This window comes from Motacilla alba, chromosome 5 (assembly GCF_015832195.1).
Source record: "Motacilla alba alba isolate MOTALB_02 chromosome 5, Motacilla_alba_V1.0_pri, whole genome shotgun sequence".
NCBI lineage: Eukaryota > Metazoa > Chordata > Aves > Passeriformes > Motacillidae > Motacilla > Motacilla alba.
In genome coordinates, this window is record NC_052020.1 from 13,048,441 (window position 1) to 13,325,886 (window position 277,446).

General features: G+C 39.5%; 4 protein-coding genes across 14 annotated transcripts; 1 reads left to right on the forward strand and 3 right to left on the reverse strand.

Moving 5' to 3' along the window:
* Positions 1-13,161: 13,161 nt before the first annotated feature.
* C5H11orf58 (chromosome 5 C11orf58 homolog) lies at positions 13,162-18,782 on the forward strand. Its single transcript, XM_038139028.1, has 5 exons — positions 13,162-13,326; positions 13,512-13,592; positions 14,813-14,873; positions 16,393-16,502; positions 17,261-18,782. Exons 1-5 carry the CDS (start codon positions 13,267-13,269, stop codon positions 17,468-17,470), a joined length of 522 nt encoding a protein of 173 aa, XP_037994956.1. The 5' UTR covers positions 13,162-13,266; the 3' UTR covers positions 17,471-18,782.
* A 5,382-nt stretch (positions 18,783-24,164) lies between these two features.
* Positions 24,165-170,521, reverse strand: PLEKHA7 (pleckstrin homology domain containing A7). 8 transcript variants are annotated; one of them, XM_038139893.1, is made up of 28 exons: positions 170,220-170,521; positions 170,048-170,124; positions 169,853-169,910; positions 86,310-86,393; positions 78,810-78,921; positions 72,986-73,090; positions 71,157-71,229; positions 69,845-69,945; positions 63,370-63,548; positions 61,011-61,496; positions 55,206-55,722; positions 53,098-53,184; positions 50,797-50,850; positions 46,543-46,611; positions 46,296-46,376; positions 45,298-45,447; positions 44,298-44,399; positions 40,772-40,880; positions 39,685-39,920; positions 39,094-39,282; positions 38,696-38,813; positions 37,776-37,855; positions 37,176-37,376; positions 33,916-34,068; positions 31,498-31,631; positions 30,529-30,671; positions 27,270-27,378; positions 24,167-26,030 (listed from the first exon to the last, which is right to left on the reverse strand). In XM_038139893.1, exons 1-27 carry the CDS (start codon positions 170,300-170,302, stop codon positions 27,281-27,283), a joined length of 3,879 nt encoding a protein of 1,292 aa, XP_037995821.1. In that variant the 5' UTR covers positions 170,303-170,521; the 3' UTR covers positions 24,167-26,030; positions 27,270-27,280. The 8 variants fall into 8 exon arrangements, with proteins under 8 accessions (XP_037995827.1, XP_037995821.1, XP_037995822.1 ...); XM_038139894.1 differs by having other exon boundaries at positions 24,459-26,030; positions 39,682-39,920; positions 63,370-63,488; XM_038139892.1 differs by having other exon boundaries at positions 24,459-26,030; positions 39,682-39,920; positions 170,220-170,302.
* A 43,878-nt stretch (positions 170,522-214,399) lies between these two features.
* On the reverse strand, positions 214,400-218,719 carry RPS13 (ribosomal protein S13). Its single transcript, XM_038139527.1, has 6 exons — positions 218,612-218,719; positions 218,312-218,360; positions 216,650-216,728; positions 215,604-215,773; positions 215,150-215,250; positions 214,400-214,477 (listed from the first exon to the last, which is right to left on the reverse strand). Exons 1-6 carry the CDS (start codon positions 218,632-218,634, stop codon positions 214,444-214,446), a joined length of 456 nt encoding a protein of 151 aa, XP_037995455.1. The 5' UTR covers positions 218,635-218,719; the 3' UTR covers positions 214,400-214,443.
* A 121-nt stretch (positions 218,720-218,840) lies between these two features.
* Positions 218,841-268,699, reverse strand: PIK3C2A (phosphatidylinositol-4-phosphate 3-kinase catalytic subunit type 2 alpha). Of its 4 annotated transcripts, none has more exons than XM_038137795.1 (33): positions 267,896-268,699; positions 255,287-256,461; positions 251,200-251,300; positions 249,409-249,566; positions 246,442-246,562; positions 245,679-245,790; positions 245,033-245,112; positions 244,855-244,918; positions 242,387-242,530; positions 240,332-240,374; positions 240,030-240,243; positions 239,814-239,936; positions 238,194-238,361; positions 235,922-236,030; positions 235,149-235,291; positions 234,343-234,531; positions 233,792-233,885; positions 233,415-233,509; positions 232,904-233,084; positions 232,258-232,362; positions 231,169-231,261; positions 230,791-230,920; positions 229,204-229,340; positions 228,363-228,532; positions 227,936-228,092; positions 227,372-227,481; positions 225,991-226,198; positions 224,148-224,272; positions 223,469-223,586; positions 223,295-223,376; positions 222,770-222,879; positions 222,416-222,541; positions 218,841-221,873 (listed from the first exon to the last, which is right to left on the reverse strand). In XM_038137795.1, the coding sequence occupies exons 2-33, from the start codon at positions 256,394-256,396 to the stop codon at positions 221,691-221,693; spliced, it is 5,103 nt and encodes a 1,700-aa protein (XP_037993723.1). In that variant the 5' UTR covers positions 256,397-256,461; positions 267,896-268,699; the 3' UTR covers positions 218,841-221,690. The 4 variants fall into 4 exon arrangements, with proteins under 4 accessions (XP_037993723.1, XP_037993720.1, XP_037993722.1 ...); XM_038137792.1 differs by having other exon boundaries at positions 251,200-251,306; XM_038137794.1 differs by lacking the exon at positions 267,896-268,699 and adding an exon at positions 260,906-267,089 and having other exon boundaries at positions 251,200-251,306.
* Positions 268,700-277,446: the final 8,747 nt, after the last annotated feature.

Consider the following 277,446-nt stretch of genomic DNA (forward strand, 5'->3'; position numbering starts at 1 on the left):
GAGTAGCCTGTATTGGTCCATTTCAAACACAACCAATTAAGCAGCATGTCTTCACTGTGGTCTCCAGACTCACTAAGCAGACATTCCTGGAAGACATCATTGTTTCAGAAGAGCAGCATTGCCTATTATGAAATGTTTTTCAAATCCCAGCACCCAGTGGAGCCATATTGTACCTTTAAAGCTAACTACATGCACCTTTCAAAAATATTAAAACACATCTAGTAAGAGCCCACTCAGTGCTGCCAATAAACCACTGCTGTGTCTACACGTGCTGTACCTACAGAGAAACAGAGATACAAAACAAGGACTTGATTTACCCCACACACAAAAACTATCTGTCTCATAACTGCAAGGAAAACTCTGACCTCTCAACTCCCTATGCCTTAACCACTTGACCAACACAGACACCCACACACACTCCTTACTAATTATTTCCTAAGAAATAAATGTAGCACAGTTGCAAAACTGTAGCATAGATAGACTGAACTAATTCTTCAGCTGCTTGTACTTGCAGATATAAACAGTACACAGCTCATAATCCACCTGCAGTTTTCAGAAGGTTTTGATGTCAATGCTGTTCAAACACATCCTCTAAAATGTTGAGTCTATAATCCCTCAATATGTGTCAGATAAAGGATTTCTTATTGATTTGAGGTCAGGATTTCAGCATAATGAAACTCCTGCAAACTTAAGGCTTTTTGTGTTGTTTCTTTTCCTTTGTCTGGCTACTCCCTTTCCACTTTTAAACACGCAATCTGTGATCCACGAGACTTAGGAAAAAATCCAAAACTGTTTTCCTTGTAATTCAGTACATCCAGATAAAACCATGCTAGAAGGTTATTATTGATGCCTTGTTTGCTCACGCTACACTCACAATCTATTATATGTAATCCCTGGATATTCTGAAGAATCATTGCTAGAATTAAAGAACCTTTGTTTGAACTTAAAGTTTTGGTGAGTGAAAGGCATCTGCTAATGAAAGACAAGCTTGGGAAAAAAAACTGCAGAAAACTGTATTTCCTTACTGCTACCAGTTTTGCAAACTAGCCACAAAAACAGCATCCCACCTCAATAAATTGGTTCAGGTGCCAAGGGTTAATATTCACAGTGTTTTCCTGGGACATGTCTTGCCCTCCTTAACACATCCAGTGTTGCATCATTAACTCATTAAGTTTATTTAAAAACCCATCTCCCTGTTTGCGTGATAGGCTGCAGCTAACAGTCTGTTTTGTAAACTGAGCAAGTTTATTCTTGGGCTGTGTTCATGCAATGCTGAAGATTTGTCTACATACAAAAGTTATGCCTAATTACACTGATTTAATTTAATCAGCTCAAGCCCTGTATGTACTGTGATGAGATCATAAGGTTGCTTTCTACATGTGAAGTTCCTCACTGGGGAAGATGGACACGACCCTTCTACACTACTAAAGTGGCATCCACGTGCTGGCTACACCCGCACAATTACCCAAATAAAACATAATGTGCACAAAGCATTTATACTGCTCTAGGACCTGTGTTTCAAACCTGAGACACACCGGAGAGTACGTGGCCCTTAGAAATCTTGGTAAGAGATCTTACCAGGAATTAAAATACTCTTTTTTTGATGCGTATTATTTGGGAGCTGATGCAAAGTTTCACATGTAATAGTCAGTTTCTGGTCTGAGTTCTGGCAGAACCAAGTTCCTGAGCTTCTGTGGCATCCCAATAGTTGAGAAGGTGCTGCAGTTTTTGCTGTAAACAATCCCTAACTTTAAATTCCCTGTAAACAATCCCTAATTTTAAATAGTATTCAGGATGCAATTCTATTTATTGCTTAGTAAACTGAAAAACTGAAGTTGCAAAGTCACCTGAGCTGACATAACCTAGTAAATATTTGAAATTTTTAAAAGTGCTGAAAATATTTCAGACTTTTTTTTCCACTTAGGATGAGTTTCTTTTCAGTAGATTGCAAAATGAAATGGCTCTTTGGTACATGGTAGCACTGAACTATAAAACAATGTGAAATATCAATAATCTTAAATTTTATTAATAGAAATACCTAATAAGAACCTTAATCATTGATAACATTGCTATTTTTCTAATTGATCAGGAATCTCTATTCTAGGGCACTAGTAACAGAGGAAAAAAAATTTAAATATTACAAAGCTCTAGAATATGTAGCTTAATAATGGAATGTCAACAAATAGGTTTTAATAAACAGATTGCTCCTCAAGCAGTGGAAATGTTCATAGTGCGGCTACATGTGACTTGTGCTGCAAAGCAATCCTCTACTTCAATAGTATAAAAGCATTATCAACTCCATGGATATGATGACAGAAACATTCTAAATGCTAGCAGACTGTAAAAGCAGTATGTTATAGACTCTTGGATTACTGGGGACAAGGTTATGGAACACCCTAATACGAGTTTTCAGTGCTCAATAAATAACATCATTTGCATGTGGAAACTTTTAGGTATAATATTCTCTCCTCACACCATTCCTGTAGATTTATAGAGTCAAAAACATAACAAAAAGTAAGAGTTTTATATACATATACGTATATATGCAAATCACAGACTGCATGAAAAAGACTATGTGCTGTTACTCATGTATTATATAAAGATTATATGCATATTCCCTTATGAATTGAATATCTTATGAAATTCAGTGTAAGATAATGAAAATACAGATGGAGTGTTTAGGCTTCTCACTCAAATTACTGTTATGTTATTACTGTAAAGCAAAAATAGCCTGAAATGGCCAAACCTGTCTTCAACAGACACAGCTTTTTTAGCTGGATAGATGAAAGGTACAAACAGCCCAAAAACTTTCATGTTATAAATCACTCCAGAAATAATGATGGATTTAAAGCTCCCTCTCAATAGTGCAGACAAGCACCACTCTGATCCAAACCCCTGGGATCAGGCAGGTGGCCTGACACACCCTCACTCCAGACCCTTTGGATCCACTCAAGCATCAGCACTAAAAGTTATTAGCAAGGCATAAAGCATTTGGAACTGCAGCATATTTACCATTGTTCTGAAATGTTGGTTTCAATCTTTGGTGACTTTCTAAAGTTTTATTGAGGAACATTTGTTGGTTATTAAATCACTCCCACCCAGTTGCTCTATAGAGCAACACTGGACTCTATTGAAGGCTTGGGTGGCCCAACAGTCTGTGGCTGCTCTCGGACTTCCCTTCCTAGATATATTTACCTTACTCCTACAATTTCGTATGGAATTATTTGTTGGTTTCAGTGTCATTCCTTCCTCTGAAGCTGCACTTTCATCCCACTGAATTTTTTATCTTTTAGATTCATTTGGCCTCTTCAAGGGGTAAAGAAATTGAGGAAATTATTCCAAATGTAATTTCCTACGCTTCCATCTCTTTGTGATTAGCATGCTGAAGAGCACAATGATGGATTCCTTTGTATCATGATTTCTCTGCAGATCTCACAAATAAGCAACAAAAAAATTCTCAGCTAATATGGGATTTCAGCTTAGATGGTCACAAATTAACCAGAGAAGGGTGTATGTTAGTTTAAACAAATTACTCACAATTTCCATTTTTGGTCTATGGCATAAGAAATTAGATAGTTAATTTTAAATGCAAAACTTTGTACAGCATGCAAATCATGTCTGTATGTCAAACTGAAATAACAAACCTAATGAGGAATGTTAAAAAAGCAAGACCTATTAGTTTAAAGATACATGGAAGCAGCCAAAGATGACAAACATGCATAAAATTCAAAACATGATGGAAAAAGGAACAGGCACTGAACCACATAAATCAGTGTTTTGAATTCTATTTCTCTGTGGGTATAATTGTACCTTAGTTTCTTATAATGATTTATTGAGGTAAATAGTCTGTATGGTTTAACAGCTACAGCTTCAAAGTGTCAGGCACAGACTCTCCTTTATTCATGAGGCAGCTGAGTATTGGGATGTGAATCAGCTTCTGTATTCTGGGACTTGGCAAAGTTTGTTTTTAAGGTCCTTATAAAGGATTCATGTTGATGCAGCTATTCAAATGTGAAAAACACTGTGCTGTAATGGATGAAATAGAAAAGCTTTACAGTAATTCTGGAGGAAAAAAAGTAAAACCACTGAAATAAACCATTCAGAATTACCTTCAGGAAAAGAAAGGAACATCCCAGAGTTAATTTTAATACATTATATCATTAGGGGGAACACAGAAAAAAGCTAATTTTTCGATGAAGCACAAAAGTGTGATGGGATTCCAGAATTTACTTCTAAGTTAAAATAAAATAAAGTACAAGAAAGAAATGGTAGAAGTTTAAGCTGCGACATTCGCATTTTGGGTTGATTGCCAAACCACACGTTCTATTGCTCTCAGACCAGGATAAACCAACCATTAACTAATCAAAAGAATCATTATCCATGAAAGCTATGATGGCATTTTAACAGTTCTTAATCTATTAATAAGAAAGAATAATTTGCAAAATAGATTCCCTCTTCTGTTTACATTCACAGGGCCATTCTTAGCAGAAATTATATGTAGGCTCCCATGGTGTAGAAACCCTATGAAAGCCATGAAAATTCACTAAGCTTCCTTACGTCCCGTGCCAAGATATTCAGCAGGAACTTTGGTGGTTGCCAAGAAACACGTGTGCCTCAGATACAGAAGCTCTGCGTGTACTGGTATTTCAACATTCCTGGAGAGAAATGTGACCCCTTGATGCATACACTGGTTTGCTGGCATGCTCGCATTCCTCCCCATCTGTCAGAGTGGCATGCTGCCTTCTCACAAGGTGGGATGCCAGCTCAGGAGCACAGGTGCCAACCAAATATAGGTTCGGACTAATACTCTGCAAAATGTGGCAAATGACATTTCACCTGCAAGAGGACTGTCCTACCTGTGGTCCATGCCAAATTAGGATTGCATGCTTCATTAGCAAAGGGGGTCATCAGCTGAAAATCACAGGCAGAACCAGAAATGCTGGCTTTCTGGATAACATCTCCTAGTTGAGAGCCTGCAGCACCGAGGTTTAATTTGCAATACGCCAAATTTTCCTAACATTGCAGCCATACAGCCCTTTGGAGCAAGATGCAGCAGACCATGGACAGAGATCTGTTGAATTCATTCTCCCAGACTCATTTCTGACAAATTTCAAGATTCTTAAAAAAGGCACATGAATTAACAGTGGGGGGGAAAGCATAAATAAAGATTTGTGTTTCCTCTGAAGGGGTTTCTAGCCCCACAAAGAAAACCATCTTCATTATGATGGTCCAAAACCACCAAACTAAAACTAAAACTATTTCAACCAAACTGCTCATACAATTCTAAAATTCTTAACATCTATAAAATATTTTTATAAAGATTGAAATACAATATAAAAAAGTCATTACTTTCTACTTTGAGAATTTATGTGCACGTGAAAGTCATGAACAGCCATTACACAAAAATCCTTCAACATGCAATGACAACACTGGATAACATTAAATGGTATTTCAATATCCTCAGAATGAAGCACAGTTTGAACCCTTTCATCAATAAAAATATTCCCCACTGTATTGGTCTAACAAGAAAAATTAAATATTCTGTTGATCAATAAACAAAGCCACAGAGTAGTGTTGGTTTTGCCTCCAAATTAGCACAGCCTACTTCATTTATAAATGTACAAAAGAAAAATGAAGCATTGCTAGTCTGAAAAAATCACCAGCTTTCAGGAAACAATTCACTATCCTTTCTTTGGTAATTTACTATGATTTCTGTAATTTATTTATCCCAGGATGCACCTGATACATCATCAGCTTTAGGTGGTTTTGTTAAACTGGCTATCCAAAAATGAGTCATATTATGCATAATTCTGCATTATTTAGGCTATTCAGAAGGCACACCACTGCTATTCCCAAATGACAAACTCAGAGCTATTAATTCTTACAAGCACAAAATTATAACTCAATACAGTGAATTCTAAAATTACAATTCAGTACACTAAGATGCAAAGTCCTGCCTCTGAGATGGAATAACCCCATGCAACAGTACAGGCTGGGGGCCAACTGGCTAGAAAGCCTATTTGCAGGGAAAAAAACTGGAGGTCCCTGTGGACAAACTGAGCATGAGCCAGCAGTGTGCCCTGGCAGCAAAGGCAGCCAACAGCATCCCAGGCTGTTTTAAGAGAAGCACTGCCGGCAGGTTGAGGGACCTGGTAATTTCCCTCTTCCTGGCATTTGAGAGACTGCATCAGGAGCAATGGTCCAGCTCTGGTCTTCCCAGGACAAGACAGATACTGAAACAGTGAAGCAAGACAGCTGGGAGGCTGCAGTGTGATATACAAGATAGACAAGAAGCTGAGAGAGCTGGGCTTGCATAGCCTGGGGAAGAGCAGCTGAAGGTGAGAGCTTCTTGCTGCCTGCAGCAGCCTAACAAGAGGGTGTAGGGAAGATGGAACAAGGCTCCTTGCAGAGGTGCACAAGGACATGACCAGAGGCAATGGACACAAGCTGAACTATTCCAATTCAGTATAAGGAAGAAAAAATTACCTTGAGGGTGGTCAAACACTGGGCTAGGTTGCCAAGAAACACTGTGGCATCAGCATCCTTGGACACAGTCCAGCTTGACTGGAGATGGCCCTGTGTAACCTGCTCTAATTGGACCTGCACCGAGCGAGAGGTAGGACTGGATGGCCCCCAGGTGGTGCTTTCCCATCTACATTTTTCTGTGAAATATGTGCTAGGATTTTGTATGATGCACATCCCAGTTTTAACAACATATAGGAACATTTCAGAGTATCACACTCCAGGCAATCACTGAATTACTCAGCCAGCCTTACGTTTGCTTTTCTTGTCTTTTCCTTCAAACAAAGTCTTCAGTCTTTTGTACAGAACTTATTTCTAGTAAATTAACAGCATTAGACATGGCATTTATACTATGCCTTCCCACTTTGGATCCCAAATGCTTTAGAAATGATGCATTACTTAGCATAGAAACAGGCTCCTGTTATGCCCCCAGCAAAACAGGGAAGGTGGTATAAAGTCAGTGGAACTGGATATTTTTCTTCCTGTCACACTGTGCCTGTACGTCACTACCACTATTCTAATGTAAAGGATTTTTTCCTGCCCACAATTCCATGACAGTCTCAGGCCTGTCATAAATACCACCATATTAAGTGGACATACTGTTTAATCCCTAGGTTAATTTATTTAAAATTTATTATTTCGGATTAATAAAAATATCCTTGAGCTGCTTGAGCTGCAAATTTCCATACTCAAAGTTAAAATGTACATAAATTGCTACAGCATTGCACCTGCAACTTACTGCCATTTATTATTAAGAGTATCAAAATGGTAAAGTCTACTTTCCTACAGGCAGAGGGTACAGTAGGTTCTTGGCAATGCTGCCATATAGTTTATAGTTTATTAATAGAGGGTAGACCTTGAAAAGATCACTACATTAATTTTAAAGGTTTGATGTAAGAAATAAGATGTTGGTATTAAACAGGTAAAAGAGAGTAATGAATTTCTCTTTTATTTTTGTGCTTCTTGCAGTCACTCAAAGCCAATAGGCTGTGACTGAAACACAATCAATAACCCATGAGTCCAGCAGAGAAATAAAGCAAATATATATTTGTAAGTCCTTTGTAGAGCAGAGATCTTCCAGTAGCTAAGAGGGGCAAAAATCAGCATTGCCAAGGAGACACTCTGCCTGCGTTTTAAGGAACACAAGTCACAGAACATATCCAAACTGGCTAAATAACAGGGGTAATGAGTAATAAACATTTTAAACAGATACTGTCAGGACACAAATTAATGAAACCGTTTTTGCAGCAGGAAAAATCTTCTGATGCAGTGGCAGGGGACAGTATTGTGATATAGGCTTACCAGGGATGTGCAGATATTGACAGGAAAAATCGTCTTCTGCAGTCTTCAAAGGTTATTTGGACACTGGGTACATATGAAAAGTCTGTGTGCTCTACTGATGATGAAAGTTGAGGAGAAACATTTCTTTTCAAAAAGGACCCTGGCTTGGGAGCTGTGCAGATACATCAGAGCTTTAGCACACCTGTTTTTTTCACACCTTTAAAATATTTTACTAAGGATCAAGTGAAACCAGCAGGATAAAGATACCTGGTGCTATTTCTTACTCCTTTCCACTGACCATTTCCACAAATGTTACTGAAGTCCCTAGGGAGAAGAAACTACTACAATCATACAGGGTTAGGAAGGAGAACACACAGAGTCACAGTTTTTCCATACCACTTACATTTCCTTCTAATTTCTCTTTGTTCCTCCAAAAAAAAGATTCAAAGCTGTTAGGAACAGAAACAGTTACACGAAGAGACAAATTCTGTTTACAGACTATATTCAGCAGACTTCAAAGACTTTGGCTTACACAGCACTGTGAGACTCAAAAAAGGACAATGTTAATTTTGTTCAACCTTTCCAGCAGAGTGTTACTCACCTAGAGTATGTTAAGCAGTGGTTTGTTCACACCATCTTCAAATTACTCCTAAGATAAATTCCTCAAGACAAAAAGATAAAAATGTTAAGATTCTCTTTTCCCTAAAGTATTCTGATTTACTACATATGGATGAAACAGTATACCAAAGGAAACAGAAGAAACACCCAAGGAAGGATGTACAGAGTTTCCACTCTAAACAAACACAATTAATTTTGATAATACTCAAGACTTTCTCCTCATTTAGACTCACAGTAGAATAATGGAACTTGGCAGATACTTTCTGTGAAATGTCCTGTCTTTACTGGGGCTTTTATGTGCTAGCAAGCACAAAAGAAAAAGAAGGAAAGAAGTGAGATGTATAAAGCTGTATCTTCATTGCAATAAAAATGATTTTTACTCAGCTACAGTATTCTAGCACTGTAACCTGTACAGTGGTAAGTGAAGAGGCCTGGTCAGTTTAATACAATGTAAAATCTTAAGAAAGCAAATCACTCTATTTCCATATTTTGGGGTAGCTGGTTCACATCAACTCCAAGTAGGAGATACATTGCTGGCCTTGCCTGGCTACACTGATATAAAAACTACCTGGGAACTGTCTGCACTAGGACTGTATCAAAACAAAACTCCTTAACATACCTTTTACAGTGTTAAAAAATGGGAATTAAAAAAAAAATCTTTGTAGAAGCCTAATACATGCAGGGTTGCTAGAAGCCTGCACAGACCTAGGTTCAGGGACATTATCTCTCCAATCTTTGTTTTCTTCCTTTGTTAAACAGGGGCAACAATGGTTTTTTTCTGTGGTATTGAATAATGGCCGTTTCTGCTAGTCCAGAAATAAAAGTAAGTGAAGATAGTCTTTGTATTGATGTGCTGTCTGTCTTGTTTATGATAGAAACTACTTTGGTTTTAGATGGGAAGTGTTCTAAAAAAGCTTTTACAACAGGTTCAGAAATATAAAAGCCATTTCGGGATGAGGACCTCTCTATCCTTTATTTTGTTAGTTCTTGAAAGGGCTTTTTAAATGTTAGCAGCTACGACTGCCCTCGCTCAACTGATGCTCCCTTGTCAGCAATCCTTCTGTTGACATCTCTTTGTCTGCTCTCAGCTCGTCTCTCCTTCTTCCCAACCCCTTAAAAGAAAACAAGAGGTTGGAATTGAACTTTAGAGCCACTAAATTGCATTGAATAAGTTTGCTGGGCAAGTCAGATTTCAGTCAAAGAGTCTCTTTCCTCACTTTCAGTGATATACACTTTCTTTCCTACACTTTCAGAATATTTTCCGCTCTCTCCTGTGGCACTCTCCATATATTGCAGTAAGCAAAGCTGCTCAGAAAACAGGAAGCATTTTCAGCTTAAATACGTTGAAAAAGATGAAAAGGTAGGGTAATGTCATGTTTCTATTTGATATAAAATAAAGCTTTTGTCTAAAAAGAATGTAATTTAAACTGTGCACCTAAAGTAGGTGTGTGTGTACATATTTGGGTTTTTTCCAAGCTAAAAAAAAAAAAAAAGGCATTCATTTCCTTGTTAAGCTTTCTCACAGACAGGTACTGGCAGCATTCCCTGCCTCATGGTGATAGCTACGTTGAGCATCAGAAGTTCATTAGTAACAATTAAACATTCTACAGCACTTGAGAAGAGGTTGATCCTGTTTTATAAGCCAATGTCAGTGAGCATATTATAAATTACAGTAGTCCAATTACTCTACAGATAATATTTAGCACTTATACTTTGCTTTGAACACACAATCTGCAACTGATAATTAATTCTTAATGCTGGCATGCAGATATATTACCCTAATTTCACAGATAAATCAGAAAAGTGAGACAATTTGCCAAAAGCCACTTACTCTTGAGTGGAGTCAGAACTAACCAGGGGAAGATTCGACCCTGTATCCATGGCTTTCAAGCCAGGGCTGACCACAACCTTGGTCACTATGTGATAGTTGCATTATTGCAGCTCAGTCTATCTCTGCATGGCAAAGACATCCTTACCACATTATACTATAAGAAATTATTTTGGCTGTCAGATCTGGTTCTGCTTTAATCTACCCTACGTCTACAGGAAAAAGCTAAAACCCAATTAAATAAAAAATAATTGTGAAGAATTTACATCAGGATCTTCACTCATGAAACTGCTTCCATGAGATCTTGTTAGACCTCAACTTTCCCACCCCCATCCCTTTCCATGAAAGGAAATGAGATCTCATGATTTCAGTGAGTATCATTTTGTCAAGTTTCAGTTCATTTCACTGCACTTCACCTTGTGCCATTCCATCTAATTGTTATCACTTAATTACAGAGCTTCCTTTTTTTTCCTTGACAAGGTTTTGTTTGCGTGAAAGTTTTTATAATGCTTTTTGAACTGCTGAGCTTCAAAACTTGGAAGCTCCTCATTCAAGTGATTTTTCTGGCATGTCCTGTAACAGAGCTGGTGTGTACCCACCCTGCACCCACATGGATGGCTCCCATCCACACACTGCAGCTCACCACACCAGCAGCAACATATTGAAAAGTCTAAGGGGACAATTGCACATGACAGCAAATAATTCTGTTACCTTACTTGTCCTTTCAGCTCCTCTCACTCCCACCTCATTACCTCTGTTAATGTCCAAGAAGAAACCTCATTGTTCCTCCCTCTTGTTCCTACCTCTACACAGACAGCCACCTGCTTGGGGTTCTGTTTCTGCATCACAGCCAGTTTGTCTTCACGACAAAACCTCGCCTCCTGTGGATTGAATGTGAACTTCAGGACAGTGTCTTCAGACAGACCATGGCAAAACAGTGGAAAACTCTCACAAATATTGCCCAGAATCCTTACCTATTGTTTTGTTTGTACTCCAGAACAGCCCCAGAGATTGGAGAAGACATGTTTCTCCTTAGAAACTCAGTGTCCCTTCTTCTGAGAGAATAATGACATTTCTCTGTTGCTCAAAAGAATGCAGCAAACACAACACTGAATCCCAGCATGATGACAGGATTTCCAGAACTCCTTTCTTATCATTTATTAGTGTTACTGGAATTATATAAAGCTCATGAGTCACACATCCTCAGACATATCTGTAATATCTGCAGGAAGATAAACAAAACCTTTACATAATCATTCTGCTGCTAGAATCCACATTTTTGTTAGCGTTCAGATGACTCCATTTTTAAGTGATCCCATAGGTAGATGGCTGCCATTTAATGTTTAGGATGTCTTTGTTTGGTAAGGTACCTCTTCCCTGCAAAAACAAAGCATTTAAACAAAGCAGCAATACACTAAGGGAGAAGAAAAATCGGAAACACCTCTCACTAAAATATCAGCACCACTTCATTATTCAAAATGTAAACAAAAACAAAGCATTGGTCAGACACGTAAACATGAGTTCATTTCAGTTGTCCCAAAAAAGACTTGAACTTAACAATAAGCCACAACTAAGACACAGTTATAATAGCTGCTTTAAGCAGTCTTATTTTTTACACCTTTTTTCCTAAAGACAAACCTTCTCTGTTTGTCCCAAAAGGCAAATATAGCTGTGAAGTTAAAATTTTACACTTGTTTTTTTTTATTGAGGTACAGGTCTTTAAGCATAATAGTATAGAAACACTAGTAACAACTTAACATAAAAAATAGAAAAATACAGTTTCACTGGTATTAGATTATCACAATTCTTATTAAGTTAAACAGACTAAAAAGGCTGGTAGAGACTACTAAAAACAGAATTTTAAATTTACAAAGTAATGTCATTTTCAGGGTGTTTTTTTTTTTTTTTTTTAATTTACTCCTCTTGTTAGAAACAATTTTAAATGCTTAAATTTAAATTAACCTGTTACTACAGTCTCTATATAACAGTCTGTACATTTAAACACACGAAGTGAGGTTAAAGATGCAAATGCATGGTTCTCTCAGATTAATTATTGTTTCAGCTCATTTATCATTGCTAAACAAGAACCACAGAAGCTGTAGAAAGCAAAAGTAACAACTGTGCCTTTCTGATTGGTTTTGCACACTGAAGCAGAGCAGTAATGCAAACATGAAATAAAACATCAATATCCTAGTGCTATTCCGTATAAACAGCCATTGAAAATAATTATATTCTACATATCACATCATATTTCATACCATATATAATATTATAGTTTGGGTTGGAATGGATCTAATCTGCTCAGAAAGAGATCTAATTAACACACTAACTTTAGCTGTCAAAAAAAAAAAATTAAAAAATTTCACTCGTTTGTTTTAAATGTCTCCAGAGATGGAGATTCCCTGGGCAGACTGTTCCAGCGCTCTGCCAGCCTCAGTGTAAGGAAATTTCTGCTCATGAAGGGGAACTCCTTGTTAATGGCCATTGCTCCTCGTCTTGCACCACTGTGAGGAGTCTGGCATCACCTACTTGGCACCCGCCTTTGAGATGTGATAGATTTGGGGACAGTGCATCAATTTGTGTTCCGTACACGTGCGGGGGGGGATGGAACAACAGCGGCGGCGAGCAGCCAGAGGCGCTGAGGGGTTAATGGGAACCCCTGGAGCTGCGCACACGGGGCTCCACGCAGGGCACACGAACAGGGGCCGGCGGGCACTGAAGCGAGCCGAGCAGCGGGCAGGGTCCCCACTCCGCCATCCCCGCTCCCGAGAGAAGCGGAAAACGCCGGGAAGCGCCGGCACCGCCTCCCGGCAGCGCCACCGCCCGCCCTGAGGCGGGGCCCGGCCCGGCCCGGCCGTCGCGGCCGCGGAGGCCTCTGGGACGCGCAGTCCGCGCCCGCCCGCGCCGCGCCGCCGCCGCCCGTCCGGAACTACCGGTCCCGGCGCGCCCCGCGCCCGCCCCCGAGGGAGCGGCTCCGGCAGGAAGGCGGCAGCGCGGCCCGGTCACCCAGCCCGGCCATGAGCTCCGCCAGGGAGTCCCAGAGCCACCACGGCCTCAAGCGAGCGGCCTCCCCCGATGTAACCGGGCGCGGGGCGGCGGCGCGGCGGGAGGGGGTTGGCGGCGCGGGGGGCGGCGGCGGGGCCGCGGCTCGGCGGCGGAGCCCCCGGCGGGACGCGGGCAGGCCGCGGGCGCCCGGGCGGGCTGCGGCGGGGCGGAGGGGCCGCTCGGGGCGGGCGGGCGCAGTGAGCGTGTGCTCCCGCAGGGCTCCAGCAGCTGGGAGGCGGCGGACCTCGGCAACGAGGAGCGGAAGCAGAAGTTCCTGCGGCTGATGGGCGCCGCGAAGGTGAGGCCGCCCCGCTGCCCATCGCCCCCACGGGGGCGGGCACGGGGACCGGGGTTCTGCGGGGCGATCTGAGCGAAGCGACGGCAACCCGGAGCTGCCGGGCTTCGGGGCTCTCCTTTAGGAGGATTCGCGTTTCAGCGCTGTTGTGGCAGCAGCCGTGTTACACAAAACGGCGCTCGGAAGTTGTCGAGTCCTGCGCCGCGGCTTCATCCCCACCCCACGCCTTAAACGCTTTCAGAACAGCTCGTAAAATTACTTGTTGACGCTTCCGAGTGACAGGCCTTGTTACAAATGAACAAACCTACGTACTAGGTCGGTAAATTTCTCTGTCACTGGAAAAACTTTTAAAAGAGTGCTAGATAGAAGACTAAACCACTAAAGTAGTAAACCTAGGGAATATTTTTAAAGAGAAAATACACTAAAACTAAATTTCTATTACGCTTGCTGCAAAAAAATGCTGCAAAACTGGTTAAATGCAATAATGATTTTTTCATGTGTTAAGTGTTGGTTTAGTATTGCGCTGCTACTTACCTCCAGAAAAAAAACCATTTTTACCTGTAGTAACTTACTGTGCTTGAATACAGTAATTTTGTAAGCTCAAGTAGCTAACTGTATTGAAGAGGTGAAAGTTAGGACGTGGTAGTGGATAGGGATACAGTGCCCCACTGAAGCATCCCACTGCCACTAATCCGAATGTCTGCTTGGGTACTTAATGCTGCTTGCTGTGTAATGCCAGTTCTTGCCTATTGGGACACATTTGCTAATGAACAACTACTGAGCCAATAAATTAATCATCTCCGTGAAGGGCTTACCTGACACCGTGACCAGTCTCAAAGTGGGATCATTGTAAGATGCGTGGTCTGAACTGTTGCAGAGTGTCAGAGAAAGGGTAAACGATCAGAACCTGAATACACATCTGTCTAGCATCGTGTAGTATAATTTTTGTATCAGTGGCAAGAAACAGAGTGGAATAGAACCACATCTGGGGTCTGGGAAGAGCAAAGAGTGTGTAGTTGCTGGGGTTTCTTTTTCAGAAAATTCAGCAAAAGAAAGATGAAACAAGATCACCTAGAGGCAGCAGCTGTTAGCTAGGAAAACTTCCAGTCCTGCAGTTGGGTGGCAGGGTTTGACAGCAAACCTTTTCCATTCAATATGTCCAGGATGTTGGCAGAGCTGTCAGTGCACCCTAAAGCTCCAAAACAAACTGCCTTTTCTTTTAGAAAGAACATACTGGCCGCCTTGTTATCGGAGACCACAGATCAACCTCTCACTTCAGGACAGGTCAGTTTATCCAATAGCTGATACAAAGTTGGAAATCTATATAACCCTTATTTAGGAGCATTCCAGTGCTCTGAGCTTGGTAGATATGGCAGGGAGGGATTTCAGGATTCGTGGCTGCAGCTGAAGATGGGTCAGGCTGTGGAGTTGTAGAAGTTCTTTACTTCTGTTAGATTATTGACAAATGATTTCTGTGACTGCACTCACTTACCTTTTAAAATCCAGTTTATGCCAGGATATCCAAACTATGTACATAGAAAAGAACAGGGGTTGATTTGTCCCTGACCTGGTTACCTATTGAATAGAAAGATCTCCGCCCTAAAGCAATGAGGTAAAAGCTGCCAGGTCATCTGCAAGATCAAGGCAATCAGCAATAATTGGATGTCTTTTAGGGCCATGGTAGCTCCTTATCGTGCTTTCTTGAGAAGTCAAAGTACATGGCACCAAGCTGAGTTGGACTGCACTGCCTGAGAGAAGCCTTGATAAAGCCTTGTGGAATAGCAGCTGTCAGCACTCCAGAAAACTTTCCCTGATGTGCTCCACTGATCATTTTTCACGTGATGAAAAATTATCTATGGCCCAAAGTAAGCCTGAGGATTGGTTCCAGGTGCTGCTGCTCTTAGCTTACAGAGACTGAGAATCACTCCTTCACACCTGAATTTCTAGAAAGGAAGTGATGCTTCTCCTCGAAGTCATACAGAAGCAGTACTCCTTTGTTAACAGCAAAAAGTTAAAATGCTGGGGGTTTTAACACTTCTTTGTCCAACATAGAGTTCTTGTCCTTTTACAATAACACACAGCTCTAATTTCCAAATGAGGAAGTGTGGATTTGCAATACAACCTTTCAGCTTCACAGAGATACAAATTAAAGGCTAGTGTTGTAGGCCTCCTGGGGAGAATTAGAGATTCCTACCTTTTCCAAGTACATAGGATCCTTAACTATTTTAGACCACTTACTCAAGTAAATAAAGGGGCTATAGAAGTGGCTCATGAAAATTAGTTTTTTGCTAATTCCTAAGGATGGAAAAATGCAGAGCTGTAGTAACTGCTCCTTGTAATTTGGGATGCATGAAACAGTTTCAGATAGAGCTCCATAAACAAGAGTGGTGCTATTGTCCCAAGGCATGATGCTATATCTGAGGGATGATTTCATCACAGTAATCCTGTGTTATGTAGTGAAGGTCACAGAGTTTCTCCTTGCTGGGGCATGTTGCAGTATTGGCTGGAAGCACAGAGGACTCACACTGATTACATTTACCTCGTTCTGTAGAACATAACACTGCATAGTGCAACTCTGGAATGCATCAGGCCTCAGGAACTTCCCAGCCCTCTTTGTACCAAAGCCATCCCGCTTGCACCCTTGGTACTGTTGCTTTAAATCTGATGGTTTGTATGCAGTAATACTGGATCCTAGTTTAGAATGGTTGCATTTAAACTTCTTGCCTTTGAAAATGTGACTTCCTGTAATTTGATGTCTTTGTTAATTTGAATAACCATAACCAAAGTACCCTGGACAATGCAGGGGAAGAAGACAAGAAAATGAACGAGGAGTTGGAGTCTCAGTACCAGCAGAGCATGGACAGCACCATGTCGGGGCGGAACCGGCGCCACTGCGGGCTCGGGTTCAGTGAGGTACTGACTTCCTTTCTGAATGATTGGCTTTCACTTCACTAAGACAAGGTGGTGCTGGGTTTAAAAATCCATGCAGACTTCTGTGGTTTAGGTTTAAATACAGACTTACTGCAGCCACTTGGCTGCTGTTTGCGTACACTATGGTGGGCATTTAGGTGCTCATAAGTGACTGATGCTTCTCATTGTTCTGAGAAGTGAAGAATTCTGCTCCAGAGCAGTCTGATTAGGGCACAGAGTAACAGTTTTAATATAGTAAATCAGGGTGTTGCTGAGGAATACATAAGAAGGCAGGATAACCATCTGCTTTGTTGTTAGCAGTAGCATTGGATTACTTCAGCATTCCTCTTGCTGCAGTTTGCTAAGTGTCCTTTCAGAGATCAGTCACAAATGGGAATTCTTGATGGCCTAGCTTTAGTTCCATTTTGTCACTCTGACAAATATTCCAGTGTCAATACTGGAATTACTGAACTGATGTGATCTGGAACTTCAGACTCATTGAATGGTGAATTTAGAATTTCTGCTGTAACTAAATAAACCAGTGGCTGATGAATTCATGTCACAGCTGGCATGATTAACCACTTCAGGGAGTTGCTTTCTGTCTAACCGTTTGTGTCTTATGGGCCTCTGTTTAGCAACATGACCCATTTTAGTACCAAAATGAAAGAAGCCATTAAGTGAAACAATCTCACTGGGAAGTTTTAAAGGCTGCAGTGGAGTTGCCAGGAAATAATATTTTATCTCATAATCTGAACTTACAGTTTCAGGAAGATGAACACGAAGAGGAGGCAGCTGGACACTCCTCTGATGAGAGTTCAGATGATTCTGAAAGTGGCTCTGATTCAGAGCAAGAGGAGTCTGCAGAGGAGCTACAAGCTACTGCAAAACACGATGAAGCTGAGGTTCCAGAAAACAAAAAAGAAGCAAAAAGCAACTATAAAATGATGTTTGTGAAAGCCAGTGGTTCATAACTGCAGATGTAACAGCTTTGTATTTAAAGTACAGTAAGCCTTATTGTTACAGTGCAAAGTGGAGGACTGCTACAGCACAGATCTTTGTATTTTGATTTTAAAAAGACCCTGTTAGATGACAAAAAGTAGTATTTGCTTTCTGTTGCCATGGATAACATTTTTATGGGCACAGTGATATTACTGGTTTTTGTAAAGTGTATAAAATCCTGGATGGAGAAATAAATTTGTTTTGTTCCTGCCCAATCTTTACAATGTTATCTAAACTATCCCTTCCCTTATTCCATGCCAGATAAGGAAGCTTCATGTTAGTGGTTTATTCAGTTAGTACCCCAGTCTTGAATTTTTGACTATTAAGATTACATGTGAATTACGTGATGTTGCATTAGTTGTAAAATACCAATATCAGCATTATTCTGTGATGTACTAGAGCTTTAAACAATGATTTTGTCTATAGATGCTAGTGTTGGCAGGGCTGAGGAGAAATTGCTCACTTTTGTGACAGCATTGATCACTGTATCCATCTGAAGTCCTACAGCAGTTGCATAGAGAATATGTTTTAGAAAAGCATAATACAACAGAAGGTTCTAATTGCTTCTTTGGCTTTCTAACAAGGGGGAGGAGCTGTAGTTGTTTCTACTTTTCAGTAGAAAAGAGTGATTTTTTGAATTACTGGTTCCTGGCTAGAGCACTGAGCTGTTATTAAAAATAACACCTCCCAGAGAAACCAGTTTACTTTGAAAGAGAAAGTATACTTTGATAATGAAAAGGATATACAAATCATTTTAGCTTTTTTAAAATATAGAATAAAGAGTTAAGTATGCGAGCCCTTCTTCCTTTTCTCCCTGCACATGCATCACTTGGAGGTCTGAGTCTATTAGCACAAGGCTGTCAAGTCAAGCTGATATGCCTAGAAAGCCAGGAGTTCAGCAACTCCTCCCAGCAAGAATTAAACACATCCATTCCTCTGCAAAGTCATTGCATTCATGTAATGAATAAAATATCAGAGCTTTTTAGACTTCTTTTCCTCTTAGTACATCAGACAGATCACCTGCCCCTCCTGGCTGGGGGGGCAGGACATCTGCCCTGTACCTCTGGTACCTCCAGAGCAGTGTTCCAGGGGACACTCAGGGTGCTCCTGGAGACTCCTGTGTACAATTCCTGATGTGCAGACAACATTTCCAGCCAGTCGGCTGAAGGAAAGCAGCAGTTTGTACTGTCATTGCCTAGTTGAATGTAAACATTGCAGCATCAGCTATTGGGGGAGGACTTGGAATAAGTATGGAAAAAATAAAAGTAATATTGTAAATAGAAACCGAGTGTAGATTTTGATTACTGTGTTTTACTACATCTGCATTTAATGCAAGCTCTTCCACTCATTCCATTTCAAGAGCAATATTCCAGCAGCAACTATCGGTCAGTCACTTGTACTTGATTTGCATATTTTTTTGTTGTTTTCTCAATACTGCAAGCTTCTAATAAATACATAGGGAAAAAAATTAAGTTGCTTGTGCATTGTGAAGAGAGAAAACCTCACCATGACTTAGGAAAGCTGCTCTATCTCTACGAAACAGTGAGATGCCTCCCTAAGAGATCAGCTGATCACTTTCCTAATAGACCCATTCCAAGTTTTCCTGGTTAGGCACTCAAGTTGAACTCGAACCAGCATTTCCCTGTTGAAATCCTTTAGCTCTGGCTGCCACTCACCTCTCTGCTTTCTCTGTCCCAGCAGTGCTGCTCACTGAGTTCTTCCACCAGCATGCAGCCATGCAGAGATTTACAGTGGGATCTGGAAAGACCCAGGAAAAGCAGATCCAGCTGGCCAGCCCTGCACAGCTCTACTGACAGACAAAATGAGGGGCCCTTCCACTCGGCCTCTTGCCTCCCTGATCAGGCCATCAGTTTCAGTTATAAATAAATAGAACACACAAAGATAAAAAAATAAACTGAAATTAAATTATTCTAGATACAGCTCTGACAGGAAAAAAAAAATAAGCAGAACTTTCATCCCCCAGAAGTAGAACACCAAATATGAACATCTGATGAGATTTGGGGTAACATCTGATGAGATTTGGAGTAACATCTGTGATGCTCACTTAAGACTCACATGCTCCAAATAGGAAGAGTTACTCTACACAGTCTTGTCTGTTTCTGCCTAGCATTTATAAACATTCTAAAACTTGCATACTGATCGATTGATGAAGCAGCATAAGCTTCTCCCCAGGTACCATGAAAGGCTGATCTAGCTCAGTTCGTGTGGTGAATGTTTCAATTCTGGAGTCAGTTTTAGCAACATTTGATACAACAGTATCAGCACTAGTGGCATGGATAGGAGCAGGATGGTTTCAGCTTATTGGAGACAGGGAACACAGGAATTAAAGTCCGTGTCTTGGTTGACTCCAGTCAGCCCTTTGCTTTTTCAAGTTGGTATGGAAGGAGCTGCCAGAGATGACAGCAGAACACATCATAAGCAGACACTAACAAGAAGGGCAACTGCATTTGTCTATTAAAACAAGACCTGTCCACTGAAATTCCTCAACTCAAAGACCAGTTAATTTCCATCTCAATAGTAAGGCAGAAGTCTGCCTGTTCTCCTACACCTCAGGGAAGCACTGAAGTTAGGCCACAGAGGTTGTCACAGAACAACCATCACATCTGCTAAGTTTTCATCTGTTTCTAAACCACACTGAAAATTCACTTACACAAAGAACAATACAGGTGCATTGTCAGCACTTGGCTTTGGAAGACTGAACACACCTGAACGAGGGCAAATGCACTGGTGTGCCTGTTCCCCTTCCATTCCTGGAACCAGGAACCCCTCCAGGTGAGCTCCATCACAGCCCCAGTGCCCACGGGTCTGGCAGTCACCACAGAGGGTGCTTCTAAGCCAGGTAAAAAGGGATTCTCAACATCCTACAGGAATTCTCTGAGGCCAAGGAAACCAGATCTGTAAGTTGCCCTGTAGTTTCTTGCAACTGCTTTGCAGTTTACTCTCCCTTTCTTCCTGAAGAGGAGGCTGACAACTTGATTCCTGAAAGCACAATTTATAGGCCAGCTTCAAAGCTATAGGTCCCTCTAAGGCTCTGGTTGGGGAATTCACATCAAAGACGATGTGCACATGTTGTTCTGATGCCAGAGAGGACGGTTGGTAGAAATCTCCGTGGATTTGCTGCAGTCCCCAGTACAGGGATTAAATTATGCACTGAAGCTGCCTCTGTAAACTGCAGGAGACAAAGAGAATAAGTGGCAGTGCAATATCTCATAATCAAAGCCTGGCACGGCTCTTTACATCAGTCTCTTGGAAGCTGTCAGGGGATTAAGAGAAGGGACATGTGCCAAGGTACCCTCAACTGAAGGGACAGAGAAAAAGTTGGTTTTGTTTGCTTTTAAGCCTGTCACCTCTGTACTTTTCTTGAGAAAAATATCTTAGTGCAAGAGGTGCACAGCATCGTGATGGGAGGCGAGTTTCCTTCGTTTTTGCACAGCATTAAAGAAACACAATACTTGGTGATTTAACCCAAGTTGAGTTAATTTTGATGTGCAGGTGCAGAAGGAGCTCACACTTACAGTTTGTGCTATTATCTATCCAAACCCAGTATCGTTTATGGTGGCCATATGAGGATCTAGTGGAGAAAAATTAAAAGGCAAGACTGAAAAGAACTTTGGATGCTGTCTAGGAACAAAGCACAGCAACTGGCAATAGGAAAGACAATTGTCCTGCTACCAAAACACTACCCTGAAGTCATCATTGATACTCCTTCATCCACTACTACCCACTCCCTTGTTTAACAGCATCAACATCATTAACATCCTACTCCCTTGTTTAACTCTTTCACGAGGTATTGTTTGCACTGGGACATGAAACATTCTCATTTCCCAGCTATTCCATCTTACCTTCTCCAGTAAAATTTAGGCCAAGTCCTTTCATAGAAGCATTTTGCTGCTGTCCAAGTCTATGCATTTGAGCTCTTTGCATCTTTTTACTGCCCCTCATTTCCCACCACCAGACTGCTCTCCACCCTCACCTTCAGCCTCTTACTTACACCTTGCTTGCAGATACATCTCTGCCATTATTTTCTACAACCTCACTACTCACCTTTAATTTCTTAATCTCTTCCTTCTTTTACTGCTTCCTTATGCTACAGCACCTGGTAAGAGGATTCAAGAAAACATAATTGTCCTTCAAGTTTACATCTAGCAACATAACTTCACCAACAGCTGCTCCAAAAATGCTAATTCTGTTTTCTTTGGAGGCTGTTTTCCACTCTCTGTAAGGCAACCAGGAGCACTGGCATGTAAATAACAAGTCAACATAGCTCAAATGTGCATATACTTTCTGTATGCACTTACTTTTTACACATATTCAATATTTTCTGGTTTTATTTACTTTATAATTAGCACTTGAAGTTATTCCACCATCTCCCAGCAATTTCACGGCAGCTTTTATAATCTTACCTCCCTCCTACATTTACCTGTAGTTTAACATTCCAAGTGTGGTTGTTGCACAGGATACCTCAACAGACTTGTATTAAAAATGCTCTTTAAAATTCCAGAGCTTTGAACTAAAGAAATATCTCAAGAAGTTTTCATGGAAAGTTCATTGCGGTTGGTTCAATTCAGCTGCAGTTAGATGCACCTTTTCAAATAATGGAAGAAAAAAATCTAAAGGGGTCAGACCCAATCAATACAGTTGTTCAAACAGAATTTCAGGCACTGTGATGTGAGGATTTTTTGTGCTCTTTCTTTGTACTGCTCCACTATGAAGAAAGGTTGCTTTTGCTAGTAGAGCAATAAAAATCTTAGCCTTTTGAATACAGCCAAATAACCAATGGGAATCTTAACCAGGTGTAGAAAATATAGCAATTTTTTCATGTTTTTCTTGTGCATGGCTTTGTTCTTTTTATAACCACGGGCACACAGACACACACAGCACAAGCAAACACTTTAAAATACCCACAGACAGACATAAATCAGAGGGGTAACATCACATCCTGCCTTCCACATCTTCTAAGTTTTGACACTAGGTAAATCTGGTCTTTCCTCCATAGAACATCCAGAAGTTAATTGCTAAGACACCTGGGAAATAGGTGGTTTCCTAGAGGGGAACAGATGCTGATATAAAAAATATACACATATATTTGAAGATCTGGAAGTCAGAGGAGTAAATGGTGTAGGGGGAAAAATAATGGTGTGAACTACCAGAATAGGCTGGGAGAGCTCTGCCTTCTCAGAACACCAACCCCTCCCCCTCCAAAGGCTGTGGGGTACCCAAAACCACCCTGATGGGCTTTAAGAGCTTTTTGAAATAGCAGCACACAAGTTTAGTAGCATCCTTCAGCAGCTTTTCCTTCCACACCTAAGATACTCTCCAGAAGAGAATCTCTCAGTAGCTTCCTGAAAAACCTTTGTATCTACTTCTGGTGGGTTTTGTTTGTGGGGGACTTGGTGGTGGTGGTGGTGGTGTGTTTTTTTCTTCCTAAGTGTTCCAAGACAGCCTGGATGTCTCTAAGTACTCCTTACCTGCCCAGTCCTTTAAAACAAGCAGCGTAATACAGATGCACAAAGACAAACAGTGCTGTAGCTCAGCAGGATTTCTTGCAGCCCAGCAATCACACAAACTTAAAAATAATAGTGAAAAACAGGGGTGGGGACTGTTGTGCAAGTCCAGAAAGGTGAAGGAGGTGCCACTTACAACTATCAGGCTGTACTGTTATAAATGCAGCTGGGCAGTAAAAGTTTAGTAACTTCGGCTGAAGAAATTTGAAACAGCTGCATATGGGAAGAGAATTCAGCCTGCAAAATTTTTGGTTGGTATAACATTACAAAACACTAATTAAAAACCAGCACAATCAAAAGAACTGACACTGCTTTCCAATGAGTGAGTTCAATTAGTCACAAACACTTCACTGTTTAATAGGCAGAGGGGAAAAAAGTCCACTTTCTGACCAAAATCATATTGATCTGCAAAGTCATATAATTTTTTTCCTAGCTTTAATATTAGAAAGTATCTTGTAACACCCTGGAAAGAGCATGTAGATTAAAAGAAACAGAACTGAAAAAGGAAATTGACCCAAAACAAACACTCTATGCATAGGAAAACTAGTCATTCCTATTTAAAAACTACACCCACCCTTACAAAAGATGGTCACTAAGAACAGCATTTCACATATTCAACAAAAGGTTTTGGAAGAAAAATTATCTTAACGTTATCTTATAATTTTTCCCAAATAGGGGATTAACTAGGGACATGATGAAAGTCTTTCCATCAAGACTGGTTTTGTTGAAAATGTCAATGATGTAACTGTTTAGGGCAAAATCCTTCTCTTCCACACAAGCTTGAATGAGCAGATTTTGTGTGATCAAAGAAAAGAGAATGAGCATCTGCCCCATCCTGCAGAGCAGCACTGCCTGTGCTCCTTCCCCTTCACCGCTTTGTTGTGCCCCACAAAAACAGGATGAGCACACCCTAAAGCAGCTCAGCTCCCAACTTCTGCCACTCACATCCAAAAGCCAAGGGACTCACAGCCTCAAACACTCACCCTCGAGTTTGTGCAGTCACAGAAACACTTTTAATTGTTTTTTTTCAGAAGAATTCAACATCTCCAGTGCTCTCCATCAAGGTAGGTGTCTTTTGAGGGAACTGCTGGCAAGTCAAACGCTGCCCGTGAGCTGCAGCTTTGCCAGTGCACACCACCTTGCCCTCAGCCAACAGCCCATTGCTGCTATTCAAGAATAAAGACAGATTTCATCCATTGCTTAAAAAACATTTCTAAACAACAAAACAAAACAAACAAAAAAAAAACCCCAATCAACTAACAATAATAATCATCATCAAAATGTAGAATTGATGTAGAGAGAGCCTGGTTCAAATGACAGTAAAATAAGTGCAAAACTGGGGAACCTCAATGGGATTTGAACCAAAGAAGAGCAAAACGTGATAAAAGCACAAATGACTCCGGATTTCCAACTAGCTGGACACTGATAAGAGAGCAGACAAGACAGAGGCAATAGGAGGCAGTTATGTTAATATTTTAATCTGTACATATACCATTTTCCAAACGGTTACATTTTATTTAAATTAATGTTTTCTTGCAAAATATTCATTTATGCTTTCAAAACTTTTTATAAAGGCAAAAATAAATCATTATTTTGGCAAAAGGTTTTGAAGTTGATACTGGCAGTATTGAGGTAAAATAGATTGCATTAGCTAAATATATACTTTTAAGAATATTTCTGAGTATATTGTTAAGATAATGTGATTTGTCTTACAGTCTGAAACACAAAGGTCAATTCCAAGGGGTTTTTAGCTACTACTTGAATACAGGGAATAAACAAGTTAGTGGTTTCACAAAATACTGCAGAAGTATTTCTCAGTTATTTCTCATCCAGAGCTGAACTCAGCTACTAATTACATAACATTGAGAAGTTTTTGCATGTCTTGCATTCGATGCATACACAGGGTTCATTAAAGTATAGTTGCAGCAATACATTTAGTCTTATTTTCTCCTTTTTTTAAGCAGCTCACCCTTTGCCCTATGTGTAAGTACAGCACAGAATTTCAAGTTTGGCAAAGATAAGCACCAGGTGAACATACACAGCAAATTAGCAGGTGCCACATTCCATTAGTTTTGCTGTTTCTAGGATAAATAGTAGTCAGTACATCATATTGTAACGTCTATTGAAAAAATATCAGAAGAAAAATAGGTATTTACTAGCCAAATGACACATTATAATTGTTTATTGCTTACTTCACATATTTTTATTAAAAATCATCTTCTTTCACATCTCAACTTCCAAAAAAAAAAATTTGTTAGCTGTTTGTTATAGAGGGGGCAGCACTACTTTCAAGGGCAACCTAACAAACTTTTGGATTGATACCAGCAAGTTAATCATCTGGGATGATAAAAAAAGGGAGTTAAAACTGGCTTTTGTTATGGCTTTCTTGGGACATTTCAGCTATACAGTGGTTACTAATATTTAGAAATTCAAGCTAACAGTTCTTGCAATGGATTATTTAATGGGCAAAAGGGTGGGTGATTAACTCTACAAAAATATTCAATCTGAAACACCCTTTCACCAAACCTGTCACCCATGTTAGCTCTATCCATACCCTACGAATGTGCTTCTAGGTTTGTTCAAATTTGCAGGGTTTCTCTCACAAAACTTTACGATGTGCATCTGAGCCTGAGGGGGAAGTACCAGCATCTTTTAGTATCTATGCAAGTAGTGTCTTTTAAAATGAATTCAGCCCTTGATTAAAAAAAACCCTAAAATACATTGTTCTAAAAATACATTGTCAGTATTTCACAGAGTTTATTAAAAGTGCCGTTTATTCATATAAAAAGTGTGAACTAAACTGAAGTAAATAAAAAATGATCTGCAGTTCTCTTCATTTTCATAGAAAATCCCCCTATCATTCTCTGAATGTCTTTCCAGAAGAAGGTGTCACCAGCCAACGAGTATCTCCACAGAAACCTGGAAAAGAATCTCCTCTGTCCTCCACGCGGCGTCACAAAGTGGGATTTGCCTCCAGTCTCACGTCAGTGTTCACTTACTGCTTTGGCTGGTGTGAAGGAAAATAAAACATGGTTAAATATTGAAGGGTGTCAACCAATGCCAAGCAGTAAGAAATTGCTGGGAACTTTTTTTTTTGAAGCCTTTTGCAATTTGACAGAAGGAACAATTCATACAGACACGTTAAGCCAACAATTGTCTCATGATGCCACTGATGCTCAAACTCCTGTGTCCCCAGCACATCACAATTACTTTCTTTCTCTGAAGAAAATGTAGCTTTATATAAATTTATATCTGTAACTGTATATCTGTGTGTATATATTTGTACAGACATGTGCTAGACGTGTTTTTAAGTCAGTCTGGAATCACAGAATTGTTGGGGTAGGAAGGGACCTCTGAAGGTCAGCCCCAGCCCCCTGCTCGAGTCTCGGGCACTGGACAATTATTTGAGTTACTCAAGCAACACTCTTTACTACTTCATCTCTGCTTTATCTTCTTGTTCAATTTCAGGCAATAAAATTGAGCCAAAAAAAAAATCAGAAAGGTAAGAATAATATAAAAGGAAAATATGGATGCATAGCAAGTGTCTTAACTAGGGGTGCACTCAGCAGTTGCATACAGTATTTACACCTTTTCCTGCTTCCAATTTCAAACAGGGAAATCTCTGCAAATTCTACTGAGAAGAGATACAAATACAGATGTTTCTTTGTAAGGACAAAAAAATTATCACAATTTTAATACTTGAAGTGGCAAAATAACCTAACCAGAGACAAACTCAATCTTCTGTTAACATGATCCAATGAAAGACATGATCAAAGTCAAACACAACATTGCGGAATTAGTCACAAAGGGCCAAATTTTCAGCTCACCTCATCTAAAACTCTGATGTCAGCTCATGTGTAGGATACAGACCCACAAAGGAAGCCCCTGCTTGTACAAGGGTGCACTTTGGATTCTCTCTTTACACGCCCTGAGCAACCACCAGAGTACAGAAGGCTGCTGAAAACCTGGCCCCCTGTTACCCAGAGCACAGATGTCTCCTCCCTTCACCACACAGTGGGACTGAGGAAGCACCTCACCTGCAGAGCAACAGCATTTAGATGAAGACTTCACCAGCCCACGTGTTAGCTCATTAGAAGCAATATTTACAGGGACAAAAGGTTCCTGAAAGAGTAGCTGCATGCTTTCATTCGGATGGAATCTTGGTTTAGTAAAGGAGTTAAAATTTAGCAAGCCACAGCACAGGCACGATGGCAGATCAGACATGCTGAGAGCAGTTAGTTCTTACTTGGAAGGTGTTTAAACAAATGTGTAGTGAAATCCATTGCTTAAGGGGGAGTGAGGTGGCTGTGGTACAGAAGGTGAGGGTGCTTTGGGTGGATAGGTCAACTGCTGAGCTAGAAGGGATCACACACAGGAATTAGGCTGCACAATCAAACATTCACATCATAAATGGAGTCACCTTAATTTTCTACTGCCTGATGAGCAATGAATGAGGTGCTACACTATTGTAGCCACATGGAACACAAGGTAAACAACATTTCTACCTGCTTTCTACAACATTTCTACCTTACTACATTTCTACCAACATTTCTGCTGCTTTTTTTCTACTCCTCGCATAAATCAAACAAATAAAGATTCCTATTTGCATGAGAATATGGACAACCAATCTTAAGATGAAATTTCACTGGAACGTTAGGAAGGCACACAACACTGACATACTCTCATCAGCCCTGCTTTTAAAGCTTTTGAAGCTCTGGATCAGCACCTCTATTTGCTAATTCAATTTCCAGACTTCACTGAGGCTGTGCAGGTTTTCAACATTTCATTTGTTATGTACCAGTGAGCAGAAACCAAAATAATATATAGAAAAATAATGTTTACAAAATTACATATGTACAACATTTTGCTTAGTGCAGTGCATGATACAGTAAATACATTTTCATATATCAGCTTGAAAATAAAGAATACGATGATTAAAACTATTCTTGTTTATAAACCTGAGTAATGGTATAGTATTGGAAGACAATAATAATAAAACTGAAGAAATTGAAACTTAATCTAAAATTCTGCTTTTATGTTTTGGAGGGCCAAAGCACACAACATAGGAAACGACTTCTTAGTACTCTTGTATTTGACTTTAATCTTCCAGATTCTTGGCATGATTTCCACTCAAAAGGTTAATTTCTTATTAGGAACAGAGGAAACTCTAAAATGCTAAGATTAGATAAATTTACAGCTTATCTTAAAAGATGTATATTAGCATAATATCCTAACATAACCACTCACCCCTGAAAAATGGGCAAAGTTAAGCTTCACAGTCTTTTTCATAAACAGATCTTTGTAGAACAATCTACATAATTAGTTTGGGATTTTCAGATGTGGTCTGATTCCTCACCAAGCAGCAAACGATAACCCGTACTTCAAAAATCAAACCCCAAAAATAAGAACATGAAGGAATCTGTAATATGAGACTAAATGAGAATATAAAATCAGCTGTGCAAAGTGTCCAGTGCTTTATGGCTTTTGTTTTTTTTAAGAATACCAGGGAAGGTGTTTGCTTTCAAAGGAGTAAGAAATAACTGAAATCAAAGCAAGACATGTTTCAAGAAGTGAGTTTTTGAGGTACAAGTGCAGCAACAAAAGATGTACACAAATATAAAAGCTTGGAATTCCTTAAAAACCTCAGTCTTTGGCTACTGTGTTAGGGTTTCTTTAAGTGTCTGAAAGACAAAAGAGGCAGCTGCTATGCTTCACAAAGAAAATGAAAATACAACTTATCTCACAACTGACTGCAAATTTTCTGAAGTAGCATTTAAACATTTCAGTGCCAATACACACTTTAATTCCCTCTTTGAGGAAACAAAAGAATTAAGAGGATTTCTGGGGTTACATATATCTAAAAAAATTTTGACCAATCACACTTTTGAGATAATTACAAAAAAATTACAACATATAAATAAAAGCCTATAGTAATGAAATGTATACTAATTCACTACACAACATTAAAAAAAAAAAAAATCAAACCTACTTCAGTACTGTAGAGTTGCTACAAGTTCAGGCACACCCAGCAGCAACTTAATTGGCCCCAAGAAGACCTCTGAGTAGGGCAGGCACTCTGCCATTGTTGTACTGACACAGAATAATAATTTCAAGTACTGGCTGTGCTCACCTGGCTTGATCCTAGCCCAGATGTGTGACCTTTTTCCCAGCAGAAGCTGGAACCCATGTGGCAAAATGCTCCATTGGCTCATAAATTGTGAAAAAAATTCCCATTCCGTAAGCAAAGGATTGGAGTACTTGTTACAAGGTTCTGGTCACTAGAACTGGGACCAAAGCACCTGTGGAAAAGCCCTGTTGATACACCAGTGGCCTGAAGGGCCACAAGGTTATTCCTGAACTGCTCCCATGATTTTACAATTCTGTTTTTCTGTTTGTTTGGTTTAGCTTTATAACATCTGGCCTCCTCAGCAAATCATTTTCTCCCTGCCAGTCAGTTAAATTACCCACAGAAACTCTCTGAAGTCTCAAGATTCCTATCTTGGAAATGTATTCCATCCCCTCAAAATGCCATTCCCCTCAGGTTCACCTGGCACAGCACCCCTGAGTGTACAGCCACATTCAATCAACACTGCTACTGCAGATGCTCGTCACGCATCTCGAATGGGATGGAATAATCTGTCTTTAATGGGAAGGTCTTAAGGGCTGCTGTGGCAAGAGCCATAAGTTTAAACTGACAACTTTGGATGAGAAATGTGCATATTTTTTCTCCATCATAGTTGAAGTTTCCATTATTTCCATTCTCCACTGGAACAGTGAATGGTGCCAGTTATAAATGGCCAGTCAGACACTTGGGGAAATCGCTGCATGGATTACTGTGTGATACAAATCTCTTGACATTTCTTACTTATTTCAACTATAAAGCAATCAAGAGTGAAATTATCACTTTTAGCAACACATTGCAAAGGGCCTATTAATTTCCAGGCATCAACCAGAATTCCTGCACAGCTGTCTCGCTCTGACCTCTCATCCTGGTAACCAGACATGCCCATGCCCATTTTACAAGGTCTTTTTCAGCCTGCTGTCACACAGCTCAAGCTGCAAATGATTCTAGCCTCATCTCCACACTGGACCAGGGAAGTTTTCTCTTTAAAAAAATATTTTAAATCCCCTTTCCTTGATTGATTTTGAAGTCACAGATCCATTTACTTTCAAAAAATGAACATAGAAATATTTGATTTAATGTAATTATAGAGAATTATAGAGAATTAAAATGCTAATTTTTTTTTAGCACTATTAGTTAAAGCAAGTTTCCAAGTTCTGAACTTACTGATCATAGTATTTTGCCTCCTTTATCCTGTCCACTGGAGGCCAAATACTCAATGTAAATCATTAGCCCCTCTCCATTTGTTACCTACATGCACTTTTCACTATTTTGAATATGAATGACTAAAACTTTCTCTTATGCCAGGAGTTCAGCAACAACCCCACACAACTTGAGAAGCTGGTAAGGAATAGCTGTTATTTTGTAAATAACTGAGCATTACCTGCTACCTCCTTGCTCCTCTGAGAGGCTTCAGAAGCCAGAGCATATGAAATGGTAATGATGCGCTCCTGCTCCTGCAGCTGTGAATCTAAATCAATCGAGTTGTGTTTGTCCTGGGCAACAGTAGGCTGCAGATTGTGCATACTGGGGGGAAAGTGGAAAAACAACATTAACATTTGCAAACATAAAGAATCCACCATGCAGATAAGAACGAGCTTGGATTCAGAGAGCAGTTTTCAGATCTCATCTATCAAGCTCCGAATTTTATTGGGGTTTTTAAAAATAGCGTTGATGTTGTATGCAAATGCCTACAGCACACAAGGAAAAATGACACAGCCACCCCGTATTCAATTACAATTTCTGCATAGCCTTAAGAACATCTGAAAGCCATTTTTTAGAAATATCCTTAATGTGTTTAAATGAAAGCACTACAAAAGTGCTATTTATTTGAAGTTGTTAGTAAAATTCTATGCTCATGCTCAGAGGAAGAGGGAAAACCTGGTGGTCCTCAGGCTGTACCCCTTCCTAAGAGAGCAGGTACCTGACATATCAAATTCTGGAAATTGACTGTTTCAAGCTGACTATGTTAGCTGTAAGTAGTCAAAAGTGTTGTTACACAACTCCAGCTCTCTGGACACAACAAACTTGCTCCCATGCTGACTTTTCTTCTGCTGTCGGCCAGCTTTGTGCCTTTCCTTCCTCCTCACTCTCATCTACAGGTTGTTTGGTAAGCAATTAGTACTGTTTTTAGACTCTCTAAACAAGAAAATGGACATATACAAAATTCATCAGTATGTCTTCTACCTTGTTTTAAAAAGCAGCTCTAAGTATGCCACATAAATTCTGAGTGCATTTTCTCAAAGCTAAAGTTGCACTCAGATAACAGAAATAAAGATTGTTGTATGATGTTGGTTCTCAATGTTTAACATGAGCCCCTGTGTAAGATTTGGAAAAAACCCTAAAACCTAACCTTGATTTAGTAAGAATATTCTTTATCTTTTCTGCTTTACGCTGCCTTGCCGCCAGTTCTTCTGTAGAAAGAGGCTCCTCTGGCTCCAGCTCAACATAACGTTCTGGAATTACAACCTTCTCAGGTTTTGACAACTGTAGAAAGAAAGCAAGCATCGAGTTTTCAATAACAAAGACTTAAAAGAAATTGAGATAAATCCTCCTCAACGGGAGAACAGAGTGAAAAGAATAAAGCATGGATTTTCACAGTCAGTACATGTACCTGACGCTTAACACTTCCTCTGGATATCTAGCTGATGCCCTTTCAACAGTGTTCCCTCTGATTCTTTTTACTTCAGAAGATAGATTGAACAAATATTTAAAGGGATTACAGAAGAAGTCAGAATCAACAGAAAACCCTTCTTCAGCTCAGGCTTACAGCCCAAAATAGGACACTGCCTAAAGCTCTTACAGTAGAAAGAAGCAACCACTCAGAGATGACTGGACAACTTGAGATATCAGTGTCATGGTATTTGTGTCATGACAGCCAGAACTTCCTAAATCTGAAATTAAATATCACTGAAAGTTTTAACCTAGGGTGTCATTCTTTTGAGACTGGATAATCTGTGAGCAGCAGAGGGGAAAAAAAGGCAAACAGAAAAACACTACACTGTGCAACTGTAAAAAGATATTGCATAAATTCATTCTGTAGACTGAAAATTTTAATATGACTGTATGAAAGCTAGAAACAATTTTTTACTAGGATAAATTACTTTGTGGGAACTTTTCACTCCTCCCAATGAAAATACAGTTTACAAACTTTGAAAATCAATTCTTATGATACAGAACAGACTGCTTTTGAAAACAAAAATAGAGGACGTGTGAAAAAACAGAAATCAAGTAAAGGAGAACTATGTTTTTCTTCTTCTTAATGGAATTTTGTTAAAACACTCAGGAGGCAATGAGTTTTCAAAATTTAAAGTTTTCAATTAAAATAATCCTAAATTTTTTCACCACTGACCTTAGCTCACACTAATTCAATGGATTATATAAAGTGGCCTGACCTAACCCCCAGTGCTTAGGCTGAGTAATTCACAGGACATCTCATGCCAAGAGCACACACTGGCACACTCAACCATATTAAAATCACAGCCTCAAGTTTTTAGACTTCCCTTTCAGGAAACCCAAAGCCAAAGCTTCCAGAAAAATCCTCATTTTTCCATTACACTTCCCTACTTTTGAATCCAACTCCTCTCTGGAGGTCTAGATATAGACATATACACACTTTTTTAAAATGTGTATCTCTACCCCCATACTGTATCTAACCTATATAAGCTCATCCCATCACTTTCAGAATAACAAACCCATTAATCACGGCAAGAGTAGACGGATTTCCTTAAAGACAGAACTAAGCATGTCTCCTTCTGAGGCACAGAGGTACCTCAAACAGAGAAGTGCCTGCCAGTGAAGTGAATGGCCACATGAAATGGAAAAGGACAGCAAGGCCAGGTTGGATGGAGCTCTCGTTCAGTGGAAGGTATCCTTGCCCATGGCATGCCCATGGAATTAGATGATCTTTAAGATCTCTTCCACAAATGTATGATTTTAACCTGGCTAAACTGCGAAAGAAGCATTACACTCAGAGCTTCAGACCTACTTCAGTTAGTCTGAAGCAGGACAGAAATGCCTGTGAGCAAAAATGTCTCCTATTTCAAGGCTTAAAGGAAGTACAAAGTGATTCCCATAGCCCCGGAGGCCTTCTGGAAAAGAAAAAGTAATAGCAGAGTGCAACAAGGAAAGGCAGAGGAACAGAAGTTATTTTCTCTGTCTGTTTCTACCCCCTGCAGCTTTTCCACTTGCTGTGTTCTCTCCTTCCCACCAGATGGCTCAATCGCATTTCAAACTGACATTTCCTCCCTCACCGGAGCTGAGCAAAGACCTCTTGCGTGCCCGGCACACCGACCAAGTCATTCCAAAAGCTGACAGAAATACGTTTTCTGTTCAAGCCCAAATAAAGCAGTGCTTCCTCTTCTTTATCATCATTTGCCAGTCAACATGAAAAGTAGTGAGGTAGCTCTGGGGAACTAACTTGTCCTTCTTTCCTCCTTCTCATTTTTAAATACTCATTATGTTGTCTTCTTGTCTTTTTTTCCCAATTTACAGAACTTTCCCTAACTTAATCACTCTTCCCTTCATAAAGCCTGAGATATATATTTCAAAGAGTAGCACCAACTTTTCAATTTCTTCTTTCTACTAAAACACAATACGAACACAAACCTTACAAAGGTGCCAGGTCATAAATTTTCAATACCCAAAAGACTCCTTTTAGTTCAAACTTCCAGCAAACTTTTGAAAGAAAATATGAGAATTCAGTGCCTAAAACTTAGAAAGGTTAATGTTTTGGGACAGACAATAAGAGGCAAAAGATTGTGCATGTTACCTCTCTGCTGATATCTAAATCATAGTCTTGAGGCTCCAGGTCTGTCTCTGTCACTGCTACTGGCTGAACTTTTAACCATTCATTTTCATCCTTGTCTTCTCCACGAATTGCCCTCTCAAGTAACTGCAAATCAAATTCTTGCTCTCGTTTCCACTGGTAATAGATACAAAACAATTAACAGCATTGAACCATACTGCCAAACTCACCATACAGCAATGTACATTACTACTGCAGCAAAAGCTCCACTGCTGAAAGAATCAGCAGGGCAAACCGCTGAAGTGACAACAGAAAGAAAATAAAACTGCATTTCTTGGTACGTAAGGGTGGGAGTTTTGATCTCTAGCTGTGCTGTGAGGAATTCAGAGTATTGTTTAATTTTACATGTTCAGCAGTATTAGATTCTAAGAAATTTATGAATCCCCAATTTTACATTAGCTGGTTAACATGGAATCAGCCACACATGTTGGAATCACAGGTGTCACTAGCAGCGAGCCTACAGGCTGGCAGAGCAGTCCTTGGCATTGTAAAGAGGCAGTGCTGTGCTGTTCTGGATGACTACAAAGAAAGGCTATTTACAGTGCCGGTTGAGATTTACAACTTGAAAATTTTATGTATCTTTTTAGAATAAAACCTACTGTTTAAAGTTGATAATACATTGTGTATCAGCATTAACTTGTCTTGAATGAAAAAAAAAAATTGACTTTTAAGCTCTTCAGACTCTACTAAAAGCAGAGTCTAGCTACCTGCAAAAGTCTTCCACACAGTCTTTAAAACATAAATGTTTAGCAATATAAATCAGAACTATTCAATATTTATTGATATTTAAATTTAGCATATTTAAACAAAGCTGCATAATGTAGAGTACCCAAAAGCCCTGCATAGTAGTCCCTACAAAACAACATACAATACAGTTAGATATAAACTCACACTTATGGCCACTACCAATACGTTTTTGTTCAAAAAATAAAGTTCAGTTGTAGCATCATTCCATCCAGTAGATCGGAGCACCTTTCCCATACATCAGTAGGAAAAAGAAGGGACCAAAACAGCAACAAAATTATCTCCTCAAGGTTTTGAGGGAATCAACGGGAGAATGTGCCACTTTTATGTTTCTAAAAAATATCTCCAGTATTTCTGGTACAAATCTCTGGCTTGTTTTGGATGAAGTTTGAACTCCACATGAAGTCCTTAGACTTCATTATGTCACTTGCATTAATAAATCTAATTGAAACCTATTCATGCACAAGCTCTCAGTATTCACTCAGAAGATAAGTATCTTCCATGTATATTAAAAAGTTCAGTAGGTAAGAGGCAATTATATCTCAAAAATTATTACACTACAGAATTCAACAGAGAAAAGAAGATTTTCTCATATGAGTACTCCAAACTCATCCTTCTACTCATATTCGAACCAGGCCTGATTGAGATAGTATATTTTAAATACACAGTATCATTTTCAAGTTGTTGTTATATAAGAGGTAAGAAAAACATCAAACCATTCTTATGAAGCAGTTCTTTTATTGGCTTTGATGTTGCAACTTTTACATTAAAAAGGCATTGTATATAACAAATGAATTCATGTACTGTGATCAATACTTAAAATGTCATCCTACACTTGAGAGCTGACCAATTAAAATTTAGAATTACACATACAATGTATGTTTAAAGCAAATGTTACACACTGAGCAGCACTTCAATTATACATTTAACTGTTTGCCGTTGTGGCTGCTAAATAATTGTAATGCTGTAAGTAATTGTGCTATCAAACATGCTTTTGCATATCAAAGCCCCATAGGTACAAGAGATGACCTCTACAAAACACTACTAGGGCTGAAAAACTCTATTTTAATTCTTTACAGCAAGAAAAAGACCAAGATGGCACCCAAATTTATAAATAAAGTGTTTGCCACACATGTTAATAACGAGTGTTATGAAAGCGTTTCAATTCAGCTTGTGTATGTTATGTGAGTCAGAAAACATGAGAAGCTCAGATTTATTTCTTCCAATTAAAATATGAAAGTAACAGCGGAACTATAGTACTACAATTCCCAAACATTATGCACTGACTTTAAAAAATTTGTGATTGCAAAACAGAAGACAAAACAGATGAATGTCTCCAAGCAGTGCAGTTGTATTTACTGGGAAAGTAAATACAAATAACTGGCTGCAAATTAGTGCTACAGAACAGTGGGAATGAAAAGCTGATTATAAGGTTTTTCCAATGCCAGCAATTGACACACATGTACTAAACGCAATTAAGCCTGGTAAAAATTGAGTAGTCCAGTTAGAAATTTTTAAGTAGCTACAAAATTCTGCAAATTAAAAACAAGCAAATAAAAAAAAAAAAAAAAGAGGCATTAGGTATGATGAGTGACAAATTTAAAAGCAAGAGATCTTGTGCAATGAATTAGGTAAAATAATGCGATCATTCTAAAGCTCTAGTGGACCAAATAAAAAAAATAAATTAAAAGACCACAGCATAAGTGCAATTACAGTACAATCCTGGTTTAGCACCAAGTGAGCAACTGGGTAACTTCACCAATCAGAATTGCTTTGGTTAGTATCCAAAATGTATCATTATAAACTTCTTATCTGCACAGCATTTACTCTCAGAAAGCAACAAATATACTTTTCTTTAGCAGCCTAAATTTGAGCCTTATTAGAATATTCTACATTTTGAGATTTAAAGAATTTGTATCAATTACAATACATTAGCTCTCATATAAATTCCTAATCAGCATGATTAGATTTTAAAACTGAATTTCCATTTATCGTCTTTTTTAAAAAGAACAAACAAACACCACCTTGGTCTGATATTACCACCAACTATCTTGCAGGCTAATTAATGAATTAAAAGGAAAAACACCCATGGTGAGAAACAGCATTCTAAAAGGCCCATTCCATTAGGAAGCAGTTTTAAAACTGTACAAGCTTCTGTCACTTTCTAAATACAATTCCAAGGGGAAAAAAAAATCATGGCTCTCAAATCATCCCAATATACTGGCATCTCCACTCATCACTAACCTCTGACCAACTTACCTGCTGAACCTGCTACATTTACCTTAACTAAGAGTAAAAACTATCATCTGTTCCTCACACTCTAAACTCATTTGACACCACAGAACACTAATTTAATTGGACTAGAAGCATCACACACACTCAAGTGAAAGTGCTTGCTGGGAAAAAAAAAAAAAGAAGAAAAAGAAGAATAAATTCAAAGATATTTTTAGTTTAGTCCTTTTAAGGCATATCTAACATACTGAGCCTACGTCTGCAGACACGGGCCTGATGAAAGAGCGAGATGAAACAGGCTGCCTTTCTCCTTGGCTAAGAGTTCTCTTGCGTTCCCGCACTAATGCTTTCTGATGTCTCTTCATTCTTTCTAGCTGCTCCTCTGCACTCATCTTGCCTCTTTGGTGGTCTCCAGAGTATAAACGTTCCAAGGCACTCTTTGGTCTCTCCTGGAGAAGTCACAAGGCACACAAAACACATTTTGTAATTAATACTTTATAAGAAGTATACAAAAAAAAAGTTGAACTCCTTCTCCTATCTCATTACTAAATTTTATTCTATTAACTTTGCATTTCTTCGTATATACTCTCTCAACTCTGTATTTCCTATTAGTAGTGCTGATTTTTGGTTCTAAACCTTTTTTTATAAATCTATTTGCAATGCAGTAAGTTGTTTGTCTGTTTTCCAGTTCATTTAAGAAAGTGAAGAATTAGAGACTTTGTTAGATCACAGCTCTTGCTCCTCTCCCAGGCTACTGCAATCCCACTTCCTGCTACACAAAATGTACTTTGGGCCTAACTATTTCATCAGCTCAGACATTTGCCTTCAGAAGTTTATTTAAAACTTACCTTGGACCTATCCCTTCGAAGTGTTGCAAACGATGAAATGGTAGATGACTGGTGCAATCTGGAAGTTGATCCAGACCAACCTTTATGAGGAAAAAGAGAATGCCTTAAAATCAAATGACAGACAAAATAAGACAAGTATCAGTTTGGTTTTTTAAAATTTTATTATACGGTTTCCGTGGCATTCTGGTCACTATCTGAGCACGCATTTTGCAATTCAGATGATCATAAGAGGCATGAAATTTCATTTCAGCCAAACACAATGCACTTCAGGTCACTACTGATCGAAAGTCAGAAAAATCTATAATAATTTAGAAGCTTATATAAAATGAGGGATGGGTTGGACTCAGCTGTACAAGAGTAGATAGACTGTACAAATAATCACATCTATTAAGAAAATAAAACCTTAACATTCACAGTTAGAAATGAAGAGACAAGAAGCAAATGGCTAAGAAATCATTTGCTTTTGCTCCAAACATCTTATCCTCATCTCCAAAAAAGGTACAGGACAATAGCACAGTGGAGATGGAGTGTCAAGTCAGATACAATGTATGGAGCACTGTAGTCATATACTTTACCAGTTATATTTTAATGGCAATATAGGTGTTTTAAAACTACTTGGATTTGCAAAAGATAGCCCAGAACTTATGAATAAAAATAACTCTGAATATAAGAGGCATTCTAACAGCCAATTCCATGTTTTACTATGGGTTTTTTTAAGCCTTCTATATTAAGTTGCTTTGCCAAAGGCTGATTGTCTGCAACAGCACCATTAAAATGCACAAAATTTCTAAACTTCCACTGAATAGTTAATCTAAAAACAGTGATCTGGTGATAAAGATCATCTCCAGGAAACCCTACAAGAGAAAAGCTCCTACACAGACAGTACTGTTAGGGATCAATTCCATAAATTCCTGGCTTACCACGGGTAGGTAATGTCTGGTATCCACTGTCAGGGCTTATTAAAGCACTGGAAGGGTGGCTGAGGTCACCCCCTATCATTGCCAGCTCTGGTTCACTCATGTATGAACGCAGCTCCACCTGTACAGAAAAATACTCATCAGCTCAAGTGAAATCACAGACTGCAAGTTCTAATAACCCTACAACAAATCCTAAAGCTTTGTTTCTGGATTGCTACATCTCTCTCTGCCATTATTATTATATGGCATGGATCATTATTATTTTTAAGATGCCATTATTATCTCTCTGCCATTCTATATCATGATTACTTTATTAAAGGTCCATATATTTTACAGACAACAATAACATCTTTTATTCCCGTATCTTTGAAGTGCAGGGGTACAGGAGTGTGAGTGCTCACCCTGTAATCTCCATTTACATACTGGCCGAGCTCTCGGTCTCTCTTTCTCTCGTCTGACTGACGCTTCAGGCCCCGCACCGAGGTGTGTCTGATGACAGTGGCTTCTCTGGGGAGGGGTGGGACAGCTGGTGGCTGATCCTCAGGGCTGTACAGCTGAGGGAGAGGAGGTCTGGGCGGTGCTTCATCTTCCTGGGAACAGGAAAATGCAGGGATTTGGCAAAGAGCACGAAAACAGTCTGGCATAAACTGCAAAATAAAGGTCTGCATTATATGAAGTATTTGTGACTGCTTCAGCGTGCTCTCCTCTGTCCACACCAGAAGCTTGAGGCTTCAAAGTCCAAGCAAGACCCAAGATATCAACCACAACGCATTTCCAAGGAAGGCTCTGAATATTAACACGTTCTAAACCAGTCTATGGCCACTGTACAATCGGCTCCACATGTACTGTGCTGCAAGTGCTCAGCTCCAACACAAACATCCACTGCTGTGCCTCCACAGTGTGCACTTCCCACCCATGACACTCCTACCGCTCCTGACAGGAGGGAAATGGAAACACTGCTGTGGGAATCTCACAAGAACACTACTTACAACCTTTGGCTTGAGCTTGACTGGTGACTGAAGAGGTGGCTCGATTTTTTTCAGCTGCTGTGCTTGGTGTTGTGTCCTGGTCTGGAAATAGGGCTGTGGATACAGCCTGACCTCCAGAGGGGATTTCACCGGGCTGCGTGGAGGGCTCTGCGGGACGGAAAGCTTGCTCTCCACAGTAGCAAGGGAGGCTGGTAAGGAAGGCACTGAAGACTGAGAAAATGAAGGCACTGTTTTTCTCTCTAGGGGAGAAATAGACAAAAACATTTCTTGACGAGGATCCAGCGAGTCGTTCAGGCCAAAAATGAAACCACACAGTTCAGTATCATCCCATAAAACTCCTGGTGGAGGGCAGTGGGAGCAAAGGAGGGAAAAGCCTGAGAGTTATAGGAAATCAGTCCATAAGCTGCATCTGGCCCCATGCCACAGATTCCTTAAGTTGCCTACAGATCTAGATCATCTCAGAACTATTTTATCTCTGTATGTAAAAGGTGAGTTTTGCAGTAGGCGTTAACAGTCTCCTGCTACCCCAACACATCAGGTCCTGTCTTTGAAATGGGATAAAGCCACTGCAGTGCAGACCACACACACTTTCCCTTCCTCTCTTCCAGAGCTGATGTTGCTCTGCCCACCAAACACCTGCCTGAACAGGGAGGGGAAAGGCAACTGCAGCAAGGGCAGCTGAGTTGCAGTCAAGGGGAAAAAAACCAATAAACCCAGAGAAAAAAACACAGAAAAGCTCCTGGACAGGATGCAGAACACATACTGCACTGGTGAGGGCCTGGCATGTGACAGGAATCCCTTCAGCAACTTCAAAAATGTAGCCCATTATTGTTATTGTTGTTCCCTTTTTTTATGGCTTGTTGCATTTTAGAACCATTGGTATGTGAAAACAAACAAGAAAAAAACCTTTCTGTCACCTCAGGCAAAGAAACACCAAGTTAATGCACTCAATCAACAGAGATTTCTGACACATCCAGTAGCAGAGTTAACTGGATTTTCTGCAGCAGAATAAACTTCCAGATTATGTGCACAGACCCAAAGACTCAGCTGCATTGGTATATTTTTTATTTTTTCATCATGTTCCCCTTACCTGGATTCTTTATAGAGTCTACTATAGTTTTGTAGTTTGCTTTATTTGCACTCAAGCCAGCTGTAACATCTTCAATTCTCCACAAGTCTTTTTGTATTTGTGTTTTCTCCTGTTGTTTGTAGTAAAAGAAAAAAAAAATCAATTATACCTCAGTTTGAATTTGTTATGGGCCTTTCCTTCTTTTGACATCACCAAACTACAATTACAGAACTAACATGAAAACTTAGGAGTTTAGAAATTAGTTAAATCATTATTTTAAAATAGAAATTAATAAAGAAAAAACACCAAACATATCTTGTCCATAAAATTTATTAAAGCATTTTCTGACTCTTGGAAGATTTCCTATAGAAGACAGAGGAAAAGACAAGCCTGTATTTTTCTACAATATTGTTCAGACTACAAAAACACAGTTTATTGTTCTACATAAAATGAACTTCTAGACCCTTTTAATTTGAACTTTCTTCTTAAATCCTATACCTATCAAACTTAAGACTGCTAAAGCAACCTTCAAAAACATCTCAGTACTTTTAGGGGAAATATCCAGTATTAAAAAAGGAAAAAACCAAACTTAGAAGTGCTGACAATTTTAATTTCTGCTTGTATTTCAGTTGTTAGGCCTACTGGCCATGATGTACTACAGGTTAAAACAATATATTGCTGCTGCTCCAGGATTTGGTCTGATCTTGCATCCTATTTGCTTTACCAAGGCTTTTCTTCCAGGAGGAAAGAAAGAAAGGGAAGCTTTGTCTACAGGCTGAACTGCATCACAGCCTGGCTCCTGAAGCCACCATTTCAGTCATTCCAATCATCTTAAATAGCTGCTGTCATCTCATTCATTAAAGCCTGGTAACATAGATTTCAAAAATTTGCATCAGGAATAAACTTAGTAAAACCAATACCATTAAAGAAAGCGAAGGCACTGAAACACTTAAGAATTGCTCACAAACTGCTCAAGAACTCCAGAAATTCATCACTTGCCATGAGCTGCAAAATAGCTACTAATTAATCCTATAAGGCTGAGGGTGGAAAAAAACTTCAGTAAAAGCTGTTACACCTCATAGAGCTAAGGAAGGCATATAAATTGCTTTCCACTTTCTGTCTTAAACCAGGAAATATGTTCAGCCAGGTTACAGATCAGCAAACAGGGTGCCAAGAACACAAACATTTAAATGATGGAGAATGTTATTTGCCTGTAGTAAACTCACTCGATAGATAGGACATATTTTGAAAGATTGTCAGGACACAAACTATAAATTTGCACATTTCATTTCATTTTTCTGAGATTAATCATACTACAAGGGAACCAAATGATGGATTTACAATAATCAAGCCTCAGAACTGGTGAAAAAAACACTATGTTGCAGTGAAAATCCTGCTTCTGAAACCACTCAGAAAATGTTTGATTAGCAATGTAGAAAAGCCAGATCTTTTAATATTATTTCTTCCCATTACTTAAATATTGATGTGAAGAGAATATTTTACATCTAAAATGAACCTGGGCCGAACGATAAGCAGATGAATTAATTTTAAAATTATGAAAGCCAAGATTGCTGCTTACAGAGGGGTATAAATATATTTTATTGGCAAGCAGGAAAAGGTAACTTGGAGAGAAAATTTTATTTCTCTAACTTCTTTCAAACAGAAACATAATTTAAACTGACATAAAGCCAGAAGGGAAACATTTACCAACTAAGAAGTTATCACTGATAAAATAACCCATCTCAGTTAAATTCAGCATGCCCAGATCTTCCCCAGCCCTTCAGCAAAAGACAATTGAAGCTACATTCTAAACAGCAAGATTTACTCTGACCAAGCTGCTTAAACATCTAGGTCTTAACCTCTCAATTAATGCTGCATAGAAACAACATCAGTGGTCTCCTATAGCAACTTGAGCCTGCAAAATTACTGAATTTTTAATAATATTCCACGAAGACTGCATTTTTTTAAACTACAGTGTGTGTTAATTTAGTGCTATTGGAAAATGCTAGATAAACAATCTTGAGTCTACATGCCCTTGGGCAGAGATCGAAAAAATTCTAACTATTATGGGTACTTCAAGTGAGACTTCTTTGAAGGAATATAGTTTTTTAGAATATTCAGTACTTTCTGAAAAAAAATCAGTTCCCCTTAGAATCTCCAAAATAGGTATTCAGAAACAGTTTTTTAAAACTTAGCCAAAAATATCTGTGCATACTTATATGTATATATATATAAAGGTATACACACATACAACTGATAATGTGCTTATGGCTGTGTGTGTATTTATAATTAATCACTTATGTGATATGAGATGATAATCAAACTGAATTAACTTTTTTTTTTCTGTGCAAACCACACTCCCTTCCATATGTATTGGTGAATCCTGTGCCACACATCCAGTATTTTAAGCATGCCTAACACCTAACTGGAAATTTTATCTCAAAGTAGTCTAAAAAGGTGCATTTGTAAAGGTCTAATTTGCCTTTGTTAAACTAAGTAGCTTCATACAAGGACCATTTTATTCTAATATTCCCTTGGGATTTTTTCTTTAAAATATATTCTACAGCTCAGCTCAATTACATATTCTGACTCCAGAAACTGAATCACTTCCCCACACCCAAAATGAAAAGTAAATTAAATTGTACTTTGAAGATTGATGCAATCAAAAAAGGTTTTACATCTCTTGCTTTGATACAAACATTCATTCATTAATAGTGAAAATAAACAGGCTTCAAATGATATCTGATTAGATACTTAATGCAAACAAGATAAAAAATTTAATTAGTGAGCTCTTTTGGTCCAGGACATTTGGAAAAGTAGACTAAGATTTGAGAAAAATGTATACATTAAGTATGTTTCTTGTGTTCAGCTCACACAAAGGAAAAATTATCCAGTATTCCCTGAGAATAAAGTCACCAGCTGTAAGCAGGTATGCAGAAATAATCTGGTATTCCACATCCATTTCAGCAAAGAAAATAACTGAGCTTCAAACAAAGCTTCTTTTTAAAATTTGAAACTGAATAATTGATTTAAAACCGAGATGCCTTTCAATTACTGATGGCTGTTAAACACTTATTCCACTTCACAAAACAATCTGCAGAGATAAATCTTCCATAAACAGAAGAACATGACAAAGAACAAGCAATGACAATAACAACCAGTGACTGATGCTCTTAAAAATGGATAAAGAAGCCAACGATGTCAGATCAAATAAATGGAAGGCTAAGAAGTCCTGCACAGTCTAATAAATTGAATAGGTTATCAATGTCAAGATGTCAGCATGTAAGAAAAACATAATAAAATAATGCCAAATTTGCATAGACAACTTATGAGAAACTATGGCACTACTGCACGAGCTGCAAGACAATGCAGTGGTTTTTTTCACTGCACAGCCATGCTGCCACAGAGCCTGAACTCTGCAAACCAAATTACATGACAGCTGAACACACTGCAAAAATGGCAGAGAAAATTCCTCTTATGAAATGGTAACCTGAAGTTCAGACTAAATCATCCCCTAAGTGTTTACAGTGTCTGGAAAAGGACTCACCTGAGATAGCAATGAACTGCTCATCTGCTCCTGTAAGGCTTTTTTCAGTTGGCTCACATCCTTCTCTAATTTCAGATACTCATTCCAGGCATTTTCCATTTCCTGTTGACAGAAGGAATACTCTAACACAGTGCTACCTTCAAAACCACATTCTCCATCCTCTAATTAAGCACCAAAGAGTTTTGAAGTTACTGTTGTTCTATTATAAAAAGAAGTAAAGAATCCATTTTAGTCTACATTGTTGCTTAGACTTGATTATACACCTGAAAACCCTTTACAGCTTGCACGATCAAGTCAAGAACCTATAGTCAAAAAACTCTGGCCAGCTTCCTGACACAAAGCCAAATGGGCATGTAACAGAATCCCTGCACCAGTACAGCCCTTTTTCCAGTGACTTGCTATTTATTCCCACAAATACATTTTACATGCTGACTCTGGAAATCACACATTTTCTACAGACATAAACTGACTAGATACATTTAAATAACACTGTCATTGTAGTGATCAGACCTTACTATGGGGAGGTGCTCATGCAATTTTAGAAACAGCCTTACAAAGAGCTAGTCTCATATTCATGAAGAGGCAGCAATAATAGAGTGAAAACCACATTAAATTACATTTGAATTTTATTAAGTTATAATATGAACTGTAAATTTTTACTGAAATATCAACAGATTTTCCCAACTCCTTTTGCCCTGCAAAAACATCCTGGAATCACATTTATATTTTCAAAGGACTTGCTGAAAGATGTACAATTTAAGCCCACACTTAACATACAAAGACATTGAAAAGGTTAGGGGTTTTTGCTTGGTTTGGGGACGTGGAAGGCAGGCATTGAAAGCTGGAGAGATTGCTTAATTTTTTTGGTCTGGCTTAGTATCCTGCACCTTAACCAAAACTGCTCAGAACAGGTCTTAACTCCCCTATCCAATGACCAACACAGTTTCAGTCTAACTGTGATTTCAGTTCTGGTTTTCTTGAAGCAACCAAACACACGTACCGTTGAAACTTTGGATATTTCAGCCCGAATATGTATAAGGTCCTCTTGCAAAAGTCTCTGCTGGTAAGATATTTTTTCTGCATGTTGTGGTTGGTCTTTGTACTGATCCATCTGCCTGTGCAAAACCTCCAGAACAGACTCCAGCTGATCCTAACAAAGAAGACAGCAGTAAGTTTTTGTAACATTTACATGGAAATTTATGCATCTACTTGCAGGAATATGAAAGGTGTTTTCCATGCCCCAAGTCTTCCCTACAAACCAACTGAGGTTAGGATTGGCCTCCTGTTTTGGAGACTCACATGTAAACAAAAACTGCAAGAGCCTTAATTACCTATTGTATCCAAAATTATCTGATATTTTCTATTAAATCTTTCCATTAAGCAGCCAAAACCGTTGAAAACACAAAGCAGTGAAAGGGGAATTTTTCTGTTTACCCTCTGTACAAAAGTGTAATTTACAGTTTCAGAAGAATTCCCTTAAGCACTATAGAACTATGACTGCCCTACCTCTGCCCAGCATGAGCTGTTGGCTGAAGGACAGGTTCTCCTCCACTGCTGTGGGTGAAACAGTCTTGTGAGGGTTTAAAATATTGTCTAAAACATGAAACAGGCCCAGTTCATTTAGCAGGAGTAAATAACATGGAATTAATTTTGCACAGTAGCTCTTCCACAGGATCCACCTGAACAGCACTTTCATTTTAGGATATATACATTTTTTAAAAATTATTATTTTTAGAATCACCTCAGTTTATTGACAGCTATAGCTCACAGGAAGTGAAGCAGATGGGTTTAAAACATTCACTTTCAAAAACATGTTTTCTCAGAATGGATACTCAATCCTAAAATAAAACCCAATTCTTGTTATCATAGAAGGATATACACACTACAGTGCAATCAGCATCCATTAATTCAACTTTTTGTTTAGAATCTCTATTTTATATTTTATGACTAGATAAAACTTTCCATTTTATTTTACTAAGCCCTTCTTAACCTGCTTACTTTATTTTCCTTAAGGGCTCTTATTTTGTCCTCCAAGTCCTGCAGAATTCTGTCCTGCTCACAGAAAACGCTCAGTTTCACCTGGAAATGAAATCATACACATACATCAGGTTAGATTTTAAAAACCAAGCAGAAAAGTATCCTCTTGTAATAGTTCACCCCAAGGAGCATAATAATGACCATGTAACTGTACAAAAGAAATAGACAAATCAGTGCAAGAGGTGCTGAAGTGGCGTTTGATACTTACATCAATATCGCTTTCTGCAACCTTGACAGGTTTTGCACTTCTTTCTTTCAATGTGTCACGTCCTGTCACCTAAGAGGGACAGATTTTCAAAATGTAAGAAATTCGTAGCAAACTAAAACCTAATGATGCTTCAGCAGTGAAGCAAACTAAAACCTAATGATGCTTCAGCAGTGAAAAGAAAGCTTTTATTAAATATTCACTTTTATTAAGAAAGTAATAATAAAATTTTGGATGCAAGTACTTTCAAATCTGGCTTCAGTTTTTGAGAAGTGCTAACAAAAGGGATTACTAGTTATATTAGGCTATTTAGTAACTCTTCCAGCAGCTTGGAATTCTCTACAAAACAGCATAATCTCACCTGTCTCTGGTTACAAAAGTCCTTTTTCTGCAAGATCTAGTAGTTTTAACAGTTCTGCTCTAACAGCTTTCTTGAAGCCAAAGGAATGCAATTGTTCATTTAAATGCATGGTTGCAACAATAGCAGCATTCATGAATGACTAAAAATACAACTTTTGGCAAGTGTTTCATTCTACAAAGGACAGCATCTTCCCCAGCACAGGCTGGATTTTACTAAAGACAGACTGCTATAAAAATGCTATAGTGGAATTAAATGTAATTTATCTATTTTGACGTGGCTGTCATGTACCAAGTCTCTCATTCCATAAATCACTGGTTTCATATTCCATTTCTGGTGAGATTATCTTCTCACATAACGGTTTTAGAATCAGTACCAAAACAATACTCAATTGTACTTCCAACCTTCAAAATCAAGGCATGTCTGTGTCTGTAGAAATGTTTATTATTTCCACTGCCTACACAGGACCCTCTTTGTGAATAAATGTGGTTAAGAAAAGAGCAATATAATAAAGCTCGTAAATAACACATTTTATAAAAGCCTTACAATCTAATGATTTAATATCACCTCTTTGGAACATTTTGAAGGTTCATTAGAGCAAATACTATCTTACCACAGGACCACCTGGTGATTAGTAGTATTCATGTACAGCATATTCTTATTCATATACAGGCAAAAGTTTATGAAGAAAAATTCACCTCAATATTGTCTTCAGTAATAAAAGAGGAGAGATTTTGATACAAAAGCTGAAGTTGCTTGTTTTTTTTAATGACATAAGAGTGGTATAAACAGGCAGTTTGCTTTTGTACCAACTGGCAATCTCCAGACTTGAAGCTACATATTTTACTTATTAACCTAAGAGTCATCTACAGGATCATGTTAGCTTTTTAAAAGTAATTAAATTTTACCCTAAGTGAGGTAAATATCCTCTTCTCCAGTGGCAGAGTCCATTTAAAGACTTCTCATGTAGTATTGAGTGGTGAAATATTACCTCTGAACCACCAAAATCAATACTATTTATTGCTGCTAGAAGCTTTCAATTTTTTGATTTTTTTTTCAACAATTACCTGCTATATAGAGGAAAAAAACTGTCTTTCAAAAGTATTAATTAATATTTATTTAAATGGCAATTCCTATAGGTAATTGTCACAATTAATTAAATATAAACATAAAATACCAGCATACCAAAAGCAATAATTCTGCATATTTAATTACCTGCAAGCTAAGACAATACGAAAGCTTTTTTCAAAGCAACGTAATTAACATAAAAACATGTCTACAGAATTTGGGGATACTTTAAATTACATAATCAGGGCTGTAAGGAATTTGTTAACTATCAAGCAGTGAACATGACAACATAATGAGGATTAAGCATGCTTTCACATTTTCCAAACTCCACACAGGAGTCACTACTTGACACATTCATTTTCAAAACATGATAAAATGAAACCAAACACTGAGGTCAGCCATAAGTTCGCATACAGACTCCAAAAGAGGGGGAAAAAAAAGGGAAGTAAAAATAAAATCTTACAGAAAGCACTACTGTGCACCAAAAGACACCTGTAAAAGCCAGAACACTGACTGCTACTTGAAAAAGCAATGGGATGAGCACATTTCAATGCAAGCAGTCTTACATGTATACTGGATAGTAACCCTTGTGCTGAGTTCTTTAGCACTTTGTATATCATGTTGATCAGAGGTCCATTATTTTCTATCTGTTTCAAACAAAAGTTTAGTCATAGCTTGTTACAGACGTCAAGATTTAAACCCCCAAACCTCACAACTCAAAACTCCACGAGCAGCAGTGATCACACACTCCCAGGTCACACCTAAGCACTCTGCAGTTAATTGCTCAACCACAATTCCACACTGAAAAGTTCTATTTCCAAACCTCTAAGAAAGATCTCCAGAAATAATGGATTTAGTGAAAAAAGTATAAATCCATTTCCAAAATGTCCTAATTGAAGTTGTTTAATGAGAGTGGGTCTAATTCAAAGCCCAGCGTAGTCAAAAGAAATACTTGAACTAATTGGCTTTCTAAGTTTCCAGTGTCTTAAATGGAAGATATTACACACATGACCTGGGAATTTGCTGCTACTAAAATCTGTATAATTTGCTTCCTTTTTTTTTATGCAGTGCACTCCCCTTTTTTCCTTGTATCACAAATCAAAGCATTGCTACATTTAGTGGCAAAGCACAAATGTAACCAGTACAGGGACACCTTCTCCAGTTTCACATGGGCTCTTTAATCTCTCACAACCTGACCAGAAATTTTACATTTCTGGACCATGACTGAAAGAAGGTTATTAAGAAATCCCACTTTGAAAATTTACATCACTCCTTTGGAAACACATTTGACATTTTGACTGTCAAGATTTTCAGAAGGGAAGCAGCTGGCATGAAGTTTCTTTGCACAGAAGTATCAGGTGCTACCATACATTTTTCTTTCTGGCTGCTTTTGTTAGGTGCTACAGGCAGTAGGAAAGCACAAGGGGAGCTCTAAGAGACCAAATATCTTCTTGTGTTCCAGACTGCAACAAATTAATCTGGACAGAATCCACCAACAAGTCAAGAACCCCTTCCCCTAAGAATTTTGCTAAGCCTATCACATTTTCAGAAGCTTGACCTGTGGTCACTTCAACTGTGAAAATTATTGTGTTTTATAATGGACAAAACACTGAGATTATTAGTAATTTCTCACCTTGTAGGACTTTTTAAATTGTAGTTTGTCATAAAATTCACCTTATGGCTTGGGCTGCAGTTACATTTGACAAAGCCACGAACAAACCAAGGACAAGGCTTAAAACAAAATGTGTCCAACCAATTTTAAATTTGTATATTAATGATTCCAACAGTTTACATATTTGATCATTTAGACTACATATACATCACCTATATCATATGCTAAATACACATATGGTTCTATAGTAATACTTTCCATTTCTGTATTTGGTTACATATTCAGGAATTCAAAGATCAGATAAGATTGAAATACACATCCTCATAGGTGCAATCAGCTCACAGGCAACACCCCATGGCATCAGTGAGCTCTGTACATGCAAACCAGACAGACAGCAAGGTGTCAAATTTCCCTTCACCTTGATTTTCAGGAACACCGTGTGATTTATATATGGCAAGACATCCTACATCCCACAGAAAGTGGCAAACTACTTTGCTAAGCAAAACAATTATATCTTTTTGCTAGTTTTTTTTTTTTTTCCCCTTCAAAACCTGACATTAAGAACTCTAGATCTGCTTTCAAATTGCCAACCTTCAAGTGTACCAGACACAGAAGTCATTTAGACAGATGATAGGACCCTCAGTACAATATTTAATTCTTTTTTAGAAAGAAATACCTCCTAACATTACTTGATCAGATTCTCTCTATGGATGGATGGATGAATGGGTGCATTTGAAATCTTTTAGTGGTAATAACATGAAAACAATGACAGTGCTAATTAATCACATTTTCACAAGAACATATGGCACATTATACAAATAATGGAAAAGTCACTCTAATAAGATTTAAAGGGGAAAAGCTAGATTAAAAGAACACAAGTTTTAACTTAGAGGTGTTGACTTCATATTGGTACTAATGCTACAGCAGAGAAACATTTTCAATCTGTTTTTTATATGAATTCCCTAAATCCACATATCATCCATCTCAGTACCAGTAACATGAGTCATTCTCATAACTAAAGCAACCACATTTTCTGAGTTTTCACTTTAATTGTAGAGTCACTACTAAAAAGACACTCAATATTCTAAGCACAAGCAAAAGACAGTTTCCATCTCAGACTAGAAAGTTACTTTAAAATTTGCAGGTACAAACACGATGCAAAAAAGACAACTGGGTTGAAAAAAGATAAAAAATGAAGTAGACTTATCTAAAATCTTACCTTTAGATCCAAATACTCCAGATCCTTTTTCAACTGGATGTAAGTGTCATCCGCCTTCAGGTAAATACATAGGGAAAAAACAGTGCAACATATTTGAATGTTTGGAACCATTTCAGAATGGTTGGATTTGCTATATACAAGAAAACAGATGGAAGAGAGAACAAAATAACAGAGTAGGAGCACATAAAAAAAGCACATTTGCTCCACCAGCATATTGCTATTTACAGCTAAAAAATGGGCAAGATATTTCCCAAGAGTATTACTGCCTCATTACCCCACCTCCACACACCTAGATTTTTGTTTCCACCTCTAATAGGACACAGAACTACCTGAAACAATGTATCGTCAAAAGCTGTTTTTTCAAGATCAATTTCCACTGACTAGCCCTTCAATGAAAAAGTTACAGTGGTCTGCCTGAATGTCAGATGTAACCAGAAGACATCATATAATATACCACTAGAATACTTTTCATCTCAATTTATATGCATTTTAAGATATTCCTTTATTTAGGGAAAGTATGAAATAAGTGTTGAAAATAACTTTCTGAAAAAGATCTCACTTGTATGAGTAGACAATCCATTTTGTCTTTTTAAGTAACAGCATTCAAGTTGATCCTTATTTTTCATTGCCTCACCTGTGATTGCCATCAGCTTAATCTTATAGTTACACTCATCTAGCAACGTCTTTCTTACAGTCCCTTCAAGTAAATCATGCACAGAAGTCATAACAAAGTTATTTCTCCTCTCTTGAAAGGGGATATTTGCAAAACAAAATAAAGTTTTAACTTTTGCAAATGTGCTACTTGTAGTTAGCCAAAATGCCCAAAACTTTTTAACTGCTCTATTGTCAGCATTTCATATCCTGGGTGCAATTAACTTCAGAATAAAAGAAAAACACAACTATACCTTTTCTCAAGTTTTGAGCCAATGAGAATGTGTAGTTAGAAAAAGAAAAGAAAAACCCTTTATGCCATAAAATCAATAGATCACACTTGCATTTCTTTAGAGGTGTTCACTTACAATTCTTGTCAGATCAGCTTGTAAGACTGGCTGAGGACTTGACTAAAAAGTCTGCCCATTTTTGGAGAAATCCAAAAATTATTACCACCCATCTTAGTGCAATTGTTCTGTAGGTGAGGTAATCGGGAAATGAAACTTCTTCAGTTCAAAATAACCACTTTAGTTTTGGGCCAAAGCCTTCACCAATTTCAAGAAGAGTCACCAGATTTTATCCCCAGGTGGCTCCATTTTTGAGGCTCTAGTAGGAACCGGAGAGCTCTGTGAGTACATTTCTGTTTGATTTCACATTTACAAGTTTCTTAACACCAGTGCAATCAAGAGCACCACAGATCATCCAAGACACTCCTGAGCTTTTATGAACCAATGTTCACCTGCAGAACTGACACAGTTACAAGCTCATATGAATGTACAGACTGGCTGAAGCATTTCAATTTGCAGGTGATGCAGCACATGGCACAGGGAGCCAACCCCACCATGAAAGCAGCACAAAGAAATGGTTTTGCTTTAGAATGAGCTTATTGAGTATTTTAATCCACATTTCTGAAGATGCAGCATTTTCAGAAATAGTACAAATACACAGTATAGAAAGGAAGTAGACACTTCGAAACAGATGCACTGGCACCCTGTAACTTAAAAATGCTCATCTTTTATAGCAAATAAAAGTAAGCAAAAAAAACCCGCGAACAACCTGGGCACTGTAGAATATCAAAGAATGGGCAAGGAAGCACAGACTCAAGCATGCCGCTAATGAAGCATTTGCAGAGTCACAAAATGTCACAGATGAGCCACGCAGCAGCTGACCTGATAGGTGGAATTAGTTGGCAAGTGCTGCAGTAACTGAGCGATTGTGTAATTTCTTATACTAGCCAACTTAGCCTGATGTCTCCTTAATCGAATGAGAAGCAATGTTAGCTCTTCAGGCTGCAGGTATTTAGACACATTGTAAAGAGGAAATTAGCAGTCTTCAGGGAGAGGAACTATAATTACATTTTTCACCTCAGTGCCCAGAAAACAGTTACTTGACATGATTAAGCAATTATTTAATTAACTCTGCATTTGGTCAAACAAACATAATAAAACTTGAATCCTGTAATAACAGAAAGCTCACCCCTGCTCACGTTGCAGATAAAGGCAAAAGTCCTATAGGCTTTACTGGGTTAAGATTAATTTCTCATTCGAGTTATTTATGCTTTAACTAATACAGTTAAGATTAAGCACTATGGATTTTAAAACTTGGCTGCACTAGTGGGAGGACACAAGAGGAGCCGTGCTCTGCACTTACCGACTTGCCGTGCAAGCTGGGCGCGCTCACCGTGTGTGTCATGTAGCCCATGGCAGGCATGGAGCGGCGATCCAGGTGGGTGGAACTCTGCAAGAAACCACAGCCACAAGGTAAGGATTGTGTCAAGTGCCAGCTGTGGCAAATTCAGTCTGCAGCTCTGATACAGATTTTCTGTTTCAATTCGTGGCGTGCTTAGATCAGGGAAACACTCACTGGGCAGACCAATCCTTTGATGATTAAAAATTTATGAATCAACCAACACAAATTCAGCACCTGTGATGCTGGGCAGAGCAGTGGATTGTGACAGCACGAGATGCTTCAGCAGAACGTGCAATGTAGCTCTCAGCAGATTTTAAAGTAAGTTCATCAAGTTCCCCCCCAGCACAATGTCTCCCAGAAAAAGGTTTGGTTGGATGATGCCTTCCCACAGCAGGCTTGTACTGCTTATAGTAACAACTGTGAATGCTCTCTTTTAGCCAGGGAACATGAAGCTACTGACATGACTGACACCTTGTGGCAATGGCTTCCATCAATACCAACAGGTTTTTTTTAATAATCATCCTTGATCTGCCCCTTTCTGTTCACAATAAGAAAGCCTACTGCACAGTCATTCTTTCATCTTTCTCTTAAAGCCAAAGTGTTAGGAGTTCTTCAAGGCAGACTAAATGTCTTAGTCCTGTCTCTGAATTTCACTGAATGCTGTTTTGATTTGCCTCGCTTGACTTTTTTTTTTTTTTTTTTAAGTGCAACTGGATGGAATTTATTAAAGCAGTACAGGGAGCATGGAGTATCATGGATTTATTCAGACATATTTAAATGTAGAATGACACTGTGTGCTTACATAGAAAAACATTAGCATTTTTCTCTACAAACTTTCTCAGAAGTTCCACAGAGAAGTTTTCATGATGAGGAACTGTGTTTCCCAATATTAGTAAAGCCAAGATGTCACAAAAAGAGCTTAAAATTTCTGCATTTCCATTGCACAGGAAAGGAAAAGATTACTGTACATGCCTTTGTAAGGTCCTTGAACTTACATGTGGAGAAACCAATGTGTAGTAGAATATATTCAGGAGTTAAAAATATTAATTTCCAGTTCTGCAAATCACTAGACTATTTCACCCTCTGACAGAATATTATAAATCTATAAATGCTGAAAGACACCAAACAGCTACACCACATACACACTGGAAAAAAATCTAAACTGTGCATGAAGCTGCAGCCTAAAGTCATGGCCCTAAACCCACATGGGTATCTGGATTTGCAAGTCTCTCTCTTTTCAAATACTTTCCTTATCAGAGTCCATGGCTGAGGTCAAAGACTTAAGTGAATACAGAGGCTATCAATACCAATTATTCCAGATCTACCAAGACAAGTCAATCCTCCATTGATTCAACACAAATTTCTCCAAATTCCTTAGGCATGTAGAGCATTTTGTATTAGAACTGAATAGGTAAACCTCTGTTACCTCTGGATAAAAGGGCACAAGAGTCCCTAGGAAAAAAACCCACACTGAAACTATTCAGAAAGTTGAAGCTTGAGACCAACACTATTTGAATTTGGCTAGCCCAATGTTAAAGACCCTGCAATGGACCTAAAATATTAATATATGTAATAATAATAATATAGGCTTTGCCATAACCAAAACCAGAATCACCTGTTAGACTAACTACAACAGCAAAACATGTAGAGAAAGCAGGCACAGCAAACACAACGCTACAAGCAAAAATAAATAATCAAGGAAGATTCCATCCTGATGAGTTTTATATTCTTGCCTTCATACTCTCTACAGTAAAATACTACTAAATCTGTATACTTTATACATGTAAATATACGCATGTACGTATACAAGCATATGTTTTCCAGTTTTTTATTACAAGTACTCCAAACCTATGCGATGTGCCACCAATTTTCCTTTCCTAACCAACAAAAGCTAGTAAATCTGATCAAAATGGCAAGACTTGAGGAGAATATTGTTTCTTCTATTAGCTTTTACAACTTACATGACCTTTCCTACACGAGGAAGGATGCAATGAACCACGACTACATAAACCCCCCCATGTGTGACACCATGTGTAGAATGGTTTGGAATCAGTTACACGGACACCAACCTTCACAGCACGATTCCGAATCTTCCTGGGGGATCCAGCAAGAGGAACATCCACGGTCTGTCTCTCATCAGATGGTTTAACCGTGAGCCTTTCTGCAGGAGTATGTGGTCTCCGTGGCAGAAAGTTTTTTGGAGGTCCAGGTGGAGGAATATCAGATGGAGAGGGTGGAACAGATATTGACCGTGGAACATCTAATGAGCTTTTTGACTTAGCACGATCAATGAAGTCTGAAGAACCTACATAAAGTGGGGCTGTGGGGCTGCCATGTTTGAACTGCTGTCTCTGCTGCCACTCATACAGCTGCCAAACAGTTCCATCCTTATTTGCTTTCCTCTCCTCCTGGGACATCTTCAAGTGGCTGACACGATCTTGTGCATATTTGTAGTCACTCGGCAAATTGCGGTTTGGTGGTGGTGAGCTCCCTGAAGGCTGCCTGGTATTCTTTGGCAAAGTGTGATAGTTTTCAGGAAAAGGAGGATTGGGACCCTGACGTGTAAGAGTGTGATCAGAAGTGAGGCTGTAAAAAAAAAAAAAAAGAGAAAAATTTTAGCACACAATGATGAGTGGGATTGACTGATGAAAAACACCTCTAATGATAAAAGCAGAGGAGCTACAAGACATTTTAACAGAATTTACAGAAATAGACATTTTAACAGAATTTACAGAAATATTAACAAAGCAATATTAATGACATCTATCCTGCACACAAACACTACACTGCAGAAATACAGGACTTTAATTTAGTGTTTAATCTGGGATGAACTACTAGAAACAAACTTAAGGAACAGCAGCATTATGTACTTAAAGTAAAAAGATAGTCAAGAACATGAAGAACAGAATTATTGTCATGTTTATCAAGCGAGTTTGTAAATTAAAATATTCCTCTTCACAGAAAGTGTGCTGACCACTAGGTGGTGCAGTTTATGAAAACAAATGCATGTTCAATATTTATATCTTTAAAGCAAGAAGAAATCTCACAATCCCAAAATATCTCAGATTGTTTTTGCTCCTGTGAACAAACCAAAAAGAAAGAAAATGGTAAGAAACTGCTCAAAGTCTGCAGGTCTGTACGATTTATTTCCACCTAATGCTACTGGCTCCACTGATCTGAGCAACATGAGACTTTTTACAATAAAGGTCATTGACAAATTAGAATATAAAAAGAGCTATTACATCCTGGCTTTAGTACTGGATCCATAAAACACTTAAGCTGTACAAACAAGATATTTTAGTAGGTAGAATTGGCAAAAGTTTTGACAAAGCCTAGTTGGCTCCCTCTCCTCCTTTGAAGACAAAATCTTTCTGTAGCCTCATGTATAAGGGCCTGCCTATCAAATTTCTGATTCTTCAGTCAAATATCTGGGGGTTTTGTACTTGCAGTCATTTGCCCATTGATTCAGAATCTCCAAAGAGAAAACTATTCTGCTAGGCTTGCTACAAAGCATCAATACCAAAAAAAAACAAAATTAAAAAAAAAAGACCCAGCACAAAACCACACAAACAAAGAAACTCCAAGCATCTTTTCATCACTTCACTCAGTAAGTTCCACTCTGCGCGAGAGGGAGACCTCATGGTTTGGAAAATGCAGGAATTCCACAGGAAAAAAAGGCCAGCGTGGAAAAGAACATCTTTGTTCAGCATCCAAGAATAACTGCAACAAGGAGGAAAGAATTCCTACCCGCAACTCCTGCTCAGTAGTTGCCACCATCCATTTTTACTTGCAGGATTTGACACTGTTGGACTGCCTTGAAATATGGATACTCTCAAGAGGATACAAAATTCCTCATGCCAGCAAGCAGAATAACTGCTCTGCACTGCCTGGAGGGTTACAAATCTGTAAAGGCTCTGCTCTCTCATACCACAAAATCTTGCTATTACCCCGAATTTCAGAGTGAAGGTTAAAGCAGGTAGGTAGTATGAGCACAGGCAACTCAAAGATCAGCATACAGTGGTTGTGGGACCTCTTTTAATTCTCTAATTCACTGTATTAGGTGCACTTTGAATGTCCTGTACTTTGCTGCCAATTTTTTCTACAAGAAAACATGTGGTATAAAGTCGGTAGAAATGTATTCCTCTAGATAGCAATAAGAACCAAGAACCCTTGGAGGGAATAATGCTACAAAAGGACATCTGAGGCAGCCATGAAGCTAAGACAGATTCTTTTGGTGATTTCCCTGTGGAAGAACAGGGAAGGGGGACTTGACCACTCCTATACCTCAATTTAGTGGAGACCTCATGAAGGCGTAAGCAAACTATCAGATATTACAAACCACCTGTGTGTGAATATTTTCTAACTGGACAGTAAAAGGCAGAATACTGAGATCAGCCAGAATTGGTGGCAGTCAATGAAGCCACCAGGGCTAGCAGCTTTAGGAGCAAAACCAACCTGAAAACAAAGGCAACGTGAGTTTTGTTGGGGGCAAGGGGAGTCACGCCTTCCTTCTAGAAAAGGATGGATTTTTCTGAGAAGAAATAAAAACTGTTATTTTGAAAGCAGTACGTGGAGCAGCTGATATGAGCCAGTTTCATGCAATACTTCAGCCTGCTATAAAAAGAGAACAAAGTTGAATGTGGATAACATTGCACAGGGAAAGTCACATTCAGAGCTGAACTTGGGAGGCAACTGCCTACATAGAGGCACATTGTGTTTTCTCAGTATCTGAAGTAGGGAGAAACCTCGAGATGAGATGACAGGCTTTAAGCTGGTGGCATCTCTACCACACAAGGTTTGAAATGCTTAAGAGATAATTTGCATCGTATAAAAATAGGTTCTGAGATGCCTCACCAACTTCTAGGTAAAGAACAATGTCCCATCCCAAATGGCTCAAATTAGTCCACTACCGCTTTCTTGGAGTTTAAGAGCAAAAGTGAGCAAAAGCAGCTGTTCTTGAGAATCTCCTCTCATTTGAATGATGAGGTATAGAGAATATAAAAAGGAAAGCAGTCATTAAAGAGTGCATAAATGGCCTGATGTCATATTATATGACTATTGGCCATGAAAACCTTCAGGGTCTGCAATGGGAAGCAATCACAGAGAAGATATTGCAAAAAGAGAAGATAGATGTTCAGAGGACAACATGTACTATTATTAGAAACACTATGCCCATTCATGGGAATGCAAGGAAGCTAACAAAGACAAGTAATGTTTCTTCCTTAAGCAAGTCAGGAAGGAACAGAAAGTTCTGCATAACAAGAAACGTTTTAACACATTTGCATGGAAGGAAGTATCTCAACACAACTGCATCTAGTGAGAAAATACTAAGCTTAATTGTATTTATATATTTCTAAAATGCAAGTAAACTGTAAGAAATAGCAAATTCTTCATAATTATGCATTAAGTTTATACAGGCACTGGAACCAGATCAAAATCTAACAATTTCTGAACAGCTGCCGTTTGATGGTCCTGACCTTGACCTTTAATTACTTACACCTAAAACCTCCTGAAAGCCTCCTTTCAAACTTTCTTCCAGTTCTTGAGATCTCTCTGAAAGGCTGGCATGAATCATACCAAAGCAGATATTCCCATCTGCTGAGAACAGAGTGGGATTAGATGGCTACACTGGATGTCACTGGAATGCAGCTGACAGGTCACTAAGAGAGGTGGGTCTCCAAAGTGACAGCTAACATTTACAACTCAGCCAGCAGAGTGCTTCATTAAAAAGGGAAGTAAAACATCTATTTGAAAGGTCTGAAGATCTATATAAAAGGTGCCATTCCTACAAGCAGTCAATACAACCTCAGTATTTGTGTGAACCCTTTAGGTGAAAGGGTTCTTTCTTGTCATAATCAATGCGCTGGCAAGCACTGCATCTGTACACACCTGAGCCAGGAAACAAATAAAAGCTGTACTCATTCTGTGTTCAAGAACTACCCAGCCTTCTGAATCCTCAGAGGTTCTCTGTTTGTAACATTTCAGCTGGAATAACAATCAACATGGAGCTTCAAAAAATTAAGTGCTCTACTACTACTTACTAAAATCAAAATGGAATGTCAATCAAATGACCATCTCTAGCTTAAATTTCTACACCATGCAACCAGGAAGATATCTGACAACTAACATTCCACTTCTATCCATCATTTAACAACATTGCAGCAACCTCAGCAGGCTAAGAGAAGGTGCCATTTAAAAGATGCCTCTGTTAATCTTTGGGAAGGTAACATGCAATTTATTCTGAATGCAGAGAATATAGTGGCATTTGTCAATGGAAAAGGCAAAGAAAACCAGGTCAACTGAGCCAAAACAGACATTTTTAGAGATATGTATATGCAGATATAGAGCTATATCTAGAAATAGATACACACAGACATACATACATATACATCTTCGTTTTCACTGAATACTTAGCAGCTCAGCTGAGGTAGCTGGTTTCTTCTAGAACAAAGCCTGGCACCTGCATCAACACTATCTTAACACTGTACCTGATACACGCCCCTAAAGTTAATTTACTGGAAAGAGTAATTTGGAAGAAAACCATACTTATGTAGCTATCAGTCAATCCTGTCACTTCCAGGATTCTGATATAAAAAACATTATCAGAAGCTTTTTAAGCACTAGCTCATTAGTTCAACTGGTGGTTTCTGTATTATTTCAGGCAAATCAATGTGTGTAATAAGAACTAACTTACCAAGTACATTTTTTCATTAAACTCATATTCTTTTGGGAAGTCCTAATTGATATCCAAGCAAAAAAGATGGAAGTTAATTGACTCTAGCAGTTTAAAAGAATAATATAAAAAAGCAAGAAAGCTTCTTCAAGGGTAATTTCAAAAATAAAAGAGTAGAAGAATGGACTTCCACACAAAATTAGGAAGCCTTAAATGTCTTACTGGCTCCAAATTGACAAACATTAGCTTAAAAAAAACATTAAAAAAACTCCCAAAACGCCTTCTCCATCCTAAAAACCACATGCCAATGTCCCTTGTTTGTTTATACTATAATTAGATTTTAGCAGATTTTTTAAAACATTAATTCAGTAGAATAAGTATATTTGAAAAATCCTCACAAGTAGCATCAAGCCCAACTGTTTTTCCTGCCACTTGACACAAGGTGACATTCTGAACAGACACACATATTCATCACTTCATTTCTCCAACTGGTAATCTGACTTTGAAAGCAAAACAATTATGAGATTTTCAAACTACAAAAGCATTCCAGTCTACATTTCACTTACTGGTACTATTCATGTAACTTTCAGGGACTAAAAATGGAAAAGAGAATCCCAGAGACCATCCTAGGATGTCTTCATCAACTAAATGAATATATGGAGACTCTCAATATGTGATACACACACTGTGACACTGAGTGCAGTGATCTGATATAGAGGAGCAAATGTGTGTTTGGAACAGGAATAGAAGAAAGAAGGAAAGTAATGAGCATTCTTTACTTTTTTAAGTGGAAAACAATTACCTGTAACTTATATTGTGTAATTGTTTATGAATAAAAGGTAACTGAGGGTTGCACTTCACTTCCTGGCTCTTCAAAATTTAAGCAAATTTCAGGAAGTTTTAAGCATCCACAGTGATTAAAAGAAGGAAAACAAAATAGCATGCTAATCTCACTTATTCTGTTTGCAATACTGTGACAACATTAAAGAGATTTGATTAGCCAATCCCATATTGGCTTTCCCAGGAGATAAATGCCTGAAAAATACCATTCTGCACTGAAGGAAAAAGTAAGTCTTCTTATATATTGTCTCTGTAAAGTATCGTTCTGATTTGCACCATAGGTATTACTAACAAACATTTTCCTTTAATTTAAGAAAATGCCACTTTGCCACATCTAGTTAAAGACAGGCCTATTACTAACCTTTTTGTATCTCCTTTCTGGACTTTTACCCAGTGCTCCACTTGAGCCATGTTACTTTTCCTTTGAAACTGCTTATCTGGATTTGTTCTGGGAACAAACCCTCTTTTATATGAGCCAGTACCATTCTGCTCCACTAGGCCAGCACTCATACTCAATGAACTAGGAAGGGTTCCATTCTTCTCAGCTGGCTGAGGCTGAGCTACTTGGGACCATGATGAATTCCTTAAGTCTGGAAATAATGAATCAGCTTCTGTCACTGCATGCTTAGCCTTTCCCTTTTTGGTTTCCAGAGTTTCTTTTCTGTGGATGTAACGCTCCTCCTCCTCCTTTTCTCTTCTTATCTCTTCACGCTTATCGTATCCAAGCATTTCAGCTGATTTCTGATAACTTTCTTTTGTGTCTGTAATCTCTGCCTTCACACACTCTTTGCAGGCATCCACATGATTGACTTGGGGAACAGCTTGCTGATCCACTTTTTCAGTTTCCCTGAAAAGAAAAGGGGTGTCAGTAATGAACACTGTTTAATTGTGAAAAGTTGGTGTGGTCTCTTTTACAAAGGATACCCACAAAATCACTGTCTGCAGACTGTGATAAATTTGACATGTTACAATAAATATGCTCAGCAAAACTCAGTTGCTATCCCAGTCAGACAAAAGTTACCTTTATTGTGCTGTCAAGGAAGCAGAAATTACTTATATATACCTGTAAAAATGACTGAAAATACTAGTATTGTATGAGAGAAGTGTTCAACATTACATTATGTACAAAAAAGCTGTAAATAAAAAAATCTTCCTATCCCAGGAAACCAAAAAACCAAAACTCAGCTGACAACTGCTCATGGCAAAACATAGAAAAAGTCTTTCATATTTTCATAGATGCCTCAGGGACTAGTCACTAGTCACTGGCCAAGAGGACAGAGCAGTATCTACATTTAAGTCAGTACTCTTGCCCAGGGAATTTCTGTTGGGGAGCTACTCCTGAACAAAAAATTGCTCCATGCTGCAGTGCACACTGGTTTACTTATTTACTTTATTGCCTAAATAATATCAGAAATCTTGATATTCAATTTGAACACACTATCAAATGTCTGAGGATTTCAGTTTCATGTTGCTTTTGACACATAACACATTTCATTTGCAATTTTCTTCATCTCCTTATAACAATAAGCTTCTCAGCAACTTTTTTTTCTCACAATGTAATGGGTTCTCACTGATCTCAGGGTAGCACCCCATCTCTGAAACTAAGTTTAGCCTCTTTAAAGCTTTATGGAAAGTAAATTTGGAGTAAGTGCCACGATAAAATTGTTTTCACTTCAGTCTAATTAGAAAAGAATAGTCTACTTAGGAGTAAGGACATTGGATCAATACTTCTAATGTGCCAGACTTCCCTAATTTTTCTTCCAATTATTCCTGACCTTACAAAGAAGATAAAGAACCAGGTACCAGATTGTTTCTTGAAATTTAAATTACATCTAGTAAGTCTTTACACAATATCATCTTGAGTATAAAGCTCTGGAAGAGACACTGATCCCTTCCTTACATTTGACTGGCCAGAAGAAAGCAGTGTGAAATACTCAGAGAAACTGCACCATAGCATTTCAATCTTACAGTGGCTAAAGCAGGGCTGTCTCACACAGCAGTGTTCCTTCACATGGAGGAGTAGGGAAGGAATCACATTCCAAAGCCAAAACATCAAAAAGGCTATAATTTAGAGAAAAGGAAAAAATCTGGAAGCACATTTTGGCACAGCTGAATTTGCTCATTATCAGTTCACACCTGCATAAATTAGTTGATATCCATTAACTCTATGCACTTATGATTTACCTGTCTTTAGCACTCTTTTCTCCATTAACAGCACTTCAATCCTAATTCTAAACACTCATTTGAAACAACTCATAAAATTTCTGTTCTTCCTCTTTTACTTCTCTCTCCCAAAGGCTGCCAATTGGCTGTTGCAAGTGTATGAATTTGCCCACAGAAACTGGAACTTGTTACCTGAAATTCCCTAAAATATTATATACAGAGAGAAATTAATCCTGGTCACTAAATGTAGGCATACAACTTGCACACATATACAGATACTGAAGACCAGGTTTTCTTAATACCAGTTAACTATTTTGCAACAGAATAAATTAAAAATAATGAAAGAGAAATTAAATTTAAAATAAAGAGAAATAAATTTAAAATAATTTAAAAGAATTCCTTAAAATATGATAAAGTCTTATGTACATATCTAGAAACAGCAGCATCAGGTACCACCACGGGTGCGATTTATGTAAGATATTACATTTTTGTAAGATTTTAAGGTTTTTTATGTAAGATATTAATTTTTTTTTTAAAAGCTTCTGAGTGGAACTTGCCTCTTCAGTGAGGAGCGTGTCTGCATGAGAGCAGCCTGGTTCATAGCCCGGATCCAGGCATTCATATCCTCCTGGGTGTCAGCACTGAAGTAGTACGTCCTCATCCCTGTGTGCTCTGCCTGAGAGCCAATGACAGAATTCTTGTTATAAATATATGCCCTCATACCTGTGTGAACAGCCTGGAAGAAAAAAGAAGAAATAAAAGTCAGACAGCTCTTTCACCTTTTCCCCCAAAAAAACTGACTTAAAAACAGCTTTTCCTTGACTATTTCTTGAATTTGGGGTGAATTATCATGCTGCCACAATGGGCTGTAAGTGCAGTAAACTCAAAAGGCAAGGCAAGTTTTACTGAAATTTTTCTGCCTATTTCTAGAACTATTACACTGAAAATCCAGTGCTTCTGATTTCCAAAGTGGGAAATTTCAGCGTTTCTTTTTCTTTTCATTGATACATTTCATTTGCCCCAAATACTGTACTAAACAAATTGAAGAAATCCCTATACTGAACAAATTTAAGAAATTCTCAATGATATGTGCATCAGCAAGTCAATTTTCCTGGCTCATTCAATAAAGAAATTTCTTCAGACAAAACATAGACAAAAAATCTTACCTTTTAAGCAATTAAACTGCTAATTTAAGAACTGATTATAATGCATGTTAGGATCTTTTGGTTAAAGCGTGCACTTGAACACGTATTAGCTGCAAAGTCACAAGACTTACTGATAAAAGTTAGTAACACTGATGGAATTATCACAGCACATCAAATACTGACAATTATCTCTGCACACTAAAATACTCCATGAAATTCCACTGCAAACTAGAGGGACTGGGCAATTTCTCCACAAATATATTCAATATTCAAATGGATTCAAAATGGAATATCTTTGTAACTCTAGGCTAGTTGAATTTAATCAAATCTCATCCATATTTGTTTTAGCAATAGTATAAATATTACCAAATCATATAAGCCCTGCAACACTTCAGATTAGCAGGGAGAGATCTTCTTACTTTCCAAAAAAACTGAAGACACTATACTTTGCTTGAAAGCTCTTGTAATGATATTAAAATGAAATCAGTAATTAAAACTTATTTTTATAAAACTAAGCCTGCTATCACACACAAAAACTAATAGCATTAAATACTGCTGACATGGGGATTTTTAAAAAGAAAAGGAATTATATCAAATTTTTAATTTGGCTACATCTGTTTCTAAAGGGTAAATGTATTTTGCAAATCCTGCCTAAATAATTGGTCTTTTTTATATTGATGCAACCCTCTCCCCCTCATGACTCTAAATCAAATTTTAAAAAAAATATTGGAGACAATCATAGATGGCTTCAGAAATAAAAGTTTTGACAAAACCCAGGGTATTCAATCCAATGCAGCCCTTCCTAAACATTATAACTTTAGTTGTTTTCCTAGAATTTCCCAAATTACCATGACCTTAGAGACTTGTATCAACAACTCCAAAGAGCAAAATATGTGCCTGCTATTACAGTGCTTATAAGTAAGTTCTGTGCAGAATTTCCTCCCTTCCTCAGGCAGGCTGTTCCCCTGAATGTGTGAAATGTGGCCTTTCCCTTCTGTGCCTCAAGCAAGGAAGCCTGAGCTTGTTTTGAAAACTGGAGACTGAAGTAGAACAGCCAGCTAGAAAAAGGAGGAGGAGGAGAAGGAAGAGAAGGAAAAGGTTACATAAAAGTCAAGACTCTCTCCTGCTCAGAAGAGTCTCCACTTCCCAACAACATTGGCCAAAAAGGGAATTCAAGGTGGTTTCGTCTCAATTCCCACCATCAGCTGCCCACCTGAACACAGGAAAACAGGACCTACACATATTAAACAACAGCTCTGATCAATCACATATTTAGAAAGCAAAGGACTTTATTCATGTTTGCCTGGTTGAGTCCTTTGGTTTTTCTTTGTGGTTATTGGGGGTTGTCTTTTTTTCTCCATTTTCAGAACACAAGAATGCTCAAAGCAAATATGGTTTAGAAGCATTAATTCATTATAATTTACAGTTACCATCCAGTGTATGAAGTGACTAAAAACTGGCACCTCCAGATATAAAGGAAAACGGTGACTTTAATGTGAGACCTTGACTATGCATAATGACTACTGAGTTGATCCCACAGAAGGTGTTAAAATTCAAAAGTGAATCGCTTCCTGCAGCAAAGCAGACTATGCATGTCCCACTGCAGATGATGCAATAGGACCCAACCATTCACTGGTTTTATACTTGCTTTAAAAAACCCAGAATTTTGGGGAACTACCTGCAGAGACTGCATACCACACCAAGAAATGGATTTAACCGCTGTCTTAATTGACCTGTACACCCTGATCAACATAACCCACTTGTGTTTTAGGTTTCTCTCTGAGCAAAGCTGCAAGCTCTGCCTAAGAGGCTGCAGGTGAAAACAGTATCAAAATGCAAACTGTGCTGCACCACTCTCTCTTGAGAGACTGAAGCTCTCACAGCCACAAACACTCCCAGCTTCAGAAGGGATAGTGGAGATGGTGTGTGATTATCAACAAACACAATATCCTGAAGTTCATGATATATAACACTGGTTAAGGGAAAATTCAATTTTATTTCAGTTATTTATTAGTAGTGTGTTTTAAATGCAAGAAAACAACTTAATGCCAATGTCCTGTAGCTGTCCCTGCTGGCAGACAGAAGCTAGTGGGACTTTTGGGTTTGGGATTTTTTTTTAAGCCAAAGCTATTAGGATGGCTACAGCATACTAAAAAGCCTAGAACACAGCACATGCTCACATGTACACCATATACACAACAGGGAAAAAATAATATTGGTACCTATTCATGCACTCAGATGCCTTAATGTGGATAGATTGAGAAGAAAAGCAGTCTCTCTCCCATAGTGCACAGTAGGAGAAATGGACAGTAAACCCCAAGAGCATATCAACAGGACAAGGACAAAAAATTAAACCAGTTAAAATCATTAAAAGATTCATATTTAAAAAAAAACCCAACCCCCAAAATCCACTTAACAAAAGACTGTACTAAAAGTAACTAATGCCTACAGCTGTTATGTTCACCTCCACTTGTTCAAAATACCTAAGAGAGAAAAGCCACCATTCACAGAACAACGGGATAACTCAAGGAACAGTTTTCTAATAACTGTAATCTTTCCAAGTTACTTCTGTCAATGACCTATAATACACAGAAAATTCTTCCTTCCCCTGAATTTTGATATCTATGAACCCTTTCTGAGCAAAAACTGAAATAACACTCTGAGCCTTCACTTACAAACTCAACAACAGCTTACTACAACCTAACTCATCTTTCACCCTTAAATAATATTGAGCTTTTTGAGGATTTCTAGAAGCTTGAACCCTCTCCTCTTCCAAATTCACAAACAGCACCTCTCAAATTTACAACCCTTGGCATTTCTTCACCTGACTCCCCAGACCCAGAGCAATATGGGAGCCTAAGGAAGCAATGCTGACTCAGAGAACATAAAGGAACAAACTATGTCAATTTTTTTTTTTTTTTTAGGAAAACCAGTGAGATCAAAGAAACAGACAGGAAGTTTGTCAGTGGTCTAAGCAATGAACAAATACTTCCATTAGTAAGACAAATTAAGAATTATATAATAATTTTCCTTATTTGAGGACAACAAGGCTTCTAAAGAGACTGTGATGACATGAACCTACATAAACTGATACTATTCCTGTCCAAAACTATTGTATCACTAAAAAGTACAGTCATTTCTCTGTTAATCACAGGAAGCATTTCCAGCTATATATGACTGTTTTGCAAGCCTTTTCACATTAAAATCTAAACAATGAATTTGTGCTCACTCATACTGATACCAACAAAAATTATTCTTTTAAAATGCAGCTATTAGATTAACTAAATATCTTTAGGATGCGAGCTGCTGAACTAAAAATGCAGTAAGGACCCTGCGTTCCAAGCTCACACACAGCTTAGTGACAGTGGCTTCCAGCTAGTCACAGCACTTTGCTTCGCACAAATAGAGGAAGTGAAAAAATTGTCAAGACTCAAAAATTGTATCAAGATAGAGATCTAAAAGTACAGCTTCTAAACAAAAAAAAAAAAAAAAAAAAAAAAAAAAAAGAAAAAAAAAAAAATTAAATGCACATACTGATATATTTCAAAGTAGGGGTTTGGTTGCATTTCAAAAGCCTATAGGCTGTTCTGCAGGCCTGTAATTGTTAAACACCCAAAGAGACACAAAAACTTAAGCTGGACATCAGGAGGTGATGAAAGGAAAAGGATTTTGAGAATTCCTACAGCACACATTTTAACGCTGTGCAGGATTTAACACAGACCCCAGCGACCATGTATTTTACAAGCTTCCTTCTAACCAAATCATAGGCAAAAAGCACTCATGTATTTGCTTAGCAAATTTCCTTCCTCTAGTTTTGCAAACAAAAGAGTTGAATTTTTTTCCAGTTTTGCTGTTTCCCTGGCTTCCAAATTCATTGCCACTTCAAATGGGAGCCAATCCTTCTGTTGTAACAGAAGATTTACAACAATCTCAACAAAGAATAGGCCAAAGGTAAAATGTGCCATGGCACATTCTCCCACTCATTCAGGCCTTCAATGCAAAAAAGTCTTATCTTTATTTTGCACTTAATGTGCTCGTGTGCTCTATTTCTGGCTGTGCTACGCTGTGAGACAGAATGTCCAACTAGGCTCAGGGTCTGGAGGTGTTCTGGAGAGAGGAGATAAAGGTAATGGCTGCTGAGTGATGGATGCCAGCACGGGGTGCTCCTGCTGTGGGGTGCCCACAGCCAGCTCTGTGACCACTGAACATCAGTGCTGGACAGGGTCCGTGCCACAGGAACGGCACAAAATCCTCCTGCTGCCCTTGGAGTTGGGTCTGAATACAATCAAACTGCAGCATCCAAACTGCAGTCAATCATTAAACACCTCAAGCAGAGTTACAACTGGCCTGACAAACTGATACATGAAATGTTGATTTTTGTACATAGTTTTCTAGCATAAATTTTCTCTTGCTATCAACACACTATTTCTATCTCTATCAATAGATATAGATAGACCCTGGGTGGAAAGTCTCATGATATTTCCAGAAAAAGACTCAGATTAAATACCTGGCAGAGCTCATACAGGTATGATATCCTTAAAGAAACAGGGGAAGTCTGCATTTGTTTCTGGAAAGATTTAACCATGACCAAACCATGGAACTCCACTCCACTTGGCCAGTGGTGACTTAAGAGCATGTGTAAACACCATTTGAATAACATAAAAAGCAGGGAACCCTAGAAGAGTACATTGAGTTCCCCTCTTTCAGTATGTGCTTCTTCCTAGGAAAAGGCTCTAGAAAAGGAGGGCTTTAGGCATCACACTCAGTAAATACTGGAGGTGGAATGTTTTTCTTAAACAAAAATTTCTTTGTAGCTTTATCCTGATAAGTCATGCTCAATGCATTTGAAAAAGTACAATAAACATTTCCACAAAGGGCACCAGGTCTTTTTTAAACACATTTCCCAAGTTAATATTTGCTTAATAAATTTCAAACCACTATCCACTTGAACATAGAACTGAAAGTAGAAAAGGCAGTCTTAGTTTTAAAACACCTCAGAAAATCAATATGCAAGAGAAAGTCACATGTTTTTCATAATTTCAGCCCAGAAAATATTTAAACAGAGATTCCTTCTAGAGCTCCTAAAGTATGCCTGATCAAAACCTGATTTGTAAAATACTTTAAGGTATGTAGCTGATTTGCTTGATAGAAAAACAAGTTCAGCTCAGGCACAGAACTGCCACAGGCACAGAAAATCTGCTACAGGCATGGAAGTTTCTGAACTTTGCCTAAGCGCTGAAGTTTTGACAATCATTTGGAGTCAGGTTTTTGCACTATCAAGAAATACATGTTTTATTCCATATCTGTGGGCTTTTATAATAAAGACTAGAACTGCAAATTATACAATTATATTTTTTTTAGAAAAACAAAAAAAACCCACAAAACCACCCACAAATTATATCAAACAAGAGTACTTTTTCCTTTTAAAAAGTCCATACCACTTAGGATGACTAAGTGCTGTTATTTTCTAACTATGAGATCTGAGTCAATTATTTTATTTTTAAAAAAATCACAACAAAACCAAACAGACATCAGTCCATTATAAGATCAAGTACCCTATTACAAAGTAAATAAGACAACTTTTCTTCCAATTTGTACACAGTACTGGAACAACTTGTCAATACTAATTGCTGATTTTAGAAATAGGCTCTTCACTCAGAGACACTTCATTAAGCTCTAAGGACACTTACAAGGTAACAGACGTGAATGTCAATTCATAAGCAAAAAAAAAAAAGTGCTAGGTCACATTTGAACAGGCAGTCAATAAACCTGTCTGCTTTTAAAAGCTAATAACAAGTAAAATAGGAAAACAGATGGTGTTCTTGTTTACAACAGCAGCTTTTCTAATGCAAATAAACTGATTAGCTGATAAGCTTTGCAAATGTACCTTAAAAGAAAATTTGCGATTTATACGATCTTCAGGTCCAACTGGAGATATGACATAACTAGGCAATGGGATGCTCCCCAGAACAGACTCTTCTCTGCTGTCTGTGGAATAAAAAACAGAATTTAACTCCCTGAACTGTTCAGTGGGCTAACAATATATTCTCCTTTATGGACACAGAGAAAACAGGCATTAAGCAGAAACAACAGTGGTTCAGACTGAACATAAGGAAAAGCATTTTCCCAAGGACGGAGCAGCAGGGGCACAGGCCAAGGGAGAAGCTGTGCCATCTCCATCCTTGGAGCTTTTCAATGCCTGACTTGATTAAACCCTGAGCAACCTGGGCTGACTCCATTCCTGACCCTGCTTTCACCAGGCACTGGGATGGGACACTTCCTGAAGTCCCTTCTGACACAAATTCACTTATGACTCAACACCAATAATTCATGCAGAAAAATATCTTCGTTTTAAAGAAAAAAGTTTGGAGTTTTTTTCTTAATCAGATTCAGTTTTTATTGAGGTTTTTTTCTTGGGGGGGGGGGGGGGGGGGGGTGGGGTGGGGTGGGTGTTGGATGATGCTTTTTAGCTCCAGCCAGAAGAACACACTTCAAGAATAAAGCTTATTGTGCCAAATGAACAGTGACAGGCTGCAAGACATGATGGACCTTCCATTTAGCACTGTACATCTAGGCTAATGGCTGTAATTAGGAAACCTCTCTTACTGCTGGTTCCAAGTGAACAACAGCAGAAATACAGCATCTAGAAATATGAATTCCAAGTCTGATATTCTGTAATGCTTTTCAAAAATTGTGGCACATGAAGTATTCAAAATTTGAAAAATAACCCTATGTAATACCTAGTTTGATATCAGATCACATTTAACCTTTTTTTGGTAGAATTACTGGATTCAGAAGTTCTTGCTCTTACTTTGTTCCTTGGATTAAAACTGAACCAATGCCTTGATCTGGCCATAGCACATTCTCAAAAAACTCAGACGTCCAAGAGCAAGCAAGTAGGTACAGAACACAGACCAGAGATGGGATAAATCTTGATTATTCCAGTCAGATGTTCTGCAACGTAAACTGTGGCATGTATCAAACAGAAATAATGTGAAAAAATATCATACAGCATCCATTGCTTCCCCTACTCCGGCCTAGAATTTGCTGTGCATTTAAGATGTCTGGCCAAGCAATTGTTTCACTGTTCATCTCAGAACAACTAACTTTATCTGAAGAGTTCGGTTAGTTCATGCATCCACCATGATTTGTACAGGTGAACTGTTCAGACTAACTCAAAACAGCTAGTATTTACTCACCTTTGTAGTAAAACAAACAAAAATCAGCAAGCACAAACCACCGTCTCTTCCATAACCGCATTCCAGAGCTATCCTGAAATGTAAGAAATGTGGGACACTTTTCATTGAAGGGAAGTTAACAGACACAGTGTTGATCCAGTGAGTAGTTTACCAGAAGTTTACCTAAACATGATTGCTAAGTGCAAAACAAATCATTTATATCTTAGCAAAAATTATGTACTAAGAAAGACAAGAGGCAAAACATTGAGCTATAAAATAATGAGGGCAGAATAGTCAAACTGCTAATTTTCATTAAGCAATTAAACCCTCATCCTAAACAGCATTCAGATTAACCTTGTACACAACCAATGCTTATTTTATCTGCAATAAGGAAACCAATAGTGTTTCTGGATGGCACAAACTCCAACAAAGATTGCCTGCAGACCAAAATGAAAATCACTACACAGCTGTGAAGTATGACCTCACATTTAGGCAATGATATCCTATAATTCAATCACCATATGTTACCCATGCCTAAAATGTAATTTAATCAAATATTCCTTAGGAAATAAAACAGGATGCATAATGTGCACATTTTAATGAAGTATAATATAATATGCCTGTGGAGATATATATAGATATAGATATATATAACCTTGTCAAAATGAGTATTATTTGCATTGAAATTAATTTCTGAAGCTTTTAAAATTGCAGACCTAGGCAAGTACAACTTCTTCAGCTTGGGTAGGCTTTGATGAGACCAGCAGGATAAAAAGCACCTTCAGGTTTTAAAGGGCTTACAAGCAAAGGTTAGGAGACAGAAGGAACTAGGATCACAACATTGCCCTAGCTATTTCCCTCCTCCTTTCTGCAATCAAATTAAGTATGGAAGGACTTTGTTCCCTTCCCATTTTCATGCTACAAGGCTGGCAACACATATACTGTGGCTGAGTTCTGATTCTGTCCTGAGAACTAATGGACTTGGGTAGTGGATGTTAACAGAGCTGAGAGTGGAACACAGCAAAATTACATCTCTCCACCCAGGAGGAAGCAGACAGCTGTCAGCTATTTCACTTTCCTGTGCATGTAAAACCATAATTGTAAGCCTCAGATTTCAGCCTCCTTCTGCCCACCCCTAAATCTAGCTGCTGGATCTCGGGTGATAATCTGGTAGACATGGGCTGCCAAATGAGAAGCAGAGGAACTATTCTCATAAAACAAACAGCTTTATTTACTTATTACACTCACAGATGTGTTTCTGTCAGCTTAAGAGTTCAAGACATAGCAGCTGTAGAATTCTGTTCACTGAACGAAATTCTATAATCCAGTCTTTGCTGGCTACCGGTCTCGGTGACTGCAATGTGTGGTGGATGTGTCCCCATTTCCCATAATTTTCTCCCTCCTGCTTCTGGAGAACAAAAAGGCACAGGGACTGGAATTAAGCCTTTGATCAGGGTAGAAGGGCATAACCAAGTAGATAGAATAAGGTCTTCACAGGGAGCCTCAGGCTGACTGTGTTCTGAGGGAGTCAAAGATCAGCCTGACAACCAGCCAGCAGGATAAACCAGGGAAAATAACCAGATTTAGATAACAAAGTTACAGCCTCAACACTGAGCTGAGATGGTGAATTATCAGTTTCCTCTTCTGAATCAAAGCCATTTGTAAACCTTGGTTTTCACACTTGCTGAGCGCAAATTCCTCATTATGGAAGTCTGCGTAATTACCCAGCACAGCACTGCCCAGTGCCACCAACACCGGAGCTTGTGCTTTCTCAGTTCCTTGGAAGCACTGGCTCTTCCTTGGTGCTTGCATTGAAGTATATGAACAGAAACAGGTGATCACATGCATACCTGCTTGTGCAGCCAGCCTCTCACTATCACAGGAACATTGGGATTCCTCCTGATGGCTTGCTCCCTCTTTCCAAAGCTGTGAACTTTGTTTCCAGTCTTCACAACCTGCAAAGTATAATGGAGCAGTGGTTTCTAAACCATACTGAAACTATTTTCATATTGCAAATACTCTCACTGCAATAACTTATACTTCATTACACAGCAACAAAGTATTCATGGCATTTTCAAGGGCAAGTAAACAGGCAATGATATTTACAACAGAGCAAAGTCAATCTTCCACCTTCATCAGCATGGAGTGCCAGCTCCTGCTGAAGAGCAGCAGCACTGGTGTGTCAAGTCAGAAGGCAGAACTGTGGAAATTTTAGTGTGCCTGGGAAGAATTTTTGAGAGCTGCATGCAAGTCTCTGTGGAAAATACTGCACAAGTCTCTGTGTGCACAGAGGACTTTAAGCAGATAAATCTTACTCTTGCTCTTCTTTGTTTGGCTTTTCGGGGGGGTGGGTTGATGGGGGTTTTTTTGGTGGATTTAAATTTTTCTTTGCTGTTTAAATTCAAACAACATTGACAGCTTAATAAAATGTTTGGACTCTGGCCCTGCAAACAAAAGGAGAAGACAGTGACGCTACCAGGGAAGAGACCTACTCGGCAGCCAGTGGAAATCACAAGCACTAGGTAATGATCTGTGTCTTACCGAAACCTCAGTTCTGACCCACATGGACAAAACTATTTCAAAAACAAACAAGCAAGGCCCATCCATGTGTGAAAAAGCACAGATCACTCAATGAGTCTCAGCCCAGTTTGCTCCTCCAAGTGCTTCAGGACAGACTACCCTTCCAGTTGCTGCCAACTTCTCCAAGCAAAGAGCTGTCCAAATTCTTTCCTACAGTGTCTCTCTTCTTAATCTCTGAGCTTGTCAGGATACAGATGCTCTGTGGGCTGCAGGCAAACAGCAGCTCTGGAAACAAGTATATTCATCACACACAAGGGATAACATCAGAAAAATATCTCAGTGTACTGCTCCTGCCAGTCAGGCAACATCTGGACTAGAAGACAGTATATAATGTAAACAATTCCAGCAAAATATTATAACTTGAAATGGATTCCACTGATTGATTGATGAAGACTTTGTTGTTGTTGTTGTTGATTAACTGATGAAGACTTTACCCATCTGCACGAAATTTCCTATCTTAATGAAGGGTTAAAATAATAGCTACAACCAGTATGGGAAAACGCACTTCTTTTTTGGTGCTACAGCATATGAAGCAGCGAGGCAGATGTAACAGGAGTGAGGAGCAGGATTTCCCCAGCAGTGCCACCACAGCTCAGTGAGAGCCTGCACAAGACCCAGCAGCACCCAGGGCATCACAGGTGGTCACCTGAGGAAAAAGCCCATACTTGACCACCTGTCCAGGGTTGTTGGCACATACCCAGCAGAGCAGGCTGTAGAACAGGTTTCTGAGGAGGTGCCCCTGCCATCCAGCTGGCAAAAGCCAGTACACAGCACAAGTCAGGTGAGGATGGTATCACCAGGATCTCCCAGGCTGTGTCTCTGCCAGACCTGTGCTAGGGCACTCAGCCAACACTCGGCTGCAGAGCACTGGCTTTGGGCAAACACAGCCATATAAGGGCTTTTGTTAAGAAAAATGAGAAGCAAACCATACAGTTGAGTTTTTAAAAATTGTCGCCAATGTTAAGATGCAACAGCTACATTAAAAGGGTGATGAAAAATAATGAGGCCTAAATTTGTTAAAGCTCTGAAGGTAAAAAATCTATTTTTATTTTGTTTTTACTTTATTTATACTTTGCAGCTGAGCATAAATCAATTTACAAAATGTAGAGAATTTAGTTTCCTAATCTTTCTCTCATGTAGATCTTTGGAAGGGTGAAGGAACTGAGGAGCACTTGAAGTGCAGCTTATCTAGCCTTACAGCAGCATTTAAATTTGATTTTTTTTTTTTAACAGATCTTTTAATCAAGCACTTTCTCTGATGTTAATAATTTAAAAATGCAGACCACAATGTAGAAAAATCATCCTTGGACTTGGTAAAGAGACCACATAATTTCTATGGCATAGGAGTAGGAAAATTTTTCCAAAGGCTGTGTATTATATGTCAATCTAATACCCACAATGGAAACAAAAGTATAATTTTATAGTGCTTCACATAATTAAAATTCTCATATAATCTTCAGTATTGATCATCTCATTTTGCTCTGGAATAAAACAAAGCATAATAGATACTGCAAAGCATAACAGATACTTGGTCATGCCTTGGTTCCACTGGCTAAACTAAGAAATTGGTTTAAAAGAAAAGGTGTACTTTTAAACTATTTCTCTGCACTGCAGTAGTCTGTTCCTAACTTGAATTCTTCTGATTTCATTGTCAGGAACTTAAAAATGCAGGTCAGCACAGCTGTCTGTATCACTGAATACACAGAAGTCACTTTTGACTTCAGTACATTTGTTATGCTGACTTGCTTGTGAATGACTGCCAAGTTTTTGCAACAAAACTCAAAAATGTCAAAAGCCAAAATTTTCAAATCTCTTTCCATCACTGCTTCATCTTCTTTCTTAGAGTAGCTTGTAGTTGAGGAGGAAAGTTGCTAACTTATTATGCAATTTTTTTTCTTTCTTTTAAACGGGACAAACAAAAACAGTAGACAGACAGACTTTTTTTTTAACAGATTTTTAAAATAGTAAACAGGAAGACTATTTTGGTCAAAATATGTAAATACATATGCATAATAAAACATGGAACTTTTGACCTAGAAGGAATTTTAAAAAATCAACCCATAAAAAGCCAGCCGAGGCTTTTAAGTCATAAACTCTTTAAGTCAAAAAAATCTCAGTGTTTCAGATAGAAATGAACTTATGAATCCTTCCAGTATCTCTAAGAAAATGAGATAAAATCCTTATTTTTCAGATAGAAAAAAACTGAAACTCTCCAAAAATCTCCAAATTTTGAGCATTCACATACAGTGGCTGTGAGCTAGACCCTGTGTTGTACTCCAGCTCCAGACAGTCCCAGAGCTGGCACATCACATTCCTGTCACCACTGCTTGTTCCAGCTGCTAGACACATTCTTTACTTGGATTCCTCACCAGTTTACCTCAGAGAAATACCATCAACTACCAGTGCCCTCAATAATTCAATGACTTGTGTTATGCAGAACCCATCCAAAACATGCTCTCAAAATGCAGATAGTAGATACATTCCCAACCGTCCTTTCATTTTTGACTTGGCCAAAGTCCTGTGTGGCACAGTAACACTTACAAACTTCCATTCACAGCACCAGATGTTTTAACTGACTAAATTCCCAATCTACCTTACTGTCAAACTGAAACAGACCCTTATTCCTCCATAACCTTAATTATTAATCAATATAAACGGCTTTTAATATGGTTAATCATGTAATTGAATTGGCTATGAACAAGATGATCTTTGGGACAGAGAATAATTGCAGTTCATCAAAATGCCCTTTTGCTTTTCGTTCCCTCAAATCCATACCCCTCAAATGTCAAAGAGTAGGATAGACTGCTTTGGTCCAAAATCTTTAGATGACTTACTCACACAGTTCCTGCATCAAAACACCAGCCCCAAATGTGCACAGCTCCATAGAAAAAAAACAGTCTGAATTTGGTCAGGATTCCAACACTATGCATACATCATTCTGTGATGGCATTTGCAGGACCATATTATAGAAGCATTTAATAAAATTTAAAAAAAATTAGCCATGGCTAAGTAGAGAACATGAACTTGTCTCTGGCTTCATGATTGTGCTTCATGTCTGCATCTGAGAACTCACTCTTTGAAAGAATGATTATGGAATTTAGGGAAGAAGATATCTAGAAATAGATGGAAGGACCTTAAAATCTACTCCCAACCTGCCAAAAGTCAACCTCAAAGTGGAGGACACTGGTTATTTCACAGCCTTTTTCCTCATTGCTAGTTCACTTGAAATAATTTCTGTGTTAGACTGTGAAGGAATTCAACAGATCTGACTCCACGAAACAAGAGAAGTGATTTCAAGCCTGTTAACACATGCAATGATGAAACACAGCATATGCAGGAAAGATGTTGGTTCATCTTCATTAAGGACCCAAAGTAGAATGGATCTTATAAAAACAAACTTGGTGGAGAAGCAAAGTACTGGCAAAGCCTCTCTGAGAGATTTATTCTAAGTCTAAAGCTGCCATGTGTTAAAAAATCCACACCTGGGAGCCTGCCAGAAGCATGCATGGCCACCCTTACAGTGGACTGCAAACAGAAATAAGAATAGGAAGAGAGACCAAAAGCAGACCAACCAAAGCCTTGGGACGTGGTTCTGGATATTCTCTAAGCTGTGATGAAAAAAGCATCACCCTCCTGTTCAGCTGTGTGGTTCTGACATGCCCATGAATTAGCCCCCAGCAGGTGGGTGGCCTGGGAGTGGAATCCAGCCCCAATTTTTGGTCTCTGACTAGATCAGTGCAAGCCGGGGACAGAGGGAAGCTGCAGGAGCAGGGGTCAGAGGATGCACACTTTTTGGCAGAAGTGTGATCCTGGCTAAATTAAAGCCAACTGTGTCACTGGAGAACTCCCCAACTCAAAGCTCCCTATCAGGTCCCCAGTAAGTTTTTGCTGGTTTAAAGATAGAAAAAATGAGCTTTCTGCCTCTCATGCAGGCTTTAAAAAATCAGAGTAAGGAGGATAAATATGGTAAAAACAAATGCCAACATACTTTGGTAAATTCAACTCTTCAAATATCAAAAAGAAGTGTTTCAACTAATTCAAGTAACCTACTAAGTTTACTGTTTGCAGTGATAACCTCATCTAGCACTTTAAAGATAAATGTATTCTTGAGGTATGATACATTATAATCTTTGTGTTGGTTCAGTAACTTACACACTTAAGGTTTTAAGAAATAATTTTTAGCTTCTCATGAAATTGTACATCTCCTGTAACCAAGCACGTCAAAACATTAGTAAAAGATTTTAAGTATTCCAACTAAACAAAATATCTTTGCAATAAATTCAGTGAAATCCTTTCTTAAACTCAGTTATATAAGAGGCTGCCCACTTTTGCATTTAAAAGAAAACCAACTGAGAAGTTTAAGAACTGCAGTCAAAGTTAAGAAAATTATCTCTGCTAATTCGTTCAATATTGCTCTATTCCTTTTTATCCACCCACTACCATTCTCACTGTTCTGTAATTTATTGTAAGGTCAAAGAAGTACTAAAATAGATGGTGACACTTCAAGTACAGCACTTTATTATATTTTCTTCAATAATGGACACAGACAGGTCCTTTGTCAACGACAAGGAATGAACTTTTCTATTATTAAACATCATGTGTGTGAACTTGGTGCCTGCACTGCTTCTGCAATGCAGTGATGGCAGAAAAGGATTTAATTGTTACTAGGAGGAGGAAAGGCAGTAAGATTTCACGAAAAAGTAAGAACTGCAAATTCCTGTTATCGTGCATCACTTTTTGCCATATACACTGGACTACTAAAACACTTGCTGAAATAGTAATATTACATATATTTACTTCCACTTGTAAAACTCAAACTTTCCATGTCCCAAGGATCACAATGTAAGAAGTTACCATTCAATGCTGTCATGTGGGCATACAGTGCTTCTGAAAGAGCTGTACCAGTGCTGTTACTGCTGTATACAGTGCTGTCAAAAGATTTGTGTCTGGGTAGAAGATACTACCTCTCCTCTGAGGTCTTACTAGACTTCTAGCTAAATCCACAGCCCTACTGAAATCAGCATAAGAATACTGGATTTAAAATCAGTGAAGTTGCGATCAACAAGCTTAAAAAAAAATAGCTTTTTCCTTTACCTTAGAGCCAGGTTTTGTATCAAGAGCAGACGTAGTTACTGCTGTGGACGTTTCACTGACCATGCTTGAAGGCCTTTGGTTAATTTGTTGGTTGGACATAGATGAATTCTGTCTAGAAAGCAAACAAAACCAGATAATCTAAAGCACATTGTTTCAAACATTCAGTGTAGCCTTTTTATATTTAAAATTCACAGTGTGCAAATGAACGACAAGTCAGTCAAATATTCCCCATGTGTTTGCATGTTCCTTTGCACCACTCCTGTCATTTTGATTTCAGATCTTTCTCAAGCAGTGACATCTCATGATCGGTATTTGTCTATGCATCAGGAGGGAGAAACCTGCCAAACTGTCTGCAAACCCAAGAGAGAATCAAGATGTAACAAGGAGTGCAGGAAGAGAGAAGGTAAGGCCTATGCAGTGAAACCAAACTGTGCCCAATTTAGAGAATTGGCCAAACCTGTGAAAGAGCCAGAACTGGGGAGAAAAGGACAGGAATCAGCACTTGGCAATAACAGGCTTTTTATTTAAAATCTAATAGTCTAGACTGCTGTTAGATCCTTCACTAACTTAATGCTGTGTCTTTGAATCTGCCCAAAATATGATTCATAGCACAATATGAATTATTAAAATACCTTTTAAGCAAAATGGTGCAATTCATGGCAGATAGTTGTTAGAAATGTGTAATTTCTGAGTCATCCTAAGATTCCAGAAATCCTGATAACTAGCTCAGATATCCATTTAAAGCCCGAGTGAGGTCAATCCTACCAGAAGAACCTGTTCAACAAGCAGCAATTCAGCGCAGCCGCCCAGGTGAAAAATTGAGAGGATAAATGGAAGGGCAAAATAAAATCTCTGTGAAGAGAAGCTTCAGCAGCCAAACTCGACACCAGCATCAAATGAAATTAAAACCACAGGTGGCATTTTCAAAAATCATTAACATCATAATTTAGCAAATAACAAGTAGCAATAGAGTCACATCAGAAAAGAAAACACAACAAAACAAACAATTAACAACACCTGATTTTCCTTTTCCCAGTCGCTAAAGCCATTTATTAGAAAAACCAAAAGTGGTATACAAGCTACACCAACCATGGTTGCTGCTACCACTGAAATCCAGATCTGAACACAGCAGAGAACTGAATAATCCTGAGGAGTTACCACAGTTATCATGAGAACAGAGAAGAGTCTGTGATTTTAGTAGCTCAACACAAGGCTTAACAGAGGACAAAATATTTTACACGACTGCTCTGCCTCAGTTACAACCTGAACAACTATCTGTCCAAAAGCTTGGATAGGTGGTTTTTCCATATTTTTCCATTTGTGACCAGGGTTTCAATGAAGCTTGCAAGTAAGTAATACAATTTAGGCCCCATTTAATTTATATCTTGCATATCTGACATAAATTCCTTCTTTCTAGATTTTATATATAACCTCAGGTCCAAGATATAAGAACAACCTACAGCAAGCCTCTAAAATTCCTGGCCATCCTTTAAAACAAGAGAACTTAATCATGTCAGTTTGAATCGATGTGCCTCACCTCTTATGGACCAGGTACCCTACTTCACATTTAATCACCTTTTAATCCAGTCTCTGCAAAATGCAGATTAAGAAACTTCCCATATATGACACTGCCTGACTAAGCTATTCCTGTTGATGAAAATAAAAAATACAATTTAAAATTTGACAAATTTGAATTAATTTTTCCAATAAAATAAATTAATGAAAAAGGAATAACCCCAGAGGAACGGTTTTAACTTAAAATTTCTACTCTTGAGTTAACAGATTTTCTCTATTCCCAAAAATGCTGTTTCACAGCAGGTTAAACATACTGCACTTAAAAAAAATAGAAGAATTACAGAGCAAAATATGTTTAACAAAACCATCATAAGAAAATCATAATACAATACAGAATGATAAAAATGTAATTTCTAAGCATTTATTATGTGATCATAGTGTGATTGCTCTTCCACTTGCCACTACAAGTGATCACTGCCAAGAAACCAGGCTTTCCCTTTCTAGTAGTATCAAATTAATGACGAACTCCGAATTCACAAGAAGAAAAACGCTCTTTAAAAATGTGAGGCTGTTGCCATGGAATAATTCAAATAGCAAGTAAAAGACACATTATGTCCATTGAAAGAGAAAATACATTATTATTCTCCAATAAAAAGCCTTCGGCAGCAAATCTGGTGATGCAAACTTGCTGTACCCAACATTTAACAGAAAACACAAAACAATACCGCAAATTTATTTCAGTGTTTGTATATAGTATTTCAAGGATACAATAGGATTTTTGCATGACATCAGAACATAAAACTCAAGTATTCAAGTCTCTTAATAGCTAGTCAATAATCTCAGTGTTTTTAAAAGCAAATAAAAATAGGCAGAATATGCAGAATTAACTGAAACATCCTGGCCTGTTAAGGGAATTAACACTGTCCTAATAACTACAGATTCAACTTTAAAAATAAGTGACTACAGCACCGACTCTGTGCATTCAGAAACATTAGATCAAAGTTACTCTTACTAAAGATGTTTGATGATATCTGTTGTCCAAAATACCCTATTCTGTCTTTGTAGTGATGGTGTTTTACTATTTTCAGGCTAGTTTTCTTACTGCCTCCCACAAGTGTGTGAATACACACACAGAATTGCAGTGTGTCCATTTAGAGCTCCAATACTGTGTAAATATTTTTAAGTACTTGAAAATAACACTCTATATAATATCTCCTGTCAAGCAACTCCCTGCTCTACTTAAACATTGCTAGTATGTCTCCAGAAACCATATTTACCAGCTGAAAAAATCACATAGCCAACATCTGGGTTATTAAAAAACCCCAACACTGAAAGAGAACAATAAAAAACAATGACTACACCAGTAGCCCATATTGAAAATGCAATACTCACGAGAGACCATAAAGATCAGTCGACTTGGTAGATCCACATCCATACTGGCAACTTAAAAAGTTTTTTTGTTGGAATCAGACATGATGCAATAACATTGTGTCAGTGTAGTTTTATTACTAATAAATTTCCTAATCAGCTAGATTAAAAAAACCACAAACAAACAACTCTCCTAGTGTTTCTATACATGTAAACAAGGTAGATACTTATTTTGGGGTTGTTTGGGTCTCCTCTCTTCTCTCCACCTGATATTTTTGCTGCTATAGTAACCAAATGCAATAGATAAAATAAGATGGCTCTCTCCCTAGAGGTGATACACAGGTTTTATCAGGCACACAAAAACAGGCAAAAAAAGAGGATAGCACTCATTGGGTTAAGCACACTATATTTTTCCCTCCATATGTCTACATTTATGTTCTTGTATTTTTTAAAGTACTATCTCCTCATTTGCAAACACACTGCTATGACAAATATTATACAGCTCCTAATACACAACTAGTAATGTTTAACATTAGCTACATGGCTGCATGTGCCTCATTCTTCCTTTCTGTCCACAATTACTTAAAGAACTGGTATTTAAACAAAGATATAGGAGGAGAAATCTAAACACGATATAAACAGCTATCTTCAGTAATTCTATCATAGATTGTTTTCAGAGAAATGCACGTGTAACCATGTAGTTAACTAAAAACCAAACACCTGTCTAGCAGGCTTATCATTAATTCTCACTTTTCCATCAGTTGTTTAAGAAAGGTCCCTTTGTGGATTAAGGGTTCATGAAATACATGAAAGCAAAGCACAGAAATCAAGGGGCAGTTGTGAAATGGAGGGGCTTCCCATACAGCAAGATACTCAGATTATTTCAATGTGATCCTAAAAACTGAGAGGTGAACAAGAAAATAAAAATTATTCTAGACAAAAACTGAAATGCTGGCAGAAACAGATAGAAAAATAAACTTCAAATACAAACAACCATGATGCCAAACTGAATTTAATGCCAACAACAGAAAAGTAATTCAAAGGAGGAAGAAATAAAAAACACCTCTGCAGCTTTTACCACTCAAAACAACATTGCCAAGGAAAGGTTATTTTTAAATATCAGCTCAATGAGTAACAGCAGCCAAAGAACATTAGGAATTATTAGTAAAGGAATAGAGAGGAAAAGTATAATTAAATTATTATAACAAACAATGATCTCATAGTCTGAATCTTGCAGTCACCTATGATCCACTGTTCCATGAGAAAAAAAGAAACCTAAAAGTGACATGCAGAAAAGCTGGCTCTCAAGCAGAGCTAGTGTAAGATACAGAACACACACCCCACACACCAAGTGAGCAAAACTGCTAAGCTTGGAAAAAGAGCACAAGGTAGGGATTTCATAGTGGTCCCACTGAAGAAAAGTTTTAGGAAATAAGGAATTACTAATCACTATTAAAAAGAAATCTAAATTAGTACACCTTTAGGAAAAAGGAATCGAGTAAGGATCAAAAAATAATGTAATTCAAAAGTCACAGGCTCCAGCTACAACGGAGTTGAGAAAACCAGACTTCAGCTTGAAAAGCAAAATTGATGTGATATTGTTTAAACACCCTGGGGAAAGACTAGTGAAATACAGCCCCAGCCTTCAACTGAAAGTGTCCAGTTCTCATTTGATCAAGTGAATCAAGGGCATTTGGTTCACAACTGAGTCATAATCAAGCTAGGATTACATCACTCCTTGGTGTAATTTTCCAAAACTTATTTCCAAATCTTCTTGCCAGAACACTGCCTCCAGGATGAGGAATGGCCAGAGCAGTCCCCAAATTCATCATTTCTACACAACTGTAAATTACTTTTCTGATGTAAAATGTGTCCTTTTAAATAGATATGTCTGTTGCAGCCCGAACAAGTTTGTGCTCACTTTTCCCCACTAGCTCCCAGTCAACATCTGTTGACAACTCCTTGGCCCTAATCTTAAATTAAAATCAACCAGTCAGTAATAAATCTCGTCACAATGGCACTGAAGAACAAATCCCCTTTTATGAAACCCTTAAGAGTGCTACTGCTTCAGATAGGGTTCTCCAGCTATAGGAAAAAGTAGTCTTGGTCAAAAGATGCAAGGATGGAAAGTTTCCACAGACCATGCTAATCCAGAGACTGCCTCTCTGACCTGAGTCCTTCCAGTGGAAATCCTTTTATCACAGGACAGGGATCTACAGCACTGATTCCAAACACACAACCAACACCACTGATTCCAAGAAATCCCTGATGCCTGAGCGAAAAGGACAGAAAACACAGCACAGCTCCATTACAGTTCCTAGGCCTTAGGACAGGGAGGTGCCAACAGCTCCTCTGATTTCGCCAGACACATCCACAGATGCCAACATCATCACCTGACAGGAATCAGGTGAAGAGTTCAGGTCTTCACAGGACCATGGTGGTGAAGAACCTCTGTGTAAACCCCCACTGCTGCACAGAAGTGGTACAAAACTGTACAAAACTAAGGAAGCCAGAGCACCCCACACATTTGAAAAAGACATTTTTAAAACAATTTCAACTGACAGATCAAAACCATTTGATTTTAAAAACACTGTATGTTCTTCAGGCCAATAATAAAGCTTAGAGAAACATTCTTGCAAAGGCTGTTTTCTGAGCAGTGACTAGAAAACATTTACTCTTTCTATCCCTCCACCCATTCCTTCTTCTTTTAGAATTAAAAGCACTTCTCTCTACTAACTCTACTACAGTGTAAGATTTTTCCTGGTTTTGACAGCATCTCAGCACAAGTAACTGAAGTCTACATGTTCATCACACTCCCCTCCAAATAAGCACTTCCACTTCTCGTCCAAAAAAGTTTCTAACATACATTAAAGATCATTAAATCCATGTGCCACCACCAAGTACTTCTTTCATTTTTTTTTATTATTTTTTATCAGCTGCCATGACTACAAAGCCAAAAACAGCCTAGGCAAGTGTGACTAATCTGGGCAGGCACTCCAAGAGGTTATCCAGACACCTATTTTCCAGTACATATGTTTAAATTCATATTAAATTTGACTGAATCCTTACAACAGATAAATTAAAAACCAATTAATGGATGGAAGCTGGAACACGTGCTCAGTGGCTGCTGTCGATACTTTCCATGAGACTTGCTGATTTGCAACATACCTGTTTCTCCTCACTAGGAGAGTGAGGTGGAGCAGTTTTTTCATAGCTGTAAATGAGTAGCAAAGCACCTGCATGCCATGGGACAGCTGGGGTCACCTCCAGCTCAGCAGCCATCCCACAGCCTTCATACCCAATAGCCCTCTCCTACAATGTTATATATCATGCTAGTTCTCATCTGGCATCTTGACATAGGATTTGGCCTTGGTTTGCTTTGCCTTGGGGGAGAGCAACTGTTCAGCCAGTGGCTTTTTAGGGGTTTTGCTGCTATTGTTGGTTTTGGTTGGTTGGTTTGGCTTTTAAACTATTTGAGTAGTTCTCCTCAGGGCCATAGCAGAACCTCTGAGCTCTACAGCCACGTTCTACTTCTTCAAGTCACAAGAGAAGACATTGAAAAGGCTCAGTTCCCTGGGAGTGTTGAACAGCCTTCCTCTAGGCCTCATTTTTCTGAATGCTGTAACTGCTTTTGATAGCAGTCCCAACAAAATGTAGAGCAAATTCCATGTCCCAGAATTTGAAATGTAAAGAGCTCAGAATTGTGCAGGCAGCCACACAAACCTCACATCCAGGCTCATCACAACAGGATGCCCAGACTCCGTGACAGAGGCTGCTTGAACAGCGCTGGAAAACTGGCCTGGAAAAGAAACACTGTCTGGTGTTGTCCCATTCTTCTTGCCCTTTGGATTTACAAGTGATGTAGAGTTTTGTCCCATACTCTGTTTTCTGTCTAGGGAAGACACCCAGTCATTCCATTAGAGAAGGATGGCAGCAGCAATCTAGCAGGCAGCCAGGAGGACAAGGAGGAGCTGAAGCCTACAGAGAAATGGTGCATGATCCAATCCAACACGGACCCAAAGGTGACCAAACTCACCAGACTGAACACACACATTTCTTACTTTTGTTTGGGTTTTTTTAATTAGATAATCAAGATAAAATATGCTGGACACAAATATATTCTACACCATTTCTTTAGAACAAAGAAAAACAGCTGATGAATGTAGAACATCTTAAACATAAGAAAACCAAGGAAATACAATGGAAACTAGTAGTATTATGTGTATTTCAATTTCAGTACAAACCTTCCAATATGCACTTTACATTTATGTTCTGTTTACCTGATATTTATATAAGACTAAAGCATAATTGTTTAATTATATTTTGTAAATTTTTTGTTTATTTTTAGGTTTGTCTACGTCTTTTTGAAGATTTAATAAAGATTTTCCCTCAAGTCCTCCTAGCTTGGAATCAAAAACTATCACAATGATATTTTTTGATTCCAAGCTAGGTCTTGGAAGTCGTCACTACCACAATGAGAAACCAAGTTTTAAACACAAACCTCAATTAAATTTTTCTACAATATTGGAAGAACTGTCAAGAAATTAAGGTACTAATCTGCAGTAGGTAAATGTGTTACTGTTTTAGATCTCTTGACATGGGTACAAAACTACTTACTCTTCTCGCAAAATAAATTCAATATTTTCTGGAGAAACCTGTCCTGTCACAGGATGTCTAAATGACGTGGTCTGCTGATTATGGCTGAAAGGAAAAAAAAAAAAGAAAAAAGGAAAAAGAAAATTAATATTGCTATACACTGTTGAATATGATTTTTAAAAGGCAGAAATTTTTATATTGATGCTTTGTTGCTCTATTCCAGAAATTAAGCATATTTCTGAGGTACTTTTCAAGTCTGAAGTGTTTTCAGCTCCTTCCTATGTTCTTGTTGACTCTGCCAATGGCACACTGGGCCATTTAATTATTAAGCAGGTTAATGTTTTAAAAGTAAACTAGTTGCAATCTTTAGTGAGACACACTTGAATTTATGATTATTTACACCTGGCTGTTACCAGATTATTTAGATATAGCATAGAAATTACACAACATCTGATTTGTGTTTCCATAAATTTCACAGAATAGAACCAGTAATTCGAAATGCAACACTTTACAAAATTTTTATTATTTAATGAGGTCACAGAGAGAAATTATGTGGAAGCCATTTCTTGCATGTTTCTTTTTCCTCTAATGTGGTATTTCTCCAATGATTTCTCTTTAGACCTTCATGCAGAGGTGTAACATACAACCTTAGCTGTGTGGCTGCACGGTCCATACAAAACAATATTATTTAGTATTTCATCAGAACTGAATCAAAATCAGGGGTTTCTATAAACTTTTGCCTCAAAGCACTGTCTAGACATTTTGCTATCCTCTGGGAAACATTTCATTTAATCAAAGAGAAGCATCTCACCTATCTGTGAACCAAGCACTCATTTAAGACTCCAAATTTTTCTGGGTTTAGTTAACAATTCTTAGGTAAACAACGTCCAGAACCAGAACTCCCATTAAATGTAGCAAAATAGTAACACACTCTGAGTATATTCAGAAAGTAAAAATAAAAAGGCCATTCAAAGAATTGTACCCCAAACAAGCCAAAATGAAAACTCGATGTGTTTTCTTGTTTAAAGAGTTGGGGTTTTTCCTCTTGTAAAGTCTGTTTGGTTTCAAGCATTACAGATTTGACCTTGCTGTCCAGCATACCAGGATGCCCCCCAGCACAGATTAAGGCATAAAGAAATACTTTGAGATTTCAGAGCAATGAGTGCCTAAGAGATAACACTCTGCTGACTAAAGGACAGCTAACAATCAAACAGCTCACACAGCCATAACATTCCAATGTAAATAGCTCAGGACACGTCTTGATTTAAAAAACAAACCAAAACCAACCAACCCCTAACAACAACAAAAACCCCACCAACTGCTCACGTTAAGTCCCACTTGGGCCATAAACACAAGAGTATTTGGTGTGTTATAAACTTTTCACCCTTTTCCAACACATCTTGCTACAGCAAGTCAGATATAAGGCACCCATATCATGAACATTTCCAATAAGCTGGCAGCTGCAACAACTTATGCAACACCAGAAGGCCTTTTTCCAGCCTCACCTATTATAAAAATCCTCACCCTAGAGCCATTGGATACTGTGAACAAGATACGGGCTATCAATTACTCCACTGCACCAGGGATGGCCCTTGCTCCCTACACTGCTGAGAACTGACCTGTCCTACAGCTCTGGGTTAATAAAGTTTAATAAAGGTTAATAAAGTTTCTATCTCTTCAGTTTTTCCATGAAGTCAGAGATCCAGAGAAAGTATCTTCAGTAAGCACACAATAACATCTACAAAGCAACCAGGATCTATTTCCTCACAAAACCACTGAGGAGTATTGTTTCCTAAAATAGCATTTCCATGTGAGATTTCATTTTGTGTCTACATCCAAAGAGTGGGATAGGAACTTGAGATGTTTTCAAAGAAAATCATAACTAAATAAATTATAACCCCAGCAATTGAACTCCATGTTTGTCACACAGTCCAGTTTTAAGCTGAAAGGCTTTCCTTTCAAAGCAAGCCTGATGCAGTCTGTTTAACCTTAGATGCTTACTTTAGGACTGCTATCAAAAAAAGTGCAGATACCCTGTTAGCTTAAAAAAAATGAAAGGACCTTGCCAGCTATATTCTCCAGGGGCAGAGGAACTGCCAACAAGCTCTCATCTGCAGGCTGTCAATCATTAATAACTCACTCTTCAATTAAGACTAAGAAAAAGAACTGTATTCCAGAAGTGCTCTAGGGTTATTCAGGAAGGACAGTTTCCCATTATACCATACTAGCATGTAGACAAATGCTTTATTCTACCTCAGGAAATAAATTTACCAGAAGAGGAATCAGTCCTCTTAGTTGCAAATAAAGAGCAAGTACATTACTAACAAGACTAAATATTACTAACTAATAATAAAGATTTCAGCTGGAAAGTAAACACTTTTTTAAATATCTGAGCAACGCATTTTAGGACAAGTTTTGCATGTCAAGCAAACACTATGAGCAGAGAAACAGAAGGATGGCTCTTTTGCTGCAGAAAATGCAGATGGTAATTTCACAGACAAGGAGAGGGCACATAAACCCAAAACTTCTGCAGCTTCAATAGTAGGACCTCACTGGGAAGAAAGAAATGAAACCCCTGCCACTAACAATTAGTTTTGCAGAACACAGTGGTTTATTTGAATTTGAAAAGTGAGAGTTTAAGTGTTTTGCCTCACAGGACTCATTAGGACTAAGCGATACTATTCAAAACAACCTATACAACAGATGGCTAATGCCTTGCAACAAGGAATTAGATAGCAGGGAGATTTCCCCTCACAATGAGAGCAGTCAAACATTGGAAGAGGTTGCCTAGCAAGGCTACGGAATCTCCTTCCTTGGAAACATCCAAAATGTGGCCAGATAAGGCTCCAAGCCATCATGTCAAACTTTGTAAGTTGGTTCCAACTTTGAAGCTGGCCTAGCTGGATGTGATGGGGTACAGAGCTTCCTTCCAACAGAAGTTATTCTGTTCTGTCAGTCTCTGCTGCTCCCTCTATCCTTGCTCTGCAAACACAATTTAATTCTTATAATAAAGCTTCTTTGAAGCTTTCCTAGTATTTAAATGGATTTATTCCAAGACTATTAGCAGCAGCTTGTTTTTATCAGGAAGAGAGAAACTGAACAGCTAGATTTTTAGATGACGATTTTTTGTTGTTGTTTTCATGTCTTTTAAACATCTGCTTAACAGTTAAATCTGTTTACACAACACTGATAACAATAAGATCACCAATTAGAGTGCTCTGAACTTGCTGCAGTGCAAGTTTTCCTTCCTTTCCAAGCACAGACCAAGAAAAGACGTGGCACAGTTGTTCTCTGGACACATCAGCTACCCAAGAAGTGGTTAATACCTGTATTTCCTCCAAATGGCAACTACTGAATGTGTTCCTATTGTCCAGAAATCTACTACGTATAACAGGCACAAAAAATGTGCCTTAATAAAAGGCACTAAAAAAATAAGCTGTTCTACTCTCCATGCCCTTTTTATTCTTTCTTTTTCATTAGAGAAAGATGTAATAGCTTCAACAAAACTGGGAAATGCTTACAATGCTTCACCACGTGAATTCTGAATGCCTTGGAGCTTGCATTAGTGCAACACCACACATTCGAAATGCCAAGCTAAGTTTTCTAGCAACACTACAAATTTTCTGTGTGATCAATCATGGCATTTTTTCCTAGCAACCATCTTTTCATTTTAATAGTTTTATATTATTCTGATTTTGTACAGATACTGGTAATCGGAGTCGTGAAAACAAAGCAAGTATAAAAACATGAAAAATCCACAAAAAATTACATTGATTACTATCTACCACTACCAGCTCTATTAAATTACACTTCAGACTTTTAGAAATTATTCTGAATTTCAAAGTTACAGGACACCACTTTCCAAGGCTAGTAATACTTAAGACTCAGACTATTCATAAAAGAACGACAGTTCAAAACCCATTTCTTCGTAATTAGATACCTCACCACAAATTCCATGATTTCACAGCAAGTATACACAACTTTTACCAACAAATGAACTGAGTCACCCACTGTCTTAAGACACGTGCAAAGCAGGCCCTAACCCTATAGCATAATGGAGCCAGGCAGGCACTTTTGCTTGTATGGATCTTTTTGCAGAACTCATAATTAATATGACTTCAATTAATTTTGTATTTGAGTCAAAGCCAAGTCCTAATTATTAATTTTTGGACATGACTGATGCTGATGGCCTTTCATTTGAAGTCAAGCAAGTGTATAGACTGTCTCTGGAGTAATTTAAATGCACAGGCAGCTGAAACTTGAAATGTGTGAATCAACTATTGATGAAGTCTACATCACATTAACAGCAAATTTATAAGTTGTGAGAAAAATTCACATTGTCATTGGACAGATGCCCTATAAATTATTACAAGCCATTTCTACAGCACTTATTTTCCAGGCAGGCTGACTCCTTTACACTTACCTATAAGATTAGATAAGCATAAACACCTTTATGTTAAATACCCCAAATGGTGATGACAGTTATGTGAAGGCACCCACCCACACTTCCATTTGGGTGATTTTGGTGTGGGTGCAGTGAAGAACCGTTCAGCCAGTGAGCTGTTACTCTAAACAGGAGGAAGTGCTTGTATTTAATCAGGCAAACAGCCATGAATAGTTTGCTTTATGTCATAACATATTTCTGAAATACATCAATGGCTTCAAAATAGTTTCCAGCCTTCTGAGTATTTTTTTGGATATTAGCTTTAAGAATTGGTTAGAACAAGTACCAACAAATAGTCCAACAAAAACAGTGTCCTCAAAGTTCTGCAAGCTGGAAAAAAAAATACAGTGTAATAGAGACATAATTTGGAAGGATTAGGAACAATACAAACTAATTGTATTACTCAAGCAAAAGCACCTACTACAAGCTGCACGTACACAAAACTCCATCTTTTCAAGACACTGAACATGATCCATTACTCTAAAATAGTAGTGTCTCATCAGAGCAGCAGGAAAATCCTTGCCCCACTGTCATCAGTGTCCAGGAGACTTTCATAAGGTCAAAATTTCATCCCCCCACTGAGTTTAATTAGCATAAGAAAAATTTATTCTCTCAAATCTTACATCCTACTCAGATGAGAATTCATAAGTGTTTTGCTATTCAGTCCAAATAGAATTCTGTAGCTGTCTTGAGCTGCTGTGTCTGTGACTAGCAGCAGTCAACACAAGAGTCTGGGCTTATAAAGACAGATGAAAGGGGACAAGATGGCCTGCCATAAGATTTTATTGTATTTTCACTTCTGGTAGAAGCCTGCAGATAGGAAGAGTTTGAAACAAACAGTAAACTGACAGTCATGCCCTCATGTAGTGTCATCCTTCTACTCATCTCACTGATGAAGAGGTTAAATGGAAACTGCATGTTTCCTTGGAAATGAAAAAAATTCTTTTTTCCTGTCTTAATGAACTACCAAAGATAATTTATACTATCCAGCAGTAGTATCAGCAGGAAAGATTTTGTTAATGAACATGCTTTTAAAAACAGAGCTGATAAACCAACAGTAAGCTAATATGGAAAATACCACAAAATCACTACAAGTATTTTCAGTCATTAAAAGCACAGATAAGAGGATGAATACACTATCACCACAGAATCAACGCAGATTTCCATGAGTAATACAGGCTGAAGTCATCTGCTGATTCACAAATCCTTTTGATACATATCATGAGAAACCACCAGGGTTTTATTAACTCACAAAAACAAAATGCATTCAGGGAACTTGAAATTAAAGGGAAAAAGCATGTTAGTCTTGCAGACAAGGAAATCTTGACAAAAGAAATCTTTAGAATACAATCTTTAGAAAAGACGAATTTGATTCCATTTCCTTACTTTTGCAGTTTTAGAAGAATTGTAGTCCCTGCCTTCAAAATCAAAAATTAAATTTAAAATCTCTCTGATAACACAGATACACAAACTAAATGATTAATTCATTCTCTAATAAAAAAAGAAAGTAGTGATATCTTTAAGAAATATGATTTTAAAACCCTGGGTAAAAGCAGCCTACTCTTATATTCCAATATCAGTCACAATGTAAAGAGTTTAGAGAGGAAGCTGCCCAACAAGCAGTGCCACATAAAGATACTATTTTGAAAAAGTATTTAAGGAAAGCTTTACACAAGAATATCACATTTCTCATGTTTGAATCCATACCAAAACTGGTTAAAACAAAATAGGTGTTCACATAGCATCTAAATTTACCAAAGGAAACTGAAAACCCTCTCTAGTGCTATTTGAACCTATTAAACTTTGATGCAAAGACATCATACATATGATAACAGACAACAAAATCCACTTTGTTCTAAATATCAAAGCAAATACAAGTTTTCCAGCATCCAGTTTTCATCTAAGTAGAAAACCACACAGTGTAGAAAGTTGAAACAATTTAACACAACAGCTATAAGAACTGAATAAAATAGATTTTGAAAACTTGTTCTGCTGTGCTGCCACATGGGGTCTATAACCTCAAAACATTTTACCTTCATTGAGTTTTTAATGCCAAAGATAGACTTTTAACTTAAGATACATGCACTTCTGATTTATTATTTATTGAATGTAATCCATAATACGAAATAAGTGATTATCAGAGGACAATACTGCAGACTGAGACCTTGCCGTGTGCGCCTTCAGACAATGTGGAAACAGACAATGTGGAAACACACTGCCCTTTTCACCTCTCCATGAAATGGAAATGCTTTATCTCCCACCTATACCATGGGAATGACATTTTAATCAAATACAAAATCACAAGTGTCCAGGATGGAATGAAGGAATTATAGCTGGTATCCATCACAGTGTCCCAGGGCTACACTCTAGAATACTGAATCCAATTTTGGACTTCCTCATACAGAAAAGGCATCAACAAATTGAAGTGGTTTCAGCAGAGGGGCACTGAAATGGTCCTGAGCACCTGTGCTGTGGAGAGAGTCAGGGCTGAAGCCTTGATCAGCTTCAGAGTGCCCTGCCAGGACCAAACAACAAGGTTCTTCCCTGTGGCACCTCACGGGAGCAGGCATAAAATGAAACAAGAAACCATCAGACTGCTTGGAGGAGAAGTTTTTTCCCTCCAGGCCACAACTGTGTACAGCAGGGATGGCAAAGCCTTAGAACAGGCTGCCCAGAGACGTTGGGCAGTCCCCATCCTTGAAGATTTTCAACACTGGAATGGAGGAAGAACTGAGAAACCCGGTCTGAGCTCACCACTGACCACGCTCTGGGCAGAGGGTTGCACAGAAAACCTGAGGCCTCACCCAATCCAAGTTGCCCAATTTTCATAAAGCTAGGCACAACTCCTATTTCTATCACAGAAGGCAAACAAACCCCAAAATAAACAAACAAGATTCACATAATAGATTCTGCGAAGAGAAAAGTGTAAAAACTCCACATCATTTAGGAAGAAAAGCTCCAAAGAGCACAAAAACATGGTTTCTTCCTTCAGTCTTTAATAACACCATTAATTAACTCCTTCAGCAACTAAATAAATCCAAAGTCCATTTACAATCTACTAATAAATATTCCATTAAAGCAGAGAATTTATGTGGGCTGAGTTCCTGCGCTTTTTTATCTGCTAGGACAGAACTTCCAACCAAAGTCTTTCCCAGGAAAGGTCATTCAAAACACTGACTGTCTCAGTCCCTCTGTAGCCCTACCCATGTCCTCCACAGCTTCACAGTGCTATTGAGGTACTGACCATAATCCTACACACCTCATGCCCTTCAGACAGCAGGCTAAAGAATAAACAAGGATATCAGCATTGTATTAACTGAATTAGTGTTTAGTATGAAGGAACCACAATTCCCACAGAGCACACCTAGGCTTGTGGGTTGGCTGATAATGTTTACTGGCAAATACATTAATAAAAGTTCCTTCATTTGTAATAAACTGTTCCAGCCTATGGAAGCCTTGTGGTTAATTCTGAAACACTTCAAACTCCATTCATCTGCAGCTTAGGAAAAAAAAGAAAAAAAGAAAATACTACAGCAACCAAGTTATTTCTTTTGGCTTGTGTGATTCTTGACTGTTTAAAGGAGTTCCTCCTTCCCCTACTTCACTCAATTCACTGTGTTGGATAAAATGCAATGCATCTCCTCCAAAGTTAAGTACATTTGTAAAATGTTTTTTCTTATCAAATCTTAAGTATTTAATGGACTACAGTACTCCTGAGAGGCACATAATACCAAGAGACACAATACCAAGTTTTCGCTTGAGAGAAGATTAGCAATGCAAGATCATCTTGCCTAGAGCAACAGGTATGAATTAATGGAGCTTTTCAGGCTGACTCTTCAGGGCTGTGAATTATACACCTTGCTGTTACTTCCCTTTCCAAAGAAGCTCAGCACCAACAGCACTGAAATACTGACATGCTCTGAAGCCATGGCATCAGCATCTGCTCACAGAAAGCTACTGCAAATCACACACAGAGCCAAGATTAACGTTTTAGGATTGGAACTGTCAAACGGATATGGAAGAGTCTCTTTTTAGATTATGCCCAGTTTATAAAGTACACAGAAATACCTTTGTAATTCATCAAAAAGCTGGGCATTACAGGAAAAAAGGGAGCATTTATAGCCACGTAACTGTAAAGATATAAAGCTATCTGAAGTTGACTATTTCAGTATAACTTGTCCAAAGAAATAACCTAGAGCAAACTTGTCCTTACAGAGATGTAGAAATACTCAGCAGCCCCAAGTCAGTCAAGCACAGAAACTCCTGAGACATTTCCAAACACTCACAGAAATATTGCTGTAGTGTTAAAATATTTTCTTTGGCATCTATAGAATGGAAAATATGCTAAAATATACACAACACTACTAGACAACATTTATACAAAGAAGAAGAAATACAATCATTAACACATTAACCATTTCAACACTGTACTAAATAATTCCAACCTCTAAAACATCTCTGGTTTAACTCTCATTACTTTACTCAATGCAGGAAGCCAAACAAACTTCTGGAAATTAACTACTTTAGTGTGTGTAACCCCAGAATTTTCTTTGCTAAATACAAACCAATTCATTAATTCTCCAGAAACACCACTATTTTCAGTCATCCAGTGTCACCACCACAACCCCAACTCCCCACTATGTAATCAAAGCATGTCAGATCACAATATAACCTATAGCACTTGGTTAATAACAATTTACATGACTGGCCTAAGTTATGCTGAGTTTAGTGTACTGAATGTCTAACTATGTGATCCAAATATAAATGAAACTGAAGAAAACTCATATAATAACATTCTGTGTTACATTTCTTGGGTCAACACATTGCAATGCCATAAGGTGAAAATTTGAGAATAAAATAATACCATAAAATATAATAACAAGAGTGGCACTGAAAACAACCCAGCCACAGAAGAAACATTTGCATTTTGTTAATGTCACTAAGACGACACATTAACACTGCCCAAACAACCAGTTCAGAAAAAGTCCAGAGTACACACAACTGATAACAATATGTAGATCTAGTGGCTGAGGAAAATAGCACAAGCAATGTAGCAAGAAGCACACTTTCACTCTTCCTGTGCTTAAGTTAGCAAACAGAGTTGTAAAACAACTCTGTTGGCTTTCTGTGAAGTGGTTCAGAGGTTTCATTTAGATTAGCAAACATCAATATGTATTATTAGGTAGGATGCAGTCTTCTGGGGACTGCATGAGGCTTCAAAATCAGTTCTGAATGACACTGCATGAAACTACATTGTTCCATTGGAGAAGATGAAAATCCTTCCTTAAGCATGGAGACTGCTATTATTTTTTAAAGTAACTGGAAAGATGAAGTAACTACCACCTTTCACAATGTGACTGGAAGTGAACAACCACACGGGACGGCCAAAATGCCAACACCCAGCACAGACAAAATCAGGCTCCTTAGCTTCAGGGAGCAAAACCGCAGCACAACCCAGGCAAAAGCCAGCTCTTAGCACATCACTATATATAGGGGAGCTATCAGTTGCATTCCTCCTGGGCCACTTGTGCAGGGTGTCATGGCCTCTTGGCCTGCTTCTTGTCCTGTAGCTGCACGGCACCGTGGCGCCAGCAGAGCCCTCCCTTGTCACTGGAGTGAACGTGGTGCACAAAACACCTCCAAGGGTACAACAGCACTGCTCCTGCTTTATCCCAGGGGATGCACAGCAGGCATGGCTCCATGTCACAGCTGAGCATCAGAGACATGCCTTTTAAGCAGAGCTCAGCAGGGCACCTGCAGCAACAGCCAGCTCTGTCTCACCTTGGCAGTACAAGGAGGAGCTCCCTGCCACGTGTCCCCAAGCTCTAAGGACAGTCCCATGGGGGTTCACCTCCTGACCCCAAGGCATGCCTCTGTTAGCTGCTGTCAAACAGCAGGTCCAGGGCAGAGCACAGGCACTGCACGTCCCTGCTGGGCTGGGTTCCCCCAGCAGCTGAGGCACCGGCAAGGGCAGCGCTGGAGCAAGAGAAGCTGCCAGCAGGAGAACTCTCACACTGCTGACAAGGCCTGGGGTGAGAACAGGATTAGAGACTCAAAGAAATTCCAAACAACTTCTTCAGATCCTGCATTAAGTCCTTTCAATGCCAAGAAAGCCTCTATCAAGCATGTGACTGAAACTTGGCAGCTAAGGGGGTGAAGTAACTTCACATGAAATAATATTTGTTCTTTAGGTAATTATTTAACAGAACATAAGATGAAAGAATGCCTTTGAAAAATGTGGATCTTTTACCTTGCAGAAAACTTTGTAATCTCTTGAAAATACAAGTATTAAATAGTCCTTCACCAGTCAGGGAGTTCATTTTTTCCCCTTTTAGATACAGCAAGAGCAGAAATAAAGTTCTCCAAAGCATATGACTGAACAGAGACAGACTAAGAGCTAGACATTCTTGGTAAATTTGGAGCAACATATAGTAAAAAGGGGTTTACTCAATGTTAATTTTTAAAATGCAAACACTCCAAATGCACCATGAGGAGTATCATATGCATTAATTTTTAATCAAGAGGATTACAAGCAACACAATACCTTTCCATGCTTTCAGTAGATCCACTGTATTTTAATTTACAAACTATAGGAATGTCACAAATAATTTCCCCGAATATGTGCTGTCCCTGAAATAAAATTTAGTAACCCAGAATTGCAGAGTCTACTTTAAAACAAGAAATTTGAAAGTAGCACTGAATAAAGAAAAGAGACAATTGATTTCTGCTGAATAAGTCTTCACTTACAAAGTGATTCTGCTGTGAAATTATATTCATCAGTTTTGCATTATAAAGCTGAAAAAAATTGAATTCATGGAGTGATGAATTTCAATTATTGTGGAAACTGGGCTGGGATTGGGAAATGTGTCTTTACAGAGAAATTAAGCTCTCCCACAAGAAAAGTGAAAGAAGTGTCTAGATTTGCAATACCTGAAGTTCTTCTGCATCATTAACAGATTAAAGAAGTTAATGGTTTTGGCACTACTGCATTGGGATTTGGGAAATCAAGATTCAGATTCCAGCTCTGAAGCAGATTTCCTGTACAGTCCTCCTTTTTTTATGAAATAATTGTTTTATTAACATTTAAGACCTTCAAAAGAGAGAAAAGGTGCCTACCAATTTAGACACTTAATTTGCAGCTTTCAGGATGCTACTGCAGTACATACAAGCAAAAGCATTCACTGTTTTTCAACAGCAGAAAGGATGACTTCAACCTTTCCAAAGAATTCCAGCAAAGCTGGGAAGCAAGAACAGGTTTAAATTCCAGAATCTAAATGAACAAGACACACTGCAGCATTCCAGATTAATTGCTTATGGATTTACAGAAAATCTCTCCCAGTGCCTAGAACTTCATTCTTTAAAATATTTTCATCCAACATAAAACCATCTTTATTCTGAAAATAATATTTTGGCAACATCAATGCTCTTTTCACTTCAAGAACTAATTGTATGGATGTGGGAAGAGGGTGGTTGCCTTTCTTCCCCCTGTAGTCTTTCAGAGCTGTGAGGTAACACTGTAAAACAGGATACGACTATACAAGCATAATGAATCCTGATGCATTGCAACACCCACAAAGCAAGTTCAGCAAAATTATTTGGCAAGATGAAATTGTCAGTGCATTTCTACAAAACTGAGCCAATTAATGCCACCTGAAAACTTGGATCTCCAAATATAAGTCTATAAAACTACACTCACTATGAGATGAATTTTCCCTATACTACTTAAAATCTTCCTGCTCAGTTACTTACTAATCCCTCTAAACTTAATTCGCCCAGGTACAACTTCTAAGTTACTGCACTGAAACATCAAGTGCAGTCTAACATGGCTCAGAAAATGTTTGCTTCTGTAGTATCATATATTGTCATTTTATTACTGTTCTTTGGAAACCATCTAAGAACCCAAATCTAAGCCAGTGCTGTTAATACAACAGATTCAAGTCCAGAAGTGATGAGTGGCAATGCTCATTCATCTCAAAGTACAACACTAGAAAGACACAGCCACATTGAAATGCAAATTGCTGTCAAATCAAAGTGAAAAGAGGGAAAAGGTCCCGTTTCTGAATACAAAGACACTCTCTAGGAAAAATTAAAAATAAATTCATTATTCTTAACTTGCATAACACAGACTTTGTTTTCTATCCAGTATTCTGGAGTTCTCATGTTATATGCCATGATTTCAAGCTTTAAAGCTCCTGAATTTAACTACCATCAGAGAGCTCAAAAATCCTGCAAAGACCACACGTATATTCTAATTCCTTGGATGTGGAAGGGTTTACAGAATAAGACATTGTATTCTAAAGACATAAAGAGCAGCTTGAACTTTTTGGCACCTCAAAATGTTTGGTTCTAGATTCCTTACATACTTCTTTTCATTCTCAAATACTTCTACTGGCATAAATGTAAGCATGGGAACTACAAAATAGACACAAAAGCTATTTTGTTGATGCTGTAGAAAATTACAAGTGAGATTTTCAGTAGGAAGGAAAAAAAACCCACTGAAGTTCTATTTAGAAAAATATTTTGGAAATAGACAGAGTTTTGTTTTAAGTAACGGGATCTAAAGAAAATAAACAATGTAACAGATTGAAGCTCCAAGAGAAATGTTTGTGACTAGTGAGAACGCCCTGTAGGGAAGCACAACAAAAGAAAAGAAATCAGCCAGGTACTTTGCTATGAATTGTGTGCGAGCTCATCTCCCTGCATCTTGTATTGAAAACCAGCTGGAAAGAAAAAAGAGCCTTGACAGCAGGACCAAGAATCCTATTGTTTCCTAATAGTGTTGCCCAGGAGTTTACCTGAAGGAAGAAAAAGGACAGATGTACTCTTTTTATTAAGTGATCTTACTCTAGCCATAAAATCCCAAATGCAAGGATGGTGGTTCATTTTTGAATCATTTTCCGCTATAGCTAAGAGCAAATTCTTAAGAGAAGAGAAATAATCCATATCCATGACATGCAACACCAACTATTTTTGGAAGCAAGGAACCTTCATCTAATGCCAAGTGGCACATGTCAAAGACACATGCAAGAAGCCACATTTCTAACTGCTTCCCAACAGAAGGATAAAAAAATCATTAATAAGTCAAGCAACATATACGGGAATAATTAAACTTTTTCAAGGACTGTCCCGTAAGTTGCATTAATAGTTTGTACAACCTGGCCTCCATTACATGCTTGTAGAATTGATATGTCTGTGTATTTGGTGGAATAGGTAACAAGGTCATTTAAGATACTAGAAGTAGCTATGAGCTCTATTGTTACCTTACATAACTGTTAAAAAGCTAGGGTACCTTTCAGCTGGATCCCATTAAAAGAGCATTCAGTTCAAGTAATGGGATGCTCTTCGAGGCAGCCACTCCAATGCAATTATCACAGAATCAGAAGGGTTTGCACTGCAAAGGACCCTATAAATCATTTAGCTTCAGCTCCCTGCCATGGGCAGAACACCTCCCACCTCCCACCCACACAGGTGGGTGAGAGCCCCATCCAATCTGTTCCTGAACACTTCCAGGGATGAGGCATCCAACACTGCTCTGGGAAACACTGCAGTGTCTCACTACCCTCACAGTAAAGAATTTCTTCCTAGTGTTTAACCTAAACCTGCCCCCTTTTCAGTTGAAAGTCACTGCCCCTCATCCTATCACCTCACTCCAATAATGAAACTATGCCCACATATAAGCTCCCTCTAAATACTCAAAAGCCACAATAAGGTCTCCCTGGAGTCTTCTCTAGGCTGAACAATCCCAACTCCCTCAGCCTTTCCCTAATGCAGGAGGTGCTCCAGCCCTCTGATCATCTTCACAGCCTCCCCCTGGACCTACCTGAGCTAGAAAACTATCATCAGACTTCAGAAATCAAATGCTAAAACCACCATGAATCAACCTAAAACCACCATGAGTGGCTGGACTAGCAAAAAAATTGTATGTCCTTCATTAGGCACTTGGTATTGCAACACACGCAGCTCAGGTCACAGGACTTTCCCTCAGGCAAACAAAATTCCAGCAACCAAAGAAAGTCACAGAAAGACTGCAGGGATTTTCCTTGCTTCCTAATCCTCCACAACTGAGATGTTCTCTTCTGTTCCTTGAACTCCCAACTGTTCCCTGGGGCTCCAAGTACAGGTAGTTCCAGTTCTTCACAGAATTACCCTGTCCTCTTCCTCACACAACAATTAATGTATAACAATATTATAATAAAATTATAAACATATACGTTATATTAATGTATAATTATACAACATTTACAATCAAGATCACTACATATTCATAAATTCAGTAATCAAAACCAAAGTGTTAACTGACCTATGAGGTTGCAAATGAAGCAGACTTTTTAAAATGCAGAAAATTCAGAATGCAGAATGTGGGACATTAGCAGCAGCAGTTGTATCTAGGAATTAAATCTCAATGGTATCAATTAGCATATTTCTCAGGAAATAATTAAAATGGGATTCTCAATTCAGTCTTTACAACACCACTTTAACTGCAACCTCCATAATACAATAGAGTCTTGGAAAAGTTTTAATTTTAAATCTACTCAGGGCCTGTATTTACAGTATTATTTTGTAAATATGTTTCAGACATTCCTACCTCCAAATATCGTAGCAACATCGTGCATGTACTGCTTCAGGCTCTTCCACCCCCAATCTCTCTAAACTATTCACCCTCCAGCAGGATTTCCCCTATGCACTACTTGTAGCCCAAACAGCCTGTCATAACACTGTGGTCACTATAGAAATCCTGAACTAGGAGCACAGACAGCAGAGACACATTTTATCTTCCAAAAACCAGCAGAAGTTCCAGACACACCCATCTCAAGCCTTCTCAAGAATATTTCCCACTAACTTTTTACACTCTTCATTCATGGAGAACTATCAGCATCTGCAACAAGCTGGCACCAAAACATAGAGAAAATTAGAAGCTAAGCCCTTGAGTCACAAAATAATATTGTTCTGGCACATTTTCTCCTCCTTACTGTATTTTCCTAATCTCTCTCAGGAATACCATTTCACTTATTGAGATGTTTCTATTCACAATCACTTTCTTGTTACTGAAAAGTAAGAATGAGCAAAGAGAGAAAACTGCACTGCAGCATCTCTGTATTTCCATTGTGGAGTTTCTAAGAACAAATTTTAACAGCTAAGACTTCTAAAAAGCACGAAAAACACTGTAACTAAAACCATATAATTTACTTAAACATCCACAAAACCCTGAACTATAGCAGGTAACACTTCCTAATCATAAATTAAGAATTACTACAAATCAGGTAACAAAGTACTGATTAAGGTAGAACTTACAAAATACCAATTTTTTGTGGCTCGCACATGCTTTTGTCCATCAAATATTTTTGTAGTTAAAAGTCTAATCACATTATTTTAACTGGCAAGAAGCAGAGTTCCTGCAGAGGACTAAGGAATGAAGCATGAGTTATAGGCTCTTATTATTATTTTCCAGTGTAAAATATGGTTATTTTACACAAAAGGCAGGGATCACATTTTTTGCTTACTGGATCACAAAACAGTTTTGCCTCATATTCCCTATATTCATCAGGTGTGGTTGTTTTTTTTTTTTTAATTCTTCCATTTATTTTTCTTTAAATGACAAACTTCTGTGTGCATTCTTCCCTCGTGTACAAGAACAGAATCAGCTATTGTATTTTCTGAACCAGTACTCTCTATGTTATTTGAATGAAAATGCCTAGAAATGACTCATCACACTAAAAACTCCCTTAATGGAAAGTAATTATAATGGTCAATATGACTATAGCATCAGAGGTATTTTTGCTAGTAAGAAAATAAAGCACACTACCGTTTTAAAAAGAAAGCAGTTTGAAACAAACGAACTAAAACTTGTGCAGATAATTAACCAGAAAATATATTATCTTCATTAGGAAGGGAAAAATTTCTGCAGGGACAGAAGCCACAATTTCTAAGGAAAAGCAAGACTTTTACAATAGTGCAATAATAATAATACCCTTTGCATAGTTGAGACATATTAATGGTATCACCTAAAAGTCTAAATTACAGCCTTGGTAGTATTTGAATTACTTCATAGACCAAAATAAATCCATTCAAATGAAACCTGAAAAAACTGAGATGGCATTTACCTACTACATCAGAAAAACTGATTGCAGTTGTAATCTGTGATTTTCTTACAACAATGTAAAGACATGCCTAGTTCAAACACTTCAAATGTGACAACTCACATTTCTCAATGCTTGCAGAATTATGATCAGTGGACACCAAGCAGGACACCTTGTGCCAGTCTGTGAACAATTCTTATGTGCCATTTTTTGCAAAAGGAGCTTAAAAATCATTACCCCCAGGGAGAGTTAAAACAGAGAGTGGTAACCTTGTAAAGTCTAAGTCTACTGAGAGAATATATAGAAAACAATGATACCTAAAGCTTGTATGCAGTAAAAAAAATACACTTGAGTGCTCTTAATGTAATGTATTTCATCTCATGTTTAAACAGTGCTTTTCATGTAAGAACATGTTCTGAATCACTGAGCTCATAAAGTCATGAATCACAAGCAGACAGAAAAAAAAGCTTTGAAGATCCTCAGTTCACTTACTCCTCAGCAAATGAAACCAAATCCTGTCAGGGTTTACCAAGCACAGAATGACAGTTGAGATCTAAGATATTTCATCACCTCTGAGAAAAATTTGACCAATTTGGTCAAATGCACAATTACGGAGAAGATTTCATTGCATAGTTTCAATGGAATTTTCCTCCACAAACACAGCAGTCCTTCAGCCCGTCAACTATTTCAGTGGCAGTCTGCACAAAACAAGTCTTCCTGAATTACTATGAGGCCCAACCGAAAAATTAAAATTGTCCCTCCACACCCAAATATATTTACAGGTACATTTTCTTCTACTTTTGCAGGTACATATCCAAAAAGAAACAAACATGTAAGATGTGCACGTGCATGAACATACATTCATACTTGAGGTTTTCACCTGGAGGCTCTAGATGTTTCTGAAGTCCCACAGATTTCCTAAAGATTCAAGTTCTCAAAATGCACAAAGTTGAGCTTTTAATCATCTAGTAGCAGCATGTAGGTTTTGATTAAATTTCCTCCATGTAATAAAGGTATTAAAGGCGTTAAATTGCACCAGTTAAAATCCAAGAGACACCTTCAATTCAGCTGATTATCAGAAAGCTGATAGATCAGTCAGCTACTATAAATTAATTCTTGTTTACCAACAGCAAGAAGAATATTAACTCAGGCAGCCAGGTGAATGCATAACAATGATTTTTGGGAAATAAAATACTTCCCCTAAAACAACTCTCAGAACTTAAAGAAAGTATCTCATATTTGAAAAAAAAACAGGTATGTGGCAATGAGGATGTGTGTGACTGGATTATTGTTGAATACAGAGTTTTGAGACAAACACAACCTTCAGTGCTGCACTACCTGATGTAATCACAACTTACAAACCCAACTGTACCTTGTAAATCTCACTTCCTTCATCATCTTTAAAATCATCATGGAATTTACAGTGGTAAAAGCACTGTGGAGACTGTAAAATCAAGAATGCAGAATTTCCCTTGCTGAGTGTATGTCCACCATATGTGTTTTGAAAACCCGATAAAGAAATCCTATTTCTTCCTGAAATCCTTTCTGAAATACTGCAAATGTTCACAATGGAGCTCTCAGCAGCAATTACTCACTTTCAACTTGTCACTCAACTGTCACCATGACAACAACAAAAACCTTTTCATGCCTGGAGAAGACAATAGGAATTTTAATTACTGAAATTGATTCTGTTGACAGTTTGAGTGAAACTAAATTCTACTTTCTAAAATAAAAAATTGAACTGCCAATTTAAAATTGCAAGAATTATATTCTTTTTTTTCCCCCCTTGAACATTCTGCTCTTTGTATTTATTTCCTCAGGTTCAGATTTCACACTTGCTATTTATCAAATACTTTGGTAAATATGATTTTTAGGATGGCTGGCAGCATATTTTTCATGTCAATGCAGACTAAGTTTTGTAATTCACCTCAGCAGGAAATCTCAAATGTTTATCAGGAACTGATTGCCCAAGCCATTATCCCCACAGATTGGTTGGTTACCTGCAAAGGAGTGGAGGTAAAGCTGAGGGCAAGACATGTTGTCTTTTCTAGTCTGGGGGTGGGGAACAATTATAAATGCAGCTGTGAGCTTTTAAAAATATAATGGGTTAGATACTGTTTCAAAAAATTAAATAAAAGCCATCATATTTTGAATCCTGCAGATTCTTAAACATAATTCTCTACCTTGACAGCATTATTCATTGCTCACACCATGCATAAACAATTCTGGGGATTAGAAAATATTTTCAGTTCCCTGCTAAAAACACACAAGGGGATAAAAAGCAGAACACTTGGTGTTAATTCTTCTCCAAGCTACTACAAGGTACAAACTCCAGCGGTTATTTATACAACCACATAGCCATGTTTTTCTCCAACAAGCTCACAAATGGGTACACCTTGGTAATCTCATAATTTGCTGTTATTTGTAGCTGTCCTATAGCCTATCATCAGACAATAATATTTAAAGCAAATTCTGAACATCAATCAAGTAGCAAAGGACAAGAAGTGGAGTTGATTATCCTCAGGAGATACATATTTTTCTACCAAAAGAACATCCTTGTGTGAAGAGTTAGTATTGGATTACTGAAGATCAGGTTAGATCATGCAACAAAGAAAAAACTTGACTTCTTAGTCTATATCTACCATGACATGTCCTCTCAGGAAACATTAAAAAAAAAGAAAATCCTATGGTACAAGAAAATATAAATTAAGATAAAGATGCAAAATGATGGGAAAACTAGTATTTATACATGTTTCAGAGAATATCAATGAATGGGGAACAAAGATTGCACAGAAAAGAAAAAATCCCATTTTCTTTTGATGTTGAGGACATTTGTTCATACCACAAGGGGAAAAAGAAACCAAACTGGACCACTAAGCATTCAGTTTTGATTATGCAAACAATTTCATACAGATTCAGAATCACAGAAGCAATTAGAAATTCGAACAGACCTCTGAGATCATCGAGTCCAACCCATGAGCCTCACCACATCAACCAGACCATGGCACTGTGTGGCACATCCAGTCTTTCCTTAAACACCTCCTAGGACAGTGACTCCACCACCTCCCTGGGCAGTGCATTCCAATGCCCAATCACTCTTTCTGTGAAGAATTTCCTCCTGATGTCCAACCTGAACCTCCCCTGACACACCTTAAGACTATGTCGTCTCATCTTGTCACCGGTTGCCTGGGAGGAGAGACCTGGCTACAGCCTCCTTTCAGGCAGCTGTAGTGAGTGATAAGGTCCCCCGTGAGCCTCCTTTTCTCCAGGCTAAACACCCCCAACTGTAATATGAAGAATTAAACAAATCATCAGAAGGAAAGCACACAGGAACAAAGCAAATATTCTGATACTACAGCACGTCCTTACGAATTATGGATTCAACCTAGGAAAGATCTTCTAATGAAAGATTTCCAAAACAAATATTCAAGAAGGACACCTGGAAAGCATAAATTCCTACAAGTTTCAGGTTCAATGGGGAGAACAAAAACATGTTTGATAAAGTGAGAAAGAGTAACTTTTTATTGATCAGTAAGATCCTGACATGACCGAGAAAGCAGCGTGGAGAATTGTGATTTCACTACTGATCTCTTAAAAGACATTGTGGGAAACTTGAAATCTTGGGAGAATGCATAAAATGGAGGATTTGAGGAATTCATGTCTGAAGCAAACAGCTTCACTAATACCACAAATAGTATCGACAGCATGGAACTGAAGCCGAGTACTTCACAAACATTGCAGAAGCCTCCAAAATGTCTAGAAATAACTTTTTCACAGGAAGTGATTTAAACCATGAAGTCATTAAAAAGAACACAGATGGCAAAAAAGGAACAGTACATGTTAAAAAGTACATGGGTGTTAGATGAAGTACATAAAAAATTTCTCATCTTACTATTTAACTTCCTATGTATGATAATGATTCGGTTCATTACTTTCTCCAAGTCAAGGGCATCATTTCTTATTATCATCCAGAACTCATCAAGGCACTAAATGAAGCAGAAAAGCACAAAAAGTAGGCTATTCTTAGAAAATACGTACATATTTTTCTACTAAACAGAAGTGGCCTTCTATGAAGAGTTAGTGTTGAATTGCTTATTATTCCAAGGGCAAGAAGAGGTAGGCAGTCAAAGCCCTTTATTTCTGCATATTGGTCCAAACCATGATCAAGCAAGAGTGATGACTGCCTTTCTGAAATGCACCATTTAACAACAGCAGGCTTATTCACACAACCCAGCAAATTCTACAGGCAGAATGTTCTAAATCAGCATCAGAAAAATTCTGGCATGTGTACTGATTAGAAAAATCAACTAAATAAAAATCCATATCCTTAATAACCTGTATTTACTTTGTTTAAGTTGTCATACTATACAAGTTAATCGTTAAAACCAGTAGAGGATTTATAACCAACACTGATTTCAGTCAAATTTCCTACAGGATCTAAACAACTCAGGGGGATCCCTGGTATTATTTACATCAATACCTTGAATCCAGACTGGGTTGGATGAAGAAAGTTAACCACTAACACAGTGCCTGAATAGAGGTTTTTATGAAATATTAAGGTATTAAGTCCTTTTCACAAAAGCCCCAATTGATAGCAACTGCCCATATCAATCAAAAAATCCAAGCCTTTTTAGGATGCATCAGATCCAGCTATTTCTCTTACAGCTGATCACTCATAGCTGTGCTTATTAGAAGAAACACAGAGATGTACAAGTTATTTGTGCTGCAATATGTCTCATCTGCTAAGATGCAGTGGATTTCATTTCAACAATGGATAAGATTTTCTAGTGCAGTAAAGAAAAAAAAAGATCAAAATTCAAGATGAACAATCCACAGTGTGAAAGTGGCTTTAGAGTAATACCTTTAGAAATAATCACTAAAATAATAATAAAAATAACAATTTTTATACACACACAGTCATTTTGTACTTTCCTTTACACAGTAAAATTTGATCCTATGTTAAAGTTTAACCAGTATCACAAGTGGGGTGAGAAAGGAGTGATCTTAGCTCCTTCCTAATTTACTATAGCCTTAACTGCAGATGAAGCATCCCTGAAAGTCAAATCTAAAATAAAGGAATAAACTTGCATCCTGCCAACTACCCAATTATTACCTTAAATCACTCCAAACGTTTTCCTGGCTATCTTTAGCACTCTGACTTGCACCTCCATCATATCCCATCAACATAATACATAAAAGAGAAAAGAAGAACGATTCTGTTTCTGCAGTCTTTGGCTTTCCTCTTTTCTGGGAAAGAGACTTCATCTATTAGTAATAACTAATTACATTTGTGCTCTACAACACTTTTATGTTGGTTTCCTTATATTTTAAAATTTATAGATAAAATTATGAAGTGATGGAAGCCAGTATCAACTACCAACATGAACTCATTAAACTAAAACAACAAGAGCCAATAAGACAATCCCAATTTTATTTGTTGGATTATAAAGCCCTCATATTTGGCAATTTCTCAAATACTGTGAATGCTTTAGTTTGTTCTATGCACAGAAGCATTTAACTTCTGTTGATCTGAATAAAAAGCACTACTTTTACTAGTAGAAAGGAGAAGTGAATCAGGAGCAACAGCTTCCTGACACCTATAGTATTAATCATACTAATCAAGCTACTGGAATTATTTCAACCATTAGCTCATTTTCCTGAAAGAACTTCCAAAATCACAAACATCAGCGTGCATGTTATAAAAGGCAAGTAACATTTTAGGAGCAATTATGAACATCAGCTTTTTAAGGATACAAAATTTCAGCATGCAGTTTAACTTTAGGGAAAGCAAGTTCCAAGTTAAAACTATAACCACCTCTTCCAAAGTAGGAAATAGAAAAAAAATGCACATTTTATACTCTGTTGTATATTTAGAAATTTTAATATTTAGTGAAGAAGTTCTCCTTTGCTTACACCACAAAATTATTTGCTTCAAAACAGTACCCAGTTGTCCATACCTGTCCATACCCATACCAGCTGTCACTCTCATGTAAGGGTCCTTAGGCACTACAATCAGAGTTTAAAATCTTCTACTCTTCACTTATCAAACAACAAAAGAAATCCTCAAGGAATTAATCCAGAGATACTCTTACAAGAGCATTCCTAGTGATTACTCAGTGACCATGCATCCATCAGATTAGATTCCTGTGTAATTTCATGCAAGCACCAAAACTCAGTGATCCAAACAGGCAGCAAACAGACAACACATGTTTTGAAACACACTGCAGGGCACTGGTACTTTGCAAAACTCAAGTGTGTTGTACATTACAAAATAAGGCTAAATTATTACCATTTTCATCTAAAAACCAACAGACAAGCACCCATCAAAACCAACAGAGTAAATCAAAGAAGGGCAGCAGAAGACCAAGCTGGATATAGTAGATATCTGGTAGATATAGTTCAGGACACAGGGAAACAATCTTCACCTCTTCAAGCACCATTTGTGTGACTGCTGCTGATCTCATTACTTTGGCAGCATTTTTCCAGAAGAATGCAAGACACCTGCTTAGGAAACCACCAAATTACCAATCACATCTGACCGAGGTAGTAGAACTGTAGGGGGTTTTGTGAAAATGTTAGTTGCTGTGCATGCCGCAGCTTTGCTGTTGTCTGATAGGAATATTGAGACATCACCCCTGACCTATGGGTATTCTCCTACTTCTGCTTTCTGTCCTGGCTATCACCAAAGAAATATTCCTCAGTTTCTGTGTGAGAACTCTCCACAGAACACAGCAACATGTGCAAATGAGCACATCATGACCCAAGTCCTACCATGACAACTTTGAAACCAGAATAAATCAGCAGCTGTAAGAAAGCCAGAGATGCCATTTGGAAACCAATTATGTTTTGAGCTCAGAAAGATGGCCTTAGTACTGAGTACCATGGTGGTTAGCATGGCTTTGACTTTGAAGCTTTAAAGGTAAATAAATGCTGTCACAGGTAAGGAAGCTGAAAGCAGCGTAGCAGCCTAGTCAAAGCAACTCTTACATTCCAACCAGTTCCTGCAGATTCTCACAGGACAATTCATGCCATTTGAGTTAATCAGTCTGGTCTACAGCAGTTTTTCCTTTCACTGTCCAGAAAGGGCTTCTTTCTTTGAAAGAACTGATTCAACCATCTGAACTACACTTCTAAACCTGAACCACAATTGCTTGCACAACAAAAGGTGCCTCCGGCTGGGCTCCAGTCAAGGCTGCCAGTATTTCAACAGAGCTCTGTGAAGCAAACACACATGCACAGCTTTGATCCAAGACACATGTCCCAACACTTACACATCTCCACTTCCAAATCAGTGCACTTCACCGTGATCAGCACATTAACAATGATCACTCTACCAAAAAAGCTCTGGCTGGCACTCAAGCAGGGCTTACTATGTTATATGTGATGCAAGGAGAAGCTGAATAAATTGTCAAGACAAATGTGCAGCATGAGGATATTCACAACTGGAAAAGCAACCAAGGAATAGGCAAGAGTTTAAAAATAACAGCAGAGAAGAGATTCACGTATTGGGACACAACTACTTAACAGAACTAATTAGGCACCAGCATTGCTTCAAAGAACTTCAGTACAAACTCCTACTGCAGTTCCTGACACATCCTGTACTCAGGTAGAAAAAAAACAAATGCTGCCAGCGACTCTCTATCTGCAGTGCTTTCAACTTCCAAAAATTCATTCATAATACAAAAAAACAGAGATCATGGGAGTATGTTTGTGGACTTCTACAAACCACACAATAAACTCAGTTTAAAGTTTAAACTGAAACCAGAAAGAGTAGAGAATATTTTAGAATATTTTAATATATATTAATACTGATAAAGTATACAGGAAGTTTCTTTCAAATCACTGCAGTAAGTAGACTATGCAGACTTCGAAAGTACAAACATTCAATGCCTTGATTGTTTGGGAAAATTTGGATTTTAAAACATGCAAAATTATGACATTTAAGCAATTGAGGTTTACAGAACAGCTTGTACTTAAAAATAAGGGGCTTATCTTCAGGAGCTTTTAGCATCTAAAATACAGCACATCATGACCCAGCAGGGTGAGAGTGGGCAGAAAAGAATACAGAGAGCAAGTACAATGGAGTGAAACCAAGACCCATGGTGCAAAGCAATAGAAAAGTTTACATTACCAAATCCACTGCACATTTGCCTAATGTTTTCAGCACATGGAAATAAAGTAAGCCCAGCAGACAGCAGCAATAAATCCATAAAAGAAAAACACTTCTGCCAGGGAACGTGAAAGACTCTTAGTAGGCATTAATAGATCCATGCTGCTTTTCTATAACAATTCTGAATTGTGAACTGAGATTTTAGCGTAACAAATTGACACAGGGCCACATTCTGCATTTTATCCATCTATGGTAATACACTGCAGGGAGAAAACAAACCTGCCTTGAAGGTTTCCACATGAAAAGCCAAAATCAGAATGAAAAATTTACTGTATCTTTCCCCATCCAAAAGCTATACCAACACTTCCTACTGTTCTTCAGAAATTAGGAACAGCACAGAAAAGCTGGAGTTATAACACCAGAAATAGCTGGTGGACACAAATGAAAATCATTTTATGTAAAATCCAGTTGATTTGCAATACAAATACATATTTCTAATCGATACATGCTGACTTTTCATTAGTGGGAACAAGTCACAGCAGAGAAACTCTTGTGAACAGTACTTCTAGACCTGCTAAATCACCTCAAACCTCACCCTCTCCAAAAGAATACAAAAGCACAATTAAAAGACTCCACAATTATGGGTAATGCTCTAAATTTTTCTTTTACTTCCCTTCTTCCCTTCAGGCAACCTTTTTTGTTTTTTAAGAGCAATGGAACAGACCAAACAGCTGTAGGAAAATGAAGGGCAACACTCTAGCTTTTACCTGAAAGGGGACAGGAAGAGGGAATGGAAAATATTAAAAGCCAAAAGAAGCTGGGAAAAACCAGACAATTACGTTTTTCAGAACAGTAATAAATGAATAACCGACAGTTATGAATTCTATAAACCAGGATGTATTTCAAATCCAGAAACCTTACCTGGTAAACAGCACACAAGCATAAAGCAAGTAATTTTTATTACATCCACTTCTGAATAGGCTTAAGCAAAGGGAGTAACCTGTAAAAAACCAGAGTGGGGACAGAGCTAATGACATGTCTTAAAGCAAGAAAGACAAGCTTGAACTTGACGCAGTTTAACAGGAGAGCCAAGAAACGGATTTTTCAAATGGATGATGTAGTTAAAGCAGCAGGTAAAATGTGGATTATTTAGATAGGAACAGGGAAGAGGAGGGGAAGTGCTACAGAGCTCCAGGAATATTGCAGCAGCCCTGCAGAGAGACAAGGCCTCTAACAGGAGGCTCTACAAAGCCAGAGGGAAAATGGGCAGGTCTGCAACAGATTAGGGATAGGAGCAGCAAAGTGCAGGCAGAGTCGAAATCTGAAAAGTGAAAGAACAGAGCAGAGATGCTGTCCCACTGCAGGAGAAGGCAGGAGCCACAGGGAACAGAGAACTAAGCCAGCAATGCCACAGCAAGCAAAGTTTAAGGGCACAACACCCAAGAGTTTCCAAGGAAAGAGAATAACATACAACAATGTCTGAAAATGACACAGGTCTCAGTTTCTAAGGAAGGGCTCCATGGGATCAGATTTTTCACTTGGGGCAGGTCATAGCCCAGACAGACACAGCAGCATCCTCGTGTAGTGCCCTGGCACCCTCCCCACATGAGCTCATAATCTCAGCCATTACAGCCCTCTCCGCTGTAATTATCTGTTTCAGTAGACGATTATTCCTCACCCAAAGCCATGAGTGAATAAAACCTCTTGCAGGAGCTGAAAACCTGATGTAAATTTTGAAAAGGCGAGCACCATCAGCATTATCTGCATTGCAGTCATCTCAGCAGCACAGAGGCATTTCCACGTCAACAGGACCAACAGTCTGCTTAAGTAAGAGTCTTAAATAAGATGGCTCTCCTCAGCATGTGAGAAAAAAGTAGTCTGGTTTTCTGCAAAAGGTCTAAAAATGGAATATATAAGCATCCATTTACTAAGTGCTCAAATTTATTCTCCTTTTCTGCAGGAAGATGTCCTTCAAATGAATTGCAGGACTCATGAAACTGGATTAGCAATGTCATAAATCACACACCTGCCAAAATAACAGCATGAAAAGTGAGACTAAATATAACCTACATCTGATTTGAATAGATACAATCTATATTTAACAATTTGTTATAACTCAAATATTAGCAGACACTTATTTAAATATCAACATAAATCACAGCATTAGTTTTAATTTTCCTATAGTTAATTGTTTTAAAAACAACTTTTAAGCTTTTGCAATGCCCTCATTTATGATTTAATAAGTTTTGAATTTGCATAAAGAAGAAACTTGCAAATTTATGCTTCACAAATTTTCTGCCAGTACTCCAATTTTTTTCCTCCAATCCAAATTGTAACAAATTCCTAGCTTACATTTCTCAGATTATCAATGAAATGCTTCACAAACCAGGACCACTTCTAGGACCATCATTTAAACTGCAGGATTTAATACAAGCCAAAACTTCCTTCATATTTACTAGAAAGAACAGTATTTCTCTATAGGCTCAATTTCTAAGACTCAAACTTAGTTTCCATATTTAATTTCAAAACCACTCTATTAAGAGCATAAACTCAGAGTGTTACAGGGTTATTTTGTGACCTACGTTTTACTGCTTAACCTGGATTCTCTCAACATTCCAAGTAAAACTCAGAAAACCTCCACACACATCCCTGTAAGGATTTTTAAAAAGCAATCAAGACGTATCCAAGCACCTTCAGCTCCAAGAGAATCAATCAGAGTGGAAATTTTGGGAAGCATGCTACTAAATGAAGATCCATGATAATTCATTAACTTAATGATGCAAGTAGATTAGACTGTTGAGGCAGAAGTGGTAAAAGAAAGAACCAAAGAGAATTCAGAACCATCATCATTCACAAAACCAAGACAGCCTACATTTATGCGAACACAGACAAAATTTTGTTTCAGAACGCACAGTCAAATTCCCCTAAATCAACAGAAATAATGCATTATGTTCCAAAAATAAAGGAACAAACCACCACTTCATGCTGAAGTCCTCAGAATAATGAAAGTACAAAACATTTTACATCTGAAACTCTAGTTACACTAGACTTTTTCCTTTTTTCATAATGAATAATGTGTTAGAAAACAGCAGTTAAGAAAAAAGCCATGCAGAACTTGCTGTAACTGGTTCTGCCACCCAAATATCAATGTCATTAGAAGAACTGCAATTACATTTCTGTGAATAAGAGCCTGAAATACCTGAAAGCACAAAGTAAACAAGAAGAAATATTCAAACTTTCAGTCAGAATTAATTAGAAAAGTAAGCAGTCCACATCAGAGCTACTGCTTTGCACCACATGCAGTTCATTCTTTTTGCCTCCTTTTAAGGACACTTAATAGACAACATTATCATAATGCTCACATTTTTCCTCAGAGTTTCCTCTTTCCTGATAGAATGATTTAAAATGAATTGTTGCAATCAGGCACCCGTTCATCTGATTACACCCTTCCCAGCAAGCGCAACCGGAGCCGCACTGGGAATGTCCACGGAGAGACCTGAGGAGCCCCAAGTGATAGAGATGCCTAAAGAAGGCAATACCCAGTGGCGCTCAACAGAGGCGAAACAAGCACTGCACCCCTGCCAACAGTTTCACAAGAGCTCAGTTTAACCTGGAACAGCATCAGCACACACAGCTCCACAGCTGGTCCTGCAGGTCCCCAGGGGCAGGACTGTGTCCATCTCCTGGTCACTCGCACTCACCTTTCATTCCCAATTAAGATGGGACAACACAGGGGAGAGAAAAAAAATATGGATAAAAGGAGACCAAACAGAGCAAGGAAAAAAGGGGGACTGGAAGGAAAGGAAGAGGTAAGAGATCAGGAGGAGCAAAGAGATCTGCCATATCAGAGGCATTCTGTATGAGATGCATTCCTACCAGCTCCACCTTTCCAAGGAAGAACGGAGGGAAGCCGTGCAGCGCCACGAGGAGCCGCAACAGCAGCCTACACCTTAACCAACATCTCTCACCACCTCATGCTTCTGTCTTCTGGACAAAAGCTAGAAATGATGACCTTGCAACCTGCCTCATCTTTAACAGTTTTCCTATCATTTTGTCTTCTCAAAGAGCACCTTGTGCTTAAGATTTATTCCCTGCAAGCTGAACCCTTTTTTCAAGTCCAATCTTGCTTAACGAGTTACTTTTTATGATGGGAAGCTTTTTTATGCGTTGTTTGTTCTGTCAAGCCCAAATAACTGCTGACATTCTAATCATGAGGCCCCTTAGAAAAAAAGAAAAAGGTCTTTTGCTTAAAAGCAACCTTTTCATTTGCCTATAAAGCAATTATATATATATATATATATATATATATATATATAATGTTTAAATCATTTTAATATAAAAATAGCCTGCCCACATTTTAAATATTGCAGAGGATAAAATACATAAAATTGTCCTCTTCAGATTTTAATCATTCCCCCTCTTACCTAAATCTGAATTTAATATATTCCTACAGCACCATCTTTCTTTAATAGTTCTTCCTAAGCCCTGAAGAAGGAATTATCTTTCCAAAAACCAGAGACCAATCTCCCTCTCCTAACATGAAAGCTACATTTTGTTGTAGCCATATATAAAAACCAAATTCTATGGGGAAGAAGCTTGTAAGGCCAGGGTGAATTTAGCACACCATGTTCTTGCATATATTTTGTCCATTTAGTCAAAAACTCTGCCCTCCCCTTTCTCCTCCTCTTCTCCCTACAGAGGAAAGGCAACAGCTCTGAACTAGCAAAGAACATAAAATATAGGAAGTTTTGCTCAACTGATTTAGTTATTCCAAGAAAAATGCAACTTTAAATCCCTCTCATACGCATGCCCTGCTGCTGAATATTCAGAACAGCAATATTAAATAGCTACCCAGGACTTTCCTTAACACTAACAAACAAATGTTGTAATATAATTTTTGTTATTCTTGATTACTATTTGCCTAGGCACATTAGTTCTCAAGAGATCTTAATTTAGGTAAACTCATCAAATTATGCTACAAAGAAAACTGAGTAAATTCGTTTCTTTACAAGCATTTGCTGTCTTTCAACAGTGCACAACATGCAAGCAATCAAGATTTATTCCTCTGTCTAAAATACAGCAACTTTCTTTTTTGTTTTTTCTTTTAATTAAAGAAATGGATTCTAATAAAAGGCAACATTTGAAGTGGGCAGTGGCTCCCTCTTCAAAAGAAAAGCAGGGGCTTAGTACTGCAACATCTCTTCCCTTTCCACAGATAAGCCCTGAACATTTGTTGCTTAGTTTCACTTATAGTAACTGAGGCTACTGCTATGACTGGGTGGAATTTGCATTAACTGCATTCAGAATCAACTGCACAGGTGCAATTGACTCATCTTGAATTCACAAGATTACAAGTTTTCACTATCAACAACTGGATAGCTGTGTTTTCCCCCTTTTCTTTATCAGCAGACAGAAAAGGTACAAGAGCATGTGTGATTCTGAGACTTTTGTTACAAGTGTGGTTTCCACAAGTCTTGCTGGAAGCAGGAATTCCAGTGTTACACAGGCACGCAGGAGGTCCTGAGTTTGGTTAGGACAAAGGGGAATCTTCTTATGAAGTGTATCGCAGTCCACCAGCAAAACTCCAGCTACATCACAAAAACGCCAGTAGTTGCTCCATAGCCGAAACACAGCCGGGTTTTGTATTAGCTCACATCTCCACGTGAGGAAGGAGATGTAACTCCTATTCAAAACTGCATCTGAACGTGTATTTGTGAGGCAAACAAAAACAACTGTTTTCTAAAATGGCTACAATCTGCTGATAGCCCAGTGGAGCTGACAGCTCTGGCTTCCCCCATGAAACATGTCTAGGATACCAGGTGTCTTCTCCTTGCCAAGGAAATACTCACAAGACTCCACTCTTCTTGTCTAGCAGCCTAAAGCAACACGAGATAGCAAATGTTCTTACAATAAACAGCTCCTGCCATACCAGGGCAACTGGGAGAAAGACATGAGTGCAGCCTTTGTTCTTAATCTCAACTGATTAAGTTTATGAAAATCAAACATGGTAAGACTATTTTGAAAGACTTTTGAACACACTTCCTTCTACACCATATGATATACAAAGAAAACCCAACATTACATGATGAAGCAGGTGAAAAATTGCAAGCTCTGTGGCTGATGCCATACTAGCCAGTGTAATGACAGGTTTAGTGTCAGGCTTACTTAGGCTAAATTTACCATTTAAATTTTAACAACAAATTCTGCATTTGCTGCTACCTGTCTTGAAGCAGATGAATTATAGATGACCATACTTTCTCTGAATTTCTGTATCAAATACCAAATGTGTAACAGAACAAAAATGATAAATTACTTAAAGTGTTTTTCAATTACGCAGGGCCTTTACTATAACTAATATCTAGATCAGATCTCTTTTATTGTACCCTTATAATAGAAAAAATTAAGTATTTTTAATCACACTCAAACTAAATTATATTAATCTCTAAATTTTGTTCAAATATAGGAAAGCAAAAAAACACCAATTCTGCATTACATGGATACCAAAAATGAATTGCAATAAAAAACACAAAAAACAGAGTCCCCAAGCTGAACTCCTGATTTATGCAATGACATAATCCACAGCCAACCAGGACACTATGCTACCCCGAGTGACCCAGTTTTGGAGACAGCATCTTGGTCATCTCCAAAATAAACAATGCCCTAAGCAATCTTAGAAAACCACAAACACTGACTGTGCACTCCAAAACCGGCTACCAGAAATACTCCCTCCACATTTCTACAAAAATAGTATTCCAAAACTATTATTCTTTATGGGCAAGAGAAAGCACAATCCATTCTGAACACTAAGCAATCCCAGTGACAACTCTGATCTGTGGAAAATTAATTTTGTCTACAAAAAAAATAGCAAAAAGCTTATTGAAGAGAGAGCTTTTCCAGAACTCTGTTCAGGATTTTTATGCCATCTCAACAACAAGCCACAGCAGATTGAATGCTTCTGTCAATATAGCATAGTCAAGTCCAGCATAATGTCAATATAGCATTGTCAAAGTCTAGCATAATGTACACTAACCTTTCTACTAGAGATCACAAACCCATCATGATCACAAACCAATTATGATAAACAGTAGTCCCACTGCCTGTTTATTTTACTGGGAATAGTTCACTCACCAGAATATGACAACTAGAGTGGAGACTAATTCAGCCCTGTCTCTGTAAGGTACATTACTCCCCAAAACTACAAACAAAAATTACAAGCAAAAATGGATGTATGTTACTGTTCTGAAAGAAAAATTCTGCACTAAGGATGAGCTCTAAAAGGACTGCAGGAGTACTAATTTCACATTCTACAGTTATCAGTAGTTGTAGACAATGTAAGGAATTTCTTAGGTACTGAAACAGAGTTGCAAAGTCAGAATGACTTAGTCATTAAAAGAAGTACGTCCACCCAATTTTACATACATAAAGCAGGATCTTAATAAGCTCAGTTGCATATAACAGAAACTAATTATCTTATCTGGAAAGTATTAAACACAGACTTCATTGAAATGCTGAATAACTATTTAAAACCACGTAAGAAACAGAAAGAGAGAATTAAAACCAAAATGCAGATAAGCAACAGGGATCCAAAAGTTCAGGAACTTTAATCTCTCTTTTCACAACAGAGGACTTGGAACCCACTCATGAGACCTTCATTCTTCTCCAGAAGGTCACTGTGGAAACTTGGGAATGGGGTTGTGGCTCTGGACATTCTGATCTTAAGGAGCAGGAGTGAAAAGCTGTGACTTTGACTCAGCACCTAACATATGGGTGGGAAGACAAGGTTTTCACATCAGCTGCCATTTACTGAATTTCTCTTGTCTAATTTCCAGCTTATTCATGCCTTTCATTACAAAAAAATGTCCAGACAAAAAAGAGAAAGGTTACTAGACTTCAGCATCCACTGAAGTCAGGCCAAAGGACAACCAGCTCTGAGGAGTCACTGTGATTGACCTCTCAAGGGCTAACTCTGGTACCCTTGAGCAGACAGCCCCAGTAGTGTTACAGAGGTACAAATATGTGAATTTATTTCAAGAAACATATTAAAAAGTGTTTAAATCAACTCTATGCAGAATCACTCTTGTTTCTACTCACAAGTGACCATCACTGCAGCCTTACCAAACTAACCACTGTCTATGCTGCAGTTTATGGAGATTGTCAGACTCATTCTCTAGGTCTGAGTATGTTAATAACTGACTTATTCTCTTATCCTTCTCTTCATATGTCTTACTGAAAGACGAGTAATAGCATAAAACTCCTTTCCTAACTCCCATTTTCCCCTTCCTCTGTTATTGTTGCAGGGACTTCAGATTTAGGCACAGTAAAGAGAGATTACATTCCTGTATTAAGGTGTGCCAGAAACCTGAGCTCTTTCAGCCACAGAAGTACTGTAACACATTTCCTCTAATTATTATGCAATATTACAGTCTTCTACAGCAGGAAGAGTAATTTCATGGTTAGGATCCAGCCCATTCACTAAAAAACTGTTATACAGTACTTTCAGAAGGAAGAATTATTAATAAACAGGACTGTTGAGTCAAAAAGATAAAATAAGAAGCTTTTACAATTTAGCTTTAGCACAACACTGGTATTTATAACCTTTTCACACGTGCACATTTTGTGTGAATTGTCTTAGAAGCAAAATGTCAGAAAGTACTTCTGTTTATTTACCTTATGTAATTATACATGAAAAGACTTTAAATCATTCATGTTTTAGAAATCTATATGATTTCCTTTTCTCAACACCATAGATATCTGGCTCCAAATAAATGATAGAAATATCTGAATACGTAACTCACTTTAAAAAAATCTCCAAGGTTACAACTTCATTTTTCCAGTTACAAAAACTCCGAAAATATTTAGCATGCTTAGAAACAAAAATATTTGCTTTAAATAAAAGTGAACTTAACTATAAGGTCAGCCATGTAGCATTCTAAAATAGTATTTATGGTTTTCAGCTTAACTCTCCAATTTCATAATTTTTTTCTGAGAACAAAGAAATGGGGGAAAAAAACATCAGTTAACACACTCATGATGCTACAGCTCTATATGCAACTGCATTATAAGGTAAAACTTAAAACACGATATACCTGCATGACACCTGGAAGAATGGATATCCTGGTAGAGGAAGAGAGTTTGAAAATCCAGACTGGCTCGACATTGCCTTCAGGTATTGTATCCACTTAAATCTCTTCTATATTCCATATGTTAATTCCTTACTACAAAAACACGGACGTACGTATCCATCTGTACCTCTGTTCAGAGCTAACTAAAAAGAAACCAAGTGCACATTCGAAGGTCTGGAGGATTCTGCCTGCATTTCAAACTGCTTCCTCAGTAGTGAAATTCCTAAAAGCCAACACCCTCATGACATCACATACTACCAAATCATAAACACGCAATTGTCTCGGCGAGGCAAGGACAGCCCGTGGGTTTGGGCTCGGCAGAGAGCCCTGCACCGCATTCCTCCTGCGAGCACGGTGCCTTTCAGGCAGGGACCTGCTGCCTGGAACAGCAGCCCTGCTCTGGCAGGCAGCCAGCAGCCAGCACAACTTATTGCCAATGCCGCAAATCCCCGCGATGGGCGAGCGAGCGAGGAGCCACGCTGCAGGTGAAACATCCTCACGGCCCCCGGCAAGAATCTCCTTCCCAACGCACGAGATCCGTGACCTTGGACTTGGGGACAATAGCATCATCTAAACATGACACTGCACACTGTTGTTTTATAGGCAGGAGCAGATTGCACTGCACGGCCCCGGCTGCACGAAAAATCATACTGAGCTTCCCCTGCTAAAGAAGGATCCTCTAATGCTACACCCCCAACTATGGGAAAAGCAGGAAGATGGGATCTTAAACCACGTTATTTAAGCTACTGAATATAGATATAAAATTATGTGCATGCCTCCCTGCAGTATTTTACTACTGCTTATATCAAAGAAATATCAAAAGCAACGTTTCTTTTGATATACAGTACAATGGTAAGTTACATTAAAGTTATTTGGGCATGCCTTCCTCAAGAGGGAAAAAGGAAGACATGTGAGTAGTCACAGTATTGCCCAGTGGCATGACTAATGTCAAATAGACTTAAATCATTATTTACCTACACTACTCTTAAGGAGATCGTACAATGCCCTCACACATGGATTTCCTTAATTTAGGCAAAATTTTAAATAAAAGATTTTTTAATTATTTCATTACCTGTGCTAGCTGCCCTGGAAAATTTTAAAATGTTTGGTTTAATACCTATACACCATGACACACTATTTGCTTTCATATTATTTTATCTGAGTTTTGGAAAAAGAAAAATCAGTTTCACCTGGTTTATCTCAAGTTTATAATCGATATTTCCATCGTAAGAAAAATGGTACAAAACTTTGTCACTATCCCAGGTACCTTTAAAAGTCTGGTTTAAAAGATGTAAGTCACTGCATAAGGCTCCAATTCCTTAAATCCTATAAAAGTGCCAGGAAAACAAAGAGAGCACAGTCTGCCCAAAAATGTTTTGGGTTGTTTTGTTTTTTATTTGCCCAACTGGTATGTCTGGAAAAACATAGAAGCTTCTGGGTAATTATTTTGCATAAATTTTTATCTCTCTCCTGGCTGTAAACAGCAAGCTTGAAAAGGCAATTCAAGCACAAATAATGTGGTATCCACTGAAATTTTACAAACAGACTTGAAAAAGCATCATCTCTCTCACATTTAGCACGGAGCACTCAGTCCAAAAACTCACAACCCACAGAAACTACTTGGGGAACACCAAAAAAAGTTGTGTGCATGTGAGGGGAAGAGAGAACTACTAAACCTGAGTCCCCTTTGCCTAATCAGGGGCATTGGGATAAATAATGGGAACTTCCATCCCCATGGCCACAGCTGCTGACGGAGGTGCCAGTGATTCCTCTGCCCTGCTGGGGTTGGCCCTGAAGAGTTCCCTGGTGTGCACACCCCTGGAACGCTTGCACTTTTATTCTGTGTATTTACTCATCTTCTATTTGGTGTCTTCTCAACACTGATAATGGCAGCATTAGCACATTTATGCAGTAATTCCCAGCTCAGAGTAACTCCCCCCAGTCCCAACCAGGATTTAGGATGTTTCCATTGGATTTACCAGCTGAAAAAGAATGTTAGTGTCAAGTCAGCAGATTACAGGCTTATAAATTAGGAGCCTTAGAGGTTGCCAGTGGCTTGCCATGACATTTTGCAAAAAAATCACATAGTCCCTTAATGCCTAGCTTATCCACATAATAAGGAAAATACTGCCTGACAGCAAAGGAATGATGTGAGGTTAATTTTTTTTTTGTAATTAAGTATTGAAATCCTCTGATTAAAGATTTATGAAGGGATAAAACAGCTGTAGCATTTGAGGGAAAAGATGTGTGGGAATATTCAGACTAGAGCTTTTTTTTTGTCTCCTGCTCCTAGCTCTAACACAACAGAAGCATTATTGCTCTGAAATTTCAATTTAAATATAAAAGCCATTTAAATTTTAAAATATGGTGGAAAGTGCAGTTCTTAAATGGGTGGACAGCATTCCACAGCATTTAAAGATGGGGATACGTGAGATGACAATAGGCAGACAAAAACAGTATTTAGGATGATCTTTACAGAAGCAGAACCACTTCATTGGTAGCCATCATACCACTTCAGCCATTAGGAAACAGAAAGGGAAAGTGTGGCTTAAGACAGAGAAAAGGGAAAGAGAAAATCTGGTTAGGACCAAAGGGAAAGCCTCCCCACGGTGAAACCCAGCATTTAACAAGTGCCCCTTTTAACTAGTTCCACAAGCAGGCTGGATTGCAGAACACAACTACTTTTGGGATCCAGACCTCACTTGCCAAACACCCCCTCCACTGAAAGAGACAAGTGGGTTTCATTCCAGCTGCAGTCACATCTTTTGGAAATTTACTTCTGTGTTTCCGAGCCAACGAGCTCACTTAAAAATAACCACCTTAGTATTGTTTGGCACAGCATGCCACATAACACTTATTACTCTGCTGGAACAAAATTAAACCAAGAAAATAAATTTGAAACAGAAATACCGTTTGCTCCAGAATTTACAGTGACCTTAGTACTGAAGGAAGTGACCTGTTAGAGCATTTAATGCTGCTGCTTGAACAGGTATGAAATACTTAACTGAGATCTAACTGCAGTTCAGAAAGCAAGAACAGGCTGAAAGACTGGAGAAGAACATATCCCTGACCATTTTCAGCTATTTCAAACAAGTAGCATCCCTGGTAAACTAATGGAAAATTTGTTTAAAGCCAAGTCAGGCTGAAGAAGAAATAGAAACTAACCTCATAACTAACAATCAATTCCATCAAGTCTGGAACTGAGAGCATTCTGTAGACAATTATATGCATTTTGATATACAATCACATAAAATGTTCAGTATTCATAAAAACAGAATGAAGTGTCACGTGAAAGTTATGGTAACATCAATACCATAAATCAGTAATTTACTCCCATCTAAAGTGCTATATCTGATATTTTTGCTGCCTGCTGTATTAGTGTCTAATAAATTAGACACTGAATTAGAACAAAACCAAGACATATAAAATAAAATTAGATGCAGTTGAAAAATAGCCGTATTCACAAAAAAAATACTGCAAAGATAGTCAATATAATGAGCGGTACTTAGATGACATAATAGAAAGTCTTTCCCTCCTTTCTGTACAAACACAAAAAATAAAGAAGTATTCAACAATACTAAAGAATAATGGCAAATTTGCAAATGAAGAAGGACACTCTAACTGGAAATTCAAAGCTCACCCAGAGTTACAGACTAACTCTATATAAATATAGGGAAAAACAAACAAACAAAATTCCCAAAACCTGAACAACCCACAAGTGGTGGCTGGAAGGAAAGAGGACTTATAAAAAACATCAGTACTTTGAAGAAAAATAAAACGTGAGAAAGTCATCTAACCTCACAGCCGATGGATGTCTCTCTTACTCTTCCCTGAGACAGACTAGTGGGTTCACTAAATATTGTTTCTTTTGCTAGTAAGTGTTAATAACCAGTAGAGTTCAAATCTCACATGTGGATACCAAGGAAAAAGTTCATCTCTTTTTCTTTCCTTTTTTTTTTTTTTTAATTTCCCCAGTACTTCTTCATCTGACCTACCCAGCCTTTCACTGGCTAACACAGGGCCCAACTGCAAATTTAAAACTCCTCCAAAAGGAGATTTCACATGTCTTGGATTGGAAGGGAACTTAATGATCAACCTCCTGCCATGGCCAGGGACACCTTCCACTAGGTCAGGTTTCCCACAGCCCCATCCAGCCTGGTCTTGAACACTTTGAAGGATGAGGCATTCACAGCTTCTTGGGGCAACCTGGGCCAGTCTCACTGCCCTCACAATGAAGTGAGGAAAGGAAAAGATGAAGACATCCTTTGCAAAGTAAAATGCCAACTCACTCCTCCCTGCAATCACACAAGCTGACAAGACTGATGGAACTCCATAAAGTAGAAATAGTAAGAGCCTTGAAGTATAAAGTATCTGAAATTTAAGGAATTTATTTCCATTAAGGATTTGTCCTTCAAGGAATAGTGAAGTAAAAGTAATGGGAAGACATAGCAGTAGGTTATATTTTAGGCACAGACACATTTCTGCATCCAGAAGCTTTATCTAAGGTCACAGAACCATTACGGTTGGAGGAGGCCTCCAAGATCAGTGAGCCCAACCTGTGACCAAACACCACCTTGTCAACTGAACTACGACACTCAGTGCCACGTCCAGTTGTTTCTTAAACACCCCAAGGACAGTGACTCTACTACTTCCCGGGGCACTCCGTTTAAAGGCCTGACAATCCTTTCAGTGAAAAAACTCTCCCTGAAGTCCCACCTGAACCTCCTCCAGTGCTGTTTGGGGCCATTTCTTCTTGTCCTGTCACTGGCTTCCTGGGAGAAGAGACCAATCCCCACCTCGCTACAGCCTCCTTTGAGGAAGCTATACAGACCAATAATTCCTGTATCTGAAAAAAAGTGTCTGGAATTTAATCTAAATATCTGAGAACTCCTGGTGGAGTTACTAGACTTACATGTCTACTTGCTACCTGAGTCCTTCCAGACATTCTTATTGGATTAAGAAATGGTATTCTTAACATCTCTTTATTTTTCCAATGTGGAACAAGAGGGAAGGAATTATTAAAGTCTTACCTAAATAAGATTTATTTTTAGCCCAAATGTAAAACTGTTCTTGGCTGCTTTACTAGAAAGGCTGTAAAGATGTTCAGAGTCCAACACTATCACCCTGACTTGCAAGGCCACCTAACCAGCATTACCCAAAAGCTACCAGGAGTTACAGGACAGCCTGCACCGCCTCCATTGACCTGACACATTCCAGTAACACATCAAATAGTCAAAAGTCATCGTTCAAGCACTGCTCACACATTGCCATGAATACCCAGAGCACACCATCCCAGCCTTTGTGCCCAAGCCAGATGTGACACGCCTCTCTCTCTTTCCTTTTTCACTCTTCCTGCAAGTTGGCACTCCACATTTATATGCAGCTGAAGGCTCCATTTCTTTCACTCTCCTCTGAGTGCTCAAGAGACAGCACCCTTCTTCAGGCTTTGCACATTAATACAGCCATCATCGTTGACTTCAGTTACTCCACAGCTTAGGTAACTTTTACCACCAGATGTTTCAGCAGTCGGCCTCAAAATTCTCAATGGCTCTCACACATACTGTGTGACATCAAACATGGGTAAAAACCATGCACTAGAACTGAGTTTAATACGCTGCAATCTGGATCTAGATTGTCAGATAGCCAGTGCATGTTTCTTTACTGTTCAGCAAGTGTTCAGGCAGAAGCTAAACAACTCTTCATTGTGGCCAAAGGTTCTCAATGGATTCATGAGTAACTGAGCACGGCTGGCACTCTGCCTGGCAGAGATAACCCTGTCCTGTTGAACTAGAGCAGTGAACCCTCCTGCCTGCACACCCAAAACCACAAGTAGGTTGCTGTGTAACCAGGTGCCGTGCTCTCAGCCAGGCCATTCCGCCCTGCAGCTGTCTGAACCAGCCTGTAACAATCTGCAGGAGGAACAAGAAGCATTCTTGTCAGCAGTAAAACATCAGGATGTCTTCTGGGGCACGGAAGAACACCCGAGCTGTAAATTAACCTCCTGCAAGTCATGAAACAACACACACATAAAGGCATTGACCATGACCGAGACAAGAAGGGTGAAGGACCCTGCTTAGAGCCTTGCCCTCCTCTCCAACTCCAATTCCAGCTGAAACAATTAGCCTCAAGTAACCTGCAACTGGAAACTAACTTCCAGGATTCTCCTAATCACTGGAGACACACAGATATCAGTTATTCTGCACCTGTGCACGTGAAACAGCCTGCACTGCACGTCCTTGAATTCTAACCTAGGTGAACTAAGGGGGATGATTTCACCTTTAACACTAGAAGGAAATGTTACCCTCAACCACCACATTCACTCTTTATCAGCCCTGTGACCTTTACCCAGGAAACAGAGCAAACAGCACCTGGCCACACAGGCATTACCAGCAAGGGGGAAACTGCTCTTCCAGGAAAACAGGACTCTACAGAGCAAAGGTTTTTTAAGGCCTGTACCTTCTACAGAGGCCATTTCAGAGTGACAGTTCTATTTTCTGCTCGCTGCATGTGTAAATACAAGAGTATAAATCTTGTGTGCTGTAGAATCGGCAGTTATTACACATTTAAGCTCAAAGATAATGGGAGAATCAAATTACAGCCTCTCACGGTATGAAATAATTACGTATTCTTAAATCTGAAATTACTTTTCTAAAAACCAGAAAAATAGCGTTCATGTAGACATTACACTATTATATATAGACAAAAAAAATATGCAGAGCCAGAAATGGGATTAAGCTACTTTATCCTACTTAAATATGAATTACACTGGATGGAGACAAATACTTCCTGTCAAGTGACATGAAAATATTGAACAGAAAACTAAAATGATTGAATTTGGAAAAAAAAAAAAAAAAAACAAAAGAGAAGGAAATAAAAACCCCAAATACCACAGACCAAGACCCTGAGACAGCCAAGTAAACTTTAAAGGAACTAAAGTTTGCTAAAAACAAACAGGAAATCTAGTATTGCATAATTACTGAGCATGCATGCAAGTAAATTGGACTGAAGTGACTTAATTGGAACAGACACCTCAAACAAATGTACAAGTCAGAACGCTGCTATTATAAGCAATTTTTTAAATTACTTTGAATTTAGAAAGCAAGGTTACTTTCTATGATGACACAAATACTAACTAGTGTGAGCTACCAGAATGTAGCTCACACAAATTTCTCTCTCCACAGACACAGTTTATTAATACAAACTAAACAGATGCCTATTTAATGGCACTCAGCTTGCTGGCCCTTGGTGAAGCTCCAGAGTAAATAATATACTACTTGTAGGACTGCAAACCCAGACAGGAGTCTATTGCTGAGGCTCAGGATAACTCAAAGTCTTCTGCACAAGAGGGACACCACACAGTGTGCTTTTTAATCAATATATATTTTAGGTTATCAGCCCTGATAAATTCTTATCTGTAATAATAACCTTCAAAATTCAAAATAGAAAATAAGCTGTAACCACAATGCCTTGCAAATGGTGTAAATCACCTATCAGGTGACAGAAAAGTGTTACAAGTAGGGGCAAGTGTAGCACTGTCACCTCACTTCTAAATTGGCATTTTGTGTAATCCAAAGAACAAAAGTAAAAAGAAACTGTTGGGTGTACAAACTCCTGAGGTCAGGGTGATAAATGAAACCACTTCCCAAATAAGCTTTCCTAATTAAGGCTTCTAAACCAGAGCTGGCTTGCATTCAGTTATTACCACTGTTACAAGTAATCTGAAATATTCTTGATAAAATATTTTTAGCATCAACACCAGCATATTAAAATCAGTTGAAGGTCATAAGGATGAAACAAATAAAAGTTCACACTCAGGAAAATATCAATTTCATTCCTAAACCTACACTGAATTGTTGTGAAAACTCCCTACTTGAATCAAGTCAAGATTTTTTTATAGTTCTCAACTTCATGTATTATAATCTGCGCATTTAAAAAAATGAAACAACATATCCTTCCATTCTTGGATTACATCTATGGGATTTTATTTATTCGTCCCCACAGGCACATCTGGATTACTAAAAAGGGTGAGTTTTCTTTTGTTAAAAGACAGAAACATTGCATACATAGTTTTAATCAATTTTATGTCTTCCCTGCCTCCCTGAAGAAATATTTCATTTGCTTAATTAGACAGATGGCACTTTTTATTATACTTGTATTTGCACTTAAGAAATTTAATTTTCATAGCAAAATTTTTATTTTCTAGGTCAATTCAAGTGCCACTAAATGACAAATCAGGACTACAAACTAAAGTATTATTAATCTATTCTCTGAAACGTAAATATTTCATACAAGTATTTTTAAGCAGTGAACCACTGAAACTCTTCATTCTGTGTTGGTAAACAAACTTGAATTACTTTTGGCATTTTTTCTATATTAAACTACATTGATCTCAGAAAAAAAAATGCTAAAGAATCCTTTCTATCCCTTACACAAGAATCTGTTACATGCTTATTATTTCCACATTATACCCAATATTGAAGTGGAGGAAATTAAACTTAACCATGACATTATACAATGCACATCTGACCCACAGTCCCACTGTTAAGAACGGAACAGACTGCACAGAATTCCAAAGAACAATGATATTTGCAAAAAAACAAAAACAAAACCAAAAAAAAATCTAAAAGCACCAGGAATGGCAACACACAAGGTAGCAGGGGCCATGTGCTTTCACGGGCATGTCTATGCAAAACAGAGCAGACAAACAGGACATCCCTTACAATGTACACTGACTCACACACAAAAATCACTAATTACATTTCAATTAATCTCCTGAAGCCCATGAAATGATTCATGTTTACAACATTTGACCACCTAACCTCAGGTGCTTTTTCAAAAGAGAAGGGATTTTCTTTTTTCCTCCCCTTAAGAACAACAAGGATAACAAAGTGAAGGATACAGACTCAAACTTGGACCATGAAACCTATGACTCAGCATTGCAAGAAAAAGCCAAGGTAAGGCATGATTTGATTTGCAACTAAGCTCAGGGTTGCTACAGCAACTTCATTACTTCAGAAGATATTAGAATGGAAGCATTTCTTTCTCCCTCATAATAAAATATGTTTAAATGCTTTGGAAATCATTCAAATACCTGTTTTCTTTGGTAAGAATTAATCATCAGTTTGAAGGCTAAGTCTACAAAGACCAAGAAGCAACCAGGATTTTTCAAAAATCTGGAATGTAACTACTGAGAGAAAGGCAGCAATATCTGATATTCACTGCCCTAATGATTGAAGATAACAGCACTCAACTTTCAGACAGGTATTCTAATCACAAAGCACACTTTGCAAAACACGTCATTAAGTAAACAGTGCACATTCAGAGTTTCAGGATGGAAAAGTCAAAAGGGCTAGCAAGCCATCAGTACAAAATCCTCATATTACCTCAGGCATTTAGCACACAGGAAAAAAAATACAGTTTCAAATATAACATTATAAGCTTTTTTTTTTTTTTTGGCAAGGACTGAGCACTGATACATACCTAAGATAGTACCTGTTCATAACACTGTTTGCAGACCCGTCAGCTCCAGTCAGCCTTCAAGAGTTCTCATCATTAAGCCTGAAACATTCATAACCGTTCACAAGTGAAGCACAGTCATGGAAAAGGACCATGCTTGTGCTCTCCCTATTAGCCGGGAAAAAATTCATTAATGCCTTCGCTCCTCTCTTTTTGCCCAGGGAAAGAAAGGGGAGGGAAGATTAGAGCAGAACACCGCCCACACTGCCATCATTTCCTCCCAACAGCTCAACCACGCAGAGGAAAAGGACCAAAACTGGTCCCCATATTGGCTTCAATGCTTCAGGCTGGCTTAAGAGAAACAAACCAGAATTCACTTGATTTATCCAACTGATGTGACTTACATGTGGCCCCACCATGACCACATCCACTCAGTGCCATCATTCTCTCATGTGTTTTGAGATAAAGGCAATAAATTTAAATCAAGATATATCAAGAAACCCAAATTATGATATTATATCCCAGGTAATTCCTAACACCAGGACACAGGTCTTTAAATGATGCATCATTTTAATTAGCTCTCAGCATTTGTCCCTGGCCACACAACTTCTGTGGTGGAGATCACAGCAGCTTTGCAGAGGTAAGTTTACAGACAACCACCTTCTGGGTTTCCTCCTGTCTAGAACAAGTTATCAGCTTGTTCTGTAAAGCCAAATGAAATATATTCTTTCAGGAAAATATCCCTACTCTGATTAATTACTTGAAGCGAAGCACAAACAGTTATGGCATGAGTGATTTTAATGGAAATTCTTGTGAAATTGGAGCACTTTATGGATGAGGGGATTAAATCTGTTAATTTCTCCTCAGATCTATGAATTAAAAATCTCTGCACTTTGGGGAGATATGAAATTTATTAGAGGAGCATTGACATGTTCCATGACTCCTACTTCAAAGCAACTAAATTACCAGGAAATATTATGTTTAATTTTAAAACTGCCTTCAAAATACAAAATTACTTCTGGTCTAAGTGCTTCAGTAAGTTTAAAACTTTCCTGTTACCAACTTCCATACAAACCAATCAGAAAACTCACTGTTAGTGCTCTTGGTAACTAAATTTTGTCTCAACAATACACTGTGTTAAAACAATTACATAGTGCATTATGCTAATATAAGTCAGTCACATTGTTTCAATTAGATTTGCCTTAAAGCTCTTCCTAATAAATCTAGTTGCAAGATATGTGCTTGCCTTAATTTCTCTAAAAAGCTTTTAATTTGAAATTAAATATTAGGCAACCCAATGCCACTTACATCAAAGCATATGTATTTTATATGAGTTTTGTTTTGCTGCAAATACACAGAGATGCCTTTGTCAAATTACCATCAGTTACAAATGCATGACTGAAATTCTTCCTGCATTTGGGAGCAGAAGGGGGCTGAGGGGGATGTCATTTATCACCAAGTTGCTGTGACTTTACTCTCATTGCTGAATGCAACACAAACAATACAAAGCAAAACTACCACATTCATTTTACTAAGGGATATAATTCTAAAAATCAGATAAAATAAAATAAAAATCTGTGAAACTGCAAGCCTTGTTTCCTTTCCTGTTCACCAAATATATGTGTGAGAAATTAAACCTTTACCTCAGCTTATATTTTCCTCATCACCACAGGATCAAAAACTTCAGAAGTTTGGAAATAATCCAATTACTCCTTACTTACCTTATAAATGAGATATGAAAATTCATGCAAAGAAGTGGTTCTAGGAGCAAATGCTATACAAGTACCTCCATTAGAATAAACCAAGAGGTGAGATCTAGCAACTAAGTGACAATCTATCCAAACTCAACATTTGTTTTCGATTAATTTACATTTAATTGCAGGTGCTCACAAAGTTTAAAAAAGATAACATTGATCTCTTCTCCCTGGAGAACATTTTATTCTGTAATAATATTAGACAGTCACTTAGACAGTAAGTTACTCTTGCTTTGAAATAATATTTACATAATGGTGCAACAGCAAACAGGTCCCAGACAGCTTTTCCTAGGGGTGCATTAGACCAGAAAAAAAGAAACATCAGGAAGAAGCTGTTCCCTCTCAGCTGAGCTGACAAACTTTCACTCTTCAACTTTACACAAATGCAGTAGTAATTACTCACTTAGCCTGACACCAGTTCCCACATTGTTCATTCCCACAGACTACACGGGGCAGAAGGGGATGAATGTCTTCCTGCAGAGCACATGGAATTGCTGAAACCCCTGTGCCCCTGCCATCCTTCCAACAGCTTCTCAAGAGCAGCCAAAAATGCCTTTTCCACATTGAGCCACATGTAAAATCAATGCTTACAATCCCTGGCCTGTAGGGAGGGATGTTTAAAAAGCATTCCTTAGCAGTTGAGTTGATTAGACTGTTCTATCCACTTATTTTGGATATTTGACCAACCACTTCTCAGATGGCCCCAGTTTTCCCTAACACCACTTCACCATGTTCATGACTCATTCTTCTTCTCCTCCATTTTCCAAGACTCCTGTTGCATCCCCTGTCCCTAACACCTTCTGAATTTAGGAACTGTCTGCAGTAGGAAAACTTCTGGTCATATCCAGGCATCTGCAAACCAGATTTTTAATTTTTTTAATAGAAGATTAGGCTATTCTGGCCATTCCTAGTGGAATTATTACTTCTTACCCTCTTCTGAGTTTTATTTTAGCTTTGTGGAAAATACTGTTTCATATTTGCACCACCCCTCAAAAACCAGAGCTGTCTCATTACCAAGAAGTACACAACTACTTATATGCTAATTTTAAATTCTAAAAGGGAATAGTTGATGAATATATTAAAAACAATTAAACCCAATGAAAAAAGACCACCTATTTTTCCACAGCATTTAGATTTCAAAAGCTAAAGATCACCTTACTTCCTGGTTACTTTAGCACACCTTTTTCTCACTTAAAAAACAGGGGTGGAAGGGGAGACAGATTAGTCTTAAATGATGAAAAAGAAAGTCTTAAGCATAAAGTGAGACACAATTTTTGAACTTCCAAAGGATCACTATACTAAGTTAACAGATGGGAACATTAAACTCAGGGGTCTGTGTTACTGATGGCCTTTGAAGAGAACAGGATTGTACATAAAATGCCTGATGATTTGTGGACCTGTCTTCCAGCTCTGGGACATCATCTAAAACAGAATAGACACGGGATGTATCAATATGCAAACCAGCTTTTCTGCACAGAGAAGCACTCTGAAGCTCTGTGAAGCTGTCTGAACAGTTTTCATTAGGGTCTAAGCTTTTGGCATAGAAAACATAATTCTGTAAGAAGCTCCAATTAAAATCATAATGGCTCTACAAAAAAAAAAAATTCTCTTCAATGGATTTCTCTAAACCAAGAAAACATATCCCCTCAAGCATGACATGTTTGGTACTATAAAGAAATTAGAGCTGGAACACCAAAGACTGTGAAACTTTACCCTCTAAGACTAGACTTTAGATATTTCAAATTTTGATTTATTCCTATCTAACATCCCAAAATGTCAAAGCCATTCCCAGGTTACTTGTGTTCCAACAGATTAGTTTTTGCCATTTAAGACAGAGAAAAGCACTGCAATTCTACTACAGAAGCTTCCTAAGTGTTTGTTCAGCCTAAAGACACACCATAAACCTCACATCATAAGTGATGTGTTATTATAGAAGACTTTTCCTTCTGCATTGTAGGCTAAAAACAGCATAATAATGATCTAGAAGACTACAGAAGATGTTCTCTGGGTTTTAATTCAAAATGTCAGAAGTACACTGCAGGCTTCACCAGATTTCTTTTAAAAAATTAATTAACAAAAGCATAAAAACACCAGATCCTCCCAGATTCACTTTTATACCTATACTTTTATATTATTTCCAAATGCTCGAGCTTGAAAGATTTCAAAATATTTTTTAAACCAATTTAATTACCTAAAGTATGCTATTAATTCTGTAAGCATGCTGAAAAACATTTCAAAGGTGCTTCAATAATCTTAACTGGGAATTGTTTAAATTATGAACAAGTACCACACTGCAGGAACAGCTACTTGTAATAAAATTTCCTCATGATGGCAGCATAAACCATTCTGATGAAGTGCTAAATGACAATGCACATTCCTACTCATACCAAAGTGAGACCTCAGCTGCTCTAGAAATTGTGTTCAATACCTTTTTTCCCCCTCTTCACACTGCCATTTTTACACTGCTTTACAGTCTTCAGATTCAGTCCTGAGAATTCCACAGGAGTATCATTCTACTTCACAGGTGCAATTTATGAAGAAAGATAAGGTACTACCCCCCTATGGAGTATTTTGACAAGGGATAGTTTTATGCAGCTTCCCCACACATTCCACTGGATTTTGTATAATTTGTATATTCTGCTTTGGAAAGTCTATGGCAACTGCACAGTCTACACACCTGTGTGAAGCACTAAGTTAATGCTTCAATCAAGATCTATGAAGTTCTTCTGAAGAATGACCTTCCATCCAGTTCTGTTTGCTTTCAGTGTTTCTGCACTACAAAAAGGACAAGACCATGACTTGCAGGATCCCATTGCCAGAAGGATTCTGAAAATCTGGCACTTTGTCTTACTGACCCTCCCCAGTGTACAAATCACTACGATTTACAGGCAGTTGTATACTTTTATAAGGCATGAAATTCACTGAGTTAAAAATCTGCATAGATTTCAGTTTATGAACAAATTACAGCAATTAAGTCTGTGTTGATTAAGAATAGGTTTGAGATTAAAAATATCATCACCATGCTTGGAAAGGCTTTGTTTAAAAGCTATTACTAGTGCAAATCACTCTTTTCAGACTGTGCTGCAAGCGTGGCTTTGCTGAAGCTCCAACATCCAAAATCTCATTGCTTCCCACATGAAAAGGTCAGCCAATGCTCCCCTCAGACCAGTCACCACAAATTGTTCCTTTACCAAGTTCTAGCAAAATATTCTGACTTTTTCAAACCATACAGTAGAGTATAAAGAAACCCAGATCCCTGAGACAGCAGCTGATGAAGAGACAATATAAAGAGTTATGTTTAGCTGATCCAAGGCAACAGTAAGCTCCTGGATGAGAAAAGACTGACCAGTAACAATGAGTGATGTCCCCCAGCTCAGTTAAAAGTTTCATATATGTCTACAACCTTTAAAAGTGCACTAAGCCCTCACTCATTTCTTAGAATGCCTACACAGAGCTTAAAGATGAGAAGTGTATCTTGATTTATTTCACCTTCACGTTACTGAGTACTTTTGCTTAAATATACCTAAAAACCTTACCAATCTGCAGGTTTGCACTCTCTCTGAATAATTTCCAACTGCTTAAAAGAAGCAATCTTGAGACTCCATGAAAACAAAGGTAAACTGCCACTCACCCTACTTCTAAATGTTAACAAACACTGAAAGAATCCGTAAGGAAAGGAAAAATGCAAAAATTTTGAGTCTGGTTTAGATAGAAGCTAGGAGAAACACAAACAAAACATGTTTCTAATCCATGAAATACAGGATAGATATACTTGTTCTGGCTTGGCATTCCTGGACAGAGCAAACATTGCTGTAACACCCAAAAGCAGCAGCGAAGGCTTTTTGGCTGTAGTGAAGCTCTCCCTATCTCTTTTCATGTCTTGGCAGTTTTATCTGCACTATGGTAAGAAGGGTGGTTAACACTAATTTTCTCAAATCTGACTCAGATTACACTGATTGCAAAGACTGGCCATATCTTAATTTGAGGGTTTAAAATAAGAAGATTAAAACAAACCAGCAGCATCCTTGTTTTTAAGCACTACACTCACTGAACAGCAAACAAGTACCACATCAGAGAAAAAAAGCAGCTGTCATTACACCCCATTTTCCAAACATTTATGGTTTCTAAGAGAATTATCATTCCTCCAGAAAGTTCCCATTTTCTTCTCCACACACCTTTACAGTGCAGCTATTTTGGCCAAGACAACAGCAGGGCTTTACCACATTTCCTCTGCTTAACAGGATTTTTCAAATGAGCAGCAAAGCCTGGGAGCAGCTGGAGCTTCAGAGGAGGATTGCCTCATTATCAGCAGCAAGAAGCAGAAGAGATGAAGCAGAGCAAGAAGCCAAATTTTCCATCTGAAGGGACAGTTACTAGGTTTAAAAATCACAGTCTAAAATCAAGACTCTGTTGCTGCTATGTACATCTGTGTGCATTACTATATAAAAACAACATCATAATAGCAGTCCTAGATGAATTTACAGCTTTTTGTTCCTTTAAGTAACATCAGTTTAATTTGAGAAACATGACAGCAATTGAGTTATGTGAAAGAACTACACAGATGCAATTAGAAACCACCACTTCTACCAGTTTCAGCAAGGCACTTCAAAAATATAATGAAATATTCATGGCCATATTGTGACATAAGAGCCTACAACCAGCTTAAAAGAAGCAAGAGGAATTGCACAACAGCCTGTCAATTAAAGAAGAAAATAAATGAAAAGGTGTATTTGGCAAGACACTTTCCCTCCTATTTTTTTTACTCTAGTATCATCTCTCGTTGTTAGAAACTATCAGAAAACACTACTTTTTACACAGATGTAACGTGATAAATACTGCATGAACAATTTTTTTTTTCAATTATGAGACGAAAGTTTTCGTATGTAGAAGATAATTAGTTGAACACAAATTTAAGGAAGAAAAAGCCCTGGAAGTTTAAAAAGCAAGAGAAATAGAACATTCAAAATGAGATCCAAAGCACGACCTAACAACTGAAAGCAGAGAAATGCAGAGATAATGCATAATGAATGCCAGCAGTAAACTGATCAGTAAGCAGGAGGTACCCAGCATAAGTCACCTCTGTGACATGGCAGTGAAAAAGATAAAATTCAGTGCCAGGATACACCATGACAGGTATTTTCAGAAGAGACAAAGAAATATTTTAAGCAGCCTTCAACTGTTTTTTAGCAAGTCTTTATCATGCTGCATTCTAGATGATCCACATATAGAAACCATCAAATAGGTGAGTGTGAAAAGGGCTTTGTGTACCTGGGGAAGAGATCAGGACACATCAAGCACTCTGTCATTTGAACAAGCCAGGGCTCATGGATTTGGTAAAACACAGCACAAGCAGGGAACACACGAGCTGAAGCAAAGCCAAGCTGGTGTCTGAGGCAGAGCAACAGAAGATGGGACACTGTGACATCTGATAGCCCTCTGTTCTGTGGGGTGCAGGACTGCTCTGCTTAAAAACAAACCAACCAACCAGGAGTACAAATACCAGAGAATACAAATACCTTCATTAAAAAACAGGAATGGCAGGAGACCAATAGATACCAGACTGCCACTAGCTAATGCAAGTCAGAATCTTCAGTTCCCTACATTTATTTCTAACACAATCTGGTACATACAGGAAAAAGAAAGAAAAAAGCCCTCAAACAAACAAACAAAAAAACCCCTCAGGTGCAATTATCAGTCCATGAGATAACAAAGTGGTGAAAATCAGAAGACACAACTGAGTCAATACCTGCTTGCAGATAGCAGAAACAAAAAGCAATTCACCAGTATTTCGTAACACTGCTCATGCAAATAACTTGTTGCTGTTTGTAAATATCAGTGAATATTTTGGATTCTGCTCCATCTCTAAAACTTCTCCAATTGTGCAAACACCTACTTGTTTCAAACTTCAAAACTTCTAAATCAAGAATTCTAAACAGAAGTCTTTCATCTGTAACATATTAGAAGATAATCTGTTATGAGTTTACCCTGCTAAGCTACTGTGCAAAGTAGATTTAACTCTTCTTTTCTTGTGTCCTTAAACTGCCTTGGTCCCAGCAACAGTACTGGAATCTCCTCCTTACTCCCCCACCAACCAAATCAATGACAAGGGCATTTTCTTCTTGCTGGCAAAGTAGGAGCTCAATTATCATACAAAATTTCATTAGGAATATACCTTCTTCTGATATGATCCTAAGTCCATCATGTCAGGAATCCCAGCCTGCTCTGGATTCATTGGATTGTCCCAGAAGTAGAAACCCACTTTGTTGCTGTTCAACCTGTGCAGCCAGGATGTCCAACCTACTGAGGCACAGATGTTAAAAGCTTCAAATGATCTAACTAGGTCTAGAGAAAGGAATATATTCCTGCCTCATCCATAAAAGGATAAACCCAATACCCAAAATCTTGCCACAAATTAATCTGGGGAAGACTCTGGAGTGTAAGCCTCACTCTTTCCCAGTGAGGAATCACAGGGAAACAGAAAAGCCTAGACATGAAGAGTCTTCAGGAAATCATCCTGGCCAATCTTTTGCTGAAAATGAGACTTCAGATGATCCAGAGTCATCTAAAATGAATCTTGACTACTTCCAGCAAGGGAAATTCCACCCCTCCTCTCATCAACCTAGTGCAATATTTAACTGTTCCCAAAATGAAGAATCACCTTTCCTGACTGATCAGGGATGACAGTGAAGGCATGGAATGCTATACTTTGATGGAAGAGTGGAGTGCTTTTACAGCCCCTTCAAGCCCCACAATCCTTGTCACACAGCTTTTCTTAGGTGTGCTTTTTTCAAAAGTGTGTGGGGGGGGAAGAGGATGGATTTGCTACACTCTTACTTAAGCTAGAAATAAATATTATGTTAAATGAAACATTCATGTATTTTTAATCGATACACCATAAGTACTAGACTTGGCCATGGAACAGCTGACAAGAACAACCACACTGGAATAAATTTGGCTAAGAGACACTTGCTCATTAGTGCTTCAGCAAGAAGAGTCACGCAGAGTGGCATTAGTCAGGGAAATACACATTTCCAATACTGAGCCAGCCTGGCCTTCAAGCCAACAAAAAGCTTTTGGCAGGCAGCTAAGAGCTGCCATTTGCAAACAGAGGTGGTATTTGGCATCTTTACTCAGACCCCAGCTCCTGGAATCATGTAATGACTTGAGAATGCAGGCTTTCTTCTTATAAGGATGGTCCTAGTATTCACAATTTAAGAGGAATAAAATAGGCCCTGATGATGCTCAGGGGAAAAAAAGAAGAGAGATGAATATGGGGGTATAAATAAGAGGCCAATAAATCTAGAAAATGTTAAGCAATTCTAAAGAAGTATAGATTCCAGACATTCTACTGCACTCCACAGATAAATTATAATCAGGTGCACAATTCTGGTGGTTTTTTTTTCATTTTACTCAGAAGTAGCTCTTAACTCCTAAGCCCTAACAATTTCCTTAGTATGTTCTTTTCCCTTTCCCCTACAAGAAAAAAAACCAAAAAACAAACAAACAAACAAAAACCCAAAAAACCCCACAAAAATACCCAGAATTTGACCCTGTAGAGACAGTAGCTCAAAACAAATTTAAATAAAGCAAAACCAAGTATAATTCTTTGGCTTTACTATTTCTCAGCTGCCCCATCTATCCCTCATTTCTACATACACTTTCAAAACTAAACAAGCCATATAAACTATTGTCGTAAGTGGCACCAAAAAAAGTTCCATTCAGTAAATTCCACAAAGAAGCAAAGGCAATTTGGTGATTTTCTCATAAAGCTGTTCTAGTCCCTGACAATGAAGATCCAAGTAACACACATGGAAAAGTAACACACATAGAAAAGTAACACACATGGAAAAGTAACACACATGGAAAAGTAACCAAGCACAGGAAAGTCTTACAGAAGAATTAGAGCAAGACAATCACAGATGCCTGCACTGACATTTTTAAGTTGACTGTAACTGGCTTGAAGTTTTTGCTATAGAATCACTGACAGAGTTCTTCAGTAGCAGTGGTTTGATTGAAAACAACAACAACAAAAAAAGGGTTTTAAAAAGTATTTACTCGCAAATATTTTAGCTCCTACACTGAAAATCACTATAAACAATTAAGATTTGAGCAAACATCTCTCTTACAGAGCTCTCTACCATTCTTTGAAAAAAAATCCAATACAACAAGCACCCCTCAGTTTGCCAAATTTATGAAGTTTCATAGCTGTATTACTTTATTTAAGCAAACTGAGCCAGAATAGATAAGCACTTTGTGTGCTCATAAGATGCTAAAACAAGATGCTAAACTTCAGGCTTGCCTTTAAGGGTGCTTTGCCATATACAGCCACTCTTCACAGCATAGAGCTAAAAAAGAAACCAATGCAAAATTCGACCAAAAGCCAAGCTTAAAAAACCTTCTAAATTTACTAAGTTTCAAACAACACTAGACTAGAGGTTATGTAGAGCTGCCATTTGGAGGGTGAAGAAATGCTGACAGAAACATGCTGACAGAAACCTCATGACATCCAAGAAAGACAAATGCAGGCTCGTGGGATGGAATAAGCCCATGCAGCAAAGGCTGGAGACCAATTGGCTACGAAAGAGCTTTTTACAAAGGGCTCCTCTGGGTCTTTGTGAAGAAGTTGAACACAATTTATTTATTTATGACACGATTTTCCTTCTACATCTTGACCTCTTCACTATGTTACAGCAGGGAAATGCAGAAAACAAACAACAAAAGAATCTATACCAAGAGAGCATTACACACCTGCAGGTTTCCCAGAACAAGCAGTACCAGGAAGGCAGGGTCAGGAACAGATAGTCCTTGTCTCAAACCAAGAACTAGCATATCACAACAAGCTGGCTCTCTAATGAGGACTGACGGGCTCCTGAAGAAAAGTACAGGCTGACAAAAAGAATTATGGAAGCCTCGACATACTTTGCCAACTGCAAGTTCCTTGTCCCCATCACCTGGAAACAGATCTGACAAAAATCAGTTTCAACAAAATTCAAAAAGACCCTCCTCACACACAGAGCTCCTTTGGTCCTCTGGGTGCACTCTCCAGAAGACTAGAAGACTTCCATTATTTTCATGAAGCTGAATGTTCCCACTCTGAATAAAAATGAAGCTTTAACAAAGAGAGAAATGGAAAATTACACCGTTGATGCTCATTGTCTATCTCAGAGAGATACAAACACTGAGATTTTTGAAATAAGAAGTACTTATTTTTTTAAAAATATATAGCATTCCCATAAAACAGGTTTTGATAAGAATGTTTTCAAATTACATTTTATTCCAGTATTTCTGTTTTCCACTGTCTCAGGAATACTCAGATATTATGTAGCTATAACCATACACCATTATATTCTTGGCTTAAACCTGTCTTCTTTAAAGCGTACATTTAAACATAAAATTTTATACTCTTCCTGCCTGCCAATTCAGAAGGAAGATCTTGTCTAAATCTGACCAATTTGTTTCCTTCTGCAATCTCACTGAATTCTTTCTGAACTATTTTTATAATTCTGAAAACTGTAGCCCCCTCATCAAAATAGAGACACCTAAAATAATTGCCATCTTGCATTAAATGCAATCTGGTATTTCCTGTGAAGAAATGCAGAGAATCAAATGTGTGACATGCCCATTTTAAAGAAAATGCCTCATTCCTACAATTCTTTCTTCTTTTTACATTTAACAGTATTCTGTTATTTAGAAATTCTCACAATTGACACACTGGAGCTTAATTTTGGAAATATTTCTCACTGATTATATGCCATAATCACCACTACATTCTACCAGTATCATTTCTTTTCGCAGATAAAAAGTTACTGCTCCCAATTCTCCCCTACCCAAAAGCACAGAAATAGCCACACCTGCTCTAATAAAACTCTTAGGGCTTAAGAAATATTCTAGTAAGCTTTAGTACAAACAACAAAACAGCAAAAGAAACACCAAAACCTAACTCACAATTCCTATGCTCTTTGTTGGATTTCATTACAAAACAGATGTAGGACAACATTCAATTTCACCACCTCAAAAAATATGAGTTTGTTTTGCCATCTGTGGAAACTATTTTGCAGGCAGTCAATACCACAAAGATCAATAAACCCTATAATGGATTTCCTTCCCAAACCCTTGCAAAATAACTCTATATTAGCATAAAAAGCAGACAGCAGAAGATTGCAGATTAGCTGCAGTTTCCAACATGACTACATAAACATCTGAAGAACAATAACCAATTTATCCTATTTACTCAAATGAATCACTTCAATTTGCTTCACCAGGAACTATATCTGGACAGGTAATCCTTCTGCTTTCTGGGACACAAAGAAGTGTGCCTCCTGTAATTTGGTTTAATCCACAAATGCTTTAAGAACGCTGTCCAGCAGCAGAGCCCCATTCCCTACATGGCCAATAAATGCCTCCTGCTGGAGTGTAAGGAAGGCATGCCATCTTGCAGGAAAGGCTCCCATTGCATTCATCTTTACAATTTAGCTGCCCTTTCTTGAAGCTGTTAGGAAACACATTTTGCTAAATGCCACACCAAGTGCATTCCATGAGATGGAATGTACCAGGGTGTCCCCACAGAAAGCACATCCTCCCACCACTGCTGTAGATTTGAATGATTCTTTGTATTCCTTGTTAAAAAAAAGGACAAAAATATCAAGTTTTTTTACAGCAGTAACTCTCCATGTACCAAAACAATAGCTTGGTATTTTCCAAAGCTCTTGAAAAGGAAATGTCTCCCCATCTCAAAAAGTAGCAAAACAAAGTGCCCCATCCCCAGGAAATTCTACAAATCTAAAGAACATATCAGAATATATCAGTGGTTTAACCTGTGTGTCTGCATATCCTTATATTCAGCTCCCATAAATAGTACATTAAAGCCTAAACTATGTTAAAAGAATTCGTATCTGTATTCTAAACTTCACAAGACATTCATTGTCTATAAGCATTGGTAAAGTGCCCATTTTTTAAAACAAAAGTTTAATGCTCTTCCAATAAAACTTTAACAAAGGCATTGTTTAGCAAATTGCTACTTTTTCCTATCTCTGTCAAAGGATTTTTGGCATAGTAACTTCATTTTAAAGCTCACATGAAATCCAAGGTAAGCTTTCATAAGTAAAACTACTCAATTTTAGTTATCCATTGTTTTTATTTAACTGGAGCTATTTTCTGCTCAGGGAACTGACAGGCATAAAAAGCAAAGAGGGATCTAAAAAGATAATGTAATAAAAAGTAAGATAAAATTACTGCAGAAAGGAAGCAGATAAACCAAACTTCAAGGACAACTGCCAAATCTCAAGAAACGTCTGCTCTCCTGGGAGGTAAAAATCTCTAAGATGTGCTTTACTTAATTCTCATCTGCCATGCAGTCCCACTGAACATATCATTTTCCAAAAAGCTAAAAAGTCCAACAAAGATCCCACTACCACTGAAAGGAACAGTCGCACCTCCTGCCTTCCCAGTGCTTCCTCTGCACTGGTGCTGGTGCCTGTGCAGCCCAGCAGCAGAGCAAAGGGCAAGGGATTCAGCTGAAAGCAGTTTCCCATAGGATGTGTTTCTAGCTGGAGCAAAGAAGTGAGCTGGAGCATCAGGCTGCCAAACAAGTGTTCCAGGACTGGTCAGGAGAGGACTGCAAAGGAAAGATACCGTGGAAATGTCAGCATCCCCTTCACTGACAGCTCACTCTTGGATTAATTTAAGCCCCACTGAAATTTATTAGCCAGCCAATTTGTGGTGTGCTCATCCACAGCCATCAGGAAAGGACTTTACACCTTTCCCTTCTAATGAAATGGAAGCTGTTGAATTAATTTGCCTCTAACCCAGCCATGCAGTAATCCAAAACTCACTGAAATCAGAAAGCTTCAGATTAGACCTTTAATGACCTAGAGTGGCGAAAGGACACAATTTACTTTCCTTGTCCTTTGTTTCCCAGAAATGCTCAGAAACAGGCACATGTTAATTCCTTTGCCTCTCCCACTCCCACACAACAGCTGTAAGAGCCCTCTGTCTGGTGGCAAAAGCCACTTCAACCAAGCACACAACAGTCCCCTAACCAAAACAGTAACCCAAGAAAGAAATTCCAAGTCCTAGGAAGCAACAACCAACCTTCCAGGGCACCATTTAAAGCCCCTCAGAATACACAAGGCACATGGCTGTGATGGAGTGAGGGGACTTGAGAAATGGTACCATACAGAAGACAAAGGTACAAAACTACCCAAAGTCACTTTGTTTTCTTAAAAAAAAAGTCTCGGCTCTTCTCCCCATACATTTTATAACCTAAAAAAGGTGCACATCTAATGAAATGAAGGGGGGAAAATGAATACTTTTTTAAATAATATAACCTTCAAAATAGGTACTGCAGTACCCTTAATGATTTATTCATGGATTTTCTGACTTAGACGACTCCAGTTCTTTGTCTTTCACTTAGATACTCCTGCAGACAGTAGTTTGTTAACTGTTAGAAATCTGAAAGCTCACAACAGCTATTGTAACAAATGAGAAGCAAAACCATGTCTTTGGTGACCTACTTAATTATAGGCAGGCAGAAAACATTTGAGGGCCAAACTGAACACAGAAAAATAGCAAGATATGTGAGTCTGTGTTCAGACTCTATTTAAAATCCAAACTTTGTTTAATCCCAAAGTATCTACACTATATAAGAAAAACCCATGAAATGTTACACCACAGAATCCGTTCTGAAATAATAATATGGATTTCAAGAAAGACAGCGTTACTGTTTTCTTTTATAAATACTTGTTATTCCATCAGTCCCAGAACTGGTAGAAAGCTGAAAATACTGCATAGCAAGGAGAGAACTCTCCTCTCTGGACCCAAATCAACACGGACAGCAGCTAACATGTAGGTATTAATTTCAGGATCTTTGTTGAAAGCATTTAAGGAAAGTTCCTTACCCAAGTAAGTGACTTTTCTAGCCCTGCTCCAAAAGACCCAGCATCAACCAGGTACCACAGCTGCACAGTGAATTGGTAGAAAGCAGCTGCACATTAAGCTTCCACAGAAAACACATTCTTGTATCTCTAAGCATCAATTGCTGAGCCAGTCACTGCATTGCAGTCCTCTGCATTTCACAGTGGAAAGGAAGGAAATTTGGGGGAACAAGTCGCCTGATCTATTTCAGATGTCAAGATCCATGAAGTAGCCCTGGAAATGACATTCCATTCCCTATACGTGAACCCAAAAGTGACTTTCTCAGGAGCCATCCCCAAGTTACCTACAGCTAGACAAGAAGTAAATCTGTGTATGATTTCTAGCTGATGGCTTCAAAGAAGAGCCAAGGGTGTCAAGCCACACTTGACAGCTGGGCAACCACAAAATAACCGAGTCCCCACAAAACTAAGGTTTGACAATAGCATGGATTTTAGAACACTTTGTTTTGCACACTTATCCTTTGGCAGCTGACATCACACGGTCATATCAGGACACAAGGCTCCTAGAGACAGCCAGTGCCATCCCTCTTACGGGGTAAGAAAACTCATAATTCTACTAAAAACATGATTTCAGCATTCTAGTAAAGACCATTTTAGAAAATAACCCACATAAAAGTGCCTTTAAACATAATATTAGTGAAAGAAATAGCACAAGGAATGACAGCTGCTAAAAGGCAGAACCTTTCTGAAGTAGGTTCTGCCTACTGAAGTAACTACTGAAGTAACAGTCAACAATGTAAAAGCACACTTAAAACCAATCCCACTTAAATCTTTATGAAGACTTTGCTTTTTGTCATTAAATAAACTACAGGGCAATTTAAAAACATCTAAATTATTTGCACTTGTATTTATGAATGCTACTGTAAAAATGTTTCTGAATGTAAAACTTTTTAATAGACAGGACAGAAAATAATTTTTGAATTAATTGTATAGATTACATTTTAAAATATAACTGTACCATATGACTTTATATACAAGTACACACATATACTTGTATTTATATACATATTACATATTTTTATATATATTCTGCCAATACTTCTGTTCATTCTAAGACTGTACTGAAAAGATTTATAAGCTAAAATATTAACTACCAAAGTAATTTATTAAATGAATAGCTATTGTTCTTCAGCCAAGAGCAGCATACTGCTGAATACCCTCAAGTCACACACTATTTATTGAGATACAAATAGAATTGTACAACTTTTACTGAATACCTGGAAGTTTCTCTCTCATAAAACTTGCATATATAACACAAAAAATTAAAATTAAATATATATTTTAAATGCTGTTCAGCAAGTGCTATCACAGCATTCTTTGCAAACACAGTTGGTGCCAGGAAAGAAATTTGCAGAAACAGGAATACAGAGATACTGAAAAGAGTAACTTTAGATTGGAGCCTTCAGGATAAGATTACATTACGAATAGCCTAGAACATAAAGGAGGCGAACACCATTAGAAGCAATCTATGCCAAAGCAAAAAGCACATTTAAATGGCTGAATTGGTATCACAAGAAAGTCTAGCCAAGGAGCCTTTATCCATTTTCTAAGGCAGGACTGCAGCTTGTCCTGGATCAGCAGGGAGCACAGAAACCATGTGCAGCAGGACTCCGGTTTGGAAATGATTTTTAAAAGGAAGGCACTGCACACTGTGTAACTTTGAAATACACGCGGAGAGAGTGTAATTATAATTTGGACACTGAATTATAATTTGGACATTTGATTCTGACTATAACAAAGTCGTCCATAGTACTTAGAGGAGTTAATTCAAACTTTAAAGTTTGGGGGAAAAAAACAACAAGAAAAAACCCCAACTTACAACATTTAGTCATCACACTGAAGGAAAAGATGACTAAATGTAACCAGTTTGGAATGAGATTGTTTAAAACATTATCAATCAAAAAATCTGGGTGAGAAGCAGACAAGTAATCTGAAGGTAGTGAGACGGGGGAAAAGCCAACCTGAAACAGAACAACAGGGAAAAAAAAAACCAAACAAGAAACAAATTAGAGAGTAACAAATGTTCTACACGATTAATAAATCTTATCCTGTATACCTCCCACTTCCACTTTATTTTTCAAACAAAGAGATGCATATAAACATATGAAAGAAAGAATGAAAACTGACCAAAGTGTAGTTAAAAACAGCAAAATACTGCTTTTAAGACGCTTCTCATTTTTGACCTTTCTGTCCCTTTTTCCACTTCCAGAACTATACCAGTAACCACAGGCTTTGCTATAATTTCTACACAGCCTGAAAACTCAACTCTTTATCAAAATGTCTGGCTATGTCAAAGTACAATATTTTCTATACAAACAGAAATCATGTTTCTTTAATCAAAGTACCCTGTTTTAAAATGCACAACTCTGACAGCCCAGCTTTCCCACTTTTAATACATTCCCTAGCATACTTCAGAAAAAGTTAAACTGCAGAAGAGGAGAAATGCATGTCAGGAATGTAACAGCATGCAAAAATGAATCTGTGACAAGCCTGGGGTTTATGAGATTGTAACTACATTAATTTTCAAGACATTTAGATTTTCCTTAACACTATTTGAGTGACCCATTATTTAACATTCCTCATTTTCCATCCATTAAAATTTCACTTATGAGTACTTCTCACACCTGTCAGCACACTCAGCTTACTTGAAAGGCTATTGTTAAAAGCTCATATAAAAGGAAACAATAAAGACAGATACTGTGAATTTACCTCAGAGAACAGAAAGTTTCTGGAAAAAGTCAAGGTGTGAGATTTAAAGCTGACAGAATCAAGCCTTTTATTATTTATCAACCAGCAAATCTTCTAAGTAGGCTAATTTACTAGTGTGCAAGTACCATTCATCCCTCAACTTTATCCCCTATTTCACACACAATTTTTGCCTCCTGTCTTTTCATATATTTGCTAATACTCACTATTTATGGGTACTTTGGTAGAAAACCCATCAGCAAGGATGATGCACATTCTGGCAAAACACCACAAGCAAGGAGGACTCGCTGGAGGTGAAGGTCATGGCATCTCAGAAGTGTAGTTCCAAATTCAGGAGCTCGGCTACAAGCAAGATGTGAGGCTCTCAAACTGCCAGCTTGAACTTCTAGTTAAACAGGATTAACCAATCATTTTAGGAGAGCAATGGGCACATCCATAGCTGCAGAATTAATAGGAGAAAATGCCATACACCATCCTACTCCTTTACCCTATGACAGTTCCTGTGTCTTTCATCCTGTGTGCAGCTTCAACCAATGCTGTTCCGACTTGCTGATACTTGTTCTGTCCTTGCTGGGCTCTCAGCTCCTTGTCCTGAAGTGCTACTCCACGCCAGCCCCTGAGGTCCAGCCCTCCCCAGCACAAACCACACAACTGTTTACACATTCCTGCATTTCTTCTGCGTGGCTGGTGAGCACAAGACCTCCACCACTTCTTCAGCTGATGACAACTCAGATAACTGAATGGAACTTATGAGGCACACATAATGAGAGTTAATTATGTTCACATGATGCAACTGAATTTATGGTCACACAAAACCTCAGCTACTCTGACAATTACACAGACCTAGCAAATCCTCATGCTCAAGGCAACAAGTACTCTGCACTGACTTCAGAAGAGGTAAGGCAGGACAAACATGCCCAGGTGTACTAACCCAAACCACAGCAGGATGGTTTACCTAAATCTTCCACACAAAATTAAATGCATGTATATCTACGAAGTTTTAGGCTAGAATTTAACCACCTAAGAAACACGTATGGTTATTAGATTGTTCAGAAATAAACAGCAACAACTATTTTCTTACTTTGGGTACCTCAGCTACATAATTTTGATCTTTTTAAGTACTAACAGAAGACCAGCTCTAGTAAGATTTGAAACTGTGAACACATAATATATCATCTAATTTCATCATGTAGCTTAAAAAAAAAAGCCCTCAACAAATGCCCCAAAATGGGCGACAAGTTTGAACATTAACTGCTGAAGAAATTTCATTTTCTAAAAAGGCAATCTTCAAGGTCACCAGCTGCATCATCACAAAATAACCTTTACATTCATTAACCAAGTCAGACATCATCTGTTATATTTCAAGATTCCCCCTCTCATAAAAACCATGAGTGAAACAAGCATTAAATGTATCTGCCCACACTTATAACAGTGTATATAACCAGCACAGGGACAGTACAGACACCTGATTTCATACCAGTTATAATAAGTGATGCAGAGATGAAGTAGAAAACAACCAATTGCATGTGCTGACTGATAGGAAAAACAACTCCTATTTGTTTTAATAACTTCATTATTCCCCTAGTTATTAAATAGTTGCAGGAGAGACTTTATAAACAAGCAAAGCTTTAATATGTGTGGTGCTATTGTTCTGGTTTTGTTCTAGTACTTTGCGCAATTGCAAACCATTCATACATTTAAGGAATACATGCACAGATGCTTGGTTCCAGTCAAACACACATTCTCTCCAGCTTCACTAAAAGTGTACTCCCCCTTCCTTTGTCCTTTTCAAATTCCTGGAATGTCACACACAGAGGATTTTACAAAAGTACAGATGCCTATGCTGAGGTACTGTATTCTCTACACCAAACAATTTTGTCTGCAACAGAATGGCGGCACATGACATACTGAAAAGCCCTGCAAGTATGCACATGTGCATCCTGGCCAAATTAACATTCCCAGGATTTGGCCCTGGCTTTAAACCACCCAGCAGACATGCTCTAGTTATACCCTGTAATGATACACTGTTTTGATAACTACTGTATTTTTTCCACACCAAGTAATTCAGCAATCACAGAAGTGGAGACTTAATTTACTGACCAGTATACAACTGAGTAATCTCCTAACCATCCTTGGAAAAGATTATGTCCAAACATTATATATATACAACTGCATCCCTCCACTAACTCTTTGCCTCTCCTGTTATGAACTGCAAAAAAAGCAAAAAATTTCTTGGGCGGCCCATAAACATGACCTTCACTGTTCTAATGTTTGTTTTGTTTGTTCAAAAACAAACAAAGCATTTATGGTTTAAAATATTTCAAACAAGTATTTTTATTCTAGTGTATAAATAGAAAACTATTATAAAAAATATCCAGGCTATTCAATAACCAATCATCTTAACTGAAGATACTATTTACCAAAACTTCTGAAGGCACCAGAAATCATAAAAAAGTTGAAAACTGCCATTTACATCACATGTATGAACAAAAGCAATTGTTGTTGTGTTTGAGTAAGGCTGACTACAAATACTTTACACCACAACAGGCCCTTTATCATAGGATCCAAGAACTTTAACAATTTAAAGTAACAATAATGTTTTACTGGAATTTGCCTGGAATCTACTCCTTGATTTGCTGGATAGCTCTCCACTAGAATATTTACTATACCAGCAGCATCTCTGTAAAACCTTCCCATCCAAATCATGCCCTCTGACAAGATATTTAATGCTTATTTTCCACAAATCCAGTATCATTTTTACCTCACTTGTGTATGAGCACAACTTCTGCAACTTCTGTGCTGATGCAAATGTTAAGTCCTGTCATTTCCACACGTGCATGTGTGGGAAGAGGGAGGGTATGTTTGTTTTTAAATTCAGCTAGCATAACTTGTCATACTTCCCAGACTATAGATGATAAGAAAAAGGTTTTTGAAAGATGTTTTATTGGCAGTATGTATGGGTTTCAAGTCATGTATGTATCTGCAGGCAAGCACATTTGTTGCACAGGGGTCTACCTTTGGACTTCTACCAATTTCCCCTGCAGTTCAACACCAATTTATAGCAGAATTTATAGAGGAAAACAACAAAGATTTCATGAGTAATCCAAGCCAAGCCCCAATTAAGACTTTCAAAACAATAATTACTTGGTGTCAATTATGCCAGCACTTCTTATATGAGCAGGCTTTAAGAATCCAAGCAGGGCTAGCCAAAGACTGCAAACACTTTATCAGCCTTTATTCATTCAACAGAATCTCTCTAAAAGCATCTATAAACCCAAATCTCCAGCAGCTGTCTACATTTTTTATTGTAACCCTCAGCACTGTGAAAAGAATAGGCCTTTAGTCTGGAACTAGTTATTTTTGCATTTCTATACAGAAACACACTAAAGAAGACTTAGAGAGAGACATACGTTAGAGGTTTTTAATTGCCATTCTAGTCTTAATAAACTCTTTTTAATGACTGAAACACTATTCCTTAAGAGTAAACAATAGGAGTTACCAGCACATGCATCTTCTCATTGCAAAAATACACAAATTCTGTAACAGCCTCAAAATGAAGTTGTTAGAAGACACAGGAGCACTACAGAACCCAGCTGGTTGGGGGTTTTTAAATGCAATATTAAGATTATCCTTTCTGTCAGCACACACTTAGTTTGCCACCTCCTCTTTCAAAGCACATGCATTACAAGAAGGTTTTCACAAACTTCTTTTTTAAAGCCAATAAAGTAGATTTTCTTTTAAAGGAGAAAGAAACTCCAAAACAAATAAAACCAAACCAAGTAATAGAATAATCCAATTATTAGCAAGCAAGCCATAAAAACAGGCACATCATAGGCAAAAGCACATAAATTTCAGGAAAAATAAACAGCACAATTTAAAAAATTCCCCATAGAAAACTATATCAGCAGAATAATTCCTGGTTTTCATAATTGACCATGTCAAATATAAGTGGATAGCATTATTACAAGTAAGTCATTTAACTGATGTTTAAAAATCACTGATGCCAAAATACCCCTCCACAAGAAGTACTCAAAAGGCTTCAGACATCCTCCAAATAATCATGCAGAGATGCAGCAGAACCAAATGACAAAAGCACAGCTAGTCTGTTTTCCTGAGGCAGAGCACACCACTCACTAACTTTCAAAGGCACAATTTCAGTACAAATTTGATTTATGAACTGGAGAAAAAATACCAAGTGAACGAAGTAAATAAAGCTAAAGGTCTTTTCCTAACTTCAGCTTTTATGGACAGAGATAATTTATTATCTTTATATTTAATAATGCACAGGTTAGTTATTTTAAAAAAATAAGGGTTTTTTAATTCTAAACATGAATTTGGTGAAGCAAAAAAAAAATCACATTAAAACTATCCAGCCAATTTTTGCTGCACACAAATTTGGTGTCAACTTTCCAAGCCCTCAATGCTGTTCTTCTAGTATTGGCTAATGCCTCCATATCCCAAGTTTGGCCCACCAACCCAAGAGCACAGAGCACAAGCGAGGTTTTGCAAAGTTCAAATCCCCATATTTTAAAAAACAAACCAACAAAATCCTACCACAATCATGTTTTGATTTCAGTGAGATCGGAAAGCCCCTGAAGATTAGTCGAGCTGGCAGAGCAACCCAAACCTGCCAGAACAATTCATCTGGCTTAGATGCTCTTCCTTGCAGCCACACTTCCCGAGGAATGCTGAAAACCAGATGTATTTCAGCTTGGACTTTTTGAAATACAAAAACTTGTATTGCAAGTGCACACACACATCCCAGACACACCATGGAGCAAACCCAGCAGACACCCCCATGCACAAGGAGCAGCAACAGCCTCAGCTCTTCCAGAAAAAAGCAGTGGCTCATCCCACTGCAAAGGGTTAAATGGCAATGTTTTTTCCTGCCACTTACAATAGTGCTGATCTTTGGTGATTAAATGCAAACTCTGTGAAGTGTTTGCATAATGATATCTTGCAATATTCAAAGTACTGTATGTTGCTGTGTTTATAGTGCACTGCCCCTGTTTTTACTGGCCTCATATTCCATGTAAGCAGAAGAGAAGGATACTCTGTTCTTATTATCACAATCTCCCACACCAAACCACATTATTTTTAGTTACTGGTCCTAAAAGGAAAAACAGTTCTGGCATCGTTATTTTCTTCAGTGTCCAACTTAATTCCTTGTAATCAATACTAGACAGATCATTTAAATAAACTTCATCAGACACAAAACTCCAGATGTTCTGCAATTCTACTCTGAATTCTCATTCTTTATGTAATTACAGAAATCATTCAAAAATCCCATGTTATCTAGGAAAACAAAGATCTAAAGCTGCTCTTAGTTATGAAACTAAGGAGTTTAGAGAAAAGATGCATCATTTCAAGTGCTTTTCAAGACCAATTAATCCAAAGTGAGACATTTAAAAAGTAGATTTATTCCTTAACAGTTGCAAAAAGTTGGCACCAAAAAATGCCCTCTTGTGGCACAGCAGAACCCTGCAGAGCCGGCCCTCGGGTCTCCAAACTTAGCTTTTAGAACAAGAATGTACGACTCAGGGCTTGTTTTGAAACTCAAATGAGATAAGGAAAGCAGGTAATAAAGTAAACTAAAACTGCATGTATCATTCAGAGCTTGAATGAATGCTTGAACCCAGTTTCTCTATGTGGCTCTTTAAGTTTTTTTTTTGAGTGTTAATCTAAGTAGTGAGTACATCTGGCCCTCCTATAAATCTGAGCATAATCCAATTCCTGGGGAAAGCTGCTCTCTGTACTGTCACTTTAGCAGATTCCTGAAAGGGGAGTTTTTGTGCTGCTTGAAACTCTTTATTAAGGAATACGTGTAAAAACAATTTCAACACCCTCAACAATAGGCAACAATTTCCAATTTCCAACCTCAGACCATTAATTCTTAGATGTACCACTGACTGTGAGTGGAACAACTGATAGACCACTACAGTCAAGAGATTTTTCTCTCCTGGAGCAAAGCCAGCACAGTACACATTTTTCTGTTGACAGAAATGTGGCTGCAATAGCTTCAATTCCCTTACTTGGAAGCAGCATCTTTCACACAGGTAATATTTTTGCTGCTTCTCTAGCTCTCAGCCTGCCAAAATGATATTAAAAGCAGTGGTTCATTTGCAAGCAAACAAAAAAAAAAGGAAAAAACCCATTAAGAGACCCTTTAAACTGAAGTCAACCCTCCACAAGCACTAAAATCCTGATGCCCAGTGATGAGGAGGAGCCTCTCCCATCCTGAGCCTCCAATACAGCACAGAGCACATTCTTTAACACATCACTCTCTTGGCTGCATCTCCTCAACCAATGGCAGTTCTGGCAGCCTCCCAAATTATTCCTTTTATTCCTGAGGACAGTCCCCGACAGCTTGGGTCCCTCATGCTGCTCCTTTCTGAACAGTCTGCAGCGAGAGGTGTTGCTCTGTTTTCCCCAAAGCACAGCCCAAGCAGGAAGCAGTTGTGTGGAGGCACAGGAATATCTTATTGCAGCTGCCAGCTCACCTGCAGCAGCCCTCAGCAAGGTCACACTCACCAAGGTGAGCTCCTTCCAAGTGCTCAGATGGAGCTGGCAGCAGCACCCACAGCACTGCACAGCACAAAGAACAGGCAGGTTTGAAAGTGTTATGTCTGAGACAGAAAAAAAAATTGCATTTTTGGTCCTTTGCCTCAGTGCAATATTTAAAAAAAAACCAAGAAAAAAAGACCACCACAAAACAGTTTTACAACCTATTACAAACCCTCAATCAAGCACATTTAGTTAAAATATTAAGACAAAATTTTAGTTTAAATTTTAGTTAAAATATTAAGACAACTTTAGAACAGAAGGTATTTTAATTATTTGAGTATCTGACACTTCTTCTTTTCACACAAAAGCCATCCACGTTTGGCTTTTACAAAGGCATTTTCAAAGTTTTCAGCTGAAGTTCCAAGAACTTTTTTTAAACACTTGTCATAAAACCAAATCATTTAAAAATGAAGTTACTGTTTAATACTCAGTGAAATCGCTAGGTTACTTAATCTTAATCTGTAAGAGCACGGATGTAAACTCAAAAGAGTTAAACCTCTTTTGACATGAGTCAGTGAGCTTTTTCTCAAAACTTGGCTTGTATGTAGCTGAGATAGAAGTCTCCCCACAAAGAGCAGGATGCACACGCTGTATTTGTAGTGGTCTGGGCCCCCCAGACAACAGAACACCTTAAAAATGGTTATGGAAACACAGCAATGGCTGGCAATGAACACCAGAGCAGATTCCTCTCGACAAAGCCCTGCCAGCCACACTGCAAAGTTACTCAGGCAGCTCAGAAACCATGCAGGATTATGGTGACAGAGTTTAGCAACCAACATGACAACAGGGGGAACCAGCTGGATTGAGATATTTTTCAACACTTTGCTCACCCAGCACTTGCAGTAAAGATTCTCAAATCAAAAGCCATTAGGCTGCATTCTTCCAGGTGGAACAGTTCAACAGGCTTTTTCTTCTTAAATACAACTGAGCTTTTCATCACTTCTGAAACCAATAAATCAATATTTCCTTCCAGAGTTATCCTCACTTGGGTCTATTTTCTACATCCTGATCTTGCTAAAGTTTACCATGAGCCACTGAGTAAAACCAAGCCATAGGAAGATCTACAAACCACTTTTCTGGTCAAGATCCCAACCTATTAAAAGCTGTCATTTTTCACACAGCTGTATGTAGTTCTCCTGCAGCGCTTACAGAATGTAAGTAATAGACCTATGTGTGTACACACCCACATAAAAGGAGTGAGATGGGTTGGGGAAGGAGAGAAAAAGCCATCACAAGTGTCCTTATTACCTCAGAATGGTTGTTAAGCCACACCTAAGACTGGAAAAGATTAAGTTTCCAATCAGTAGTAGGCTTCCTACTCAACCAGCCTTCCTCAGGCATATCAAAACAGAAAGGTCCTCTCTCCATAATTCATCCCAGATCACTAACCTGAGTGCTGGCCCAAGATGTCTGCAGCTCTCTTAGTCCCTCTCTCCTGATTCTGGAACGAAGTTCTCAGTCTCTGTACCCACCCATCTTGACTCTGCAAGTCTCCTCTCCAGAGCACCAGCCTCCCCATTTAGGCAGAGAGCACAATTTCCCAATCCCTGCAGGAAATAACTCCTCATAATCCCTGAGCAGCTGAACAATAGGAACGTCTGTCATTTACAACATCACTTAGTGCATGCATGTTTCAACAAATGGTATCGATTGCACAGGTCACAGGTATTTCACTTTTCTTGCAACAAGGAGCACTTCCCCATCAGCTACAAGGCAAGAATTCAGGGGACAATTGCAGGTTCCTCAGTTTACAGCTACTCCGAGCAGTTAAGGTATCAAATGATACAGGATATCCTTACACCAGGCAACTTTAAAAAGGCAGCTGTGACATTTAAGATAAGCTTATTTAGCCGGCAATCTAAGAAGCCTATATTAAAAAAAAAAACCCACATTATTATCAAAAACATACTAATCAGCAGCCCATTTAAGTGAGCTAGTGTGCCTTTCTTCCAAGCATTCAAATTACTGCTTTTCAAAACTCATAATCTCTAAAATCTGTCATTCTTTTAGTATTTTTAAAGTTTATTTGCAGAGAAACATTACATAAATAAAAACCTGTTTTTCATGCCCTGCAGAAACTGTTTTGAACACTGATGGGGGAGGGGGATATCAACCTAAGAGCTGGAAAGCTTTGATGGGCATTCCTTTCCTGCTGCATTTCAGATTAGGTACAAACTCCTTCCTCTACTTGTCAGATCTGTTGACAAGCAACTAGTTCTCCTCATGACTAACTACTTTTAAAAATAATAACAAAAAAAACATTAAAAACTTCAGAGTTACTATGGTCTACTTGAAAATTGAGTTAGTTAATTGAGTCTTTATCCCAAACAATGGTAAAGATCCACACATTGAAGCTGAAGGAAAACGAACATAAAAACATCTATAAAGCTGAAAGTTTACTGCAAATTTTTGACTGACCCAACTGAAACAGCATGAGCTCCAGGAAAGACTTGGGACAGAATAGCTCCTACCATTTTATAAAGCTTTTGAAAGAGATGTAAGTATTTTTCCCTAGCATTAAAAAATAGCCAATACAGAAATATTTCCTCAAAGCAATTTGTATCACTTAGTATTTATCATGTTTTTATGAAGATGGCAAGTGCTCACCTCTCAGAAGATCTATTTGTCCAGCATCAGATACCGAAAAATCTTCCAGTAGACAGTCTTTGACCTGCTTGAGCTTCAGGAATACTCATTGCAGGGGGAGGTGAGAAGCTGCTAGCTGCGTAATGCATAATTATGAATGTATTTTACCATCAGTTTTGACACAAACTGATTGGGAAGAGGGAATAACTTCACTGTCAAAACCTTACAAGATTAGAGTTCTGCAACTTCCTTAAAGAATGGAAGCCACTACAAAAGCAATTGTTACCTTAGATGGAATGAAAAAAAAAATTTTTTTTTTCCATACAGCATTCAAAAGTCCAGAGGGGTGTGTTTGGTTTTCCCCAGAAGATGAAGTCTAAAGGCTTGATTTAAGACCTTGATTGATGCCAAATCATCTCAGGAGCTTTTCAAAATGCATGCACACATAATTATTTCAACACAATACTACAAAAGCCTTCCCCATCATATTTTTGGAAACTCTGCACTTTAACATCATCCTTGTTAATTTAATTTGCCCATAACATGAGGTGGTAAAGTAATTAATGTACTTCTTAACTACTTTCAAAATTTCGTTTAATGCTTTAGCTTCTGGGCAAGTACAGAGAAAATATTTCATTCTCTCATTCGGTGAATTCACTTAACAAGTATGTCAGAATTGAAGAAAAACTATCAGGAACACACTTAAACCACTTTTTCTTTTTACAATTTATGACCCATTAGGAATGGGAGAACAAATTTACATGGCTTTAGATTAAAACCAGCTTGAAAAACAGAAAAGGAAATCACGATTTACTATTCAAATTTATCTGAAGCACTCAAGAGATTTAAGATGTAAGATTTTAAAAATCCATTTGTATCACAGACTATTAAGACACTTTACTTTAGCTCACATCAGAAGTGAAATTCCAGTGGGACCTATGTATTAACTATCACCATTTAAATTGTTTTGTGACTTCTACTCTAGATCACCAAACATTCATTTCTGGAAACACACAGTGCAGCATGAAATACCCACTGAAAGATTTCATACATAAAATTCAGAACAGTCCAAAACATTACAAAAAACCTACAAGTAAGCAGAAGTATTTAAATGGTTAAGCAGGGTACAGTTGATAATCAGAAGTAATTTTTGTTCATGAAGACAGCAGTTCAACTGCTGACAACAGCAATTTCTCTGATTGTTACAGAGAAATTATTTTGTCTACCTCACAAACAGTTAAAAGCTTCCAGGAGGTTGGGTTTTCTTAAAATAATCCTTTCCTAAGTGGCAGGTTCAGCTGTACCCTAAACTTCTTAACTAAAGCTCAACCTAAAGAAAACCACAGTCAGCTGAGAGGGAAGCACACTCCCTTTAAATCAGCAGGACACTGTGATTCTTCACAAGGGCAATCCTCCCAAACTATAGCACTCTCAATTCATTCCTTCTCCATATTTCTACTCACCTCCCTGGCAGAGAATTCTTACACTGGCAATTTAACATTTCCACTGCAAACATCAGTAGCCAAAATAAATGGAATGTCAAGTTAATTGGCATGGAAGAGCTGCTGAGTCAAATTAAACACAAAAATAAATAATGCACCAGAATTTTTAATATATTTGCAGAGGTCAACAATCCCTCAATTTCTGTATAACTGCAGAACCAAGAAACCCTGTGACAGAATCCTTAAGACCTCTATTAAATCAATCAAGCATATAATCATGCTTAATTTGTATTTTCACCTACAACATTCACAGACACCAAAATTCACCGGGAACAGCAATTCCAGTACATTCCTCTCACTCATTTTCACCCAAAACTGTTATACAGACCCAATAACAAGTAAACCATGTTCATTAGCATTCATGGAGCTCCTGAAAAATTAGCTGAAAGGAACAAAAAGTTAATATATCATTAACATTCTGGGAAAACCAAAATTGTTCATGCAAAATGGTACTTTTAAACCAATTCCATTTGCATTCGTTCATTTGGAATTATCACAGTTTATCCAGTGCATTAAGAGATTTTCTTATTCTACTACTAATCACAGAAATCTTAAAAATCCATGAGAAAAAACAATTTGGAATTTTCTTTCTAAAGACAATAGATATATTATTCATTAGCAGCCCACCATACATAAAAATTAAGGGTTTTTTTTATACTCCCCCTGCCCACAAAGAAAATGCAACTGGGTTGTTTACAATGTACCTCATCCTAAGTGATAGAAACTACTTAGGAAACAGCTGTGTAACAGTCTAAACACAAATTTACAAGTGTTTTCATTTCCACACACAAACAAGGCTCTTCTGCTCATCAATAATTCAAAGACTATTCATATTCCTAAAAAATACAGTTTACAACTACTTCCTTTTAAGATTTTAGGCAACACTTAATCTGATTTCCAAAACCACAGTTTCCTCGAGCTCCTGCTGTTTGCCCAGCGCAGTGACACCAGAACAGCAGGCTGGCAATCAGAGGCACTCCCCAAATTGCTTATTGTAATTCCTCTATTGCACTTACTGAGGAAGATGAGCTGGATAAAAACTCTCTGACTGCTGCTTTTCTGGTGAGAGAAAAGTCATATCATCCATACACAGGAACTTCGATTTTCCTCCTGCATTTCTGCCTTTAGCCCATGTTATTTATCAATACCATTTAACAGTTTATTTGCTGACTGCTGCATCTGATCAATGGAAAAAATAAAACCCTGGGGCCCTTCTTATAGGCAATGCTGATGCAGCAAATGGTGCAGAAAGAGAACACAGATGGGGAGGGGGGGCAGAAACTGCATTTGAAACCATCCATATTACCCAACATAAATACTGTTTCTGGCCTTTCCAAGCCCACACTGTGTGCTGTCTAAAATGCTTCATCTCTTTTAATTTCTGAACATACAACACATCTAGAAGTCCACACTGAAAGGCTTTCAGTTTACCGCTTACCTACATTTCCAGAAGTACTTCATATCCTTCCTCCTTTTTTGGTTCTCTTCTTTACGCAAACTCAGTTTAAACAGCATTATCACGAACTTCCAATATTTGGGACATTTAACTATTATTATTAGAACAGAACCATCAGTTCAGGCACTGCCACTGCTGCTCAGCTGCCCTCTGACTCTGCAGCCACCCCTCTTGAAAGTCACAGCTGAGATCCCCAGTTAAAGAAGTGCAACACAGCTGGGGAAGGCTCTGGAGCACAAGTCTTATGAGGAACAGCTGAGGGAGCTGGGGGTGTTTTTCCTGGAGGCTTAGGGGACACCTTACTGCTCTCTTTAACCACCTGAAAGGAGGTTGTAGCCAGGTGAGGGTCGGCCTCTTCTACCAGAAACAGGCAACACAACAAGAGGAAATGGCCTCAAGCTGAACCAGGGGAGATTGAGATTGGATATTAGAAAAAATTACTTCACCAAAACGGTCATCCAGCATTGGAACAGGCTGCCCAGGGAAGCAGTTGAGTCACCATTCCTGGGCACATTTAAATTCACTGGCACTTGGGATTTGGTTTAATGATGGACTTGGCAGTGCCAGGTTAATGGTTGGACTTGATCTGAAGTTTTGGTTCCAATCTAAATGACTCCTTGCTGTAGCCACTAAAAGGAGTAGGTGTTTCCCTGTAGTGCAGAAATGTTGTTGAAGCTCTCCAGCAAAGACAAGCACACCGTTGTGCAATGTCGCTACCCCTTTTTCTTGCAGTGCTAGGAGAAAAAATGGAACCGCACGGTCTCATATTTCAATGGGACACTTCGAAAAAAGATCCTTGGCAGATTACAGAGTTTTCAGATGTTTTTCTTGTGCAAAAATCCACTCAGCACAAGGGTTATTTAAAATTTCAACCTCATGTGAAATTTGAAGACATTTCTCCTAAAATCCACTGGATCACCTGGAAAACCAGCAATATTGTTGCAACACTTCAAATTGCTCAGTGAGAGAGAAACCACCAGACTTTAAAAATTCATATTCTTTGTAAATCTCTCAGCAAGGACTACTCTGCATCAGTACAGCAGCTCTGGCTCAGCCAATACTGGGTATTATGCTTAAATGCCTTAATCAGGTATTTTAGTAACTTCTGTTTTACCTTGACACCAGATGCTCAGGGTTAGTAACATTAACTGTGACTTCTGCTTCTACCTGAAATAGTTTTTAATCCTTCAAGTAGAATGCAGAAGCAAAACCTGAATTTCATGCCCAACAATCACATGCCACACCAAGGAAACATACCTAAAGTCATAAAAGTGAATGCTGTTTTACTTCTTTCCCAGAGGACACTGTCACAGACAGACCTCAGTAATTTCAATTTCCCTTCCACCATTCTGGTGTCTCAGTATTTCCCTAGACAATTTAATATTCTCCAGGGAATACTGAAATTGACAATTGAATGGACAGTTCAGTATTCTCCAGGGAAGGCAGGGAAATGCAACTCTCAAGAAAGACTCTTGATCCAGAGATTTAGCTAGCCACCTTCTTAGGCAAGTTAGCAATAAGGAGAGAAAAACCAGACACTGTAACATCTGTTACACTGACACACTCCACTGAAGTAAAGATTTATCATTCCACATTTCAACTGAAAGGACTAAATATCCTGTGAAATGAGTATATCAAAGCCCAACTTTTACCTGTAATCTCTTCATTTGAAGAATTTCATGTAATGATTTCACATGAGAAATAAGTCATTGACTTTTATTTTTTTTTAATGAGTTCAAACCACACCTCACTACAAAGCCAACTGAAGAGCAAAAGGAAAGTGGTTAGGCCATTTAAAATTGAATACTGGGAATAATAAAATGCAATGTTGAAGGAATAAATCTCATCACTAAGTGAAATCGTTTTAGGCAGTCAAGCATTTCTGTGCTAAAAAAGTAAAGCACAAAAGTAGCATTTAAAGAACAGCATTAATCTATGATTTCCAAGGAAGGAAATAAAAACATCTGCTCAAAAGCCACTTGACAATATAATTGTCTTAATTGGAAAGCAAGCAAAGACTTTACATTTAAAAAATAGCATGTTCATGAATTCCACTCGTTAAGTAAAAGAATTTTAAAATAGGGCTAATATACCGAGATGGCAACAATAAATATCAAGTGTTTGCTAATTGTCATCTAAGAAAAATGGATTTCATTGTCTTGCAGCTAACTTTTATTAATTTAATTTTAATTTTGTCCAGGAGATTTAACATGGCCTTGAATCACCATGTCCTCTGTGGAACAACTGTCTACACCCAGATTTTGTCAGTGTTTTCTCACCCTGCAGACAGATAATGTTATAACTCCTGATCTTCAGCAAAAGGTACAGAAAATATGACTGCTTTACCAGCCAGTGAAAATGACATTAAATGAATTATGCCTATTAGCACAGTTCTGTCTCCAGATGTGTTTAAAGATTTTGCTGAAAAAGATCAAACAGATCTATTATTCCAGGTATTAGGATAAGGCCCAGTTATTTTCTTTGATTCTAAGCAGGCACTGAACTCAAGCACTCAGAGGTAAACATGCAGAGCACACATTTAAAACATCCAAAATTAGCTTAAAAAGACACACATTTAAAAAAAAATAATTACTTTAGCTTTTGGCCTCTGATTTATGCTGCTTGATAGACAAACATTGCCTTTATCTTCTCATTGCTCTCCTTTACATTGGTATCAATTTCCTAAGTTAATCAAAGCAAATCTTCCTTCTCCCAAGAAAAAGAACAAAAAAGTAACTGCAAAAAGTAAAGAACAATCAATGTGAAAGTTAAGTGAAAGTTGCTGCTCAAATATTTTGCTGCTTTGAAGATGAATATGAAACTATGACATTTTGAAATAAATATGCAACTTGCAAAAGGCAGTAACTACATTTTTCCAGATTAAATAAAACAGAAAATTAACAGCAGCTTTCCTGCTTATATTTTACAGAGTCTATACAGAGCTCCTCAAAAAAAATCACCTGCATGTTGCAGAATGAATGTGTATTTTCAAATGCTTCAGTCAGCTCTTAATTCAGGATATTTGGTCTCTGGTAAGTAAATAAAAATATAATAGAAGTCCTCACTTGACAAAGAACTGTAAATAAAATCCAGAATTACTGAAACGCTTCATTTCAGCAGTGCATCCCAATCTCATTTTAAAAGTTTTGGCAGTTTCAGTTGCACTTTTTATTAAACTAAAGATAAAATCTGTAAAGGTACAGATAAGCAATAAGGAAAACAAGAGTTTAAAGACAAAACTTCAGGCAGAAAAGCACATACCTACTATGTATTGGTAACAAGATTTTGTACCTGTCTAGACAAGTCAGTGACATTCTTGCCAAGTACTCCGTGGCAGACAATCAAAAAGAGAAGGGCTGGGTGCTTAATCAGATTCTTCTTGGATTTTAACATCTTTAATTACAAATCTGCTTTTAAATTAAAAGTTCTGCTTCTAAGGACATAGAGCAGACCTTGTAAAACAGTTTAATAATGCTGTAGGAAAAGACAATTAAGCTATAAATAAAATATCCCATCTATCACCGTTATCCAAACTGAGGCCATAATAACAAAAAAAAAAAAAAAGTTTAAAAAGCACATCTAGGAGGCAAAGACAAAACAAATTAGATTTAGCAGCAAATTAGAGTCTACAGTCATACTGACTAGAATTGGATGTGATATTAAATAAAAGTGATACCAATTTATTCAAGCCAGTCTTTGCAGAGATCCAGCACTGCAATACTGGAGCAGTACATTTAATCTGTACCAAAGAAATGTAAATATTTGAGATGATAGCAAACTTGGATCAGTAGTGAGGTTAAAACTCATTTTAGTATAATCCATCTGCAGCAAGTGGAATGATGGGAAAATGCAGGGTATAGAACACATGTATTTCACAGCTGCCTAGACTTCTCTTTTCTCTGAAGCACTTGCTAAGATTGTTCAGGATTGCCAGACCTGCCTGAGAAAAGGTACCTTTTTGTTTCCTCCATTATAAAACACAAGAACATCTTGCACAATGTATTTGCCTGCAGACAGGCAATCCTTTTAACTAGGTCCAGTAGCTAGAGTTTACTACTGATAGAATGAAGAAGCAACCTTCTTCAAACCAAACACGTAGCATTAATATCAAGATTCTGCTGTCCCAAATATTTGAGATTCTCTCTTTTCTGGCAGACAACGGATAATTAATAAAATAAAATTAAAAGTGTTGAATAAATTGTTTCCCTATCTGATGTGACAGGCATATTGCACAGTTGTAAAAGAAGTCTGAAACGTAACTCAAGGTTATGAAAACTACTTTTAAGACTACAGCAATACCTGCCCAGTACAGCTGTATGACTGTATTTATGCTTAATCTTTAGACAGACTTTCAGAAACATTGAAGCCCCCACTGCCATATATACCTTCTTTAAAAAGGCACAGACATTCTGCTGCACTGATCCAAGGAATGCAGAAGTGGACAGTGCTTTAGGAAAGAGGCTGAATGAAGTTTTTCTTACACATTAATTTTCAAAAAGCTGGAATGTGTAGTAAACAAAATGTGGAGGCTGGCAGCTTTGAATAACCAGTTCATGCCTTTTTTTTCTGAGCTACAACACAAGGAAGCCACATAACCCCAACCAGAACAAAAGAATGTTGCTCCGTTTCCCAGAAAACTTGGATTTCCAGAAGCATCCAACACCTAAAAAAGCATCTCACGCTAAGTGTGTGTTATCCTTGCTGGCCTCTTCAGGTAGTCCAAATTCAATTTTCTGTGTGTATTTTGGAATAAAGGCAAACACAGATTATTGAACCAAGCTAAGCACTTTGTGGTGCAGCCTTGTTTTAAAAACAAACAAACTCCACCACCTTCCCTTACGTGCTCTTCCCTCCCCTAAGGAATGCACACCACATCCCTCTTCATTCACATACCTTGCTGAACCAAACCACAGATGGCATTTTCCTCAGGCCCAGTTCCAATCTTGCCCTTCCAGAGGGCACTCTGAAATTCAGGCACCATGCACAAAGTATCCTTTCCCCGATTTCTGGGAGCTGAACTACAAAGCCGTTCCTTTGCTCTCTGCAGTTGCCAGCCATCCCTGCCCCAGCACAGATCCATCAGCATTTACTGCACTGGCTAATGAGTGATCTCCCATTTTAACTGCCATCCAAAAGGACACTGGATTGTTTCCCCAGGTGGAATGAAACACAGCTACTGTATCCAACCAGCAGATCCAATATTCCCAGCTCAATTCTGCTCACAATCCAGGACAACAAAATGTATTAAACAGGCTGTGTGACCAAACCCAAAGCAGGAGAACAAAGGACAAGGAGAGACACAGAGAAACCCGTGCAAGCAGTGAGATTTACTTTTACTGTGTATAGTTCTGCTTTCCCACAGCCCAAACGGAACACTTTCTTCCAAGAAAATTTGAAATGAGAAGAGGAAGAACCAGCAGGGTTTTTCACCCGGCCTGGCAGCTTTCCTCCTGCTGCCAGGAGCCAGTAGAGGCCGCTCAAGACCATGGATCGCTCCCGCAGAACTGCGGGATGGGACAGCAGCTTCCCGACCCTCGCCTCTCACCACAACAACCACTTCTGGCATTTTTCTTCCACTTCTCTATTCCACACCCGCTTTTCCACCCGTACAAATTACCTTCGTGAAGTCCAGCCCCCCTCAAAGGCAACTCCTGCCCGTGGGCTATTACTGGTGGCCAGAATGCACATTGCTGCACGTGGTGCTCCCAAGCGTATCCAAATTAGGTCTTCTGCCCCTTGCTGAGGAACCACTCCAGGTTTCTTTCCCTAAAAGTTTCCCCTCGACACTCTATAGCACACAAAACCCAGTGATTTCACCAGAGATTTTCTGGAGATGGTGTGAACATATCACTTACAGTGAAGTTCTCACATGGCTCCATCTACCCAATTTTTATTCCACTCCAGGAATCCAACTCAAATTGGCCATGCAGAGCTGTGACACAGTGAAGTGAACCCAACCTCACAGGGGGGTTTCATGTCACTTCATGTACTTACTCATACATTACCTTTTATTTAAGCACAGGGTCAAGAACCACAAAGGACATCATCTACACAGATGAGGACCTCATTATGAGGGTCATCACTATTCCTTACAGTAGCTAAGTGCTCCAGTATCTTTTACTTCTACAGCAATAACCATCATGGAGAACAGAGCAAGAAATAATAATTTGTTTACAGCAGGTCAAGGAACACCTACAGTAAACAGAGTTTTAGCCGACCTAAACAGCCACAAAAAAATTATTCCGTTTTCAACATCTTACTAGGAGTGAAGAAGAGAAGAATTTCTGCAGGGCAGAAGAAACCTGTTGATTAAATTTATTAATGAGATTATGAAACAATCTTCTCAGATAATCAAAAGGACTGAACTCAATAATCCAGATGCTCTCTTCCCCTTTGGGCTTCTGTGATTAAATAATCATTAAGTGGGTATCATCTGTGGGTGAATCTGAGCTCCTGTATGGTTTTCAGTGAATGTACAGGCTTGGCACAGCAAAGTTAAAAAGGCAGACTTCTGTTTAGTGTGCTTTGCTCTTTTGCTATTTCCAAACACTTGAAACACATACCATGCATATTTCCTACACAGTACAGGCTAAATACAAGAATTAAAGAATAACAGTTGCAAACAGTTACTGACTATTGCTATGCCAATTTCATGGGTTTGTTTCTTGTACATCCATCCACTTTGTTACTCAAAGAAGAGGCCAAGTTGAACTGGAAACTGACTTCAGAAACAAATAAAATGTTAACTTCAGATAATGAAGTGCTGATTTCTACTTTTTTGTTCCTAATTCTAGGCTACAATTTGAATGCATGGTTACCTTTCAGATGTGCAATATCATAGCAGCTTTCAAAAAGAATCTCTGAGGCACCAGTACAGATTTTTAACATATTTAAATACAAGCCACTTAGGTATCTAACACTGCAAGAACAGATCCTTTCACACCAACAGCCACCTCCATTTTTGAAAGCTGTAAGAAGGTAGTAAAAAAACATTCCACACTTTCCAAGCTTTCCAACTTCCCCAAGTCTTTTGGACGATCAGGAAAAGAGAAGCAAATGGAAAGAAAAACCTGCACTGTAATGCATACATGCACTGCTTTACCATCATCACTGCCCTCCCTGCATGTCCCATCTCCTTCCCCACAAAGAGTTTCCCAACCACAATTAACATTTCACATCAGCAACCCGACCACCAGAAACAAACCAGAGCCAGTGCTGTCCGGTCCTCATTCAGCTCCACGTATGCTCAGCAACAACCTTTCTGCAGGGACTCTCCCATAAAGCCCCACAAACACAAGGTATTTGAAAAACATCAGTAAACAAGCAAAAAAAAGAGATGGAAAAGTGTGGTACAAGCTGTATTCAGCACTCAAAAAATGTGGCAACCATGATACTTTCAAAGACTACTACATGAAGATCCGGAAGAATCAGTTTATACATCACTTATTTAATGTTCTATTTAGTGATTTTAGGATAAGAGACAGCACTGCCCTAACAGGGTTTGCCACTATCAAGAAAACCTGAGGAATATTTGGAACAGAGAAAATCATTTGGAAAGATATGGATGAGCATAAAGGGGAAAAACTGGAATGTAGCTTCCTAACATAAATTACAGTTCTTAAAATTTAAAGCAGCAAAGAAAAAGAAAGACCTGCATGTTTCAGTCAATTGGCAGCATTCACATGTGCTGTCAGTGTGGGTGTCTTCCCTAAATAGGCAAACAACCTAAAATACAGAAAACTGAGAAATGTTTGAAGCCAAGAAAGCACTTCTGTTGCTTGAGAGCCTCACAAAAGCTCACTCCAGCAGAGGACTCTGGTCACTCACATGCAACAAAGATGACTTCATATTGCAAGAGGTGCAGAAGAACCACAGGAGAGTCAAAGAGATGGAGAGCCCTTCGTAAAGGGCTGCACAAAGAACGTGGCTTGCTTAGTTGAGCAAAACAAGGCTATGAGGGAATGTGATTTCAGACAAGCATCTCATGTAAATAACCAAAGGGAAAACAGCACCTCTTCAACTACGGGACAGCTGCCCAACCACAGGACAGCAAAAACATTCTAAACCACAGCACGTTCATTTGGAAAGCTTCTATCCAATGGAAGTGGAGTTTTGGAACTTTTCAAACTCCTGTTAGGTGGAAAGGGGAGAAAAACTTACCTGGTTTTGATATGAAGTTTGATCACATTATAAACCTTTGTTTTACTTTAGGATGTTTCAAACCTTTGTTTTACTATATGATGTTTCAAGTTTGTCCCCAGAAAGAAGCAATAAACACATGGAAATAAATGGACGTAAGATTTCATAAGTTTTTTTACATCAAAGACAACTCACATCCAATATTTTATCTAATTTTCTTATGATGTCTGTACCAGAAATCAGTTATGTAAGTGAAGTTAAGCTGTATATATTGAAATAAAATATTTGATTGAAGTTATTTAAAACAGCAGTAATATTTAGTAATACTTTTAATTTCATTAGAGAAATAAGACTTATAAGATCCATTAAATGGCCAATGTGGTTAAACTACAATAGGCTGTATTAATTGTGGAAATTACCACAAGGGGGAGGGGTTACTTGGAATGTTCCTTCTGACACCCTTCAGTATATTAGTATCCAAAGAGTAACAATGTGTTTGTGAACTTTCTGTAGACAACACCAGACTGCAACTGTCACCAGTACAAAGAGGACTGGGTAGTTATCCAGGAGAGTTCATGGGTTTTGAGAGCTGGAATGCCAGGAGATGGAATTTAATAGTACAACAAGTGAAATCATGCGTTTAGGGACCAGTAACCTTTTCTGTAAGCTGAGAACTCATCACGTGGAAGCAATACAGGAGGAATGAACAGAGCAGTGAGGTATGGAAATCATCATCTAAGGATACTGATGTTTACATGAGTCCAACAAGAGCTCAATATGCTCATGGAAGAAAAAATGAAAAATTCCACTAGGCTTCTAATTGAAGCCTCTGAGCTGCAATTAGAGAGGTTAGTGCAGTTCTGGGGGAAGTATCACTGCTGAAGAGTTAAATATTGTATTCCATATCAGGAGGATCTTTGGTCTGAAGCAGTTCAAACTGAACAGATTTATGTTAAAACATTGCTTTGTCTCCTCACAAAACTTTGCTTGGCTAAAGATGACTGACTTTATTAAACTGCTCAGTAAAATACACACTCCATTCCTTATTTCATTTCCTGCAGCAGTTCCAGCTCAAGGTAAAGAGCACTGTTAGCACAAGTTATGAAAATGCACTGCGCAGAACTCTAATTCAATGGATGAGAAATTAAAAGTTTTGCAGCTGCCTGACAAACAAGACAAGAGATAGTCTTCCAAACAGAGCAGCTGTGAAGAGAAATTTAAGCTGTTCTAAAACGGCACTAGTCAGTTTCTGGAAAAGACAGAAAAACAAATAGATGTATTCCTATACCTAGAAGTTTGTGTACCCATGTAAAGGATCTGTTTGCAGTACATTTACACATCTGGACATTTTAGAGCTCCATCTCTGGCCTGTGCAACCAGCACAACTTTTATTCCTTTCTTTCAACACAGTGGCCATAGATAAAGGGTGGCAGCTCTGAGTGTTATTGAGCTGCTCTCCAATGCTTTGCTACCACCTCCTCAAGAGTCAAGGGCTAAACTATCTGTCCAGCCCAGCACTGGAAGGAATTCTCTGGCTCAGACAAATGAAGATTGAATGCCTTTTTTCTCCTCTGTAGGTGAAAAAAGGACATTTCAGGATCGCCTGGAATTTTATTTAACAAACATCCTACATGTGAGGCATTTGTTATACCTTCAGTCAATTGCTCCTTCACCCAGCCCAGTATGGTTTAGAAGTTTGATATTTACTAAAACCTCAAGTTACCCAAAGATTTTGGGGTACGCTCTGCAGGCATGTCAATACTGCACAACTGTGACACTGCTGTCAGCAGTTATTGGGGCAGCACTTAACAACCTGGGAGTTCTGCACTGGGGCAATGAGATAGTCTGAGCACTTTCCAGTCCTTTTCTGTTGGTTCCATTAAATTTGCCAGGCATTCCAATTTGCAAAGGAAAACGCAAAGACATCACACGTGACTCTCTATCCAAGATGTACCAGAGTTTTACTCACTTGATTAAATCTCTACTTTTACATCGGTGTTTGTCTTTGTAAAAGCCTTATATCTGCGATGTTTGAAAGAAGCTCTCTTAGGTCTACTTTACTGCAAGATGCTTGCATCTCATAGAATAAAAGCACCTCAAAAGCACATCCCCGCTTGTAATTGCTCTCTGAACGAGAAACGCCACATGAAAGATCCCGACAGCCACCACCAGCCCTGGCAAGGCAACTTCATCCGCTCAGCCCCGTCTCCGGGAAGAGACACTGGAAGCCTTTCACTTGCAAAACTTCCCGGGGCTGCGTCCACAGCCACGAGCCATTTAAAATAACAAAACCACCATTCACCTTCCACCTCGGCCGGCGCTCAGCACGGCAACGCTCCACCTGCCGCAAACCTCACCGTAAATAGCGGGGAGGGGGGGGGGGGGGACCAGCCAGCTCGCAAACAAACGCACACAAAAAAACCCCAAACAAACAGGGAAAACTGAAGTGCCGCCTCCAAGGAAACCTGTTGCTGACCACCGCCGGAGCGCGGCTGGGGGGATCCCGCATCCCGCCGCGCCCGGAGACAACTTTCCCGCGGGCGCGGCGCAGCCCGGGGCCGCTCTGGCGGGCGCGGATCATTGATGAGCGCGGCGGACGTGCGGGGTCGGTGCGGGGGCGGCCGGGATGAGCCCGGGCCGGGGCCGGGGCCGGGGCCGCGCCGCCAGCGCCCCCCGGCCCTGGGCGGTCGGCGCGGCGCCGGGAGCCGGTACTCACTCGATGAAGTAGCTGGCGCCCTCCTCCGAGAACCCCTCCTCCCATCCGCGGGGCAGGTCTGCAAGGCACGGGGGACGGGGAAAGAGGGAGAGGGAGAGAGAGAGAGAGCGGGAAGGAGGGGTGAGAACTTCGCCCGCGGAGCCTCCCGGCCGCGGGGCGGGGGCGAGGAGGGGGCGCCGCGCCGCGGGCACCCACCTGAGCGGATCATGTGGCCGGAGTTGACGGGCTCGCCGGTGCGCGGATGCAGCCAAGTGGTGGTGCGGGTCAGGTCGCTGCGAGGGAGAAGCGGAAAACATGCACCTGTTAGCGAGGGCGGCGGCGGCGGGGCCGCGCTGCCCCCCGCGCCCCTCCCGCGGCTCCCCCTTACTCGATGAAGAAGACGCGCCCGTCCCTGCAGACGCCGTAGGACCAGTGCTCAGGTAGAGTGTCCCGCCCCACCGCCGCCGCCATGTTCGCCGTGCGCGCAGCCGGCCGGGGCGGGGGTGCGGGCGGGCGGGCGGCCGGCGCTCGGCGCCCAGCGCCCGGCTCTGCTCGGCAGCGCCACCGCGGCGCGGGCGGGGGGCGACACCTCCCGCCCCTCGGGAGGCCGCGGCCACGGCGGCGGGAGCGGGAGCCCGCCGAGCTGCCGCCCGGCTTTGTCCGCCGCTGCCCCGCGCCCGCCCCCCGGCCCCGTGTGGGCCGCGGGCCCCGGTGAGGCGCAGCGGCCCCCTGCGGGCACCGCCGCGGGCAGCGCGGAGCGCCGGGAGCCGCGCATCCCCGCAGGCGCTCTCCGCCCGGCGGAGGGACCGGGGTTGTCCCGTGCCCCGCTCCCGGAGCCCTGGGAGCGGGGGATGTACCGGTGTGAGCGCACCTGGCTGCCGCCGTGCCCCGGGGACGCGCTCGCCGCGGCGCCAGGTGAGGAGGGACAGAGAGGCCGCGGGGACTTTGAGCCTCGGGCGCAGGGTACGGGGACACCGAGGGTAAAACGTCGCACACAGGCAGCAGCAGCAGCCGGCCGACAAAGCAGAGCTGTCACCGGCACCGGGAGTGACCTGTGCCGGCCCCTGTGTTCATCCATGACCTGGAAAAGGCAGGAGGGTAACGCGAGAGAGCCCGCTCGGTGCGTTTCAGTGGGGCTGGGCTGGCTCCCAGTCACACCAACACCCTCCGTGGTGTGGTGCGGTGTGTGGGGATGCTCCAGCTAGAGTGAGGTGCTCCAGTCTCTCAGAATATGGTTGAGGGACAAAGTGGAGTGGTGTGCCCTACAGCAGAGCCCGTGCTTTCTTACTCTCATCCTAGCGCCAGCCAGCCGACCAGGGAGGCGTGCCAGGTGGGGAGTCCTGGCCAGTGCCGTGGCTTGGCCGAAGTGCGAGTTGCAGCAGGACTGACAGCGCCAAGGGGTTCAGGGTGCAGAAATGCCTCTTTCGATGAGAGCAGCAGTGGCGGAGCCAAGCATGGCTCTGTGGGTCCGTGCTGTTCTGATACTGGGGAAGACAGAGGGATCAAAAAGGCAGGAAATGGGACATTGGCAGGCTTGGCGTGAAAGGAGAGTGTTAAACGGGAAAGACAGGCTGCAAAGAGGGGTGGGGAAAAGGGTAGGTGGGTCTGACTGCGGTCAGGTTAGTAAAGAAAAACAGAGGAGACCAACTGAGGACACGGCTGTGGGGGAGAGGGAGAACGTCAGCATGCAGGGCAGAGTGCTGCAGTACAGGGAAAATGATAACGTTTGCTTTTCCTTCTAAATAACCAAAATAAATCATCAGAAGAAAGTAGGAGGCAAGAAAAGCGGCATCAGACAGGAGAGAGAGGGCTTTGCTTTATTTCACGCCAGTTTCAGACAACATTGCAGGTCTGGTGCATCAGGATAGCTTTGTGTAAACTTCCCTTTTTGACCACTATTGGAGAAGATACTATGCTGTATATATACACACTATACTAGTGTCATCCAACAACCAGGAATGGTCATTAACAAGCCACAGAATTTTAGTTTATCCACAGTTATAAAGCAGGAAAGACTATCTTGTAGCCCTTTATCCTAAGTCAGAATTTTGAATAAAACTTCTAATACTAAAACTTCTATGCTGCCTTTTTTTTTAACCTTATTGGGTTTCTATGGCAAAGTTGGGGGGGCGGGGCAGGAGGGCTGCAGGAGTGGCTTCTATCAGAAGCTTCCCTTACATCCAACAGAGGAAATGACATCCAGGATTGACTCAATGCTGGCCAATGTGTGGGATAAAGGATTTTAAAAGGGAGAAAAGTTAGCATGAAGGAGGAATTGGGACCAGAGAAGGAATGAGATGAGTGAGAAGATGTGAGAGGAACAGCCCTGCAGACACCAAGGTCAGTGCAGAAGGAGGGGAAGGACGTGTTCTAGGCACAGGAGCTGAGATTCCCCTGCAGCCCGTGGTGCAGCCCATGGTGAGGCAGCTGTACCCCTGCAGCCCATGGAGGACCACAGGGATGGAGAGATCCACCTGCAGCCTATGGAAGACTCACTCCAGAGCAAATGGGTGCCTGAGGGAGGCTGTGACCCCACGGGAAGTCCATGCTGGAGCAGGGATCTCCAAACTCAGGGAGAGAGGAGCCCATGGTGGAGCAGGATTGCTGACAGGAGTTGTGACCCTAGGGGGGACCCACACTGGAGCAGGCTGTTCCTGAAGGAAGGACCACACCCCGTGGAAGGGACCCACACTGGAGCAGCACATGCCCAACTGCAGCCCATGGGAAGGGACTTAGTTGGAGAAGTGGATGGAGAACTGTGTTCCAGGGGAGGGATGCCATGCTGGAGAAGTGTGAGGAGTCCTCGCCCCTGAGGAGGAGTGACAAAGGCAACACATTATGAACTGGGGAACTCCATTGGGAGTTCATCCCATGTGGTGAACATGGGAACTCCATTCCACATCCCTCTATGCTACTGAGAGGGAGGAGGTAGAGAATCAGGAATAAAATTGGAAGAATGGGGGTTAGGGGAAGGTGTTTTTAGGATTTGATTTTATTTCTCAATATACTATTCTGATTAGATTAGTAATAAACTAAATTAATTTCCCCAAGTTGAGTGTCCTTTGCCTGTGACAGTAAATGGTGAGGAATCTCTCCCACAAGCCTTTCATTATATTTTCTCTCCTCTGACCATTTGAGGAGAGGGAGTCACAGAGCACCTTTGGTGGGCACCTGATGTCCAGCCAGTGTCAACCCACTGCAGAAACCCTAAAAATTCTGAGTCATTCTGGTCAGGTGTGAGTTATCACAGAACTTGCAATAAAGTCAGTTCCTGTGCAATTCCAAAGTCAATCAAGTACTAGTTACTTAGTGTCATTGCATGTTTAGGTCTGTGCAGAAAAGATTAAGACCAGCTTTTGCTCTGGAGTCACTCATTGCCATGATGCTCTGAAGCAAGTCTTCTGTGCTCCATCAGCTGCAAGAACTCACTGCATTTAGCTTCCAGCTCCACCAGGCTTTGGCCATTCGACCACTGTAAAAAAATAGGCTTATCCACCTCAAATGAATAGTAACTTCATTGAATAAACATTATTGTGGTTTGGATTTCAGATCCTAAAAGCATCTGTGCTGGGTCAAACTAAATGTCTGTTTAGTCTAATATTCTGTCTCGTGTCCCAACAGGAGCAGGTGCCAGGAAAAGCACAGGAGCCAGACAGTCATGGGCAGCTCCCCAGCTTCTTTCCTTAGCTCCAGCACTTGCATCCAGTGCTTGCCTGCAGAACCTGTGGGCTCAGAAAGCTCTTGCTCAAGGTGTTGTTTCCATACCTAACTCCTAATGGATCTTTTCTGTGAACCTGTCCAGACTAGAGCCCACATAACTTCTATCATCCAGCAGCATCAAAGTGTTCCTAATGTTCACCTTACCTGAGCTGTGTATGAAGAATCACTTTCTTTTTTTTGGTTGTGAACCCAGATCCCATTTCATTGATTTTCTTCAGTTCTTGCAATGAGAGAGACTGGGGTCACCAGTGCAGCCTCCTGCAGTGTCAGTATTGATTTTAGACCAGGTGGCCCAGGCCTTTGTCCAGGTAAGGATGTGAAAATACTCCAAGGACAGAAATTCAACAGCCTCTCTTAGCAACTAGTTCCATATGCCTGTGGTGAAAATACTTCCATTATATCAAGTTAGGAACTCCCTGTTTCAATTTGTCACCGTTGTCATATGACCAAATCTTGAGCTGATGCATCGTGGTGCCTGAGGCATTCACACATTATCACATACTCCTGCAAATTACAGAGAAATGCATTACTGAAAAAGCATATTTTCTTACAGTAACTTGCAGAGCTCTATTCCAAAACTAAGATCAAGATGAAAACTTAGTCTAGATTCATGAAAGTTCACAAGCTGACTTGTGTTGGCCTCATCAGGAGGTAGGTTTGTGATTTAGAGCCCTGGAGGAAGAATGCCCCAAGGCATCATTCATTAATAAGATTAGCAGATTCTTCTGGTTTTTCTGTTTGTTTTTTTGTTTTTTTTTCCTCAGGCTCTAGTTCCAGTCCTCCCTGGCTGATATCAGACATTTTTCTATTACCTATCATTCATTGCACTCTGGAGGCACTGTCTGGAAGAAGCTATTTGGGGTAAAATTAGGACTTTAAGGCCACAATATCAGGAACTCAGCTAAAGGAAGTGAAATATGGTCTTCAACAAGGGTCTAATAAAAGCTAGGCTATTTGAGGCTCCCTTTGTTGATAACTGGATAATTCAGGAAAACGTCATGAGGTCCCTGAATACTGCAAGTTTGAACGCACATTTGACAGCTTTATAGGAATGTATCACTGATGTTCCTTGCTCTGTCTGCATCCTCTGGGCACACTTTTTTTGATGACTTCATTAAATTGGGAGAGCAGTGATACATTTTAAAGTATGCCGAAATCTGTATCTGCACTTTCATTGAAACACAAAATCACAGAATGGTTTGGGCTGGAAGGGATCTTATAGATCACCTCCTTCCAATCCCCCTGGGGGACAGGGACACCTTCCACTATCCCAGGTTGCTCAGAGCTCCATCCAACCTGGCCTTGAGCACTGCCAGGGGTGGGGCATCCACAGCTTCTCTGGACAACCTGTGCCTGTGACTCACCACCCTCACAGTAAAGAATTTAATCCTAATATGTATTCCAAACCTGTTCTCTTTCAGTATAAAACTATTACCCTTTTCCTACCACTACATGCCCTTGCTATTTCCAGAATAAACTCCATGAATATGGACACCCTTTCTACCTCATCCCTTTCTTTTCAGCCCTTGCCCTGACAGCCCAGCTTCACCCTGGCACTGGCAACACCCCAGTACTCTCATGTCCTCTTTCTTCCATTTCCATTACACACACCCCCACCCCTAGCACCATTCAGGTCTGCATGTTTCCCTGCACTTTTTCAACCCTTCATATGCCATAACTTTTCAACAAAACATGGAGTAGGAATCTGCAAATAATGCTGGAGATCACTATATGAGAATCACAAAAAAAAAAAAAGGTATCATTTCCTTCAGTCACAATTAGATCCAGTGTCTAGAAGGTTACAGAATCACAGCTGGATTTCAGTATGGGGTGTACTCTAATGATCTATTTCCTATTTTTCAGAGAATTCAATACAATTGAATTTGATGATCTTAGAGGGCAAAAGCTGCTGCTATTTCAGGAAGCTTAAATGAGGTACAATGCATAGAAAAGCCTGCTAGTTATGACTTTTTTTTCATGACCTGTATATTTTATAAAGCATAAGCACGACTTATAAAAGGTGCGAGGCCAGACAGAGGCAGAGCATTTGAAGGGTAATGAATCTGAATTATTAAATCCTGGTTAAGAAAGCTTATAAACCATAATGCAAATCATGTATTATGCCCTTTAGCTGCAAAACATGTATTATGCCTTTTAGCATGATTTTCCAGCTCTGCTTGGAACAGCTGAGAATTAAAATCATGAAAGGTTTCATGGTGAGACGGATTAATTTGCAAGACAGTTTCAGAGAAGTTCATTGTCTGATTATACTGAAACATAGGTTGTGCAACCATATTGTTCTTCAGGATTGTGCAGTGTGATTCCCTTTTAGCAGTGGTAAGTGCTTAAGACACCAGAAATTAATACACTGATTCTTAGAGGTAGAAGAATATATTAATCAGACAATAAGGGAAATAGGGAAGAGGTCTTGGAGACTTTAGGCAAATCCACATTCCTGGAAAATTTCCAATGCTCTTACTCTAAAACTGCAACACTTTTTCAGATTATGGAAGAACTAAGGAATCACTATGGTATGTCTGATCAAATTAGAAAACAACTTCAGCTTTTGGATTCTCAGATAGTATGGGGAAAAGCCATCTCAGGGGAACAGTACAAACAGAACTCATCAATTTGAAAAAAAAAAAATGGCCACACACAGCTAGAGCCAGTGTCAGGCTATAGGATGAAGAAGCACTTAATGAAATACATTGAACATGCAGAAAGATTTTTTTTTCCCAGTCTGAAGTCTTAAGATTGCTTAAAACATGTAGAGGACAAATTTAAAAGATTCAAGTCCAAGAGTACACATTACCTTAGTAGGTAGGGAAAGCAAACAAGACAACAAAAAGGTCACTACTGTATTATTTTGAAACCAAAATATAGTTGATGAGATTTAATACATAGCAATCAATTTTATTCCTTGTTCATCCATGTCAGAGTGAGTAGAAAACAGCTTGTTTTATGCCAAGAAAAATTTGAAGATAGATGATACATAGAAATTTTCCCAAATGTAATGAGCAGTAAAGCAGCCTAAGTAGGAATATCATGGCATTTCCCTTATCACCAATTTCTAAAGGCTGGCTCAGACAAAATTTCAGTCAGGGAAATTCTAAGTATACTTATTGTGTCTCAGGTCAGGAACTATGAAAAGATGATGTCACAAGATCCATTTTAGTCTATATTTCTTCAAAAAGAAATGCTAGTTCAAAATGTTCAAGATTTTTAGAAATAGATGGACATCAAAAATTGTCATCAGGTACCAAAGAGCACCTTTATTGAGTGGCTATCTAGTTAACAGGAAGAATTCATGGCAACCTCTTGAATTTAAAGAGTTCTGTTATTTACAAGGAGAGGAAGGACAATCCCTGATAGAGTTAAGAAAGATAAGCAACTTGCACAATGGTACCACTGATGACATGACTAAATATAGAGCACATACTTGTTCCTGATCTGGAGTGTTTTCTGTTGAACCACACAACCTACAGAAGTCAGGAGAACTAGACAGAAGGAAGGGCTGCAAGAGGCACAAGATATGTACAAAAATTTGGCACACCATCTGCAAGGTATCACCCATTTCCAGCCTAAGCACTTCCCAGGACAGAATTAATATATATATTAGTACAATGCCAAATAAATCTTGAGCAGTACAGAAAAGGTGTTGTCACTAATAGATTGTGCTTTACCTTTTTATAAGTGCTGACATTAAATGAAACATCTTTTACACTTTATATACAGGGCAGTTTGTGCTGTGGGGAAAGTGATGGCAAATTTTAGACAAAGTAAGATTTTTGGAGCCTGTTTTCCTTGCAATAGACTTAAGTTTCCCTAAATTTCCACGAGACTTGTGTCAGGCAACAGAATTCTAAGAGCACCAAAAGATAAATATAGCTGATAAAATAAGAAAGATTAAATAATGGTAAATCTATTGTTGAAGGAATTCCAAATACGGAAAAAGGAATTATTCATTTTCCTGGCCACTAGAAAGAATATAAACAAGTTCAAATTGTATCCACAGTTCCTTTGAGGAAGATGTGGAGCATGACATTGTACAAGAATAGTTTGGAGGCTCACTGTCTCCCTGTGCAGCAGGATCTGACTGGAGACTGCACACAGGCACCAGCCCAGACCGTGACACTGCTGAGCAAGACAGATGGGAAAATGACATTGAGAAGGCAACACTGGTGCTGCATAACAAATCCAAACTTCTCCTTCCAAAACATGCTGAACTCTTGCTATGAGTAAAAAAACAGTAATTACCTTTAGTTAAAAGGTCTTCTTTTCCAAACCACCATCGGTTTTCAAAAGTGTGTCATCAATGAAAGTATCCTTTGTGAAATCCAGAAGATATCTCCAAAATAATTCTGTTTTCCTTACAAATGTCCTTCATGTTTAAAGGCATCCTACTGATTTACCTTCTAGATGCAAACATCTGAGTATATCTAATTACCTCTCTCTCACCTGAATATCCATTTGCCCAAAAGAATTATATTCATAGAGTCAAGTTATGCATGTCCCCTGAAATGCACAAAAATGCACACAAAAGCAAAATTGAATGAATGCATTCCCTAATTACTGTCAATTTACAATTTCCTGTCACACAAGCTTTATGACTACTATATTTAACATAGTCCCATCTCCTCTTCATTTTCTCTCTTTTGCATTTCACAAAGTCTCAATAATTTACATATCCAGCACCTAGAATCCACACACTAGGACTTTGATTTGGTAATCAAAAATTAAACTAAATAACAAATACTCATAATTTTGTCATGACACGTCTTACCATTCTATACAGTGGTGGCAATAGTTAAATGTCTGAACAGTGCTCAAGTTATCTGTAGAAGGGAGAACTACAAAAGAACAATTATATGCCAAAGTCACAGGATCATTTCCAGACATTTAACTTACATTTTCTAATGAACACTGGAGGGTATTTTTCTTTTTTTTCCTTCTTTTTTTTTTTCCTTTTTTTTTCTTGGCAAAGAACACTCTAAGCCTGGCAGCACTGCAAAACCCTCAGTTCTGCAATACTGATGTACCTGTGACTATTACCATTTGGTTTGTTTTAAAGCAGACACTTGAAGTCAATTCCATATTTATGAACACAAACAGACTCCCTGTCATCCCATCACATTTGAGTATGAAGAGATCCTTTTTTAAGAAAAGGGACAAATGCAAAGACAAACATCACCGATCCTTAAGACTAAAAGCTTCAAAATTTTAAATCAAACTGTTCAAATTTCTGATGTTTCCTCAGGAATTATGCATTTGATTTCTTTCCCCAGTATGAGATACCTCACTTTATTCCCATCAAAGCTTTTTTCCCCAGTTTTGAGTCCACCATTCCATGACTGGTATTACCCTTTTTCCAATCCTTTTGGCAATTGCCATTTTTTGCAACTACATATCATAGTTAGGGCAAGCAGAGTGCCACATGTTCCCACTAGGACTATTCACTAGGACATTTTTTCTAAAGAAATTTAAAACCTCTGAATTCACTTTCCAGGCTCCTCCCTAAGTTTGCTCTCCATTTGCTTTGAAAGACCCAAAACTTCACCCTGGAGTGCCCACAGTAGTAATAGAAACTAACCTGTTCAACAGGATGTTTTCAAATATGAGTATGTCAAAGATAAAACAGATTTTCACCTCATTTTTCTTAACAAACCCATGAATAGCTTGCTGCTACTCTGTAGATCAGTTACCACACCTCTGTGCACACTAACAGCAATCCCTACACAAGATCCAGACAAGATTCCATTTTAGCATCTTCTGCCCTGCTTTTCCAGAGATGGAACTTTCTCAGCAGGCTTGGAACTTGCCTACGTCTCAGTCCTCTTCCTGAATAAGCTTTTGCCAGGCAGAACAATCTCTTCCCATTGTGGTCTCCCAAATCCTTTTTCAAAGACCCCTTTGCAAGAGAATCTAAGCTATTGATTATTTGCTTGGCTCCAGAAGGAGGCAGCTGAGGGTTAATCATTCTCCTTCACTTTTCTGGCAACATGGAGTGTACATGCCTCATCACAGCTTTCCAATATCCCACTTCTCTCCAGTTTCTTCCTGCTTTTTGTTACAATCCTAGCACATATGCCTTCTTGACAATCCTGCACGCCTATTTTTGTCTCTTCCTATGCTTGGGCTCAGGTCCTTCAGTGGTTTTAATTCCATCGTTTCCTGCTATACACCTGTACCCCTTCCACTCTTGGCTTCAATAATTTGCAATAGCAATCAGTTTCCAAAGGCAATGTGATAAACCATCTATATGTGAGCATGACAAAACCAGTAGCTATAGTAACAGGAAGGCTTTAAACAAAACTGAAAAAAAAAAGAAAAAAATCCGAGGGATATCATTTAACTGTTCCTCCATCCCCCAATATTGCACAGTTCCATGAATGTTCTCCTGTGTTCCTTTGCCTGATTGTATCCCCACCCAGCCCAAAACACTGTGAGATAAAAATAAAACTTTATTTTGCTTGGCTTAAGAAGGAAAAATAAATAAATAATCACACACAACAAAACTAGGAAAAGGTTGTCTCTTTCCCTGAAAGAAAAAGAAAAAAATACGGAGTTTTGGAGTTTAAGTTGCGAATCCAAGACAGGCAGAATTGTCACTGTGCCAGCAGTAAGGCCACGTGTTGATACCTGTGACCCATCTCGCTGTCACACGGAGCTGCAGAGCCATTTCTGACAGTGCAGAACAGCACAGGTAAATTTAAAAACACAGGTGCAAGAAAAAGAACCTTCTGCAGGTTCTTGAGCAGAACTCTTGTATCTAACTGGGTGGAGCCAAGGTAATAAAGAAAATGCTTCTTTTCTAAATGTCATATATTTTTCATTCCCTAGAAGTTGTGTAGGTGGACTTCCACAGAAAAGACCAAAAAAGAGTCAGGGCCTCAGCTCACTTGAGCACTCAAAAGGTCAGCAAGGTCAGCAAAAAATTGTTCAGTAATTCAACACACTTATACCTATGTCACACCTTTTCATTCCTGTGTGTTAGAATGTGCATGTCAAAATAGATACACAATACAGAGTTAATTCATACTGAAAAAACTTCATTATTTTATATCGATTAAAAGAAACTAAATCATCTTAATTTACTGCAGCATTACCTTCCAAAAAGTTATTCTTTCTTATTTGATCCTTCTTTCCTTGAGGGACTAGGACTATTCCATGTATCTTTTAAATGCATACAAATGTGTTGCTCTTCTCAATAAAACCCACCTGAAATAGATTTCCTTTTAATTAGTGAAGTAAGCAGCCCAGCAAATCAAGAGAGAGAACTATGTATTTCAGTAAGGAATAGCCTGATACTTGTCAAACTGGAATATTATTATACCTGATTCAACTTTACACATTGACATCTCTGCATTGTTATTGAATAATGGTTAAAGCTCTCTAAGGTTGTTATACAACACTGTTACAAATAACTTATATTATTTAGATACATAATGGATGTGATCTCTACAAATGATGAATTATATCCCCCTTCTTAATTACAGCATCCTCTGAAATCTAATTTAAATAGTAGCTAAGCAGATTAAATTCAAAAGCAAGAACAACAGCAAGGCAGCTTGCACAATGATAAATTTATGGGTTTTTTCTCTCAGTGTTGTAGAGTTTTGCCACAGACTGTTTTATAAAGTATCATCTTTCTGAATATCTTATTAGATCATCGTAATCTGGATTTACATATTGATTCATTCAGTTTCAATGTCAATCAAGACATGAAAATTTAATAAAAACCAACTCTAATTGCTCCTCAGACACTTTGCAATAATTACTCCCATATCGTATCAGTCAGGCAGACGTCTTTAACATGTTCTACATGTTAAACATACAATAACAATTGTACATTTCTTTTGGGCACTGCAGACTCCTCAAATCAGCACTTCACTTACTGAGATGTTGAAGGCTGCCTTAACAACATATCACACGGGGCTACAGTTGATAAAATTGAAACTGTATTCTGTCAACAATAATTATGTGGGTGTTTTGCTCATTTCCTGCCATAGCTGTCCCATGGCAACAGCGTGAAAACAGCACTCGTTTTTTAAATACATAAATGACTGCTTGGATGACACATTTCTGGCTCAGGTTTGGCCAAGGCACGGTGAAAACAAAGACCTTTTTGAGAAACTATCACAACTACTTCTATTATATGCAAATCTGTAGGGAATGTGCTAATTCCCGAGTGGCAGCTTTGCTGTAGTAGTGGCAGAAGTGGCTCGAGGCATTTCCAGACTGACAAGAAGCCAGCATTTGCACTTCTGGCCATTCTCTCCACCCTGGGTGAATTTCACAACGAATACCTCAACCGAAGGGCATTATTCCACTTAACCCTGCCTTTGGGGTTAAGGCAAACCAGATAAAAATCATGCTAAAATTCCACATTTTATCAGAATTATATCCATCTGAAGTGTTGAAAAAACAGCTGGTAGTATTGATTTTGTCATATAAACTCTGGTACATAGTTATTTTGGTGCATGGGAAATCAGCTTTGCAATGTTCAATTTTAACTGTTTTGAGAATATTTACTTTTCTAAGATTATTTTACGGCTTGTGAACCAAGAAGAATAGGTATTGTACAGACAGTTCATAAAGCAGCTACAAGATGAATTAGGATATTGCAGGTCTTACCCTTGGCTCTTGAACGTCTAAGCTCTGATGTAATAAGACCTGATGGCAGGATCAAGTGCACCTACGATTCCAGCCTTTCAAATATCAGCTTCACTGAGAAAAGTAGCAAAAATGATACCATTATGGTTATTTTTTTCCTATTATGAGCACCCCGACTAAACTTGTTTCATTTAAGTTGATACTAATGCAATGGGAAACATCTGGAGATTAACAAAGTGGACCAGATTCAGGCTGGATTTTTAGAAGGAACCATTTAATAACCCACCATATGTCCCTGGGAGCATCTTTTCTTTTCATTTTAACACTCTAAAGGGATTTTAAGAACAAAATGTAGCACTAACAAAATGTAAAATCCATAGATACATGTATTTAAGATAAATCTATGATACAATTCAAAGAATAGAATGGTTTTTGCACTAGGGGAAAGAAACAGGACTCAAAGTAAGGAAATACATATTGTCAAGCTGTAAATTGGAGTATTAACAAAGCCCTATGTGCCTGGAATGTCCAGAGTGAATCTTACACTAGCCACATATCAATTGTCTTTTGTATTGTCACATGGATGTAAAGGAAACCCGGAGTGTTTGCTATCAGCATCTGATTAACCACTGAATTCTAACCATAGTTTGGGAACAAAGAACAATTTTATTTGATGCCAACCATTGTCTGTGGCAGGGAAACAGCACAGTTTCCATTAGAAGAGGATGAATTTTAATTCTGATAAGATGTGGGGATGAAATGCTAACTTAAGCCAAATGAATATTCATATAGGAAAGTGAAAATAGGTGTCAAGGACTTGCTGCACTTAAGTCCTGGGTTACATGAAAACTGTACACCATTCAACAAAACAACAAGGTTTCTAATGATTACTTTCCCCATATAATTTATTCATCTATTCCAGAGCAGTGTTTCAGGGCTTAATGAGTATTTGTAAAGCTCTGACTGAAATGCACTCTCAAAATGCAAAACATTAGACCATTTACAATGAATGAAGTAGTGTAGATTACTGGTTTAGAAAAGCCACTGCAGCTCATCAATATGTGCATTTGGAGGGTGTTTTACTTCACCAGGCCCCTGATCACAGTCCTGTGCAGTTGAAAGGCTAAGTGTGCTTCCTTCCCACTGAGTCCACTCTGATGTCCAGGGACAAAAGAAAAGTTGAGCAACTTTCTCTCTTCTCTTGTTTCACCCCTTGTCACACGTATTTTCCCCATATGAGGCAATCTCACATCACATCTCAAAGAACTACTTGGAGAATAAACAAGGTTAAGTAGCAATAGAATGGTCTGGGTTGGAAAGGACCTTAAAGTTCATCTCATTCCAACCCTTCCACCATGGCCAGGGACACCTCCCACTAGACCAGATAGCTGAAAGTCCCATCCAACCTGACCATGAACACTTGCAGGGATGGGACATCCACAGCTTCCCTGTTCCAGTGCCTCACCACCCTCACTGGGAAGAACTGAAGTCACCTCTAGCTCCTTGTGTGGCCCTGTTTCTTCCTGGAAGATCAGCACTCTGAATCAGAAATTCAGCGATTTCTCAGAGCTTTCTGACAGTCTCTGGTACAACAGATTCTATGAGCATGCATGGCAAACAGGATGACCTCGTGCTTCCATGTGCTGTCTGCTTGTTGATGTGATTCTCTTGCCCATCATTGCAGTGCCATTGCACCTGTTACACATGCTGTATGCTCTTTAAACTAGATAAATGTCTACCAAAACAAACAAACAAAAAAAAAAAGCAAATGCTAATTTTCTTAAACTGTATTATTTTTTCTTCTCTGTACACTGTGATAGTTGCTTTATCACTATTAATTAAATCTCATGGAACTCTAATGATGATAAAGAGTAGTCCCAATAATTCTAAAGGAAATCCAAGACTTCATAAAACCAGATTTTAGTAGGAAAATAAAAAGATCAAGCAAAATAAAGATTCTGGGATTAGGTAATCCTTCTTTCCACATTAACTAACTGTTGCCCAGACACTTTAATTCTACATCATGCTGTGCACAATAAATAAGAAGTCAGGAATAGCAAAACCTTGGCTTTTAATATCTCACACCTTTCTGCCCATTAGTTAGTCTCTTCTACACCTGTCAATGGTGGTTATTTCTACTTTCTTACTTTCCTGCATCTTGGGACACAGGAGAGGGTATAGTTTATGTTTATATACATCAATGCCAATGTACAAACAAAAAATCAAGCTGTCAGTGGTTCATGGCAGCCTCCTGGGCAGAGAAGAACACACATTATGTTACATTCTTTTTATTAAATTAGCCAGCCTGGAAGTTTAATGCCAGTTTTCCTCAGTTTTCCTCAACTAGTCTGGCTGAAATATATTCTAATAAGGGGTCAGTGTGGAGACTGAAGAAAAAAACTTAAAAGCAAAAAAAAATTACCCGGAAGAAACATGACTGAAATCCCAGATTATACCAATTTCCTCAGCAGTACTGTATATGCAGATAATATTTATAGAAACCAGCATCTCTCAGAAATAGGCATTACGTTAATTAAAATGTGTTGTAGCCTAAGATTACATTTTATTAATTCCGGTTTGCAAGAAGGTCATGTCTAATGATTTCCTCTTGGAGTTACTGGTTTTAGCAATCAGACCATTAAAGATTTTGATTCTTGTTCTACTTGTGAAATTACTCAGATTCTTGCAAACACAAGTGCCAATTCCCTGATCTTTTGGTGTTCCTTTTAAGTTTTTGCCCTAGTGGGATTTTCTTCTTCTTGAGGGAAAACAGCTGCACATACAACATCAGGAATTGTAATTAATTTTGCATCAGTCCAGAATAAAAGCCATGTGTTCGGATAACCAGGATACTCCAGCATTCCAAATACCCAGGATAAATTACTGTAACAGACCAATACTGTTCTCAATTGCATTATCACTGCATTCAATGCACAATTGCAATTGTGCTTTACAGCTGGCACAAATATACAATTCCTTGTGAATAATTAATGTTGAATTACACTGTAAATCAAAGTATTCATGACATTTTACAGAAAGTCACGTATGCAAAGTTCTCCCGATGAATGAGATACGAATTAAACAATAACCACCTCCTTCACTTTAATGCCTCGAGGAGTGGGAACATCTTGACCACTGTCAAAGGGTTAGTTGAAATCACATATTTTAAAGCATTTTGAAAGCATGCAGAAACTCTAGAGAGAACATTAGAGTGGTTAGATGGACAGGCAGAGGCACAAAGAAATGTGACATATTTGCCTGTTTCAATAAAAGGCAGTTTGGTTTGTCCTGAATCTGTGCAGAATATACCAGTATCTAACATCACAAGTAGCACTAGCACATGACACACAACACATTTCACCCTTCCAAGTAATATTAATATAAGTTTCAAACCCTTCTGAGTAATGTTAATTAATCACATTACTGACCTGAGTTCACAGAGGGATCAAACTGAAGGCAGTTAACCAATTAAACATGAGCGGTCAGTGCTGTGGAAAATGGGGCAGGAATTTTGGAACTTCACACCTGTTTTGCACACCCTGAAGATTACTCAGTTCAATTCCTCTGAATTTTGGGCAATGTGAGCACCTATGATTGACTATGGTGATTGAAAGCATCTTGTGGAACCGACACATGCTGTGGTTCTGTGTCCAGGGTTCATTCTGGTGGGTGCTTTTCAAGATGCAGCCTCCTCATGTTCAGACACAAGCTTTGCAGTCCCTGGAGATTAATGCAATATATTGGCACAAGAAGTGCAAATACCTGTAATCATGTCTCACCTGGGGTGCCTGATGACCTGAAAGCAAAGAGCAGGTGAAAACTGAGGAAACAATGTGAAAACTGAGGAAAGAGCTTTCAGACAGGTAAGGGGGAGCAAGAGAAATAGATCTCCTCCCTAACACAATAAGGATTAGGACAGATCTCCAGCATTCTTTGGATTTTGCCAGTTTTACATGTCCTGAATCTGTTCTACAATTTAAAAATTCTCTTGTTTTGACATTTGCCTAAGCAAGAATGCAATTTCTAGTACCTGCTTTTGAGCTCCTCCAGGAAAATCTCTCAGGGAAAGTAGCTGTCATCTAAAGAGGCAGCATATCAGTGTCAGAAAACTTGTTGATCAACTTCCTGCATTCCTGTTCCCTTAAGAAATGAGTTCTGAAAGGTTTCTTCAAGGAACAAGGAAAATTGTTGCATACCAACAGTCACAGGCAACATTTTCTAGAAAATTTTAAGCTTGAGCATCTACTAAGGTTTTGTTCACATACAGAAATCTCAATGTAACTAAATTCGTTTAGCAACTTGCTTGGTGAAGGGCTATACTCTTGCTGTGAGAGCATGTCAGTTTATTCAGACAGTCTGAAAACCCAGATGTGTTGTTTTTACCAGGAGCAAGGGCACACGACTGAGGAGGATCTGTGCAAACTGCAGCTGAGGCAAGCTGAGGGCACAGCTCCAGCTTGTTACCAGTCCCACATGGCCACAGTGCCCTTGCCAGCAGCACAGCAACAGTGAAAAGATTTGAGGAGCTAAACAGCATCTCCTCTTTATCCGCAAGCAAAAAAAAAAAAGTTCCTGTTCTTCGCCCAAGCCTCTAGTTTGGCTTTTCTCAGTCCTAGCAGGTGACATGAAGCACTCAAACATTTCTCTCTTCCCACCTGCTATCCCCTTCCTTCCTCCCCTAACCTGACCCGAGTAAATCCTGCCTTTAGACTTGACCCATACTTTGAAGCATCTTCCAAAAACAATGCAGTTGCAAAATGTACATTTGCTATCTGCAGTCAATTCTACAGAGCTTTGATAACATAGTTTGCCAGATAAGAACGTGAAAAGAAATCCATATCTTGCGTGGCTACATTGGCAAAATGACAGAATATTTTGTTGGCTTACTTGGTGGCTTTCAGTGAAGCAGGGAAATAAGCCCACTAGAAAAACTTCCCTGTGTGACATGCTGCACCTTCCATATGGCCCTCTGCTATCCTGGCTGCACCAGCACAGGCAAACTAATAACACTTCCAAGAGTGAAATGTGCAGCTTTCAAAACAGCGTTCCAGTGGGAGTCATTGTAACCAGTTTTAGGACAGGACTTGTCAGGTTTGGGAAAGAGACTGAACGCTGTTGCACCTGCGACAGCAGAAGGCTGGATGCAATGATCCAACAGGCCCTACATTTCAAAGTAAAAAAAACCCCAACCAACTGAAGTCCTGGAAAAAAAAAGAGCCAAGCCTCAGAAAGAACAACAGCAGAACAAAAGTAGTTACACATTAGCCAGCGCACGTGCTCCTGTGTGGCTTCCGTGCCTGAGGAGAGCATGAGCCAGGAGCCACCGACACGTCACAGCTCCTTTGCCACACAGAATAAAAATATATTACAAAGCAAGAAAGGAAAAAAGATGTTAAAAAGCAGCCTTTCTCTGTCCCCACTCTGTTTCCCAGACACTCAGCAATCTTTGAAAAAGAGGAAGAAGGGGAAAAAATATTTTCAGGGGTGGCAATGTATCCACAGTTGCTAGCAGCAGGCAAACTGAGCAGGCTACAGTGACCACAGAGACCTTAATTGCACCCAAGGTGCTACTGACAATGAGCCATGAAAACATGTGCTGGGAGATCAGTCCTATTTGGAAGAGTATAAAAAGACAGGAGAGACAAAAAGCAAGAAAAGAGATGGAAAGTAACTTGTCCAAAGGGTGAGTCCACACGCAGAGCAAAAGCAGCCTCCTGAGTGTGCCTAAGGCCAATGCCCTGTCCTTCCTGCCTGGGGAACCTTTCTGTCTGGCGTCACTACCTTCCACCTCCTCTTCAAACAAAAACTGTCCAGTGGCAGGACACTTCAGCAGGTTTTGGTGGGTCTCAGGACCCAGGGGTAGATGCAGAACAGCACAGAGCCTCTGAGCCAAGGAGCAATACACAGCTCGTTCTGCTCAGGGTGTAACATAAGCAGCCTTTCTAGGAAGGAGGGGCTCACAGATCCCCAGCAAAGGGTTGCACAGCAAAATATTTCACAGGCCTGCAGATGGAAAAGGGAAGAGGATAATGGATTCATTCTAAGAGTAACAGTCTTCCACATCCTAAAAACCTGCTTGCAGATTTGGGAAATTCTGTGAAGGGGGGAGGAGCTTCTTGCTTTGAAACAAGCAGTATCTCTGCTACTTCTCCTGGAAAGGGAGCCCACCTTCTTGATGGCCTTCTGCAACTTGCCTTATCATTTCCACTGAATGAGAGTTCAAATCTCAGGCTGGAAAGAATTACATGCAACTTTTATAGCTGAGTTAAGACCACCTACAATTGCTAGTATCTCTGAAGTGGGGTAACACTAGTCCTCTGTGTGTAGGAGAGAAATTTAGCTGTAAAGGAATGGGTACACTGTGGATTATTTGTGAAGTTTGTTTGGCCTTTACTAACATTGCTTTGCAAAACAGTCTGATTTACATTTGGTGGCATTTTTCAAAAATATTGTTGGCATAAATGTTTAATATACCCCTGCCAAAAAAAAAACCACAACAGAAAATGAACATGCAAGGCAAAGAGCAAAAGACCAATTCAAATCCCCTTGGGATTTTCTTAGGAATCAAAAGCCACTTGGAGTAAACATTTGCCAGCTCAACAGTTTGAAACGTCCTATACACATCTCTCTAACAGCCTCTGTAATAATTGACAGAGCACAATACCTAGAAAAGATGCCAGCACATCACAAATATGAGGCTGTTGATAGGATTAAGCATTATCCTGTCTCACCAAAGAAAATAAGAAATGGAACTGTGTAGTGTTGAATAGCACTGAGTCTAAGATACCCTTATGACAAGCTTTTGGTGGTTTTTGTGCACGACAGAGCTTCACTGAGAAGGTCATGCATGAATTCTGAAAAAAATGGCATTATTACTGAGGAATGCCAGGCAAAGCAGGAAATAATCTTTAATTAATTTGTGAGGAACTTTCATTTGGCACACTGTGTCTGCCAAATAAAGACAGAACAGTAGCTTTCTTATTAAGCTGATAAAATCGACCAAAAGTGAAGAAATCCCATAGTCAAAAGGCATTAGAACAATGTGTTTTTACTAGGACATGTAATAGAAATCCACAGGGAATCCTGGCAATGCTCACCGGGTTTTTTTCTCCTGAAATCACAGGTATTTCTGACAGAAAAAAAGGACAAATCTTTACATTTTCTGCTTTTCTAGATTTTGACTCAATATCTGATCTCAGGCAGAGTAAAATGCAAGCAGACTCACACTTTTTCATTAATTCCAGCAATTCAAAGTGCCGCACTTTGTCTTTTCTTATCGCTATTATTGTCTTTGTAATTTCATTTCCAATTGCCACCTCCATCTCCCACCGGCTTGCACAGGTATTAAGGGATATTTTTGTCATTTGTAAAATGCTGGGGAAACTCGTGATAATAGGCACTTCATAAACGTCAGGTGTTATTTTAGTGAAACTGGGACAAACTGCTAGTTTCAAACATAATTGGCTACAATGGAAAAAACTGGAGCATCTGTAGAAAACTGGGCCATGGTACGTGTGAGGTGCTAATATTTATCCTATTTTGGCAGCTTTGTCTCAGTTCATAGGAGCTCACCCCTATGCACTGAGGTGTGTGAGTGAGCAAAAGAGCGTTAAAAGAATTTTATCTTCATTTGAAAGTGCTTCCTGTTCCCGGGAAGCAATTCAGCAAATCAATGTGTTTGTTTTTCACATCCACAAGCCAAAATTTAAATCTCACTTAAGCCTAAAGGGAAACAAGTTGGGCGATTTCAGCGTAATCCCTTCAGAAATGTATTCTCTTCACAGGAGCACTGCTCAGCACAGTAGCAGCTCTGTGCAGGAGAAGCCTCACGCTGAAACATTAGAACTGCTACAGTTTAGGCTAAGAGGGAGAGTCTTTGTTGGCAGCCTTTATAACAATATCCTATATAAATTCATAAATAATCTTAGCATATTGACATCCTGGAAAGGAAATATGGAAACTTGCCTCCAAGCTGCCTGCATTAATCTTCATTCTATCCTGTACTGGCATCTTTCCCAGTTTCCTATGCCCAAAGTTCACAATGTCTGTTTTCAAAGGAACACACTGACCCTTATAGAGAAGAGCCCAGAAAGATTTGCTACTAGTTTTAATTTTTCATATTCTCTTTTCCTAAAACAAGTAGGTTCTGAAGTGCAGCTTCTAATGAGCCAACAGAAAACAGCCTTAATGTGAAAAAATTTGGCATGCAAATCCGATGACGAAGGAATGTGGTTTGATCACACCACCCGGCCTTACAGAGAGAGAATAAAGCAGCAGTATTCCATTGAGCTACAGCTCGTGGTCCAGTCTCACCAACATGGACCAGCACTGGCCAGCAGCTCTTTACCATGGGCTCTGAGCAGCCATGCAGGAGCTGGGCCCAGTGAAAATCTCAACAATGTTTTCAGTCTGCAAACTCCTTGCCATGGCCAGCAGTGATTTTGCCTTTGTGAAGCAAATTTTAGACTCCAAGCACCCCCTCTGAGTGAGGAAGGGAGAGGTGAGATCAGAGCCAAGCAGCTGATTGATAGCTGCAGCGCAGACACACTCGTAAAGAAGTTCCTGGAAAAATAAAGTACTGCATGCTGTGAGACAAGGAGGTTCAAGGATTTCTGTGCAGCAGAAGCACTTCACTCTTCCAGGAAACTGCCACAGCAAAACACTTCTAGTGGATATGCAGATTAACTGGCAAAACAGGGCTCATGTAGCCACCAGAAAAATACCCTCCCTCTTGGTGCGACAGGCTGACAACATAACAGCCATGGTACCTCTTTCACATGTGGGTCTCTACCACGACTTTAGGAGCCCAGAGTTCTGCCCTCTTCTCAACAGAACATGAACACACCATCAAATCTCATTGCAAACCTCTGATTTGTCGGCTTCTCTTAGAAATCAAGAGTCCTGGCATCTGGGTTTGGGAGGAGACTGCCCTGGCGTAGCTGTCCTAATGCTGCAAAGCCCCCAGCTGAAGTGGAAACCCATGCAGTGCTGAGTGTCCTAGCAGCACGTGCACTCATTTCATCTCCTTGGAACCCCTGGCAAAAGGAACAGGGCTTGCTGAGGGGTCCTGGGGAGAAGATGTACTTGTTATGTTCTCAAAATGAAGAGACTGTCACCAACTCAAGAGGACATGTAACACAAAGCCTGGTTTTGGGGTGTGTATATAAATCTGTAGGGACACCTGACATGGGAAACCGTGTCTATCATTATGCCTACCTCTGACTACCCCAAAATGTCTTTCCAAGATCTTCCTCTTTCCTTAATGTTGATGGTGATAATTCATTCTGGGTTACAATGAATACATAGTTTCCATACTAATCAGCTGCAAGGTCAGCAAAGAATACTGCCTGCTGTTCTTGCTTATCTAAGCTAATTTATTGAAATTAAGTTAGTTTACCTGCTGACCTCTATGAAATGCATTCCGGGTATTCCTCAACAATCCATGATACTAGTCTCTGGGAAAATCAGCAGCAGGAGATAAGACTAATACCTTCTAAAACCTTTCTAAGCAAAGCTCCCCTGTAGAAAGGTTGTTAGCCTATAGCTCCTGTCATATACAGCACATACTGTGCTAATGGAGATGCAACACTAGCAGAGATTCTAGGTCAAGTTTCACACACTCCCAGCACAGCTACTGTGGATTTAGGCTGGGAAATTTGAAAGAAAAGTTTGTCCCTCACTGATACCGTGAGGATGTGAGGACAGTGTGAGATGACTGCCTAAATTAAACACAATGCAATTTTTATGCACTGGAGATCAAGAATACCTTTGTTTCCAACATTTTGAAGTTTTCCCTCTGATGCATGCTCATAATTCCCACTGATATCTATAATACAATCCAAGCCCCAATTCCCATTATCCTGGCACACTGCTCTCAGTGACAAATGACAGAAGACAACAATAAAAGGGACATTATTAAGGCAGGTAAAACTTCCCAAAAGAGTAAATCTTGAAATATGTATGTTAGATGAATGGACACAGAAACCATTCGCCTGAGGTTGCCTTTATTACTCAACTAAAAAGATATCCAGGAAAAAGATATCTAGTAAAAAGATATTTCCACTGCTTTGGCACAAGGCACAGCCTGCATTTGCTCCCTGAACACACTCATTTTTATACAAACACCAGGGGCTGATCTAGCCAAAGCTTCCCTCCCTGTGGCTGACACAATTTGCAGTTTGGCTTTATCAGCTGTGCATAGGAAAGTAAAGACACACCCGGGCTGCTCCTTGCACCTCTCCTGCTCCTTCTCCCACCCTGCCTGGAGCTGCTGCACAAGGACAAGCAGCCAGGGCAGGCTCAGCACGGAGAGCTCCGTGTTGAAGGCATTTGCCAGCAAAGCCCAATGCCTGTTTCAAGCCTCTGCTGTTATGAAATAAAGGAGTCACAGCCCAGCACACATCCCTGCATTTTGGGCATTGTTTTGAGATTGGACATACAGTATTACCAACCTGCATCTTCAGACCGGGGTCAGTCCCTAAAACTAACAGCTCAGAAATATTTTGATTTTTAAAAAGTCTTTGTTTTCTGATCCTTGGTGTTTTCCAGCCTTAGGTTCACACTCCTGAGACCCTAATCACCCTCAGGAGAACTGTAAGCATTTCATTTTCAGACAGAATCTGGCAGCCTGGCCTAATCCCATGACTCAAGGCTGCTAAAAGAAAAAAGGGGCAGGGGGCAAGGAGAAGAGTATTAAATACATAATAAAGCATGAAAGCTACCAATATCCAATTCAGAATTGAATTCTACAATGGTAGCAGCCAAAATTACTCTATTTCTAAGAACTATTCTAACACAGCAGAAGCAAAGCTTAATAAAACACCTTAGGTTTGCATTTTACTTGCAAACTTTCTGGCAGGGTGAAAGGCCAGGCAGAGACTTTTACTTCACCTGTCACTTGACCTTTTCTTGGAACATCTTTGTTACTGAAGGACTGAAATTTTGCAGCAGTGAAATGGAGTGCATGGGAATGGGAAGCAAGGGCAAAGGGAAGCACATACAGACAGAAGCTCATGGAAGAGCTGCCAAACACAAGCAGAGTAGCTCCAGGATTTATTTCACTCTACTCTCATCCCAGCCATGCAACAAACCAGAGGAAGGATATCTTATGATTGAACACTGGCCTGGAACATCTGAGTTCAGTTCCCAAATATTTCATTAAGTTTCCGAGTCAGTTGTCATCTTACAAATATACAAAGGAAAATAATGTTTCCTTTCTTGCACTCTTGTTCTGTCCTTTTTCTTCATATTGTGAATCTGCCTCTTAATTGATACGAGCCACTTAGCAAAAGGAAGCTCTGATTTCAGCAGGGGCCTGTAGCTGCTGTAACAGCAAATCATAATGTGAACCAAATCCCACCTCAAACCTTTGCAAAAAGTTCAGCTCTGGATCTGCCTTCAGGAGCAGGAACATTCTGCTGTAAACAGCCTCTGAGCCAGTTGTGAGCAGATATCCCACAGTTCATACTCTAGCAACCTTTAGCTTTTTGACTAAAATCATTAAAGAATCTAAAAATACAGTGTGACATAAATCATGCTGCCTAAAATTCTACTTTCCCTCCCCTCAAATTTAATGCCTTTTATTCTGAAATGGAAAACTGGCAAAAGCAACAATGAAAGAGTGATTATTAATCTTTGATCCTGAGTCACTTTGTCTTACAGAGCCCTATTCTTCACCTCAGGAAGTGTGATACAGGAGCACTCCCACAGCCTGATTAAAGGTCCAGGTATGGGGTCACACAATGCACAAAGAGAGCTGCAGAGTTTCGGAGAGCAACGTGTATTTAATGTGTGACTAAAGGCAAGCACGATAAAGAAGGCAATAATGAACATTCCTAATGATTGCCATAGCTGTGAAACTGCCACAGAACTGTTTGAGGTAATTGTGGTGAGAAATTGAGTTGTTTGTTAAGAAAGAAATGGTCAAATCTGTTTTCCAGAGTGCTAGCCTGGGTGATTACAAAACAGAACTTGCTGGGAATGCCAACTTGCTGGAAAATGGCAGTGTGCCCTCCTCAGCTGAAAACAGCCAAAGGGACCTAGGTTTTACTGGCTCACCCGAAAGCTGAGGAATTAGAATTGAAAACAAGCTGGGTGAGGTAGGTAACAACTGGGATTTCAGGTTTGTCAGCAAAGAGATGCCTCAGAGAGGGGTCAGAGGTTACACCTGGAGATTTAGAAGATAATGACAGAGTTCAGACAGGCATCAAACCCATCTGGTCCCTCCAAAAGCAAATTGTCGTGAAGTCCAGTTCTGAAAAGAACAACTTGGCTTAAGATGCAAAATTCATTACTTCCTAGGGAAGATGCTCACCCCAGCTCTCCCTTCTTAAATGAAGAATTAGAAGAAACATAAAAAAAAAAAGTCTGAATTTTTAAAAAGCCTTCAAACAAACCAGCTGTGTCAGGAGCCCCACACAATCCCAGGTGACTGAAACAGCAACCCACCTGCAAGCTCTTACTCCTACTCCCTGCAAGGATTACTTTTACGGCAACAACTTCCCTACGAGGGAATTGCAGCTCTCTGAAAAGCACTGAAATTGCAGATGACAACAAAATTGTCTGTCAGAGAGAGCAGGCAGTGCAGGGAGAGCAGCAGACTCGCAGCCAGCCCACTTTGGGAATGGCATCCGAGCCCCGCCGCCCCGCATTGGGCAGGAGCCTCTCTTTTCACCAACACAAAGGAGGACGTGTGAGCATGAAATCCACTTTGAGCACTGCTCACAGAGTTGAGTCTAAAGACTGCTTTGGCCTGGCCACCATGAGGAGCTGCATTTTGATGTTCACACTGTCAGAAAACACCTTTTTTCTCCCCCCCTTCTCTACCATTCATTGGATTTTTATGTTCTAAGTCACTTTAGGGATCCAGGTTAAGAACTTGATTCTCAGTATCTAGAATTTATAGAGTTTCCAAAAGGGAAAAAGCTGTAAAGATTACAGGAAATCAGGAGATTTACTGTTAATCTACTAGTCTCTCAAGATTTCTGCATTTTTGGTCAGACACTAAAAAGCAACTTTCTTTTGTGAAACCATAATTTACACTCAAGTGTAACACTGCCAAATTTTTAAGGTGGTAATCTGGCAACAACTGGCACAACACAAACAAACAAACACAACATTTCATATGCATTTTACTAGTTCTGACAGCAATTCAGGCTGTTTCAAGAACTCTGCTCTGTTTGTCAGCTGATGAGTAACCTTATAACTAATCTAAACATAATGGCTTCATCTAAACATAAAAGCTTGCTCACCTACTCTGTCAACAGAGTGGGATTTTGTATCTCTCAAAGAAATTTTGATTAGACAGAACATAAAGAAAGAGTTTCCAACCATTTAATAACAGAAACTATTAAATAGCATACACTTTTCATTCAGACCTGGATTTAGTGAAAGGTATTCTGGAAAGTCCTAAAGTGTGAAAATACACTGGCTATCAGATATAATGTAGGCTGTTGTGCTGACAACTGTATATGAGCAGGAGAAAAAAAAAAAAAAAGATTTTGTGACCTTGTTTCTGCACGTACCTGTGAAAAAAAACCCCAACAACAAAAACCAAACAGATCCCAAACAACCTCTATTTGTGAGGGCTCATGAAAAGCTATAGATCTATAAAGCTCTGGCAGTCCTTTGTCTCATCTTGCTGCATATTAGGGATATATTTCACATTCAAATTTGACTTACAGCAGTAAGCAGCCAGTACAGTTCATGCCCCATGTGACTCACAGATTGTAGTCAAATACACTGTTTCACAAAAGGGATGTCAAGGACACTCATCAGCATTCTAGAAAAAAAACCAGAACCATCTCTGATAATTCAGCCACTAAAATCCCCACGCACTTTGTATCATCATTACTTAAAGAACTGAAGACACTAATGGCTACCAAAGATGAAGCACAGATATTTCACTATGGCGGCTCTGCATTATGTTATTCTTAAACCTTTTCTATTTTTTAGTTTCTAAAAAAGCTTCTGCATCCATCTACTGTACTGGAAAATTCAGTGGCATGAATGGTTCTAAATTTAGGATGCAGGACACTGCAGCTGCGATAGCATTTCGGAAGTGGAAGGCATAGTGGGTACATGACATATTTAGATAAGAGAACTATTTTTAGTCAAAATGAAGCTCAGTTTTGGCTACTTTAGCAAGTGCACTAATTTGGCTAATCAGTTCAGATAGACTTTATCCCAACTCCCATTCTCACCTCCAAGGTACTGCACACTGTGACCCCCTCTCCCTATTTGTCTTTTAAAAAATTATGGCTAAAGCAGGAGAAAAGTAATCATAAACTTGTCACATGGATTTCTGCTACCCCTTCCTAAGCATCCAGTGGCAGATTCTTGGAGAAAGGCCAGCGACCTGTCTAGACCACTATACTCTGATGTAGTACAGCCATGCTCTCCTCTCACCCAACTGCTTTTGTTGGTCTTCTCCAAATGGAACAAATTATCTGCTGATCCATTTCTGCTAAGTTCAGCATTTTATTGCACCATAAGAGAGTGCAGTCTACTATCACTCTTCCACTTACTTCAAGCTTAAAATGTTGCTCCATGACTGGATCATTTTTCACCCCTTTTTTTTTTTAAACCCCCTAACAACTTCTCCCCATTTACATCCTTTTCTCCTTTAAACACATCTTGTCTTCAGAGTAATCCATCCTGCTTTCTTAAGCCTGAGCCTGGCTTCTGTAGGATCTCGATTTGACACATACTTGCCATGTCATTTTTAGATAGCAAGTTCTCCATCACATGGAAACAGATCATTGACAGCCACAGAGTGAAGTGGCAGTTTTAAAATCAGAGTCCAGGCTTTCAAGTCAAGAGCTATCAGGCACATGCTTTAAAAAAATTAATATTGTCTTTTATTGACAGAAAAATGTTTTTAATACATTTCAGTGAAAATCAGTAATTTGATCAAGACTGAAAGCAGTTATAATTTGTAATATTGAGAAAGATTTTCATTAACAAGCTGCACACAAATTAAGGTTAATTATTTCCAGACTAATCCATACCAGCTTTTCAACAAAAAAGTTTAAATTTTTTTCTTTTTTTGAGGAGAAATTGGCAGTCCTATGTTTCAAGTATTGCTGCAGCTCTGGTCTCCAACCAGGAAAGTATAGGTGCAGTGAAGCTATTAATTGTTTTGTATAACTGGGATTTTGGCATCTGCAGCAGAGCAGTAGATTTGTGCATCTCCAAAAGGACAGAGCTCAGCAGACTGGGTTATGTGTTTAAAAATGAAGCCTTACCCAGCACTCAATATCCACAGAGAATTCCCAGTCTGTGTCTCCACAGAGCTTGGAGTCAGCTCTGGAACTCACAGAATGGCCTGGATCGGAAGGGACATTAAAGATGATCCAGTTCCAACCCCCTGCCATGGGCAGGGACACCTTGCACTATCCCAGGCTGCTCAGAGCTCCACCCAGCCTGGCCTTGAACACTGCCAGGCATGGGCCATCCACAGCTTCTCTGGGCAACCTGTGCCAGTGCCTCACCACCCTGACAGTAAAGAATTTTTTCTTAATATCTAATCTAAACCTACTTTCTTTCAGTTTGAAGCCATTCCCTGCTGTCCTGTCACTAGATGCCCTTGTAAATAATCCCTCTCCATCTTTCCTGTAGGCCACCCTACCCAAATACACACACATGACCAGATCACTCTCTCAGAGAGCCCAACTAAACAGTGCTGTTTTCAATGGAATCACACTGGAGGGAAAAAAAAAAAAAAGGGAAAAACATATTTAGATTATCAGCAGTATGATGAAATTTTCAACTCCTTGAAATTTTCCAGAGCACACAGTCGTAGCAATGATGCCTTTAAGAAACTCAAATCTCAATACCAGAAATTAGGCCCCATTCATTATTTTTATCCCTTAATCCTGCTGAGCACCCAGAAGATTTTGTTGTGCTGCATTTGAATTTCTCTTGCAGCATTTCAGCGTGCAGTATTTTGATGGAAGAGTTCCACTACCCGAGGCACGCTCTGCCAGCTTATCACACCAACACTGCTCTCTTGTGGCAGACACTTCAAGGGAATGCTCTGCACACAGTTTAGCCAATACAATCCAGTGGAATAAGGGTATTTACAAAGCACCCACCGATAAAAATGGATGCCCACACTTTCGATAGATAAAATAGACAAAAAGCAACAGTAGATCATTAAGTCTGTCTTATTGGATATGAAATATTCAGGTGTTCATCCTCATGTCTCTGTCATTGCCAGGACTTTGCAAAGAGAGCTCTGCTTTTGCAATTCTCTTTTCTGAACTTTTCTACTGAGGTACTTTTATCAGATTGAATCTAACAGCCATTCTGTGCAGTTTTAAATGCCTTTCAGAAATTCGAATCCACTCCTCAAAATGAAACACCACTGTTTCTCTCTATCAACTCTCACAGTTACCTGACAATTTGAATTCACCATTTATAAAAAAAAATTAGTTTCCCAGGCATGTTCATATTAGCAGGCTATGTAGACAAACTGCTAAATGCATTAATTTTTTTGAAGAGTATGATGAAGGCACAGATTCAATGAGCAGGAGACCAAGTGACTACAAAGTTGCCTAGAAATGGGAAAGGGAAACCAAAACTGCAGTTCAATTTGATAACTTAAGTGCCTAAATCCTCCAGAGTTCTAATGGATTTGTTTAATTTTCATGACTCTGAGAATATCACTGATGTCCTACTGGAGCAATTCTCCCCTGGATAAGCATCAACCATTCGATTTGTTACTTTTTTCTTATTTGCAGATTAAAAATGAAAAAAAAGTTGGTTTTCTTCACAATGATAAGAAAGACTAATTTGAGTGTAGCATGGACACCAACCATCAAAAAGGCAAATACCCCTTGGACAGGCATGCAAAAGCACACACAGCACACATGTCTGACACTCACAGTGATACAGGTGCAATCACAAGACACTCATTTCAAACAGACACACGGTGCTAGCGACACTTTGCCACAACAGGCTCATGGCATTACAATGAACCCCTAATTAAGGGTCACACTGACATCAGCAAAATTTAGACAATCCACAACATGGGAAAAAACTTACATGTATCCCAGTGTGATAACTCAGCGGTTTGCTTTTTAATGAAATGCAGCACATTCAGGTACTGACCAAAGCTGAGTAGGTGAGATCACTGATGGAAGCAGGTAGTGGATTTTTGCCAAGTGACAGCTTGCCCTTCTTCTCTGCCTTTTCCTTCCTTGATGCACCATTTGACCTGCAGAACTCAAAGCTGCTTTATATTTGTTAGCAGAAATCAGAGGCCTCTACATGCAAATCTCTCACTCAGGCCCAACAGCTCAGTCCAGTCAGCCTCAGGGTCTGCTCTTGCAGCTCCCATGCCCTTTACCATTGGATTGTGCCCTATCCATGGGAAGGATTTGGATATGCTGCACCTTTTGCAAGCAAGTTAATTGAGCAGCTTCCTCAAGCAGTCCCCAGGAATCAGAGCTTTCTGTCTACTCAGCTTTTCCAGAAAGGTCATGACAGTGATGCCAACACTTGTTCGTCCCTCCCATTGCTTCTGCTCTCTGTATAAACACTGGACAAACAGCTCTGCCAAGGCCAAGAACTGCTGCTGGAATACCCAGCCCTCATGGCTCCTGAGGGGGAGATCCAGGGAAGCCACTGGCCCAACACCCCTCCAACAAGCCCAAAGGAAAGGCCAGCAGCAGCAATGTTGCTCTGAAACTCCAGGAGGATTACCCAGAACTGAAGGACAACAAGGGTTTCTGTGGTGGAACCCCTGCCCTGTTCCAGCACACAGAGCTTTTTTTGCCACAGAAAGATGCAAATCCTTAAAAAGGGTCCCAGGCTAAGGCTGATTTTGCTTTGTCAGTGACAACCCACCGTGTGACAAAACACAGGCGTCCGGTGTTCCACTCAATTGTCATGTTTTGATTGCATCTGTCACACACTGCTAGATCTTCAGGTTGAGGGAGATGATGAGCTTTTAGTTTTCCTTTCTCCCAGCTTCGCACTGTGTGCCTCTGCAGGAATGAACTTGTCAACCCAGATGCAAAATGAATGAATGGCTTTTAATCACTTTGATAATGTTAACGTTATTGCTTTGACAGAATAGCAGCAGATACAGTTTGCTGATTCAGCCACTTGTATAACGATCTAATGGGCTTTTCTGGCTAATGCCATGCTCTAAAAATATACACTGGACTAATAGATGAGCCTCCGCTATACTGAAAAACAGGCTCATTAAGACAATTCCTCTGAAAAGTGGCATTTTTATGACAAGATACTGAAGCATTTAATTACCCTCTATCCTGACAGAGCTGAAAGAAATTAATTAAAGAGAAAAAACCCTTTGCAGCAATGTAGCAGATCTTGAGGTAGGAAAAGATGCCAACAGTCAGTAGTGTAAAGGGAAATCTGAGAAGTGTGAGGCTGTTTCCCCAAAGGAAACAGTCTGTTGATAGGCCAGAGATTGCCCTTCATTTACACTGAGCAGAAGGCCAGGTTCTGAGAGGGGAGTTGTCATTACAGCACAATTAATTTTCCCTGCTCTAGTCCGTGCCAGGAGAATATCAGCTGCTGCTGAAGGACGGGGGAGCTGGAGGTTTGGGAAGGCAGGAGACACTTGGATGATATTTGAGGTAAGGCACTTGTTTTCACTGTAGAGTTAGCCTGGATTATCCATCCTTAAGCTCATTCCCTGCTCTCCAAGGGTACATAAGGAGAGCCAGCAGCTCTGCTCAGACTGCAGCAGGCACAGGGAGCTGGCCCAGAGCATTCAGCAGCGCTGGCACACAGCACTGTTGTGCCGGGCAGCCGCGCTGGGTGACACCAGGCACAGCCCTGCAGCCAGACACCCTGGCACAGCCCAGGTGACAGCCCCACAGCCAGCCGCCATGACACGGCTCTGGTGACAGCCCCGGTGACAGCCCCACAGCGAACCACCATGGCACGGCCCTGGTGACAGCCCCAGTGACAGCCCCACAGCCAGCTGCCCTGGCACGGCCCTGGTGACAGCCCCACAGCCAGCCGCCCTGGCACGGCCCTGGTGACAGCCCCAGTGACAGCCCCACAGCCAGCCGCCATGACACGGCTCTGGTGACAGCCCCGGTGACAGCCCCACAGCCAGCCGCCATGGCACGGCCCTGGTGACAGCCCCAGTGACAGCCCCACAGCCAGCTGCCCTGGCATGGCCCTGGTGACAGCCCCACAGCCAGCCGCCCTGGCATGGCCCTGGTGACAGCCCCAGTGACAGTCCCACAGCCAGCTGCCCTGGCATGGCCCTGGTGACAGCCCCACAGCCAGCCGCCCTGGCATGGCCCCGGTGACAGCCCCGCAGCGCCCGTGCAGATGGCATTAGCTCAGCGTTGTTGCTGTCCCTGCCATCAGACACAAAAACAAACCTTATGCAATCCCTGTCGCTTTTGAGGCAGAGAGCTGCTCCTGCCTTTGCTCCACTTCCTGGCAGAGCTGTTTGTGCAGCAACGTGGGAAAACAGATCAGAGAAATCAACCAAATAACCCCCCTACTTGCTTCATGATTTGGTTTTTTTCCCTCTCAAACTCTCTTGTCTCTCAGTCCAGCTCAGCGCCCTGCTGACACCCAGAGAAGGGCAGAGGGGTGGGAAGAGGCCTTGAGGAGGAGACTGCTAAATCCTGCTTAAGCAGGGCTGGAACCGCAGGAGAAATCCACGGCCCGGGTTATCCCCACTGTAGCCTCAAGGCACATTTCCTTGCAAAGAGTTAACATTTAATCAGCCTAAAGACTTTTGCATGTGAGTGCAGGCTGTCAGTGGCCTGGCTGGACTTCCCAGCGGTGCAGGGGTGAAGACAGGCCCACAGTGACCGTGAGTGGAGCAGATGGAAAAGCAAAGCTTCACTGGGCACTGAGAAATCATCGGCTGCTCAGAGCAGCAGCCTCTAGACCTTGCCTTTACAGCAAGTTCCAGGCTTATCAGAATCATGGGCCGTGGCCTGTGTGCCACACACAGATGGGCATCCATCCCCAGTCCTTTCCAGCAGCTCTCCTTCCATCTCTCTCACAGGCACACATGTGTGACGCAGCAGGGAGAAGAGTCTCACAGAATAGGTGGAACTTCAGCTGCTCAGACAGCCTGTGCCAGCTAGTCCAACAACAAAACAAGGTTGATTATTTTAACCCTTTTCCTTTTGCTATTCCTCTGCTGGATCACTGTTCTGAGTCAGCAATGTGTGCCTGGTTCTGAATCCCTGAGACAAAGTCACTGACAGGAGCAGGAGAGCTCACATCCTCCAGAGCCAGAGGTACACTCTACCCAAAGCAGTGATGTGTGTGTTACTATTTGATGTGTTTGTTACTATTTTATTCACAGTTGTGTATGCAAAAACTGGGGTTTTTCCATTATTGGCACAAAATCATAGCCCCACACACCTGTTCATTTCAATTCTTTAGAGGATCGTCGCTGTTGTAAATACCATGGTCCCGGCAAGCAAACAGATATCCGAGCACCTCTCTCCGAGCCCTAACCAAAGGCTCCATTTGAGTCACAGCCTTGGGGCAGCTGTAGGTATCGGTGTCAGTGGGTGATGCACGGGGTGACAGGACAGGACACCGCCAGTGCTTCAGCCGAGGGCACACCTACCCCCTGCCATCCCAGCAGGCACTGCATGCCCTGCTCCGGGCACATGTCACCAGATTACAAACAGCCAGTGAGGCATGGGACACGCCTCTGTGCCTGGCACTCTGCCCTGGGGACACCCAAAGAGCAGGTAATTGACTGCACTGGTGAGCTGAGCATGCTGCTGGAAAGATGGGGAAGCAATGAACTGGATGCTCCATCCCCCTAGTGCTTCCCGGCCTTTGGCTGTCCCTGGGAAGCTGGCACGGAACGGCCCTGCTCGCTCTCACCCTGCTGCCAGCCGAGCACAGCCCCGCATCTGCTGCACCTTCCTGCCTGGCTGGGAAAGGTGACCCTTTCTGGCAGGAGAGGGGAGGCAGCAGCTCCCTCTTTGCCAGAGCCTCTCCTCACTGGCACAGTCAACACCTCTGTCCAAGATGTACAACGTTTTTATTACTGCAGTTAACAAAAAGAGGCAGCTGTTCAAACAACGTATAGTGGCGAGCGCTAATACTTTGAGGAAACATATACAACTGCAGTGTTCAGCACATCCCTTCCCTCCATCATAGAGGATAAGAGAAGGACTGAAAACAGCTGAGTGGACATAAAGAGCTCACAAATGCCTTATTAATAAGTGTGTTGGATCTAATGATCTGTGAAACTGAAATGAGATTATTTGGATTATCTCATTAAACAAGAATAATAGCAATAGTAAGCGGGTAGTAATTAAGAGTGGGCCAATCCAAGGACAAACTAAGTAATAAGGCCAAAAAGACTCTTAATTAACACTCTGCTTGTTTGTGTCTGTACTTCTACACCCAGAATTTATGAATAAACGAAAAACAGTGGCTAACAAAACTGCCTGATTTTAACATCCAGAAAAGAAGCCACTGGCTACCCACACCTGCATGGAGCATTCAGTCTGAAAACTAAACAATGACTAAATTGTGCTATTTGGGCAGAGCCAGCCCTGAGGAAACAAAAACGTGTAGCCAAAATGTTAAACTGATTCCAAAGGCTCAGCAATTAGCAACCAGCTCCGGGCAAATCTACAGGGCAGGAACAGAAGAGAAACAATCCATAATCTCAGCCTTTCTCAGGCTTTAACCACCAGCCACAGCAGCCTCCCAACAAAGGCATAGCTTCTCCTCAAAGCTTGAGAGCAATTCATGAAGGCTCCAGTGCATAATTTGAAGTGAAACAGCACATGAATTTTACCTTTAAGGCGTTGTTTATATGTAAGTACCCGAAGCTCTTTAGCTCAGGGCAAAGAACAGGACACCTCTGCGGGCTCACAGGGACGGATGGGGCATGAGGGATTAAACATGACAGCATCAGCCTGAGTGGCATTAGGTCAAAAGGTCCCTGGTATTGAAGCCTGAAGTAATTACTGTTGTGCAAAACCCAGTGCTCCCCTTGCCTTCCCTAAGTACTCCTCACTCAACAGGAAAAGCAGGCACTATAAAATACAGGGCAGTACTAAAAGTCTTTCCCAGGGGATTGGATAAACAATTCTTAAAGGTGAAGACAAACTGCTCCAAGGCCTTGACTCACAGTACTGTCCTCTCCTGGCTTAATGCTCCAGGGTTACCGAGCCCAAACACACACCAGGGACTGCATTTACCGAAGGAACTGAAATTCAAAATGTCGAGACACAAAGCATTGACCTCCCTTTAAGACTTTGCTTCCACATACTGAATTATTAACATTAGCAAAGAAAGAAAAATAAAAGGGTAATTGAAGGAAGGTACCCTGAAGAAAGGTGTCTTTGTTATGGGAGTTATTACATCAAGGACAGGAGCTGCACCCCTACATGACACAATCATCGTTCTCCATAGAGAATGGTGCAATTTGAAACTTGCTTTTGTAGCAAATTTGAACTGTAAAAGAACTATAGGAGAGGTTTAATTAATTAAAAAAAAAAAAAAAACAATGGCTTACAGACATTTGAAAGATAAAGAGAAAAAAATGCTAACCCTGTGACTGCTCAATTACCCTCAAGGGTAAAGAGGCAGATTAACCTGTGAAAAGCATTCAGAGTAATTCAAGACTGAGGGAAGAAACATTTGAACAATAATTAAAATGGAAAAAACTACTAAGAAGTTTGGGGTCCCTCTGAGAGGAGCTACAACACTGCCACTTATAAAACTAATTATCCTAATTTTCTGTTTGACTCGCCCCTCACTGGGCTGCTTGGGCTGTGGCCTGTATCCACGCTGGGCAATGTCTCCATGCCAAAGCTTCTTTCTCTTGGCTGTCCCCCTTTTTATCCAGACCTATGTGGGTCACAGAGCAGGGAGGGGAAGAGATTCTCCCAGAAAAGGCATTGGTGACAGCAGCCTCCTGCTACCGGGGCCACACCACCCCATCTCACACACAGTTTCCCAGATTTGCTGGGTTGGTGGCACCAGCCAGGCATGGAGGGAAAGCTGCTGAAGTGCCAAGCCTCCCCCAGCACGGTGTGAGCTGCGTGACCCACACACCCACTCACTTCTGTGCTGCCCTGAGCCAGCTGCCAGGCAGAGCTGGCCCTGCAGTCAGCACGGCAGCAAAGAGCATTTAACAGACACACGTGCTGCTGGGATCCTCTTCTGCCTCCCCTTCCTGCTCCACCTCCATCCTTGGGTCACATCTGCTGCCTGCACACCCAGCTGCACCTGCAGCTCCAGCCTGGATTGCAATTCCAGCAGCAGCAGGCTGCTACACCAACGTTGCTCAAAGGGTAAACTGCACCCTACACTGCCACTGAGAGAACTTCAGGGTCCCCTTCGCTGGGTGGTGGCAAACAGGGATGCCAAAAGTGCCAGTGGCAGGAGAGGGAAGGAGGGTCAGATAACAGGAGACAGCCACACACCTGATGAACAGGGAAATTATCCACAGTGCACAGATACAGAGTCATTGTTCTTCCTGAGATCCTCATCCCTAAAGCAAGTTGAAGCCTAAATGAACACAAATGAGGCTTGGCACTTTTTCCAGCTGTGGAAGTGGGGAATCTTTAGCAGATCACCAGGATAAACCATCTTGGAGGGGAAGTGATGGAAGAGACAGCACTCAGACTACCCCAGCTACATCTAACTGTCACAGATCAGAGGAAGTTACAAATAACACGCACAGGACTCCAGGCATTTGAACACACTCCCTGATGAGATTTAGTGCTTTGATAAGTTCAGGAGTACAAAGGGACTAGGGAACAGAAAAAAAACCCCACTGCCTGAAATAAATACCCAGCACAATCTAATCCATGGTCTATTGCTGGTTTTTGTGGCCATAAAACCATGTAGCAATGCCACTGCTGCAGACCTCCAAGACAACCACACCTTAACACTTCTTCACAGCCCCTGTATCTTCCCATGAAAAATACAGAGCAAGAGGCAATTTCCTACAACCTCTCAGCTGTCAGGAGGGGAAATATTAAGACTAAAAATACACCCATGACCAGTTCTTTTACCCACATCATGTGCTTGTACCTACTCTGTAGTCTGATGTTAACGCAGCTTTCTTGCACTTCTAACACATTTCTAATACAAATGTTCAAGGATTAAAAGTCAGGATGCTTTGAGGAAGGATTATTACTTAGGGTGTTGTGCCTAATTAAAGTTCTACTTTTTAACACTGGCTGACACACATTCAACATGTTCTAGGGGTGTTTTTAAGGAAAAATTCTCACAAATTTGCATGAATCTGGGAGATGGAGATTTGTGCAATCCACAAAGTGTCCCTTGTGGAAGTTCCCATCCAGGCTGCTGAACCAAATCCAGTAAAGTGTCTGTGGAAACACCCCTCTAAATCAGCACTTCAGCACATCTGCTTTCCTGTTGGTGCTGGCTCTTGCGTGACCCACCTCTGCAGCTTTCCAAAACTGCTGCTCAGTTCCTTGTGCTTGCAGAGTGAGCAAAGACATCGGAGTGGAGTGCAATGCATGTGCTGTTATACCCAGCACTGCTGGGTAAACCTCAGGTTTTACCATCCCAAATGCCATTTCACTTGACCTTCACTACAGAGTAAGTGAGGGGGCAGAACCCTCCAGTTTAACCCGGCTGTCAGTGGCACACTGGAGAGAAAAACACGAGCTTGGACAGCACAGTGGAAGGAATAATCCCGACCTAAACTGCAAGCTACATAAACAGTCCTAAACTGCTGCATGCCATGGGATTACCCATCAATGTGAGGACCTGCAGCCAAAGCCTGTGTTTTGTTAGTCCATATCTATCACTGGTATCTGCAGTGTGACATTTCCGATTACAGCAGCTTTCAGAGGAGCTTTGCAATTTTGTTGGGCAGACAGATCTAATTGCTGTTTAATACCAAACAACGCTCCAGCAGGACATGATTGCTTTGCTTAAATAACATTGTTCCATTAAACTGCTCCGATTTAACCCTATTAGTTGGATCTCTGAATCAGAAACAAGGCTGACAGGAATCGTTCCATGAAACAGAATTTTTCACTTGACTGATTTGCAGCTCCCAGAATTTTATTAAACAGCTGCAGAAGGGACTGATCGTTGTTAAGAAGAGGAAACAGAGTTTTCAGAGACCACTGAAACACAGCATTTACCCGTACTGTAAGGAGAATCCTGTATATTTGGCAGCCTAATTGAGGTGAACATTGTGCAGGAATTTACCACAGAACTTGTAAGCAAAGAAGTTTCAAATCTCAGAAGTGACAGCGTCTCAACTGTACAACAGGACCAAGCTCCTTGATTTTCCTGCTTTTTATGTCCTCCTTCCCTACATCCAAATTTGACATACACAGAAAGACAAGCTAAGAGCAGGAAAACTGACAGAAAAACTGAGATATGTGCCCAAGACCACAATCAGGTAGACAAATCTCAGAGACAAAACTGGCTCCATTTCCCTGGTGCTCCTTTAAGGAAGGAAGGTCCAGCCCGCTCCCCACCCTGGGCAGGAAGAGGTTGGGGAATGGTTCCCTCCACTCTAAGCCTTGCACCTCCATCAGTGCAAAGAGGGATTATTGTATCTGCCCATAGCTGTCCACCAAAAGCCACTCTGGGATCCTGTGCCAGGAGTTGGTGCCATGGTCTGTGTCCCAAAAGCCTCTGTGAGCTGCCTCCATGCTCTGCTCTGCACCACTCACTGCCCACAGGCCATTTACATACAAACACCCAGCTCTGGTTAAAGTGCAACTGCCACAGGCAGGACCCCAGACTGGGATCCAGCACCTCGGAGCTGGTGCCAAGCTCTCCTGCTGCCCCAAGCAAACCCTTTCACTGCTTTATGTCTCTGTCACCCTGCAAAGCTGGGGGGTGTCTACTCTTTTCACACAAACCACTGAATTTATGGGTCAAAACTAGGAGCTGGACATCAGTGAAATGGTGTTTCTGCAGCATCACATTTGCAACACTCACATTTGGTGAATTCCAGAAAATGAAACACTCTCCAGAAAGTGACTATTTTGGGTAATGGTGATTACCCAACTCACAAAGAATTTGGGACCACTGAAACCATCACTTCCTTGCACATTACAGGAATGTTATTTGTTAGTAGGGGCTTTATTTATGTGTGATTACACATTATGTGTTTTGAGATCCTAGCTTGACTGAGACTATCTAAATGCCATTTTTAAATATTATTCTTGTATTGCTTGTCAGATATAGTACTGAAAATAACAGAATACTAACCAAAAGAGAATCCAGACCTGAATCTACTGCTGAAGAAAGTTATCAGCAACAACTACCTAAGTGATGTGTAAGGAGAAATCTGTAGCATGAGTTTGAGGTGTAAATGGTGTACCCAATATAATAGATATTGTTCCGTCAGCAGTTTATGAGATTTTATCAATTTATAGTCCTAGTTTTGTCGAGACCAGCAGAGATGAGCAAGACGGGATGGACTTACCAAAAAAAAAAAAAAAAAAAAAAGAAGGAAAAAAAAAAGGTAGATGCCATGGTTTTTCTGTAACAACAAAGCAGCAGGAAAACAGACCTTAAGAGGAAACAATTTCTTTTATAGCCTGTATTTCACAAGAGCTTTCAGTGTGCCTCCATGTCCACTAAAATATACTGTACCAAAAGAGATTTCCATCCCCTTCCTTGCAAATCTCAAATGCCTTCACCATCAGAACTGCTCCCCTTAGATTTGGATCCTTCCCAAGTTCATTTAACCTGATTAATTTTTAATGGCTGTCACTGGTTTCTTCACCCAGTCAGTCAACAGCTTCTACAGTTCAAAACACCAGTCACCCCCTTCCCACTCTGGAATAGCACAGGACTCGGGATCTGCGGAAATTATTCATCTGCATCAGAAAGAACTTGAAGGAGCAGTAAAAGAGATTGATCCCTGACAGCTGCACTAAACTTGAAAGCCCCTTCCTGGCTCTGAAGAAGGAGAATTCTGACCTGAAAAGGGGTCTTGAGTGAGCAGCCTCAAAGGGAATAAAATATCAGCCTGTAAACCCAGCAGTCACTAGAAAACTCAGGTGATCTTTTAATGTAGGTACACCTCTAGCCTCAGGCACAGCCGACATAATTACCTGCCACCCAGTATTTCAGCTCAGGGCCTGAGGTAGCAGGCTGTGCTTCACTTCCTTCGCCCCAAACGCTGAGGGAGCCTCCAGAAAGGGGCTGCCAGTCCTTCTGTAGCCACCAGGCCTGCAGCACAATGTACGATGTGCAGTTTAGCCTCACACCCCATACATAGTGCCGTGCCATTATCATCATCCTTCCTTATCGGTTCAGTTCCAGTTAGGGCTGCATCTGTGCTGGGTAACTTGCTAAGAAATTGCTAAGAAATCCCGTGGCCAGAGGATCAGCACCTTCGTTACAAAGGTTACACATTTCCAGAGGTAAAATTTATCCTGAAAGCGGGCAGGAGAGGGGAAGAGAAAAAGAGGGAAGCCTTCTATCAGTTTCTCAGGGTCTGGATTGAAGGCACTTGAGTGAGTAGTTTCATGTTTGGACTCGGGTGTTTATGTTCTTATCAGTAAAAGGGTCTCACTACTATAAGTTTGGCAGCAAGGCACAAAATGGCTAACTATCTCTTGTCACAAGGTCTTTTAAGACTAGACTATCCTGTTAAGAACTGACACCTGGATTATTGTCTCTTTTAACCCAATAACTGATCCCAAAGAGCCCGCAATGCAGACTTTTCTGTCTAATTACAAAATGACACCTAAACTCATGAAGAAGAAGGAAGAAGCATGAAGAAGAAACCCAAGACGACACCCTGAGCCCTCCATCTTGCTTCCATCCATGACATACTAAAAATCCCCAAACCTAAATTTCTCACTTAAGTGATACACCTACACTACTCTCTGTAATCTATTTCACATTTCTGTGGATTCTAGTTCATCTTGAAGTCTAGGAAACTTTCTCCATGAATGAGGGTCAAAGTCAGTGCTCCCCTGGGGGTCAGGACACCCCAGAGCAGACAGAGAAATATTCCTTGGGTTTCCACAGCCTTCATTTATTCAGCTGCAACTATGTCCAGAAATCCTTGGAAGCAAGAAAAGGACATTCACGGACACACCATTAGCAGCAAGCACTGGGGAAGCATTTCCTGCTGCCAAGATATGCGCTGGCGAAGGAGGGAGGTTACCAGGGCACAGCCACCCATTGTCATGCAAATGTGCCGAGTTATTGAAGGGACTTCCCAGCAACAGCCGCATTTTTTCACGAGTTTGATCCCAGCATTGAAAGGAGAACAAAACAACTGCAGGAACGTGAAGCAGCATTAGCTTCAGCCAGAATCTCCAGCTATCCCAGAGCCAGGCGAGCACCGGACCTGCTTTTGGTGAATTCCACGGGCTCTGCTGCTCTTTATCTAAATGGGAACGGGGAAAGGAACCGGCCCGTGAGCCCTGAGAAACACGTGAGGTGTTTTCAAACCACACTGTGTTTCATGGTCTGTAAGTGACACTGAAAACATGGGACAAAGTGACAAACACAGCATCGCTCCGAAAAAAAAACCACGGTGCACTTCTCATTCACTTTTTGCTATTTGGTATTAACTTGCAAGCAATGATTTCTTGAGCTGAAAATTAAAATGCACAGTGGCAGAAAATGCAATTGGAAACAAATAGTTTTTAAGAAAAAACAAAGCAGCACATACTTTAAATTCTACCTTTATTAATCTACATCATTTCTTGCCTTTTCTGATTGTCACTGCTGCAGCTTGATTTATTTTTTTTTGCCCCTTTTCAGCTAAAGAAATGGTTTCCAGCAGTGGCAATGACTTAACAGCAGAATAACTGGTGTTCAAGTCTCCTTACTTGAAATAAATTACTAAGTTTTTTTTGGTTTTTTTTTTTCACAGAAGTACCTGTAAATAGCAACTGTCAATCAGAAAAATTCAGGAGTAAAAGATGGCTTATTTGCCTCCACAACAGAACCAGTTACACACCACCAAAGCCTTCAGAATAAAGAGATACCTACCACTAAGAGAGTCCTCTGGCCATGACTGAATCAAAGCTTTCCCGTAAATCCCTGTCAAGGTTAATCCTTTTCATACTTAACAGTCACCTTTGAAATGCTCTCCTAGAAATAGAGGTAGAAACTGCACATGGCATGTATTGATTCAACCAAAGACCTTTCTGGGCTTACCATTCCAGGCTGGAGTGAAGAAAACATGAAGGTGTGTTCATACATTTGAGCAGTGCCCTAGCTGACCCCAACCAGGGTGGGCTAAACTCAGGTTACCTAAAGGAAAGGAAGAAAATTGGCTTGACTGATTTGCAAAAAAAAGGGGACTGCTCCTCTCTGGAGAAGGAAGGGCCAACAGAGATGGAAGTGACAGAGGCTGAGAGCTCCTTTCTGATGTGTGCCCCAGCAAAAAGCAGGAAAAAGCTCACACTGGGATAGGAAAAAAAAAAATCATTGTTCAGATTTGTACCTGCTGGGAGAGCAAAAAGTGCTGCTGGAGGAAAAGGCAATGCTGGAAATTTGTATGTTGCTGCTGGGAATAAGGCAAAGTATATTCTGAGGGTTAAATCAAGGCAAGAGAAGCCATAAAGACATGTGACAGTGACAGGAGAAAGCAAGAGGGTAGCGGGACCCAAAGCCTGAGAACAGCCACAGTGCTAAGGGAGAGGGAAGCCAGACAGCACTTAAAAAAACTCAATTTTGGGCATCTATATGCATGCCTGGGTTTATCCCCATTACCATATCTCTCCAGACAAGAGGTTACTGTACCTTTACAGAGAGTGGAAGACTCCACTAGGTCTCCTGGGCAGCTGGATCACCAGTCCTGAGCTGCCCGGGGCAGTCCCGGTGCTCAGAACATGGCAGAAATGTCAGCACAATACCTGAGAGAGCTTCACAGCCCGGTAGCACTAATGATGAACTCATCCGATGCTTCCCTTTTCCTCCTGGAGCACATGCCTCTGACACATTGCTCAGTTTCACAGGTTCCAGGGGGGATTTACCCCTGCCAGAGCTTGGCTCCACTGCTCCTACAGCAGCTGCCCTGGGGCTGCCCTGGGGCAAGTGAGCCCAACTCCTGTTCTGGGAATCCAAACGGTAAGGGATGGACAATCCTTGGGCTGCAACAGCACCAGCAGGTCAAGGCAGGGGATTCTGTCCCTCTGCTCTGCTCCAGTGAGACCCCACCTGGAGCACTGCTTCCAGCCCTGGGGTCCCCAAGGTAAAATGAATGTGGAACTATTGGAGCAGATCCAGAGGAGGGCCATGAAGTTGGTGAAGAGGACTGGAGCAGCTCCCTATGAAGACAGGAGGGGAGAGTTGGGGTTTTTCAGTCTGGAGAAGAGGCTGTGTGCAAATCTCAGAGCAGCCTTCCAGGATCTGAAGGGGAGACTCCAGGGAAGCTGGAGAGGGATACTTTGCCAGGAGCTGTAGTGATAGGACAAGGAGTAATGGCTCCAAACACAGAAGGGGAGATTAACTTAGGTATTAGGAACAAATTATTTGCTGTGAGAGTGGTGAGACATTGGATCAGCCTCCCCAGGGAGGTTTTGGCTGCCCCATCCCTGGAAGTGTTCAAGACCAGATTGGATGGGGCTCTGAGGTGTCCCCCCTGCCCAAGGCAAAGGGTAATCATTAATGTCCCTTTCAATACAGGCCATGCTGATTTTATGATTAATCCCACTGAGGACAATTTACCTAAACTAGCCTGTATGAAATGCAGAATCTTTAGCAACATTAGCAGAACTCTGAACCTAACAGTACAACCGCGACACTATTACCATTCCTCAACAAGAGATATGGTGTACGCCTCTTCTTCCATCCTCAGGAAAACACCTTCGTCTCCAGCGAGCTCCAGCAAGCTCCCAAAGCCGCAGGAGCAGCTGGCAGCTCCGAAATCCTTCGGTTCCCGGGCCGGGAGCGGCGGCCCCGCAGGCGGCGCTGCTCGGCCCGCGGAGCTGCGGCGCTGCCGGCGCCGGGCGCCCCCTCGCGGCCCCGCTCCGCATCTGCACACAGCGATCGGCAGGGCAGCGAGGAGCGGCAGCGACCCGCGCGGCTCCCAGGGAGGACACTCACCCCGACAGCAGCACCAGGAGAGCAGTGTCCCGGGCTGCTCCCAGGGAGGACACTCACCCCGACAGCAGCACCTCGAGGAGAGAGAGCAGTGTCCCGCGCTGCTCCCAGGGAGGACACTCACCCAGACAGCAGCACCTCGACGAGAGCAGTGTCCCGCGCTGCTCCCAGGGAGAATGGACTCACCCAGACAGCAGCACTTGGGAGTGCTTGCAATGCTGCACCAGCCTCTCTTGCAATGCTGAACCGGCCAAATGCAACAGGTCTGCATTTGGCTTTGCAATTTGCCAGGGGAATCCCGTTTTTCTGTGAAATCCAGGTCCCGCTAGTCATGATCTAGGATGTAGCTACTACACTGCACAATAATGACATGGCTTGGATGAAATTTACTCAACTTCTCAAGGTGATGAAAGTCAAGTAATGCACCCACACTTAGAAGCAAGTTCCAACAACTCAGAGTAACTCAATTTATAATTTTTTCCTAGAAAAGGAGAATTTTTTCTTCTATATATGTTCATGTGTTTCATGTATGTTTTCTATATATGTTTCATATGTTTTCTATGTTTCTTCAGCAGAAAAATTACTTCAGGTTAAAGCTATGAGAAATCTGGAGACACAACACTGGCAACAATGACTGTGCAATAGCTCCTGCTCTTAGGGTTTAGTAAAGACACAACATTTGAGAGCAGCTAAAACTGCTGTCCAGATTTATCTTAAATTACTTACAAACGATGGCAAGTTACAGCCAGGTGCTGGCTGAGGTCTGCTTAAGCTCTCTGCACAAGCAACAGCTCCTCATGACCTGTGATGAATTAATCAATCTCTCCAATTTTGCTTTAACCCCTCACCTCCTTCATAACCTCTTCTGCAATTTCTGTATTTCTACATCTTTCTGCTGTCACTGCTTTCTCCCCCAGTTCTTCTGCAAGACATCAGAGGCACAGCCCCACATGAATGAATAAAATGCATTTGCAGTGAACGAACAGGGCACTTCACTAACCTGAGGCTCTCAGGTAATAAAAAACCAAACCAGTTTAAGCCCAGACACCAACATCCAGCTGGTGTAGCACTGCAACAAGCACGACCCAGATTTGATACTGCAGGACAGCAATATGGAAACCACAGCCACATGCCTGCTCCACCTGGAAAATGTCCTGTTCACATGCAGCTTCCTAAAACAAGCAGAAGCTTCTAACACACCAACCACTTAGAGACAACACAAACTCAGGTAACGAAAATTTATTCTTTCAGTTAGTCACAGCCAGCTCTTATGCGACCAGGGCAGAAGCTGTCGATGATTCACTAAAAAGAGAGAAGAGAAAAGAGAGAAATATTAATTGCAGAGGCAGTTTTTCAAATGAGTTATCAAAAACAACGCTTCAGTTAAAAGCTTTAACTATCAGTTAACTACTACCAGCAGCTAAATCACTACTTAAAAATTTCTATGGCCTAAGACTTCACTCTTCCTTTTACAATAAAAATCCTAGGGTGACAGCACAAACCCATATATTTTAAGACAGGGCTAGCCGCACTTGAGTCTCCTTGGAGAAACAAGGCTAATCCTAGTATCTGTGGGAATTCTATGGTGGTTACCTCTCATGGAGAAAAGCTACAAGCTACTTTCCTTTTTGTCACCGCTACTAAGCTCACTAAGCTTTAACAGTGACATGAACTATAAAATATAAAAGTACCTGAGAACCGAGACCGCAATTCGAAGTGTTATAAAAATCACCTGGTAGAGACTTCATTTGTTGGGACCATGATTTTTATCCAAGAGTTACAACACTCATTTAACCCAGGTGTAAGTTTCATAGATTTTTTCAGTTGATAATTTAGGAAAATACTTGTTCTCTGCTGCCTGGTGTGTGATACACACCTATCACAATGCACTCCTCACCCTCTGAGTAACAGCCCAGCACAGTTTACAAGACCCTGCAATCTTCAGTGCCCAGCGGAACGCAGGAGAAGACTTACTATTTCCAGTTGGGTGGCAGCACTCTCTTGGTTTTGTAGTAGCGAGCCAGCCTATGGATCCTGCTCTCGATCAGAATCAGGCGGAACTTGGCATCTTTGTCCTAGGAAACAAAGTCACATCACAACCCCAACATTACAACTACTTGGACTGCTCAATACAGCATTCAGATGAGTTTCAGGAAAACAAATAATCCACAGCTACTGCTAAAAACTTCACATTTCCGTTACCAAAGCTTCAGTAAGTCAGAGCAGGACCAGAAACACATGGTTCAAACACTGCTTTTAAAATCCCTTTCAAAGACCATTCTCCTTGATCAAAATGCCTCCCCAGCCTCAGCTTACTCAAAGTGGGGCTAACATCACACGAGGAGTCTTTGCTTTGTCAAGCTGTACATGAACTACTGTGCAATTTAAAATCACAGACACTGAGTTATCCAGTTGAAGGAGCACTCACCTTTCTGTTCCTCTCAAGATGCTTGCGAACAGCAACTGCTTTCTTGATCAGGTGATAAAGATCCTCTGGGAGGTCTGGGGCCAGTCCCTTCGATTTGAGGATTCTCAGAATCTTGTTGCCAGTAACAAAGCGAACCTGGGCGACACCGTGGGAATCCCTCAGGATCACACCTGAAACAAACACGTACATCTTACACTGAAGAGAAGAAACATACACCAACAATCGCGTGCAACTGACCTTACAGTACAAGCTACCCAAAAAAATACCCTCTCCAAGTTAAAAACCCTTCTAGTAGCAACTGAAGAAATGGCAAACAATGAGTGAGCAAAACACAACTTAGAGAAGCTGAAACACTTTATCTGGGAACACTTAAAAGACAACTGACTCTCCCATCGTGCTTAGGCAGGTAACACATGAGGTGCTCATCTTTGCCAATACTACTGGAAAATTTTCAACAGGACTCACGAAAGCAACATATTTAATCATTCTATGGATCCCTCTAGAAGGAATTAATACTGCTTTCAGGATTACAATAATGAAAAACATTCATTTACACAGCACCTACTTACACTGCATACAGAGAGCTCATGGCCTGTGTCATGCAAACAGCTGAGCTCTGGAAGGGTTCACACCCCAGAACCAGCCCATGGTGCAGCTGCAGTGCCCGGCTCAGTAAACCCCACAGGGCTCCTGGTACTGGAAAATTTCCACCAGGAAACTGGGCACACCAAACTTCCCTATTATACCTCTTAGTGGCCAAACAGATGCTTCAAGTCTTCCACTTGGAAAAAAAAAAACAAGCCACCACCTCCCCAAATATACTTCCTGCAAGAACAACACACACAATGTCCCAGTGCTGGGCCTGCTGATCCCTGTGGCAGGGTATTATCCCAGGACTCTCAGGGGTATCCACAGTGAACACAGCTACACCAGAAATGCTGTGCTCTCTCAGCAGCTTATTTACTATAGGTTGAAGGAACAATGACAATGTTACAGTCAGAAGAATGTGGGTTTGTCCCCAGTCAGGAGTGGTTTATAATCCTTACCGATCTGGGAGGGAGTCAGGCCTTTTTTAGCCAACTTGTAGATCTGTTCCTTTACATCATCAGAAGTAAGTTTCAGCCACTAAAGAAAATTAGAAAAAAATCAGCCAGACTGTTTAACAACTGCTTAATACAGAAGCAAGCTGCAGGAAAACTTTTAATAAATGGTAGAAAGAGATGCTTTGTAATGCTTGGAAGAACAATGAAGAACTGCACTTTTAATGACACAGAAATTTTTAGCCCGTAATAAACCTATAGTGCCAGTGAAATGTCATGAGGGAAGGCAGAGCTAAAGGTGAGTCTCCATTAAAAAAACTCCAGAAAGCCTCTAACCAACTGCTTTATCACCATTTCACTTTAACTGCCACACCAGAAGCACAAATCTAACGTTACAGACAAAAAAACCACTGTCCTTGGGAAGGAATTCTTCACCTAGGTCCTCTGACAAATACAAAACTGAGACCCATTTAGCCACCTCTCAGTAAAGTACCTACAGAGAGAAGTGAAGAATCAGACTTAAACTACACTAATTAATTAAAAAATTAAATGAACCTACCAAGATAGGACCGTGCCTTTGCTACTGATTTTATGTTTAACAGTACAGATTCCATGCTTATCAATGAGATAAGCATGCTTCCATGATTACCAACGAGAAAACAACTTATGTTATCCTGACTTGCCACAAGCTACAGAAGCTCCTGATTTTTTTTTTACTTTTTAGTACTGTCACAGTACAAAACAGAAAAGCACAGAAAAAATAAACACGGAAATGCCCTAAAAATCACCATTTAGGACAGAACCTAAATAAAACTAAGCAAAAAAATCCCCACAGGATTTTTAAAAACTAATGTAGCATTTGTTCATCCTAATTGTTACTGAACTGTTTAACCATCAGTGGGACTTCAAGCAGCTTCATTTTACCTTACTTCAATTTGTATATATTTAAATTACAGATTTTGTATTTATGTTCTCATTTCACTTTTTTTTTACTCCACGCTTTTCCACATGCACCACAAACTGTTCTTTCTGCCAACAAAGATATCCTCCAAGAAATGATCTTGCAAAGAAAGACAGAGAAAGCCTTTTAAATTGGAAGTACCCTTGAAAGAACTAAGAGCACACCAGAACTACCTCTTTTAGTCTCTGACCAACAAATTGGTTGTAAGTATTTTTCAAGGCAATCGATTTATTCCACAACTGCAAACTCGAGTGTGAAAACAATGATCTAATCTCCAGGAATTACCAGCCTACACACTCGAAGTATCTGAAGAAATACTTAAATAGAACACGAAAAGAGACTTCTTTGCCAAAGGAACCATCTGGCTAGGAAAAGACACTTGCTTCCTCGGTATACTAAGGATCATCTGAGAACCAGGAATTTTCAGGGTTGAGGGACTTCTGGAGATCATCTAATCAACCCTTTCCCGGCGTAGGGTCTCCTAGAGCACATTACAGAGGAGCGCATGCAGGTGGGTTTTGAATGCTTCCACAGAGGGAGTCCTCTCCAGCAAGCCTGCTCCATCACATGCCAAGGAAGCGTTTACACAGGCCACAATTTGAAAGGGATGACGCAAAACACTACAGATCTCGTTTTCTTTCCCTCCGCGGCGCTCGGAGCTGCGCTGTGGGTCCCGGAGCGCGGAAGGCTCTGGGGAAGGTACTCACCGTGGGCACGCTGCGCCTGTATGGCAAGGCCGACTGGGACAGGCCCTTTCTGCGGGAAGAAGCACATCAGACACTCAGCGCCCGAGCGGAGGGACTCGGCCCCTGGGCCGCGGCCCGAGCCTTCTCCACCCCGCCGCCATGTCCCCGCGGCCGCCCGCCTCCCTCGCCATCCCCGCACGTGCCGGAGCACTCCCGCAGCATCCTTCCCGCGCCCGGCCCGGTTCGCGGCGCCCCCCCCGGCCCCCCTGAGCAGCCCCGGGGCGCTGCCGGGCGCGGCCCCGGCCCGGCGCGGCGGCTCACCCCGGAGCGTGCATGCGGCCCATGATGGCGGCGGAGCGGAGCGGGCAGAAGGAGCGGCCTCCCCAGCGCGCTTCCGCAGGAAGAGCCGGCCCCGCCCCGGCCCCGCCCCCTGCCCGCGGCAGCCAATCAACGGCGCCCGCGCCGCGCCGCGCGCGCCCCCTCAGCCGTCCCGCCCAGAGCCCCCTCCCCGCCCCCCCCACCCCAACACAGAGCCGGGCACGCGCTGGGCTTTATTCCAGAATAGTGTTTAATGTACGTACAGGAGAGTTACGGAGTCACAGCGAACGCGCCCGACGCGGGGCCGTGTTGTACATCTTTATTATCGTTTAATGGAAGTATTTGGTTCTCAGAGATACACAGACGGAGGGAGGCGCCCTGCTCTCGCTGCCCTCCGGCCCCCCCCGGCGCGCTGCGCCCTCAGGGAGCGCCCGGCCAGGGGGATGCGGCGGGCCCGGGGCAGCCCCGGCCTTAAGGCGGGTGACGGGGGGTTCTACACAACCCTACAGTTGTAAAAATAGAGAAAAGAGCGTTTACCAAAGATCGCACATGCGTCCAGAGACAGGCAGCTGTCGTACAAAGGCAGTAATAAAAAGTTCAGTGCAAAGTTGGAGGTTAGTAGAGGAAGAGGTCCTAGCGCAAGCTGCTGCTCTCGGATACCAACACAAGGTCTGGAGGGACAATTAACACGTCTGGCTGCAGGTCACACGGTGCATAAAATATTTTTTTTTTCTTTTCATTAAACAAGGTATAAAAAGCTGTTAAAACTACATTTTCAAGCTACTTAGCATACTGGTATATTCCATCCCAATCAAATATTTCCCTCTTTCACATCCATCTTGGTTTTTCTACGTAGCATGGTAAAATTCTTATTGCAACAGTCAGTTTTTTCATAATTGAGAATAGTGCAAAGAGGTGCAAACTTGGTGCTGGTCCTCTACACGTGAGGAGAGGCCAAGGCCAGATCCCACAGACAACATAAAATCCATGACCATAAAAAGCTCCAGCCAGTGACGATTTTGAAAAGGAAGAGAAAGGCACAAAATGAGTTAAGCTATGAAGAAGATTAAATCAGAAGTCAGGACATGTGCTAACAATAATACAGTACTATACTTCTCTTTGTTTTCAGTCCAGACAACTGTTAAAACTGCAAGTAACTTTTAAATGATTTTAGTTTAATTGTATTTTGTGCTGTAAGACACTGTGCTTTAATAGCAAACTGCAAAAAAGGCAGTCCATATTGCTTTCATTTTATTTCACAATGGAACGTTTCACAAAAACAGTAGTCTACTTTCCTGTGTTTAAGTGACTTGTGATTCTAATGATGGAATGGAGTAAGTCTCAAAAGCATCAAGTGAGCAGGAAATACATCTAGTTAGTTATATAGTTTATTATTTACAGGCTATATACTAAATGAAAAATATGCAGAGGATGCCTACTACGACTGGGATTTGTTAGCGCCCATTAGTATTGGCCCAGTTTCTAACATTCAAGGTATTATTAGCTTTTTAATTGCAATAACTCCTATGAAATTGGACCGTGAATCATTTAGGCACCAGGAGATTCAAGTTTACTTCTCTCTTCTTTGTTGAAGGGAGATTGGTCAGTAGCAGGGGAAGGAAAATTGGATTATAAAATGGGTTTTTAGTGTTGGGTAGATAGAAGCTTTCCCTGTATTGTCTCCTTATTCATAGTTGCATATTCACTTTAGAAGTTTGCTTCACGATTTTGTACTAAAGAACTGTGCAACTTTAGAGCTTTGCTTACACAGAACACGAACATCCTAAATCCCAAATAAGGTGAACAAAAAGGTGACACCTGTAGTGCAGAAAGGCCTAATTAAGTATCCAGTGGTATTAACGGGAGATAGTGACATTTGCACTCCTCTGTCACAATGTATTCAAATCTAATGTTCCTTGGAATGAAGTAGTTTAGTGGGAGTACTTCTTACTGGGAGTGAAAAACAGTATTGCTGTGAACTGCTAAAGGAAAAAAAAGCCCAGCCAAATTCCTCTCTCAAAGCTGTTAATATGAACTAATTTCTGGCCTGCAATTCAGCCAGCAGTGGTGCTTTTCAATTAGAGGCCACCCTTTCCCTGGAAGCACAGATGCAAATGCCACTTTGGATTAGTGTTTGAATCTGTTCCACACTTAATCACTGCAGTATTGAAAAGTTCTAGAAATTACAACAAAAACCCCCACTGAGAGGCTGGGTACATTTCCTACAGTACCACATTCAGCCAGTCTTCATTCAATTTTTGGAGACCATGGGTAGAAGATGGAGTAGAAAAAAACCTTCAATTTAAGTTGAACAAACTGTGAAGATCAGTATAAGTGATGCTATCTGTAAATAACACATCCTGGGAAAGGGCTTCCAGTAGGACCTGCAAGGTATCAAATATGAGAATGTTCCCCCTGTATAAGGAGCTCAAAGTTAATACGTATACATATTTAAATACCAGAAATGAGGTAAAAGAGAAGCATTGAATTATAAGGCACCATTATTTACAACTTCCACTATTGGCACTCACTCCAATAAGTCTCAGAGAAGCATGAATCTGGAATTAAATGTTTTTAAGGAATTCTTCCAGCCCTTCAACCTTCATTTCTACAGGTGTGTGTGCAGACACCAAAAGTTTACCTGTCGCTGTTTCTGTGATTTCTCGTTAGTAGTGTGAATGTAATCCTAAAATAAGCAATTTCTTTGATGTTCTCCAGCATCGTGTCATAGATGACACAACAGAGACAACAAATTAAAAGCAAAAATGCACTGCATCCACAGGCCTAATGATTGAGTTATGGTTCAACCAACCAGCATGGTCAAACTGCTCATCCCACTTCCACGATGGTTTAAAAACCCCTTCCTTTACCCACAACTCTTAAATGCTTACAAACGATGCTTGGATAACATCACATGGGTATAAACCAGGTTTTCTTGCAATCCTCCAAATTAGGCTACCTGAACATTGGTCCGACATATCTGTTGAAATGGAGAGTCTCTTGTTTTTAGATGTACAGGTTATCTTCAAGTAGGAAGATGCACAAAGCACAAGTGAATACAACTGTTCTGGTCTCACTGAGTTCACAGGTAGGGTACAGCAGTCAGTCGATACCAGTTAACAGTCTCCTTGCTCAAGTTGAAGTCCTTCAGGGGGAGTGTAATTCCACCCAGGAAGAAGTTCTCACGTAACGATTCTGCACTGAGCACGCTTAACTGAAGCTCCCTCTGTTTCAGAGTCTCCATGCTGTATCCGCTGTACACGAGCTGGGAGGTGAGAAGTCAAGAATTTTCTGGTTAGCCAAAAGAAATTACCCAGACTGCCCTTTCTTCTGCCTGCCCAGCCACTGATAGATGTCTGAACTACACACTGTGACCACTCAGCACGTTCCTTTCTCAGACAATGGGCTGAAGGACATGTTCTATATTGTGCTCCAAATGTTAAGCGTTTAAAATGACTGAAGTACTATTTACACACCAAGACTTCTGAATTCATTTTTCTCCAGGGCAGGGGGAGTTTTAGTTTAAGATCCCTTACCTTCTCCACATCACTCCTCAGAGTCAGTCTGAGAAACTTCTGCTTCCTTGTAATAGCACACTGACCCACTAAGATGCTTTATACTTATGCTCTTAAGATGCTTTATATTTAATCAGGGAACAAAGTTTTTGGAAACAGTTCCTTTTCCATTTATATATATTCACATATTTTTTTACACTATTTTTAGTCTAAAGGAGTAATATCTTAATTACTGCTAAGAAGAAGAGATTATAGTAAGCTACAGGGAGTTATCATATAATTTTAAACTTGCCATTTCATTGAAAGTTGGGTTTCTTGTCTTCCGGGAGATTTTGGTTTTGCGTTTGGATGTTTTGTGCGTGTCTGGAAGTAAATAGGTTTTCACATAGGGATTTGGATCTGCACCATCTTCTGTAACCTACAGCCAAAGAAACAAGACAAGTTAGAAAACTAATTAGTGTATAACTGCATATTTATTTTTTCAAGTGTGTAGACTTCAGTATCAAGCTAATCACAAGCAGCAGTTAATTAAGCAGGAAAATTTAGAAGAAAAGAGAGAGTTTCACCATTCCTGCATCAATCTAAGTCAGGATGGTAACTGAGAAAATGGAAAGTTTCTGGCAGCGAGTGCAGTATCTCCACTTACCAGGTCTTTGATGTGCATCACCATGACAAATAGAGTGCTATTTCTATAGGATATGGATAGCTTCACCTCTCCTCCCACTTTGCCTGAGGTAGGACTTGATGGACTTGTATCTGAAATAATAATTATTTCTTCTGTAATACTGGTACATTTTCATCCCTACTACACTGACTTATCACATGTGGGAAAAAATACAAGCCTTAGTTGAGTTCCTGATTTTATTTCTAGCTCTCTAACAGGGGAAAGACTATAGGCTTTAAAGGTTTTTGCATTCTCTTGCAAGAACCAGCTTGGAGGTTTGGAATGAAAACCTGAATAATTCAGTCAAGTCATAAACAAGCCCAAGTGATAACACACATTATTGAAATTTTTCATATATATGTCCTTGAAATTGTATGTAGGCACATTTGGAAAGACAGTGATGCAGTTTTCAATGAGAGAAAACTACAGTTAAGTAAAAAAAAAAATTCAAAGATTCACGCTGTAAATGTGTCAAACTATATCATTCAATTTATAAATATCCCTTACCTGCAGGTCTGGCTATTCCATCTATTCCTTCCACTTTGTCATCACGAAGTAATGGATGGAAAAAAGTATAAACAAGATCACACTAAATTTGGAAGAAATGTTACATGTTAGTTTAAGTGTTAAAAAGCACCAAAACTTGAAAGCTTGCATTTGATTTAAATTATGTGTACTCACTTCTGCCACCTCTGGAGAACTGTTCATCAGGCTCTGTATGTAGCTGTTGAGCTCCACTTTTCTTTTGGCTGCTACATCTTTGATATGTGTTCTTCCCAGAACCATCTTATTAGGAAAGCTACATGAGAAGAACAACACAGAGTTTTCAGTTCATTTATCAGAAGTACATACAGTAGGATTCCATTGTCATTTCTGTCCTGAAGTGCTGACACCTGTTGGATTTTTTTTTTGGTTTTGTGGTTTGTTTTTTTTGTTTTTGTTTGGTTTTTTTGGGGGTTTTGGGTTTGTTTTTTTTTTTGTGTGTTGTTGTTGGTTTTTTTTGATTTTTTTTTTACTAATCCAGAGTGGAAACACAACATGCCAATAGGTTATGACACTCCAGAAAGGCAAGGAAATATTTATAGGCCATTATTGTATGTGATATGACACACAGACCACAACACTGAGATGCTCCTCTGGATCTCCTCCTTGAAACTCAGAGACAACTGCTTTCTCACTTAATTGCCAACTTTCTTTGAGGTCTTTTTTTTTTTTTTCTTTTGAGTTATTTTTTTTTTTCTTTTGAGGGGGTAGTTTGCCCCTCAGTAGTTTTGTCTCCATTTCAAGCTATTTCTTCCTCCACCCAGCTGGGAGCAGATTTGTTGCTTTGGTAATAGTGATGAGCGAGTTAGGAACATACCCCGGTAACTTCCAAAGAGGAAAGAGAATGCCAAGTTTATTGTGGAGCTCCTGGAACTCATCAAATGTTCGGAAGACAAATGTTGGCTCAACTTGCCCTTCTCTCAAAACTCTCACTACATAGATCTGCCCAAAACACAAAAATACAAGTAGTTGATACAAAAACATTATAAAATGACTTAACAATATAGTTTTCTTCACAATCTACTCTTTCTCCTACAGTAATCCCTCTCCTGAATACATATCCTTTATTATATCCCTTATTCCAACATTGGCATTTCATAGTACAGTTAGAATTATAAGTAGCTCTTAATGGGAAGTAACATCACATGGCCTTCCCACAAGGTAGAGTCACAGCTGACAGATGAAGGAGGATGATGATGAAGGTAGGTACTCATTGGAAATCCATACCAGGTATACAAAATGTTAACACTGGTGCACGATTACACTGAGACATGCATCTGTGGGGCCAGAACTATCACAGAACCTTTCAGGTATATTTTTTTCAATTTAATTCCCTCCTGATTCTAAAGGATACTACTTTTAAAGTGATAATTTGGTGGGAGGATGCAAGTGCACTGCATTATACAAAAACAATTTTTCAAAGTATTGTGAGTACAGTCACAGGGTACATTCACATTATTCAAGGGAAATAAAGTTTGAGAGCTTCACAGAAAATTAAGTTCAGTGTCCTCATTTTACAGGTAGAGGCGTTAAACTTCTATAATTTAACTTTAAAAATCTAGACAGAATATAGACCATCCTAACAGTTTCCTGGAAGAGGTGAGGCTGTTTTGGCTTAGACCAGGATACTCAAATACATTTATTATTCAGTGATTCAGAACAAAGCTCTTCACTTCTAGCATTAGTCAGATTTGTTCTACTTTCCCTTGCTGGTGTCTTACCAGATTAAGACATTTACAGCAAACACAGCTTGGAAAGAGACACACACTTACACCTATCAGTATAGCTCACATTATAAAAAAGTTCAGGACAATGTAACTTGAGCTGATTACTCCAGCCCACCAAGTAGCAGCAAAGAAATAAAACAACTAAAAAATTTGAGGAAAGTTGCACATCTGCATAGGAATACAAACATTAAGTCTCAAAGTGTAACCCAGGTCTATTAAAATCCTGAGGGCAAATTACAATGGTTGGTGTATCTAGTAAGACTAAGAGTGTAAGTGCATTAGTACAGGAAACAACGCTTTTACCCAGGAGAAACAAATCAAACTTTAATGGAAGGTCAGACCAAAAGCAGAGTGTCTGATTTTACAACTCCTACTCAGGAAGGAGCCGTTTTACAGATGGCAGCTACATAAAAGCCCATCATCATGACTCAAATTTCTGTATTTTAAAATAATCTCCACCAACACTACTTCTGCCCTTTCTACTTCCTTCTAGATGCTTTTCAAGAGGTGTTTTCATTTTGAAGGACATTATGGGATGCTAGAAATGCCAGTCTGCACTCTAGCAGTGCTGTTGCTGGTTTACCCTGGCCAGCAGCTCAGCACCCACACAGCTGCTTGCTCACTCCCACCCCCTCACCAGTGGGACAGTGGGGAGAACAAGAGCAAGAGTGAGAAGATCCGTGGGCTCAGATAAAGACACTTCTGGGGAGGGAAGGTGACGCAAGAATCGCCACAGCCCACAAGCAGATCCATGCTCAGCCAGTTCCCAAACAGCCACCTTGGAAGACAACCCTCTCCCATCTCCTGCTTTCTTCCTCTACACTTGCCTTTTATTGCTGACATTACACACTGTGGAATGTCCTTCTGGCCAGTTTTGGTCAAAGAAAATACACCATTATCCTCCCTGAGTGGAAACAGCTCCCACGTACTTACATAGTGTTTATCTGGGTTGTATCTCTTCTGATACGTGAACACAGACACTTGTTTGATTCGGCCGTCTTGTTTGAGAGAATAGGTTTTAGCAGAAAACGACAGGATGGGCTCATCATTGGAAGGCAGACCTGAGAAACGTAGCTGAGCCAAGTTGTGAATGAAGAAATTGAACTTTGTGGCAACGCTTCCCAGACTGGATTCGATCAGCCTAGAAAAGGAAATGTCAAAACACACAAAGCGGTTCTGTCAATGCATCAGACTCAAGCTGAAGAAAAATAAACCCTATTTCTTACTAACAAAGAAAAGGTTTGTAAGAGTGATCACTGGGCTATATAAATAGTATCATACCAACATTTAATGGAAGACTCAGTATCCAAATTTGGAATAGGTTTTTAGTGAAGATGTGAAGGCTTTCCAGACACGCATTCAACTCTGGAGCCCTGGCAAGACATGGACCTGTTGGAGCAGGTCCAGAGGAGGGACACAGAAATTATCAGAAGGACGAACACCTCTCTTGTGAGAACAGTCTGAGAGAACGGGGATTGCTCAGACTGGAGAAGGCTCTGGAGAGATCTTATTGTGGCCTTTCATGGGGAGGCCATTCCTACCTAAAGGGAACTTATATAAAAGATGGGGACAAATGTTTTAGCAGCACCTGCTGCAAGAGAATAAAGTGTATGAGGATAGATTCACATTAGATATAAGAAAGAAAATTTTTTTACAGTAAGAGGGGTGGAACACCAGAACAGGTTGCCCAGAGAGGTTGTAGATGCCAGGAGACGTCTCTGAGGAAGTTAATCTAGCTGTGGATGTCCCTGCTCATTGCAGGGGGATTGGTCTTAGATGGCCTTTAAAGATCCCTCCCTGCCTAAACTTCTCTGTGATTCTTAGTGCATGCACACCACTGCAGTTTCCCCTGTGTATCTGAAGAACAGTAACACTTTTATAACACATAGCAACATCTCGGTTACACTGTATGCACTCCTCCACTTAGCCTGCGGAATCATCCCTCCCTCCCCAGCGTGCAAAAGCACTTCTCCAAGAGGGAACTTCTTTACAACGCTTTCCATCATACACTCTGCTATTAAATAATTTAGGACGCATGCAAAATGTAACTGTTAAACAGCCAGACAGAATTATTTACTCTCAGAACTTTAAACCAACATTTCACACAAGGTCTGCAAGGTACTTTAGCACAAGCATTACTCTTACATGGAATTGATCTTACTTATGTAGTTAACTGATCCTTTATGATTTACAGTGTAACTGTTCAACTTGTACAGACACGTTTATGACCATCCCTAGTAGCATTTTTCCTATCAGAAATCTCCCATTAAGAGGATGATACTGGGAGATATTTTAATTTTCCCTTATCCAGTACCTGGTAAAGAAAATGGTGGCTTCTGCATCTGTTGTTTGGGGCTGGAGAGCATCCTGGACATACTTCAAGTCCTGAACCCCACTTAGTTCTGGTAACCCAGAAGAAAGCATCTACAAGAAATTGAAATTTAGTTTTGATGCAATAAACCCATTATGATTTTATACTGAAATGATTAAAAGAGTTCGACCCTCAAATTCATTTGTAGCTGCACTAATTTGCTTCATACTTACATCAATAGATACCAATTACTTATAATCAGCACTTATTTACTATTTCTGCTGAATTAAAAGCAGTTAAAAACTCTTTGCAGTGCGATTTGTGGTAGTATAATAGTTTTAAATTTTCAACAAGGAGGTAGGCAGTAGAAAAGCTTAAAAGATTGCAAATTGAGCTTTCCCAAAAAGTAGATCAGATGTTTCTGGCTTTTAAAAAAAATCCAGCATTATGAATTTCTTTCTTTCTTTCTAAATTTTCTTATTTATTTCCAGCATAAAAAGCATAGTTTTTAATACAACCCAGCATGACAGATCTATCAAGTTTCAATTCAATGTGAAAAATGATTACCAATGAAAGTAGGTTAAGGAAGAGGCTGGCATGTTTCCTTATCAAGTTGTAAGCTTGGCAACAGAGATCCACGAAGAGCTGAAAGCGAATTGTGGGTTTTTCCCCACCGTTAATGACATAAGCCATATCTGATGTCAGCACAAAAGGAGCTCGATCCCTGTTCAAAAAGCACAGAATTCATGGTTCATCATAAGGTCTCTTTGTTGTCATGTGCTTCCTGCTGCCCTCCATCCCCACCCCACCCTGAGGTCATGATATTAAATATTCCATTAAAGCCATTTCACAGGTTTGGGTTGGGTTCCTTTCCCAAGTGCTGCCTCAGGTTACACAGCACATTCACATGGTACTGGACCTACAGCACATCTCCCAGAGAACACTTGGAAAGAAAATCACTTCATTCTCTCCATTGCTTAGGTACAGAAAATACCTTTTAAAGCTACCAAACATCTGTGCATGTCCCAGAAACTTCCCAAAGTCGATGTGGAACATATGCCCGGTGTTCCGGAGCATTATGTTATCATTGTGGCGGTCACAGATTCCCAGGACGTAAGTGGCTACGCAGCATCCTGCACAAGAGTAGATGAAGTTCTCTGAAGCCTGGGAGAGAGAGAAAAGAAGTGAATTGAGATCAAATATAAGTGGAAAAACATAATTTATGTATTGAACAGTCAATCTCTATGAGTGCAAAATCCAGCCCAGGCAAAAATCCAGACCCTAAATTTGCTTTTTTTTCCCCCCAAATAATGTTCTTCATACAGTTAGCTTTGCCAAAATCTCTTGACATCCCACTTGCCAGCAAAAATGGTTATTTTGTTTTTTACATAAATCAAAGAGAAAAGAGGAGTCAAAGACAAATCACAAAACAATGCTAACAAAGCAAAAGCTACAACACTTTTATTTCCAATGTATTGTAATGGCATTATAGCCCCAAGAAACATTTTAATTTTCAAATCTCTTGTGTACGAGAGGTCACTGCTGCTAACTACATTTAAGAGCAGCCACTACTCCCCTGTCTTAAATTTAAAGTACATTTTTTCTATAACCAATAAAAACTCTTGATGAGAATCCTGAGAATCCATCTGGCTCCTTTTTATAGGGGGGATTTTAATTTGCTCTTTTTCAAGTATAGGAAAAAAAAAGTTTATTAAATATACAAACCAAAAATTTCAATGGAAGACCTGGAATATGAATTTCATTCTTTCATCAGATTGTACTTAGCCCTTTTAAAAGATCTTAAAAAAAACCAAAAAACAGTGCTGAAAAGTTACCTTTTCGTACTCCTCCTCTGTAGGATTATACTTCCGCAACCATTCAGCCAGAGGCTTGTCCTTAAAAGAACCTGTCACTCCATATTCCACTTGAATTTTCCTAAGTGTATCTGAGGCAGGAACAAGCTCTACCATGCCTTGATATAGAATAAAATAAAGTGTATTTAGCCATCTTCTTAAGTTATGCTGTATTTTTATTATTCATTCTTAACAATGATGAATCTTACAGTTTTAGACCAACCTCCTTGAAAACCTGGTCATACCTAAAAATAATTCTATTTTCCTCAAGCATTTCCACAGGCTACAAAGTAAACCATGGAACACTCAGCAATCCAGCTTAGCTTACTTTACTACAACTAGTTACAGTTGCTAGAATGCACACTTAAGTTATAGCTCGAATAATTAGTAACTGCCACATAAACTTTTACTCTAAATTGGGCAAAATACTTGGATGCTGGTAATTCCCACACACTGACAGTGAATTAATCTAGTAACTTTATCTGGTGTCAAGTGTTGAAACAGACCAGACAGTGGGCTTTACATGTGGCCTTACTTTGGATATATAATTTACTAAAAATATTTGTACAGCTAAATCATAAAAGGAAAACATTTAGTTGATTAACAGAATTTTACTTTTATTTTGGCAAGAGCTACCAAAGGTACATCTGTAATTTACATCCATTTGACTTTTCCCCTTCAATCTTTCAAGTACTTTAAGGACACTAATATTAGCAGCAAGAAAAAAAAAAAAAGCTACATAAATCGAGTCATCATTCAGAGTAGGAGGAAAAACCATCTGTTTCTCTAAAAAGCAAGTCTTACATAAATAGAAGCTTTTTGCTTAGTTTTGCCAACCTAAATTTCCATCTTCTCCATGTATATAAGAGTTTTGGTCATGCTGTTCACCTGACTGAAGAAATATTTAAGTTATTGTTTATCCTCTTAAATATCTTTGGTTTCTACTGGCTAGCTCTAGAGAATTAGCTAAAACTAGCAAAAATCATGTTCAAGGTGCAGGGCACAGTATTTGCACTCAGAGTTCTGTGACCTACTTTCAAACCCCAGAGACAGCCTCATATTGCCAAGGAACTTTCACCAGAATATGACACAAATGCTGGGGGATAGTGTGTGTGCATGTCAAAGGCTGGTTGAACTTTTTACTCTTTTTGCACGCTTCAGTACCAGAATGATACTCCCTGACTCAACTGCAGCAGATTCCAAGTACTTCAGCATTTTGGTTTGAACTGGAATACTTTCACCATAATTAAACTTTCAGAGTAAGGATTGCTGTAGCAACATTATTTTCTTGTGTTGCAGTAAGAGCATGAAGAGCAACCTTGATTTTTATCACTGTATTTGTTTGTCCCACTGTTCACTGACAACAGAAGGCTCAAGAGAAGAAACACATTTGGATGCGACTCAGCCATCAGGAAATTCAGAACAATCTAACTTATTATACTCTCGAGTACTGAAGTTCCTTGCAGTGGAACTGTTCCTTGGCACCTTCTGCCCAGAGGTTTTCCACTACAAGTGTGACAAGAAATTGAAGGGGGGAGCAAAGATTAAAGGCAGCATCTGGTTTAGCACCTCGGTCTTTTCCAGTTGAGAGACACTTGAAGATAACCATCCTTAGATCCAGTCCCTCCTGCAGCCAGATCTTATCCATGATCTTAATCATTTGTAAAGCCAACATATCTTGCCTCAGATCTTCTCCAACCTTAAACGGAAAAATAAAAGTTAACCAGAGACACAGTAAACTTACAAGAGGAACAGGTTACAATTAAACTTCCACATGCGGTAGATTTTTATGTTTTTTGGACTGTCCACTTGTTGCTTTCTAGATACACAGGAGCAAACTCATGGAATAACTAAGCTTATTGGTCTATGCTACAATTAATTTATACCAATGAAATAGTGATTATCCTTCAGCTTCTTTATTTTCTCCAGTATGCATGTAAGGCCTACCTTAAACATCACATTAATTTCTTCTCCCAGCGGGTCAGCATTTATCAGTGCAACTTTGAGTGGTACTGCATTGGAGCTGAAGAAAGAACAGGCCTGCAAGGAGATTTAATGTCAATGGTCAGAAAGGCCTATTCCTGCTAGCCCAGAAAACAAGACATTCTGACAACAAGCAGGTTTGACACACAATGTGTCTATTCAGACTTTTAACATTTCCATTGTGGTGAATACGTGCTTCCCTTGAATAACGAGCCCTTTGGCTGTTATTTGTTGAATTCTTGTACAAAAGCCAACAGTGCTGCACAGTGATGTTTCAAACATTCTGAAGGGAAGAGTGAATAAAACATGAATAAATATTTTATCAGCAGCTTTTTCTCGAAACCTAGAAGGTGTATTAAAAATGTGTATTTGTGTGTTTCACAGTATCTTCTCATTTATCTGCTTTCAAGTCCCTGCTCATATTTAATAGTTACAGTAGAGAAGGAAAGTGAGATGAGCTGTCTCTCAAACACAGGATTAGTTCAAGCGTTAACAAACCTTTAGGTTTTCAGTCATGCATGATGATATAATCAAGACTGTGGTTGAGCAGATACTGTCAAACCTTGCAGTGTTCTGGAAAAATAATTTACCTGTTTCTCCTACATTATTACTTCTGGACCTTCACAATAAAATAAAGCTACTGCCTCCCTCCCCAGCATATCTGGACACAACCAGTATCAGGTAGTTTCACAGTATTGACTCGTTATATTCTTGGTCAATTTGCTCTTTTGATTACTAATGCACACGACTTTTTCATGCACTTTCAGGATTGCTGGTCTCAGGAGACAGGGTCTGAAGATGTAATAAGTTATTACAGATATATGTCTGTATTTTTTAACACAAGTGCCCTTGTTGGTTTTACACTGTATTTGTACACATTTTATCTTTGCTCACTGAATTTTGCTGCCTTATTCAATCAGCATTTTTGATTAAACCCCATCTCCACAGCACAAAGAGATTTCAAAAACACTTGAAGTGGTTTTTTTCATTTGTAAAAGCTTTACCTAGATGTAATTTTTACAAAAAGGTTTTAAAACCCTAAATGTGCAGTACCTTAATATTTAACTCTTTTGCCACAAGACTGGGATTGAGAGGCAAACGGCATTTGTTCTTCAAGAAAAACAACTGCACACGCTCCATGCCATTTTGCAAGGCAGCCTGCAGACAGAAAGAAAATTCAGCTGACATTTTCCTCATTGAATCATCTACAGAAAACTTCAAGACAAAGTTACCCTGAAGGCACTATTTTAACTCCTCAATGTCAAAGGAATGCTAGAAACTACAGCTCCTGGTTCAGCTATGACAAATACCTAAGCCTAGCAATGTAACACTCATCACACATGTCTGTGGGGGTTTTTTTGACTGAACCAGATGACAGCATCCCACTCCATCAAACTCTAAGTTCTATCATCAGCACAAAAACAGATCTCCCATTCTTTTGCACGATGAGATCATTCTTCAGCAGTAATAGGTTTAAATTCATTTCCAGCTGATCATACACAGAAACCATCCTATACTTTCTTGCCCTATCACCTCATCACCATACATTTCAGGTGACAAACTTGACAAAAGCATCAACTTCATTAAACTTTGTAGAGCAACAGGCTCATAAAACTTCCTATACATTTAGATAACATTTTGAATTTAGAATAAAAAGACAATTAAGTGGATTAGTTTTGAATTTAAAAAATATACCCACCTGCCGAGCAGATCCACTCGTTTGCTTTACTCTTTCTGCTACCATTCCAAAGAGCTGCACTAGCCTGGTCTGCTTCTCCAGCTCTTCCCTCAGCCTTTTTCCACAGACTGAAAGAAAAGCTCCAAGAATTTGCTCATACCTTACACCAAACTTTGTATCATACAGTGTATCCTTAAGAAGCCTGAAATAAAGGATACAAGTTAAATTATCCTATGGAAAATAACAGCAAACAGTGCAATATTAAGACATTAAAATAGTTTAGTGAATCAGTACTACATGTGTCTGAAGTTACTGATATACAAGATAGAAAAGACCTGTGCTTTGTAGAGACCCTATCTGTTCTTTCATTAAAAAAAACCTAACCAACAATCAGGATCTACATTCTGTATAATCACCATTCATAGCAGTCATTGTTTGGTTATTGAATGATGATGTTAAGAAGGATTTTTTATCTGAAATATTAGTCTTGTGGCACACACATTACACGAGCAATGAGCAAAGAACCTCTTACCAGTACAGGTAGTGTGCAATCCGAATGCTTCCCAGTGCCCGAGCCAAAAGAAATTTCACAAGTGCACTGTCAAGGTAGGTTTCATACTTCAATGCCTAAATACAATGGAAATTACATAAATCAGGTCTGCCTTTAATCCTTGATGAAGACATATTTTTGTGACTAATGCACAGAGAGAGTTACCACAAATACTTTGGACAGTCACAAAGAGATTATTTATTCAAATTGTTTCCCCTACCGTGCATTACAGTTAGTGTAATGCACGGTAGGGGACACAGTTAGGACACAACTGCACTTCTGCTACTAGTCAGAAGCAATTCCTTTGGGTTTTCTAGAGCCAGGAAAATTCAAACCTCTGTGGAGGCAGAAAGTCTTACCTGCACAAACTGAGGGAGGAAATCTGTTAACTCATCATCACTCAATGTCTCTATCCAGTTCACAGCTGTATTTCGTACTTCCTGATCAGCAAACCTAGAAAGTCACCACAAATCCACATCAAGTTTTCTCTGTTCATGTAGGATTTTTTTCTTATTCTTTTTTTGAGATCAGCTAGATAGAAAAGCAACCATGTAATGTTTTTAAAAGCTCAAGAAGGGACCTAAAAGACCCTTCATCACATAAAATGCAAACATTTGTGCATGTTTAGGACAAGCACCCTCAAAACCTCTCAAAACTCTGGCTGTATAAACTCCTGTCCTGTTGCATGTTAAACTTCTCAACTCTAACCACAGTTGCTGTGCTTTCACTACATGAATTGGTTAAGCCTACATCAATAAAGTAAGCATGGGGTTCTTTAAAATTTTTAAAACTTTTTCAACAAGAAATTCAGCAGTATTTTCCCACAGAACACCATTCCAGGATCTTCTACCAAAGAAGAGTCATTTAATGATGAACAAAACATGAGAGAGTTTATTTACAGTTTTCTTACTTTGAATCAAGCAGTTCCAGTGCAGCTAAGGGTGATAAAGGAGGCCACCTCTGAAGTAATGAATATATTTCTGGAAGACTTGCCCAGTCCCAGTGAGGGGCACTAACCAGTATTTTTGGTAGGCTATTAGGATGGCTATAACAATAATGTCTCTTCTCCCACAAAAATTCTTTATCTTCTTTCGACAGCCTGCAGACAAGAGCATCTCAGTTTATAGTGCACGTGATAAACCACCACCTGAATAACCCCAATGCCACTGATTGTTGTATTCAGACAGATAATTTAACACACAGAATGGAATTACATTGAAATGACTCTTTCCTCCACAAAAGTCAAAACAAGAAGCCAAATAAAGCCTCAAACATTAAGGAAACATAATTTGGGTAGGACAAAATTAAGTTTTAGTATAATCTGAATTAAATCAAAAACACTAATGTTTGTTTGGTGCAGATGAGTAGGAAAGGCTGCCAGACAAGTTCCCATGGTACATGAGCAGCCACTGCTGGAACTCCCTGGAATTGAGAAACTGCCAAGTAGGAACAGGTGACTATAACAGGCAGGCAAAGGGGCAGCAGTCTTGTAGCACGAAACTAATAGCACCAGCCAAGGAAAACAGAAGGAAATTCATTAAGTCAGTACCATGATTTCACATATTAATTCAATCTCTTGTTTAAGTCTCTACAAGTCTTCAAAATATATTTAAAAAATTTACAGAAACTTAAGAATATATAAGCATTCCATATCCTAGCTACAACTTGTCATGTGCAAAAAGAGCCCAGCTCTTTTTGAAGAAGAGATGGACGTACCCAATGGTGCTATCCTTGGAGAGAATGGCAAGAAGACGTTCTCTCAATGGTTTTTCTAATGTTTCTACAGAATGATGCACAGTAGTCTTTGTAGCTTGAGGAATTTTATATTCAATATCAAAAGCATGGGATGGGAAATCAATCTGAAAAAAAAGAGAAAGAAAGAAAAAATATTAAAAAAGATTATGCAAGTCCTTAAGTAGAGAAAGCTCACCCTTCCAGCAATCTCAGATGTTTGGGTATCTGAACTCTTTAGTTCTACAAGTGAAACAGTCCCCAGATACTGTTTGCTGAATATTATTTTCTATCTCAATTCTTCTACATGACTACAGATCCTAAATGTACAGCTGTGTTATTGCACAATGCAGTGGCTGGAGCACTCCTCAGAAGGAAGTGAGACTGCTTAGAGCAGAGATAATCAAAGAGCCGCTCAAACCCACACCAGTGGTTTCCACCCAACCACCCGCTCAGGTCATGTTTTGGGACTGCTGAGCCATGCCTAGTAAGGCACCTTTCTCTTTGGAGGGAAATTTGAACTCTGAATTGAGAAAGAGAGGTGCTTATGCTCTGTAAAGGAACTGGAATTGCTGCTGCTGGTGTCCAGACCACTCCCATCTCAGGAAACATTTCTATGGATTGCTTTCAAAAACATTCTCTCCCAGTACTGACAGCATGTCAGCACTTCTGACTTCTCTTACTTCCAGACAGTTATTCACCTAATATGACTTAAAACATTCAAACAAAGCACAGAGTAAATTAGAATTATGTATAACCTGCAATACTATTCTTTCCATATTTCCTTTCTTACTGGTCATCCCTGACACATGATGCGGATGTGATGAGGTCCACAGTTGCAACAGCTTTGTCCCACTAGTTAACAATCTGAGAAAAGAACATGTGCAGGTTATTAGTATCACAGTCTGTTTAATTCACCAAAATATTACTGTCAAATTCATTTACTGATTTTCACTGGCTGTCATCTGTACTTTAAGTCCTTTAAAGGGACGCACACAACTTTTAAGTGGAAAAGGCAAAGGTAAAAGTTCAGTGTTGATTTAGTTGACACAGATAAATTAGGTGGTCCCTATTCTCTAAGTCAGAAAAGGAATACTTTTGCCTCTGAGAAAAAAACTGAGCACACACACTTTTCTTAGCTTCTAGAAAAAAAGGCCCAGGCATATGGCATCACCATTTGCTTGGACTTCTCACATTACCAGATTCTGCAAAGGCATATCAAATGACATTTGCATTTGCCAGTGTATTCCCAACATGAATACCATTTCCAGCTGTAGTAGGGCACAACTGAAGACACTTCATAAATCAATTAAGTGTTGAATGTTAGGTAGAGAAAACTTCTATCAGTCTTTTAGAATCAAAATGTTGCTCAAAAGATTGTTTGAAGGCCAAGCCTTAAGTACATTTTGAAAGATGTTTTAGGGTTTATATGTATTCCAAATAAAGAACAGGTTGTTGTATGTAAATATTGATTAACTAGGAGCTTGTCATGCCAATAAAGATTACCAAATTGTGCCAGTAAAGCACAACTGAACAGCTTATTCTTTTAATAATTCTCCAGTTTAATACCGTTGCCACAGCCTTCTGTCTCATCCACAAGTAATGATGATTTAAGCCACTCCACATGCACTTCAGCAGAAGGAATTTTAACTTGGCCATGGATTCTTCCAGAACACATACATGACCGGTTTTGTTCTCCCCATATTTCAGTTAGTTTCAAGTTGTAGCTCCTGCCTGCCACTGATGCTATTTTCAACTGTAATTGGAGTATTTGACTACCAGTTTTAATTACCTTGGTCTGGATTTAATTTATGTGGACTACAAGTGGGTTAGACCACTAAGCATCTCCACAGCTCCTACATACAGGCCACTCAGCAAGCTCTGGCACAACACACACCATTGTAGTGCTCTGCATAAACAGAAAATAGTTTTCTCCCCAAACTACCTCCTGTGAGAACACCATGAAGACAAGATAAATTTGCAATTCAAATCAAAAGCTGGGCTTTCAAATACTGTGAAATGTGGTATTTAGATAGGAGACTGAAATGCAGCATTTAAACAGAAGGCTGAAATAAGCACCGTTTGCGAAAAGAAATCCAAGCTTTGGTGGAGACTGAAAGCAGCTGCAGGCCATATTTGCAAAGCAGGAAATCCTAAACTATGTGACACCCTCAAGATGTTGGAATCATCACCAGACAAAAGAGAAAGCAGAACAAGTAAGTCAAACCCAGAACCAGAGGGCGCAAAGCACACGAAACAGCCACAAGCAACACAGCAGTAACGGTCCAGGAAAGATCTGGCTGCCTTTCTGCTGCCTTGCTTGACAGTTTTAACTCCCAGTAAGACCTAAAAGTCAGCAGTACACATACACAGCAAACCTTAAGCATGAATACAGAAGCTGTTTCATAGTGGTGTGATCACTTCTGCACCATGATGTCTAATTTGGGCACCAGTGGTTCCAGTCTACTGGTTAGTGTCTCACTGAGTAGCTGCCCCAGCGATAAGTGTTTTGGAATGAGCTTTGTAATCAAACTTGGAAGAACAAAGCAACTTGAACCAATCCAGAAACACTCAGCTTAGGGAAGTTACAGAAGGCTTTTCATTCTCAGTGAAAAACCTGTAACAGCAGCCAGCAGCTGTATTTGAAGGAAAGCCAGCTCAAACCAGAAACATGCCACAAGTTTAACACACTCGCTAATTATCCCTTTATTTTAATTGTTTAAAATAAATCCAGCTCTAAATCAAAAGGAATAATTTTAGAATATTCTGGGGGTATAATCATCCAAACAATATTCAACTTCCTCCAGCAGTAAAGTTTTTTCAGCCAGTTAGATGGAAATCCTACAACACAAGACCACGTTTTGTCCTCTATTTAATGAAACGTATTTTTTCTGCATCAGTATAGTTTACAATTCTTACCTTTATCATGGCCTACTATATTCAATATCAATTTCTATAGTTATGAGTGTGGAGGAAGTTCTACACAGAGCTAATCATATTGATAATTTTACCCCTGTTTTGGATACTTACCGCCTAAAATCAAATAGAGGTAGAGAAACCTGACCCAAATTTTCTGGGCCCTTTCTCTGCTTATTTGAGTCAGGGGAACTCCCACTACTTTGATTTAGGATTCCAAACAAAGTCAGACGTAAGACTGATTCCAAAGGCAACTGTGAAATCTGGATGGGGAAAATTATTCTATAAAATAGAAGTATTAAAAATAAGTCAATTAGAAAAAAGGCAGCAGTTAGTAAGTTACAGGCTTATCCATATAATCCATTTATGCCTCTTGCTTTCAAAAAGTCAATTAACATTGAAGAACAAGTGTTAAATATCCATGCAATCATATTTCACTCTACTCCATCTCCCACACCAATGGTTTGTAAAACCTGCTAAATTACACTTCTGCACTATAGTCAGAATTAACTAACTAAATTACTACTTCTGCACTTTGGAACAACCCTTTTAATCTCTGTCTGTTAAATCACATTCCTTGCACACAACTGACTGTCCAGCATAACCAGTTTTCCCACTCCACTCACTAGGAAGGGCACACAGAATTCCATGTTAGCCACCTCCTAATTTTTCAGATTGAAAGGGTCAGCTGCCAATAGTTTCCCATCCAATGAAAGACTCTATTAAGAACACTGGAAGTTAAATTCTAAATGATACAAAACCCATAAAGCAAGCAGCTGAGGAGTGTACACCTCACGGAGCTATTCAAGCTTCCACTTTTGTTTACACTGTTTTTACTGTCTAAAAATGTTCTTTTAGTTTGATTTCTCTGTAAAACATGACAATTGCACTGTAAAGCACTACACTGCTGTCAGCAGCTTTTGAGCAATCTAGCAGACCTTTCACTGAAATACACTAGTACTTGCCAGCAAAAGATCTGACAATTAATCCCATGCATCACCAGGAAAAAAAAGGTAGCTGGAGTACTCTCTGAAGGCAGGTGTTCTAGAAACTCTCATTGCAGACCTGAAATAATTTGTTCACCACAAACTTTCAGGGTATTCCTTAGGGTCTATCTCTGACCTTTAAAGACAGTCAGGAGAGTAGATATGAGGCACCATGGAGCTCACATGATGCCTCAGACATGACAGGCTGCCTGATAACTCAAGAGGCAGAGATTAAGCTGTGCACAGATAATGAAAACTGTTCCCCTTTCAGTTAGCAGATATCACCTGCCATTATCTCCCTATCATTTCTCTGTATGCCATTCCTTCTTCCTTTCTACCCTCTGTATTTGGAATAAAAACTGATTCAACATTCATGTTAGTAAAGTGAGACACTGCTTTTCCTCTCCATTTACATAAATTGAGCAGTACATACAAGCAAGCTTTATTCTTCAATCCCTCTTACAGCAGCACAAGCCATTCCCATTGCAAGGAATGTTATGACCTTCCCAACTCCCTGTAATTTTATGCTAGAAACACATTAGCACAGGGCACTTGTCCAGCATTTCCATTCCCCCTTTTACAATGAGTACTGAGATACCATTTGGAAAAATATTTCTGATTTTGATCAGTAAATTGTTCTTTGGATGCTCGAAATGGAATTAGAACCAGAAGTTGCTTGAATGACAGCATTCAGCAGCTAGCTAAAATAAAACATTTTATTGAGTTTTAACAGACTAAAGTCACTTACAGTTCATCCCATTTAATCAAGTAGAAGAAGTTCTTGTATGTGCCAACCTTCTTGGACTGAACAGGTTTGAAGAGATCTTTTCCATTATGAGTCAGAGAACAAATCAAGTAGTATTTTTCATAACTGGGTAAGGAAAAAAAGTTAATCATAAAAACCCATAAAAGTATTAAAATATATATATATAAGGAGAAATTTTACAACAAGTAAGTCACTTACTTTGACACCCAACCAGAAGAAATTCCATGAGCAGCAAATATTGTGAACTGGAGATGTTCTGTGGCAGTCCAAGCTTCCTTGGTACTCTTAGTCTGTTCTGGAGAAATTGCTGCTGAACTGCTACAGGAATTCGTGTGGAGCTGCAGAAGGGCTTCAACTGCTCTTGTTAACTGGTCTAGACTCACTTTCAGAGGGTGTTCAGGCTGCAGTGAACCTAAATGATAATTTATTTTGAATGCATTTATTCCTAAATTAGCCCCTTCAAAACAGTTTTTAAATAAAAAATGAAGAGCTTTACTCACCAGAGGGGCTCTTGCTATTGTCATCACCACATTTTAAGGATACCTACACAATAAAGTCAGAGGAAATTTCAATACTGAAAATCCATATTAGTTTTCTATAGCTGTTAAGTATCTTATACAGAGATGATGAACTATCTGAATTAGGCTCATATTTAAGTCTATGTAACACATCTTTTGACTCAAAGTTCCTCAAGAGTTAACTAACAGCATCACAATTTCCATATGATGCAGCAGCCATTCACCAAGTTCAAAAGCTCATTTTTTGTCAAGTCAACTGCTTTGACATTCTTTATATGAAGTCCAGAAAGACACAGTACATTGGAATATTGCCCAGGGTAATCTAACTTCTCTAGGCAGAGATAAAACTTGCTCAGGGCTGTTATGGATGAAAGCAGAGGTCATTAGCTTATTGACCAGTAATTTAAATCTGAACAGCTTTAAACAGGTTTTTTTTTGTTGCTGTTGTTTTGTTTGTAGCATTTGGTAAGGTACCTTTTGCTGGCAGAGTTATAAATTTACTGAATTAAAAAAATATTAAACAACTGAGAAAATGAACAGTAAGGACTATTACTTTTACTATCTCTGTTTGCTTCTTGGTCTGCTAAAATGGAAGTCTCAACATGATTCAACCTCACAGCAATGTCTAGTCTCAACAAAGACATTGTTGAAACCAAGAGGTGACAAACAAATCATGGGAATTCACTCCCTTCTAATCAGGAAGGGTTTCACGCCAAATTCAAGTCCTGATAAAACTAAAATTTTTAATGAAAACAAAGCTTGTGGTTTAAGATCAAACCCCAGTGAATTCCTAACATCCTACAAAGTTGGCCACAGATGCTGCAGAAGATGAAAGCTCTCCTTTCACTTCTAGCGCACTAATTGAGCATCTTCAACTTAAAGTTAGAATATCAAAAAATTGCACATTCTTACAAAAACATGGGCACTTCTTCCAATCACAAAGAATTACTTTGAAAAAAATAAAATCAAACAATATCTTACAGATGATTGCAATGCAACAGTCTCCAATATTTATAGTAATTTCGTTTCTGAAAACAGTGCAACATGTCTTCATATACCTTACTGTGTAAGCCAATGTCCACCATAAAATAATTGCAGGTTTTTTTTCATAAAATCACACCTTTTTCAAATTCTAATGGAGCAATGTTATTTTTGAGAGCTATTTGTACACTGTAATCTAATTATTTCTACAGCTTTCTCCTACCAAAAAGCAAACATTGAAAAAATATTTATATGCTGTATTTCACTAAGTTGTCTTAATGTCTTCTGCACTTCCTTGTAAGAATTTTAGTTCTTGTGACAACTATATTTATCTGTCTTCTGCTCAGTATCACAAACACATCACTGAACTGATGAAGCCAAAAGCAAATAGAGCATCATGTGAGTTGCCACTCTGGTATGGCAGCAGGACAACAGAAATAGCATTGCAAGATTATTTAGCTTTTTTAGTTGCACACTCCTCCATTTAATGACTGTTTTTGACACCATGACTTGAGACTGTCCTGCTCAACTGAACCTTTCATGTGAGGCACTTGCATCATGAAATTCTGGAGTGTTTGAGAGATTTTGGGTTTGTCCTTATGCTCAGGAATGCAGGAGCACGAACAGTTAAGAGTTTTAAGATGCTATTGCTAGTCACAAACACTGCTGGCAAAATACATGATGTCAATTCCTCCTTTAAAGCACAACTGCATTAATTTTAGACAGCATGAGCTCCTGTCAGTTCCCCTCAGTCAGATTTAGTGGCATCTGCTGTGACATAAGTTTCTAGTTACAGACCCAGAAAACAGTACTTTAAAACTGGTTTTTAAACAGTCACTTTTAGAAAAGGAAAATATTCCCAAAGCAAGTGATTAATGCATTAACAGCAGAGAGATTTCAAAACAAATGGAAGATGTCAAGTAAAAAAAATAAATAAAACCCAACAAAAAATCCCAACAGAACCCTGGCAGAACTGTTGCTGGTATTTCCAGCTACTAAAGACTGCAAAATAAAATTTGTCAGTTAAAACATGCAATTTATAGAGTGGAAGTTTACCTCAGCATTTTTAATCCTTGGGAGATTAACAGCTCTCCTGAGCTTCTTCACTGATTCCGTTATTGCAGGAGTCTCTACACAATCCAATGTAGAACAGATTTTTCTGACAGTCTTAATTACATGATCTACTGCTTTGTGCTGGTTCTAATAAGGAATGTATGAGAGAACAGATTGGTCTGATCACAATTGTGAAACCCAGTATTGCTTTAATGTTTTCTAATGAATTGCCAAGAAAACATCACTATGAGATGCACATCTCCATTACATTAAACTGTGGTGTAATGACTGGAATTAAGAAAAACCTCAATATTGAGAACTTCCTTATGAATGCCAAAAACACAGTAGTACAGATCCTAGAATGGGGTGTCTGGAAACATTAGGAGGTTCCCAACCATTTTCTTTATTAAACTGTTGGCAAACAATTATTTTCTAATGAGATATTAAGCTCAATTTCCCCCATGGCCTAAAAAGAAAGTGCAGTTCAAAGAAGAATATTCAATTAGTGTGAGGAAACAATGCTACAGAAGCAATGTTTCAATTTCAGCCCTCAGGTTCAAATTACACTGACACTTCTACTTACACTACAGTACTGCTTCCATGATGGAACTAATCTTTTTTAATTCACTTTAATTTACTTTCGTAGGCTACTTAAGACAAAGTTGAGCTGCTCCTAATATTCTCTTCCTTCTACTCTTCCAACAGAAGAAAAGCCACTCGAGTGAAATCTGAATTATCCTAGATTTCCTGGGGTTTGTTTTTTAACGTAAGGAAAGTCTTCACCCAATTTTAAAGAACACATGTAGAAAATTAAAATATTTGCTTCAAAAATAATAGTTTACTTTTTAAAGTGGGTTTCTTTCACAATAACTTCTAAGCACTTACAACTAAATAAGAGGAATAACTATTGCAATATGCTCTCATTAAGATGTAAATTGATTCCCAACCACCACTCTGCCAGACATATACTCATGGCCTTCCTACAAATGGATAGCAAAGAAGCCATTTGAATCAGAAACTTTTTAAATTGAGAGTGACCTGGCAACAATTAACTGTTCTGGTAAGAAAATAACCACAGAAGTCAGAAGACACTGTAAATATTTAAGCCATTTTCCCAAAGCTAACAAATTGAAAGGAACAGCTTCTTTGTGACATGGAAAGAGAAATTTCTACTGCTACTTTCCTCACAGGCTCTCAAATCTCAAGAAAAAGACAATTGATAATTTTCAGAGTGCTCAACAATGTGAAATCAAAGCCTACGTACAAATTATTTATAGATTACCTTTCTTCACCTGGATTAGCAATCTTCAGCTACTGAATATGTAAGGGAATTCACTTCTTGAAGTAAAATATTCAAATGCAGAACTGCTGCTATTTGGACCTAATTATCACCACTTACAAACTACATCTCCCAACCTCAAAAAGCTCAATTTCCTACAAGCTCAACAAAGGGTAGAACACAAATCTGAATCGAGAGGTTTTGCATTCCTCATCTCAGCCTGTGAAATCACAGCTAAACAAAGAAGCTGAAGCAGCTGCAAGAGCAAAGCAACAAAAGCACCACCATGGCAGGGAGCAGTAACAGCTCACTCTTCTACAAAAAGGTTGTGTTCAAAACTACCCTTGAGAACGTGGTGAATCACCAGCAAGGGAATGAAATAATATTAAGGGAGTATGGAAATAGCAGACAGCAGCTTGTTCAGACCTGCATTCCTGGAGAGGCAAACAAACATAGTGGAAATGAAAAGTATTGCAATTAAGTACTCAATTTCAAGACTGGTTAAGAAACACAGTTATCTAATGTTTAAGCATTTAAGACTCCAAGTTACATTACTGTCAGCAGTTAAAAGCAGCTTCTCCTTTGAGAAATGAGCAGGTTATATCCATAAGCTTTTGCAGATGGGATATTACTCTAAACCATTCAACATCCAAGCTGCTTTAAGCTACCAGTCACATACACTGAAACAGACAATTTCTTGACAGAGTATTTTAAATTAATTGAATAACACAGAATAAGACATTATTATGCTTTGTGTAGAACTTACTTGTATGTTCCAAACATGCTTCAGTTCTAACTCCCATTGTACACAACTGTTCCTGCTCTCTATTATGCAGATTTTTATCTGTTAGTAAATACATCCTTCATGGCTGTCAACAACAGCCATAGTCAGAATTCGGACCTCTTCCCTATTCTCCTGAATTAACCTCTTCCAGCATGTTTGAGGCAGAGATTATTTTGCACCCCAAGACTTCGAAGATACATTTCTAGTTGTGATGATCAGGTAATAAATGATTTGCAAGAAAAGCCAGGAAGAAAAGAAGAGCAGAAATCGAAATATCCATGATTATAATTTCACATTTGACAGATTGCTCAGATTCTTAGTTTCCCCAAGAAAACCTGCAAGTCTTTTTCCCAGCTACCTCACCAGTGACTTTGGTCATGCTGCTTTTGGTTCAGCAATAAACCTTACCTCATTCTTAAGGGCTATGTTAACTTGCTTGTGATACACCTCAAGAAGCTCTTCAATGGAAGACCTGCAAGAAATAAAAGCTCTTGAGCACAAGTACAAGAACAGAACAGAACACAACCTTGGTCAGGAATTCAGCAGTGATCAGCACTTGATTATTAAAATAACCACAAAACATCACCTTATGATAGGCTCTCTGAAAGGCTTTTCTACTTTGCAGAGGTGTTTGGTTAGATGTACAGGTGTCTTGTCATCATCTTCCTGCAATAAAATATGAGGTACTCAGTCCAGTTCTCACCCTTCTATAACATGCATACTGTTTTAGAAAATTAATTACTAACACCTGGGGTGTTGAAGGGGAAACATGTAAGGTGATCTCTTCAAAGAGGAAAACAAATAACTATTTAATAGCCTGTGAAATGTGCACACACGGGGACAGAGGGAAGAAACAGCCATCAAGTGCCCAACTTGATGCATATACCAGATACTCCTTCCTTCCTCTTTGATGATCTGATACATATTTAATTAAACTCTTCTCAAAAACTGTTCCCAACTTTTATTTAACTCTAAATTTATTCCTTCTTTTTCAAGCCTCAAGTTTCGTCCCACTGTTAGCATACCTTTTCCAGGTATAAAATACTTGGTTCTAGTAAGAGGCATTACCCACATTTATGTAATCTGCCTTGTGAAAATTCAGTTATGTATTCCACTTCCTCACAGGATAAGAGGATAGCATCTCCCACAGCAGGCAGGCATGCTCATTTGTCAATCCCACCAGGAGGTCACACCCTGGGCCCAGCACAGCCCTGCAGAGCAGGAGCACTCACTGTCCGTGCCAGGTCGCTGCACATCCCGCTGTGGGTCAGGAGCTGCAGGCTGATGTCCGTGTCCCACTTCCGGCAGTTCTGGATGTACTCGTGACTTCCTATGCAGTGCTTGCTGAGAAACAAAAGCAAGCACAGTCACAACCAAAGCAGTGCCTGCCTAAAAACTCACACCAAATATTCCAGGCAAGTAAGGAAAGTAAAGTATTCCATGAAGTAAGGAAATGGTGAATCAATCTGCATGCCATCCTTGGTCTGATTTTTACTTCTGCACAAGTTTTTATACACCACTGCAGACACCTGTACTTGTGCTAAAGCTCTTAACCACAGTGGTTAACACTGAAACCAAACATTCTAACCCAGAATGGGGCTTTTTAAACCTTTGGTTTTGGGAAAAAAAATTACAACAAAAAAACCCCAAAAATCAAACCAAGAAACAAACAAAACCCTGCAAACCACAACTCCCCAGTTTATTAGAAAACATTTATCTTTTTTTTTTTTTTTCCACTTTCTGAGATTTGAAGAGTGGTCAAAAGCTACAATACAGAAATGTTCTAGAAACATGCATCTGCATTAGAACAGAGTTGCTGACAACCTACTTTGCTGTATCCCAGAGCAACTCCAAAAACTTCTGATCTTTGTGCACAGTGACTCCCTTACACTTTTAAGGTTTCTTTCACACATTTAATCACTAGAGATACACTTTCCAGTAACTGTGTCATGAAAAAGCATGAAATCAAGTATTAATGAAAAAGAGTTTGCTTACTTCTGTAAAACTTCTTCTTGGCCACAGACTTTCAGGATATAGCTGCCAATGTCCACTTCATTCAAGTCATCATGCACCCAGCAGAGTGCCTGCATTATTATAAGCTCAACAGGGGAACTCACTGTTTAAAGAAATTATATCTAAAAGTTAAATACAAATCTAGAGCGAGTGATATTAACTACTGCTCACTCACAAATTGTAGCTATTTAATGAAATTGATTTTTATGCTTGTAGAGAAAACTTTTACATTTCTATTATCACCTAAATTTCATGGTTTGAGATCTTCACTTTTCTCTCACAAAGAAAGTATCTCATGAAACTTGACTGCAATTACAAAAAGACCAAAAAATCTTTAAAAAATTAGGATATAGTGTAGTCACTTAACCAGAAGTACAAACACAGTCTGCAGGATAGACTTTTTCTTTCTTTTTTTAAATTTTATTATAAATTTGTCCTATTTAGCAAGGTCTTCAAATAGGTTAGTGATCCCAGAGGCACTTTCAGTTTAAAAAAACACTATCTGAAGAGTTGGAGATTGAACTCTATTTGTTTGGCTTTTGATGAACTGAATATCAGCTGCAGCTGAGGCAAATCCTACTGAAAGTCCTTTCCCCTTTTTCCTTTCCACTTGTCCAGGGAAGTTTCTACTTAGTACAGAGCAGATCTCGGTAAGCATCACCAAGCCTGTGCAAAATGCAACTCACAGCTGCCAGTACTTTTGTATCAGGCTCCAAATGCTTTTTGGAAAATAGTCTCTCTTGCATCCAGTAACTACAGAGCAAAAAAATAATCCCTGTCAAACCCAAAATCCATTCTCCCACAGCCACCAGCTGTCACCAACTAAAAATACAGATAAGTTTGAATGAAACAAATGCTTAAATACAAAATGCTCTCTAGCCCTCCCTTCTCAGTTTCTGATGATCTCCTTTAAATCATTTGCAAATAATATCAAAGTGCCTCAAAATTCTGTAAAAAACCTGTTGCATAAAAGCAATTTTATATTTTGTCAGTACCTTCAGAGCAGGATTTTTATCCCACTCCAGGGACCTTCCTGATTTTCTCAATTATTTTTTTTTTAAGAAAGAAATATTACTACTATGGTAGATACAGAGAGGCAATGCCACAATATTTTCCATAAGATAACACATGTGCTTCACCTCATTAACAAATGATTAAGTATTACAAGTACAGATGTATACAATTACATATTAAGAATGACATTGTGAAATTCAAGAACAAACAATGATGGGAAGTATAAATTCATAAACACTTGAAGTAAATAAGACTTTAACTCATTATTGGGTGAAATGGCTGTACTACCCTCAGCAGAGAATATATCTGGGAGTTGATAAGAAAAAAGATGCAGTGATAGTTCATGCAGGGATAGTTTCTGTGCTGCAGTCACAGGCTGCACAAAGGTCTGCCAGCTCTGTGAAAATGACAAAGATGTTGCCACCTTTTCCCTGCCCTACATCTTATTCAAAGACATTAATTTCTTGCTGACACACAGTATTTGCTCAGACAGCGTAAACTTAAATGTAAAGTCTAATAAATGAATGGAAAATGAATCCAAATAAGCTCTAAAGTTCATCCATTTCCCTCGTGGGTCCTTTCCACAAAGAGATGTCAGAGCACTGAGAGGCTGCAGTTCCTTTGAGCAAGACTGAAAGCCACACTGAAGTAAAGCAGCTCTAGCATCAGGATGCCATTCTTGACCAAGAAGAGAAGGAATTGAAGGTAGGGAATAATTTTAAATACCCTCATTACTAGTCACATAACACCTTTCACCAGCTATAGAAGACAAATAGTTGAACTGTGATTATTTCAGCAAAACGGGAGTAGAAAGTGCAAAGAATAAAGTATGTTGGGTTAGAACACAAAACACATTCCAAGCTAGTCACAAAAAATACTAGAAATAAAGGGCTGAAGCCCTAGCACTTTAGCTACCCTACCAAAGCCTTCTGTAGGAAAGGATTAAGCCTGTAATATTAGCAAAGTGTAGTCTTAAGGATTAAGTGCAGAAACCCTTCCTATGCTATATTTACAATCCACCTCATTTCTTAACAAAAGATTATTAAGCCACCACAGAATAAATGTAAGGTCCAGCAAATTAATATAGAATGAAAACCCTGATGCACTGAGAGCTTGTTTTTCCAACAGAGCAGCAAGTTCATGTGAGTAACAGAAAAAGTCCAGATCTTTTGAGAACAACCAGCTCTGAAGCACCTACACGTGTTAGAGATCCAAATGATAAACCCTCACAAGTGATAGAAGTATAGAGGCAAAAAAGTTTATTACCAGTTATTTTATCAGCCAGAACTGCCAGAAGTTGACAGCCTGCAGTTACGAATAAAACCACTGTGCAGTCAAGGCTGCACAGAGAATATGAATCTATGTGGTACAACCAGGCAAACCTCAAAGGTCCACCCCAAACCAATATTCCTGGTTACCCACAAAACTGGGACAGCCAGTTGTGGCACATGCAACAGTATTATTTTAGTGTTTGTGTTCATAAGTATGTATTGAAGGCAAGTAATATATAGTTTTAGTGTTTATTCCTATTCTCCAGCAGCAGTTTGCCTGGATTTTTAGATAGCCTACAAAATTTTTAAAATATGTTAAGAGTGTTGAAATGAAAAATTAAACATTAAAAATCTCAGTCCTGGTGTCATTATCCCCTCAATAACTATCAAGTCTTGAAAAACTGTTTTATTCTATCCAGCTATAGACAGAGGAGGTTTGCTGGACTTTCCTTTTTTACAGTCAATATTTCAGTTTGTTATCTTCTAAATATTTCTGATGGAGGCACTGACCCAGAACTAGGCCTTTCCTCAGTTACCTCTTCCACATTTCCCACAACCAACTCCTGCCCCTGAGACCCAGGGATTACAAAACTGAAAGGCATTGTCCTAGGCTGAGTGTACAGTCTTTCACAAGCAAACTCCAACTCATGAAGCAGGAACATACCATCACATGTGAAAGTTACTGGTTGCTGGAATTCTTCGATTTCTATTGAAACCTTGATACTGGCACTCTCCCCGCTTATATTTCTTTGCAGCATGATTGGACTCAGCACAAAACCTGGGTTTGTTTGCTGATCAGTGTAAGGAAACTTGGTCCTCAGTCTGGAAGAAGAGAAGGTTTATGAAACATTGCAGTGGAGAAGCCAAAGACTAAAGCAAAATAACATGGTAATAACCACAAGGCAGAACAGTAAAGACTACCTTTGGCTCTCTACCTAAATTGCATGTGCAAAGCACCATTTAATTTTTCTACTCTCAACAGGACATTGCCCACAATAATTATAAAACCAGTAGTTAGACAGGAAAAAAATCTTAAGTGTATAATTAGGCAGGTCTTCCACATAGCTTAAAATATTTAATAGGTCAATTCTTACAGGACATATCCAACTTCTGCAGAAGTTAAGCTCTAAAATAGTTCTTAAAAAGGTAATCCTCAGTATCTTCTAAAAGTTAGTTAAAAAAAAACCAAAACCAACAAAAGTCCTCACATGTTTCAATTTTTTAGAAGTTTAAAACTTAGATACCATGCAGAAGGTAGCTATTCCAAGCTATGAAAGCTGAGGAAGAGGCCTTAATTGAGGTAAAGGCTTTTATTTAGCACACAAGCAGTATAGAATGTTAACCTACAAGTGAATAAACCATACTTGGAAAGCTGCTTTTAATCTTCTGCTATTTAACATGGATAAAATAATTTAACCTTAAACTTCTGCCAATATTAAAGTAATACTAAAGGAATTAAGAACAAAACTACTCTATAAGGATCATTTATTCCATCATCTTGATTCTGGACAATAGCAAGATCCTCCAGCAAGAGTCATCCAGTTCATAGTCCATCAGTATTTTAAACACTGGCTCTTGAAAGAAAGGGCAACAATTAGATTTAACCAGGAAGTGTTGCAACAAGTCTGCCCTATGTGAGCTTTGTCCTAATCATCATCAGTAAGTTTGCCATATATATGAATTTTCATTGCTTTTGTGGAGTTTCCTTTTCATTTCACAAACATTCCTACTTTAAAAAAGTTAGATTATATCATTGAGATTCAAAGATATCTATTTCCTCCAATTATTTCTTGAATTTTGATCTCAAAAGGAAAAAAGGCAAGAGTAGTTTGTCTTCCCTAAGAAGAACTAAAAAAAAAAAATCTCTCATTAAATTGTGGCAGTAAGACAAAAAATATGCACAATCTTTAAGAAACTTCACTTTATCTTTAGGGATCAAAGCAGAGACAAGTCTAAAGGCTTTATGCTATAGAATTCCAGTTGTGGAAGCAACAAAAATAAAAGCATTTAAAGGTTGGAAATCTACAGAGTGATAGGACTTTGTGAGGTGTCTCAGCTAAAAAAAAAACCAAAACAAAACAAAAGTCTTCAAATTCTTTCAACAGAAATTGTAATAAAAAACAAACAAGACAAAGAAAAACATTTTGAGGATAAAAAGGATAAAAACAAGGAAAAGTGAAAGTCACAGGACCAAAATAAGAAAGAGGACATATGATAACATAATAATCTTAGTACTGAAGAGCTTAACAATTCTGTTGCATTCTTGAAAAAAAATAAACAAACCAGGACAAAACCAGGAAAAACTGAGATAAGAAAAGGAAAAAGGATACATACTGAAATCTATCCCATCAAGAAAAAAAAACCCAGGACTGTTCCTGTCAAGCTAACTGCAAATGAATCATTTAGCTATTTTTTTCCTCTTCTGAAAGTTAATTCATATTCAGCCACTTCTTACTTCGTAACTGCTTCAGAAAAAGCTGACAGTTCTTGATTCTGCCCTTCAATTGCTTGGAGAAGCACGTTTTCTGTCAGCGTGCCAGTGGTCCCATTGTCTTTCTGCAACTCAAAGATAATACAGGATTTAAATAGCTGTAAACATATCCCTAAAGCCAGCAAAGCCACATGCAGCTGACAGCTTTTCATGAGTCTGAGGTTTACTATTAGTCTTATGTCTATTTCTACACGGCGAAAACCATGTATCACTACTAACTTGAAAAGTATAGATTCACTGGAGCAGCGACTGCTTGACAGCAGGTCATTTATTTGTCAGCATCATTATCAGTTAATGTTAAGTTGCAAGCAGTTCCTGAGCTCTCAGCAGTGACCTCTTGCATTTGGATTTGGCTAAATTCAGCTGAACCACAGATGGAAGAAAAACATATTTTTCCTCCAGTTCTGCAATTCAAATTCAGTGTAGTTCCAGAAAGAACCACTACATATCACTGGTGCCCATGATTATCTCTTCCTACAAAGCAGGAAAATACAGTTGAACACTGGAAGGAAACAGCATGCAGAACATGAAACTTACAACTAACCCCATGGAATCAACTTATCACTGCTTTAATCTTTTATGCCAAATGCTCCCACCACCTCCCAAAACTGAAAACCACAATCTTTAAAGTATCCAATTCGAAAAGCAACTGCTAAAAGAGAGCTGCAGTTTCAAACAGCAAAATCTAATAAACTTAAAAAACCCAATAAAACCAAAACAACAAACACAAAACTTCAGCAGATTTTAAATGTCTCTCTTTTCTGATCCAATTCACAACACATCCATACAAAAGCTGGAGTGAGCAAAAAGCAGAGAAAAGTTGGAATAACCAGTGGAACTCAGCTGTCCATAGTATCACAACCACTACTAGCCTGAAGGATTTGTGAAGCTCCTGCCAGATGCTCCCTGGAATAAATTACATGACCAGTTAACATCTTTCACCCAAAGATTTTACAATGCTTATAGAAACCTTCCATCCAACCACAAGGCCAGGAACAAAGCAGACTGCACTACAGTTTTTTCTGAAAATCACCACAATTTATTCATATTTGAAGTAGTGATTAACTACTTAACTAGTATGTGGGTTATTTATCATTAGCCCAAGTAGTTAGCTAATTTCATTAGAGTGTATCAGACAATATAGTTAAATTAGACTCTCAGAAAAGGGGTCAAATCTGAGAGAGTCACATACTGTCAGGTCTTTTCCTTTAAGCACTTTTTTCCCACAAATTAACTTCTTTAAGCAGTACAGCATAAACTTGGAGCAGCAAGACAGAGTTTTTCAGGAAGGGTTTGGGGGAATAATCCTGACTTGTTATAACTAAAAATATACTATGAAGAACATATAAACCTGGGGTAAATGGGGTAAAATACAAGAGAAGTGTCAAAAACAGAGCCTATATAACTCAGCTTTCTATTATACTGAGTAGAAAATTATTTCAACTAGAAAATAAAGTAGAAGCACAGGATAGGCAAAAGAGAGACTTTCCAGCTTACATTTCAAGGATACCCAATTGAGAGACTCATCTTTAAATCTATTTATTTTCTTCTTCAATAAGTCAGCAGAAACAACCCTGCTAACTCACAGTCTTGTATCATCAGCTACCTTCACAGGGTAGAACTGGAGTGTGATGCCAAAGCAAGTCTGGAGGAGCACAAGTGGAAAGTAAATCTCGAACTGGGCATTCACTGCAGAAGTCTGCTACAAACTATGAACTTGTTTGAAAAAGATGGTGATTTAATAAAAATTAATTGCCTACAGAATTGATGTTGTGGTGCTATCACAAATAAAGCAAATGCAATAAAAGAGTACCAAGCAGGATGGCCCTGCCTGTAATGAGGGTTTATTCATGCTGATGTACAAGGCACGTGGTACCCTGTGCTCTCACACAGAGAGCTAAAATTCTCATAAGTCATCTTCAAAAAAATAAAAAAGCAAAGAGAAGCTCTCACACAGAGCTTGCAGTGAAAGCTGACAGAAAGTCACCATCTCTTGTAACATGTTGAGGTAAATATCAAAATGATTCTTTCATCTTAAGTACCTGCTGTTCCATCCTGAAAGAAGAGCATTTGCTAAGAGCTGGTTACAAATGCGTTCTGCTGAAAATCAGATGACTGATGAGGAGGAGAGCTGAAACAGCCTTTAAATACAAAGTGGCAGGAAGGAAAGACCACATGTGAAGGCAGAGCTTGAACTTCATTTATGAACCAGTAGTCAGTACATGACATGCAAATAGCAGGAGACTGAACCTTATGAACAGGAAAGACCCTTTGAAATCCTACATTCTTGAAAAAAACTGGAATGTATAAACCAGATTTCATTCAGGACCAGTCAAACATTATTTCCTACAGACACCGCCTGAGAAGCACTGATCCAGTGTAGCCCAGTCATCAGTCAGGGGTTAATTACAGCCACCAACCAGCACTGAAAAACTGACAAACACCAGGTGACATAGCAAACTGAGAAGCAAACTACCATAGAGCCCAAATTTACATGCGTCTCCAAATACTACTAAATAACACAGCTAAAATACCACAGCTCAACAGCAAGTGGGGAAAAAAAATTAAGTCAGACCCAAGAGCTGTACACATAGCACAAAACCAGAGATAAATGGATTTTTTGGGTTTCAGGGTGGTTTTTATTCCTTCTCCACTGGCCTTCTATTGAAGTTTTGCCAGAATACTGACACCTAACCCAGAAAAAAACAGGAAATCAAATAAGGGGCCAAAAATTTCATTTCAATGGAAATTTAGACAGCCTTTTAGGCCACAGTCTAGTAAATATTCCTATTCCTGAGGAAAACACCTCCTCCTCCAGCTTGGGGATGGGGAGGGAAGATGTAAGGAATTATTTGGAAAATATCCTTGAGTGATAACAGTTGGTTTTTTATGGCATGTCCCTAGCCCATTAAAAACACCTAGAAAAACAACACCTAAGATTTAAAACATCTGTAACCCAAAGTCTCCAAAGCAAACAAATAGTTTAATTCTCATTCTCTAACCAGTTGCTACAAATAAATTTTTTGGCCATTATCACACTTGCCAGGGTGCTGGCTTTTCCACTGAAAACTTCTCCACTTCTCTTTTAGTCTTTGTACTCCAAAAAAAACTCAAAACCCAGAAGTACTCATATCCACTTTCTAGTGAGCTGACTAATATTTTAAAACACAATGCGTGCGGTTTTTTTGTGGTGGAATTATCACAGAAAAAAATTAAAAATATAGAAAAAGTTAAATAACCTTCAGGTCTTTTACTGGACTTGGGAAAAAGTAGGATGCCCTACTGGGGTGTAATTAAGCAGATGAGACTGTGACAGTATTGATCACCTGCTGCACAGTTTGCTTTTGACACAAACTGCATGTGCTCCATGGTCAAAGATATGAGTGCCATAACTAAAGCCCCTGCTGAGAGTTAGGTCTTGAATGTTTCATTAAAGTGATCCTAGAGAAGAATCTCTCAAACATCTTTTTGCCCTGTCTGATAAAAGTAACATCACACAAAGATGGTATGCCTTCCTCTAGAGCAGAAGTACAGTGTTTCTGACCCAAGAGCCACTCCACCACCCAGCACAGTAGAACCAAAAGTTCTGTCTAGCATTCCTACACAGAAGGAAAGCTTTCTACTCACAAAAGAGAATTACTGTGGTCTTGTAAAAGGCGAGATAAAACTTTCAGTGCTTAGCTTGACACCTTTTTATTTCACAGTATCGCGTGAATTGCTCATAAAATTGAAATATTTATCAATCTGATTTAGACACTTAATTGCACTGAGTATTATTTCTATTTCTTACTGGAGTGTTGAGTTGAAAAACAGCAATATCCCCAGTAAATATGGAAGGATTACACAAGGGCAGAGGTATTTTGGGAGATAATTCAGTAGTAATGTTCAATTTTCTGAATAGCACTAATACATATGCCATAACATCACATTATTTGGACACTGCTCAAGCCAAATAATACACATAAAATAAATAACAGACCTTAAAATGTCTTTAAATACGGTCATTAATCTTTACTGTTATACTGCAATTTCAAGATACTGATTTACATACCTGTGATGTTTGGCCCTGTAACTTTGCAAGCTGAGTTGTTCTCATGTTTAAGGACTGACTCCTTGTGACTGTGGCTCCAGAAGATTTCCCATTAACCTTTCTTTCCAGATGACAAGTTAGTAACAGCTTTTCTTCCAACAGAACAGCATCCCACGGATCTTCAGCAGTCATACTTGAAGGCGTCTCTCCATCACCCTCTGCCTTGTTTAGAGTCTCCACAGTGTCCACTTTTGGTTTACTCAGAGGATCCAAATCCAGCCAGTCGAATTTACTGACATCCCCGCAGCTCTCCGAGGCCGGCAGGCTGGACACCGCAGACTTTATGGAAGTCATTTCTAGGTCCGTGCTCGACTTCCCGTTCCTCAGGAATTCTGAAGTGCTTGCAATTTTGTCAAATACTTTTGCCATTTCTGGTGTGAGTACTGGAGGGTACAAAGGCAGGCCTCCATGTGGATGGAAAGGTGTGGTAGCTGCCAGGGGGTAGGAAATGTATTGTGACTGTCTAGGAAGACCAAGATAAATAGGCTCTCTAGGGGGATAGGACGACATACTTGGATGGAACCCATTCTGAAATAAACCAGTCTGTTTTGTGTAAGAAGCTGAGGTGTAAATAGGAGGTAAAGTGCATGTCACAGGTGCTGGTATTCCAGGTGTCCACTGTCTCCTCTGACCCGTGGGCCCAAGATAAAATTGTGAAGACACAGATGGGCTCAAAATAGGACTTGTTGGTAACGTAGGTACTTTACTAGATTCAAAATTGTCATCCAGCAGCAGTTTCTCTAGTTCAGCATGAGTAAGCTTCTCTATGTCAATGGTACTTAGTTTATCTTCCATGCTCTTGGCATCAGCCTCTGGAAACACCATGAGATCATGGTCCTGCTTGTTATGAGTCTGTGCTTTTTGTCTGGGGCTGCTTAAAGAATGAAAGGTTTGTTTATTACCAGCTATACCTCTTTCTTTCTGCATCTTGGCTAATGCCTCAGCTTCCATCTGCAGTGCCTCCTCTTTGTCCACATCTTTTGACCTTGGGGCTGACAGAGAAGGTGAGGAGCGCTGTTTGAATCCATTGCTGCTGGATATCTGGGCCATGCCGCAAGAGCAGATGTCCATGTAAAGCAGCAGCACTTCTCTTGCACTGGTTGTCTACCCTTGGCTTCAGAGCGGATTTAGCAGACCTGAAAAGGAAATGAAACATGAGAAACACACGCAACACATCGTACGTGGACAACTACTGTCACACACCACCAGCTGACAAAGTTGCACATGTCCTTCAGAAACCCAGGATCTAAAAGTTTGAGAAAGCTAATTTTTGTTTCTCTGAGGGGAGGGAATGTCAAACTTAAAAAGAAGCCACACAAATAAATTCAAGGTCACTGAATTATACAAGACCCATTTGTTTTTCTTACTCTGCCCACTGGTGCAGGTAAGCACTTGGTTGCTTTTTGCACCACTAGACCCAAGACACACAAAAGGCACCTTCAGGTACGTAGCGGTTTTGAGAACTGAGCAATTACACAGGTGCAATCTTGGGAGTAGAAGTCATTCTAAAGACTATACAAATATAGCATTGATAAAGCACATTATCAAGAGGACTTCCACCTTACTTCACTAGATTACAAAACCAGACCTTTCAAACTGCTGTACCATGATTGTAATGGTCATAATGACACTGAAGGACCTCTCTTCCTTTGGAAAATATTGTACTTTACCCTCTTAAAAATAATGCTTATGAAATGATAATTCTTGGACAAGCAAAATAAGCTCTTTAAGTACAGCTGCTCATTGACTAATCTCTTTAACAGCCCTTTACAGGAAGTGTCATTCACTTCTAGGTAAGGAAAGAAACTCCAAAAGGTCACTTTTGCTTAAGGCCACCACCAAGAAAATGGTATTTTATAATTCTCCAATTCCAGTCTTGTGCTTAAGACTATGATACAACTTCCCATATTCACCACAACATCTATGCAGACTCTTTATTAAAATAATCTTGCAAGAGATTATAACAAGAACTGTATTATTTTTCAGCGCTATTTCTACTTTATTCTGCAGCTTTTTGCACACAGCCAGGTCTGAGCCCAGGAGATAAGATGTCTTCCAGCAACAGCCAGCATGCACACTGAGTAGCAAGATAAAAATCAGGAATAATGAGTTTCTGCTAGGAGGCTTACATAATCAGCAATCCTCATTAAAACACAGTTTCACTGAACTAGATGAACCTTATAGATGGAAATCGTTCTCAGTTTAAATCATGTAACAATCTACAAATTAAGAATTCTCTGCAGCAAATAAGGCAGATAACCCAAAATTCTTTATGTTCTCTTTCAATTCACACCCATTAGAAGGGTTTGGATTTTAGACAGGGTTTTTTTTTTCCCCTCCTTGAATCAAACCAGCGAGATGTGCTTCAAACAAAGTGACTGTATTCCTCTGGACTCCTCACACAGACAGCAAGATTCTTAGCAGATTTATAACAGATTCTTTAAATTCTTTAAGTCTGGCCAAGCTTTTGTTTTATCTACTTCATTTCAATGGCTTATAGTGTGAAGGGCAGACATCTTTGTAAGAGGTTCTATACATTTCAGCTCAGTCTGAAGACAAATCCAAGTGAAACCCTTCACAAAGCAAAATTAAATAAGAAATGATGTTACAGTTACCAAGACAAGGTTTACACAAAAGCGGGTGTCTTCAGAAGGACTGAAAGAGACAGTGACAGACTAACAGAATTATAAAACCCTGAAAACCACACAACTCAAGTCCTGGGGCATAAAGTCTTAAGGAGGAGCTTTGAAAGTTACAGGTATGAATCAATCCACAGGATAATGATGTAAATATTCAATGTAGATGAAGTCTACAGAAAAAAATTGACACCAGAGCCTCTTCTGTACAGTATATGAAGCTGCAGTGTTTGATACCCATTAAAGCCATAAATAGTGCCACTAGGAAGAAGTCTTATCCTGTCTGCTGTCTATCTCCAGAGCTCAGCATAAAACACAATCAGGAAATAAATTTTAAAAACCCAAAACTATTTTGCTGGGCTCCTTTATAGACAATGCAAGTCTCTGGTCCCATTAATGGCACAAATGTGGCCTTCAATTATTTACTACGCTCCTGTTAGCAGGACAATCATACTAAAACTTCTCCTGAAGATGTACTGCATATTTTGTAGATGGTCTAAGCCTACCAGCCACAGATAATATCCTAATGAGAAGTCTCATATACTTGACACCACCTTCTCAGACTGTCTAGAAAGCTAAGCTGGCTTTAATCTCCTCATTAACTTACAGCTGGTTTAAACTGCTATGCCAGATTTTTAGATGCAAGAACACCCTGACTTACAAAGTCCTCTCAAGAATTCCTGCTTGGCTTTTTCACGAAGCAGCAGTCTGAGGTAAGTGCAGGTTGCAGTTTTCAGAGTCTTGCTGTTGCCTAAGGATTCTTAAGAGCAGCTGGGCTTTTTCCTGAACTTTATTCAAAAAGATAAAATAGAATCATATCTCCCGAGACCATTCAGAACTGCTTGGGCTACAACTGACAAGATCATCAATCCATTCAGGTGCTGCTTGATAATTACAAGTGATTTTTTCTTTAGTAGATGAAAAAAAAATATACAATCTTCAAAGTATTTATATAAAAACAACAGCCAGCTCTTACAGAAAAAAAAAAGCCTTATTTTTCTGTTGAAATCGACAGCCTTGGTCTCCATATCAGCAAGCAGTCTCCTGCTCACAAGGAGAGTCACTGTTCCACGAAGTCACAACTGCAGATAAACACACATTCCTCAGCTCTCAGAAACATGGGGCACAGCTACCACAGCACCTTCATTCACAACATCTAGGGAATCCCAGTCATGCAATAACAGCTTGTTTATCTCACTATTTCACATTGCAGTATTTCACAGTGCTGTATTTTGGTCCGTTTATGACAAGCACACTTGCACTGACAAATCCAGTGACTTACAGCATTCAAGATACAAGGTTATTTTTAGTGGTTATCTAAAAAATTGAATTTCAGCCTTATTCTTTGTAAGACAGCCTCAACAGCATACATACACATAATATGATTGCTGTATTTAAGTCCTGTCCTTGGGAAACTTCTAAAGTCAGTGTATAAATTTCTATCAAATTTCATAAGCAGACTGCAGGTTTTTTTCAAACAGTTTGACATAAAAAAAACCTGATACAAAAAATCTTACGAAATTGCAATAGTTTTGGTGAAGCTTTATCCTGTATGCCAGTTCTAAGCAGTAAATTCATATAACACATCAGAAGAAAAGCTCCCTAGGCATAAGCATGACTACAATACTGATAGACCTTTTAAATGCTAACCATGCAGCATTAGTTAACTTTTTCACACAAGTTTAGCTTCACTTTGAACCTCTCACTTTGCAGCCATTTAAGTTCAAAGGCAGAGAGGGAGCAGAATTTAAACTTCTCCAACATTTACAAAGAGAAGGGCAAATTCCATCAGGATCATCTATGAGCAGGGAACTCCTCAAACACTCAGAAAAGTAAGTTTCAATTCAAATCCTGCAATCCTGAACCATTACTGACCAAGTTATAGGAACTCACCAGAAGTTTGCAACAACTGGAGGTCATTGAAGACCCAGAAGCGATCTTTACAGAGCTAGGACTGCTATCATCTGAACTGCTGCTCACTATTTTAAGTAACAGTAATAATCAGTTTTCAGCTGTCAATCTGTTCACCTTCAAGAGCCCTCCTCTTGCCAAGCACTCTAAGAATGTGAGAAACATTCCGTTTATTTTTAAAGGAAAGCCAGAAGCAATTGAAGAGATTATAACAGAAATTCAGAAGCGACAAAACAATCCCCTACCCCACTTATTTGTCCTCTAATTTTGAAATCAAACAGACACATTCATATTTGGGTAAAGTCACCACATTTCCACTGCTCTAGCAGAACATCACCTGCTTCCTTTAAAAGTGGGTCTAAAACCTCAACCACACCATTTATCTACAGCCCTGACCAAGGGTAATGTGTCTTGCAGTCAGATTTCACTAACTTGGAGCAGTATTTCCTTTCTCAACCAGCTGTGATCAGACAGGAGTCTGCAGACCTCTTTGGCTCCAGTCTAGCAGAGTTTCTGCAAGAGCAACACTTCCTTGGTAACAATTATACATAAATGTGTTTAGAGCCTAAAGTTAATTTGATCACTCAAGTACCTGTGTACTGTTATATAATTTTGAGTATTGCACATCACTCATTCTTTCAGATGAGTAAAATACTCTTAAAAAAAAAAACAGCAAGAAAACTTATTAATACTCAAGAACCAAGAAACTGCAAGATGCCTGACCATCTCCTTCAGATCAAAGCCTCTACATGGAATGGAAATTAATTGTAAACCAGATTTTCACTTAGACAGGCTTAGATTAAAAAAAAAAAAACCACAAACAAACAAAAAAAAAGAACTAGCCTAGCAAATACATAAAATGGAAGCAGGAAGAAATTTCTTTCCAATAAGGAATTTATAGTTTTCTGGTAAGAAGCTTCGGGGAACCAATACAGGACATTACATCTCTACCAGGACAAAGACTCCCAAAATCAAAATTAGTTTCCTATCTTAATGAGCAAGGGATGACTTCAGCAGACATAAATCGTTTTACCTTAAGCAGAGGTAATCTCACCATCTGCTCATGTCCATGTTACCATTCTTCTCTATTTCAGATGAGTTGCACAGCATTCTTTTCAAAAACACCCAAGGCTTGTAATACCCTATTTATAATTTGTTCTACGCAAGCACAGAACATATAATTTGCTAATTTCTTTACAAGAAGTACTTTATAGCTATCAGAAATCAGTGCACATGAATTCCCTGGAGTCCAAGCACTAAATACAGAAGCAATGATAACAAGTCAGGCCATTTCCTGCATTCCTTATAAAGCAAGGCCTTGGCATACAGTAGCCAGCGCTTCCTCAAAACAAGTGCAATTTTCAAAGTAACTTTGAGGTTATTTTGCCATTAAAGAAAACAAAAATAAAAATACTTGAAGCATTTGCCTCACATTGGATCATAGCTAACTTAGGAATTAACAAATCTTGCCTGCATACCAGAGACAGTAGCAGTTTTATGGGAAACCAGGGAAAACTTAGCAAAATATGACAGCAGTAATATACTGTGGAAAATATTAATCATCTGCGAAGGAATTCATATCCAGACATTTGCCACAGCAGGAAAACTCCTTACCAAAAAAAAGAAACAAAAAAGACAAGAACTTTGATGTTCAGAAGCCCTCTCAGCCAGATGCATTCAGATTGCTAAAAACTGAGAAAAAAACCTGAGCATGACATGACTTCTTGAAGTAAGGCTGTTATTCTTTTTAAATAACGTTAGGTTTAAACTGGAGGTTTTCTCAATAACAAACAGTTCTGAAAGGTCAGTGTTAAAGTTATACAGTTCTATCACACTATCTTTCCACTAAAAACCTAGTAGCTTCTCTAATCCAGTCATTTTATTAAAATTCGCCTCCCTACATATGAGTGCCTCCCTACATATGAGATTAACACAGTTAACTAGAAAATTGAATCCATTTTGTTTCAGCTCATATCTACAGAACCTTCAAAGACAATTTTACTAGCTCAAATACAGCTGCAATTTTTAATTGGGCACAAACCCCTGAACCAACACTCATTTCATTTGTTTTGCTCAAATAATTCAGATCATAAATACCTAAGCAGGAACTGCATCTCTTCAGTCTGATTTTGAAATTTCATTTACGCCTAAAAAGTACAATTTCATCACAAAACCTTTGATCTCAAGGGCTAGGCAAGAATAGGATGTTTCTAGCACTAGAACAGGAAGTCTCAGCCTTTAAGGTCTTTCAACATCAGCAACAAATCCCTTGAAAAATCCACCCTCAGCTGTTTCAGTGCTTATAAAAATTTATGAACTATTGAAATCAATTTTCACCCAGGACACTGTGCAGAGGATCATTAGTAGACATGGCACGCTTTGTAGCTGCTGTTAAATTTTAATCTTCAGGTTTTGATCAATGTTTCAAGAGAGACAAAACATGGATGCATCTGTCATGATGTTCCAGGCAGATCTCAGTGAGGGCAGCTACAGATACCTACAGATCATGTGTTTCCCATGGCCACACTCTTCCCTGCAATGGTCTGCACCACTGGCTACTGCAAGCCCTTCCATCAGTAGATGTGGGTACAGGCAGATTTGGTACAGCAGGTTTGCAAGCTTACTCAGCACATTTCTGCTATTATACTTCTCCCCTCAAATTCTGAACCTAACCATCACTCCATTTAGGTCTGTTAAGAGATGGGAGTCATGAAGATAATTTAATTCCATGTAAGTTTCATAAAAACAAAAACCCTGACCCTGCCAAGAACACTGGGTGTCATAGCTAGAAAAAAAACTGTAGCATGAGCTCCTATAACTGGACACTGCAGATTCTTCACCAGGATAAACTTTACAAATGATTTAATCATGGCAAGAAGTCCTTAAAGCCAATCAGCGGAAGACACAAATGAACAGGAAGCTTGGCATGGGTTTCATCAGCTGTAGAACTACTCACCAAACTTTGCATCCCTGTATTTCTCCCTATTCTGTTCTCAGCTCTCTAACAGCATCCTCCTATCCTATTCCTGTCCAGTATTTTCTGGATGCAGGTACCAGAAAAGAGCAAGAATGAAACTGATGGCATCCCAGGCTGTTCCATTCCGATGCACTTGGCCAAGATAGTTTTTTCCATGCCTTACAGCCAAGCTTATTACCCTCATTGTTTGACAAAGGCTAGGAATTCTAGTTCTGTTGCAACGTTTCTCCTTACAGAACAATGCTCTCAATTCCACTCCTCCTGTTTCAAAAGTCTGCTTTTTAAACCTTCGTACTGGTTCCCTTGCTCTACAGACACCTCTTTAGTGGTGCTTTTCTCCACGTCACCCTGACGTACACAATCCCTCCACCAATCCTACTTTTCAAAGGCTACTTGAAAACACTCAGGCAATACAAACTTTCAAGAAGAATCAACATTAGCTGCTGGCTTAAGGGAAGGCTTTTTCCTATCCTTTAAGCGAGGTCATTGTCCCAAATATTTTGATTCCCCAGCTGAATAATTGGTGCAGTAATTCCGGACTTGCAAAGTAATTTTATTCTGGAATATCACTTTCATGGAACAATTAAGGCTGGAAGGGACCTTAGTTATTCATGCACTGTGGGGCCTGACCCCAGCAGAGCATAACAAATTACCTGGAGCATGTAGATAAACTAGTATTTGCATTAAGCCTGATCCCAGTGGTACTAAACGAAAGACAGACAACATTTTAAACCACATATCCAATTTTATCAAAACCACAGAAATTGTCTAGTGTAGGTAGAACAGAGAAAGAAGAAAGAAACAAATGTGCTGTCTGCTTTAATTACCACAACAGAGATGCCTAAACACCTTCCATATATTTCTGTAATATTCTGCACCATAGAGAGAGGACCATCTTAAAACCCCAATTTTTCCTAAATTATGTGCCTGAAGTAAGCCCTGCAGATACCCTCCGTGTGTCACAAAACACTGAAAACACAGCAAAATGCAGGAAGCTCATGATGCAAGGTACAGAGGCTGTTAGCACAGGGAGATGAAAACAACCCTCCCCCACAGAGATCCTATTTTACTCGCTGTGCAGCAGCGCACAGCATACACCTCCAACAAAACATCACCAACAACAGGCATGGGGAGGAAACATTGACACCTCAGCTGTGGCCCACACTTCACTCTGTATCACTGTATTAGTATCACCCTACCAGTCTAACCTAATGCAATTCTGCTGCAGTAGCCAAATTATTTCCACCACTTGCTTCAGCAGCTGTGTTTCCCCCCAGGCAGGAAACTTGCACAGTTTCAGATATAACCAGCACACCTCATATTCACAGGAGATTGAGCAGAATTGCTGATTACTAACTGACAGAAGAAATGCACCGTTCACGTGTACCTCCGTGCTTTATCCATCAGAAAATACTAAATGCTTATCACATGTATTGATTCAACAATTACAGGGTTTGTTTGGGTTTGGTTTTTTTACAGTACACAGGCAGAGAACTGAACAGGGTGGCTACGCTCAGACCAAAGGTTCATCTCATCCTTATCTCGTCTCTAAAGGTGGCTTTGGAAATGCAAATGGGAAAAAGCTAAACCAACACAAACACTTCCTCAAAATACCCTTCTAGTCTCCACTAATTTGGCACTTGAGTACTTCCTGAATCCTGAGGTAACTTCTTTAAATGTAGACTCTTGATGAACTTTTTCATCAGGAGCCTGTTCAGGTGGATGCTGAACTGTGGCAAACCTCCAGCTCCCACCTTATAACAGCACTGTCACCACGCTCTGCTCCTCTGCTGTGACTAAAACCTAAGCAGAAGATCAGATCAGTTATTGATGACCTGTTCTTGATCAGTCCCTTACAAACTACAACACTGATGCCTGCAACCTCCATTATTTCCTCTGGGTCACCATGCACTAAACAACCTCCAGATCTGAACCAGTGACATTCCCTTAGCACAAACACCTCAAGGTCCTCACGCACTACACACTGCAAGCTGTGGTTGGGTTTTTGTAAGTCATGTTTTGTTTGTAACTTCAAATTACAAGTTACATGAAACATGCATACATACCTTCTCCCTCTTACTTCCATTTCTTCCCTCTGAAGTCACCATAACTTGGACAGCTTAATCTTTGGAAATACTTTCAGGCTGCATTTCCACAAAGTTACAGATTGAAGTAATGCTTCTCATAACTTTTTTTTTTTATGTGAGCATTGACGAAAGCATTTCATTCTAAAACTTTTATAGCTTAAGTGAGGCTTATCATTAATGGCACGCTTTGAAACATTTCCTCCTTCCCTTCCCTGTCCAGTCTGGAAACAACTTCACCATTCTTCTCACAAACTTACATCACACCAACCTCCTCACCTACAAAGGGGCTGGATGATGCTGTATTAGATGACTAATTTTATTGATGATAAAGACTGAACCCTGGTTCTGGTAATTAATTACACATCCACATCTTCTGCTTAAAATAGAATAATGTTTACACAGTTACACATCCATAAAGCCAACAACTTACATTTGTGTAACTCTCTCTCCTTTTTAAGTTTGTTGTATTATCCTCAAAACAAATAAACACCAAATAATTTCTGTACTGACTGCAGACATTAAAAGGCAACACTTCTAAAACAAAAACAACAAAAAAAGGAAGATCTTCACCTGAATGTCTTTAAGGCTGATGTTGTATTTTATGAATTTTAGTCATGTCAGTGTTGGACTTAAACTGGCCTACCCACCAGTGCTACTTCACTGCAATTTTTGAAGCTCCCACAAGGCAGCCTTAAGAGCTGTTCAAGAGTTTAGAAGACAAACAACATGTAATCCTGCTCTAATAAAATTCAAATCTAGCATTCATTTTTCTAAATAACCCCATACCGTCTGGTTTTGGTCCCACATCAAAGCCTAAGACAACAACAAAAAAAGCCTTCCAAAACATCACCTCAGCATTTTTATTCCTTAAACAACATTTTAATCCAAGTGTCTCCAGAGAGGCAGCAAATACAACAGCAACACTAAGAAACATCACCAGTTTCAATTTAGTTTGAGAAGAAAGAAACAAAAGAACACAGAATCAGAAAGTAATTTTTTTTTCTTGACATTTTGAAATGCATCATTTTCCACTTAAGGCATTCAATTTTCTTTGTTAGTACACAGAGAGCGACTCAAATCAGATAAAAAACACTAAATAATCAATTTCCATACAATGATTATATGTCCTGATGAATCTTTATGTTTGAGTTCTCAGGCATGACAGCAATAACTCACAGGAAAGAGGAACCTCAAGTACATAAATCAGGGTTACTAATGCACTGTAATTAAGATAAATCTATTCTATTAAATCAATCAAAATAGTAAATATTTCCTGAGATTTCATTTGTATTTTTCATAAACAATCATCTCTAAGAGATGTAAAATAATATTCAAATACAGCACATCATTTAAGAAGATGAGACTCTAAATAATCTATTACTTATCTGGTTTGTGATCCTCTCCCCAAAAGGTCATTTAACTTCCAGTATTTGTCATTTCTGCCTGTGTTCTCTCCCTCTGCCTTTATCTTCTACACAGCTTTCTTTCACTGGTCCCTCATTCTTACCAGTTTTTCTCCAACTTGCTTTTACAAAAGAACAAACACAACCCCAAAAAAAAACCAGAATTCAGTGGGAATTATAATCCCTTTCTCCCCCTCCCACAAAAATGCCAAGTGAGGCAAATTTAAGCAACTTCTCTTTCTCCCAGATACATAAAGTTTTTACAGGCCCACTCTCAGGGCTGGGAGAATGAAGCACACAACTGCCTTCAAAGCCAACAAAACCATACAAAAATACTTTTGTCTGTCTGATTTCATTTCCCCTGCCCCATTTCTGCTTCCCCTTTGGATTCTTCATAAATCATCCATCACTACTACTCCTGAACACAGCTTATATTCCAAGCAAGTATTGCACAACATCTTGTACAAACATCAGACATTTTTTCTTACATTTTCAGTTCCCTTTGGGAAGAGATCTGCATTAAACATGCAATGTTATCAGTTAAAACCTCTGCATCTTTACTACAAATCAGTTTAACTGTGCTATGCTCTAGTTCCAGGCTTGTAGTAAGTAATACAATGAGTAGAAAGACCACCAGAGTCTCCTTTTCTTCCAAACGCTTTTCTTTTGACTGCATCTTGCTTCCACATCCATCCCCCAACAACAGCATAGCTGAAGTGGGAGGTTACTTGTGCTAACAAAGGTGCAGGAATACCTTTTTTATTGTGTTGATACAGAATAATAAACTAGATCGAGCCAAGAACAGCAAGGCACTCACAAACTTCCATGTATCACTAGAAATATCGGCAAAGCTCCCGGAGGAAACAGCAGAGCTGTTTAGGGATCAGCTCTGTAAACATCCAACTTTTCTGGAACCACAGCAACGCAGCAACCCGGGGCGGGCGAACCCCTTCCAAAGCCAACAAGGTGATGAACAAAAAGGAAAGGTAAACCTGCTGGGTGTCTGTAGCGACCGCCAAGGTGCCCCCTACGCCCGGCACCTCCCGAGCGCCCCGCTCCGTGCCGCTGACAGCTCCCCGCCACCCGGAGACTTCACCCCCGGGTCCAAAAAGCACCTCCGGCACCTGCGGAGCCGGGCAGCAGCTCCGGACGGCTCCGTGCCCCGAGCGGCGCCGCTCCAGCGCTCCAGACACGCAGCTCCCGGCTGGAAGCGCTTCCCGCAGGCAGCGCCGCCGCCGCCCGGCTCGGGGAGCTCGGGAAGCCGCGGGACGGGACGGGACGGGACGGGACGGGACGGGACGGGACGGGCCGTGCGGACAGCGCTGCCCCGGGCCCGGGCCCGCCGCTCGCAGGTGCCGCCCGGCAGCGCGGGCAGCACCGGGGCCGCGCCGAGGCCGCGCCGGCAGCGCCCGGAGACCGAGGGTCGCGGCGACCCCCGGGAGGGGCGGGTGAAGGGGGGCACGGCGGGGAGCGGAGCCAGCGGCCCCCGGCAGGGCGGGGCCGGGACGGCGCGGGGCCCGCAGCTCGCCCCGACCCCCGGGGCTCCCCGCGCCTACCTCGGCCATTTCCCCTCGTCCCTGCTGCTCCCGGCGGGAGCGCTCCAGGCTGCGGGCAGCTCCCCCCGCTCCGCCGCGCTGCGCTGCGCTCACTTCCGCCCGGCCGCGCGGGGCGGAGCGGGGCGGGGCGGGGCGGGCGCCGCGCCGGGCCCGGCCCCGGGGCCGCCTCACCTGAGCCCGCCGCCGCCGCCGCGCCCCGGCCCGCGCAGGGAGCCCGGCCCGCCGGGGCGGCCGTGAGGGAGTCGCGGGGCCGGGTGGCGCTGGGGTGACTCTCCGTCATTTCCTCCCCTTATCGCCCGATCTTCCCAAGAATGCTCGGCATGACTGGGAACTTGCCCAACGCACCAGAAACGTCCGTCGGGGGGGCTGGAGCCGCGCCGCGGACACAATGGACTTCCTCAGCCGCCGGCAGCGGGGGAAGGGCCGGGACGCGGCGGGGACGGGGCCGAGCGGTGACGCTGGGGAAGCCGGGGAGCCCCCAGCACAGGGGCTGGGCTGCAGGGATGAGCACCACCAGCAGGGATGAACACCACCAGCGCTTGCCGGTGGACGACCCCGGTGGTTTGGAACACAGCATTTTGCTTAACTGGCTTCAGATACTACTTGGCCGGCAAGGGCAGATTCCTGTTGTCAACTCCAGCCTTCCTGACATACCAAGACGTTTCAGAAAGACCAAATATTTTGGTTTGACCTTCACAATAGCTTCAAAAGAATGAAATGCTTTGGGTATGCCCTAAAGTATTGCATGTGGGATTTCATACAAAGTTTAGACAATGGGCCTTTCATAAGATCGCATTAAAAGCTGTCATGGACATTTAAACGTAGCAGTATTGTTTTTAATGTAGATGTAAAAGAATTACAGAGGGAATAACTTTATATTCCATCCACTCAGGGATTACTTAAAATAAGAGTAGTATTCAGTCTATGTCTATTGGTACTTCATTCTGCACTTTTAGCGCACTGAAATTCTGAAAAATACAAAACACCTAATGAAGCATAGAAGACACATGAAGACACATCAGTTTAGAAGCTACAACATAAATTAATTATCAAAAATTAGTCAGCAATACATTGCTGGCAGTCACATTTTTACTGTGGATATATATAACCATCATTTTAGCATCTAAGCATTTTCTATTGGATAGATCTTGACTTCACACCTTTAGGGTCAATGAAAGCCCTTGCAGGTGACTTCAACATGAGCAAAATGGGGACTTGGAAGACTGACACAAAATGTGTTTCTGGAGAATCATCACAGACTGACTGTAATTACAGATTTAAAAAAAAAAAAATATTACCAGAGTTCTTACTACCCTTGCAATCTAAGCCATCAGGAATTTTTCAGACTGACAGTTATTAGGAGTAAAAATCAATCCTTTCTAATGCCATTCCAGTTTTGACAATCAATAAGCAAATTCTGCTCCAATTCTGAACACAGAGTGGGGCATCAGTAGAAGAAATCCACTCAAAAAAAAAGAAAGCTCAAGGTTCCTTTCCAGATGGTCCAAACATCCAAATCCACCTTCTTTTCAGATTGCATTGTACACTTTTTGTCCTGGCAGGCATGTCTCCTGGCCACCTCCTCTGCTGGGCTCCTGTGGTGATCCTGGCCAGGAGAGCGCTGTACTTGGAGCAATTAGTGACCCACGTAATGATGCTTTACAGAGGCACAATGTTTTTCTGCCTGGATCCTGCTGCAAACCAGTTCCATGGTGCTTGTGCTGCTTTCCCCTTCACGTACAGGTCACATTAAACTGCTCCAAGTGGCACCTATGACTCACTGGCCACAGGGTTTAGTCCTGGGATAACCATTTGTCCATGTTTCATCCATTGCTAAGTAAAGGAGCATTAACCTGCTTAGTCTGAACAAAAGGCAGTTGCCACACCCAAGTTTCAACAGGATCATGTTGGAATGAGATCTCTTTAAGGTCCCTTCCAACCTAAGTCATTCTATGATTCCATGATCATGGCTACTTGATTGACCAACATCCACCATGTTATTACATAATATGTGACAGTAGGTCAAATATGACTCTTACTAGCTGAGATAGGAAAGATGACTTGGTTCATTCTGTGGATTAGTGAAGAATTTTAGGCTATTATCAAGCCTGCCTATCAGTGTCACTAACTGTAAGAACTGTCTGTGCCTTTACTTGAAAAGTGTTTCCTTCTTATCAAAAAATTTTCTTGCTATTCCACATTTAAAAAGAATAACTGAAGTCCATCCTTTTTAGCACTATCTCATTTTGAAAGGTATTCTGAAGGTACTTCATGTTAAATAGGCGCTGACTTCATATTATCACACTGAATACAAACTGTGTGCTATTCCTTCCTTTGCTTTCCCAATGTCACAGAATCATTACAGTTGGAAAATACTTCCAACATCACTGAGCCCAACCTTTGACCAAACACCATGCTGGCAACTAGACTATGGCACTCAGTGTCATGGCCAGGCATGGCACTTTAACACCTCCAGGGATGGTGATTCCACCACCTCCCTGGGCACTATCTTCCAGGGCTTGACAACACTTTCAGTGAAGAAATTATTCCTGATGTCCAGCCTGAACTTCTCCTGGCACAACTCCAGGCCATTTCCTCTTGTCCTGTTGCTGAGAGAAGAGACCCAGCCTCACCTGGCCACAACCTCCTTTCAGCATTGTAGAGAGCAATAAGATCTCCCCTGAGCCTCCTTTTCTCCAGGGTAAGCAACTCCACTCCCTCAGCTGTTCCTCAGGCCCTTCACCAACTTCCTCACCCTTCTCTGGACTAGCTGCAGCACCTCAATGTCTTTCCTGAATTGAGGGGCTCAGAACTGGACACAGGAGTCAAGGTGCCACCTCACACTTGTGGGCTCCGGGGGACAATCACTGTCCTAATCCTGCTGGCCACACTATTTGTGATACAGGCCAGCACTTTGCACTGAAGAACAACTCCAACACAAGCACTTTTGCCTCTGCTTTCATTGTTCCTCAGCTACATCCACATTACCCAATACCAATTATCAGGTGCACTCTGGAAGTGGTACCAGCCAGTTTTTTTACATTTGACATACAAATGCCACATAGCCTCTCCATAGCTGGGCAGCCACGGCAGTTCTCCTTCAAGAAAGACAACTGGTTGGCCTTGGAAGCTCAGCTTCCAGGCAAAGTGACACTATTCCCTAGAGAGCCGAGTCAAGAAGGGAACAATGGCATAGCCTGCAGACCTGCTTAGGAATGGATGATTACAAGTTAGCCATTCCCACATGCAGAAATGACGCCAGCTTTAAAGTATTTCTCATACAGGAAGTTACTAATGTGCCCGTGTAAAAGCACTGCACAAGGTGTGTGTCTCAGCAGCCTCACTGTCTTGTTCCTGTGAGTCTTCTCTGTGATACACAGATCAAATGCCACAGTTGCCCTTGCCCTGATGGTTTACAGGAGATAAAACTATGATAAAAACGATGACATTTTCACTTGGTAAAACTATGTCTTGTAAAAAACACTACAATTTATTAAATAACATTTTAATGAAAATTTAAATTGCATACCACAGACAGAATAAATGAGATAATTTGGTCAAATATTTGGAGAGAATAAGTGCTGCACTTGCTATGCTGATAGTCAAACATCCCAAAAGAACTGACACACAGTGTATACAAAGACCAAATCAGCTTGTGTAACTAACAATATTGACACTGGAATTAACTTGAAATATGACAAACTGTCACTGGTAGATGCTTTTTTAAACAATACCTAGGATACAAGGAAGCCTGAAATATACCGAGATCAAAAGGACGCCTACACATAACAAAGCTTAACAAATGTGTTGTGGTGACTATAACACATGGGAAGTAAAAAACAAAACAAAACCAAAACACACAAAACAAAAAAACAAACATCCCTATAAAAAAACGCAAAACCAAAAACAAAACAACAAACAAAAAATAATCACTTTAAAGCCAAAATTTTCTTAATTTTCTTCTCAACATAAAATACATTTATATGCCCCCCCAAACTTAACAGGTGAATGCCTTGAGCTATTGGAAATGCTGCTTGCCTTGAACTAACTGGAAGGAATAAACTTGATGTCTATTGTTAGAGTATCCTTTCTGTAAATGACAAATTGTTGACGGGGATTATTAAAGGACAAATGTGCTTCCTGTGACAATAGGAAGACAGAGCATATCCTACCAAGGACAAAGACCTCTTCACAGAACCCCTGCCACGTATACCAGAATATGGTAAAAGCCCACACCCACTTTGTGCAGCGTGGAAGTTCCCAGGATTTTGTTCACTGGGGTGTGGACTGCAACACAAAGTTTGGATTTGAAAGGAGACCAACTCAGACTATGCAGGAAAAGAAAATCATGCAACTACATCTACAACTCCAGTATGAGGCTGCTCTTAGCATAGCTGCTAGATTCAGTGAGGTTTGAATTAAAGGCAGAACAGCTTTTATCTTGTTATATTTATATTAATCTTGTTATATTTTCTTAAAGAAATCATGTTACATATGCTCAGAAACTAAGCCTAAACAGACTAAACACTAAAAAATCTACCAATCCTCAGCTAACCAAGACACTGACAGCCTCAAGGTGACCTCTATATATTTAAAGGCAACAAGAAGTATGAACTAATTTTGGAACAACTGGTAATTTGTATCAAAATTGCAGCCAGGAGTTTTTTAGTATCTATAAACTTTTTTTTTTCTCTGAAGACCAGCAGAGGGAGACAGGTTCTGTTTTACTCTGTAAGAAAACAGAAGATTGTATTACTTCAAAAACGACATATTCTGAAAATTCACTATCATTTCCTATCTTAGGCTTGCAATGCCTTTCCTTGGTCATTTTGAACTCTATTATTAATACTCACTTTTCTTTTTTTTTTTTTTAAGTGTTTGTCCAAGCTTAAAAGGCTATTGCTTCCATCTGAAGATGTTTAGCCAACAGCATGTTCCTGTTAATACTTCCCTATGGATTTCTCTCAGGGAGAAAGGAGATATCACTGTTAGTAATGACTGAAAGAAAAATTAGGCTGTGGTTTTGTTTTTGTTGTTTCACTGTCATGCAACAGCTTGCATGTGTTTGCAGCATGTCTAAAGTCTGCATATGGCTCTCAAAATCTAAACAATAACTTCAGCTGGCTTTACATATGAGTTCCATATTTAAGGATTAAATATAAGAAGAAAGTTCTGTTCTAAAGTAAAAACCACAAAAACAACTCCAGGTGGTTTCAAGTGCAAGTAAAATGTTCTCTTGGGTTAATTTCTTAGTACCTAGGTTTTGCTTCAGGAAATGGGAATTTAGGCATTACAAGCCAAAATATTACTACAGATCTTGGCACAGAAGCTTAGGTATGTCTCATATGGTTTAGGCAGTATTCTCTACAAAATGACATAACAGGGCATGCATTTGAAATTAATGAAATATTTTTCATGTTTACCTGTAGTTTTGCAGATAAGTTATGTCCAGAAGAGCTACTAGAACAGGGACCTGAACAGAAATAATTTTACCCATCACTACTTGTTTCACTGTAAATAGTTTGTGCTGGTCTATTTTTTATTTCCATAAACTCCCTTTTGCAGATGTTTTTTTAACTCAGAGAAGAAACTATAAGAAACGCATTTTGGATAGAATGTGTTCTAAGCAATATGCACGACTGCTATAATTTTAGATAAATCTTAAAAAAAAAAAAAAAGGAAATACAGTGGAAGTAGAAGAGTTAGAAGATACATGCAGAAAGTGTGTCAGTGCTGCAGTGTACTCAGGAGGTACTGTGAGATAGTTTTTAGTCTGTAGTGTGCTGTGCTGAGGGCTATTACTGCAAGAAAGGTGCCAGAAAAACCTGTGTGAGAAACTGTGGGCAACAGGATGCGTGCCTGGAAATAGCAATCATTCCTGGGGCAAAGATAATTGAGGTAATTGGGAAGCCTGCTAGTATTTAAAATCCCAATCACAACCAGTCATGCTTAATCAGACATCTAAAGGCAGAGGATGACAAAACTGCATATTGAGTACTCACTTGAATTATCCCATATCAAGAAGTCCAGACAAATCAACCAGCACTACCAGCAGGAGTCCTACACAGGAGAGAGGTTTCCACAGGCTAAGAAAGGGGTTATAAGGTCTTCTCCCAGCTTCCCATATTCCTGTAGCTCCATGAAAGATCAAAGCCCTTCCCAACAAAATCTGGTTTTTCCTTTCTGGTACAAGCTAATTGCATGAACTCCTTGTAGCTACCCTATGTTCCTCAGTAAAAAAACTTCACAGTTCTTTAAGCATTGCAAGCCCATGGAAACATTCTACTATTTAAAAAGTATTGAAAAATTCCTTATGTCGTGCTTTTACTTGCAGTCACACAGTGTATATGGTAAAATGAAATTATCCTGTCAAGTACATTCACTGAGGTGTTTCCATATCCCTGTCCAAGTCCAAATATGCCATGACTCTGGCTCTTAATCCTTGTATTTTGGTATACAATTTCTTCTGTAGTTTTCATAGGGGAAGTCAAGTACACAATGTGTTCCCTGGAGGACATTTGTAAAACCAGTTTTCAGGTTAAGGGTCAATGATCCAAATTCTGGAAGCAGCAAAATTCTTTTTAAGTGCCTTAAATCCTTGCCAATATTCTTTAGTTGCTAAATAGGCATCTTCTACTTAGGGATGACAGTTATGTAACAGTGGAGCACTGGCACATTATTCAAAGGGATTTATTGCTTTCCTTTGCTGCTTGCATTCATGAGTAGAAAGACACCCATGCTTGAGGGACTAAACTGGAGAGAGCTTTAATGAAAATGATCTCTGAATGTGGTGGAAAACTTTTCAGATAGGATTGCTGTGGTCAGCACCCAGAAAAAGGAACGCAAGAACATCAGAGGCCAACAACATTAATACGTGTCACAACTCACTGAACAACTTACCACAGAGTTTGTGTGCGTGGGAGGGAATAAAAGCAGTGTGTGGCCATGTGTGCAGAGCTCACTGAGAAACTTCAAGGGAGGGGGGACAGCTGATGGACTTACCACAGAGTTCTGGCCTCGTTACAAGCCCCATCTTTGTGGATACACCATCCAACCGAACAATTCCTCCAAGCGTAGCAGGAACTCCATCTGGATTGAGGTGGAACAGCTAAGTGTGGGTGTGCAGAGCACATTGGGAATGTCCCTTCTGATCTTCTAGAGTGCCAGAGAACTCACCTGTCAGATCACCTTCTTGGGCTCCACAGTCATCCTCCTGCAATGAAGTGGTGACACATCAGGCTGTGGAGAAATAGAACCCTTTCCTAAGAACACAGGCAGTACTGAAGCATTTGGAATATTGATGTTAAGAAGATTACTTATTTTCCAAACATAAATGCAGTGTTAAGCCCTGAATAGTAATGGCCCTTTGCTTGAGATATATATTGAAGTAGCTGAAGGATGTGTAAGAGAATATGGATAAGGGAATGACACTACAGTATTGGTTAATTCTGCCTATGATACCATACCTTCAAACTAAAACCTTCAAGCTTCAAGCTGAAAGAGAGTAGGTTTAGATTAGGTATTAGGAAAAAATTCTTTACTGTGAGGGTGGTGAGGCACTGGCACAGGCTGCCCAGAGAAGCTGTCCTGGAAATATTGAAGGCCAGGTGGGGTAGAGCTCTGAACTGCCTAGTCTAATGGAAGGTGTCTCTGCCCACGGCAGGGGGTTGGAGTTAGATGACCTTTAAAGTCCAAAACATTCTATGATTCTATGATACCTAGCTTGCCACAGTGAAGCAAGTATTCAAGATTTTGTGTGTGTGTGGTAAAAGTATAGAGTGGTCTAACAACTCTTAGAAGCCTCTAAATCAAATCAGTTTTAGCTACCTTGTTTTAACTGAATCTCAGGCCTTCCAGGAAAAAGAATATTAAATTGTGTATATGTCACCTGCAAATGTTACTTCTACTGGAATACTATATAGTCTTTTGGGAGAGCAGAAATTCATTACCCACGTCAGGAATCACATAATCAAGCACGATCTTGGTTTTGTGTTTAAATCAACGGAAGTTGTGCTCTTTTTTTCACTGAAAGAATAGCACACAAAGAACAAAACTATCTTTGTCTTATTCCACTAAAACCATAAATCCAGTGGATGGATCCACTTGCAGTGTTTTGGCATCCCCAAAGGTACCTGGCTGAATACTTAACCCATGGAAGCTACATATTAAAATACCACACTAATGAAAAGTTACATCCTCCAGCTATTTATTCATTCTCTGTTAGCAAGGGCATCCTGTTCTCCTTAGTCTCACATCATTAAAAACAAGTCCAACTCCTGGTCATTAGGTTATGATATAAAATGCCCATCTCCTATGTAATATTAAAAACTTCTAAAAATCCACAAGGTTTAAGCCAGAATTTTTCTAAAACCTGGTAGTCTTTGTGAGATTTAAAACCTGGATAAAGATTACCTGCATCTTCCTGAAGCAGCAGAGAATTTACTCATCATCCTTGACCTCCCTCTTAGGTTGAGAGATACTTTAACAATTTGTTCTAAGGACAGACAGAAGTATACTTTTTTCAACTCTGAAAATATATGAAACATTCCCAGCCTTGTAGAGAATTCCCTGGATATTTTTGAGGATGCACACAGCTTTCACTAAAGGGGGAAAGTACAGATTGGAAACAGATGAGGTTCCCTTTTTTTTTTTTTTTAATAAATTGATTGCTATCACAAATCCTACAATTTGGAACAATCAGGCTAAAAATCCTATTCTCAATTATACCACTTCTACATCCTTATTTTTTTCTCATATTACAGTTTCACGAGCTCTGCAGCCACTGCACAGTTTTCTGAGGAAAAAGATAGCCTGACAGCTGTAGAGGGCTTACATTGAAAGCATTTACAGAATCCTTCTTTAATCTGATTTTGGTGGAAATTGAGCTTTACTCATGTTCTATTTGCACTGAAATTAACAGGGTTCATCTCAAGGAAGACTAAAACATCCCTGGGAGCTTGGAATCTGGGGGATGGGAGAAGGAAGGACGGAAGGAAGGAAGGGTTTCTGTGACAGTGTATATCACAATACAATTTGTTGAGATTCCATCCAACCCCTGAACAAAGGGGATTTCCAGCAAGCCCTGGAGTATTTTCAGCCACTGAAAATCAGGCCACATGGGGGGATGTGGTTAAGACCAGAACTGGAGTATCCAGCTAACCACAGGCTTTCCCATAATTATGAGATTGTTTCCAGAAAGTCCCTTTTAACACTAAGATACTTTAGAAATACTAATAATGTTTTAATTTCTTTTTAGATATCAAAATTCAGAGTATTCACCAACCTTTTGGAGTTAGTGAACAACATTCTTCCACTGCTGCCCTTTCCCCCCTTTCTTAAATAAGCATGTAGGTTAAGAAAACTCAAATAAGCCTGATAGATTATGTCACCATACACAGTTTCAGTGACCCAGCCCAAGGTGTTTAGGGTGAAAACAGACTAAGACCCTGGAATTCACTAGAAACCACAAATTTAAAATTAAAGAACAAATATTGTGTTGCACTCTCAGCTAAGTGCACACATGGAGATTAGAGAAGACTAATAGAGCATGA

Excerpts from the sequence above, each read along its gene's own strand:
- RPS13 (XM_038139527.1), bottom strand. The coding sequence starts at position 218,634 with ATGGGCCGCATGCACGCTCCGGG. Across the intron at positions 218,361-218,611 it reads GGCCGCATGCACGCTCCGGG|AAAGGGCCTGTCCCAGTCGG; the intron begins GTGAGCCGCCGC and ends TTCTTCCCGCAG. Across the intron at positions 214,478-215,149 it reads CTGCCACCCAACTGGAAATA|TGAATCATCGACAGCTTCTG; the intron begins GTAAGTCTTCTC and ends CTCTCTTTTTAG.
- PIK3C2A (XM_038137792.1), bottom strand. The coding sequence starts at position 256,396 with ATGGACATCTGCTCTTGCGGCATGGCCCAGATATCCAGCAGCAATGGA. Across the intron at positions 249,567-251,199 it reads TTTTCTGAAGCAGTTACGAA|ACTGAGGACCAAGTTTCCTT; the intron begins GTAAGAAGTGGC and ends CTCTTCTTCCAG. Across the intron at positions 246,563-249,408 it reads AGTAACTTTCACATGTGATG|TGAGTTCCCCTGTTGAGCTT; the intron begins GTATGTTCCTGC and ends TTCTTTAAACAG.
- PLEKHA7 (XM_038139892.1), bottom strand. The coding sequence starts at position 170,302 with ATGGCGGCGGCGGTGGGGCGGGACACTCTACCTGAGCACTGGTCCTAC. Across the intron at positions 169,911-170,047 it reads CGGCCACATGATCCGCTCAG|ACCTGCCCCGCGGATGGGAG; the intron begins GTGGGTGCCCGC and ends CGTGCCTTGCAG. Across the intron at positions 39,921-40,771 it reads AGACTCTATAAAGAATCCAG|AGAGAAAAACAGTGCCTTCA; the intron begins GTAAGGGGAACA and ends TTTCTCCCCTAG.
- C5H11orf58 (XM_038139028.1), top strand. The coding sequence starts at position 13,267 with ATGAGCTCCGCCAGGGAGTCCCAGAGCCACCACGGCCTCAAGCGAGCG. Across the intron at positions 13,327-13,511 it reads AGCGAGCGGCCTCCCCCGAT|GGCTCCAGCAGCTGGGAGGC; the intron begins GTAACCGGGCGC and ends GTGCTCCCGCAG. Across the intron at positions 14,874-16,392 it reads AACCTCTCACTTCAGGACAG|GGGAAGAAGACAAGAAAATG; the intron begins GTCAGTTTATCC and ends TGGACAATGCAG.